At 48.7% G+C, this 268,683-nt stretch overlaps 9 protein-coding genes and 6 long non-coding RNA genes across 56 annotated transcripts; 10 read left to right on the top strand and 5 right to left on the bottom strand.

Annotated features, from left to right (window-relative positions):
* Positions 1-3,302: 3,302 nt before the first annotated feature.
* LOC139592013 (uncharacterized) lies at positions 3,303-8,252 on the bottom strand. 2 transcript variants are annotated; one of them, XR_011679846.1, is made up of 5 exons: positions 7,567-8,252; positions 7,185-7,295; positions 5,255-6,976; positions 3,818-4,002; positions 3,303-3,714 (listed from the first exon to the last, which is right to left on the bottom strand). It is a non-coding gene; the product is annotated as an uncharacterized lncRNA (long non-coding RNA). The 2 variants fall into 2 exon arrangements; XR_011679845.1 differs by lacking the exons at positions 3,303-3,714; positions 3,818-4,002 and adding an exon at positions 4,943-5,048 and having other exon boundaries at positions 7,567-8,245.
* DCTN6 (dynactin subunit 6) lies at positions 4,529-6,546 on the top strand. The gene is made up of 7 exons (XM_071431307.1): positions 4,529-4,618; positions 4,749-4,813; positions 4,910-5,015; positions 5,572-5,660; positions 5,857-5,904; positions 5,993-6,135; positions 6,231-6,546. Exons 1-7 carry the CDS (start codon positions 4,596-4,598, stop codon positions 6,327-6,329), a joined length of 573 nt encoding a protein of 190 aa, XP_071287408.1. The 5' UTR covers positions 4,529-4,595; the 3' UTR covers positions 6,330-6,546.
* A 240-nt stretch (positions 8,253-8,492) lies between the features above and the next one.
* RBPMS (RNA binding protein, mRNA processing factor) lies at positions 8,493-21,907 on the top strand. The gene is made up of 9 exons (XM_071431305.1): positions 8,493-8,624; positions 14,416-14,493; positions 14,694-14,732; positions 14,841-14,903; positions 15,622-15,772; positions 16,380-16,510; positions 18,222-18,291; positions 19,571-19,676; positions 20,272-21,907. Exons 1-7 carry the CDS (start codon positions 8,562-8,564, stop codon positions 18,282-18,284), a joined length of 588 nt encoding a protein of 195 aa, XP_071287406.1. The 5' UTR covers positions 8,493-8,561; the 3' UTR covers positions 18,285-18,291; positions 19,571-19,676; positions 20,272-21,907.
* Positions 9,953-16,300, bottom strand: LOC139592011 (uncharacterized). The gene is made up of 6 exons (XR_011679844.1): positions 16,206-16,300; positions 15,096-15,202; positions 14,723-14,871; positions 13,438-13,535; positions 12,923-13,019; positions 9,953-11,580 (listed from the first exon to the last, which is right to left on the bottom strand). It is a non-coding gene; the product is annotated as an uncharacterized lncRNA (long non-coding RNA).
* Positions 21,908-28,718: 6,811 nt separating the features above from the next.
* On the bottom strand, positions 28,719-77,906 carry LOC139592008 (general transcription factor IIE subunit 2). Of its 14 annotated transcripts, XR_011679840.1 has the most exons (36): positions 77,702-77,869; positions 77,189-77,291; positions 76,351-76,466; positions 75,281-75,426; positions 72,442-72,590; positions 70,531-70,680; positions 69,282-69,354; positions 68,244-68,352; positions 67,568-67,973; positions 67,345-67,425; positions 66,869-67,007; positions 66,047-66,122; positions 65,558-65,625; positions 65,289-65,397; positions 63,694-63,762; positions 63,103-63,185; positions 62,509-62,615; positions 61,644-61,831; positions 61,361-61,538; positions 60,658-60,839; positions 59,889-59,990; positions 59,440-59,532; positions 57,902-58,043; positions 56,972-57,145; positions 56,796-56,890; positions 56,466-56,541; positions 56,236-56,309; positions 55,389-55,467; positions 54,963-55,075; positions 54,673-54,787; positions 53,969-54,094; positions 52,958-53,120; positions 52,300-52,514; positions 48,597-48,763; positions 39,073-39,164; positions 38,572-38,679 (listed from the first exon to the last, which is right to left on the bottom strand). XR_011679840.1 is itself a non-coding variant. In XM_071431292.1 (35 exons), exons 2-35 carry the CDS (start codon positions 77,276-77,278, stop codon positions 49,702-49,704), a joined length of 4,350 nt encoding a protein of 1,449 aa, XP_071287393.1. In that variant the 5' UTR covers positions 77,279-77,291; positions 77,702-77,869; the 3' UTR covers positions 49,485-49,701. The 14 variants fall into 14 exon arrangements, 11 of the variants coding, with proteins under 11 accessions (XP_071287403.1, XP_071287401.1, XP_071287402.1 ...); XM_071431292.1 differs by lacking the exons at positions 38,572-38,679; positions 39,073-39,164; positions 48,597-48,763 and adding exons at positions 49,485-49,824; positions 50,525-50,665; XM_071431294.1 differs by lacking the exons at positions 38,572-38,679; positions 39,073-39,164; positions 48,597-48,763 and adding an exon at positions 49,485-49,824.
* SMIM18 (small integral membrane protein 18) lies at positions 40,497-44,655 on the top strand. Of its 2 annotated transcripts, none has more exons than XM_071431304.1 (2): positions 40,497-40,827; positions 43,960-44,655. In XM_071431304.1, exon 2 carries the CDS (start codon positions 44,005-44,007, stop codon positions 44,299-44,301), a length of 297 nt encoding a protein of 98 aa, XP_071287405.1. In that variant the 5' UTR covers positions 40,497-40,827; positions 43,960-44,004; the 3' UTR covers positions 44,302-44,655. The 2 variants fall into 2 exon arrangements, with proteins under 2 accessions (XP_071287405.1, XP_071287404.1); XM_071431303.1 differs by having other exon boundaries at positions 40,513-40,823.
* Positions 77,907-78,104: 198 nt separating the features above from the next.
* Positions 78,105-99,845, top strand: PURG (purine rich element binding protein G). 2 transcript variants are annotated; one of them, XM_071431290.1, is made up of 3 exons: positions 78,105-78,210; positions 79,188-80,034; positions 82,198-99,845. In XM_071431290.1, exons 2-3 carry the CDS (start codon positions 79,201-79,203, stop codon positions 82,270-82,272), a joined length of 909 nt encoding a protein of 302 aa, XP_071287391.1. In that variant the 5' UTR covers positions 78,105-78,210; positions 79,188-79,200; the 3' UTR covers positions 82,273-99,845. The 2 variants fall into 2 exon arrangements, with proteins under 2 accessions (XP_071287391.1, XP_071287390.1); XM_071431289.1 differs by having other exon boundaries at positions 79,188-99,845.
* A 3,312-nt stretch (positions 99,846-103,157) lies between these two features.
* Positions 103,158-111,540, top strand: PPP2CB (protein phosphatase 2 catalytic subunit beta). Its single transcript, XM_071431288.1, has 7 exons — positions 103,158-103,409; positions 107,685-107,894; positions 108,089-108,262; positions 108,482-108,571; positions 109,197-109,358; positions 110,178-110,296; positions 110,779-111,540. The coding sequence occupies exons 1-7, from the start codon at positions 103,308-103,310 to the stop codon at positions 110,849-110,851; spliced, it is 930 nt and encodes a 309-aa protein (XP_071287389.1). The 5' UTR covers positions 103,158-103,307; the 3' UTR covers positions 110,852-111,540.
* A 78-nt stretch (positions 111,541-111,618) lies between these two features.
* GSR (glutathione-disulfide reductase) lies at positions 111,619-118,079 on the top strand. Of its 6 annotated transcripts, none has more exons than XR_011679839.1 (13): positions 111,619-111,759; positions 112,488-112,514; positions 112,742-112,830; positions 113,253-113,322; positions 113,481-113,628; positions 113,745-113,799; positions 113,879-113,978; positions 114,422-114,508; positions 114,695-115,070; positions 115,152-115,283; positions 115,445-115,578; positions 115,701-115,951; positions 117,346-118,079. XR_011679839.1 is itself a non-coding variant. In XM_071431279.1 (13 exons), the coding sequence occupies exons 1-13, from the start codon at positions 111,631-111,633 to the stop codon at positions 115,848-115,850; spliced, it is 1,395 nt and encodes a 464-aa protein (XP_071287380.1). In that variant the 5' UTR covers positions 111,619-111,630; the 3' UTR covers positions 115,851-115,997. The 6 variants fall into 6 exon arrangements, 5 of the variants coding, with proteins under 5 accessions (XP_071287380.1, XP_071287381.1, XP_071287378.1 ...); XM_071431279.1 differs by lacking the exon at positions 117,346-118,079 and having other exon boundaries at positions 114,695-114,856; positions 114,959-115,070; positions 115,701-115,997; XM_071431280.1 differs by lacking the exons at positions 114,422-114,508; positions 117,346-118,079 and having other exon boundaries at positions 114,695-114,856; positions 114,959-115,070; positions 115,701-115,997.
* Positions 118,080-118,215: 136 nt separating this feature from the next.
* On the top strand, positions 118,216-127,538 carry LOC139592004 (neuropeptide FF receptor 2-like). 5 transcript variants are annotated; one of them, XM_071431282.1, is made up of 9 exons: positions 118,216-120,984; positions 121,388-121,835; positions 122,464-122,668; positions 123,386-123,472; positions 123,903-124,087; positions 124,864-125,213; positions 125,362-125,708; positions 125,969-126,068; positions 126,409-127,538. In XM_071431282.1, coding segments are annotated over exons 6-9 (1,182 nt in total). In that variant the 5' UTR covers positions 118,216-120,984; positions 121,388-121,835; positions 122,464-122,668; positions 123,386-123,472; positions 123,903-124,087; positions 124,864-125,211; the 3' UTR covers positions 127,142-127,538. The 5 variants fall into 5 exon arrangements, with proteins under 5 accessions (XP_071287383.1, XP_071287385.1, XP_071287387.1 ...); XM_071431284.1 differs by lacking the exon at positions 124,864-125,213; XM_071431286.1 differs by lacking the exons at positions 123,903-124,087; positions 124,864-125,213 and adding an exon at positions 122,833-122,930.
* Positions 127,539-129,571: 2,033 nt separating this feature from the next.
* On the top strand, positions 129,572-130,281 carry LOC139592588 (uncharacterized). Its single transcript, XR_011680049.1, has 2 exons — positions 129,572-129,719; positions 129,822-130,281. It is a non-coding gene; the product is annotated as an uncharacterized lncRNA (long non-coding RNA).
* Positions 130,282-131,242: 961 nt separating this feature from the next.
* On the top strand, positions 131,243-133,671 carry LOC139592587 (uncharacterized). The gene is made up of 3 exons (XR_011680048.1): positions 131,243-131,662; positions 131,749-131,846; positions 132,468-133,671. It is a non-coding gene; the product is annotated as an uncharacterized lncRNA (long non-coding RNA).
* Positions 133,672-134,984: 1,313 nt separating this feature from the next.
* Positions 134,985-143,602, top strand: LOC139592001 (uncharacterized). Of its 7 annotated transcripts, XR_011679832.1 has the most exons (9): positions 135,167-135,661; positions 138,871-138,995; positions 139,510-139,604; positions 140,165-140,242; positions 140,345-140,470; positions 141,080-141,310; positions 141,710-141,864; positions 142,970-143,095; positions 143,468-143,602. It is a non-coding gene; the product is annotated as an uncharacterized lncRNA (long non-coding RNA). The 7 variants fall into 7 exon arrangements; XR_011679833.1 differs by having other exon boundaries at positions 134,995-135,661; positions 138,871-139,604; positions 141,713-141,864; XR_011679830.1 differs by having other exon boundaries at positions 135,012-135,661; positions 138,871-139,604.
* On the bottom strand, positions 141,353-145,382 carry LOC139592002 (uncharacterized). Of its 2 annotated transcripts, XR_011679837.1 has the most exons (4): positions 145,293-145,382; positions 143,894-144,463; positions 143,631-143,686; positions 143,095-143,515 (listed from the first exon to the last, which is right to left on the bottom strand). It is a non-coding gene; the product is annotated as an uncharacterized lncRNA (long non-coding RNA). The 2 variants fall into 2 exon arrangements; XR_011679838.1 differs by adding an exon at positions 141,353-141,825 and having other exon boundaries at positions 143,018-144,463; positions 145,293-145,344.
* A 1,430-nt stretch (positions 145,383-146,812) lies between these two features.
* On the bottom strand, positions 146,813-264,038 carry SLC4A4 (solute carrier family 4 member 4). Of its 10 annotated transcripts, none has more exons than XM_071431271.1 (27): positions 263,768-264,037; positions 245,545-245,618; positions 233,057-233,236; positions 200,726-200,861; positions 196,865-197,025; positions 194,234-194,413; positions 189,768-189,863; positions 187,497-187,573; positions 181,752-181,909; positions 177,217-177,304; positions 175,926-176,080; positions 175,534-175,647; positions 173,978-174,152; positions 172,096-172,229; positions 168,818-169,089; positions 166,578-166,648; positions 166,063-166,251; positions 164,943-165,056; positions 164,420-164,581; positions 162,469-162,647; positions 161,778-161,850; positions 158,310-158,378; positions 156,898-157,071; positions 154,834-154,995; positions 152,283-152,379; positions 150,355-150,434; positions 146,813-149,623 (listed from the first exon to the last, which is right to left on the bottom strand). In XM_071431271.1, exons 2-26 carry the CDS (start codon positions 245,615-245,617, stop codon positions 150,391-150,393), a joined length of 3,333 nt encoding a protein of 1,110 aa, XP_071287372.1. In that variant the 5' UTR covers position 245,618; positions 263,768-264,037; the 3' UTR covers positions 146,813-149,623; positions 150,355-150,390. The 10 variants fall into 10 exon arrangements, with proteins under 10 accessions (XP_071287372.1, XP_071287366.1, XP_071287367.1 ...); XM_071431265.1 differs by lacking the exon at positions 263,768-264,037 and adding an exon at positions 251,024-251,043; XM_071431266.1 differs by lacking the exon at positions 263,768-264,037 and adding an exon at positions 251,024-251,043 and having other exon boundaries at positions 146,813-149,473.
* Between the last annotated feature and the right edge of the window lie 4,645 nt (positions 264,039-268,683).

Below are 268,683 nucleotides of genomic sequence, written 5' to 3'. Positions count from 1 at the left end.
TCTCTGTTTTAAAATATTTTGCTATTACAAGTGTTTAAACAAGACTGACCATGAGCCCTGCACCCTTGCCATGCTCCAAGCCCTAAGGAAGAGCTGGATATCCTCACGCTCATCCAATCTGAGGGAGCTGCTGCAGCATTTAAAACATTTCAAAACCACCCCTGCCCTGAGGGTGTCCAGCCCTGGGAGGTGCCTGGGTGCCAGCCCAGCATTAGAGATGGGACATCAGGAGACCGAGCAGAGAACACCCACTGCAGCCTCTGCACTCTCAGCACTCCAGCTGCACCATCCTCATTGCTCAGGGACTCTCAGCTCTGTTTCCAGGGCTCCCATCAGGAAACTGAGGGCCCTTTCCAGATGCAAATCCCCAAAGAGCCACTGCTCTCCTCTCCACCCACCCTCCTGCTCCAACTTTTACCCCTTTGATAGCCACCACCCCACCCAGGACACAGAAGGAGGCTCTCAGGCACCAACTGAGACCCAAATCGTTCCAGGTGGCTCAGGAAATGAATACAAACAAACTCATCCCTTCTAGGGTAAAAAATGTCTTGGTGCCCAGTTCCTGTTTCCTAAGGCAAAACACAGGGATCGGGGGAAAATGGCAAGTCCCAAACCCAACCAAACCTGGTTTTGCATCGGTTTCCATCAGGACTGTTCAGGTTTCCCAGTGCCCCTCAGCTGCAGCCACAGGAGCAGCTTCTCTCTGGGACCCAGGGGGGTGGGCACAGGGACACCCATCCTGCTGCTTCCCGGAAAACAGAGCTCAGCCCAGCCCAGAAATATAAATAACAAATGCAGTTATTGCCTTTGCCATTTATCTATTAGCTCTGGCACGGTATTATTGACCACAAAAATCCTGAGAGAGTACAATCTGTAACTACTGCTCTTGATAAAGTATAATCTGTCAGTTCATGTATGCACTGCATAGCTTTTATAAATAGCTGTGTAATAGATACTATTTTAGACTGCAGCATAATAGAGACTGTGAAATGTAAAAATGCTTTTACATGCAAGTAACTCAGAAAAGGTGTCAGATAATTAGGTGATTTCCCACATTTGGGGACAATCTTATCTGAAACACAAGATAACAGAAACAGAAATCAGAGCCCCGAAAAAAAAAAAGGAAAAACTTATTGACCCTCGTTATCAAATAACGAGGGAGTGAAAATAAAACAGGATGGCACCACAGGAAGAAATAAAATATATTGGTTTAATCCACAAGATGGCATGAAGGTTAAAACCAAGCAAAAGAACATCTAAACTGAAAGGACTGTTTGAATATGTATAAACTCTAATGAATATGCATACACCACTGCAATGGAACACAATATAGAGAACACGGTTTAAGGTAACCGGGTGCTCCTGGCAAACACCCAAGCACTCCAGCGCTGCCTTTTATCCCTTAACAAACTTGTAAAAATTCTAAAGAGTGAACTTTGTTTCTCACACAATAAAACGCTGTCCCCGCAGCTGGGACGAGCCCCAGCTTTATTCCACGGAACACGATCCCAGAGAGCCGCAAGGCCCGGGACAGACCCGTCCCACCCACAGCGGGTCCCACGCAGCAGCGCCCAAAGCAGCCCCGGCCCCCTGTGGGTGCCCCGGCCCCGGTGCCCCCGGCCCAGCTCCCTCCCCTCCGGCCGCTCACCTGAGGGCACCGCCCGCTGCCTCCCGGCGCTGCTGCCGAGCCAAGGGCATTGTCCCCGCTCCTGGCCCAAAGGCCGCGTTCTGCGCTGCAGGGCGCACTCCGGGGGACGCGGGGCCGGGCAGGGACAGGGTGACCCGGGCTGAGGCGGCTGTCCCAGCGCTCTGTCCCCTCACGGGGCTCAGGCCGGGGAGCGGGGCCCTGCCAGCGGCCGCCATTCCACCGCGGAGCAGAGTCAGGTACGGCCGAAGAGCCGAGTGTGGCCGAGTGGAGCCGACAACAGCCGAGTGTGGCCGACAACAGCCGAGCGTACCCGAAGGGCCGACCCTGGCCGCGATTTGCCGAATCGATCCGAGTTTAGCTCAGGGGAACTGAACGGAACGGGACGGAACCGCGTTCAGCCGAACCGAACTAGATAAGCCCAACCGAACTAGATAAGCCGAACCAACGCGAGATCAGCCGAACCAACCTGAACATTACGGAGTCGGTCGAACCGAACCGAGACGAGCTCCGAATGCAGCGAGCGGCTCCGAGTCTGGCCGAACCGAGCCGAGATCGGCCGAACCCGGCCTGCTGCTCTCGTGCCCATTAATTAGCGCCAGTGCAGTCACAGCCTAATGAGCACTGAACGTGTCACAGACACACCAGCCACCCTCCTGACACTGATGCTCCCAGGGATTTTCCTTTTTCCAGGGTCCAGAACTCATCCAAAGGAGTGAGAAAATGCTGTCGGCATAAGGAGTTGCACAGTTCTTGGGAAGGTCCTTGCTGGACAAATGACACAAAGGGCACAGGGAGCATTTAAAGCAAACCAAGTGACAAAAAGGCACCTTTAGGTCAGAGAGAGGCTGAATCCCCATAAGGAAATCCACTGAAACAATAAGCTAAGTGATGGAAATTCAGGGTTTGGCTGTGGCCACCACCTTCTGGTAGGAAATGTTATCATATTATCCCAAATAGTCACAGAACAAAACAAATAAAGGCATTTTAAATCCTAAGCTTATGAAGTGGAAGTGCAGATGAGATCAAATGCACAAATTCAGGTAAGATATGGACTGTAATCACTGTTTCTGTGGTTAATAGCTTCGTGTTTGAACCTGGGTGACCCCCCCCCTCCTCTGTCACCTTGTGTGTCCTTGCTGTGTTTCCTTGAGTGTCCCAGAATACCTTGGAAGAGATTCTTCCCCTGATCCTGGCCTGTATTTGTCAGAAATGGTTCATTTAGACAGCAGTTACAAACAAACACTAACTTCTTCCTAGAGTGTATTCTCTCCTCACACGTAGATCTGCTATTTGTGCTGCCATCAAGGTAAACCTCTGTGACCTACCCTTGTGCCTGACAGCCACATTCTGAAAACAGCACAGCTTTTGAACACTTACTTTGCAATGTATTCCCTACAAGTCTACTCCCTGCTCTGTAATTCCCTTCCTTGGTACTCCTAGACGTTGTTTTCCTTCCAAGACACTCACAAGTCTTACTAACCACACAAAGTAATTCTGCAATAGTGAAGTCTCCAGACAAGTTAAACAGGAAGCTTAAGACCATTAAAGTATAAATTAAACACTAAGCAGCCATGAAAAATCAAGATATTTGAGAAATATGCAGCAGTAAGGGCAAAGCTACTTCTGATTACATACGACATTGTTGGGGGAGATGGTTCCAAGGAAATTTAAAAAAAAAAAAAAGTAGTTTCAGACAGCATGGCACTGGCCTTGAGCAGTACTTGTAGCTGTAACCTTCCCATCTTTCCACACGCCTGGCTCTCAGAGAAAGCCCGTCCCAGACAGGCGCTGGGATAATTGCTGCTGTTTTAGGCCAGCCGCAGTTCCCGGGGTTTTTTTACACTCTGCTCCACGCACTGTCCTCACCCAGCCATTCCATATCTTTCCCGCAGTGCTGGAGGGAGTGCACATGGGAATGAACGCTTCCAGAACACAGCCACGTTTCCTCCTGTCAGCAGACTTACCTTAAACTTCCAAAGCAACTGCTCTATCACTTGTCTGGTCCTCATCTGGCTGTTGATTCTTATTTTGGATTCTGACCCAAAAGCCGGAGTGAAAACTGATGTCTGGGAACAAGAACAGCCACACCACGGCCTGAGCCTGAGGCACACCTCACTGGGCAGGGCTCCCTGCCCCTCAGGTGACAAAGCCAAGCCTAAAATTTCCTACCTCGTGGTTGTAGAAGTGGCCATTGATGGAGAACCTGTGAGCTTCTACTTCTGTCCTGGTGATGGTGGGGAGCTTGGTCCTCCTGCGCACGGCCGCGGCATCGCTGCTGCTGCGGGGCAGGGTGGCACAGTCGAGCTCCTGCTCCCTCCTGGACCTGAGAGTGTGACTTTCATAGCATGGATAACCTGGACAGAAGAGAACCACACATCCTGTGCAGCTGCCAGCACCCCCAGAGGAGGGAGGCTCTCAGTGAAGAGCTTCATTTACTGTTTACTATTTATTATTTTTGGGGGGGTGGAGCAGGAAAGGAACAAGGCAGAGGCATACGATGAAGAATAGGAGTTGCAGGGGTTGCAGTTTGCTGATTTATTTGTTTCACTGCCCTGAGACTGCCCGCGTAGGGCTGGCTCCGCTTAAGTGCCGCGGGACTTGGAACCCCCCCAAAAAACATACAACTTTGTCTCCACTTCTGAGGGGCGAAAAAAAGAGAAAAGCCTTATTTATTTATTTATTTCAGTATCCTAAAGCGGGCCAAAAGAGCGCGGTGCCCCCAAACAGGGGACTCGGTGTCTGTTTCTCAAGCATGAACACGCAGGACGCTCTCTGAGCCCCCAAACACGGGACTCGCTCTCTCTGTCCAGGTGTCCGCCTCAGCCGAGCCCCTTTCTTCACCTGGAGCGGTCCCGGGGATCCCGCGGTTCCCGGGGTACCGGGGGAGCGGCCGGGGCCGGGCCGGCCCGCGCAGCCCCGCCCCGCGCAGGCGCCGCTGGCCGCGGCCATGGCGGAGAAGGCGCAGAAGAGGTGAGTCCTGTTCCTGCCGCGATCCCTCCCGGTTCCTCCCCGATCCCCCTGCCACGGCCACCCCGGGACGCGGCGTCCCCTCCCGGTTCGTGGGCGGACCCCCCGGTGACCGCCTCATCGCTCCCCGCAGCGTGAAGATCGCGCCGGGCGCCGTGGTGTGCGTGGAGAGCGAGATCCGCGGGGACGTGACCATCGGTAAGGGCCCTGTCCCCCGGCTCGGCCCCGGCCCCGGCCCCGGCCCCGTCCGTTCCGTCGGGGCGGGCGCGGGGTGACGCCGGGCTGTCCCCGCAGGTCCCCGGACCGTGATCCACCCCAAGGCCCGCATCATCGCCGAGGCAGGGCCTATCGTCATCGGAGAGGGGAACCTGATCGAGGAGCAGGCGCTCATCATCAACGGGTCCGTGCGACACCCTGGGAGGGCTTAAAAAACCTGGGGAGGTAGAGTTTGTTGAAAAAAAAAAATCACCAGACTTCGTGCTTTTGTGTACACGTGTGGCACTATGGCTTGGGGGGAAGCCACAGAGTCACAAGGCCTGTCCAGCCTGGCCTTGGACACTTCCAGGGCTGGGGCAGCCACTATTGCCTTGGGGAGCTTATTCCAGTGTCTTACTCCCATCACAGTAAAGATTTTCTTACCTTTACATAACCTAATTTTCTCCTCTTTAAGTCCGTGCCCATTACTCCTTGTTCTGTCACTCCAGTTCCTGACAGAGTCCCTCTCCAGCTTCCTTGAAGGCCCCCTTCAAATACTGGATGGTTTCTAAGTCCCCTTCTGAATCCTTCTCAAGCTGACAGAGTAGAAGAATCCTAATCCAAAGCAGTCTCAAAATTCTGATAGTCCAGCTCAGTTGGGTGTGGTATCTGTGGCTTCAGTCTGTCCCGAAGTTGACCTGCCACACAGAGCACTATCATTGTTTATCTCAGACGTGGAAATCTGTTCTTCCTTCCCGCAGGTACCCAGAAAATATAACCCCAGAGTGCGAAGATGTGGAGCCTAAGCCCATGGTCATTGGCACCAACAATGTTTTTGAGGTTGGGTGCTGTATCCTGGCTGTGCAGTGACAAACCATCTGGCACATTGTGCTTCTGGATCTCTCCACGGGGGGGAGACATCTCTGGGGCTCTGTCAGGGTTCAGATAGCCCAGGGCTGGGTGATGCTTTGAAAATGGCATCAGGGTTTTTCACCTGTTGAAAAAAAGCAAAGCCTTTTACAATTCTACTTAACACAGACCCGTAGATTCCCAAGCGATGAAGGTGGGAGACAACAACGTCATAGAATCCAAAGGTAACTCTGGGCTCGGTGCCTTTGGCCCTGCTGTAAATGCTGTGGGGACAGCTCTCACAGGGACTCCTCCCTCTGCTCTCCCTGGCAGCGTTTGTAGGCAGGAATGTGATCCTGACGAGTGGCTGCATCATCGGGGCCTGCTGCAACGTGAACACCTATGAGGTGATCCCAGAGAACACCGTCATCTACGGGGCCGACTGCCTGCGCCGCGTGCAGACCGAGCGGCCTCAGGTGTGTGTGTGGGTGTGGGGGGCACGGGGACACACTGGCTGCCACCTCCTGTCCCCCTCGGCTGTGCCCTCACCTCCCCTGCCCTCCCTTTCCAGCCCCAGACGCTGCAGCTGGATTTCCTGATGAAGATCCTGCCCAACTACCACCACCTGAAGAAGACCATGAAGGCCGCATCCACCCCTGTGAAGAGCTGAGCACCCACCTCATGTTGCAGTGCCTGGGAATCACTACACACTCCGGGAAGAGTCCGGTCTCTACATCCCTCATTCCATCAAACCATTTCTTCCTTCTTTGTGTCATTTATTTATCTTTCACCGGGAATCTCAGACCTGCATTGAGTCTGTTGTCTCTCACACATTAACTCTATTGTTCGTGCTCTGTTTCGGGAATAAAATACCTCCTGTTCCCGTGTCCGAGGGAACCGCAGCCCTTGGACTGTGCGGGGTGCGGTGCCTGGGTCACACAGGCGCTGTCGGGGCGGGGACAGCCCCGGTGCCACCTGTCCCGTCAAGCCGGCAGAGGGCGGTGTGACCCCGCGCTCCACAGGAATCCCGGCCCCGCATCCCGGATCCACGCGGGCCCTGGGGTGGGAAGGGCTCCATGCACCCGGTGCCACCCTCCCCCCCTTCCCCCGGAGGCTGCTGCTGCTTGGGTTCCCTCCCGGAGGACCCAGGGCGGAGCTCAACCTTGTCCACTCGTTCCACTGGAGCCTGGGGACTCACTGTGATTCCCAGCTGCCCCACCAGAGTCCCCAGCTGTTCGCAACTTCCCCTTCTATCCCTGTGTGACACAGTCCAGCATTGTGTCCCAGCTCAGATGAACATCGATGCAGCAGAAATTCCTGCAGGAAAGAGAGAAAGAGGGGAGAGGATGAGCAACTACCACAGAGGAACCCCAGTTTTGGTGGGATATGTGGTTTTGGGATTGGGGGTTTCATGGCAAGGAAGCAGTGCAATAGCTCCTGGAGCAAATTGGATTTTCTCCCCAAGTCCACTTTCATGGGTACAAAAAAATCCAAACCTCCCCTTTTTCCAGTTTGTGATTCCAACCTGGGTTCCAGCGCTGCAGGGGAGCTGCAGCTCTTCCCCAAAGCTGAGTCCAAATAAGGGTTATGAGGATTGTCCCACCCGCTGTCCAGCCAGAGCTTTTTGTGCGGATGCCTATGGAGGGGGAAAACAAAGGGAGTTAAACACATCTCTAAATTCTTATTCTATTTCTCTCCTTGCTGAAAACCTACTCCAAAAGCCAGAGGCTCCAGCAGATTTGGGTGACTACATCAATCCCTGTGCTCTAGATTCCCTCTGGGGTCAGCTGCCCTTGTAGCCAGACACTTCCCACTCCCCCAAATCCATCTGGTGCAGCTCATTCCCACCTCCCTCCCGGCTCGAGAGCTTCTGCCCTGTGAATTGCTGCTGCGGGCAGGCTGCAAACCTGTGGGTGGCCGGGCTGTGTCCCCTGGGCAGCCGGCAGGACAGACGGGCAGGTGCCCCAGAGCTGTGTCGGCTGCTGAGGCGCAGAAAGGCACGCGGTGACCTTAAGTGCTCGTTGAGAAGGAGCCCTGTGTCCCGGGCGGGATGTCCTCGGTATCATCTCCGGCCCCGGGCACAGTGACCAGGCGGCACCTGGGCTGGACACAGCTGCTGGTCCCCACCCCAGGGTCTCCGTCACGCTGCTGCGGGGGGAGAGCAGCCCTGCAGGAGCCCTGGGGCTGAGCAGGGCTGGAACGACCCAAAACCGAGCTCTAGAACGAATGCCAGGCTCAGCAAAAGCCCAGCCTAGGCATGAAGCCTAAATGTGGTCCCCGGGCTGGGCAGGGAGGGGTTGAGCCCCCAGATGGGGCTGGTTGGGGTGATGAGCCCTTGCTAGTCCTACCGCCCCCAGCCCTACACTGGGTGTCCCCAGCACTGTCCCCTCCTCTGCCCCACAGCCGTGATGCATTCATGTCCCTGGGACTGTGCCCCATATCCCCAGCCTGGAGTTCTGTATCCTTAACCTTGTGTTTAGTGTCCCCAGGACTCTGTCCCCTCTGCCCAGCCCTGTCCTATATCCCAGCCCGTGTCCCATGTCCCTGAGACTGTGTCCCTCTCCCCATTCTTGCTCCCCGTGTCCCCAACTTTGTATCCCCATGTCCCAGACTGCCTTCTGTGTCTCCAGTATTGTCCTGTATTCCCAACTCCGTGTCCTGTGGCCCCAGCTCTGTGTTCCCGGCCCTGCGTCCCGCGTTCCCATGGCCCTCCTCCCGTATCCCTGCGCTCCTCCATCCCCCCGCGGCCCGGCCCGGTCCGTCCCCGCCGCGCCCCCGCCCCGTCCCTCCCCGGCCGCGCCGCCCCGCCCCGGCCCCCCCGCCGCCGCCGGGATCAGCCCCCAGCACCGCCCGCCCGGACGCGGCTGCCGCCGGCGGGACGAGGAGCCTGGCCGGTCGCACCATGAGCAGCGTCCCCGCCGACAGGGAGGGCGGCCCCGCCGACACCAGCCTGCCCGAGGAGGAGGTACCGGGGGGACACACACACCGGGGATTTGGGGTGGAGGGGCTTCCCCCTCCCCACCCGCGGTTCCCGGGAGCTGCGCTCCGCGGGTGCCCACGCACCCCCGCGGGATGGGGGATCCGCGCCGCGGGGCTCCCGCCGGCTCCCGGTACCCGGAGCTGCTGCGGGGGGGACAGGGACGAGGGGCGGGAACGCATCCCCGCACCCCGGGACGCTTCTGTTCTCCGCCCGCATCTCCCTGGGGCTCGCCGCAAGCGCCCCTCCGCCTCGCCGGAGGGAACCACGCGAGACACGGATCGCCCCGCGGGGCGTGGGGAATAAACCAGGCTCCCTCCGGTCCCGCTGCCAGTGCCTAGTGCTGCCGGTGCCCGTGGGTACCGTGCATCCAGCGGCCGCGCATCTCTTTCCCACGGTTCTCACCCCAAAAATGTCCGAAACGCTCCCATCCCCTCGGGAGAACAACTCCACACCCCGCCACGGTGAGAGCTGGTTTTCTTAATTCCAGCCGCAAAGTTCCTGGTTTTGCCCGTGACCTTGAGATGGGAATTTGGACTTTGTGAGGGTGAGAGCGGGAAGATTCCGATCTGAGATCGCCTCCTCCTCCTACTTAGCCTCCACCCGGCTGGGCTGCTCCAGCAGCTCCCTGCTGAGCTCCCTGCTTGGTGGCCAACGCTGGGATCAATCACCTCAGCTCCACTGCCCGCTGCCGCCTGCCTTCATTTGCTTAATTCCGGAGGTGGCTCTGGCTTCAAACTTCCCAAAGTTTCCTAAAAAACGGGGAGTTCTTTCTCCTGGGGGCCTTGCGGGGTGTGTGGGAGATGATGCTGCGGCTCTGTTGGGCATGGCAGAGGGTGTCACCTATGGAGGCCTGTTGCCTTTTCCAAAAGCATGGAACCGTGCACCGGGCAAAACCAGGGCAGCCCTCACTCCGCTCCCGCCAGATCCGGAGGGCCCGGGGCTGGCTGGTGCACTGCTGATCCTTGGGGACCCCCTGACCCGGTGATGCCGGACATGGGGAGCACCCGGAGGGGACGGCTGGGAGGTGCTGGGGACACACGAGGTGGGCGATGCCCGCTCCTGCCTGCCAGCCGCACTGCTCCGGTGCCAAGCAGGTATTTTCCCTGCAGGACTTGTTCCAGCCCAGGCTGGAGGAGCCGGTACTATCTTATTTGCTCAAGCGCAGGGAAAGGGTTGTCCAGCTACTGTGCCTCACCTCCCCCCTCCCAGCGCTTGCCTTCCAGCCTCCTGTTCCTTCAGAAGAGGAGAGGGAGAGGTCACTCAGGGTGCTGCCTGGTGGGAAAAGCTTCCACTTCATGCCCGCTCCTCCCTGGCACCCCGGGTGGCTTCCCCGTCACTCTCGTGCCCCCCCGCCCCCCCGTGCAGGGGAGCTGTGGGCCAGGGGCTTCCCCACGGAGGAGTCGGAACAATTTGGGAAGGCGGTCACGTCACTTTGGCCGGGCGAGAACGGCATGTGAAAGGCTCGGCGGAGGCCTTATTTGGTAGCAGAGTGGCTGTGGAGAGCCCGGCTCGTGGCCCTCGTCCCCATCCCATGCCAGATCCCTCATCCCGGGGGAGCCGTGCCATGGGGAGAGGACCCCAGGGATGCTTCCCAGGGGGAATGTGCCCAGCGCGTGGATAAAATCTGCCCCCGTGGCCCCTGTGTTGCATTGCCCCGTGCTCCTGCTCCCTTTCCTCCTTAAGCATGGGGTCCGCTTTAAGGAGGGTTTGGGAGCAAGCTCCAGGCGAGACAGGGACGAGTGTGACCCGCGCCTGATCCCGCCGCTCCTCCGCTCTGTTGCAATCCCCCATCTGCTCCCTTGGCTGCTCACTGCCTTTTCCTCTGCCGCTTCCTCGTTCCAGCCCCGGCAGCTCTGGACTCGCTTTTCCCCAAGGGCTGTTCCTCTGCTCCCGTCCTTCACCGGACGTGAGAGAACCGCGATTTTCCAGCAAAGTGGCTCCGGGTGGCGAGGCCGGAGATGTGTGCCGCTCCTCCCGCATCCCCCGGGCGGAGGAGCCGGCATCCCTCGGCCTCAGCCTTGTTTATGTCGGGGAGTTTTGCGGGCTCAAGGCATGCGTACACACAGCCCGGCAATCTAAACCCAGCCGAGGAAGACGCTCCATTAGCCAAGAGACTATTTATGCCAGGACTAATCCCGGCGGGGCGGGAGCGCACCCCGCAGCCGCGGGGGAGGCGGCACCCCGCTTTGCCGGGAATGGGAGGGGAAGCCCTGCCGGCCCGGCTGCACGGCTCGATGGCAGCCCCGTGGCATCGCCCTCCCGCTGCCGCCGGATCCGGTGCCTCCCCGGCGGCGGGCAGTCAGGCGGATCATCGGCTGGTGGAGCATTAAAGCGAGCCCCGCTGCAAGGGGCGCACGCACGGACGGAAGGACGAGGGATGGGAGCTGGGCTGAAGGAGGCGATTAAATGCCTCGTGGATGAATCACCCGGGCGCCTCCCGCCTCCCCACGGCCTGTTAACGTTTACCGGGGCTGGTTTGGACAGGGCAGGGCAGGACAGGGGACCAGGACAGTGCTGGGATCCCTCTGGGACCCCTCTGGGCACTGCTTTGTGATGGGCATCCAAGCCAAGCAAATGCCCCCCTGGTGCCTCCTTACCTGCAGGAGACAAACCTGGCTTGTGGCTTCATGTGAGGAAGAGGAGGAGGAGGAGGGCTGCTGGTGCTCCATCACAGACCTCTCCATGCTGGGGTCATCCTTGATCCACGTTCTGGAGACCCCAGTCACCTCCTGGCCCAGATCTTTGCCTCTCCTTGCATGTCCTCAGCCCTAACCTCCATACATCCTTTCCAGCATCCCTTAAACTGACCCAAGATGAGATGCAGGATTTCAGGGACAACAGACTGGGATGTGGGATGCAAAGGTGAAAGGGGACAGGCCAGACATGGGATGGAGATGATTTCCAAGGAAGAGTAGAGTAGCACAGATGAAGAGCAGACTTCCTGCAGGAAAAACAAAAAGCCAGGAGGGGACATATCAGGAGTGAGGCAACATAGGTAGGATCCAGCAGCCCTGGGAAATTTGGGAGCTGTGGGGTGCAGCGGCAGGAGCAGAGGAGTACTGTGGAAAGGGACTTGGAGCAGTCCCATAGCTGCCATCCCCATGGAAGGAAGTCGAAGTAGTCACCTTTGAGCTTCTCCTGTAGCAAACATTGGCACTGCTGACTTTTAAAAAATCTTTGGTTTCACCCCAAATTTCAGGAAAAAGGAGAGATGGAGAAATGCTCCACCAAACAGAAACTGAAAGATGTTCATACAGCAGAACTGAAACAGCTCAGGCTGTCCAAAAATACGGCGGGGTTTAAGCTGGGGGAATCCCATGCTCCAGTGCCCTTTAATCCTTGCTGGAGAGCTGTCAGTCTGGCCCTGTCCCATGACATCCTTGGGAGCAGATGCCGTGCCTGATCCACCTCTCTGAAGGAGAAATTCTTCCCTGTGGAAGAACAGATACGTGCCTGCTGCCTGGCCATTTCTCTGATAAGGCTTTTATTTTTTTTTTTTTCAGGGAAGGATTTTGCCCTAGGAGTGTTTCTGTTAGAGGATGGGGACTGAATCCCTGGGATTTCAGCACAAAAAAACCTGGACTACCTCCCTGTAGGCCAAAGTTCCCCTTCCATTTAAGGGCAGGAGAAATATTTCTGTCTAGAATCTTTCCCTTGGCAAAAGGGTATCTGTGCAGCCTGCTGGGATTGTCCCCAAGGATGCTCCCTTGCTCTGCCATCCCACCTGCTCGTTACCCAGCAAGAGATGCTGTTCATGTAGGACCTACTCCAACATCCCTGGGGCTGGGTGCATTTGTGGGGCGCAGATGGGGAGCACCCAGGAGCTCGTACCTGTCCCCTGCCCTGGGCCCCAAAAACCCTTTTGGGGCTGGAATCCAGCTGGGGGATCCTTTAGAGCCCTCCTCCCTCTCGCCAGTGTATAATTTTACAGATTCAAACTTGGCCGACCCGCATTTGAACTTGCAAAGAAAACAAAGTCATTAGAGAAGAGAAGCCCTTCCTCTGTGGGGCTGAATTTCAGAGGGCTCCTTGGGATCTTTCATCTCTGTCTCTCTCCCATGTGGCTTTGGGGACAAATGGTCTGGCAGGCTTGGGCATGCACGGTTTGGATATCAGGGATGCAAACTGGCAGCGGGTTCCCCACTCCCTCTCACTGGTCCCTGGTGTTTCCTGAAGCTCCCCAGGGAGAGGAGAGGCAGGAAGCCAGGGATGGCTCCAGGGATGGCTCCAGGGATGGGGGAGACAGGGGACACCCTGCAGGGATGCTCAGGATGTAAACCCACCTGGGAGGGTGCATGTGTCTGGAGAGCCGATTCCCTGAGATTCCCTGAACAGCAGCTGTGTTCAGGAGGACCTGTGTGAAAGCCAGTATTTTTCACCCTAGGAAAGGAAAAGGTTGTTTTCTTTAGGTTGAATTTCATGGACATAAGGGGAGATTCTCCAGGTGAATCCCTCTCTAGCCCCTGCCAGGAGAAACTGGGGCAATGTCTCCACTGGGGGATGGGGCAGCACTGAACACTGTGGGATGCTCCATCACTCCGTGGTCCCAGCAGACAAACAGAAAGCTGGCAGGGGTCCCCTGAGGAGCTCTGGGGGATGGTCCCAATAGAGGGGACAGGCTAGTAACCCTGGCTCAGGAAGGGGTGAGGACACCCATTCTCTGCTGATCTCATCCAGCCTGGATGCTGGTACCCGCAGGGATGATGATGATGATGGTGATGGTGATGATAATGCTGGCACCCAGGGTGGGTATCACCGGGGCTGTTGACACAAGAGCTGTGTGCAAACAGCTGAGTACCTTTTGTTATTTAATAGATATAGGTCAGCCAGAGGTTTTGTTCCCCAAAGCAGGAATGTTTGCTGCTCCCAGGCTGGGAGATGGGGGAGATAGCTTATCTGCAAGAGAAAGAAGTAATGTCAGCAAAAGAATAGGCCTGGCCTGGCTGTTTCTGGCTGTTTCCCATGTCTCTTTCCCAGGGAATGGGGCAGGCAGAGTGCTTGGCCAAAAAAATTAAATAAAATACATGGAGGTTTTTCCCCTTCTACAGCCCAAAGTGTTAGGATGAGATTTTGGGGATGAGGAGAGGAACAGCAGGTTCAGTTCCCCACACTGCTCTCCTGGTTACAAGCTGGTTGTAAAGCAAAACCATCCCAGCACAGGGTTTGCCCATCCTGGAGGAGCCCCACATCCCCCCTCAGGGTGGTGGGAGCAGAATTTCTGCCAAACATCCCAGCTTTGAGGATGCTGCACCACGATAAACATTAGATCCACCCAAAAAGGGTTAAAATCCCTTAAAAGGTGACTTTTACAAACCAGGCACAAGCTGTTTAAATCCAGCCCCCTCTAAATCAGGGCTTTTCCTCCAGGAGGAAGAGCTGGTGTTTGCTTCTCCCAGTCCTTAATGAGCTGCTGCAATTAAACTGAGACAATAGGCATTGTCCAGGATCTGCTGGGGATGATGGGAGAAATCCTGTTTGCCAGACCGGGGTAGGAAGGTGCTGGGATTCTGTGAGCTTTTTAACCTGGAGAGGACTGCTGGGGTGAGGACAGGTCCCTGCTACCTTTCCATGGTGCCTTAGCAGCTTCCTGCATGGCCACATGAAGGATGAGGCCACCCCTCCCAAAAATTCAGCATCACTCAAGCGTGATGCAAAACCAGCACATTGGCTTAAGGCTTTTGTCTGCTCCCCTGTCCCTCTGGCTACAGGGAGCATGGTGTATCCCCAAGTTAGGGACAAGAGAGGGTCCCCAGGAACCTCCTTTCTTCTTTTCCAGGTGAGGACACTCTTTGTCAGTGGGTTGCCTCTGGACATCAAGCCCCGGGAACTTTACCTGCTCTTCAGACCCTTTAAGGTATCACACTGGGGAGGGAAAGGGGGGGCTGAAAGCATGGGGTTGGCCTCTGCCCCAGCCCCATGGCCCCAAACCACTTGGGAACCCATCATCCCACCATCTGGGAACCCACTGAAGTCTAATTCAGTCAGTTTATTCAGTTATTAGTATTTAATTGCGGGGATCTCCACCAAAAACCCTTTTTAATCCTTTCCTTGCAGGGGTACGAAGGGTCACTCATCAAACTCACCTCCAAGCAGGTAGGAGCTGCTCCACATGGTGTAACCATCCCACCATTCCCTGGGGTTAGGGGCTCTCCTCTGTGCTCCCCAGGAACCTGACTGATGGCTCCTGTCCTTCCTCCACAGCCCGTGGGCTTCGTCAGCTTCGACAGCCGCTCTGAGGCGGAGGCAGCCAAGAACGCGCTGAACGTGAGTGTGCCTGGCTCAGCCACTCCATTGCTACATTTTCCCCTTGTTTCCCTGTCCCCAGAGACTCTCTGAATTCCTCCATCCCTAGGATGTGCACCTCCCATGCCAGCCAGCCCCATGGCATCCCAATCCCTCCAGACAATCTTGTTTCTCAGCTGCATCCTCCCTCCTGGGGAGCTGCGTCACTCTCACCTTTCTCAGGGCCATCCAGGAGGGCTTAAACACTCAGGACTTGAGCCTTAGATGCAAGTGAGTAAGAGTATTCCCTGTTTATTCAGCAGGAAAAATCCCAGCTAAGCCTGCAAAAGAAAAAAACGAATTTTACTTTCTTTTAGCAACTTGTGAAGTTACCTGAAAATAATCACAGGCAGAACTGTGTGGAGCTGGTTCTCCAATTCCTCCCCAGCTCTCCCTGAGTTTCGGTTCAGGGTTGCTTTTTTCCTTCTCTTCATTTTCAACGTAAAACTTTTTTTTTTTTGGCTCCACTAATCCCTCTGGATAAGAGCTCGGCCTTGCGGGATGCTGACTGCCAAATATGGTGCCGATGCTAAAGATGCCGGAGGAATGTGAGCCGCCTCGGGGCCCGGCAAATTAGCTCATTTCAGGGCTGCAAGTTGAAAAAAACCCATAAATAACGGGGAGTTATTTTTGCTGCGGGGCCGGCACGCGGTGGTGCTCACCCACCCACTGCGCCTCCTTCCCTCCCTCCCTTCCGCAGGGCATCCGCTTCGACCCCGAGATCCCCCAGACGCTGAGGCTGGAGTTTGCCAAGGCCAACACCAAGATGGCCAAGAACAAGCTGGTGGGCACCCCAAATCCCAGCACCCCTCTCCCCACTGCTGTACCTCAGTTCATCACTCGGGAGCCCTGTGAGTACCCCCTGCACTGCCAGCAGGGCTTGGGCTGGCAGGCACCAGGGATATTGGAACTGGAAGGAGGGGGGACATCATGAGGGGGTGGCCAAGGGGAATACCAGGTCCCACTGGGAGAGTTGGTGCCTGCTTGCTGCGCGGTGGCACGTGCTGGGGTTTCCCAAAGGAGAGGACCTGGCACAGGTGAGAGCCAGCAGGGTGAGGTCTCAGGAGAGGCCTTGGCAATGCCCTGCTGTGAGCGCTCCATGCCCGTTGCCACTTCTGGAAGAGCTTCTCTCGTGCAGACTCCAGCTCCTCACCCTGCTGTTGTACACAGGCATGAGCTGCACACTCTCCTCTGCTGAATCCCTGGTTTTACTAAACCTCTTGGAGACAAGGAGCCCAGCCCCAGCTCCCTGAGTGACACCCCCAGCCCCATAGCATTGCTCACCTTGTGTTATCCCAGTGGGAGAATGCTGTGTTAGCTTTGTGAGCCAGCTCTCAGTGGTAGCATCTCACAGTTTTCCAGGGGCAGCTCTGCTCCTGCATCAAGGGGAGAAGGAAGGATGCAGCGAGGGTCACAGCCCTCTGGTCACCATTAACTCTCCCTCTTCTTCTCTTGCAGATGAGCTCACAGTGCCTGCACTTTACCCCAGTAGCCCTGAAGTGTGGGGGCCGTACCCTCTGTACCCAGCGGAATTAGCACCTGCTCTACCTCCTCCTGCTTTCACCTACCCCGCTTCGCTGCACGCCCAGGTAATTCCAACCATCCACCTCCACTGCTCACCCTCCCTCCTGCCCTGGCCCCCCTTCCCCTCGGTGCTCACTGCACCACTAACTCTGCCCGGCTCACAGGCACTCACTCCTCGCTCCCCGAGAGTTAGGGAAGGCTCCCAAATGGAGCAGAACGCTGGCAGGGGTCCTGTCTTTCCCCAGACTCCTTTCTCTGCCTTCCTACTTTCGCTGGTACCTATGGTGGGGCAGGTGGTGAGGGAGGAGGGAGGGCTGGGGATGCCCAGGGTCTGGACCATGCCCATCACTCCTGGCACTGAACCATCCGGCTGCCAGTGTGAGGGGGGCTCCAGAACCCCTGGCTGCCCCTGCAGCATGGCTGGGATGCTCTTCATGGATGTGCTGCTCATGGGGTGTGAAGGCAAGCAGCTCTCACGGGGAGGAGAAGGAAGTGAAGCACAAATGGAGGGTCCATCTTTTATTGACGAGGAGCTGCCTCGTCACAAGCGCTTTCTGATGGCTGCTGCTGGCCCCCGATGGCAGCATGGGCTGTTAAAAATTAACCATCCGCCTGGGAGAGGAGCGAGGGAAAGAGGAGGAGAGGTGGAAATGGTGGAGGAAGAGGATTTCTTTGCAGTGCCAGCCTTGCATCATCATGGGGATACTGGCAAAGGACCCCTGCCACAAGGGGGAAAGGGCAGCTACCTCCTCAGCACCCATGCTGGGCAGCACCCTGGCTTTTGCTCCTTGCTGCCAGCTCCAGCTCAGTGATGAACAGGAGGTAACAAGCACATGGAAATAGACTTGCCAGATAAACTGCATCCAAAAGGCTTTTGGCCTTGGCCCACCAGGATTGAGCCAGGTTATCCAGAGCCACCATCACTGAGAGCTGGAGCAGCCAGGGGCTGGTTTGAGCAGAAGGGTGAGGAAAATTGCTCAGTGTGCAAACCATGTGCAGCCTTTGGATGAAACTCCAGCTTTCTGGACCCTGCTGTTCATAGGAAGAGCGTTGGTAAATATTATTGCAGCTACGTACTTGCCTTGTCAAATAACTGCTAACAGGCAGCACCTGCCCTGCTCAGGGAAGCGCACAGCCAAAGGAACAGGCATACAGAAGCTCTGAGGGTCCCTTGGGAAAACCCAGGCTGAGACCTGATGTTAGACAGAAGCAATATTACCTGATGTGAAATATCAGCCTGCTGGGGAGGGTGCTGGTGGCACCTTCCCATCCTCCCGTGCAGCTGCTGGGGTTGTGGCTCTACTGGGTGGGGGCTGGAGACTGGTGCCACCATCCAAACTGGAGCTGCCTCGCTGGATCCTGCAGACAGTAGCGGGACCGGGAACTGTAGGATGGACGGTGGAGCTGGCTTGGAGTTTTCTGGCAGAGTACTGAGTGCCTGCATATCAAATTTTGGCATCTGATGTTTTCCACCCTGTTTCAAGTGGGCTTTGCAGGAGCTGAGAAGAATGAGCTCACTCCTGCTCAGTAGGACCATGGTGCTGCTGTCCCAGCTCCATCCTGCTGGAAGCAGCCATGCCAGGGGCTGTGCTCAGCCTCAGTGTTACTGTTGGAATTGGAGCTGGGATGGCTGTACTGCTGTTCCAACCTCCCTCTGCCCTGTGCCTGGGAAAAGCTGGGAAAAGCCAGGAAAAGGGAGCCCAGCCACAGCCTGATGTTGCCAGGGTGGGCAGCCAGCCCCTCCCTCTCACCTTGTGTCCCCCCTTGCCTTGGCAGATGCGCTGGCTCCCTCCCTCCGAGGCTGGTTCTCAGGGCTGGAAGTCCCGTCAGTTCTGCTGAATGCCGGGTGAGTGCCGCTGTCCCATCCTCCTGGGCCACCTGGGGACCACCTCTGCCCTGAGCTTCCCAATGTGACTCCCAGGCTCTCCAGCAGCTCAGGGTGGGTGGCCACTTTTCAGCAGACACCCCAAGTCCAATTGCCCTCCTTGTCCCCAGAAAGGGATGTCTGTGCCACCATTCACTTTCCCACATGTCCTGGGGCAGGAGGGAAAGGCACCATGCCAGAGGCGGGTGTTGTGATGGAAAAGGCAGCCCTGACACCATCACCTCATTAAACCTTAAGGAAAGTTATCCAGGTAGCCTGGGGTGGTGGGGGTGCCAAAACAAGAAGCACAGCCTTACCAAGCACCCAGCTGCCCGGCAGGAGGGAGGGATGATCCCATTCCATCTGGGACCTCTTTGGATGGAAAAAGCCTTGCAAGATACGCTCTGCAAATAACTTCGGCCTTTGTGGATAAATAAACAAAGGGGACTCACATAGAAGAGGGAAAAGAGCCTTGGTGGACACTGAGCACTGCTTGCCCTGCAATCCCAGCCTGCCTGGACCACCCTAGCCAGGAACAATCCCTGCTGGGAAGCCTCCAGCTTCCACACCCGCCTGTGGAGAAATGCCAGTGGATCCAAAGCTCTGGCATCAGCTGCCCATGCTCACATGTGACTGCTCTGCCCATCTGCCTGGCATCTGCAGCCCTGGAGGTCACTCAGCTGGGAGGCCACAAGGCCCAGCCCTGGCTGCAGCCGGCCTCAGACTTGGATCCATAAAGAATTCACTGGCTATTTTAGGCCCAGCAGATAAAAATAGGGAGTAGCGAGGCTTTGGGAACCAATGGTTCTTCCAAAATATGCAACATGCCAATGTTTCCAGATAAAATGTGAGCAGAGACACTTTTGGGTAGGGGAGATGAGCAAATCCCTTGAAACAGGTCCACCAGCCCAAGAGCCACAGTGGGTGGTGATGCAGGGTCAGGGATCTCCTGTTTCCCTTCCAGGCTGCTCCAGCTGGGAAGGGCACAGAAGGTTTGGCTGAGGGCCTGGCTCTCCTGCCTGCATCTGTCTGGATTTGCTGCCTGGAGCCCATCATGGCAGGGCTAATCCCACGCTAATTCCAAGTTAGGTTGGAAAAGACACCTGAGACCACCAAGTGCTACCTTTGCCCCAATAAACTGCAAGCTGTTCCCTTGGGAAGTGCCAGCTGTGGGTCCCTGTGAAATCACCCCTGCCCACAGCACACTGACCCTCAGTCCCCAGTTCCAGCATCCCTCACTCTCTGCCATGTCCTCCCACAGGTCTCAGGTGTGTGATGGTGGCCTACAGTCAGTCTTGTGGGTATTAATGGAGTCTTCCAAGGTGGCTACTGGGTTGGTGTGCTCTCCACAGGACCTCAGTGTGCTGGTAAGGATGCCACCCTGCGGGCTAGGCTGCTTTGGGAAGGGGGCAGAGGAGTGAGGAAGTCAACACAATGTCCCTGAGGAACAGGCCCTGAGGTTGGCAGGGCCCTGGGGCTGCTCCAGCTACTGCCCTGCAGAGTCATGGCTCTGCCATTCCCCTGCATGGCTGTTATCTGGGGTGAGAGTTTCTACAGCCAAGGAATGCCTCTCATTACCCTGCTAATCTCATCTCCCTCCTTGCTTCCTGCCTTGGATCAACAGAGACCTGAATTCCTCTTAACTGCAAAACTCACACTTAACTCCCGGCTTCCCACTTCCAGCCCCAGGGACTGCAGCCAGCAGGAGGAACAAAGTGGGATCAGTGGGGTTCTTTGTGCCAGGGATGCTACAGTCTCTCCCTGCAGGCAGGTCCCACCTTGCCCTTTCCCTGCTAAACAACTGTCCTTAGAGCAGGGTCCTGACACAAAATTTCCAAAACAAGCCTCCCTCTCCCCCCTACCTTGCTTCCTTCCTTCCACGAAGGAAGAGAGATTAACCACAGCCCTTTTTCCTCCATCACAGCTGCTCTTTTTTTTTAACACCTCTCTTTGTTGTTTCAGGCTTGAAAAAAACCTCACACACAAGTTTGGATTCCTCCAAGACTTTCCCACAGCCTCTATCACACATCTGCTCTCCTAGAAGAAAAAAGAAAAACATACCTAGTAATAATATTTTCCTCTTTTACACTGTATATTTGTAAGGAAGAGTGTGTTACTCCCGAAAGCATGGTTTGACAGGCATTGTTGTAGTGTTTGAAAAGCCTTTTCAAATGGAACCATAGGAAAGCAGACTACAAAAAAAGAAAAAAAAAAAAGAAAAAAGAAAGTAAAAGGAAAAAAAGCAAAACAAGAACAAATATTTTTGTACCAAAGCTCCTCAAGAGGACAATCTTATACCAGGTCGGACCACAGGCTTTGCGCTTGACTTTTGAGGTGTGTAAAGCAGAGTCTTATTATCCCCTGGCCCTGGCAGCTGCATGTGGAAGGCACGATGTTCAAAAGCGTGAGGATGTCGACACACACGATGCGGGTTTGCAGGAACTGTGCTCCCCTGGCACAGGAACTGTGCTCTGGCTGTGTTGGCAAGGCGACTGCAGACACTAAAGTATTACTGTTCTCTTCCCAGTTGCACCAAATGACCAGCAGGCAGGACAACCAGGAACTTCCTTCCCGTGTTTTTTTTACCTTGGGGCTGTGTTCATAGCTGCTGTTCAAAGCTTCCATGGGGTACAACAACTCGGATCAGGGATGGGCAGGCAGCCCACACGTGTAGCAAGGTGACAATTTGCCTCCTCCTCCTCCTGCTACCATGACTGCTCCAAGCTGTTACAGGCAACATAATCTGCTGTATGAAAAAACATACCAACAAATCCTTGGTTTGCCAGCTCCCTCCAGGTTGGACATGAGTCCTGAGGGGCTCCCGTTATCCGGAAGCACTGGCCTGGCCTGGCCTGTGGTTTGAGTGCCAATGTTACGCTGCTCCAGCTGCTCCCTGCGTGGCATTCCCATGTTTCCATGTGCAAAGATGAGAAGGGAGGCTGTCAACATCCTTTACAGAGATAGAGTACCAGCAGAGAGACTGCTTGACATACTAGTTCTCCTTCTCCTTGCTCTAGGAGGAATTTGGAAAAAGAAGAGAGCAAACTGACCCAAAAGCTCTATCAGTTTCCGTTTCTTGCAAAGGGAGGTGCAGAACTTCTCCTTCCATTGCGTTTCCCCCATCTCTATTCCAGCTGCAGGGAACACTGAGCTCAGCTGCTGCCCAGGCCTCACTGTAGCCGGTTTTTCCTGTGGCCTTGTTAAACATCATCACCTTTTCCTTTCTCCTTCCTCTTGTCCTGTGGGTGGGCTACAATAAGATGGCTGAGATTCTCGCCGTCGGGGTAGGACAGGGGGAGGAAAAAATGGGGGTTTTCACCATCAGAAACTGTCCCGTTGGGGTCTTCTGTAAAAAATGGGCTGATAAAAGTGATGTGAGAAGAAATCAAATCCAAGACAAACCTCAGAGCGGCTCCAAAAGGAACGATACCAGCGTTCCCAAGCGACGGATTAACTCTTTTAGCAAACTATTTCCTGTACTTTGTCTCGTGGAGAGGAGAGAAGCTTCCATATTGTCTACTCTGCTTTTGGAAATATGTTTAAAGGTACTTTTCTATTGTAATTTTTTAAAAATAAAACCGGTGATTATTATAAGTTACGTGCAGAGCGTTGCTGTGTGCTGTGTATCCGGCTGGGAACAGGGAGAAGGATCCCAGCACACCCCTCAGGGCCTTGGCAAACATCAGCCTCTTTCCTCCCTCGGGAGCAGCTGAAAGCACTGAAAGGCTCCTGGGTGATTTTTCAGGGTAGATGCCATTGTCCTGTTTGGCTCTCTTGGATCTCTAGGAAAGCTCCATAATCCAGGCTGGAAGGATCAGCAGGCTTTAAAGAAATGACTCCAAGTTTACAAAGATGTTATCGGTTAGTTTTAAACCTACTAATCTTGGCACAGAGCACAGGAGCTGGGATGCAATTTTCCATGAGCTCAGCCTCGGCTGAGGCAAACGTAACCTAGAGACCAAGGGCCAGATTAGCTGTGTATTTTTTTTAACACGCTGGGAATTTTGAAAAACTCCAGTTTGTAAGCCCAACCTAGAAATTCCTCCTCCTTTCTTTGCTCTGCTCCCACCCTGACAAATGTGACCAGCATCCCCAGGAGCTTCAGCCAACACACCAGGCTTCAAAAACAAAGTGCCAGGAGCAAGCTCCAGCTTAGCAAAAGCAGCCTGGCAAACGGGGTGTAAAGGACAGGATTAAAAAAGCTACAAGCTCCAGGGTGGAAGGAAGAGGCATGGCAGTTATTTGAAACCCCTGGCTGGCAGGGATGAGTTAAACCCTTAATGTTGGATGTTAATCCCGCTGTGGCCACCGAGAGTCACAGCTTTCACAGCTTTCCTTCCGAGCTGCATCCAGCGGAGAGGTCTGTTGGCAGGCACGGGGGAGGAAGGGAAGGGAGCCACAACACTGCTGCTCAGCCCAAGAGCTGCTCTGAGCAGCAGCAACTGGCCAAAACCTCTGTCCCAGGCACCACTTTGAGAGACACACAGATGTTTTTGGGAGCAGATTCAGCAGCAAACATCCTGCAGCTAAGAGAGCCATGAAACATGCACACATCCTGGACTTTGCCTGGGCATTGCATCTGCTCCCAGATCTGCCCTGCGAAAGGAAGTGGGGCCTTGCCCAAAATATTTAACCTCTTGAACCATTTTTATTTTTCTGATTTCCCCCAAAAGCCAGCCTGTTTTTGTCTCTGTGCTGATGAGCATTGCCCTCATCAGCAAGGGGCGGGAGCAGGCTGCTGCTCGCCTGGCGTCCCCTTTGCCCGCGGTGACCTTTCCCCCTGCGGCCGGCCGGGGGAACATTCCTTCCCTGTGACCACTGGGGCACTTACAGGAAGGCCCAAGCTGCTGGCTGACGCTGGAGAATTGCAAAACGGGATCAGGGACTCCCATGCCAGAGCTGCCATCCGATACCAGGGAAATGTCCTGGGGGATATGAACAGGCAGAGCTGGAAAAACCAAAGCAAGATTTTGCACTCTCATTGTTTCCGTTTTCCCAAGTCTGTTTGTTCCCATCCCCCTAGCATAAGGCTAAGCTCAGGGAGGGGGGATGCAGGCAGCTCCTTCCTGTGCATCCCTGCACAGGGGCTGGCTGATCAGTAGCTGGTTGGAAGCAGCTGCAAAGGCAGGGAACGGCTTGGCAGGGCCTAGAGAGAAAATTTGCGATGATTCCTCACGTCAGATGGACACAAGTGAACAGCAGAGAAATGGGAACAAGGTGGGAGAGGGAGAGCCACATCTCAGAGGATTTGGGTGGATGGTGAAGCAGCAGCAGAAGGGACAGGGGTCCTGCCACAGGAATGGAGATGCACTAGCCAGGCCAGGGAGAGCAAAGGGCAGACAGAGCTGGCGCCGAGGCCAGCAGCACCCGCAGCCCGGATGAGGCAGGGAGGAGGAGCAAGCCCAGCGCCGCTCCTGGGAGAGGGGGAGAAGGAATAACAAGGCTGGGAGAGGAGAGATGTGAGAGCATCAGGGCTTGGCCAGGCAGCTTTAAAGGCTGAGACATAGGCTGTGAGGGAAGTCACTGGCTGAGAGCAATGAGATGGGTGGCTTTGTGAGGATAGCCGGAGCCTGGCACAGCACTCAGCATGGATTTGTTCCCCGATTCCTGAAGGGGAAACTGAGAGGTGTCACCCTGCAAAGGCCACTGCACTGCCTAAGAGCTGCCAGGCAAGGCTCTGTTCTCCCTGCCAGCACAAAAAGGAGGACATTCCAACCCAGGGGCATGAGCTGGGTGCTGCAGATGTGATCTGCCCCGAGAGCCAGGCTCCAGCCTACACCTGAACACCGCTACCTGCCTCACTCAGGGTACAAACCACGATGACAGGGGGACTTAAAAAAGCAAAGCTGAGAAATACCATTAGCAGGTCCCTGAAATGCTGTCTCTAAAATACTGGGAAGTCAACCATTAGCAGAGTCTGGACTCCATCTCTGCAGTCTCCATAATTAATAACCAGCTCAGGAGGGAATAGAGAACACAACCAAACTGATGGAGGCAGGAAGAAATCACACAAGTACTTCAGGCCTTGGATGCAAGCCCAGAAGTGCAGGTATATAGTCAAAAAATTAACTTAATGGCAGGACAAGCTCCTGCCTTAACCATCCTTTTCCCCTGCTGTGCTTGTACTCTGCACAATGTCCAACCCACGAGGCTGGAGCTGTTCGACACGTGAATCCCAGCCACAGAAGCACTGATGGGTTTTCAGAGTCATGGCTGTTTTTCCTGGGCTGTTGAGTAACACAGAGGCCACTGCAAGCCAAAGAAGCAGAAAGCAAGCTGGGGGAAACAAAACGTGCTCTTACAGCATGCCAGGAGGCACCAAAGGAACCAGGGCTCAGAGCCACAGGGGGTACAAGGGGCTGCAGAAGGTCTCTGATCCAACCTCCCTCTCACAACAGGACTGTTGCCACCAAGAGACCTGGGCAGCCTGGTCTTATCTGGGCAATGCTTGAACCCTCCATGGATGGAGACATCTCCCCACCAGATGTTTTCCTCCTAATATCCAAGACAAACTTCCCACATTCCCCTATTATGTCATCTGCCATAGCTGCCAAAAGCATTTGACCACATCATCCTTCTTACTGCCCTTCACATTGCTGTACCTTGTGATCAGATACACCCTCAGCCACCTGCTCAACACATTCAGCAGTCCCAGCTCCCCATAACTCCTCCCAGGCCCTCTGCCCCCAGCCCTGACCAGCCTGGGAGCTCCAACCAGCATCTCTGGGGATGGAGGGGTGACTGAATAAAGGGGGAGGCCTAAACTGGACACAGTGCCCAGATGGGAGCTCCCTGGTGCTGAGCAGAGAGCCAACTGCTTCCCTTGCTCTACTGGCCCTTGCTGGAGCAGCGAAGGCTGCAGTCACCTCATTTGGGAAGGGCACAGCTACAGCTGTGCAATGCCAGGGAGCCCTGCTGTATCCAGGCAAGCCCTCTCTTCTGGGGACATGCCAATCTTCCTGATCTGCATGGCAGGGATGTGTCCAGAGAGCCTGAGCAGAGCTAACAACACTGACATGGTCAGAACACACCCACAGAGCCAAAGGATAGACCTGAGGAACAGTGCCAGAGCAGACCTTCCCTCCCCTGGGAAGAGATAAAATCCCAGAGCACCTCCTTTGCCATATCCCTGACCTTGCCAGCAGAAGGAAGCCAGCACCAGCAGGCTGAGATCGAAGCTCTCCTCTCCCTGATGGCTGCCAGTGGTTAGCCTTGCCATTTTAAACCAGCCAACACTGAGCACTGGCTCTCCTGGCCATCCTTCCCCCAGAAGCAGGAGCTGCCAGAGGCCCCCGAGGCAGTAACACACAAAGGAATTTGGGCCCGGTACATTAGCAACGACCTGAAAGTGAGCAACAAAGCTGGAAATAATGAGATGTCAGCACCACGGCTGCTTCTGGTAATCTGCAAAGGCAGCCCCTCCCCATCAGCAGGTATAGGGAGCGCAGCTCTCCCTGGTGGCCCGGCACCGCCCGCCCGTGCTCATCGGAAGTGACAGCCCTGGCTGGCTGCAGCCACGTGCAGGGCCTCCCGACCCTTCCCAGGGCTCCCTGGCCTCGCTCTCCTCCGCTCCCTAAAAGCCTGGAGTGATCACGATGAATTATAGATGAGCTCTCGTACACATCGCCTCATGTCAGTTTTCTCATTCAACCATACGCCACCCTGCTGCTTTCCATCCCCTTCCAGAATGATCTTCATAAGGGAGGAGGAGGAGGTGGAATAACTCTGCAGTCAGAGCAACTTTTAGGAGAGAAGTTAGTCAGTAAAGATCTATGTGACACACCTGGGCTACTCAATTTGTCTCTTAAAAAAGGAAAACTCTGTTGGGATCAACCCACCAAATCCTGGAGCTGAGGGAACACAATGTCCTTGCTGGACAGGAGCCTCAGGAGAGTGGAAGAGGCAGGGACAGGTATAGACAGCATTGAGATGGGTTTGCCAAAGAACCTTCCTGAAATGCACGAGACCAAGGTGCCTCCCACAACCCACTTCCATCTGAAATACTCTGTTCCATGTTCTCAGCCCAAGTGCCCTCATCCTCCTGGTTTGCAGCACATGCTTCCAGGGAAGGAGGAGAAAAGCAGGATAATGGCCCAGGGCTGCCAGGACAGGACAGCACATGATGCCTCTCAGCAGCCCTCTGCAATGCCAGCCTGAGGGAAGAAGGGTTTTGCCAAAGTAAGCAAGCTGAGGGCATGGTGGTTTTGGCCACTGGGAGAGTCATTCTGCCACACACAGAACACAAGAGAACATGCTGGAGGAATATGAAGGAGGTTTAAGTTTTTAACAGCTCAACTTCAGCAAAAAGCCTGATCAGGATATAATGCTGTGATGAGATTGAAGTGGACTGCAATAGTACTAAAATGGTTTCAGCAAACAGACTCATGCTCATATAGTCTGAGATGTTTTCTAGTTCCACCATCTGATTTTTAAGAGGTCTTGGGAAAAAAAAGGAACACCGGGAGCATCTTTGGGAAACAAAATCCAGCTCCTGAAGTCTACAGAAAAGAGAGAGCTCATGTTTCTCTTCTTTTTGACAGGCTTAGAAAATTTGGTCTAGTCACCCTGGAGAAGAGGAGGTTGGATGGAGACTCCACAGCCCCTTCCAGCATCTGGAGGGCCACAGAGGGAAGGAAGCCAGAGAGGGACCCTTTATCAGGGACTGTAGTGACAGGACAAGGGAGAATGGGTACAAACTGAAAGAGGGGAAATTTAGCTTAGATATATGGAAGAAAGACTTCCCTGTGAGGGTGCTGTGGCCCTGGCACATATTACCCAGAGCTGTGGTTGCCCCACCCCTGGAAGTGTCTAAGGCTGGCTTGGAGTGGGTTTGGAGCAACCTGGTCCAGTGGAAGGTGTCCCTGCCCATGGCAGGGGTTGGAATGGGATGAATGGGATGGGGTTTAAGGTCCCTTCCAAGCCAAACCAGTTTGGGACCCTACAATTCTGTGCTGTCTGAACTTGTTTTCTCCACCACTGCTTTCTATAGTCCATGCCACCACTAACAGGCCAACATGAGCTCCCCTTCAGCTGTTTTTCAGATTTTACCCTAACAAGCTATAAAACTTATTTATGCCCTTTCTGCTACTATTGCAGAGGAGAAGGCATCCACCAGTGAGGCAAAGCATCTAATTCAGTCTTTCCTACTGGACACCACCTGGACCCTTTTGTTCCTTTGAACACTGGAGGCTGACAAGGCCAGTGCAGCACACAGAGCTCACAGTCACTTTCCCTTTCCTGCTCTCCTGTTTTTTTTGACCTAACATATTTTTAATCTTTCAAAGTAGCTGGAGGCGTTTTCTTTAGACTCAAACTCTATTATCTTAATCACTTGAGCAGAGAAACAAAGCAGGTAGCCTACCTTGCAGCCAGCTTTGGTTCACAGAGAAAGGGCAGTGTTATGTAAGATAAATGGGAAGTTATTCCATGAGACTCCCCAAAGGCAGGAAAAGCAACTCAGAGCTCTGCTGTTGTCCAAACACCACCACCAAAAAAACCACTGCTCAAAAATGCAGCAGACGGAAGGGAATCTTTTTTACCTTGAGTGAAGATGACAGAAGAGAGCTGAACAGTTTTGCAAGTGTGCTGCAGGTACTCAAAGCAGAGCTGTAATGCAAAACTAAAAAGCACCAAAAGGAATTGTTTGTGCTGACCTGGAAGATATAGGAAAGAAAAGAGGTTCAAAACCATCTGGAGCAGCACACTTTTATATATATATTTAAAAAGCATGAAATATATATATAAAAATAATAGAAGAAACCTCCTAACAGCATTTGCCAGCTCCTTAACCAGGGCTGACATGTGCAAGGCTGGGAGCACTGCCTGTTTCTCAGAAGAGCAGCCTTTCAAACCAGGAGGATAAATGCTGCACTTACAGAAGCACATTTCCCCAAGCTGACAGAACTTGTTCAGTGCCACAGCAACAAAGCCTCATTCTTCATCTGCTCATGTGGCCGCATCCGACGGCCTCTGCTCTGAACAAGACAGCAGCCTGAGCTCAGGCAGCAGTGATGTGCCCTCGGTGGGGAGCTGCAGGCGCCTCTTTTATCTCTGATCCTAACCCTGGAAGAACACAGGAACAGCTCCTCTCCTGCAGGGCCATGCAAACAGGATCAGCATTGACCGGCTCTGCTTCGGAACACAACAATAAGTTATGGAGAGGACACGGTTTGGCCACGGTCCATGTAAGGCTGTGCTGCACACACCACCAGGCATCGACAGGCAGCTTGCATTTAAGGTGGTTCCTCCCCTCTCCCCAGCCATCATTAAAGAGATGACAGTGTCAGCCTAGTACAGTAAGTCACTGAGAGGATAAAAATATAGCAAAGATTCCTTTACCTCCACAAAAAGGAAAATGCAACAAGCACAAATGTTGCCGATTCTCTCATTCTTTAAGGAACAACACTGGAAACCTGCATTGTAAATTTATTACTTAAAAGAAAAAAACACTTCAGTATTACACCGTCGTTTTATTTCCCTCCTGTGCACAGAGCAGAAGGTGCAACACACTTGTACCCACAACAGTGAGGAGACATCGCCGAGGGCAATTCCTAATTACCATTAGGAAGCTCTGGCTGCATCCCATCCCACAGCCTGCTGGGATTTTGGGAGCGGGGTTTTCTGAGTTTGAGTCTCAGATATCACCGCCTTTCAGTAAAGCTCAGTCCCATGGAAAGGAAGAAGCATATAAACCGTGGGTGTATCTGACTGTGAAAGAAACTTTGCCTGCAGTGATTTTAGGAAAATGTTTTCCTGAAACAGGTAAAACAAATGCTGTATTCAATCCCACTAGAAAGCCCCTTGTAAGTAATTCCAGGTAAATACCCACTAAGCAATGTAAAAGCAGAGTTAAGCACTGAGCAGGAATTCCTGCATTACATGCTGAGCACCATTTATGACCCTATGCCAACAGGCAACTAGTGAGAACCTCTTACTCAAAGACATGTTTCCCATTAGCTAATTAAATTAACCTCTAAATTTAGTAGCTCATACTTGCTCTCAAACTGACCTGTTTCACCTCTGGCACTTGCTGGGGTGGGGGAAACACATCACATCATTATATACAGTCAGTCCTTGTGTGAGCAGACACCGAGCCCCAGCAGCAGAAAGCCCGTCTAGAAATGTGCATTTGCTCCAGAATTCAAGCGCTCACTGCTTTCCAGGAACCACATCAGAGTAATCTTTTAATACTCCAACCAAGTGGTCATTGTGAGTCTTAAACCGGCGTTTCTTCTGAGAAGCAGGTTTCTTCCTCCTCTGAATGGGAGCCTGCAAGAAGAAACAAACAGTACTCAGAAGATCTGTGACATCTGACCTGACGTGTGACACCATGCTGGTCACCACTGCTGAGAAAGATGAGCTCTGCCAGAAGCAGGGGTGGGCAGGGAAGGGAAGTGCTGGCTCCTGGAGAAGCAACAGCATCCAATTCCAATGCAGGCAGGGAGATGACCCTGGGGACAGAGCAGAGCCATGGTATCCCAGGCACAGTAGTTAAGTTGGCATTCTTAAGTGCAGCTACAGAAGCAGGTACATGTCCCACAGTTCTGTCCACAATCCCACCAGGACTTCAAATATCTTCAGCAGAAAAGTCAACACCCCCCCCTCCACCTTCCTCCCAAAATACTACTACTCTTGATGCATTGTAGAGCTTCAAGCAGAATCTTCCACTGTGGAGCTCACGGGGATTCCTGGAGTTTGCCCTCCTTTGATGCTGCTCAGATTGATTACACCAGCTCTAACATGTCATAAAAATCACTGACCGCTGGCTGCAGCACTTGGTTTTTCCAGTTTTTAACACTGGCCATGCTCCCCCAAGCTCCACAAAGCTGTACGTAGGGTCACCAACACGTTTTGGAATTAACACTGAGGGATCAGGAAGGGAGGGATTTCCTATAGAAGATGATCTATAATTTGTATCTCTTACTATTTTCTTTGGTCCAGTTTCTTGCATGGAAGAAATACCCTGTCGTTTCAGATACTCTTCTATCTTCTCCTCATCCATAGAATCCACAGGAATGCTCCTCCACAGCTTCTGGAATTCTGAAACGACAAGCCCGGTTTTATATCCCAGTGAGCAAACCCTGGGCAAAGACCCCACAGGAAGGGAAGGGGAGAGACTTGATTTCAAACACTCCAACATTCTGGCACGTCAGTCTGTCACCGCCAGCAGGCACTCACTCAGCACAGCCTTCACCCTCTCCAAATGCTGATGCACTGCCAAAAACACCCAAAACCAAAAAGATGAAACTCCAACCAACAAAACAACAACAAAACACCCTCAAGCGAAACTGCACTCGAGCATCAGGAGCACCCGGAGGCAACCTGTGCTTTTCGTGTTCGTTTGCTACGGAGTCTCTTTTTGCCTGAGATCTCCAGAGCTCTGTAGGCTGTGAATGAGTTTCACAGATCCCGATGAAGGGCAATCACTAACCAGAAATGGCAACCTCATTTACACATCCTCAGCTGCCACTGACTTGGGAGTCTCATCATCCCATCCCCCAATTTACTGAGGGTTCGAGACATTGTCTTCAGCGGCTCTGAGCCCGTTTATCATTGCAATACGATCCACACCGTGCTCTACAGATAAGAGAGTACTAAAATTCCTCTGGTGTTAAAAAGAAGAGAGACACCTTAAAAAACACAGCAGCAGGAAAACAGACAGAGACAGTAAGTCTTAATTAGAGCAGCTGCCATCTGCCTGCACACTTTCTGCCTCACGTAAAGTTTCACAGAGCCTCTGGAATGCCTTCTCCAGGCAGCGGCTGGTACGATCCTACCTCCCTTCATTCCCCATGCAGGGAGTTAAGATACATCCTGTCAGCAGGTCTGGCTAACAAACTATAAATAAAACACGAGGCACACATAGCAAGGCAAGACTAAATTTTTCCTTTTATTTCCAGATAAATTTAGTATACAGTTGTCAAAACAACCACAACCTCTGCATGCTTAAGGATGTGTCCTGTGCAGCAGGGGATGAGATGCTCCAGTGCCCACTTGCCACAGGTATCCTGGCTCTGGGCACACTGCAACCAAATGGGAGTGAACAAAACCAACCCGGTTCCTGCCCTTGGAACAATTCCCTGCCTAAAGCACTTTGTTTTTCTATGCAAATACATGCCTGAGTTTTAGGCGTTCCCGCTGCCAACAGTAAGAGACTGCCCCAGCTTTTCAGGAAACAAAAGAAAGGAATTTCACCACTGAAGAATGACAGTATTTGTTTTTGGTAATGCAGTGGTTTTGAAGAGAACCAAAACCTGTCAAAACACCACGTTTGGTTACAGGGAGATAGCTCACAGCCTGCTTCTCACAGAGGCTATCCAGCACCCTGGGATCAGTGTGCACATCCCTTAATGCAAGGACTGACACTGCAGTCAAGACATCCTCCATCTGCTCATCCATTTTGAGGGGCTTTCCAGGCTTTCAGCATAGCTGGCTGTGCCTGCTATCAGAGATCATCCCTCACCCCATCCAGCTGCAGCAGGTGGAGAAGGTTTGTCCTCTTATCCATAATATCCTGCTGCAAACAAATGTGTCTCCTCATTAGAGTTCAGGATAGATGGATAAATACACCCTGGTGCAAAAAAAAGGAAAGCTGAGGATAGGTGCTTAAGGTTAAACCGGTCTACATTCTTCTGGGGAACAGAAGTGAAAAATTAAACACTAGAAAATAAATGGTCAGCTCTTCAGGGATCAGCATGCACAGAAGTGCAGATCACAGTTAATATCTAACTACAGTGGTCTGCATTTCTTGTAGTGCCACGGTTATAACATCACTCCAGCTTCACATCCACCTTCTAAACTCAGCCAAGAAATACAAATAGAACAGGCACCAAGATCCAAAAGTGCAGAGCCAGAATGGACTTTACATACAGACAATTTAATCCATTAATTGGCCCCACCAGAGTCACCATATCATATTCTGCAACTCCATTTAAAAACTCCTCCGTAAATCAGGCTGCTTTCAGCACTACTGCTTTGATTGCAGTAATTGCAAAAGAAACTTCTACTCATTCTGGAGCTCCATGTAGGGCTTTAAAATACTCTACTGCCCAGGGAAGAGGGAGTCACAACAACATGGAAACACTCCCTATTGGAACAAAAAGCACAGGATAAAGGTGGAGAACCACAGGGAGCTGCCACCCTTCAGTGCATACGAGCTGTCTGCACTTGGTGTGTCACCTAGAAGGAAAGGGAGATCCATCCATCCATCACCTCATCACAAAACTGACTTGGTGTAACACCAGACACTGGGCTAAGTGCAAGGTCTGAAGGAAGAGAGCAGCTGGATGGCTGGCACTGAACCATTTACACATTACCTGTCAGGCTTTTAAGTCTCCAAGGACTATGCCCCTATCAGCCAGAGAAAGTTTAGACCTTGGGAATACACTGTCTGAATTATTGTGACATCCCCTCTGAAATATGAGAACGTGTGGGAAAAGCTGGCAATAACTGCAGCTCTCAAGAAACAACCATCTGCATTTGTAGCTGAGGTACTTCTGCACCTCAGAAAATACACCCTTGAGCTGACACAGGGAAAGATTCTTCCCGGTTTCCTTGACAAGAATCCCAAGTGCTGTCACCTTGGCCTTTGCTGTGTGTCTGAAGAGCAGACAACAGCAGCAGAAGGCAGCTCCTAGGGCAGACTTCAATATACAAGATCCATTTTTCACAAGGTTTTTCTTTCACAGGGCACAAGGAGCTCAGTGCTGGTGTGTGAGGGGATGGCTGGAGCAGGAGGCTCCCCACATGCTGGCCTGCTGCAGCCAGCCATGGAGAACAGGTTGGGATGTATGCATTCCTGTGGTGCCTGCAGCCATTATGATGACACAGCACATTCAATTTTCCCATTCCGTGCCCTGCTCACTGCTGGGTAATCCTGACACCATCACAGCACAGAAAAGGTGAGACTCTTCTCTCAGAGCCACTCAATTATTTTATCCATCAGCCAGAATGAAGGTAAAATGGCTGCAGGAAGATAAAAAGACAGCAAGGCAGGCCACACTCAGGCACGCTGCAATCTCTGCAGGGCTTAGGCTGCTTTGACAAGGCAGAGCCCAGAAAAAATCCCCAGGGGAGAAATCTCCCAGGAGTTTCTGGTCAAAGTCATGCAGGTGCTTTGAACCCTCACTGAGATTTGCATTTTTCACAGTGCTTTCAAGTCCTGATTCCAGTGCAGATCTTCCTGAGAAGAGGCACAAAGCTGTGATCCCAGTACTGAGGCAAGTGTCATGAACAAATCCTATACACAATATCTGGCAATCTGATCACTAAAAGATGTTAATTCAGAAACTGGACAGAATCAACACTACTCGCAGGCTGCCTCCTTGCTCCTCCAGAGAGCTAAATTCTGGTCTTCTAAATACTGAGAGGAGGAAATGAGACCAGGAGCTGGTGAAAAGCCAGTTTAGATGTTTGCTGACATCTCCAGCAACATAAAGTCAAAACTCAAAACAATGAGCTCTGACTAGCAGGAAACAACACAGAGCTAAGCTGAGGGCAGCATAACAAAGATTTTGCAGACACCTTCTCTCTCTGAAACACCCAAGGGGTAAGAATGCACAGTTACCTTGATTTTACAGCATCACGAGGTGCCTCATAGATGAAAACAATTTGCACTGACATTCCCTGAGTGATTATACTCTAACCCACTTCCTTTCTGTAAATGCTTACATTTGGGGAATGAAGTCATGGGTAAATGACTGCCTGGTGACTTTGGAGAGGCTTATCCAGCACTTCTGACTGCCTCACCTGCTCTTGCAGAAAGGTTGAGATGGTTGTGGAGATAAACTGATACATCACACAGCTAATAAAATCTGCCAGAGATTAAAAACAGCTTAAAAATCCTCAGTGAGCCAAGCCAAAAGCTGAGCAAAGGATAAAACCAGACAATAACAGTGTAGAAGGGAAGAAACAACAGTCCTAGCAGTTCCAGGAAATGCAGCACTGGATTTATACCAGAAGGAAAAGGTGCTTGGCGCTAAATCTGTGCTCTCCCTGGACCACCACAGCTAGAAATCAGCACTGATCCCAAGCAGTTTTTACAGTGTTCAATTTAAGAAGCTTTAGCCATTCCCTAAAAAGCCCTTCAAAAGCTTAGGAAGAATTTAAAAATAATTAAGTATCTTAATTTTTCAGAAAAAAAATACTTCCTATAGTGCATTCAGCTGAGGAAGATACCATCTCTAGCAGTCAGGCAATCCAACTGGCCTTTCAGCATTCAGCACGGGGGTGAAAGCCTTGTTCACATGCAAAGAACAGGCAGCTTCGACTTGGCTGAAGCACCTGAAATCTGGCCCTGCTTTTATAAACACTTTCAGCTCCACACCACTGACAGCAGATTAATTAGCCAGGAAGTCCAGAAGGAACACATGCAACCTGAACCTTCCTTGGCTAATCACATAAAAGGAAGAACAAAAGCCCTTCCTTGCTGCTCAAACCCCCTCCAGTACCCTTGAGATCTCGATATATAGGCAGCGCTCCGTTGCTGCGATACATTGGGATTTATTTTCACAGGGGGAGAAAAAAAAGCTTGTTCAGCCATCAAGGGCAGAGGCAGGCACTGCCAGAAAGGAGGTCCTCCCACTGCTCCAGGCAGAGAGCTCCACAAATTGCCCTGGCTCAGGCAGCAGTGGGAGGGAACCCCACTTTTCAAGGCTATCACCCTCAGCAAACACATGTTCTGAGCTGGGATGTCATAGAGCAGCACTGAGGAGCACAGAGCCCTTATTTCTGAGGATAAACATTAAACTAGAAACATATTTTGAACTGTCATCGGCTGCTAGATCAAAGAGTCTGCCAACACTTCAAGGCTTATTTTGCAGCCTTTTTAAAAACTTCATTTGAACGTTGCCAGAGATAATGAGCTGCAGTAGCATTGCTAAGGCAGAGACGTGTCATAACTCGTCCTGTGCACAGACAATTCTGCCAGTGACTCCCTAAGAGACACCCTTCTGCTGCTCTGGAAAGAATCCTAAAGCAAAGCTGCTCAGGAAGGGTGGCTTTCCTTCGTCACAGGATAACAGGGCTGGAAAAAGGACCTGCTCCAGCTGCAGTGAGTGAGTGAACATACTCAGGGATGTTTCCAGCACTGTGGCATACTCAGGTGGATCACAATGTTCACAAAAGAGAAAATATTCTTGCCCCCTCTCAGAACAAAGCATCAAAAGGAAAACCAAAACCAGCAGGAACAGAGCAACAACAAAACATCACTTCTGGCTGGGATGGGGAGCTGCTGCCACCTGCGGATAAAAGGAAGCAGAGCCACCTTGAACTACAAACACTGCTCGCAGAATCCCTTCAGGATGCACACTGCAGCTTAAATGCCTTCCTTCAGCAGGAGGCCAGGCGTTTTAGGGAGTTTTTTTAACCTCTTCCTCCCTCTGGGAGCAACAGCTCCCTCTGTTTTGTGTAAGAGGAGCCCGGGATTTATCCTGGCTGCCTGATGCCTCTGTCTACATCTTAACAAAGTGGGCTCTGTTATGAAATTTGACAGCTAATCCTGGAGTTATTACAAGCTAATAGCAACAGGGTAGAGACCTCCCTCTGATCACTCTTTTAGTATGGTTCGGTTCCTGCTATCGGGAAAAAATTGCACAAGAAAAAACACTAATTTAGCAACACAACTGTGATACAACCAGTGGCTAAAACTTAAAAGCTCTGTCTCAAAAGTTACTGCAAGAGCACTGATTTCTAAATGTTTTGGCCATGTTCAGGCCCCCAAAAACCGTGGGCGATGGACTGAAGAGGCACTACCTCAACAGAAGGACAGGGTTCATGGTAAACTCCTAAACATTTGGAAATCAGAAATTCCCCAGTGAATCCATACTGCATTTTGCATATAGCTGCATTGCCCGTACCAAGAAATGACAGAAATCATCATTTAAAAAGAAATTCACTTCAACCTTTTGAGATATTTTTCAATATTTTTCAATGCTGTAGATGCTTAATCATCTTTGTGAAGCAAAGCTGTAATTACTGAGATTACAAGTGTGTACTCTCAGTACATAACAAATAGTTAACGATACACATCTTTAGTTGCTAAATTCTATTGGAAATAAAGATTCCCTTGGAGGTAGGCAAAGAAAGAAAGATCTTTATGCATCCTCCTGTGGTCCTGGAAGTAGAGCAGTTCAAATTGTATCAAAACTCTTTTTTTTACCATACATAATGTGATGCTGTGTGATGCAATGGCTTTATGTGTAATGTTACAAGAACAATACATTAAAAAAAGAAAGTGTTCAATGTCACTGAGTCATCCAAATAAGATCTTCTGACACAGACTGCCTTCCCCTTTCTGCATTTACAGACACCTCATGCTGACATTTATGTCCTTACTGGAACACATACTGATTTCTGTGCATAAAATGGCACCAGAGGATTTTACCACCATTTGTGACACAGCAAACAGACTGAACTTGTGAAGCCCCAAATCCACTCCAGCCCTGGGCAGCAGCACTGCCCCCACATCTGTGCTCTCCTCCCAGCTTTAACCACCCTCTTCTCAAGAATTTTGCTCACATCTCTTCCCTCCGTGCTTCCTCCTTCTGTTCCATTTATGGCTTCTTGCTGCATTCACCAGTAAAAGGCACATGGTTCATAAACAGGAAAAAAAACCAACAAAAATCTTGCACCCCCAAATCATTCTTTTGGGGTTTTTTTGGCTTCCCCTTAAGCAGCAAAATGTTAGATGCCATTTCAGTCACAGTGAGGTGGCTTTTAGTCTCTTCTGTACCACTACTCTTGAAGACAACTGGTGGATTCCTGGTGCCATGTTCCAATGCAGACATCATAAAGAAGATACCACTGGACTCACTTGCTGGTCTCATTAGCCTCATGTTAATATCAACACTCCCTTCACATCTGGACACACCTAATATTTCATTATCACCCTAAAAGACTGCTCTACCTGAAGGCTGCTTATACACAGATGTGCTTAAGGTGAATTCAGATCAACTGTCATGGAGACCCCCATGTAAAACAACACCTACCTTCATCCACAGCAAAGTGACAGCTCTTGTCGTTGTAGAAAAGAATTTTCTTCTTATCAGGGCGATTAACAAAGATGATCTGGTCCCCTAAAGCCTCAAAAACAAATGCAAAACAACAACTCAAAATCACTTTGTTTCCAAGCTGAAGGTCTCCAACCCCAACAGAGCCAGACCTTGGGCTAATAAAAGCAACAACAAACTGGAGAAGCTGCAAAGTAACTGGCCATGAAACACATGAGTACACTAATAAATCAAAAAGGAGATTCAGAGGACTGAGGTCAAGGTGTGAAAGCAGAACTAAATGCCTGCAGTTGGAATGTGGGAGATCAGGAGTTTTTTGTGAGAAAGAGCTCTGAGAGCTGTGCTGAGACATCAGGGCAAATCTGAACGTAAAGGATGAAATACAGAAAATGCCACAATATCAGATCTGCTGAAATGACACGTGAGTTATCAAAAGAACAGCAACGGGTCATGAGAAAGCTCTGTCTTAGTGTCTCTCTTCCCTGTGAGAAGTGAAAGCTGAACTGCAGCCACATGTTGCTCACCTTTATGGCTTTCTGTGCATTGGGCAGCCCTTCCTCGATGTCTTCCAGAAGGATTCCTCCCAGCCCTCGCTGGTCGTGCTTGTCCAAGAGCCTGAGCAGAGCCTTTTTGTCTTTCAAGTTGTACTTGGGTTTGAAGGCATACTTCCCATCCACAACTTCTATTTTTGGGTTGTTGACTAGAGCCTGTAACAGGGACAGAAATTTCAAACCTTGAAACAGTGCAGACACTTACTACTTTTTTCCTGGTGTGCTTTTGAGCACATGAACCACACGTTACAGCTGCCAGGCTGGAGCTTTGAGTTGAAACAGATTCTAAATCCTTGGATCCTATAATTCACCATGACACACAGCACCTCTAAGAGAGAAAGGACCCAACTTTGGTGCTGCAGGGTATTTGTTTACCTTTCTTCATCTGGCAAAGGCTCGGTGATGACTTTTTATACGCTTCTTTGGAGGAACTCTTCCATTCCATTCTGATATTCTGGTTCATTATGGAAGAAGCCTGGAGCTACTTTTTGGAAGACTTCAGCAAAGTCAAGCTTCCCTCACAACCAACAGTGCCAGAGCAGAGGTTTCTGCTCCCCAGAATATCAGTATTGTCAGCAAGGAATGCTACAGTCTGACTTAGTAGTTTCTTGAAGAAGGGATGACATATTAATTATTTTACAAATGTATGTAATTCAGCTTTATCAGAATTCTTTAATGAAAATCTGAACATGTGTTTTCTTTACCTCACTCATTAACCATTGTTTCTGCTTGAGTCCAATATCTAAATGCTGTGTTTCATCCAGTATCTCCTCCAGGGTTAATGGATGTGTGTCACCACGCTGGTGCCGGGTCTGCAAAAGCAAACAGCATCTCTTACAGCTCTGTACTCACTTTATTCAGCAACTCAATCACCAAAAAGTAGCTGAGATTAGCACCAAATTACACTTTATTTTGATCACTAGCCTATGAATCCCAAAACCTGACAGCATCTTGAAATTCCTGCAAATAAACACCATTATTTTGGTTGCAGAGTGACCTGGGATAATCAGGATTTCAGTTATGAAAAAATATGCTAACAATTTCATTTACTGACAGCACATAGAATTTAACAAGCAGCTTCTTGAAATTCTCACTCTTGCAGTAAAAGAATTTCAGAGGTTGAAACATTCAGCATTTTCTAGCCACAGGACAAGAAACAATTAAATTATTTAAAACCAGTATTATTTTACACCAAAACACCATACCTTCATGTAATTCACTATTTTAGCAAGGACTCCAAACTTGTAGCCAGAGCCTCCTGAGAGGGCTTTCAAGTTAAATGATCCATTGCTGTGATCTACAAAGAAAGAAAACAAACAATTAGAGGGTGCTTTGATAGCCTCCTCTTGGCTCTGAGCTCCATCACAAACAGGAGTGGCAGAAGCAGCCACCCCCAGGTGAGTCCTTGCACACATCTTGATCCAGACCCAGGGACTCGGAGGACACGGCTCTGGAGCATTTCTGGGCAGAACTCCACAAATAAAAAGTTAAGAAAGCAGCAAGTGACTGCAGAGTTCCTGGCACAAGAGGACATGTTTAATTTGGTGGCTTAACATCCCATAATCATTTACACTACATGAATCCACGCTGAAATAATGCACTGCTTTTGCTCCACCAATACCTTCCTGCTGCTGAGATGGGGGCACAAAGCTTCCCTTCTTCCCCAAAGGCACTCAGTGGTTACACAGCAGGGAAAGGAAGGCTGTGAATTTTTTTTTTTAATTATTGTTTCAAGTGGTTCTAGTGGAGAATTTATTAAACAGAGCCATACAAATGCAAACCAATTCAACCTGGTGTGTTGCACCACTGGAACAACAACTCGGACCCCCCTCTGTTGTCATCTCTGGTTGTCTTTATCATGAGGTTTGCTAGCACTTTGTTTCAAAAGTTCTTGCAAGGTTGTTAATGACCATTTAATAAACGTCAGCTCTTAGCACAGCACATTAAACACAAATATCCACAAACCGCTATCACAAGCCACAGGCTCATTACCAGCACAACATTGCTCAAACCTAATGGCAACAATTTTCTGGAATTTCAGCTACTCCAGAAAAAGAACACCATCTCTTTGTCACCATGGGGAGTGTTTAATCCTCTGGTGATTTCTAAACACATCTGACAGGACAACAGTTATCTCAGATATATGGAGCTCCTATTGTTTCTGTGGAAAAATCATTGTAGCAAGAGAAAAGAAGAGAATCGTGAAGCTGTTACATGACATCAAAGTCTTAAAGGCTTTATAAGCACAACAATTCTAAAATTAACATAGAAATATCACTGTAGCTACAGAGGAATATTTTATTCTGGTTACTAAATTAAAAGAAGGAAAATCAAAAGCCAGCTCTCCCTGAAGATGTAGCCCATAGGGATTTTTCCCTACAAGGTTCCCTTTAAAGATTAAAAATTAATGTCTATGTAGGACATTTTATAAATAAATAGAAAAATCATAGATGCAATGAGAGGTCTGAAGAGACCAAAATAAATTCAGAGGTACAACAAACAGTTAAGACAACTTATCATGTTTTTGTTCTGTCAGATTTGAATTGAATCGGGAAGATAATCTGGTTTAATCTGCCTGCTTGCAGTCGATGACAAGGGAATCTAACCCCACGGTGAGGCTGGAAATCTGCAGATATTAACACTTCAAACGTCACGGTTTGATGGCTGATCCGGGCACAAAGCAGAGCAGGGTCGTGGCCAACCTCTGCTAACGAGCTCATCCCACCCCAAAAAACAAGAACAGGGAGGCATTTGCTTCTCATTCCAGACAGTAAGAGTCACATTTCTGAATGATTTACTCCTGGGGTTGAGGGCTCGATGCAAATGAGCACAAAGGAAGTTGTCAGCAGCATCGTGCTCTGGCCAATGGAAGGAAAGCTCCATCTTAGCTGTGCCATAGGCTGCACTAAAAAAAGGGACCAGAACGGCGCTCTCTCAGCATCCTTTCACACAAGAGGTAGGTGTGTATCATTTTATAACATTCTCTCAGGTTTATCTTGATTACTGAAAGAAAATATGCCTGTAAGCTGAGAACCTGTAAAAGCTTCTTGGAATCAGAATGATTTTTCTCTAGGCAGAGCAGGGTTTATCCCGCTGAATGTGGAGGAGCTTGTCTTGCACGATCAGATGAGCACTTTCACCATCTGTGCACTAATGGAAAATTGATGACCACTCCATCTTACAGCAGAGCTAACACAACCAGCCAAGATTCAGTAAACAAAATGGATTTCGTACTTGCAGGGGAGGTGGCTGGTTTCCTGCAGCCTCACGTTCCTGGTGATTGATTCTATGTGTTTGCACAGAAATGACAGCAAAAGGGTTTTCCTTAAAACAAAGGCAGCTCCAGTTGAAATGTGAGCATCGTTACCTCCCAGGGGGTATTCCGTAAATTAGGCTGCCTAAAAGAGATCTGTGTGTGTGTGGAGGAGAAACCTGTTCTAGAAACAGGTAGGGAGAAAATCCCTGTGCCTGCTGTTACCTTTGGAAACACTGGAGCAGCCATAGACACAAGGCAAACAGCCAGGTTAGAATGCACCTGAGATTTGTAAATGCTCAGTGCCTTCTTAAACAGGGCTTCCTCAGAGCTGCATTAAAAGGATTTTCTGCCAGTCATTTCCCTCTGCTCCGTGATTTCAAATAAAGCTGCTCCTCTGCAGTGCCCAAAGATGCTAATGCTTTTAAATTAAAACCTAGTGCATTAAATATTTAACTCGTTGCATTTTGGATATGTACAACTGCTGACTTGATTGTAAATCAGACTGGCTGATGATACGAATCTGACCTGTGCCATTACAAAATAAGTAAAACTGCAGGAAACCAGCCCATTTTTGACAGCTTTCAAGGACACTAACCTCATTAGTGCTGTTTTAATTCTGAACAGTCAGCAACAGCTACTTCAGCCTCGTATTTCAATAATTACAGCAAAGAGTAGCTGATCTTTATCTGCCTCACCCTGTGGAGAGATCATCATCCTCCTCCTCCTCAAGAAGCATTAAATTCCATCTCCTGGCATAAAGACAAACATCTCTCCACTGTGCAAACTGCTGCCCTATTAGTGGATGTGGAGTGGGGAGGGAATGGCTGCCCTGATGGAGCAGAAAGGGGTTGGCTGTGGAGTGGGGAGGGAATGGCTGTGAAGTGGGGAGGGAATGGCTGCCCTGATGGAGCTTGTGGAGCAGAAAGGGGCTGGCTGTGGAGTGGGAAGGGGCTGGCTGTCCTGACGGAGCCTGTGAAGCCTGTGGAGTGGGAAGGGAATGGCTGCTGCACTGTTTCCCGGCCATGCCGTGCTCAAGATACTCCTCTCCTCTTGGGAACAGAGCTACTCCCTTGGCAGAGAGCTGTTCTGGCTAAACAGTGCAAATCTGACCAATCCCTCCAGTGGCCACAGATCTTGATCACTTTGAGCAATATAAATGAAAAAATCCCACCAAAACTTATTAAATTTTGCATCACAGAAACAGTCTGGTTTTGTGCCTGGTGTTTACAGAGCAAGCAAACTTACATATAACAAAACCCTCAGTCCTAGAAATCTGTTTACAAAGTTCAAAACAAAACTCTTTTCTTTCCCAAAGGTATCCTTTTGCCATTTAAAACACACAATTAAATCCTGCTTATTTTAATTACTCCTCAAAGGGGACTCCAAATCCTTTTATTCAGCTCCCCCCTCTCTCTTTCTCTCGTGGATTATTTTGAAATAAGTCTTCAAGCCACCCCTTCAAAAACCCTCACGACTTTTAGCCCCATAACAGGTTGGCTGAGTTTCCTTCCCACACCGTGACCAAACCAAGCCACTCTCTCGAAGCCAGGACCCGACTCAAGCCAGGAGTATTTTTAGCTAGGATTTGCTCTGTAAACTTTTGTTTAAGGAAAAAAAAAAAACCCAACAATTTAATTAATCCCATCCATCTCAGTTATACACTGTATATTCAATTACTAATCTGTGTACCCAGCTACAGATTTAAGTTACTGCAACTGCTCCAATAAATGTCTGTGTGAAACACTAATGCCAGGGACCTTCCCAACAACAGAGCTCTTTTGTTGATAAAAGGATAAAGAACAAAATGTATAATATTAGAACAATAAAAATAAGACACAGATCACAGGCTGGTTTGGCAGCATGATCCTGGTTTTCACCATTTTCTTTAATAATTTCACAGAAATAAGGACAGGTGCTCAGACTGCTTTAGTAAACACCATCACCACCATGTTCCACCTAAAAACTCCTTGCTGTTTCCTCAAAGAAATGAGACCTGACTTGATCTCCTCCTCCCACACCAGTTTTAAACTGCCTGAGGGATTCAAAGGTTATTATGACATCCTTATGGCCACAGCAGATAACCAGAAGTTACTGCAGCTCCTTGGACAACTTTTATTGCATTAGACTATTGAGCAAAAGTAGATTTGCTGGAGTCAGCTTCTTGCTTCATCTTCCCCACACCACAGAGCAGCCTCTTCCTCTGCTGGGTGCCAAGCCAGACTTAGGCAGAGTTGAAAATAAGGAGGAACTCCTCAGGAACGGTTGGGTTTTCGTTGTTATCCACCCCAGTGACTACAGCACCACAAACAAGATTTCCAAACACTCCCAGTGCCATCTGGGCAGCCAAATTTCTCCAGCACAAACCACTCAGCAGGGGAAGAGCAGGGAAATGAAGAGGTCAGGAAATCTGCCCTCCTGAAGTCCAGAGAGTTTTGCAGGTGAATAAGTCTGTGCTGACAGGCAATTCCAAAATAATAAGGCCTTTCACACCACAAGACTGATGATGCACAGGTGGTTGAAACCACTGCACACCTTGAAAATCTAGTTTGTAAGCTGTTTGTGCATATAATTGAAATAAAGAAGCAAAGCTCTCTCATTCCTGAATCACTTATACCGCATCATGCCTGCATGAACCAGACACTGCCAAAATAAATGTTCCAGGTCTATCCACAAACTTACACACCTGGAGTTTGATATTTTGGTGAGCAAATACAAGTATGCAACCATCCATGTTAGTAGAAACTTTGAGCACTTAGTCTAAGTAGCTCAAATTTGTGATAATATCACAGTGTTTCCTTGATTGACAGTTCTCAACAGCTTTGTTTTTGTGTTTCAGCTCCCAAATCTGTGCCAGTGAGCATACCCAGGCAGCTCCTCAAGGATGGCAACCCTCAATAGCACCCACTGGAATGAAACTACTACATCCATCTCCCAGTATCTGGGCTTCCAAGTGCAAAAAATTTACCCTTTCCATGACAACTGGAACACTGCCTGCTTTGTCATCCTGATCATATTTATCTTCACTGTAGTTTCTCTGGTGGTGCTGGCTTTCCTGTATGAACTGCTGGACTGCTGCTGCTGTGTGAAAAACAAAACTGTGAAGGACTTGGAGAACGAGCCCAATCCTGTCAGAGCAATGCTGAACAGCTTCAGGAAGCGAGACACAGAGGTGGTGTAGGAAGCACTGAGCACCTCCACTTGGAGAACTTGGTTTGACACCTGGAATGAAGCCTCCTGTAGCTTACAAACAAACAAGTTGTGTGTTTTTTTTCTTTTGGACTTAAATATCCACAGTGGCAATTTTATCTCTGGATGTGAGCTGGAATAATTGGCAAAGGTTTTCCAAGTGCTCAGCAGAAAGACAATCTACTACAGTGTTATGGGAGGGAAAAAGATTGTTGTTTTTAGATGAACTGTTGCTGTTTATATTGAGTGACTAGCATAGAATTTTGTCTACCTGACCAAACAAATGCTGCCTAACATGCATAAAACTCTGTTGCTTAACTGAAGAAAACATTTATAAAATGTCCAACAGTCTGATCACATTCCGTGCAAAGACAGCAGTGTTGTCCCACCGAGTCAACCACACAGGGACAGGACAGACAGACAAGGGGTAAGAAAAAAGTTGGGAGAGGAGGGTTGGAAGGCAAGAGACCCTTCAGGCAGGAGAGGACTGGGTGCATTCTAGCCTTTGGCAGTGCTTTTTATTAAGGGTTTTTTGCTTTTAGAAGAGAGGGTGGTGGGAGGAAGACTAAGCCAACAAGAAATGTATCCCTAAAATGGTCTCTTCTAGTTCTCCTAAGGGTAGTTTGACCCTTTCTTCCCCCACTTCTCCAGTTCCAGGGAGCTGTTCTCCCCTTACTTCATATGCAGTCTGGCCAACAATTTCTGGGTGTTGACACCTGCATAACCCACTACCTTCAGAACATCTGACCCTATCCAAAAATACTGCTGGAAATGAACAGGGACAATTCTCTGCCTCAAGGCTGCTGCTTCTGTGGCAACCACAACACTACAGGGAGTGGGACATGCCAGATCTATCACCCCTATCCCAAACTTCCAAAGCCAAACTGGAACTGGTGGAGTTCTTGCCAAGAGCACAGGGAGATGGGCCACAGACCTCCCACACTGAGGAGGGGGATGGCACCCAGCCCAGGTGCAGTTTTCAGCACTTTGCACAAGAGAATCTCGCTTGACTCATTTCACTTGACTTCATCTGCCTGCTGACACATCTCAGAGTTCACACTCAGCCCTTGCTCATGTCCTGGCCACAGAACTCTCACACCTCTGGCTCACCAGCCCCCCGTGCTGTGCTGTGACAGTGGTTTTTAAAACCATTCAAGTTTTGCAGTTACAAATGACAACTGTAATAAAAATGTCCAACAGTGTAGCCAACAGTAACTCCTGGCAAGTCCTTCACCCTCCTGAATCCCCACAGAAATGTCCCAGAGCAAAGCTACACGTGGGACAAGTTATTTAACCCCAGAAAACATTCCTGTCACAAAGGAAACAAAACCCACCTAAATGGCCACAGCCACAAGAGACCTCACAGTCCATCCATGTCTGAAAAACCCTGACCAGTACCTATAATGATCTCTTTTTTTGCATGTATCAAATCCCCCTCTCAGGCTGAGCATGACTAAGCTCCAGAAGATCTGGACACAGTGGAAGACTTGCTAATTGGCACTGGTTGGGGAGATGGAGTCACAAGACACCCAGGGCAGGATGAACTAGCACAGCTAGTCCAGTGATTCACCTGGAGAAGCAAACTCCCTCCTGCAGTCACAAATCCCCACAGACACACTTCTTCAAGCCCAAAATCAAAAGCACAACTGATGGAAGCCAATGCCCTGAGTACAAGATCATTTAGGACTCACGCTGAGATGGATGACAGAGATAATGCCAGTGGTGATAAGGATGACATGCCACCTTCTGCTGTGTGACAGCATCAGACTGGGAAGCCCTGCTCAAGAGGCCAGAGTAGCCATCAGGATGCACTGAATTAAATCCTGGCTCTCTCCTAAAAGGAAAGGCTCTGGACACTTGCAGCATTCCCACAAAGTGCCCATCAAGCTGCACACAAGAGGGCAGTGTGTGCAGCACGCCAGCCTCTGCTGCTCTGGCAATGCCTTCCTGAGAAGCACATGGAACGACATATGCTGGGACTCATCCCAGCTTTTTATTTCACAGGTCTGCAAAGGGGAATGGGGGTGGGCACAAGGAACAGAAGGCAAAGGTGGCCCCTTGCACAGTACCAGAGAAGACTCAGGATGATTCTTTCCCACAAAACAGCCCCTGAAGATTCTGACTCTTGACAACTGTCAGCAGAGACCACTGAGACAAAGGTCTTAAGACAAAGACCACAGCCACAATTTACTATTGATTAATGAAATGAAATGAACAGATTTGATCCATTTAATTTATTTCCAGTTCCTGTTCTGAACTGAGCAAACTAGCTTTGAATTTTTTCAAATAACTTGTTGAAACAATGACAGTAATGTCTGTATAATAATCACTGCAGGAGCAGTGGGAAGCTTAGAGCCAGACTTCACAGACAGGCCAGATTTAGCTGCACAGTCTCTTGAAGATTAGCATTGTCTCCAAACCTCTCCTCCCTCAAAAAGTATCAAGGGCAGGCTCTCTGAGCCACAGAACCACAGAGCCAGGGAGGCACTACATACCCAGGGACTATCAGTGCCAGCACACAAGTTATAAGGTGATAAAGGTAACTCCCTTAATCACCTCTGTGGCCACTGCACAACAAAACTAGGACTGACCACCCTATTTTTGTCTCTTTGGGGCAGTGGGACAGGGATTTCCCAACACCAGGTTGTTACTCCACCTCCTGTCTCTGACACCCACACATCCTGACAGGCATCTGCCAATCTGGCAAGTGAAATAAAAAGTGTGTTTTGAGGCAGAGGATTTTGACTCTGCAGCATAAAAATGTTGTAGAAACCCTGGAGCCTCTCTGGTACTGCCTGGAACGCAGCCAGCAACATAAAAGATCAACTTTATCTCCTCAGAGCCACCTCGGGTCCCTGTTTGTGTAAGCGAATTGTCTGACAGCCACAACAGCACTTAAAGAAACCCTCAGCCCACAGAAACCACAGAAACAAGATGAAACCTTCTTTATCTGCTCAAATCCTCCAGATCAGGCTCACATTTGTACCCTCTGCCCTCTTCCTGACTCCCCATCTCTTCTTCCAAGCAAACCTCACTCACCCCAGTGACGGAGCCTAGGATATTCCACGCAGAATTTTGTTTTATTTGGAGAGTGTAAAAAAGGGATGGATGGAAACCTGGCCTCCCTTGATTTATTTTAGAATGTCTGGCTGATACTTTATTTGGTGCCTGAGAAGCTGCAGACACATACCCAAATTCCCAACTCTTCCCCTGGGACAGAAGATGCTTCCCTCCTCCCAAACTCCCTGACGTTTTTCTCTGTTGTTTTTAGCTCTATTGTTTCTCCTGGAGTTTAGGAGAGAGCCACGTGGGTATTATTCAAAATATGAGCATGGACTGAGTTTGCACAACAGGGTATTTTGTGATTTAGTAACTCCTGGCACTTGATCTGACCTTTAAAGTGCACTTGAGAACTGCCACTGCTTTGGGAGCAAATCCTCTCCCCGGTGCTGCACTTTCCACACACTCCCACTATTTTTGGTACTGCTTTATTAACTGTTTATTTGATACTAGGAGACTCATTATCAGTGCCACCACCTCCCCAGGGAAATGCCACAACTCCTCAGTAAAACAGGCAGAAAACCCTGGAATGCCTGGTGCTCACGAGCAAAGCTTAGCTCCCAGGTGAAATGAGACAACTGCTAATTACAACATGCAAGCCAAACAAGAAACACCTGGCAAAACCCCTAAAACAAAATCCCCAAACAAGACACACCAGGCAAAATCCCTAAAACAAAATTCCCAAACAAGATACACCTGGAAAAATCCATCTCAGGTATGAACACCCTCCAAGTGAAGAGTTACCGAAATGTTTTAGGTACTCTTTTGCCAGAAATAATCACCAAACAGGTTGGGAAGGAAGGGAGCCTAAAGATCATCCAGTTCCAACCCCCTGCCATGGGGACACTTTCCATTAGACCAGGTTGATCCAGGCCCTACCCAATATGGCAAACACAGAGAAAATGAATGGCACTGCCTGTCCAGCAAGCACCGAAACTCACAGTTTCCAAAAGCACATCCAAAGCACAGTTTCACATCAATAATTTTGGCAGCACAGATTCTTCCAACAGAGCAACAGCAAACGAGCCACGGGATGAGGCTTAACACACATGCACAGTAGTCACACTGTGCAAGTGACTTTCTTAGCAAAAGTGGTAATTGAAGAGAAATTGACAACATCCACCAGCAAAACTCACAGATACAGCATTATTCACATTATTAAACCACAGCTTAAAGGCAAACAGCAGAAAACACCAAGCACCTGCTGGACAGGAGACTTCCACCCACCTGTGGTTTGTTTTGAGCTGGAGGAGCCCCCTTGTTCTACCTTGGCCTTCTTCTTCTTGGAAGCAGAGGAGTCGGAGGAGAGCGTTGGGCGTTTCTCTACGGCGGGCGTGGAGAGGGCTCGCTTTTTGAACAGCTCCCGCTCCCGCAGCAAGCTGGGGTCCATGATTCTGCCACGGGGAAAAGGCGAGAGAAAGGTGTCAGCATCACCAAGGTATTTAGGAGCAGAAGCAGCTATTTATCGCGGAATGTGCTGAGCTCGATGGGGTCCCAGCACTGAGTCCGACTCCTAGCGCCACACAGGACAGGCCAAGAGCCCCTCCCGGGCCTGGCGGTGTTGTCCAAAGGCCCCGTGTGCTGCGGCAGGATCGGTGCCGTGACCACATCCCGGAGGAGCAATTTACTCCTTGTGTGTTCCCTCCTTTTCCCCAACACGGACTTGAACAACACATTCAAGGTGTCAGAGCACTACCTGAACCTTAAGGAACGTGAACAGCAAAGCCGAATAGGGATAGGAGAGCCCTGCACCAGCTTAACGAGGCACCTCACGGCAGGACGGAACAAAGTGGCAGCCCGGCGGGCGGGCGGAAACCACCGGTCGGGGGATACCGGCGCCTCGCCGCCCCTACCCTCGCGCACAGAGCTTGGCCGCCGCTCCCCCGTCCCCCTCTCCGCTCCCGTCCCGGTGCCGGTCCCGTTGTGGCTGCCCCGGCCCCTCAGGGCGGCCCCCACCCGCTCACCCGCGCGCCGCCGCCGCCTAGCGAGCCATGCCGCTCCCGGCAGCACTTGCGCGCCCCGCACGCCACGCCCCGGAAGGGGCCCGCCCGTCGCCATCGCAACGCGGCCCGGCCTGCCCGCCCTCAGCTCCCACACACACATTAAAAAAGCCGGTTATTTATTCAAATCTTTTTTATTAACATCCCGTTTCACACAGTGAAAAAAGTCTCAAAAGTGCTGCTTGAGGAAGAGAGGAGGCAGCAGCAGGAATAATGCAGAGTAGGGGCAAATAAAGCCCCTATTAAAGCCCCTGTGAAGCAACAGTCTGTGCAGATACTGCTCGCAGTCATGGGAAAGACTAGTAAAAAACAGATCATCTTGATTCCCACATTCAACTGAAAATCCCTTTCTTGGTTTCTGTTTTGCATTTCTTGATCTGGGTTACAGCTCCAGGTGTTGCAGCTGAGGTTCCAAACCATTCTGGCACCCTCCTCTTAGCAGGGGGATGCGAGCTCTGGAAGGAAACAAAGGCACAAACATGGAAGGACACACAGAGCCACAGCCTGCCCCAGTGGCACAGCTCTACTGCTCTAATTCATGCTCAGCTGGAAGCACAAACTGACCAAACTGTTCATGAATATGCCCCACTTAAACCCAACACCTTATTCAAGTACCTAAGGGATTAAGAACTAAACTCTGAGAATCAACGCTGACAAAGATTTGCACTCACAGCAATATCCAGCTTCAAACTGAAACAAGGGGTTCAACAAGTGGTGCTGGTCAGGGACATGAGCTCCCTTTTAAATAAGAACTCTTAATATCTGCTCATACAGCTTGTGTTCCTATAGACACCAGTGCAAAAACCCTTAATGTGATGAGCACAGCCTCACAGAACCTTGTACTTAAAAGGGAAAAAAAGGAAACAAATGTCCTCTTAAAATGTTGGAAGCATCTGTCACAAGAGAGCTGACAAAATGTACTGGAGGAAAAGTTTCTTGTAGCAGTCTATTGCTGTCCAAGTGGGATATCTGGACACAGCAAGGACAACAAAAACAACATGGCACCACTGCTCAGGGGTGTAAATGAGAGCAAAGGGCTGGCAAGCCAGGCCAGAGTTTTAGACACAGGCTGGAAGCCAGACAGAAACCAAGAATAAGGTTGTTGAAGATTCCCACCCCCATCAGTATGTCTGGGCTGTGCTCCTGCCTTCTCACCTTGGGCTGAGAGTCTGCCAAGAGCTGCTCCTTCTGCTTGGGATGGAGGGCAGGCTGGTGGGAGGAGGCCACGGTGGTGGGCTTTGAGGGGCCTGCTGCCCCCCTGCTCCCTGCCTGGCTGCCATCCACACTCCCTGCAGCCTTCCAGGGGACACAAAGGAAGCACAAGGTTACCTGGGTCACAGTCCCTCATCAACAGCGTGCCAGCACCTCTGCTTAGTGAGGGCACTGCCTATTACTTATTCATTTCACCACAATAAAATCTGAGCAAGTGAAGTTAGTGCATTTCAAACACACAGCAAAATTGTACTTGGCCTTTTTTTTAAGTGGAAAAAACCACTTGCTCCATCCCTGTGGCTCTGAAAACTTGAAATATTTACTTCTGCCTCCCAAATGTTGTATTTTGAAATGTGTTTTCACAGCTAAAGTGTCAGTTACAAACAACACAGTACAAACATGAGCACAAACACATACGCTCATGTTTTTTACACCATCCTGCTGGCCATAGGTTGCAGCAGTCATGCTGACATTTTTGCATCAGCCACACATCCCTGTGTTACCAAAACCCTCACTAATGGCAGGTTTACCACATGCTTTATTAGAGTGACAACATCTGTTTACCCAAGCTGAAGGCACCACATGCAGAAGGGTTTTCCCTGCTCCTTCCCTGGCTGCTGGATTGATCCCACACCCCTGTAAAAGCAGCGGCAGTGTCAGGCCATTCAAACCCAAGAACACCCATTAAGAGATTTAGAATTGCTTGCTACAGAGAATTTAGATATTCAGGATATCTTCTGAAGGAGAAGTAAATAAAGACTGGATTAGCTTTTGGATTTCCAGTCTGTTCCTTTGGATTTCATTAATTTGATTACTAATAGCACTATTAGCTCCAGGAGCAGGGAGAAGTGTGATCAGAGCTCAGGCAATTGCACTGTCAGGAGGTCAACTGCAGGAAAAAAAGACTCTGACAGATATTGTAGAAAAAAAACAGCACTCAGGGAAGCAAGAAAAATCAATTTGGCAAAATGGCAGTGCTTGAAAAATTGTATGAGCCAGTGTTTAAGAAATCAGCCCCAAGCCCTGTAAGGAGCAGACACAAAATCCCAGCACAGGTAGCAGGATTTGGAATATGCTGTTTCTTTTACCATTGCCACCAGGTGCCACTCAGTGCAGGGTGTCCTTTGCACCAGGTGCTGAACTGGGACATGGGGTCAGAGGCCAGCAGAGGGCTGAGACTACTCTGGATTTTCTCAAACAGCAACAAAATGCTCCTTATTTCCCAACATTGGTCCTCCAGGTGACACTTGTTATCAGGCTGTGCCCAACAGTTTCAAGCCATTTAAGGACCCAAAGACTGAGACATTCCTGGCTGGAATTGCCTCTGGCTTTTTCATCCTCTTAACCTTCCTGCATAGTAGGAGAATCTCTTTGCCCACATCCCAATGCACAGAAAAAAAGCCAGGACACAAACTGGATTTGGCTGCTATGAAGGAACAAGCACATCCCAGTATTCATACTGGGAAGAACTTGTAATATGTGTAACAAATCACAGCTAAGCTGCACAGCTCTGACTTCTTCCTAGGTCAACACTTATCCCAAAAGAATCCTCAGTTTCTGCTCTGAGCATTCCTCTGAGGAAGAGGCAGTTCTATTCAAAACTGAGGGAGAGATGGATTGGGAAGATGCTGGAAACACCAAAAACATTCTGTTAGTCTGTTCCTACAAAGAAAACATGATTTTACAGAAGAACACTTTTACAACCTTCTTTTACTAACCTGTGTTCTATTCCACAATGCACCTTCCCTTCTTGCTTGATCTGCTCCTGTTTTTCCCTGCTGTCCTTCAGGCCACACCAACCTTCTTTTGAAGCCTAAGCCATCCTGAGATTTATTTCTATCCTCTTTCTCCAGTAGTACAATCATCATCTTGATCAGATACAGCTCAATATTGGCAGGAGTACGTTTTCTAATTTCTTGAATTTTGGTAGTGTCTTGGAAAAAATAGAAATATAATGTTAATTCTTTAAGCTCAGTTTTCTTATATTGTACAATACATTTGTTGCACCTCATTAAAGCACAGAATGGATTAAGGCAGAGAAAACATAAGAAGGTGAAAATGTATGGGTTTGACTTGTGAGATCATGTGATAAATTCCCAGCGTGTTTTCTGAGGATGCCAGTACTTACAGCAATACTTTGTCAGTTGTTTTTTTTTTCCCCAAAAACATTTCAGTAAACACAGATTTAAGACTGATCTCTCAAGAACGTCCACACAACTGAGTCAAATGACTTGTAAAAGTCAGCCCCATTGTTACGGATCATGATGAAGTTATTTTTTAACTGAACCTGAAAGGAAAGTAGTCTGCCCCAGCCTTCCAGGACTGCTGGAGGGTGTAGCTGGGAGCAGCAGCTGCACGTAGGTCAGTGATGCTCACCTGAGAGGATGGGAGGGCTGCAGATGATGTCCCTGATGAGGCTCTGCACATCGGGGGTCAGACCTGCGCGCTCCACGCTCACCGTGCGGCCCGCGGCCAGTGCCTGGTACAGGTGGGTGCCAACCACTGCCAGGGGCAGAGATCTGCTCTCACTTATGGCACTCTGGGGAAGCAAAGGCACAGGGCATGCACAGGGCTCAGGTGTCAGTCCCAAAAAACAATCCAGAGTTGCCAGCATATGGCAGTGCAACAAAGCTCCCCAAAACACTGCTTTATTCCTAATACCCATCTCACTTCTTATCCAACTTGTCAAGTGTGTTTCTCTCTCAAAACTCCACAGCTTGAGTGCAACACCTCACCTTGAACTAAGTTGAGATGAAGGAGCTGTAGTGCACCTGACCTCTCAGGGGTCCACAAACACCACAACAAATTCCCCCTCATTTCCACACATTGGATGAATTCTCCTCCTAAGCATTTGCCTTGAAGCAAAGCATCTCAAACTTGATTGACCCAAACTTGATTTTCTCAAGGACAGGTCTCCAACTGGAATCTGGTACTCTTCAAAAAAGCACATTTCAAGTTTCTACTTGTTTTTCTACAAGGAATACACACACTGTGCATTTCACCAGGATTAGTGCATATGGGCAGCTTGATGCACTATTAATAACGGTACAACTATTTCTTGTTAATTCATCTTTAGGTATACTTTTAACTCAGGGACCATCTGCCCCATACTCTTGGGAGGGGCAAAGTAAAAGCCAAAGCAACTCAAGTTGCTTTCTATGGAATTAAAAACTCACTGTATCCCACCTCAGTTTTCCATACCACCACTTCAGAGATAAGTAAGAGCATCTGCCATTTCCCAGGAAAAACACTGCCTCAGAGGTTTAAAGCAATTTATCCAGCACCATGCAGAGGATTTAAGAAAAGTTGCACATCCCCCTCCTCTAGACAAAGCCTCCCTGCTGCCAGTTTTCAGCAAAGCAAAAGCCTCCACAGCCCAGAGCTTACCAGGGAGTAATTCTTCTCTTGGAACAGGATATATGTGACCTCCTCTGAGGGAGAAAGGGCTCTAGCACACTTCCAGGGAGATGCTTCTTTCTGAACCTTGGATTCAGCGGTGGGGAATGTGTCAGTCTGAGTGAGATAAAGCAGAATTAAATTCATTTTATCCCACTGACAACCCACTGATCACCCTCCCATTATCTGAAATTATCTGACAAAGTAAGCCTAACAAAACAAAACCATTCATCTCTCTGGAAGTGGGTTTTGACTCCAACCCTATGTTCTTAAAAAAAGTAAAGGGAGGGAACACTACAGCAAGGAGGGAATCCAGATGGACATTCACATGTTCCCATCTTACTAAAACCAGCATGGCATCATTCAAGGAGCTTGGAAAAGAAAACCAGCCAGAACAAAGTGCCCAGGCCAACACATCATCTTAGGTATTCCTCATTCCATGTGAAACTATTCCACCAGAACAAACTGTGGCATTCAGTCTGCATGCCACAGACTTGTCAATTTGAGCTAAATTTTCTCAAAACAGACCCCCTGCAAACAACTATAAAACTAGACATGCTTTTGATTCCTATTGCTAGATCAAAGCTTTTTTTTTTTGTGAAATAAAGACAACTCCATGGAGTTGTCCAATAGCTGCAGAGCAAACCCCATCTTTAAGGTTCCTGCCAAGGAGAAGGCACTTGATTTCATCATACCTGCAAACCATTTGCTTGGCAGAAGTCCTTAATCTCAGCCAGGAGAGGCATCAACATGGTGGACTTGGCTTCAGACACACCATCAATTTTCTTCAGGTTCTCAATGCTCGTAGGCCTGGTTTAGGATGAAGAATGCAACAACATAAGGCAATCCCAAAATATCGCTGCCTTTTAGTAGCTGGAGGAGGCACTTGAGATGCCTCCATTCCCCCAGGAGAAGCAGGAAAGGGATCTGTGCCTTGGCTTGCAAGCTCCCCAGTTTGTACAACATGTCTGCGTGCTGGCTTTACCTTATCTGGGCCATCTCCACCAGAATCTTATTGGTTGCCAAGACAGCTGGAGGAATTTCCTTCTCATTAGCTACCTTCTGTCTAGCAGTCAGCAGCTTGCCATACAGAGCAGTCTGGGAAGGAAGGAAGGAGCCAAATTCTCAGGAAGCAGCTCTACATCACTTGTAGGTACAATTGTTACAAGAGCAGAATTTATCCCCTCCCTGATCTTCCCAATAATACACAAAAACTCTGCCATCCATTAACCACTCCTTGTGTATTTCAGCCCTATTCTGGGACTTCTGTTTAAAACAACCCAGTAATTTGAAGTAATTTTGTAGTTTTAAGTTAATTTTCAGTTATTTTGTTCTGCCCAAACACAGAACAACTGTGGTTTGCAGGCTGACTGCAATTCAGAGATATCCTCCCAGTCCCAGCAAAGCTTACCTCAAGCTCTTTTTCTCTGGATGAAGCACTTGGTTGTTGGGGCTTCAAAGGAGATCTCAGTGGTGAACGCCCTGAAACACTACCAAAAAAAAAAAAAAAATCAAGTGTGAAGCAAGCTTTGCTTTAGATCACTTGATTCAAGGCCCAATTTATGTTGCCAGCTCTGCACCCAGAGCTCGCTGGGGTACAACCAGCAGTATCCAGACTCCCACTGAGTCCACGAGCCCAGGGACATTAACCCTTGACTGGACTGCCAAGATTACACTGCAATATCTGTCAGCACACAAGATGGACTAAGAGACTCTTTTCCCTAAGCACAGTGCAAAATAACTTGGTTTTACAGATTTTAACTGTCCCTAAAATGATTGGTCTTCACATGGCTGCAGTGGCAACTATTCACCTAACTGATACAGCCTCTTCCTGTCATCTGCCAGCACCAGAATGGTGGCCTGAAGGAGGAATCCACTCATAAACACAAGGTGCATTTAATCTGAAGCAGCACGTGAGCCAGGAAAACATATTACTTGGTCTGCTTTTTGCAAGAGGTTATTTAATTTCTTTTGACTTGAGGGAGCCTCGAGTTGGTCTCAGTCTTCTCCAGACCAGTGTGGAAAGGCAGAGCCCTCCATGCTCCCTGATGTTAACTGTGAAATCTTGTAAATACAATATATTTTGAAATGTAAGAATGCAGTGTACAGCAAGTTTTACGCACTTGCCTTTTTTTAATGCATTGACATTTCCACACCCCTCGCACAGGAAAATGCTCATTTTAATGATCCCCCACCAAGCAGCATCCCCATTTACACAGTCAAAATTAGGTAAGCTGGCTTAATTCCAAATACTGTACCTTTTAACCATGTTAGTGTTTCTTTGAGGAGTTGGACCTTTTCTGTAACAGGAGAACATCTCATATAGAGATACCTATAAAAAAAAACAGAACAACAAGACAAATGCTGATTTACCATCTTTTCACTGAGTTCGCTGTTAATAAAAATTAACTTGGGGTAAGCTGGGTTGGGTTCTTTATAACATGGGCAGGGATGGATGACACAGTAGGAGGGTTGTACTGGTACAGACCTGCTTGCCTGGTGACTGTGCTGTTCCTTTTGTGCCTGGGGAGCGCTGCTTGGCGAGCAGAGGCGAACGCCTGCTGCTGTAATGCAATTAATTACATCTTAACTCCATTGTACAGTGAACAAAAAACATTCTGCTAAATAAACTGATTTCAAGTCGGTACAAGGATGCATTTGGCAAATCGAGTTATTGATTAATTATTAGACTTGTTATTCTGCATGAAAAAAACAGAACACTGAGGATCTCAAAGCCTCCTCCTGTTCAACCCTGCCCTCTCCAAAAGCAGGGCTCAGATACAGATCTGATTCAAGAGAACACATGTGCTACAATTACCTGGCAGAAGGTCTCTGCAGATTCAGGTCTTCACTGGACTGTAACAGAAGACTTGGATTTGGGGCAGATCCATCCTTGGACAACCAATTCCTACCCTGTAGGAAATAAACCACACTGCTTAGCTGTGGGTTACTCAGGAGGAGCTCTTCAGTGGGTCCTTTCACTACGAGAAGTACCTTCTGGGTGAGCACACAAATGGTTGCAAACTTGTTGTTCTGGGCTGAGACCTCTTTGAGGAAACCTTCCATGATGAGCTGCTGGCAGAGCAGTTTCCACCAGTTCTCTGGCCACTCTTTCCCACAGCCAAAGAGAGGGTGCCGGCGGTACCGCTCCGGCAAGCGCTGCGAGCACTGCAAGGTTGGAAAGATCCTGTCAGATTTGGGCACTCCTTGCACAGGGAAACTTCAAACAACCAGTAAACCAAAAGCCCAGCATGTGAGGAGCCTCCTCTGAGCTATTCCACTCCTAATCTACTTCCTGCCAAGGCTGTGGCAAGTTCATTTTTCCCTAGATGCACTTGTGTGACAACCAGCAGCTTAATTGCAATAAAAGGTTAAACAAGGAACATAACTCACCCTAACCTCCTCAGTTTGTAAGCATAAAAAGTATTTTGTTCTTGTTCTAATTTATTTCCAGTGACTTTCTTGCTTAGCATTTCAAAACAATTAAAATTAAAAGGTGTATGGAAGTTAATTTATACTTATTCTGGTACACTACTTCAGTACTCAAAGTCAGACAGCAACACTAAGATACAGTGGTAGCCATTCTTTGTTTTATTTAAACATAAGCCAACTAATTGAGCCAAAATGTTTATCCTTAATTCTGAAAAGGCTGTTCCTTTCAAGATAATCAAAATGATGCATTTTCACAAAAAATTAGAGGACAATCACCTTGCTTGTTGCATGGGGAGTGGAGCTGAGCAGCTTCCCAAAGTCAAGACTACCTCTCTACACAAACCTCCATCTCTCCAAGAAAAATGGGGCACACACATGAACATGCATGGATATCCATGTACAGATCGACAGATCAATTAAGAGGATCAGTTAAATGGGGTTGTCACAGCCCCTCCCCTCAGAACACACACAAGGAGTTGCCCCATCACTTACAGACCCTCGAAGAAGCAGAATTGGCATTCTGGTCCCAAACTTCTCGTCCAGGGCGCTCACTGCAGACAGCAGCTGGTGTGCTTGCTTCCCAAAGTCCTGCAATCCACCCTCAAAGTCACTGGGGACTGCAAGGCAGGAGCCACTGCAAGGCACAAAAGAAGCCAGGCTTAACACAAACAAACCAAGTCCCTTCTCCCTTGCTCCAAATGCTGTCAACCCAGTGATTAAAAAAATAATTAAATGAAATAACAAGTTATTACTTGTACCTAGTCTCTAATGTCAGTCCTTGTTCTATACATCTAAACACATTTAGTTATTTGTATCAATGCAACTTCAAGACACATTCCTATTTCTATCCATGTAACTTCTCAGACACCTGCCCAACCCAACAGGAAGTTCTCCACCACACCTGCTGTCAAGAACATGGTCTCAGCAATTTTTGGAATTCAATATCAAAATATTTGCATTGGTTTGGGCATGCACAACATTTCTTTAACTGCACTTTAAAGCTTTTTCCTGTTTCTTTATGAACATAAAGGAAAAACAAAACCAGGAGTAAAGAGCAACCCCACTAAAGGCTAAGTAAGGTTTGTTAATAGGAAAAACAAAACCAGGAGTAAAGAAATACATAGCCTTTAGTGGGGTTGCTCTTTCTTACTGACTGAAAGAACACACTGAAACATTACTGGCACAAACCACTTCTAAGGAGAAAATTCTAAGGAGAAAAAACAAGAATTACCTATTTCAAGTGATTTCAGTTCTGCAATACAAATTCACTACCTGGCTCTTTACTAGCTCTGCAAGGTGACTGCAAAGAGGGCAATTATGATCTTTTAAATTCTTTTTTAACTCAGCTGTAGTAGAGGCCAAGCAAAGCTGTCCTAATCCTTGACATACAGAAATTCAGTAGCTAAATTGGTAACACTTCTCCAGAAAGCAGCACAGTCTAACACCTCACCTGGGATCAGAAAGCATCAGGCTAACAGCCAGAGCAAGGAATGCTTCACTGTAACTTCAGGGAAAGCTTTATTGTAACTACAGAAGGAGGTGACAAATGTGTTTCTGCTCACGCCTCCCTGACTATCAGCCTCCTGAATCCCCCTCAGCACATCCATGAGATTATTAGCAAGGTTAAAAGAGCACATGTCAGCACAGGAGAACAGCTCCCTGGACACTGGGGCAATTTAGCCTTAGACACCTGGTACTACACACCATTTGCAAGTGTTGTCCTTTGGGATTAATTACCTAACAGGCCTTAAACTGATGAATAGAAGTGTTTTTCACTGAGTGGTGCTCTAATCCCCTTTTAGGAACTGTGATCCTGCTCTGCTTCCAGGCTTTCCCACAGCCTCACTTGGAGCTTATCACAGTTTGCTTAACTCACTGGAAAAAGGTTAGGGAGATGTCCAAAAATAAACCTCAGGCTGAACAGCTGCCAGATCAGATGTGTGAAAGTCAATCCTTTTAGATAATTTGCCTTCTAAGTCAAGCTGAGAGAACATAACCTCTAGGATCAGCCTTGAGGGAAGAAAGCTTACCTGGACCTGCAATTATCACAGCATTCTTCTGTGCCCATGATGCCAGAGGAAACCTTCCGGAGTTGTCTGTCTTCAAAATGAGACAGGATGATTCTACCCAAGGGAACAAAAAGAATTCAATAGAAAACCAAGAATTTACACATGAAATTTATTGCAGAAAATGGAGTCAAAATCAGCATCATTAATTAATTCACTGGGGAACCAATTATTTAGCCTTGATTCCTCTAAAGAAAGTCTTTTAAAAAAAGCAAACAAGGAAATGTATAAATGTGCTGAAGGATGTACTTTTGATTCTGCTTATTAATACAGAATAGAATGTTCTGTGCTTGTGGAACACATTGTGAACCTGAGCTGCCTTCTGGCTACAGCCCCCAGCTGTGCCTGAGCTCCAGCAGCTCTTAGCAAAGCTGCCTGCAGTGACACAGCACTAAATAGCTGCCAGCACTCACTTCCTCCTGCAGCCATTGGACACCAGGTACTTCTCCATCTTGGCCAACATCTTCAGCTTGTACAGCCGGAACTCCTCATTGCGGATCTCGCCCAGGAGGCGCCTGAGACAGGAGCAAAAAATGCACAGCCTTAAATGCTGACCACTGTCAACACATCAAAAATGAAACATGCCAGACAATACCCTCCAATTCACCAGGATGAGCTAGAAAAAGTATCCTGCTAAAACCAGACCCAAGCTGCCTGCCTGCTTCTGCACCATGGGGGATACTCAGGAGAGCACTTCATTCATATTCTTCCCAACATTATCCCAAAGAGGACAGAACAGCAGAGAGACACAGAGGTTCTTCCAAGCCCATGGGCTACTGTCACAGCCACATTTTCTGAAAAATGCCTTCGCCCAGGATTTTCTCCTGGGAAGCTGAGAAGCCTCAAAGAAAAAGGAAAGCAAGTTCTTATCTCATTTGCTTCTCCTGTGTTGTACTCACATGTGGAATGTGTCTGGAGATTATTTCATTGGTTTAATATGATTTGACTTATTGGCCAATCAGGGTCAAGCTGCCTTCTGTCTGTATCTTTTCTGTATTCTTTAGTACAGTTTAGCATAGCATTCTTCAATATGAGTATTATAAAATAATGATTTAGCCTTCTGAGAACACAGAATCGGATCCATCGTTCCTTCCTTTGTTAGGGCACCGCACAAACACAACAGGCTACTGAAGTGCAGTGAGCCATGGCCAAAGGGCCTGAGGAGGGAGGGCAGGGCTGTACCTGTTGGAGGCCAGGTCAGTGGCAGCCCAGAGGACGTGGCAGGCAGCAGGCAGGCCATCACGCCCGGCCCTGCCCATCTCCTGGTAGTAGGACTCCATCTCCTTGGGGGCGCCGTAGTGGATCACCAGCCGGATGTCGGCCTTGTTGATGCCCATCCCGAAGGCCACCGTGGCCACAACGCACTGCAAAACAGCAGCCACGTGCCAAAAAACAGGTCTGGCTTACTTCACACACATTTGGGAATCTTCATCAAAATCCAGCCTGAACTACACCAGCTTCACACCCATGCCTTTTGGCCAGGGCACAGCCATAGGACTGTAACCATGAGAGGGATGATGTGCTTTGGCAAATGCAGGAGTGTTTTCAAGAAGTTGTTCTCAACAGGCACAAAACAGGTCATCAGAAGGAACACAAGGAGACCCAGGATATCTCTGCTGCCCAGGAAAGAAGCAGCTCATAGAAGCTGTGCTCTTGTTCCAGCTATCACCATTTTCCCTGGATACCACATATCTTTGAGGGAATTACTACAGAAATTCAAAAGATAAGCCTGGACTCTTATTCCTATCAGCACAGACCAGCAATTTCTTCACCCAGAACTGCAGACAGAGGACACAGCTAACACAGGTTGATATTCCAAAATTTTCTTCTACCAAAAACTCTGCAGTTCTAAACAGGACCGAAGAGACTTTTGTTTCCTCCATACCTGAATTTCATCCCTCATGAACTGGTGGTGAGTGTCCCTCCTCTGCTTGTTCCCCATCCCAGCATGGTAGGTACCACAGGTCACGTTGAGTTTATTCAGTGCACACACCACCTGCTCAGTGGCCTTTCTTGTAGGGCAGTAGATGATAGTGGGGCCTTCAAACTCATACACAGAACTGCTGAAAGTATCAACAACAACATCATGTAAAGACACAGCACAAAAAAAGCCACCTGCCTGTAAAAAAAACACACCTGAGGGATCAAAACCAGGCTTAAATCCTTACCTTCCTTTCCTAGTTAGGAACTGCTTCAAATCCCTACAGATGTCTCCACTTTGCTGTCCAACCTCCAGGTACAGGTTAGGTCTGTCAAAGCTGGTGCAGGTGACCTGGGGATTCCTCAGGTCCAGGCATTTCACTATGTCCTCTCTGATTGAGGGACTCGCAGTTGCAGTCAATGCAATAATGGGGATCTGCAAAGAGATGTACAATAACATTCATGACCTCTCACTGAGCATTTTTTACAACAAAAAGCTCAAAAGTCTACTGATTCAGAACCTAAACAGGCACTTTAATGTGTTTATCATTGGATAAATTCAGTAATTTGAAAAAATATAGTTAATACTGAGCTTCTTGAACATTTTAGACTGAAACTTTTGAGAGAGCAGACAGGAATGGAACACTTGAAATGCAAAGTTTTATTCTGAATGTATCTTCCACGAGACCACAGTATTTCACTGCTGTGATTAGCTAAATTTAGGGAATATAGGATGACACTGACAATAAAAGCATGTTAAGTTCTGACCTTATGCAGTAAGTGCTTGAGGAGTGTCCAGAAATCAGTAGCATGCTCCTACCAGCCACTTGGTCAGGTAAAATAAAATCCTCCCATATGAAACCAGGGGCTTAGGGACATCGTCTTCCTCAGCATAGGAATTCAAAACAATTTAAGTTTCGGTAGTCCAAGTTCAGAACACCCTTTGTTTAAACACTGGGAAAAACCTACAAAGCTCAATCACTGACAGGGATGCTCCAACTCCCAACCAGCAAGGTCAGTACACCCAGAGCACAACATGAAAAGGCTGGTATTTGCAAACTACTACCCAAAACCCTCTTCTTGCATCAGAAACCCAACTCAGCCAAACCTCACCCAGGGCAGAGTCTTCTTTAACAAGCCCAAACTTCTAAAGGAGCTCCTGAAGTCGTGGCCCCACTCGGAGATGCAGTGAGCTTCATCCACAGCTATGAGGGTGATACCTGGGGGACACAAAACCACAGCAAGCTCCAGCTTTCATGAAAAACCATCAGCAGGGCCTGGGTTTTACTCCTAGAATGCTTTCTGCTGCACCTTCTGCTGCATCACCTCTCTCATAAAAAAGGCCCAGGAGCTTTTACAGTCTCTCCCCCCCCCACCACAATCTAAGCTCCATTCATCCAACATCCCTCACGTGGCTCAAAATCTCAAGTTAGCTCCAACAGGACCTTTTCCCACTCACTGCTTCTCACTCAGTCACCAGTAAGAATTCCAGATGTCATTTGTTGTATTTCCTGGATTGTAACACAAAGCCTGATGGTCTCAGAAAAACTCATGATTTTTTTTCATCTTGTGTGATGAATGGGAATGAATGGTGTCACTACTCTCACCAAGAAATGGGTGAGAAGTCTCCAATTACCAAAAAGGCTTAAACATAATGATCAATTTAAGCTGCCTGGCAACTCACCCACATTCTTACCTCCAACTTACCAACAGTTCGGTCAAGGTCCTGAAGTAACTCTAAGTTCCCTGAGCAAAACTCTGGAGTCATGTATATGACTCTGTACTGACCCCTGAAAGATCAGAAAAAAATACACTGACACAGAAGACCCCAGACAATTCAATTCAATAAAATCATGATGGCATTGAAAAACAATATGAGAACAACAGATTTCTGATGGCAAACAAGAGGAATTGAGTGAAGTCCAGAGAAAACATTCCAGAACCACAGGAAAGCAAGGCATTGCAGGAAAAGTAAAACCACCTTTGCAGGCCTTTGGAATAAGAATGGACTGTCATGGTGCTGACAGATCCAGGCCTAAAACCTGACTAAAATCAGGTATAAATCAGAACACAGCTGAGTCACTAAGCTCCATTTCCCCAGCCAAAAGGCACTGGAGGGTGGCTGTGGCCTCCCACATTCTCAGCCTGGGTGAATGCAAACAATATCCTGAGTGCCAGGTCCCAGGGCTGGGCCAGAACTAGGAGTTTCAGTGGTGATGGAGCAGGGAGACATCCCACCCCCCTCAGCTGTGACTCTTGTCACAGCCCAGAGTACCAGAAAGTTTGGCTCAAACTTACCCTCTGATGGAATCCTTGACCTGTTTTGACTGAGCTGAACCAAGGAAACAAGCTGGAATCCCTGTCATTCTGCAGAATTAAAAAGCACAGTCATGAACAGATTCCCTCTCCAAGCTTTAGCTTCCAGCCTGCACCAGCACTTCTAAAGGAAGTTCAAGCTGTGAGGTCAGACAATGCTTTCTTCAAGGATCTTTGTGTGAAACACCTTTTGAAAAAGCAGGAGTGGTGCATGGCTCTTCCTGCCACCCAAATGCTCTTGCACTTCCCCTCTACAAGACACACACTGGATTACTAGGAATCAGAGAACAGAAGACCATTTTCCTTGCACAAGTACACAATTAAAACATACAAAAGAATATGCAAAATCTGTTTTCTTCAACTTTTCACTGCAGCAGCTCCTCACATTTGGATATAAGCCTTGCTAGCCCACAGTTTTTTACCTTGTTCCATCTTTTGTGAGCTACTGATGCTGCATCTGCTTGTTTTAAATCAGGTGGCTGGGTTTTAATGACATAATAAATACCAGCCCAAGTGATTGATATTTTACCTCTTAGCTTGGTGATTTGCTGCATTGTCTCATAGCCCTTGGTTTCCACAGCTGCTCAGTCCAAACTGCAGCCAGACTGACAGACAAACTGCTGCAGTCTGTACAAATTCAGTCTCCTCAGCCTTCAAAATTAATGACCCACTGGGAAGGCAGTGAATAAACCCCTTCCACTGAGGAAAACAGTGGAAAAGTCACAGAGACACCCTGCTGAGTAATAGTCAAAGAGCTTAGGCTGTCCAGCCATTCATCTGCACACAGCCACGACACGCAGCAGAAAATGCCACATGTCACTGGTGTTCTTCACTTCAAAGCACCTTCATATCCCCTCTAACACATAAAACTCCTTTTCCCAAGGTGGACAGAGCAGGAATGAACCACACAACAACTCAGCATGAGTCCCACAGCCTCAAAGCAAAAGTGTCAGAAATGAATGGCTCTTACAATAGGAAGTGAATACATGTGGAGAAAGCATTATCAGGTATTAAAAAATCAAAGAGATTTATCTTGACAACACACCTAGAACCACTCATGTCAGAGTGATTTGGTGTCACCCACAAGTTCACCCCTCAGATCTCTGAAGAAGTGAAGGGGTGAGGTGTTGGGAGACCTCCTACACTGTCCCTCTTGAAAGCCTGTGTTGCAGCTTTGATCTGGAGTGCCAACAGCTCCCAGCTATACTGGGTTCAGATGTCACCCCTCAGACCCAAAGCAAACCTTGACATGAGTCTGACAGCCTCAAACAGCTCCCCCACCACTCTGGTCTGGACACAAAAGGCCTGTGAAACCAGAAATAAGTGCCTTCAGAAACCTCTCAGCAGCATCCATCCTTTGCACGCTCAGCCTCTGGTTCACCCATGTGGCAAACCCAGGGATGTGAGACTGCTGACAGTCACACAAGGGCTGCATGTGCTCCCTGAGACACACAAGCCCTGCAGCTGACACCCCAAGAGCTTGCTGCAAATGGAAACACCCAGCAAGGGCACAGGCAGCATCCCATGTGCCCAGGGGGCAGCCAGCAGCAGCCTGGCACTGCCACCATGTCACTCACGTCAGCTGCAGCACCTGGTCCTCCATCAGGGAGATAAGAGGGCAGATGACAACTCCTGTTTGTCCAGTGTAAACAGGAGGAAACTGGAAGCACAAGCTTTTTCCATAGCCTGAGAAAAAAAAAAAAGGCAGAAGTGAGACACCATGCTTCCTATGCAGCTACAACAGACAATTCTGACATTCCAAAAAACCCAGCCATGTTTGTTGTACTGCTGTCCCCCAAAAAGGGAATGACTTTCTACTGTTTCTTAGGATGCAGTGGTAACTTACCAGTTGCCATGACAACAAGATTATCTCTTCTGTCTTCCAAAAGAGAATTGATCACTTTCCACTGGACCCTTGAAATTAAACAAAGGGGAATATTTGATTTTGGCCACCACAGATAACAAGTAAATTGTATGGAACTGCATATTCTACTGGATTGTGGGTTAAAGGGACCCTTGGGCCTGCCTCAGAGCAGTGTCCTTGCACACTGCAGCCACTCAGACACCCCAAGTACTGCAGGCAGGGCCCAAGTGGGGATCTCTAACAGGACTCAGGCAGGCAGCACTTGAAGCAGGAGATCACTGATCTCAAATAACACCTGCAGTTTCCACAGCATTTGTGGATCGCTTATCTCTAATTCAAGAGAGTGTGAAAGACCTGGATTTGTTTGTTGCCATTTTTTTCAAGTGAATAGTAATAAAAACATCATCCAGGTTGGAGGAAGGGCAGGAACACCTACCCCAGAGTGTCCATTTTAATAGAAAACACACTCACGGTTTAAAAGAAGAATGCCCAAAATAGGTCTTGAGACACACGATGTGGCTTTCTGCAGGCTCTGGCAGCAGTGGATCTTTAGTGGGAGAGAGGAGAAAGCACTCTTTTGGCATTGAATTTTAAAAAGATAAAGCACTGTCTCCACAAGCAACAGTCTGCTCATGCTTTGTCATGCCCAGGGGTTTGAATTTGGGCAATTCCAGTGAAAAGAGTGAGATCTCAAACTCCAGATATTTTCAGGCTGGAATGAAGGATTAAAAAAGGCAAAGAGGCTCCTCAGAGACCCTGCATGAGGAGAACATATGGCTTGATTAATGAGATAAAGGAATAGGACTGCAATGCATAACTGCATCATCTGGAACAGGATCACCCAAACAAGTCAGCTCCTCCTCACATTTCAGCTGCTTTTCTCCACTTCATTTGTCTCCACAGGGACAAGCCCAAAGCAAGTCAAAATCGCCCCCAAGGCAGAATTTCTTCAGAATTCTGTCATTCAGCAGCAACAGAAGAGCACAGGCAGACAGGGGACGTATCACCTCCCCTGTGCTGTGTTCTGAGCAGGTCCCCCACACCCCCAAGTCAGTTTTACTCCATGAAGCAGACATCAGCTGACCAAGGCAGAACTTCACTCTCTCCTGCCAAGCACACCTTTGTATTTTAATCTTCACACAGTCCAAGCTCCCCTTAGAAATCCAGGTAAGCTTGATCTTCCCTTTTGAGAAACCCATCCCTAAAAGTCACTGTGCTTTCAAGGCTGCTTCTACAGACAGTGATTTTTAAAAATTTATTTCACCATGCACTAAGATTTTTAAAAAACCATACCCAAATATTCCTCCTCCTCTTCCTCAATGCCTTCATCTTCATCACCATCTGGTGCTACATCCAGTTCAGGAGTTTTCCTGGCTTTACTGGACTCTCCTTCAGGGAGAACTCCTTCACAATCATCTACATCTTCTAGAGACTGAGCATTTAAGAAGAAAAAAGTTATTTTGGAGCAGGGAAGGTTAGATAAAACACTTCTCTCAAGTAATAAGATATGGGAACCAATTTTTAATCCAGTTGTAACAACTTGAATCTAGCAGGTGGATCAAGTCCAAACTGGTGGAGTAAAGATGACACAGGAGGCCAGTGATACTCCAGTCTAACCCCAGTAAATTGAATTCTTTAGGTAACCTTGTGTTTATTCTGTCCCTCTTCTGCAAGCAGCACCTTTCTGCTTCATATTCCCTCCCATTAACTGTGCTCCCAGAGCAGCATAATTATGAACAAAATTTTAAAATAAACCCTCTGGCACTCACTTTGAGCATCTCCATTTCCAGCTCTTCATCACTCTCAATGACACAGGACACATTTTGTTCATTGTCTGTGGAACAAGCCTCCTACAAAATCAACACAATTCTCTTAGGAGCAAAGTAATTTCTGAAAATTCAAGATAATTAAGCTCAACATTCAGCTCTGAGGCCTGCCCATTACAAACAAAACATCTGAAAGAAATATTTGGAGTTAAGAAGAGTTCATTACCTCAGGTGCAGCTTCACTGCCCAATTCCTTGGCAGCCTGACATTCCAAGATCTGCAGCTCTTGCTCAGTAATGTCCAGGGACATGAAATCATCCCTGTCCTCTCTGTCTGTGACCCTGGCTGCTGGAGCCCCATTTTCCAGAGCAGTGTTACCTCTCTGTGCCTCCTCCCCACTCATTTCTTCCTCCCAGAGGACAGCCAGGGTAGCATCAGAGCAGATGTTGAGGTCACCTTCAGGTTGCTCAGCACATTCTGCTTTTTGTGCTTTGACACTTGCTGACTTGGCTTCCAAATGTGTTCTGTTTGCACCACAGCTCCCCTCCAGCCCAGAAGGGGAACCTGAGCCCAGCAGGGTGGCTTTCAAGGCACTGATGCTCCCTGATATCTCTGCTAGTATTTCTGTAGCCCTAGGAGGTAAAATCAAGGAAAGTAAAGCAAAATTACAGCAGCAATTATTACACTTCAGAACAAAATTCAGCCAAGTTCAGGGTCAAATCCCTTGCAATCAGACCAGTGAAAACACATATTCCTACACATAAAAAAATGCATTTTCCTGGAAAACAACAAACAGGTAACAGATGCCTGTTCAAAGACATGTAACTTTGTTGTATGGGACCTGGGGGATCAAAAACAAAACACTGATTGTGGAGGTAGAGACAAGTCAGCACAAAACTGACCTCTGCAAGTTCTCTAGTTGTCCAGAAGAGTCAGGGATGTGAAAAGCCAGGTCTGTTATCTCTGCAGCCAGGGAAGCCAAGCGCTCCTTCACACCCTCAGACATGGTACCTGTAACAAGTGCAACAACTGGTCATTTTGTAACAATTAGTTTGTAATAATATCATCTCTATGTCGAGAACTCCTGCGACTCCATCCCTACATTTACAGCTGGCAAAACAGCATTTCCCAGGATTTAAAAAAAAAAATCAAGCACAGAGAATCAGGCCAAGCTTGTAAGTATTCCAGCATTGCATCTCTTCCACCACACAAGCTCAGGGAAAACAGGTACACAATGGGAACAAAGCAATCCCTCCAGCTCGTGGAAAAGAGCTGCTAACACAGACATGCTGACTAAACCAAGGCCAAATCCTGCACCTCAGATCAAGGGGACAGCACTGCCACTGCTGCTTTTGGCAAGAAATTAAAACTGAGTCAAAACAAAAAGGAAACAATCCCCTCACCACCTCTTTTCCAGCCTTAAGCTAATTGTAATATATTTTTTATGAAACACAGAACTGAACAAAAAACTAAGATGTTAAAATCTTCTCTGACCAAGGTTAAGCTGCTCTGAAACATTTGAGTCCTATTGATATGCCTCAATAAAAAAGTTACTTCCTAACATGGTTTGTTTTGTGGCCCTATTTCATCTTAAATTAGGTATTTGTCCCTGCATCAGCAGCACTGAAATTAACTCACTAAAGTGTTTCCATAAACAAACTGGAATGACAGCAGGAATTCTTCCCATCCCTGTGTACAGCAGAGACAACCACAAACAAACACCCTGAGAGCACCTTCCTACATCCTATGGAAAACAGGCACAGAGTATGGGTACCCTGGGCATCCAAGGCCTCTTGCTCCCTCTGCAAGTCATCTGGAATCACCAAGAAGCCAAACAAACCTGGCACTATTTTAATATAAATATATTAATTTCCCTGCTGGGAAATGGAACATGCAATTGTACACGGGATAAACTCCTTATGCCTGGATGGACAACTTACCTTGGTTCATGCTACATAATTTCAGGTCACTCTTATTCATGTTTTTCAGTTTTTCATAAACAATGTAGCCAGCCTAGGAGGGAAAAGAAACTATTAGTACTCGGTACTCCTGAGAGAAAAAACAATAAAAAAATCATCAGGAGTTAATCAGGCAAATCATGGCAGCAATGCAGTGTGACCAGCAGAATTCCAAACTGGAATATGGCTCCCATCATACTAATTACCATGCTGACTCCACTGTCCATCAGGACCAGGTTACATGCTACAAGAATGCTGCACTATGGGCCAAGTGCTGACTTGGAACTCCCTCTGGAATGGATCCTCTTACACAGATCCCAGAGTGGGTCATCTCAGCTGCTGGCTGCACACAGAAAGCTCCCAGTGCTCAGCTCCCAGGTGCCACCATCTGCTCACCTCATTCAGAATTCATGCCCTGCTCCAGGAGAAGAGCTACAAACACACCAAGATGGATTCAGTGTGTTTAGTATTTCCCTAGGTATGAATAATGAGTTCTAACAGAAAAACACAGCCTAAAGCCAGCAATGTGCTAATTAGGCTACACGTGTTGAAAAAGAAACAAGTTACTCCCTAATGTTTTCCTGGGAGGCTCCAAAAGGCAGGCCAGGTGAACAGAGCAAAGTGGGAAAGATGCACTGTCTGGAAAAAAATGGCTACAAAGGATGAACCAGGCACAAAAAAATCTCAAATCTTTTTCAGACTGTTTAGGATCTTCATAGAGGCTAAACCCCACATGGCTGAACTTTTAACTAAACTAGAAATCAGAAAAGAAACCACTGTCCCACTTCCCTTCCTCCAAGCCTAGAAATATGAGACTAAAAGGATTTTTTTTCCTTTATTTTCTCACAGGAAGCAGGTGGCACCTGGTAGCATATTGGCAAAACCCTTCACAGAACTGCAGATAAACCAAAATTGATGAAAACTACTGAAAAAGCAGGGACTTCTGGAGAAGCACAAAACTCATATGCAACTAAACTCTCCCTGACAATCCATATTGTGGTTCTCCTGTATTAGCCACCAGTGAAGGCTGTATTCTTCCAAGTTTTGAATTTCACCCCCCATACTGTATTTAACAAGGTTTGGGTTAATTAGCAGCTAAGAAATATGACAAAACCAGAAGGAAATGGATCCAGAAGTGGTAACAAGGGACTAAAAAATACCCAGCAGCTAGGAGCACAGTGGAGAGGGGATTCACTCCCTTCTGAGGAGGCTGGAATGCTGTGGTACATACATAGGCATCCGTGGCTGCATAGAGCTTCTGCTCCTCCTTGAGTGGAAACTCCTCCCAGTTGCTGCAGCGGATGGACGGATCCTTCAGCAGCTGCCTGCCAAAAAGGTGCTTCACCAGGCCATTCAGGCTCCACGCCTCCTTACACTTCAGCTGGGGAAAAGAACCCAAACAAAACACCAAAAGCAGAGGTTATGTTTATAAAGGAAAGCATCTGCACCTCCCCAAGAAGAGCAAAGCATACTCAATCCCTTGTTAACAGCAAGGAGCTCTGGGTTAGTCAAAGCATACTTAGTTTTTCAAAGCAGTGCTGTCACAACATCAAAAATATGAAGCATCTGTACAAAACAACCTCTGGGTTGATAAAATAAAAGCCCTGGACTTAAACAGCAGCCCCTCTCTCCTTCAGGATTTTCCTGCTATTTGCCTTTCTAATTAGAAAAACCCAGCATCCAGCAACAGGGATTTACCTAATAAAACCACAGGAATATTAAAGCCTGCCTGTGTGTGGTGGACATCTTTTGTCAGGCTGAAGCCAAGCACAAAGCAGAAGAGCACAGCTCTAGCCCAGGACTCCCAGGCCTCCAGAAGCCATCCCAGCATGTGCTGCCTCCAATTGCCTTTGCAATCCCTTGTCAGCCACAGTGGCTGCACCCTGCTGTCCCCAGAGGCAGCCTGGGAAATTTTGCTTGGTGCCCAAGGATCCAGGCCTCATGGGCACAGTCCACTGCTATTCTAGCCTGGAAAATGTGCCCAGCTGTGGAGCTGAACAGCAGCAGTGCAGCATTAGCAGCTCACTGTCTTGAGTCTGGTATTAAAAAAACCCTCCCAACTGTTCTCTTAAGGCTCCCCCACCCCTTCCCCTCCCATTGTGCCATTATATATAACCCTGTTCTCCTGTTCTCTTTCAAGTTTATTTCTGGTTTGTTTTCTCTTCAGCAGAAGCTGTCAGAGATCACATTGCTCATCTTCATAACAAATTATCCTGAGTCAAAAGACAGAATAAACAAAAACAAAGGGGGTGACTGAGCAAACTCCAAGTTGGAGAAGTAACAGCTCCTCTTGTTGCTTGAGCAAAACAGTTAATTTCTATCATTTCCAATCCCAATTCTACAGGGGCTCCTAGGGAAAGCACCGAGCTGCACCACAGAAGGAGTGAGAAATATGTGGAGAGACCAAGCACAGGTAAGGTGCACACAGAAAGAAAAGCTTTAAGGGATGTGCTAGAAATCAGAAAGATTTGGAAAGCAATGAACCTTGGGCTCCCTTCCCTAAAAGACAGCACAGGCGGCCCTGCATCAAACCATCTCTGACACAAAACTGAAGTCCAGGGTGTGCCAAAGGCAGCACAGCTCAGCAGGTGCTGGAAGCAGCACCCACACCAGAGCTGAGGGGACACCAGCCTGAGAATCACAGCAATGCAGATATTCCTACAGAAAATCCATTTCCAGACTGTGTTGCAGAAACACCTCTGCAGGGAGGGCTTCAAGGAAGACCTTGAGCCTCCCTCCAAGAAGCAGGGCTGCCTCCTTGTATCCTGTTGATGAGGCTCAGCCACTGCTGGGACAATGTCACCAATGCCAGCAGGACAATCTGGCCATTTCCATCACTAAAAATTAAAGGAAAAGCATCTGCAGCTGAATTCAAAAGGTACATCTTGTAAACACTTGAACAGACCTGAGAGGAGACAGATGTTGATTAAAAACTGGCTCACTGGAAGACAGTAGTTAGTTCTGCAAGCTTTGAGAGGTGTTTTTAAGCAGTTTCTAAATAAGTTGCAGTAGAGCTCTGCTTTATTCCACAGAACAGGTTTGCTGTTGGAATGGAACTCCAACCAAGACAAGGAAGCCTTCCTTTGCACAGCAGCACCATAACAAGATTCCCTCCCACAACAAAAAGGTTTTAGAGTTTTACTTTGTCATTAGCAATGTCAGCCAGCTCCACAAAGCTCTTCAGTTTGATCTCAAAGTCACTCATCAGCTTCCATTGATCTCCCTCAATTCCTACGCCAACCTTTTTAATTGTTTCATCTTCGAGCAGCCTTTTGAGTCCCTTGGGAAAACCTAAAATAGATTAAGCCCAAACATGAGAAACTAAATACTGGAAGATGCCAGAAAGTCTAATGGAAATGACAAAATCCAAGCACAAAGGCCATCTGCAAAACCCTGGGTTTTTAAAGGAAAAGCCACCAAAGTTCCTCTGTTTATTTGATTTCTCCCTGGAATGACTTGAAAACTTCAACTGGTTGTGATGGGTCATCTGCAGACAAGCAAGAAGGAAATACCTGAAATACACAAATCATCCTGCACCTATCTGGAAACAAACCAAGGAAAAAAAGCCAAAACATTATTTGTCTTTCTGATTGTTAAATCACACAACAAAAGAGCAACCCCACACTGGAAAAGACACTTTAACTCTCAAAACTCAGTGTTCATTACATAAAATCAAACATTATTTTACTATTTTCCCCATGATTTCCTCACAGTTTTTGCTATTTCACATTTCTGGGCAAGAGTTGAAACCATAAGCATGGGAAATCCCCAGCAGCACAGATTCTCCGGAGACAAACTCACAGCTAAGGCTCCAACAACAGCATTTGGAAAACAGAACCCACCAACCAGCTGCTGTGCCAAACCCAAACATGCCAGTCCTGCCAGCAAGCAAAAACCCCCAGTGTTCAAAGATGCACACAGATATTCAGTTTTATATTTTGATTTCTCCCAAACTGATGGCACAGCAAACCTGGATCAAAGGGTATTTTCAAGCTTACAGAGCTGAATTAAAGCAGGCAGCTTTCTCATCTCATTTTCTGCAGGAAGAACAGCCCCAGACACTTCATCCTTGAACAATAACAGCCTTCTGCTCCCCTGTGTGTTTGCTCCCATTTAAAATTCAGAGCATCTTATTTAAATCCATACCTTCAGGACCCCACAGCTGGATAGCCCGAATTAGTCTCAAAAGTGCAAATCTAGTACCTGCAAACACAAAGAACTGCACAGGCACACAGTGCTCACCTGCCTTGACTCTCATTGCAAACACCACCTTTTCCCAACCCTGCAATATGCATTTATGTACTTCAACAAACACTTGGCACCACTGATTTTATTTGTGCACAACTGTCTCTACCCTTTGCTGGCTGCTCCTGTCCATTTGCAGTCACAGCCAATTTCCTGTACACTGGAAAATTGCAGATCCACCCCAAAGCTTTAAAAAATAACTGGTAAAAACCCCCCAGACAGCAGCAAGCTGGTGCTGTGAGAGGCAGACAAATTACAGCATTCCCAAAGCATGTGAGTCATGGGAAAAGATGGAAAATCCTCCACATATAAAGATAATTCAACCAAATAAAAGCCCACATATGTACAAGGGATTTTCACCAAAGGGAATCATCACTACAACCTTCTAGGATGGGCACTCCCCAGTGGACAAGTCCTGCCCCGTTTCCTAGAAAAGTGACTAAATAAAAAAACCAAAAAATTCTAAGTTGAAGATTGTGCAAAAGCCACAATCTGAGAAACAGGCCACAATTTGAGAAATCTGTAAGGAAATTAAAAAAAAACCCAAAAACTAAAAAATGGAAAATTATGAACAATCTTCCCAATAAATAAATAAATTCGGTTTTGCCATTTATGCACAGTCCAATAAGGCCCAATTCCTCCTGCAGGAGAAAGCTTTTTTGCTAGGACTTGCTGTTTTTTCTTCTGGTTTGGCCAGATTTCTGCAGATCACATATATTGCCATAAGAAGCAGAAATTGGCTCTGGTTCCTGCCCAAGTCACTCAGTTCAAAGCGCATCCTCCACTGGCAAGAAGAGGCACTTTGGAAAACCATCCAGGGGGAAACCTTCCCTTTTGCTGTCCCACAGCAGCCACACAAACATCTCCCCGCCAGAAACAGAAGCAGATCTTTGCGGCTCTTGTTCTCTCAGCTTCCTCTCCTCACATCATTTTCCTTTGTGCTCTCCAGCCTCCCTGATGGAATAGCCTCCAGCAATTAAATTTTCCACCCCATTTGCTCTAAATGACAAAGGATTGAACACCAACATTAAAATTATCACTATTATACCTCAGCATGAGTCCCCCAGGGAAATCAGAAACCTCTCCCAGGTATAGTTTTAATCTAACATTTTAAACCAAAGGTTATAAAATTGCCAACTCCCTCCCTCATCCCTATTTTCCCTATTTGGAAGCTTTTATTCACATCCATAATGAATTCAGTCTCTGCTAACCACACCCCCTTCTCTCCCCACAGCTGCATCACACAAGGTACCCAGGACTCTTTCCCAAAGCTGATGTCACACAGTGCAGGAATTGGGAATAAAGAGCACAAGAGCCACCATTTTTGAGGCTCCTTGTTGAAGTCAAATTAAAAAAAGAAAAAAACTCAAAAACACCAAAACACAATAAAGCCCACAGCCTGCTCTATTTAGGTTCACTGTTTGTTTTGGCACTAAACAGAAAACTCATTAAAGGAGCAGAGAATTAAATTTTTAAAACTGGAACAAAATATTCCCACATAGAAAAATAATCAGAACCCACACCCTGTTTTCAAGCACATCTAAGATTGTCTTAAAATACAAGCATCACTCAAAGAATAAACCCCTTTATTTTAGGTGGGAAAGGGGAGGAAAAGGGTGGGTTTTTACTGTCCCATGTGGTAGGATATGTCAGCCATTGCTCAAGGCTTCAGTTCAGAGATAACCAGGAGAAACAGAGAGCAGTTCATGCCCCAAATAAGAGAGGAAGCACAGTACCTGCCATGGAGGAGATGTGGAACAAGTAGCACTTGTCCTCAGCCACACACATCTGGATTACAGCTGTTCTGGCCATCTTGCCCTTGGTGTAGGATGGGGGCCACTCGATGTCAAAGCCCACAGCAGCCCCCTCTGACAGGCTCTGCCTGCAAAGGAGCAGATATTCCCACATTTACCTGCTGCTCCAACACCTGGCACTGACAGCAGAGGTTGTGTGACACCCCCATGTCACACCTGCAGGGCACAGAAAGCATCTCACAGCTCTGATCACTTGGTGCTGACCCACAGAGCCCCTGAAATGCTGCAAAACCCTGCAGATCTGCCTACAAACACAAATACACATTGTTAATAAACAGCTGCAGGTGGTGGGTGCAGAGAAGGACACTCAGCAATTACCAGCACATCAAAACTAAACTGATTTCCTACCTGATTTCCTTTCCAGTCAAATCAGAGGAGGGCAATGGGAAATGAAACAAGCTCAAAGCACCTTTCCCACACCACTCCCTTCTTCCCTGGACTCCCAGATTTCCCACCTCTTTCTCCTCAGCACCACAACAGGGACAGAACCTTTAATCCCCAGTACTAAAACTTGGCCACACAGGCCTCAAGGACAGGCAGAGGAAAAAAGGAGTAGTTTTCATTCCTGTAAAAGGTTCACCCCAGGATCCCTTGAAAGACAGTCCTTTATTTATCCCACAGCACTAGAAGTGTTGTACACAACTTTTTTCCCCCAGCATCATGAGCTGTGCTATACAAAAAAGGGGAAAAGAATGTATTTGCACCATAAATTTACTGTATTTTCTTTAAACATACACTCCCAATTAATGAATTAATTAGGAATTAACACTTGTCCATGAAGCCAGTGAAGCATATGGAATTATCCATCCTGTGAGAGGCACTCAGTCTGCACTGGAGCCCTCACAGCCTCTGCTCTGAGGGACAGAAAGGCTCAGCAATGGCATATCCCACCAACAAGGCCAAATGGGAAACTATTCCCAAGAGCTGAGCCCCTTTCAAAAACACAGGAGCACTCAAGGGAAAGATGGAAAAAAGTGAGTGTGAGTTGTTACCTGATATCTTCTGAGAGGAGGGAGCAGTCACTGGCTTCATAGCTATAAACAACAGAGCCAGAGAACTCCAGGAAAGGCAGCCCATCCTCCAGAACACTCCTCTGGGAACCAGGCTTCTGAGAAAGCAAATTTGGGAGAGATTGGTTATCCACCACTCCCCTCCTCACCAGGGACACCCATCCCAGCCAGGGTAACACAGCCCCTTAATCAAAACATTCATGTGCAGTGGTGACACCCTTCATCAAACAACATAGGCTCCTACTGCAGCTTCTCTAGTGAACAAAAAGTCAAAATTACTGTTGTTTCATCTGATAACTTTTAATATCCAAGCTACTAACCACTTACTAATCAGCTAATCATTTACTCCCACTTGGTGGAATAAAAGCTGCTGAACTACATCTTCTGCTCTCCCCCTCCCTCAATAATTAATCAATTATCTAACTATTGATAATGAATTATATATTAATTATCAACAGATAGATAATAAATTATCTAACTAAATATTTATATACTTACTAATATAAATATTACTATATTATTTATATTATATAAAAAATATATTTATATAACCATAGACATTATATCTATACGTTTATATTACATATAAATATGATATATTTACTAATTAATTATCTAACTAAATAATTATATATTTTATATCACTTGGTGGAATAAAAGCTGCTGAACTGCACCCTCTGCTCTCCCCCTCCCTCATTAATTAATTAATTACCTAACTGGTGAAGCTGTTTCAGGGATGGTCCCTCCTCGTGGGCATTTTTATACTGAACATTTACACACTGCCCAGAGCTGGGTTGTTCTGCAGTGAGCCAGGACCCACCTTTTTGTGCCCCAAGGAAGCTTCCTCCTGGCTCTCTGTGAGCATCCACTGGGGATACTTATCCCGCAGGCCAGCAGCTACCACATCCATTTCTGGCACATTTCTGGGATTAATAAAGAGAACAACAAGAAACCAGAACAGCCAGCTACTACATCCATTTCTAGGACTAATAAACACAATAACAAGAAATCAGAACAGTCAGCAGCTCATGTGGAAGTCAGCTGTCACTATCATCAGGCCTGAACAAGGTTATGAAAATATTTTCATTTTCAATTGATTTTCAAGGCTAAGCAGACTTTTCCCTTGGTGTACAGCAGCACAACCAACATCTCCCCGCATTTCAAAACCAAAAAGCATTTTTACACTAAAGCACGACAACAGCCACGGCTAACACGCCTGATTTGCCACACGAACACTGAGCACCCTCAGCGCTGGGCAGGCCGCCGGGGCCCCCCTGGGAGCGGCTGCCCTGCTGTGCCCCAGTGCTCCCAGACCCACCAGCAGCGCACTCACCGCTTCAGCCGGTGTCCCCTCGCCGCCCGCGACAGGCCGGCAGCAGCTCCGAGCGCGGCGCAGGGGCTCCGAGCCCGTTCGGCCGCCGCGGCCTCCCCGCGCTCCGGTCCCTGGGAGCGGCCAGCCGCCCTCACGGAGACTGAGCGCACATTACGCGTCACGGCGCGTCGCTCCCTAAATACGCCACTGATAGCGCCCCGCCTCGGCTCGGGTTACCCGAGGTGACGCGCACGCACCCTGCCGCGGCGGCCGCGGGGCACTGTGGGTGTTGTAGTCCCGCCGCCGTAAGGGCCGCGCACCCCCCGGCGCCCCCCGCGCTGCCGCCGCCGCCGCTGCCGCCGATCTCGGCCGGGCGGGGCCGGGGCGGGCCGGGGAGGGCCGGGGCGGGGCGGAGCACCAGCCCGTGGCTCTGCGCGGCGGGGGGGGGGGGGGGTGGCGGGGCCGCCGGCTGCGGGCGGTGGCGGCGGCGGCGGCAGCTGAAGGGCAGCGGTGGCGATGGGCGCTGCGGGGTGAGTGACCGGGCGGGGGGAGCGCGGCACTGGGGGGCGCGGAGGGGCCGGGGGGCTGTGGGGGGCAGTGATGGGGCCGGAGATGCTGTGCCGGGGGGCGCTGGGGGGGCCGCGCTGGGGCACGGGGGGCGCTCGGGGGCGGCGCTGGCAGCGCTAGGGGCACTTTTGGGGCGCTGGGGGCAGTACTGGGAGCGCCAGGGGGCAGTACCGGGAGCGCCGGGGGGCACTTTTGGGGCGCTGGGGGGCAAGGGGTGAAGTTGTGGGAGCGCTGGGGCAGGAGGTGCAGTGATGGGGAGCACTGGGGGGGCAGTAGTGGGGCGCTGGGGGCCAGGGGCGCACTACCGGGGCAGTGCTGGGGGCACTGGAGGGCTCTGAGGGCACCAAGGGCCGGTACCGGGGCCGTGAGGGGCCAGAGAGGCACTGGGGCACTACCGGGGGGAAGGAACTGGAGGCTGGGGGGCACTGAGGCAGGAGATGCAGTGGCGGGGGGGCTCCGTGGGTAGCGGGGGACAGGAGAGCAGTGCTGGGGGAAACCCCAGTGCACCCCCCGTGCCCTGGGAGGAAGAGCAGAGAGGGTGATGGAGGGGGAAGGCAGCGGCTCGGGGATAGACCCTGCAGAGGGGAGCCGCAGCCCGGGGAGAGGGGTGAGTGCTCCCCGAAACAGGGCACCATAACCCACCCCCGTGGGGCAGCTGGGGGGTCTGTGGTACCACAGGGGCAGGACAGGGGGGCTGCAGGGCAGGGAGTGCTGCCGGGGAGCGCCGCTGGAATCGAGGCTCCCTTGTCCGGCAGCCGGAGCACGGGAGGGGAAGAGCGCCCGGGCTCCTCGGGCTGCGATGCTGCGTGCCAGTGGCAGCGGAGAGGGATGCAGGAGCCTTTGTAGGGAGAGCGGCGCCGAGCGGAGCCGCCGCCGAGGAGCTGAGCAGGCCCCTGGTGCTGATGTTGTTATCTGTGTCTCTGTTGTGTATTATTTCCAGCTGATTGGTAAAGATGGAAAGAGGGAGAGGAGGAGGAGGAGGAGGAAGGAACCTGGGAGGCTCTGGCCTGCACAGGAACATTTATTCCCAGTCCCAGCAGCAGTACCACTACCCGGCCTCCTCCCAGGGGAGCTGCATGGAGATCCAGGAGCTGGCCTCCAAGAGGGTGGACATCCAAAAGAAGCGGTTTTATCTGGATGTGAAACAGAGCTCCCGTGGCCGCTTCCTGAAGATCGCCGAGGTCTGGATAGGAAGGGGCAGGCAGGACAATATCAGGAAGAGCAAGCTGACCCTCTCCCTGTCGGTGGCCGCTGAACTGAAGGACTGCCTGGGGGACTTCATCGAGCACTATGCCCACCTGGGCCTGAAGGGCAGCCATGGGCACCGGCACGAGCACAGCAATGACAAGGAGCAGCATCCCCGGAGGCGGCCACAGCACCCGCCGCCCTCGCCCCCGGCCTCCGTGGGCTCTGAAGAGCCTCCTCACAGCGTCCTCAAAACGGAGTACATCGAGAGGGACAACAGGAAGTACTACCTGGACCTGAAGGAGAACCAGCGCGGGCGCTTCCTGCGGATTAGGCAGACCATGAGCAGGGGACCTGGCATGATGGGCTACTTCGGCCACGGCTTGGGACAGGAGCAGACGATCGTCCTGCCAGCACAAGGCATGATCGAGTTCAGGGATGCTTTGGTGCAGCTGATTGAAGAGTATGGCGAGGGGGACATAGAGGATCGCCGTGGGGGAGGTGAGGAGCCCCCGGAGCTGCCCGAGGGCACTTCCTTCCGAGTGGACAACAAACGCTTCTACTTCGACGTGGGATCCAACAGGTACGGCATCTTCCTGAAGGTAAGTGAGGTGAGGCCGCCCTACCGTAACACCATCACAGTTCCCTACAAAGCGTGGACACGGTTCGGGGAAAATTTTATCAAGTACGAAGAAGAGATGAGGAGAATTTACAACAGCCATAAAGAGAAAAGAATGGATGCCAGAGGGGACAGTGGTGAAGAGCAAGAGGGTCTGGAATAGAGTGCATTGGACGATTAACCAAACAAAGCAAGCAGAAATTGGTGAGAGGGACTGACCTATAGTAATTCCAAGTTGCCCCAGTTTTTTGTAAAGTCCTTTTCTGGTAGTTCTTGCTAACTCCAGTACATAATGTTATAGGAGTCTGGTTATCATGTTAAACTATGCCCAAAACATCTCCGTGTGTCTTAGAAAAGGACCAACCTCCTGAGTCCGTATGAGTCAGCTGCTTCAAGTGTTGGAGACTGTGGAAGTACGAGTATCAGCACAAACAAAATCCGGCACCCTGACCTTTAAATAGTCTAGAAAAGGCTTGTGTTGCACTTAAACACGATACAAAAGTACCCCTGCCCTGAACCTTACCATGAAATGTATCAGTTTCTGCTTATCACCAATTTTTCAGGACTGGCTTCTGCCCGTGCCCAGTCCGAAGGCCGAGCAGCACTGTCATAGAGCATTTATGGCAAAAATCAGCTCCACGTGAATCTCTGGTCTGTGTGTGAGGAGGGAGAGAGGTTTAAAAGTTGACATCTCCTGGTTGTTGAGTTGGAAACGATAGTCTGTTTATGGGTAAAGTCCTGATAACCCGTCAGACCTCAGTCACGTGCCGGTGAAGGGCGGAAGAGCTGTCGTTCATCCTGTAGTTTTGTGCTGACCAGATCACCTGAGTACCCCAGGGCAGCGGAGTGCTCAGCCTCCTGAATTAATGGCAGTGAATGATAACCCACTCCTCATCTCCGTGTTCTGCCCCTTAGAGGCTGGTGATTTTTTTTGGTTTTTTTAAATACATTTTGTCCGAAATTTCAGAAGGTATTTTTGTATTAGGCATGGAACGGGTGTTGGGAGGTGGAAGGAATGCCGTGGCCAAGGCTTCCGGCTCCTTTCCCAGATTGACATGGTTTGGGATGTGACCTGGGCGAGGAAAGCCTTCGGGTGTTTTCCTCCTCCTGCCATTGGAAGACCTTTGGGGTGTTGGGTGCACCACTGGATTTGTGTAGAAAGGCATCTCTGTCACGCTCGCCCGTGGTGCATTTTGGAGCTGTGGTGGATGCCCCATTGGGTTTTCTGTTGTGCTGGTTGTGGGTGGTACTGGGGAGACAACATCCGTGCCCTGCCATCACCACCTTCCCCCTCCAGCTCGGAGCTGGAGCTGTCCTTGAGCCGCTCCAGTCCCGATCTCGCCTGCCCGCCCCAAGGTTTTGCTGTCATCCTGGAGTCTTTGTGATGTAATTTTAAATCTCGTGATATTAACTCTCTGCCTGGAGGGAGAATGTGTGCAATTACCTGGTTGGGAGGTTGCTGAAAGGATCTGTGTTTCTTAAAACATGAATATTTATAGCATAAGGGGCTTGTCCAGCCTTTGGGCAACCAGCTCCTTCCCCCTGAACCAGCGGGAGTTTGACTGAGCTCCAGGTACTTGTAGTAGCGCGTTGCTCACCTTTGAGATTGTTTTAAGCAGGCATTACCATGTCTGATCAGATATTTGTAATCACTCAAATTATTTCATTACAGAGTGGCCTAGTGTGCATGTGGACCAGCTGTTTTTCCATGCAGCCATGACCTGTTTTATTTTTTAACCTTTTGAGAAATATCTTTATCTCCAACCAGACTGTTCACCACTCTGAGTCTGGAGCCACCTGCACACTGCATGGCCACGCTCAATCCGAATGCTGTTGCCTGTTAATGTCATAATGAGAAAGGTTGGGGAGACAGGGTTGGGAACCAAGAGGATAATCTGGATTTTAGTTTGGGTACTAAAACTAGTCAATCTGTTTTAACTTTAAAAAAAGAAAAAAAAAAAAGAAAAAAAATAACAGCTTGCACCAAAGTCACCAAAGAACCTTTAGGAAAATGTTACAGTTGTGACAAGAAGTAAGAAAGTTAATTTCACTGTTTTAGGTGATTCCCCCTTTAAAACCACATATAGCAGTTACAGCAACCAAGCCTTTGGCTTAGTGTCAAAAACTCCCATCCCTTTCTCCATAGGTTGCTCTTTCAGGTCCGTTTTCAAACCTGGAAGAGGTTTCTCGCTCCATCTCTCGAACAGCCAGTGGACCGTGATGAATCAGCGGGCATTGTGCGGGGTCCTGGTTCATCGGTGCTCTCACGGCTTTCGTCCCAATGGTTTTAACAGGTCAATTAAAAAAATAACCCACCAAACCCCACGTTAAAAGAACTCCACATCCTGTTATGGTGTGAAACCAGAATTTAATGAATTGAGTTGATGCGTACATTAGCGCATCGCTGACTGCTGCTGCCCGTCACAGTGCCTGAGGTAAAAAAATTCACTTCTAGTCCAACAAACCAGAGCTATGAATGTACGAACTTTTTATGCTCTCCTTCCCGTTTCTGTGTGTGCTCGGCATCTCCCATCCCTGCCCGCCTTTGCCTCAAGGGATTGTAAAAGCTCCTGGGTTGGAATTAGCGTGAGTGGCCGCATGTGTTGTAAGTGCTCATGCCTTCCCCATGTTCCTGTAGCGTTGGTGAGGAAATTACTCGTGATTGGAAAGGGATGTTTTCTTCACCGTTTTAAAAGATGCAACAAAGGATGCAAAATTGCTTTCCTTATTGCTGCCCATTTTTTAAAAAATCCCTTTATCTTTTGTTAGTGAATTGGCCTTCCAATGCCATTAGTTTGTTGTAAATGTCACCCAGGAATCCAGCGACGGCCAACCTTGGTTCTGGCACGCAGGTATCCCATAGGATCCGCTCATGCATTTACTCCCCTGGCACAGGATGCACCTTAGTATCCAAACCTGGCTCGGGATCTTCACGTTCATTGCTGATCACTCATGGGTAGAGCAGTGGCTCTGGGTTTCCATTGCCACGGGAAGCACCAGTGTTGGGTTGGGGGAAGACAGCTCTCCAGGCGATGGGAAGTGGATGTTGGGCTGGAGGGCAGTAGGGATGCACTTGGAGTGTAGCAATGCAAGACTTGAACGGTGAGATTCGGAAACGGGTTCCTTTGTATTTTTGGCAGTGCGTCCTCAGCTTCCCAGAGCAGTGACCATGTGGGCTGCTGGCGCCCAGGAGGGCCCGGCGAGAAGCTCCGGAATGCTGAATCCCTGATGTGTTTTAAGTGTTCGTTCCTGACGCCCTGAAACTGCCATGTCCCTTAAACTTGAGAAAACACAAGCTTATTTGCACTAGAAAGAACGGCCAAAAACAATCCTTAGGAGGACAGGGTGAAGAGCACCGGTCTGAACCTCTTTTTCTCATGAGAGAATTTCCTATTCAAGCCCTCACCTCTGTTTCAAAATTGTATGGTCCCGGCAGAAAGTCTGTCAGTTGAATTATTAAATCCTAATGCACTTTATATTGTGTAAATAATGCTAGGAGCACATTTCTGCTCCCGCTCCGGTAAGGGGATGCTTTGGTAACGTAGTCTAATGCCGAGAGAAGCCGTCTCCTGCATGCACACGTTAGAGACCTGTTGATCCTGCTCGGTCCAGCTCCACTCGTATGTTAGAGGAGGACAGGTGCTGTATTGAGGATCCTCTCAAACCACCAAGAGTGGGATGATGATTTGGTTTTTTACATTGCAATGTTGCAGAGCTGCTGAGCGCCCTCAGCTCCGCCGTTGCAGCGGCTCCTCGCCCCTTCTGCAAACTGGGCCGCCCTTGTTGCTGTTGAGGCTTAATGCCAAGCTTTGCTCTTGTAGTCTTGACAAAACCAAGTCCAGCAGCTGCCCCGTACCTGGCTTTCCCTGCTGCTGGCACCAAAGGCGAGGTGGTCCCTGCAAAGCTTATCCCAGATGGAAGGGGCTGGGGGGCTTCCCCTGCCTTGCAGCTGGGGGGACGTTGTGTTGGGTCCGGCCCACGGAGTCGGCTTTCCTGGTAAAGTACAGAGCTATGGAAGGGTTGGGAAGCATTTTGCACTGGTGTGGAGAGGGCAGAACCCTCCCTCGTGGGCTCCCTGCATGCAGCCTGGATGGACGGTGGACTTTACCCAGCGAGAAGCTGCAGTGGTTATTGGTATCTACTCGTCGTCGTGTTTCTTATCTGTATCCGATATATACTGATTCATATCCACGTATAGGCATTACTATATTTATGTGAGTATATTGTAGCCTGTAGTAGCTCGTAGCGAAATAACCTTATTTATCTGAAGTGCAGTCTGAGGAGGGGACGTCTGCTCCCGCCACCGGTCTGGATAAACGTGTTATTCCACCCAGGGCTGGGCGCGAGCTCCTGGCCGCAGCCCTCGGAAGAATCCTGTAGGTTTTCAGCGGGGCTGCGAGGGGAAGCGTTGTTAAAAGAAGGCAAAGCTCTTCTTTGGAGGCGTCATTGAGGAGAGGTGAGAGCTGTAAAGAGGCAGCTGCCGGCCACGTCATGTCTGTGTGCCATTTTACAACCCCTGGCTCTGCAAATCTGTACTGCCATGTTCATAAAATCCCAAGCAGAAGTATTATAATCACGTCCTTTGAACAAAAAAGAACCCCCGAGCAATTACCAAAATCAATGTCAGCACTTTTGTTTTTCAGCTACAGATGTCCTAGTCTGATAATTGCATCATTTTTTTCCCCTATGGCCTATTGAAGTGACCTAAACTCCCAGGGAAGTGAGCTGCTGGTGATTAGGAAGCCTTCTGCTTGTGTGACTTGCAGTCCTGTTTTCCAATTCTAGTAATTTTTATAGTAGAAAGGAGTTTATTATTGTGTATTTTCACTGGGCAGATTTTGCACCAGGTCAAAAATTATAAGCCTTTTCAGTTTCATGGCATTCCCACTTTTGCTGTACATACGCTAGATATATGCGATTTATTAAAGAATTCCTGAAGAAATTAGATCTTCTGTTTAAGTTTCTATGCTGCTTACTCCAAAATTAAGTTGCCCTTTATTTTTAATGATTTAACATGATGTGATGTCTAAAATTCACCTTTCCCTTCCTTTGCTTTCATGTAAAGGTTGTGTTTGAAATTAAGAGTTTATTCAAGAAGGAATGGAATTAAAGGCTGCACCATAAGCTACACCCAAGCAAGGCTGTCATGGCCACAGGAAAAGAGCCCCAGCTAGGGGAGAAGGTGCTTCTGGATTTGGGGGATTTGGAAAAAGCTAAAGCCAGATCTTTTGCTGTTCTGTTCCTCCAAAACCTGCGGAAGCCTTTATGGGCTGACATCAATTTTTCTTCCTAATATTTTGTCAGCCTGTGTTCAGTTCCCCACCTGCACCTCAATAAAGGCAACAGTATATATAAAGCATCGAGGTGAAGTAAAATATCAAGAACTCCTGATAGATGACATGGATTAAAAATTGGTTTTCCAGAAATGTCAGAGCGTAAATTGAGGTTTTATAAGGCGGATGTCGTTTTGGCATTTCTGTGATGGATGTAATTGGATCGCTCCCTCCCCGTGCGGAGGGAGGCATCACGTGGAACCCGGACCTGCAGCCTTGGGGCTCTCTCGTGTGCACCAACTTCTGGAAAGGTGCAGGTGCCTGCTGGCTTTCTCACATGTGGGGAATGTGGTGGTGTTCCTACCAGCCTGGCCTCCATGGGCCTGGCTGCCCCCCCCCCCCCGCCCAGTAAAACCATCATTAACGACTTGCTAATTCATCTTCTTAATTGCTAGGCTGCACAGAAACGCTTGGCGTGGCACATGGAAATTACTAGCTCTGCACAGATCTGAAACTTTAAAAGGCATATTTTGTCTTTTTGGGGGTTTTACAGCCATCCAACACACCAGTATTGAACTGGGAGGGGTAACAGCTCCTGCCCTGGAGGTGTTGGTTGGACACACAGACAATCGGATGGATTTCTTACCACAGTGGGGGAAATCCATCCGGCAAGCAGGAGTTTGCGTCTGCTCTTGGTCCTGATCGTTTGCCACGCAGAGATTAATTGGAGGCAAAGATGGCCCTTGGTGACGGCTGCTGGCAGCCGGAGAGAGCCGAGGCTTTGTGCCCAGCCCCACTGGCACAACATCTGTGAATTCATGTGTGGGCACAAATGAACGCAGAGGCGAGGGAGAGAGGAGTATTAGAGATGGATATGCACGGGCATATTGCAAATACTCATTTCCCCCCTATTCCAATAGGTCCTTCCCTTGGAGACATTAAACAGACTATCTGTCTGTTCTGTTTCCCGTACTGGAGATGATCAGCGTGCAATAGGAGCGAGATGGGTTTCACAAGCAATATCAACATACTCTACTACTAACCTTAAATCTTTACACTGCAATAGAATCTGCATTTCAAAACAGCAGAGAGTATGTGGGATAAAAGACACGGGTTAACCCCAGGCTCTTACAAGTATTCCCATCTGGTCCTTGTTGGGAGCACATGTTGTTGGCACGATGCAGAGGGAGAGGGGGAGTAAGAGCAGAGATAAGCGCTTCCCACCGAGGCAGAGGAACGAAAAGGCAGGAGGGGGCGGAGGGAAGCGAGGACAGGATGCGTGCTCCGGGGAATCATAGAGCACGGTGATGGTTGTATCCCTAGTAGGAGGAATAGGCAGCACCTTCAGCACTGGAGTCCCACAGAGCTGGGGAAGGAGACACAGAGCCTGGATCTTAATGCTGTACTCTCCAGGGACCAGGGTGCTTCTCTTGTGCTGCTTCTCCTTCCTCTTTGGGATCAGTAACACGCTCTGCAAGTGTCTAACCTTGCCAACAAAGCCACCGGGGCCAAGCGTGTCCGATGGGTGGAGTTACTGCTTTTACAGCTCGCTGTTGGAGGCCCACATGGCTGGGCTCTTGCTGGGCTTGCCCACGAATACAGGCAGTAGCTCAGAGGAGCACTCACTTGTTGGTGGCCTGTAAGGTTTGCTGATGCCATCCCAACTTATGTGTGCTTTTCACCAGAGCCTTGCTCCACATTGGCTGCCTCCCGCTCCAGGAATGAGTGATGGAGTGTTGTGTGTATCCATGCGGCAGCTGCCCTTTTCCATTGCCAAGGAAAGGGGTGGGTGAAGGCTGGAGGGGATCAGAGGGGAAAGAAAGTGGCTTTCAAGAAGCAATCTCATGCCTTTGCAAAGGGGTTTGTGTGGTTTCTAACAAGACTCTGCAGATGATCACCATTTGTACCACCTTTGCTTTCCTGGGCCTGCCACTCTGAGGGCTGAGGTGCAGCAGGGGTCGGTGTCAACAGCTGTTGAAAGCTGTGCTTTGAACCAGTGAAGTGCTGGAGTAATTGTCTGGACTCTGGGAAAGCTGTCAGTGTGTGGAGCTGGGCCTCCTGATAATGGAGTTGGGATTGCTTTGGTTTTATCCTGCCTGTGCCTGTGTTCTCCACCACTGAAAGGGGGTGGATGACAATTCCCTACCTCAAAGGAGTGCGAGAGTTCTTGTGATGGTCTGATGCTGATCAATACTGATGGTATCCGGAAGCAAGACAGGGAGAAATTTGGAAGGTTTGGAACCTACCTGGCTCTAAACTTGAATTTGCCAAGTGCAAGGGTGCCTCTAATGTGCATTACAGGGCTGGGTACAGAGCAAAAAGCATCCATATTTTTCCCAAGTTGAACAACCTGGAAAAAACCTGTTCTTTCAAATCTCCCATGCTGGATACTCCCTCCCTAAGCTATTTCACCCTATTTTCTGCCAGATACTTTTCCTGCTGTCCAGTCCATGTGTCCCTTGCTTCCATCTATTTCTATTGCTCTTTGCCTTACAGGCCATGCTCTCCAGAGGAGTTATAAAAACAGTTTGGTTTCTTCCCTGCTGCAGCTCTTACACATAATTAAAGGCTGTTGTCAGGTCTCTTCTGCATCCTTTCCGAAGGAAATACAGAACCTTCCACATGGGGTAATTTTTAGCCCTGGTCATGTTCTTGTTGCTTTCTGATGAGTCTGTTCAAACGCAAATGTAGGGAAAGCGCAATAAATGACAATATAAGCTCCCTGTGCCAGCATGTTTGGAAATACAGGTTTTCCCTTATGTTCCTAAACCTCCCAGGGTTGTGTGTCAAGAGTCACAGAAATACTGGCGTGAACTTTCCCTTAGTAACATTTTTAGTGCGAGGAGATCTGAGAGCTCTGTGTAGGTCCAAGGAGAGAGAAGCTCCTGCTGTCCCACAGTGTCACCACTGCACATGAATGTATGATGTATATTCATCCCAGCAGCTTCCAGAAGGGCACATGTGTCAGGCAGCTATTTCTTCCCTCCTCTTCCTAGGGAAAAGGCTGGGTGTGCCAATGCAGCCCTGGTATTTTGAACATAAATCAATTATCCCTGCTGTTCCACGTCCAAGGGGGATCTGGAGCACGTTGTGTGCTGGCATCAGCAGCCCCGCCGGCTTTGAGCACAAGAGCAAAGCTCAGGGCTCCCAGGGAGTGAGCCCAGCCTGGCCTTGGCAGAGCTCCCACTGCTTCCCTTGGCAACTGGTGCTGAGCAGGAGCTGCTTTTTCTCTGCATGTTCCCCCTGGACCTGTGGCTGTTTTGCAAATTGTCACTTTTGCTTTGGGCACGGAGGAGGCTGCTGTGCTGCTGCCTGGTTGGGAGGTACCTGATGGAAAAGGAGAGTCTCTCTCTCTCCCCCAGGAAGCTGGCAGGGGGAATCTAAGGCCAGAGACCTTAGGCTCTGAGCGGGAGGTGATGGAGCACTGCTCTGGAGTAAATGCAGCTCAGTGTGCAGTCAGCAGGTAGATGGTTTTTCTGTTTGGGTTGACTGCTTGTTCTTTCCTCCTAGATGTTGGAACACTCCTGAGATCTCTATAGGGCTGCCTAGAACAGGAATCTGTGAGGGAACTGAACGGCCTCCAAGGACAGTCTCTCTCCCGAGCCTCCAATAAACACGGCAAAGTGTTTGAAAAGTGGAGCATTGTGCTGGTGGCACTTTGAAGAGTTTTCCCAGGTAGATGTCCCAGCAAGGGTGAGCAGAGGCTACTGACAGCCAAGAACAGAGGGCAAGGGTTTGATCGAGTTCTTGGCAGTAGCATTTATCCTAGATTCAACAACTCAGTTTATGTGCACATCCCTGTAGTAAGTGATGAAGTTTTTTAATTTAAGCCTTTTTAATAATCTCCCCCATCCTGGTAAAATTAGGGAAAGAGTTTTTTGGCTGAAATGTTTACCAGTAGGCTGAGAATAGGCACTATTTCACAAGGTGAACCAAACTTCTGTGCCTCTTACCTCAGAGCATATCCTTTAAGCTGACATTATATTTCTTGCTCCATCTGATTGCAAAACATCAAGGTCACTAAAGCAGCACAGGCAGAAACCCCTGTAGGTGTTTATATGGCTGAGTGCATAGGGACATTATCCTCTCACTTTACTGGCAGTGCCTGATCCTGCTAGTGTTGTCCCTTTTTCCTGCTGGATCACCAAGTTCGTGTCTTGTGCATGACCTGGCTTGAGGGCCCTAAACCTCTTTTTTTTTCTTACAAGTTCAGCATCTTTTCCTTAAGCTTTCATTATGAATCCCTCTGGAAATGTTGTGCAAAGCCCGAATGTGCCTTGGTTCCCTCCCTCACTGTGCATTTGCTAGCTGCTGCAGCCAATGTAGAACAAAAAGATGTGGAGCTGGCTATATTTTTCCCAGACAGTCATTTTACTCCCTGTCTGTTTTGGTGTGTTTTGGCCTCAGCCATTCCAGGGATCCTGTTCCACAGATCTCACGTGCTTCTGCAGCTGTTGCATGGCTGGTGGGCTCTGGCAGACGTTACCTCTGGGCTGGGGCAGATTCTGGGGTGAAACTGCAGCAAAGCAGGAGTTATTTAACCCTGCAGCCAGCCATTCCTTCAGGGATGGCTCCCATGTGGAGAGGACTCCATGGAGCAGTTCCCTGGGGCAGATCTGGAGCTGTGCTGGTGGCAGACTCCGAGCAGCCGGCGCGCACCATCTCGCTTGTAGGCAGTGTCTGACAGCTTCCCCAGGGATGAGCTTTGCTGCATCTGCTGCAAGTGCTGCTCTGAGCTCAGGCTCTTCCTTCCCACCACGGCTCAGTGGCATGCCTGGATCCTTTGTTATGTGTAACCTCAATTTGGTTTCTTTGAGCAGTGCCAGGATTTCATTCTCCCCGGGACATTTAAATGGGGTGCAGAGTAATTAGAGTTGCTTTTCTCTGCATGTGTAATAGCAAATGCTTCCAAATCAGTTTGGGAATCGACCCAGGGGTTTGATGTAGGTTTGTAAATTCAGGCACGTGGGAGGAGCGTGCCCACAGCAAAGCATGAAGATGTGGAGATAAGAGCTGTGCCTCTGCCAAGCTCCTGTCTACTCTCTTACAGTCCTATACTGACTCCGGTTGCTGCAGTGGGAGCCACCAGGACCAGGGACCACCAGAGCCTGCCCATAGCACCTGGGTCAAAGTAGCAGCAGACACCTGAGCTAGGCAAGGGACCGCCAACCCACAGGTACTGTGTGTCCCATTACAGCTCAGAGGGAAGGTGCCAACAGCTTTATCCTGGATACCACAGGAGCCCAGCTCTTTCATCCTTCCTCTTCTGCCTCTGGTGCATCCTCTCTGGAGAGCCCAGAGGCATGTCTGTCCTGGGATCAGCGTGTGCCAGCATGCAGTGTGCACGTAATTCTGCTGCATCCCGGCCCCCTCTCCAGAGCAGCATTTACTGCTGATGTCAGCACAGTCATCCCTCAGCGCTGCCAGGGGTAACCCTTTGAGCTAACCACTGATAAGTTCCTTCTAGCTGTCTTATTTTACAAAAAGAAATAAAAAACGAGGAGGAACGTGCTGCAGTCGCCTGATGAACATTTTCATGGATGCTGCCAGCTTTTTACTGTGGGTTACCTTGGTGAAGGCATATTACAGAGACTTTTCTTTTAAAGAGAGCTTAAAACTGTCTGCTTGGCAGTGTGTGTTTTATGCTGATAGGTGTGAAACCCCAAGAAAACCCTCAATCCAGAGCAGGAAGCAGAGGTGGTGCCCATTTAAGTCCTGCCTGCAGCATCAAGCTGCACTTTAACCTGTTGCTTTTCACACCTCTTTCCTGCTCTTAGGAGGCACCTTCTAAAGCTGGGATAACCTCCCTAAACCTCGCTCCTCAGGCTTTTCACCGAGGGAAGTTCACCCTCCTGCTCCCCTCTGCAGTCCTTGAGCTGTTGCAATAACCCTTGAGGTGCTCTCTCTCCTTGTTCAAAACCCACGCCGGCCTCTTCCTCTCAGCGAGGCTGAAGATGCTGTGCAAAACAAGCAAGAGGGCACAATATGGGGATTTTTCACTTGCCTCAGCCTAAAAACCAGCCTCCTCCAGGCTCTCAGTCTTCCAAGAGCTTCCCACCTTTCTAGCCAAGTGGTTTGTATGCTAGAAGAAAAATTGGTAGCTTTGTGCTAGCAATAACTAGAGTCCTCTTTCAGTAGCGCAGGCATTTTCTCCTTTGAATTCTGTCTGAATGCAGAAACTATTGTGAAATGAGAGTGGTAATATCGGGAAAGGGGAAAGCAGAGTGCTCCTCTGGATAGGGTTTGATACAATTTGAAGCTGCTTGTGGAAGATTGGCTGGAAGGTAAACTGATTTGGGCTTAAAAAAGATGGTGCTGGTGAAGTGTGTTAGTGACTCTTCAACAGATGGTCTAAAATAGCTTTTTTACGGTCTCTGACCTCTAGGAAAGATAACTGCATTTTTGATCTTAGATTGAAGGGGCAATTTCTGCTGGAAGAAACTTGTGTTCTTTAGAAACCATCCCAGGCTGGCATTTACTGTCAAAAACGTTTCATGGGAGTGGACAGAAAACAAGCGAAAAATCACACATCTGAGTCAACCCCAGGAGAGCGTTGCAGGGCACTGTGGCTGAGCTAGATCAGAATCAGATCAATCATCCAGAATTCAGGATATGTCCCATTGTCATCCATCCTCCTGGTGGTCCATGGCCACCAGAATTTCCTGCAGGGGTGTGATTAGTCAGGAGCTCCTGGTTTTGAAGCATCCTGGACTGTAGAGCTGTCGTGGTCCCCAGGAAAAGCATTCCACTCTGACATTCCATGCTGTGCGGGAGCTGCAGTGCCCATACCAGGTGCTGCTTGCTGAGGTGGGTATTGAGTTACAGAGGTGCCTTTCCAGAGCAGTGCTTGGTCACCAGCTGTTGTCCGGGACACTGTGCCTTTTGGTACAGCAGTAAAAAAATACACCTTTCTCTTGAATTTCAAGTCAGGGGCCTGTTTTCTGCCAAGCTACCCCCCACCATTTCAAATGTATTTTATTCTCCTTTTCTTTGCACTGGTCCCATTCCGCTCCGCTCAACAGCTGCTGCATTTAATCCCAGAAGCTGCAGTTGGTAGGGAGCAAAGTGATCTCCATATAACCTCTCTGTTACTCATAAGCGTGCATTATGAAGCTTAACCGATGGTAATAAAATGTTTTGCTTTCAGCATGCTGTCCCTATGGTCCAATGTTCCCGTCTTCAGGCTCCATCATTGCGGCAGGGCGACATACCGGAGCTGTTTTGCTGCTCCCTGGGAACGTGCCTGGGAATACTGGATGTAGGCCTCATGGATACCCAGCTAGGAGGGATGGAGAAGGTGGAGCAGAGTCCTTTCCATGGGTGGTGGCACCAAGCAGCTTTTGGAGGAAGATTGTGTCTTGGCTGGGACCCAAGTGCAGGTTCCCATCTCCCTAAGATTGTCTGGCACTGCAATCTGCTGTGAGAGCCTCTTCAGGGAGCACGGGAACAGATTGCAGTCCTGCTGCTTGGTTGGGTTTTCTTCATCCCTTTCACAACCACTCTGCAGGTTCATGGCTTTATTTGGCTTCTTGTGTTTCCTGCATACTAAAAAAGGGCATTTTCATGCCATCCTGCACGATGGATGTTTTTGTCCAGGGGGGAAAAAGGATGTTTTTCATCCACATTTAAGTAACCATACAAAATGTGGAAAGTCTGCTTTAGGAATTTGGGTTTTGTTTACACACCATTGATGCTTTTATTAAAAGCATCTTTTCACATATAAATAATTTAGAGGTCATATGGTTTTCCTGCTCTAAACCGAAAGCAGGGATTTCAAAGCAGGGATCTCCAAGCATCATTTCTGTGTCACGGTGGGTTGCATTAGCCCTACAGCTGCCCTTTGTTGAACAGGATGGGGTTTTTCCATATTTGAGGTTTATGGCATTGGGTTTCAAAGAGGAATTTTCCAGACAGAGCCCCCCAGAAGGTATCAGAATATATGGCTTTGTCAGGCAACGATAACAGCTTTTTTCCTGGAGATTGCCTTTTGTAAATAAGCTTCTTCTCCAGCAGCACGGCTACAGCTAGGAAAGATGGATGATTATTTCTTCCCAGAATGGGTCTTCCGCTGCAGGATCTGGTTTTTATTGCGATAATTAGCATAGAATTAAAAATGGCCCCGCATCTTCAGTTTGCACTGTAGTGTCTCTGGTATCCAGCAGCCTGGGCTGGTGTTTTCCTTGGAAATAGGCTGTGTCTGGGAATCACTTGATTCACCACTGAAAACCAGTGCACAGATATCTGCAGCCTTCAGTGCAGCAAAAGCCTCCGCCTCCAAAAATAAATTATTGCTCCTAATAAACTTTCAAATCAGTTGTTTTTTCGAGACTGGGAAAGTTGCTGAGGATGTTTAGGTGAAAATCTAGAGCAGCGGCTGGAGCAGAGTTTTATAAATGCCTTTAAAATCTGGAGCTCAGGTTAAAGGTGAGGTCACGGGCAAGCAGACAGCTTTTTCTCCTAAAAAACCTGTAATAGCTTTTCTTTTTAAAAATTTAACAAGGTTGCCACTCCAGGTGGAGGCAGAATTATAAGGAGTGTCACACACAATGACAGTGTATCTGTAGGAGAAACTAAAGCAGCAGAAATGCAGCACCACGCGTAAACTTCCTGGTGAGAGCCATGCAGGAAATTACTGAGCAATTGGACACGGTGTCCTAGCATTAGATTTATTATCCACTTCCAAATCATCTGCCAAAAATCCTTTCCATCGGAAGACAGGAAAGAATGTGTTATAAAAGACCTGGAAAAGGAGTCCTTCTGGCACGGGAGTTTTCAGGCTGGTAATTGTCCATGCCTTCAGTGTTTGGGTTTGGTCTCAACATTGAGGTCAACGCTACTTAAACCAAATGTGATCCCAGTGCCTACATATGGCACATGCTGAGATGTGCCAGTCTTGCAGGATCAGTCCTGGAATACAGTCCTGGAAGATGCTTCTTTGCCCAGTCTATTGCTCAGTGGTTGCTTTTAATCCCACAAGGCTCCAGCATCACTTAGGGAAGGCTGGCATGCTTTTCCCTTTTTCCCCCATGATGGACTTGTTCCTTGCTGGGTGGCAGGGTCATGGCCACATCCACATGCTTATGTACATTCCCCTGGATATATCATTCCAGAAGTTTCTTGTCTGGATGGTGGACTGAGATGATGGTGTTTCCCCACCGTGCACCTTGTTGCCCTCCTCACTGCGAGTCATTGCCCATATCACATTGCACTTCTCCAGCTCCCACATCTTTTCCTTTCTTTCCAGCTGTGTACATTGATATCCCCTGTATGCACAACCTTGCTCTTTGTGCATTAAATCCAGCTCTTTCTGGCAGTAATGGAAATAAGTGACGTGAGTTGGTAGCTCTGTTTTCACTCCTGGGATATTAGTGTTCCCTGCTGCTGGAAAACCATCTCCCTAGTGCTAGATCTCGGAGGAGAAACATGTCTGCAGCTGTACCTGCAGCATCCCCAACAGATTCTGCCAGCTCCAGCAACTCAGTACTTTTGACTTGAAAAGAGCTTTCTCTGTAGAAAAGATCCACATCTACCTTGGATGCACCAGATGTTGCACAGCCAGATGTTGCCTTGTACAACACTTGGGAGAGTTGGTGGCAATGCATGCAGGGTCTGGGGAGCCACTTTGCTGTCCTGTGATGATTTTTTTGGGGTGCTTGCTGAAACACAGTGAGAACTAAAGGTTCTGCTTTGTGTGAAGAGGGATCAGGCTGGGTGATGGGGCAGTTGGTGGGAAGTGTGTGTTTACCGAGAGAAAAGGGAATGCCTGTCATCTGTTGGGATGAATCCTCCCTTCCCAGCCTCTCCCCAGGAGCGTGCTGATCCAAAGTCCTTCTCTGGAGCTTTGTTCCTCATGAAAACCAGTGTTTACCAGACCGCCTTCGTCGTCTTGTCCTTGCATTCATTGTCCTTTGGCAGGTAGGGTGGTTAAGAGAAACAAGCCAGCTTAATGCATGGTCAGGAAGCTGCAATTAACGAAGCAGACCACAAGTAAATAGGTAAATAGGCTAAGCTGTAAGATAGCGTGTAAGAGGAGGCAGTCTGCCTCTGCAAAGTGCATGATAAGCATCGGCCAAGCTTGTTGCAGACACTGGGCAAGGCTGCTTTCGCTAGACTTTGAGTATCCTAGTTGCAAAGGCTTGTCAGTGTTCCTAAAGGCTCTTGGTTTTGGAGTGGGCTCGTCCTTTGTTTTCTGTGCACCGTGACCGCTTGCTTCCCGAGCGGGTTTGTAGTGATGGAGTTCATGGAGCTGTTCTTTATAGTAGCCTAAAAGGTGTCAGTCGTTCGCTCGTGTGTGTTCACAAGCTGAGCCGTGGCGTGATTTGAAGCACTTTTGGTGTGGCATGTGCAGTTGCAGTGCTGTCTGTTTTTAATTTCCCCCTGGGGTAGCATCCCCGCCTTCCCCTGTGTTTCGGACACTGAACCAAACCGACGCTGGGACTAGCACTTTAAGTACTAGCAGTCACTTTGCTTTGGACTAAACAGAGCACTGCACTTTTGTACCTACTGTTAGCACTGAGTTTTCAACTCTCTTCTTTTCCCCAGCTATTTCCCCTCCTAGGCGCGGTGTTAATTATGTAGGGGCCATCAGAAGAAAATTTTGAGGTGTGTTGGACCACTGTCCAGTGCCTGATTTTCATTACATATCCATTAGCCACCTGAGAGTAGGGAATTTACCCATCCAAGCTTGTTTTACACGACAGCACCAACACCTACAGGCAGACGTGGTGGTTGTTGTAAACTTCGAGGTCACACGCAGACCCAAGGGCATGGCTTTTAAAAACACCAAAGATGCAGGAGAAGTCTCAAAAGGGATTGGGATGGTGCAAGATCATCTCCTTGGCACCTGGAACTGAGCAGAGCAGGAGCTCTTGTGTCTGGTGTGGGACCCCGGTGGGTCCATGGGACAGCCCAGCCCAAACCAGTCTGAGAGCCCAGTGCCAATAAAGGCTGTGCTCAAGCCACTGCAATAAAAGCCATCATTGTGCTTGCACTGGAAGTGCTGTTGGGATTGGTCGTGGGCTTCAACTGCAAAAGGCATTTTGAAGTAAAAAAGATTTACAGACCATTTGGAAGATGGAGCACAATAACCCTGGGGTTTGCTGTTGGATTTGGAAAGCGTTGTTAGGAGTTGATCAGCTCTCATGTTCAGAGGCAGTTCAGATGTGCAATTCCTGTTAAATTCCTGTGGTATTTCCATATGGAAGGCCAGGGATCAGAGCTCCCTTGCCAGCAAGAAAGCAGCAGGGTAGAGTTAGTAGGAAACATAGTCAGAAATCTCTAGGATTTGGAATGGTGATCCCTGGGATGCTGAATAATACGGGTTTTGCTGCCCCAAACCACCCACTCCCAACCACCTGGTGGGGTTTTGCTCCTTTAAAAGCCCCTGTGGGTTTTCCACAGCAGCAAGTGAATCATGGTGGGTATGAGGGCCCCATGTTCCCTTCATGACAGGGTACCCACACTTGGGACTGCTGCTCATCATCCTTGATGAGCCCACAGTCAATCCAAACCCTTCTCTGGCAATCCTCCGTGATGGGAGTTTCTCTCCGGTGACAATTGATGGATAAACCCTGCCAGTACAGCGTGATCAGTGGGAATGCAGAGAAGGGAATTAGGGCTTCTCCTTCACTGCTGCTAGCAAGGGGCCAGCATGGAAATAACCTTCAGCAGCAAAAAGAGATGGGTGTGTTGGGTTTTCCTGTTGCAGCAGATGGAGGAGTTTTCCTAAACAGCTCCAGTTGTAGTGACTGGTTTTGTTGGCTTCTGTCTTCAGGGGCTTGGATATTCATTGGAAACCCAAGGTGGTTAAAAACCCCAAATCTTGAGCAGCCCCAAGTATTATGCTCTTACATCCTTTGTCACAGATGTAAAAACAGAAATAAAATCAGCATTTTGGGTTGGGTTGGTTGTTTTTCTTCTTCACCCCCCACCCCCCATCCCAAGCCAAATTATCCCTGCAAATTTAGCTTTAAAGAAATAGCACCAGGCGATGCTGCTGCTCTGTCTGAGCCCCCAGAATTATAGTGGCTGAGGGAACAGCCCTTTCAGAAAGTACCTTGGTGACTCAGAGCCCACATCCTGCTCACTGTCACCAGAATAAAGGCAAACCATTTGGAAAATCCCCCCCCCCTCCCCCCCACCCCAGCAAGCCCACCAGTCTCACCGAGTCCTTGGAAATAAGCTTGGGAGAAAGGGGGATGTGGAACAGGTATTTTTGTCTTTTTTTCCCCCTCAGGTGTAGTTTTTTGTCCCTTGGAGATGGCATCTCATTCTTTAGGAAGGCAGAATTAAGTGTTTTCTCCTGCCCATCACATTTGAGGCCTGAATGCAAATCCTAGCAGAGCACCCTTTGCTCTGGAAGGGCCTTTTAGGTGGAAAAAAAGGATTTTTAGTTGTTTGGGTTTTTTCAGATAGCTCATGGGAAGCACATTGTTACAGCACACAAGCGATGCTTTACCGACCTTTTCTGTTCCTCCAAGAGAGATTTTTTAATTTGCTTCTGTAGTTTAGAGTTTGTTTCCTTGAAAGTCTTTTTGGACCCATGAAAATGCCCTTGAAATGAGTCAAGTTTATCAAAACAAAATTGTGCACACACCCATGCACTGGCCCATGTGTTCGTGCTTGTCTCCCTGGGTGTGTATACACACAGAGAAATAGATTACTTCCCAAAACATTCCTTTTTTAAATTTTTTTTTTGGTTGGTTTGGTTTTTTTGGTTTTGTTTTTCCCCACCCCCAGGATATTAACCAAAAGGTGTTTTAAAGTCATGGCATGAAAACTCCTAAATGTAAATCTGAGTACCTTGTGATGCTAATTAACAGGTTTTCTCCTGAAACTTTATGTGATGCTTAATATTTTCCTTAGGAGGTTTTGTTTAATGTTAGATCATTGTTCTGGAGGATGTTGGTCCTACTGGCATTAAACTAATGGAAATAAAATGCATGTGTTACAAGTGTAGAAACGGTGAAGAATTAAGTGTGAACTTACTGTACGATACTGATTCTGTTTTCAAACAATCTGTTTTGCTGTTCAATAGTTGACATATGGAAATGCCAATGTACTGTAATTTAGCACTTTTCCAATGGACCCTGTTCTCACTACGCCTGAGGGAAGAAGCAGCTTTGGCTCGAGGCCGACTGAAGGCAGCCCCTGAACCCTTTTCTGCGTGTTTTGGCACCAGAAGTGGCTAGGTGGAGTGTGAATTTGAGGTTTTCTCATCACTTTGGTGGCTGGCACAGGGCAGAGTGGGATGGCTCTTCCATCCCCGTGGCCAAAACAGGACCATTGTGCAGCTTGGTCTGATGAAAAGGAGGGTGGAGTTAGATGATTTTTAAGGTCCCCTCCATTAAGGGATTCTGGGATTCCCTGATTTGGGAGGATGGGCTAGTGGCAATGTGCTCCACCAGCGCATCCCCCCGGGAGCCAGGCTGGGCTCGGGCTGTCTGAGCTGGGGTGGGAAAGCGGCCGAAGCAATCCACAGTCCCTGAAATCCAAGGGCAGAAGGGCCAGCTCAGCAGCCACCCCTCTGCAGCCCAAACCCTCGTTCCCTAGTGCTAACAGGGTGCAAAGTGTTACTTGTCATGTACTGTACTGAAAGGGTTAATTGATCAGTGACTGTATTGTACTGTATGAAAACTCATGAATTGCCTTGTATTGTTTCTAATGGACTGTTCCATGTGTCCCCACTGCCCCGTTGTTCCCAAAGGACTTTGCATGTGCTCAGTTGGCTCCTCTAAACTCTCTGGTGCTAATTCCTCCCTATCCGATGGTGCTCCTGTGGACACCAACTGACCACATGCCCGTCCCCAGCTTGAAGTCCACCACGTCTTTCTTGTCTGTTTGTATCACACACACACACACACACACACATGAGAAAAATTAAGGATAAACTTGAATTTGTTTCAAAGCCTCATTGACAATCTAATGTTTTCTATGTCTGCTTTTATTTTGGGATGGTTTTTCTAGAAAGCAGCTCGCCAGCACCTTCACCCTAGGGGGGGATTTTGGCCTGTTCACTCCTCTGGCATCCGAGGTGAGCTGCTCCCTCGCTGGCTTTTCAGGCTCAGCCACTGGAGCCAGTGGGGAAGAGGAGGTGCAGGTGCCTTCAAAGATGCCTAACCCTAAAAAGCAGCTGGGATTCTCATGACTGCTCGGTCCAAACATAGGTGGGTGGGCACTGAGGGTCTTGGAGGGGACCTTGCTTTGTGTCAAAAATTGGCTTTTAAGGAGAACAGAGGTGGAAATTTAGAGTCCCAAAGGTGCCTCCATCTCCTCCCAGGATCATTCCCGAACCCATTTTCCAGGTGACACCCACCTCGGATGGTGTGAACAGGGCCACCCCCTCCAACCCCCCACCCTCATGCGAGCTGCTTTTTGGACAAAATGAAATCTGACTATATTTTATATCGATTTGAAAACAAAGTCTGATATTTACCCCTGTCCTCAACTGAATTTGCATATTGTTGTTTGCCACGATATTTGTTCTGTCTTCAAATAAATTTGCTTACTTGTGTAGTCTTAACTGTCTGCTCAGATTCTTACCATCGGATTTACCCCTGCTCCAAGGTGCCTGCACCACAGGTCTCCTTTGAGCGCTTCCCAGGGAGATGAGAAGGAAATTTTTCCGGGAGGGGGAATCATTTCAGGCTGTAAATAGTTTTGTCTCCCTTATCTCCCATTCATCTCCCCGGGGCTTTTCAATTTGATGCCCTTTCCCCCCGCAGTCTTGCATCATCGGCTCCTTCTATCCCGGTAAGTGCGTGGCAGAGGAGCGGCTGTGCCTCAGCCCGCTTCATCTGAGCGATAGAATTGTTGCTAACACATTTTTTCAGGGTGAGGCATTTCCGACGGCAGTGTTTTGCATTTGGGAACGGAGGGATTTACGGCTGCGAGCTGCTGGCACCGCCGGCTCTTCCTGCACATCGCATTAGCGAGACGCTGGCATCAGTCACCGGAGCCGGCGCGGCGGAAGGCAGTGCCCTCCGAAGGCTGCAAACCCGATTTGCACATGCGTTTCCAGGGAAGTAATCAAATCAGCCGGCAGGTTCGATACAGGGAATAGGCAAATGTTCCAGATTCGCCTGCGTTTGCAAACAGAACCTGTTGCAAGGTTTGCAGGTTTTGAGGTTCCTCCCCCTCCCCAAAATAGCTGTTTGGGGATTAAAATTGTTCCAGGCTGCTGCAGGAGGACATTTTTTATTCCCTGAAAGATGCAGCTGTGTCCGGGAGGAACATTTCAGGAGGATCCTTGTGAGGGTTTGGCTACTCTCCTTTCTTTCGGAATCCATCCCTGTGCATACATCACAGCAACAGAGTCCATTTTCAGAGATTCATCCCCCCTTCTCCTGGCAGCTTTCCCCCTCTCTTTGCCTCTTTCCTTCTCTCTGACTTCTCCCTGGCTTTTGTTCCTAGTTTACCAAGACGTGTTAATGTTCCCTGCTGCTCCTCACAGTGCTGCCCATGGGGATAGATGCCACCACGGGAAGGAGGGAGACAAATCCTGTGGGGAAACCCTGGAGAAAGAATCCAGGCTTCCACAGAGGCTGCTGCCAGGTAGGTTTGCCTCCCATGCACTGCAAAAATGCTGTGTCTGCACCCCAAAATGTGTTTTAGGGATCTGTATCCTTGTGCCCCTGGGTGGTCCAGTGCTCCCCTGCACCCTCACAAGGGGGTCAGGTGCCCTTGGAGCAGCTCCCGCTGGGTTTGTGCACCCTCATCTGCTGGCAGAAGGAAGAACTTTACTGATTTATTTAATTTATTCACTGTGGGGTGGGTTTTTATTCTCTCTAAAACACAGGAGTCCAGCACCCTTTGGGAAGCAGTGGATAAGCCCAGGCAATGCCTTCCATAGGCATTGCTGTTTCTCCTGTGTTCTGTATCACACCCTAAAAAAACCGAGTTGCAGTGGAAAAATCACAAGAATAAGAAAGCAAGGTACCCCATGGGGGGGTTTAATGTTACACAGCCAACAGCAATGTATTTTTTAATAAAATGGCCTTTTATGCCACTTTACCAGCATTGCCTTTTTAGAAGGTTCTAGCAGAGCAATGATGAGATTTTTAGAGAAGGTGGTGGAAAATCCTGCCTTCATTAATTCCCTCTGGGTGAGACTTGTCAGTTTTCCCTGCCAGGGAGCCTGATGAATGTCCCCACTGCTGCTGGGAGACTCTTCAGGCTCCATCCCTGCCACTCCTTTGCAGGAAAATCCCCAGCTGATCCTATGAGCTCCCTCTTTCCAGGAAACCACGTCCTGTTGCTCTGGGGATGCTCCTGGCTCAGGCTGTGAGGTTTTGCCAGAGCTTTGCTGAGGACCTGCCATAGGATCGATACCTCAAAACCTCTTTATTCCTGACAGGGAGCCAAGAGAAATATCTCAGCTGCATCTTTCCATTTAAGCTTCCCCTATTAAACATTTTAATGGTGGCAAGGAATCAGTAAATAGAAACTTAGCACCACAGCATGCACATCCATGTGGGCTTTGTTTCCTCAAGTTAAATAACGAGGAAACCTCCAGAAACTGAAAGATGGGATAAAAGTTGCTCAGCATTTGGTTTAAGGCTGACCTCCTGAGGCTCAGGAGGCCCTTTTTTGGGTCATTTTGGACAAGCCAGGGGTGATTTTTACTGGGGGCACTGCTTTCCTGTATGCTCTGGACTGGGAAGATTTATTGTTCTCTGCCACAAGGCTGGGTTTGTCTTATCCCACGGCTGTTCTCTGCTTCAGTGTCACAAACATGGGCAATATGGTCAGAAATGATCTTCTGGAAAACAAATCAAAATCCAGAGGAGTGTGGACAGTTCCTGGCAGCTATCTTTCCTGGGAACTGGACTGGCAAGCAATTGTCATCCATAACAGTAGCCACAAAGTTGTGTTTTATGTAAATTGCTCTCTTTTATTTTGCTAGCTGTGTTTTTAGTTAGAAAATTCACTTCAGGGATGTGATGTTGTGAATCCTTTCATTTTTCCCCTCAGTTCAGGGTGAATTCCTTAAATCTGTCTGTTCTACTCAGTGGAGATGAAGGGAACTGTGACCAGCATGAGTGTTCCTGGTGGAACACCCTGAGCAGCTCCTCAGCAAAGCTCAGCCTTCCCATCTGACATGAACCAACACACCTCATGGACTTGATCTACCTTATCCTGCTAAAAATCCCAGGGAAATTTCCCCTCAAGGGTCTCCCAAAATCCCAGTTCTTGCTGTGTGGACACTCCAGATTGTGGCAGTGTCACACCCTCAGTTGTTGCATTTCTGTCATGATATTGCTGCTCCATTTGGCTCTCTCCAGGGGAGACAGCAGAACGAGTTCAAAGGAGAGAAATAGTACTAGGTAGGAATTCGGGCAGGTCTGTCACACTTTAAAGCTGAGGGCAAGGTGACTAGAGTGCCAGATTGTAAGCAAATATATTAATTTTTACTGCTTGTATTTATTGATCATGTATCATATTTGGCACATCATCGTACACGTGATGAAAAAAAAAACCCACCAGTCGTGATTATTGCCCCACAGTATTTCACGGGAATATGGCGAAAGGAATGAACACCGCGCATTCACTGAGGGGCAGACAGGGATTGTTACATTCCCAAGCCCTGCTGCCAATGCTTGCGACTCGACACGCACAGCGGGCGCAAACGCGTGTGAGGTTATCCTTTTTCCTTAGAGAGAAGGAAGCAGTTTATTCCTTTTTCCTTGGCCGAGCGCAGCCGCCATAGCCTCACGCAGCCGTGAGGAGAGGGAGGGCGTGGCCAAGCGGAGGGGCGGGACCAGCGGGAGGGGCGTGGCTCTGAGGCCAACTCAGCGCGCCGGAAGCGTCGGCGAGCGGCGCGCGCGGCCGTGGGCGTGGCCGGAATTGCGCAGCAGCCGCGGCAGGCGGGGGGCGCCGCCATTACGCGGAGCGGAGCAGACCCGAGCGGGCCGCGCGTCCCCGGCCGCCGCCGGCACCCACAGGCGGGCCCGGGCCTCGGGGGGCCCGCCCGGCCCCCCTCGCCATGGAGGAGAAGGGCTTCGCCAAGGAGCTGGACCAGTGGATCGAGCAGCTGAACGAGTGCCGGCAGCTGAGCGAGAGCCAGGTCCGCAGCCTGTGCGAGAAGGTGAGTGCGGGGCCCGGACGTTGGCGGGGCGGGACGGGGCCCGCGGTGTGTCCGGCGTTGGCAGACGGGCTTGCGGCCGGGGCGTATCGGGCTCTGGGGGGCGGCGTGCTGCCTGTGGAACACCGGGCCTGGGGGGAGCGGGTGGTGCCCGCGGGATATCGGGTTTTGGGAGGCGGGGATGCGCTTGGCGGGATATCGGCACTGGGAAAGCGGCTGGTGCCGGTGGGTTTGGGGTGAGCGGGATGGTGCCTGTGAAATATCCGCCTTTGGATGCCTGGAGCGGTTTCTGTGCGATTGGACATGGCGTGGCCAGGTCGGTGTCTCCGGAGTATCCAGCGCGGGGACACAGGGGTGGTTCCGGTGGGGTACCCGGTGTGCCGCACAACATGGAGAAGCCCCGCGCTGAAAAATCAACCCCCAGTCAGTGAGGAAACCCACTGGCTTCGAGGTGGGACCTCGGGAAGCAGAGGTGAGACCCAGAGAGACTCCCCGCCCGCTGAGGGGACCAAAACAGAAAGAGGAATGGCTGGATAAAGGACACTGTCTGCTGTTCTGGACAGGCCTTGGCAAACTGTGCTCGGGTTTGTTTATTGGGGAATGGGAAAAGCCTTTTTTTTCCATCAGGAGAAAGATCCTCAGACCTGTGCTGGGTGTTGTCTGAGTAGTCTCTCAACATTTCAGTCTGTGACCAAGGGAAGATTTTCCTTGCCATATTCTTCCAGCGGCGATCCTAGCACTCCCTAACCCCCAGACAGCTTCTGTTTCCTTCCCTTCTTTTTCAAATTTTCAGTCCTACGCTGGGGCTGTCTGTTTTGTGACTCTTTCTCCAGAGCTCCCTCAGTTGTGAGGGAGCTGTGGCTGTTCGGGAAGCTGGAGTAGTGGCTGCTGTGTTTTGGGAAGCAGATTGTGTCTGGACACACAGGAAATAGGGAGAAGCTGGGTGGGAGAGCTCAGCTGGAGGTGGGGAGGGTGTTTGTCCTTCAGGAGGCAGGTGACAGGGAGGTGTGTCATCTGTCACAGCACCTCGTTCTTCCAGGCTGCTGGAAACTGATGGAAATGACTGGAGCATGAAGGAAACACTGTGCCCCGCACTGACTTGGCTTGTTTAAGTTTTGGGGAGTGGTTGTGTCACCCAGGAGAGGAGCTTACAAAAACCTCTGGGTGTGCAGCCCTGCCACAAAGCTGGTTTAGTTGGTTTCCTTGAAATTATATTTGGAGAAATCCTCTTCTCCAGAACACTTTCTAGCACTCTTGTGTTTGGGGCTGATTTCAGAGAGGCCCAGCACAGTAGTGCCTTTTGCCTCAGGTTTCAGTGTGTGGGTGAACTGAGTACTAAAACAAAAAATCAAAATGAAGTGGGGGAAAAAAAATCCAGAAAAATCTCAGTGTTATTTGTGTGGGTCATTCTTGGTTTAAGTACTGGCATAGTGGGCAGTGATGAGGGAAGAATTGGACACAGTGGAGGTGTGCCTAGTGACTGTGTACTCTTAAAAGTTGTTGAAATTTGCAGCTTTGGAAGTGACATTCTGTCCTCACCTGCCCAGTGGTAACCTCATTAGGGAGCTGATCTGCCCCCTGTGGCTCAAGCAGGTGAGGGAGGTGCTGTTCCTCACTGTGATAACATTGTTCCCATTCTGTTGGTGTTCAAAATGGAAATTGGCTCAAACCCTGCAGAAATACAGAGGCTGATAGAAGGATTAATTCTGGTCACTGCTGGAGCACACAGGTGAGGGAGTTGAGAGCCATCCTGCTTAATCCAGGTTTTTCACCAAGATGATGAAATGGGCCATGGAAGAAGGCAGGGAAAAGGATGTCTCCTGAGTTAAACAAGCAGCCATCCATTGCCATCCCTCTCCTTGCAGCTTCTCTCTCCTCTCCTGGTTCTTGGGATGTGTAAGAGGGGACACAGTCCCGTTGCAGGCAATTCCCAGTGTTGTGCTGTGTCGTGCCTGGCAATGTTTTGTCTCTCTGTTGGTGGTGCTGGTTCAGGAGCCTCTGGGAGCACCTGGGCGCCTTGGCAGAGGCTCTGGGTGTCCCCTGCTGCCTCATTCCTGAAGGGTGAGACAGCTCCATCCCTGCCATCCCTCTGGCTCCCATCCCACTTGGCTGGTTCTCCTTCCAGCCAAGCTCCCTGAGGTTCAGTATCCTCAGCCCTCTTGGTGGTACAGTAGTTTGGACTGTGGACATTGGTGGGGTCGAGGTTCAGGTGAATTTTGATCCCGAACTCCATGCCTGGCTTTGGATTCCCAGAGAACGAGCCTCTATGGGTCAGACCGAGCTGAGGGAATGAATCTTCCAGAAGGAATGGAGTTTTTCCTCTCTCCAAGGCTCTTGAGAAGCACCCAAGGAGTTGAGGTGATGGGCAAGCTCACAGCCAGCAAATGGGCTGCTCCTCAGAGGCTCTCTGAGCACAGACAGGCAGACATTGGTTGGGTTTATTTAATACAAGGAAGGTTTATTTAATAAAAACACCTAAAAGCTGCTGCTTTTTATCCTGACCTGGATATGGTTTTCATCCAGCGCAAGTGGGACAGATGCACAGGAAGCTGATACCATTAGTCACTGTTTTCTGCAACAAAGGTAGCTAAATTTTGACTTCTAAATCATAGTTATTTATTAGCCTCCTGGATTAAGTGAGTGCTGATGATGCCAGGCAGCCTGCTTGCATCAGAGGTTTTTATTTTTGCTTTGTAATAGTGCTTTTTATTTTAAGTCACTTGATTTCAGTGTTCACACTGCAGGCAATTAGTCATTGCTTTTTGGGGTGATTTTATTGATGCTGAGCATTTTGAGAGTCTTGTTCTGCTTTAGAAAATGATCGTGTGAGGGCAAACTGGGGCTCCCCAGCCTGATGTAAACCAGCTCTGCAGAGTTCAAATGATGGCCTGGATGTGTCCACGTGCACCCATGAGTGTCCTGCCCACAGGGTGAGCTAAAATGGGTGCAGAGGAACAGCTGCTTGGCAGCACAAGGAGCCACTCCTGTCACCTGCCAGCTCCTCCTTCCTCATCAGGGGAAACTTCTGGGTTCTCCTAGCACTGACATTTGAGTTTGTGGGCTGGCCCCCCTTCCTGGGGTAGGTTTGAAGGGAGCCTGTTTGCCCTGTTCCTGTGAAAAAGGAGCCCTGCTGAGCTCCAGCTTGGAACAAACCCCTGCCTGTTGCTTTGTGCAGCAGCCAGAGCACAGGGAGCAGCTGTTTTGTGGGTTTATATTTGTCTCTCCCAGAGGGTGGAAGCTCTCCGAAGGCGCTGTAAATGCTTTTAAAGACATGTGAGCAGAATTTGAGTGCTACTACTGCACTCACATACAACATGTTCAGCAGTTCCAGGCACAGCCCATCTCAGCAAGTCCACGGGCAGAAGGTGACTTTAAGGATCCCTCAGGTTAGGTTCTGTGCAGAGAGCATGCTGGATGCAGTCCAAACTGTCCAAACTGCTTGGGGTGTAGTTATTCCTTCCAAATACATGTTTTTCTGAAGAGAGGCATGGCAGCAAACATTGGAATGGGAATGCAGGCGTCCTCAGAGGGTATCCTTGGGAAGCAGCTCCCTTCTGGCAGCACAGGGTGAGCCTTAGCTCATCCTGAGCTAAGGAATATGGCAGGGAATACCCAGATCATCACCTGCCTGTGACTGCTCAGTGCTGGTGATCTTCCAGCCCTTTTGTTTGGATCAGATGGAGCCAACCTGTGGGTGTTCCCTGTGCCTCAGATGTGCCAGGAGCGCTGATCAGCATCAGTCAGTGAGCTGCAGGCAGCACAACAAACCTGGTATTTGATAAGGATAATGAGGTGGTGCAGATAGGCTACATGGCATGGTTGTAATTAGCAGAGGAACTGCTGGGTGTGGAAGAAGAGATGACTAAATCCAGGGATGCCATCCCTCCATCTGTGGTGGTTTTGTTGCCAGCTGGGTACAGCCAGGGAAGCTGGTTGTGGCTCCATATGTTCCAATTGCCTCTGTCTTTGCTTTCCAGTTGTATGTGACCCGCCTTTAGAAGTTGCTGAAGTGTTGTGCTTGGAAGAGGATTGGAATTTTGGTGGGCAAAATGTGCCCTGGGCAAGGAAATCTGGCCTTGCTGTAGTAAATCTGCTCATCCCCCTGCACTGGGATTTGGGAAGCACCCCTTGTCTGTGCTCACCCACCAAACTTTTTCCAGTGGTCATCTTGGGCTGTGGGGATGAAACCGGGTTTCCTGTGGGAATGCAGCAGAATAACATCACCTGCCTCTGGAGGAGCTTCCTCCCTTTGTGTCCTAAACATGCTTTTCTTGCCAGGCTAAGGAAATCCTTACCAAGGAGTCCAATGTGCAAGAGGTACGCTGCCCTGTCACCGTCTGCGGGGATGTCCACGGGCAGTTCCACGACCTCATGGAGCTCTTCAGGATCGGTGGCAAGTCTCCAGACACAAACTACCTGTTCATGGGAGACTATGTGGACAGAGGCTATTACTCAGTGGAGACAGTGACTCTGCTGGTGGCGCTGAAGGTACGGCTTGGGAAACTGGGGATAAGACCTGGGAGCTGGGAGCCATTTTCTCCTCCCGGTGACGCTGCCGTTGGCTCGGGCATGACGGGTGTAAATGGATCCGTGCTAGGAGCAGAGTGCTGGGCTGCTGTGGGTGATATTCCATCACTCCTTGTTTCCATGCCTCTGCTAAGGGAGGTTCTGTCCGCCCCCAGGTGCGGTACCCAGAGCGCATCACGATCCTGAGGGGCAACCACGAGAGCAGGCAAATCACCCAGGTGTACGGCTTCTACGACGAGTGCCTGCGCAAGTACGGCAACGCCAACGTCTGGAAGTACTTCACAGACCTGTTTGATTACCTGCCTCTCACAGCTCTAGTAGACGGCCAGGTGAGTCTGGTGTGAGGAAAAGCCTCCCTCCCTCCCTCCCTTCCTTTCTGCCAGCTGTGTTGTCTGACATCCAGAGAAACAGTCCCAGACAAGCTCCTGTAACTTGTGATCCCAGGATGAGATGGCTGGCGTTGGGAATGAGTGTTAACAGAGTTAGACCCAGCTGTTTTGGAGGTCATTGCTCCCACTTAATGGATTGCTCTTTTCTTTCTGGAACAGATATTCTGCCTCCATGGTGGCCTCTCTCCATCCATAGATACACTGGATCATATCAGGGCTCTGGACCGCCTGCAGGAAGTTCCACATGAGGTAACAGAATTCAGAAACTTAAATATCTGCTGGTGGAAAATGCAAATGTTTTCTCACATTGCAGTCCATTTAGACACGTGGTTACACATGGATTATGGCCTTTCCAGGAGCTAGAGCAGATGAACATTTGGGCAAAACACACATAAGTCAGTGTGCTTTGATTACAGCAGCCTACATAAGGAGAGCTGCGGGGGTTTCACAGCTGTTTTCCCCAGAATCGTGGGAGTTTTGGGCTTTCAGTCTGACTCAAAGAGCAGGATTTGGCAGGGGAGGGAGGGTGTTTACTATCTTCAGCCTCCTCACAGAGGTGGTTGTGAACTGACAACCACCATGTGAAGCCACATTGTATCACCATCCTTCTTCCCCAGCCAGCCCAGCCTCCCTCGTGTGGTGTTGCACCTTGTTGCAGCTTCCTGGGGCCTGAAATCTGGACTGAAATCCACGCTTGGAGCTCCAGGGGCAGCTGGAAGTTTTGTTGGGAGTGGCTGGGGCTCACAGATGTGTGCTCAGTAAACTCCTCACATGCCTTGCACTGAGGAGGACGTGCTGGCAGTCTTGCTGCTGTAAATAAAACGTGTTTAAGCACCTTGCCAGTGTTCTAACCGAGAGCTCCTAATCTTCCCAGGGTCCGATGTGTGATCTGTTGTGGTCGGACCCGGATGACCGCGGCGGCTGGGGCATTTCCCCACGTGGTGCTGGCTACACCTTCGGGCAGGACATTTCGGAAACCTTCAACCACGCCAATGGTCTCACACTGGTCTCCCGCGCTCACCAGCTGGTCATGGAGGTAGGGCAAGCACTGCTAGCCAGGGCTACCAACACAGGGGCCCACGGGGTCTACTCTGGGACACCTTCCACTCACAGGTTTGTTGGCACCTTTTGCACAGGTCAGTACCAAAGAGAGGCTTTAGTCACATGGAAACAACAACATAAAGTGACATGCTTTGACCTGCAGCCTAAATAAGGGGATGTTCTGGCCTTTCCAAGCAAATTGCCCCCTCCAAGTAAATTGCCAGAGCGGCCGTGTCACACCCTGTTTGTGGCAGGAATAATCTTTTTCCATGCTGGTTTGTTCTTGCTCTGACTGCTGCTACATCCAACAGCCTGTCCCATAGTGCTCAGCAGTCAGATGTGACAGGGATTATGCCATTTTTGGCTCTCAACAGGCTATTCTTGGATGTCTTGCTGGAAGAATGCCAGGTGGGTCAATGGAGCAGATGCCTTTTTAAAATCTAGTGCAGGTAGATCCCTTAAGCAGAACTGTGTGTCAGAAGTCAGTGGCATTCAGCAGGCAAATTGTCACTTGTGGTGGAGGAAAGCTGAAGGCATCCCTAAAAATCCCAAGGCTTTTTAGTGGTGCAGTCCATAATTTACAAGTGAGGAGGGGATGATCTCCTGTAGGCTGCTTGAAGCTGGTTTTGCCAGGTACCTGCTGCTGCTTCTTGTGGTAAAGCACCTATTTTGAAATGGAACTAAGTCAGTTGGAAATACTTCAGGAAATCTGTAGTTTCACAAGTGCCTCAGAGAGTTTCAGGCCTGAAGAGGAACTTCGGAGGGGCTGAGGTTTAAGAGAGACCTTTTGTTTTTCCCTCTCTGTCCCTGGCAGGGTTATAACTGGTGCCACGACCGGAATGTGGTGACCATCTTCAGTGCCCCCAATTACTGCTACCGCTGTGGGAACCAGGCTGCTATCATGGAACTAGATGACACTTTAAAATATTCCTTGTGAGTATGCTGCCTTGGGCTGGGCTCTCCTTCTAGCCACTCTGTGAGGAATGGCTGATCATTCCCAAAGGGGTTCTTCCATGAAAAGCCAGCTCAGACCACTCTGGAATTAATGTGTGCTCTGCCTTAAAGTAAGCAGTGAGTTAAGCTCCTAGAAGCTTCTCTTCCTGGCTGTCTGGAGAGTTGGAGCTTTTGCACTTCAATCTCTTTATTGCCTAAGCTTGATGGAGAGAGTAAAAACACATGGATTTATCTATTTGTTTTCATCTTTGGTAAGATGGGGGAGAGGGTCTGAATTGTGCTTTCAGCTGCTCCCCTGAGAAAGTGGTGACGGGCTGCTGGGTCACTCTGTGTTTTAACTCTTGTTTGGGGCTTGGAATGTTTTATGTGTGCTAGCAGCAGGAGAACAAGCCTGGTGTTTATCATGGCAGTGGAAAGTGACTTGTGGAGGAGGGTAAGTGATCCCTTTTTGTTTCCTGCAGCCTCCAGTTTGACCCAGCACCTCGTCGTGGAGAGCCTCATGTTACCCGTCGTACCCCAGACTACTTCCTATAAACCTCTCCCAACCTTTGTAGAAGGAAGTACACCTGGCATTTTAAAAGAGCAACAATATTTACACGTTTCTGTAAGAAATCAGGGTTCGTCTCAACTCAAATCCCCATCATGGACCAAAATGTGCCATACAGAGGACGAAGAGCATTTAGCACAACTTGAGACTGAATTCCTTATGACACTCTCTCTGTCCCATGCCCATCAGCCTGAAAGTCAGTTTGCCTGCTGTATTTGTAGTCATTGTTTTCCTTCTGGACTGTTCAGAGAGGAAAAGGTAACACTCTAACAACACTCATCTCCTCTGACGCTTCTTTGTACATTTTTAGTTCTAGTGTTTAACTGGCATGAATTAGAGTTTGTTTTCCAGGGAAGTGCACACTAACTTCATCCCCACTCTTTATTTTATTGGAAAGACCGCTCAACTTAACTGGAGAAAGGAAATTATTCCTGCTTGGGAGTACGTTGTCATAACCCAGATAAAAGTGTTCCCTTTTTAGCTCTATTCCCATTCTGTGCTGATCCTGCCCTTTTTTTTTTTTTTTTTAATTGTTTTGGGGTATTTTGTTTATTTTGTTTTCTCTTTTGTTATTTCCCCCCCGCCCCCCCCCTTCCCCTCTGTATATTTGTCCTGGAAGTGCTTGCAATCCTCCTCGCTGTACCTGAACCAATAAACTCGCCGTTGTCAGCCCCAACACGTGGTGTCGTGCAGAGCCGGGCGGGACCGGGGCGGCACCGGGGGCGGTCCCGGGGCGGGGCAGCGGGGCCAGACCGAGCCTGGAGCGATGGCGGCGGCCGCCTACGAGCTGCTGGTGCTGGGCGGTGGCTCCGGGGGGCTGGCGGGGGCCCGCCGGGCGGCCGAGCTCGGCGCCCGGGTTGCGCTGGTGGAGCCGCAGCGCCTCGGCGGCACCTGCGTGAGTCTCTTGGGGGTGGGGGAGGGACGCGGAAGGGGACGAGCGACGCGGGGCCGGTGCCCTCTCGCTGACCCCGGTGACTGGGATGGTGGCAGAACCCCCGGGAGGGTCGCGGTGCGGGCGGTGGGAGAGGAGGAATCGCCCTTCCGGTGTCCGGATGTTGTGAAAGGACCTGCCTTGCCAGGCTGAAGCAGGACGGATTCCAATCCCCCATCTCCACCAGCTTCTTCCCGGCAGTTTCCAAGCCATTTGCAGGATGCCGATGGATCCTGGATCTGTGTAGCACAACTGCAAGGTGGTAAAGCAGAACTCCAGAGCATGGTGAGCTGGTAACGAGCCAAAAAACAAACTGGTTCCTCAAGCAAGTGAGGGACGGGCTCTAATTTTATGCCCTAAATGCATTCTGCTGGGAAAATTACCATATTCCCAGAAGTGCAGGAAAACGATGGCAAACACCTTTCTGCTAGTAAATAATTTTTACATTCTGAATGGAAAAAAACCCCTTGTTTGAAGGCCCCACCTTCTGTATTCTCTTTCAAGGAAGTGAAGGAAAACGGGCAAACCGCAAGACCTTGAGCCTCCCAGGGTGGTTACACCCCTCTTTTTCCAGGAACCCCTAATCCTGCCTTTGTTTTCCTGAGCAGAGAGCTGGGATGTGGAATGCTCTCTGGAGCACTGCCTTGGGAAAACTGGGCCTTGACACTGAGACTTGTTCTTATTCCCTCCAGGTCAATGTTGGATGTGTGCCAAAGAAGGTGAGGCTGTTCTGCCACTGGCTCCGGTGGCGTGGGCTGGGTCTGCTGTGGGTGCCTGCCAAATTTTAGGGAGGTGCTGGCACAGGGTGTGGGGAGGAAGCAGGGCCTCGGAGGCTGTTGAGCCATCGGGATGCCGTGGGCGCTGTGGGCAGAGATGAGGATTCAGGCAGGGGTTTTCCCAGAGTGCCAGCAGTGCTCCTGAGCCAACCTGGGGTTTGCATGGGCAGGTGATGTGGAACACGGCAGTGCACGCAGAGTTTGTCCATGACCACGCTGACTATGGCTTTGAAACTGCGGGTGTCAAGTTCAACTGGAGGTAAGAATGGGAACCAGTTGGGAATCAGCATCTTGCAGTGAGTGTCCCACAGGGAGCATCCCACTGTCCACTTCCTAGGGGTCCCTGCCTGCTTCCAGGCTCCTGTGGGCTGTGCAGAGCTTCTTACAGGGCCAGCTGTGTTTTGGAGAACAGGGAGCCAACCTGGCTCTGGGAAAAGACTCTGGGAAAGACAAACACAGGGAAGGCAGGCACAGAAATCTTGCTTTGGTGGGGAAAGGGTCACAGGGAGCTGCTTTGCCAGAGGGGTTGAGTTCACAGAATCATGGTTGGAAAAGACTTCTGAGGTCATCAGAAGTTTGATCACCACCCTGTGAACTGGAGCATGGCACAGAGTGCAAGGTTCTACCCTGAGCTCTGAGCTTCACCTGCTGGCAGTGATGGCATTCCCTGCTCTGTTCCAGAACCATCAAGGAGAAGCGAGATGCGTATGTGCAGCGCCTCAATGACATCTACGAGAACAATGTGAAGAAGGTGAGTGTGGGATGTGTTTATCCTGCAATCCTAGTGGCAGACGTGATGGATTTTTGGCCACTTTTCCAGCCCTAATGGGTGTCCTCCGACTGTGGAAACCCTGGCTCCATTAGTTGTCTCCTCATGCCGCTGTTAACCCCGTAACTGTAACCCCTAAGGCTCACATTGACATCATCCGGGGCTATGGCAAGTTCACCGCTGATCCCGAGCCAACCATCGAAGTGAACGGGAAAAAGTACACGGCTCCTCACATCCTTATAGCCACGGGAGGGCGCCCAGCTGTCCCTTCCGACAGCGAAATTCCTGGTGAGCCTGATGAAATCCCCCGGGCTCCCAGGCTGGGGAGAGGTCTGCCCAAGCAAAGCAGGCTTTGGGAGAGAAGGGGGACAGCTGAAGGGTGCCAAAGTATCTCTGCTTTGCAGGTGCCAGCCTGGGGATGACCAGTGACGGCTTCTTCGACCTGGAGGAGCTGCCCAGGTAAAGCGGGATCTATACCCCGCAGCCACCGGCGCCATCTCCAGGTGGCAATGCACAGGGCATTGTCACTTCCCCGCAGGCGCAGCGTCGTCGTCGGGGCCGGCTACATCGCGGTGGAGATGGTGGGGATCCTCTCCACGCTGGGCTCCAAGTCCTCGCTGCTCATCCGCCACGACAAGGTAGTGCCACCCCCTGTCCCCAGCTGTGCTTCCCGCCCCGCTGCCACACCCCAGCCCTGGTGGCCAGAGTGGTTTCTGGCTGTCAGTTCCTGGTGAAGGAGGGTCTCAGTTGGCACGGGAGTAGTGATGCAGGGGATGGTGGTGTGGGAGCCATGCAGAGGGTGGAGGGGACGTGTTTTAGCAGCACCCACCCAGGAGCCCCGTGTTTCTGCAGCCGTGCGTGTCACCACATCCATCCCCTCGAGCTTTATTTCAAGTCACAACTTGAGAAGAGGAAGAAAGGAAAAGAAAATAATGGAAAAATAAACAGAGAAGTTTGTTAACCACAAGCACCCTAAATCTCTTGGGTTCCAGGGGCAGGGAAATGCCGGTGGAGGGGCTGCCAGGTGGTGCCTTTGCCTGCAGACCCTCGCCTGACAGGGTTGGGGGGGGTCCTTGCCCAGGTGCTGCGAACCTTTGACTCCCTGATCAGCTCCAACTGCACCCAGGAGCTGGAGAACACCGGGGTGGATGTCTGGAAGCACACACAGGTGGGAGACACAGAGCAGCCCTGTGCCTTGTTCCATCCCTCCTACAGAGGCAGGGCTGGGGGAAAGCTGCCCTTTTGGGTGCTGCTTGCTGAGCCGTGATTTTAGTGACATCCCTACTTCTGCAGCATGGCTGCTGTCTCTTGTTGCAAGGCAAAAGCCATCTGCACCTTCTCCTGCTGCCCTTAGGTCAAGAGGGTCACCAAGTCTACGTGTGGGCTGCTGGATGTGACAGTGGCCTCAGTGGCACCTGGCCACAAGCCGACAGAGGCGGTGATTCGGGATGTGGACTGCCTGCTGTGGGCTGTGGGGCGGGAGCCCAGCTCTGATGGGCTGGGCCTGGAGCGAGTGGTGAGATTTGGGGTTCCATTGGGTCTCCAGAGGCTGTCACAGGGGCCCCACGAGCCCTCCCATCCCTGCTGGAGCATATGTGTCTGCTGTTTGCCATGGCAGGGTGTGCAGGTGGATGCCAAGGGCCACGTGGTGGTGGATGAATACCAGAACACCACCAGGAGAGGGATCTACGCCGTCGGGGATGTGTGTGGGAGAGCCCTCCTCACCCCAGGTACTGCAGCCCTGCCCCCTCCCCTGCTCAGCTCTGTGGTGCCATGTGGCTCAGGGTCCCTGTCCCTCCCTGTCCCTGCAGTGGCCATTGCAGCTGGCAGGAAGCTGGCCCACAGGCTCTTCGAGGGCAGGCAGGATTCCCGGCTGGACTACGAGAACATCCCCACGGTCGTCTTCAGCCACCCACCCATCGGCACCGTGGGGCTCACTGAAGGTGGGGGCACAGAGGCTGGGGACACTGCCTCAGAGCTGCTGTTTGCATGCTTGAGATGCTTTGATGTCCAGCAAATGAGCCTTGACCAAAGGGCTTTGACTACTCTTTTTGAATGTTCCATGTGTATCCCTCTGATGCCTGTTCCGTGGCTTCTGCTGCAGAGGAGGCTGTGGCCATACATGGGAAGGACAAGGTAAAGATCTACAACACATCCTTCACTCCCCTGTACCACGCTGTCACCCAGAGGAAGGTGAAGTGTGTCATGAAGTTGGTGTGCGCTGGCAAGGAGGAGAAGGTGAGTGGGGGCTGTTGGGGACCATGGCTGGCTGTCCTCGTGTCCCCGTGTGGTCAGCTCTTGGGCTGGCATCCAGCTCCCCAAGCCTGGATCCCACCTGGCCTCTCATTTCTCCTCCAAAGGTGGTGGGATTGCACATGCAAGGGCTGGGCTGTGACGAAATGCTGCAGGGCTTTGCCGTTGCCATAAAAATGGGGGCCACCAAGGCCGACCTGGACAACACTGTTGCCATTCATCCCACTTCTGCCGAGGAGCTGGTGACGCTGCGCTGAGCCTGTGGGCACCGACACCCCGGGGATGGTGGCAAAAATGTTTCACGTGTTTGCAAAAGTGCCTTACTGCTAGACGGGTGCCTGGAGGGTGTGTCTGTAGGGTGGGTGTGGCTTGCTGTGCAGCAGGAAGTAAACACGCTGATGCTGGCTGGTCTCTGCCCTTTGCTCTCTGGTGCCCGTCTCCTGCCATGCCCAGCCGTGCAGGGTGCTGGCACGGCCCATGGATGTGGTTTGGGAGAAGGCTGGCAGTGGTCAGGCTCCTCTCCTGCAATCCCTGGCACTGGGGCTGGGCAGGGAGCAGCAGGAAGAGTAGGACTCTGGGGTCCTTGGGGTGTTTGAGGGGTGCTGGGGTACCCTGGATGGGCTCCATCCTCCTCTTTATCTCATGTCCCAACACCCCTGGCTCTCCAGCCTGTCTTGACATCACAGGGGGAGTTCAGGGACCAAATTCCCTGTTTCCGACCCCATTTCCAGTGATTGGAAGCTCCAGACCCAGCTGGGAAAGAAGAGGCCTGAGTTGTGTGGGGTTTTGGGGATCAGAATGGGGCCCCCCATGGTGAGCCTGGGCCAGGCACCTTCATGTCCTCGAAACAGGGACTGAGGCCTGGGTTTGGGGGGCACCAGGCTCATTTGGCCAGTTTTAGGGTCCTTTAATAAATAAATCAGGCATTTTCTTTGGCTCAGAAATGAGGCAAGTCCCGTGTTGCTGGCACTTGGAGCCAACCCCACCCAGGCAGTCTCAGGGCTGTGAAACAGACTCCAGCCCTGTTTGGGGAGTGCAAGTGGGGGCTCATCCAGACATTTTAAGGCTTTGACCAGAGAGCCCAAATCCTGTATTTAAAATCAGAGAGCCCAAATCCTGCATTTGGGGGCTCGGGGCAAACCCCAGACTGGTGAGACACGGCAGGAGCCGGGGGCAGAGTGGGGCAGACCCGGGCTGCGGGGTGGGCTCAAGTGTGCAGAGTGGGACTGGGAGCATTTGCACCCCGGGAGCTGCTCCCCTTCCTTTCTTCTCCATGCCCCTCTATCACCCAGATGCTCTTTGCAAGGAAAAAATAGAAATTATGCCACGGACAAAAGCATTGACAGCAGAACTGGATATACCTGGGCAGTGTGAGCAATCTGTGGAAGTCAAACCAGTGACCATCCAGAGGGATTTTAAATCAGATACATGCAGGTTTCATTTCACAGGAACTCCAATTTTTTTGGCACCTCTTGCTTACATGTTTCCCTGTTGGAAGAGGTCAATTAGTCTTTTTAATTACCAGATTAGCCAGCACAGGGAAAAACAACCAGCATTCCCTGAACACCTCCATCCCTTCCATATCCATCTGCAATCAGGGGCCGATGGACAGCAGCGTGCCCTGAACAGGCTCCGAAGTGGGACTGGATGATCCTTGAGGTCCAAACCAAACCGTTTTGGAGTTCCATGGACGGTTCCATGAGCGCTCCTCGAGTTTATTTCGCATCCTGTCCTTCCTTCTGCTCCCAGCAGATGGTGCCGCCGGCCTTCCAAAGAGATGGAAGCATCCTGGGACACGGATCGGCCCTGCCGCTCATGGAGCCGTTTTTAAAACTAAAAGGACAATATTCTGCAATGAATCCGTGATGAGGATTCCATGCTGATGTTCCACGGGGAATGGGGGAAGCAGAAAGCGATCCCCTGCAAGTCTCAGTTCCCTGCAAGTCTCACTTCCCTGCGCTGTGGATATTTTGTTGCTTCCATGAGTAACACTTTTTCATCTGAAGCTCCTTGGATTCCAAAGTGAACTCGCCACCTTTTGGGCTTCCAGGCAGAGGGAATGTGAATACAGGGAAGTGATGGGGAGACAAAACTGCAGCGGTGTGTGTGTGCAGGGAGAGCTGGGGTAGGAATTCTAGACAAAATCCTCTTACCTGGATGCATGATCCTCTCTTGGTCTGAGGTTCCTCTGTCTGTGGCTTTTTAGTGCATCCAGCTCCATGTCCCCAGTCCAACATCCTGGATTCTGGGATTCCATCTGCTGCATCACACAGGGCAAAACTGCCCTCACTGCAGTGTCTGTGTGTGGCTGGAACTTCTCAGCCTCCATTTACAGCACATGATGATGCCATACAGAGTTGTTACAATTCCACGCGGAGTTATGCTGGAAAACAATTTGTTGGTTTCAATTGATATTGGGATATTTGTTTGTTGTCTCAAATTTAAATGATTTGTTAAAGGATTAATTTTTAAACTATGCCAGGAATCAAAAGGGGAGTGTAAAAACAGAGAATTTATTCTTATTAAGGAATGATTCTGACATCCATGAAATCATTAGTTGGAAGCCTGTTCTCCTAGAATCTGTCCTTGGAATGCTGCTTTTCTTTCCAGAAAAACCTGATGCAGAGGCAGGTAAGGCAGAACCTGCCATTTCAACTACAGGGGCCACCTGGTTTCACCTGGGCCACACAGACTGTTTGGTTTTTTTTTTTCCCTGAGTTCCTGATGTAAAAGCTGGAATCTCTGGAGAGCCTGGACCTGAATGCTGGAGCTCAGCAGGTAGGAGCAGAGTCTGGGAGATGCCACTGTGCTGGGAGCACTCGGAGCTCTGGGGGAATCTGGATTCTGATGGATGGGGGCGTGTCAGGCGTGGCACCTGCAGAAGTAACTGTGACTTCCTGACCCTTGGAATGAGCTTCCCAAGGCCAAGGGATGCCTCAAGCAGAGCAGGGAGGCTCTGCAATGGAACATAGTCCAGAAACTCTTGCAGCCGGGCACTCCCCAAAGCCCCGGGGCTTGGCGCCTGGCTTTGGGCTGGGCTCTCGGCTCCCTCCTTCCTCCTGTCCCTCCTCCCTGCCTGAGGCAGGAGCCGCAGGGGCTGCGGGAGCAGAGGCTGCAGCCTCTCCTCGCTGCTGCCTGCGGAGCCAGTGGCGGCGGCGGCGGAGCTGTAAGCGGGGTAGGTACCCCGGGGGGATCGGGCCGGGGCTGCCTTCCCCCGGGGCTGGGCTGCTCCTGCCTCCCTGCTGCAGCTGGGAGCTGGGGAAAACCGCGGGAGCTCGGCGAGCAACAGGTCTCTGTGTGTGTGTGTGTGTGTGTGTGTGTGTGTGTGTGTGTGTGTGTGTGTGTGAGAGAGAGCTGGAATGCTGCTGCCACCGTTGGAGGTGCCCTGGTTGGCAGGGGCACAACACTGCCTGCCCCGGGATCCCGGTGATGCCAGGGACCTGCCGGCTGGAAACAGCCCCCCTTGGGCTGCCCGGGGTGGGCAGGGCTGGGATAAGGAGCAGTTTGGGATGGGGATGGCAGCAGGTACCCCTGAGCCTCTGCCTTTGGGGTTCCAGCCCCTGAATTGCAGGAGGGCCTGGGCTGGGAGCTGGAGCATTCTGCAGAGCTCCAGAACTGGGGAAAGAAAATCCTGGGGCTGATTGTTTTGTTTTGTTTTGTTTTTTCTCAGTGGTTAAGACAAGTTCACATCATTTCATTTTGCTCTTCTATCAGTAGCAGGTACCTTCAGTAGGAGGAAAGTGTCTGGAGCTTGAAGTAGCTCATGTTAGCATTGAAATCTGAACCTTGTCAGGGGCTGCAAAGTCTGAAATGCAGTGAGATCAGTTTGGGGTGTTTTGCTGGGGAAAGGGGTGTAAACAAGTGTAACTGAGCATTTCCTGAGGCTGGCAGGTAAGATGGCACCTCATCCCAAAAGAAAGGATCTGTGCTGCTGGGGTTTTTTTCCAAAAGAAAATCCTAGCAAGGAAAACTTCCTTGCAGTCCTTGCTGTTTGGACTGCTGTGGGTTGCAGCTGTCATTTACTGAGCAGAATTGGCTTCAACTGGAGTCAAACCAGGAGGTTTCCCAGGTAACCTCTCAGCATGTCAAATTCCTGACATCAATCAGAGGTACCTATCCATGTTATCCAGGTAAGGCTTAGAATTTGGTGTTAATTAAAACTGAGTCACTGAGGCAGCAGCAAATGGAAATTCAAGAGCACCAAAAGGATTCAAATCCTCAGAGCAGGTCACAGGAAAAAAAAAATCAATGATTACCTAAAACCCCTGTGTGGATGTGGATGGTGATGTAAAGGGAGCAGTCAGAAGGCAGGAAGGTACAGGGAGAGTTCAGCCCTTCCACAACCATCATCTTTCTGCAGAGGTGACACTGCATTTAAACCTCTGCTGTCACCCCCACAGCCAGTTCCTCTCCTGTGCACTTATTTAAGACTAAAGGCATTGCCTCTGGGCAAATCCAGCATGGGCTGAGGTGGAGTGTTAAGGATCCAATCCCAGGGTGCTGCACAGGGAGCTCACCTGTCCTGCCCTTGGGCCAGGCAGGCTGCTCTGCCCAATTCCTAGTGAGGCATAATCCAATATTCTGCAGCCCAGGAGCTTGGGTGGGGGTAAAATGGTGTTTATTGTGACAGGCTGTAAGTCCTGGTGCCCTGTGTGACCAGGTCATGGGCTGTCTGCTCTCATGCCTGTCTCAGAGAGGGCAATGGCACTTCTGTGCCAAAAGAGATGGAAATCAAACAATTCCGTGGCTCTGGCTGGTGCAAAGAACGCCTGTGGTGTGCTCTGTGCCTTGGGATAGGTTTGGGTTTTCTGGTCTTTCACTTGGCAGGGATTACAGGATCCTCTGTGCCCCCATTTTGGGGGGACACAACTGCCTGCTGGCAGAGCTGTCTCCTGTACCTGCTGCGTTAGCCCTCACTGGCTGATGGGGCCCAAGCACTTCTGTTGTTTGCCAATCCTGTCCTCCACTGAGACTCTCTCATGATTGTCCCACTTTCCAGGGGTGTTTTTTACCTCTATCTACCTGCTCCCCAATTACTCCCCTCAGTCTCAGTGCACCAAATGACAGGGCTGTCAGGGAGTGACTCATGAGCACAGGCTGAGCTGAAAGGTGCAATTTAGGAGGCTCATGTCCCATTTGTGGGGAATTTAGTGCTGCCAAGAGCCCAGCAGGGGTCATTGATTTAGCTCTTCCTATAGATCAAACCCCAGCACTCACTGCTGAACTGCTGGAGCATCTCTCCAGGGAAAAAGCTGTGGCCAGTCCAGATATTCTGTGAGGTCCCTGCCCAGTTTCCAGTGATGGATGGGAAACTGCTACTTGGAGACTGAATCCCAGGGAACTTGAGTAATTTCCTACTGAAAGCTTTTAAAACGGGGACTTGCTTCCAAGGTAAGGCAGCTAAAATCTTATTGCTTGCCAGGCTTCTCAATAAAGTGGTGGCATAAGTGTGCCTGGGTGTGGAAATCTTACTTTAACCTGATTTCAGCGAGCAGTTGGCTGAGATTTTAGTTAAGATTTAAAACTGCCTGTGATGCATCAAATAAAAAAATATATTTAGAAGCTTAAAGGTTGACTAAACATGAAGTAAAGGGGAAAAAAGGGATCATAATGATAAGAAATAGGTAAGCAGCCTTGGCTCTAATGAAGCAGGGTGGAAATTATATATAAATATATATATATGTATAAAAATACAGAGCCATTACCAGCTTGCTGTGAATGCCTCACCCGCCATTTACATCTCCTGATTTACAGTTATAATTTGGCTTTGGAGTGAAATGCTTTCTATTCCCAGCTCAAGTGGATGAGTAATCTGCAGCTAAGTCTGGTGTTTATTCCAGTCATCCTGCTGATAGCCTTGTTCTCCATCATTTGAAGTTTGAGATCTTTTAAAAGGAAGTACCTATTTCAAAAAGAAATACCTACAAACTATTTCCTGTGGCCCCAGCTCAGACTATGCAGATAAATGACTCTGAGGGGAGGATAAGCAGTTTAAGCTCATTGAGAGGAGATGTGTGTGCAGCTCCGAGATTGGCACATCTGCCTGGGATTGCCCATTTCATAATGAGAAATTTGCTTCTCAAGGTGCACTTGTTTTTCTTTATGAAAGTCAATGTCAGTAAGAAAGAATGATTTTATTGCAACTGGCTATTTTTAAGGGTGGGTTTTCTTCCACAGCTCCTTTCTCCCAGCTGAAAAGCTACTGGGATATTTGGGCTTATTTGGAGATGAACCACTCAGAGGTATCTCCTATAAAATAGGATGGAAATATTGATGGATGAAAAAGTTAAATACTTAAAGAGTAAGTTCTATTACCTTAATTCACAAATATCCCCAGAGTCCCCAGCTGAAGCCCTGCATAGCCCAGACCAAACACCTCCTGCACCACTCCCTGTGGAACTGGGAATGGGGGGTTTGGGGTGGCTGCAGCTCCCCCTTGCTCTGAAAGAGAAGCCAAGAGGACCCCAGAATCCCATGGGCTGTGCACAGGGTCCCTGTGGAACAGCATTTCAGGTTTTTAGTCAGTGGCTCCCTTCCTGGTTCCCTGAGGCAGAGGTTGATCCATAAATTTCTCTCTCCCTTATTTCTCAGACAATCACAGACCAATGTCCTGGTTTTTTTTGCCATCCTTCAGGGCCTGTGTTTTGCTCCTGGGAATTTCTCACTTTTCAGCAGACCAGGGATCATTTTCCAAAGTGGGAAACCTTGGGAGCTGGGAGCCCTGGGAAGTCTCTGTTCTTGTGCCATTACTGAGCTCAGGACAAGGGAAGAACAAATTTTTTAGCACTTACCACATTGAATGTTCTTCATGTACAGCTACATGCTCCTGCTGTTCCTCCCATCTCTGAAGTCTCCTTATTTTTGTTTCAGCCTCAGAGGATCCTGTGAGGGTATTTCACACATGAAAATGAAGATATCAAGATGACAAACCCAGCAGGTTGTGCACGGGGGTGAGGCAGTGGTGGCTGCTCCAGGGGATTTCTTCCATGTGCCCAACATAAAAACAATGGCATCACTTCATAATGGCTTGGAACTGCTGCTCTAAGGAGGGAAAACTGTTTTTCTCTAGCCAGAGGTAACAATTGTCCTGGTGAGGCTGTGAGGTGTTACATTGTGTATTTGTCTATGGAGGCTGTGTCTGGGATTCCAGCAGGGAATGAGCCTCCTGTGTTTGCGTTGGGGCAGTTTGCACTCTGGGAGGGTAAAACACACCCTCCCTCCCACTTTATTCCTTTGCAGATTTTCTCTGGTGTATTAAATGAAGGAGGGAGGCCTTGCTCTTATCAAGTTACCACGTGGAAGCAGATTACTGTTATTCATCATCTTATACCAATTAGGTATTGCATAATTTTTTCCCTTTTCTTAGATGATTTATGTTTCTGTCCTCTGTGCCTCTCTCAATTATTTATCACCCCTTGTTTTAGCAGGCAAGGTCCCTGTGAAAACACAAGGCACTGGCTTAATTTCTCCTTCCAGCCAATCCTCCTCCCCCTCAGCTTCAGGATAATAGAAATCCATGGAGCTTTTCCATTTCCTGTCATCTGCAGTGTTTGCACAACCACTTCCCTATGCCTGCCACAACCAAAATTTCATTAGTGCAACTGGGAAGAGACTCAGCTCCAGTTTTGCCTCAAGGCTGTTTACAACTTCTTGTTTACCAGCTATGGACAAAAACTATTCCAGAGATCATTACTGAGGAGATTGTGCTGTGAGGCAGCAGCTTCTAGTGTTAGAAACAGAGAGAAAAAACAAAATATGTATCCAAAATAACCATTATTTCTCCTGATTTTAGTGTGATAAGGGACAGCCCTGTCATGGCATGACCAAGAACTTCTGCCTCAGATCATCAGAGACCCCTGGAAAAGCCAAACTCCAGCAGGTAAGGGAGGAAAGGCACCTCTGGGGACAGCACAGGGACAGCTGGGCATGGGGACTGGGAATGTGGTGAGAGCCAAAAGCCACCTTCCCCTGGCCACAGTGTCTCCCTAAAGCAACTCCTTGGGGAGGCAGAAGATTATGGCAGAAAATTAGTGGGCAATAATAATAATAGTAATGTGGGGAAGTGTTGGATTGGCAGGAGAAAAGCGGCACTCACTATGAGTGATCAGCAAGTCTCGGACTTTATTGATAGTCACACATATTTATATTGGTGTTAATGAAGTTCATACATATTGCAAAGAAGAGCTCATTATTGGTTAGTTACTTATCGGCCAACCACGCCTACTTCTGTATTCTTATGGTTATTCTGTTGCTACTTCTACATTCTTGTGATTATTCAGCTGAAACTATCCTCATTTTTTTGGCAAAAGATCCTCTCCTCTATCCTGTTGTTGCACCAAGGGCACAATGTCCTTGCCCATCACTGGACACTGACTGCTGACTCCTAGACTTCTAACTTCACCAACGGTATCATGTCTACGGGATCTTTCTCAGCTAGCCAACTGTCCACAAAGCTCTCCACAGGGAAGAGCAGTAGGAATGCTGCTTTTTAATGGTGAGAGCATCTCCTGGGATTTATAAAGCCCAGCTCCAGGTCTGGGATTAAAGGAGCAGTGTGAACTTGTGTTGTCAAATATCTGTGTTGGCATTCTGTCAGAGCTCTCCACCTTGAGCCCAGGTTGGGGTGCAAGAGCACCAGTGCTGCTTCCTTGAGGGATCAGGAAAATGGGCATTAAAGCATTTCTCACAAGGCTGACTCTGAACTCTGGCTGGGGAAAGCATCTGGCTCATCTGACATCTCAATAAGATCACCTCCAATGATTTTGAAAGCATATTGAGTAAAAACTAATCAAGATAAATAAGCCTTTGTCTGTAAGGACAGCCCCACAGAATGTACAACTATTCCTACACTTGTTCAAACCTACAAGCAGCTGATTTTGGGTGAGGGACTCCAGATTTTTGTCTCCCTGCCTTGCTGTGCAGGCATTTAATAAGTCTGTGAAATACAGACCCATTAAGACACTGCACTGCTACTGATTTCTGAACAGGCACAAGAGAGCAGAACATGATGGGTCTTCACTGCTCTGTTTGTTCCAAGCCTGAGGCACAGCAGAATAAATACTTTTTTTTTACTGCACTTACTTCTTGAGAGTAAAGCACTTGCAGAGGCTTTGCTGAGCTTTCATACAAGCTCATCAGGATTCAGATAACTTGTGCCTAAATTTAAATCCCATTTCTATTAAGGAATTTGAAGCATCTTGAAAGCACCTGCGCTCACACTTTAATTTCATGCCTGCTGCCACCAATTAATTTTGCCCCCTGCTTCTTTAGGCATCCTCATCTGGGAGACAAAATATATGTGGGAAAGAGTTTGAAATGCTGCCTCCAAGTCAAGTTAGCTGCTTGGAAATGAACCCAGCTCTCTTGAAGCTCAGCATGTTTCAGACACTGTGTGGTCCTTCTTGATTGCAGCCTTGGAGTAGGGTAGCTTGTGAGCAAGGAGTTAAATCATCCAGCTGCACACAAAACCATCTCATGTCCATGAAATGGGGCTGGATTTGGATACTTGCAGGCAGAAGGCTTATGCCACTTGAGAAAGCTTTAATCCCTGTTTTTCAGTGCTGGAGTTAGTGACTTTTTAGTGATTATTGCTCAGCCACCTCACTGCTGCCAGGGTGCATGTGAGTTTCACGCTTATTTCAGCACATAGTGCACCCAAAAGAGATGACAATGCTGCTATAATAATAATAATAATAATAATAATAATATCACATTGCTTCAGATCAATTGCAAGCAGACTAAAATGGCCTCTTTACAAATATCTTGTAGGGCACATTGGAACACAAGGAGGAGAATGGACTCAAACTCCTCGTTGGATTGGCCTCACTTGGATTTGCTGAATTACAACAGGACGTACAAGTACCTTTACCTGGAAGGAAATGTCTCCTATGTGGACTTCTACCTCCACCAGCCTTGGGTGGCTGCTGTTTTCATCGCCTCCTACCTGCTCATCTTCCTCCTGTGCATGGTGGGCAACGGGGGGGTTTGTTTCATCGTGCTGTGGAGCAGGCACATGCGCACGGTCACCAACCTGTTCATCCTGAACCTGGCTGTCAGTGACTTTCTGGTGGGGCTCTTCTGCATGCCCACCACCCTCCTGGACAACATCATTGCAGGTGGGCTGGCTGCCCGTGGGGTGGGGAGAGCCAGGGGCGTGTGTCCAGGGGGCTCTGTGGGCATTCTGAGTCAGTGGAAGGTGTCCCTGCCCATGGCACGGTGTTCCTGGCCATGGCTGGAACTCCATGATCTTCCCTTCCATCCAAACCACCCCATGAGTCTATAATTGTACTCAGGAAATGGAAGATGAGAGCGAATGATTTTAAGCAGAGTCCTGCAGTGAGATGGCAGCAATTCCAAAATGCATGTTTCCTTGCAGGGTGGCCCTTTGGGAGCCTGGTGTGCAAGATGAGCGGGATGGTCCAAGGCATCTCTGTTTCTGCCTCTGTCTTCACTCTGGTTGCTATTGCCATGGACAGGTAAGATGCTGCAGTCTGTAACCACCAGTGTCATCTCCCCTGGCCCCCTGACCACCCTGAGCCCAGTCATTAACCCTCCCAACACCACAACAAATCCTAAGCAAAATAAAATCTGGGCAGGTCTAAAGAGCAATCTGCTCCTCCACCAGTGTCTCTTAAAGAGGGTGGAACTGGGCTATCCCAGCCTGCCAGGAATTGGTTTGTTTCTCAGCCATGAAGCTGGATTGCACAGGCAGTAACTGACAGGGAGGATGAAAGACAGGCAGTTTAGAATGTGTGTGCATCCCTGCCCGGGATAGGAGGCGTTCCTCACACGGCTTCCCCGGTGCCCTTGCCGCAGGTTCCGGTGCATCGTGCACCCCTTCAAGCCGAAGCTGACCGTCCCCGCCGCCGTGGCCACCATCGCGGTGATCTGGGCGCTGGCCGTGGCCATCATGTGTCCCTCGGCGGCGCTGCTGCGGCTGCGGCAGGAGAAGCGCTTCCAGCTGCTCCTGGGCACGGGCAACGCCACCCGCCCGGTGTTCTGGTGCCGGGAGGAGTGGCCCGAGCCGGCCATGAGGAAGGCCTACACCACGGTGCTCTTTGCCAACATCTCCCTGGCTCCGCTGGCGCTCATCGCGCTCCTGTACGCCAGGATCGGCGTTTCCCTGTGCCACGCCGCCGTGCCCGGGGCCGGGAAGCGCGGCCGGGAGCAGCAGCGGGGAGCGTGGAGGAGGAAGCGGAAAGCCATCCACACGCTCGTCCTTGTCACCCTGCTCTTCGCCCTGTCCTGGCTTCCCCTGTGGAGCCTGATGCTGCTGTCGGACTACGGCAGCCTGTCGGACGTGCAGCTGCGGCTGATCAATGTGTACATCTATCCCCTGGCTCACTGGCTGGCCTTCTCCAACAGCAGTGTCAACCCCATCATCTACGGCTTCTGCAACCGGAGCTTCCGCCGCGGCTTCCAGGCCGCGCTCCGGCTCCAGCTCTGCTCCAGGCCCGCCTGTGCCCAGCCAGCCCCGGGCCAGGCCGCCCTGCCCGCCGGCCCAGGATCCCCCTCCCCACACAGCCAAGGGAGGAAACTGGGTCAATAAGCAGCAGGATTTGCTGATGGAGGAGCTCAAAGGCAATGGGATGGAGTGAAAGGCACTGTGATTCTGGCAATCTCTCTGTTCCCCATGGAACAGGGCTGCTTGAACCCTGTTTGTGGTCACATTTCATTCCTGTGAGGAATCCCTCATCCTGTAACTCTCATGGACTGAAATACTGCAGACCCAGTCTGGCACCCAGAGACCCCTGGATTATCTCATGGTTGTGCTTCTTCCTGGACATTGTGAACGCTGGGTCCTGCTCAAATGACAAAATTTAGCATTTTCTGTCACATTCCATTTATTCCCCTTGGTTGCTGTTATTTCTGTCACGTCCATTATTATTGCAGCTAGAGAAACAAGTGGAAATGGAAATTCGAGAAATAAAGGATAAAAAAATTGGTTCAGTGGTGTGTTTTTTGGGGAACTCAATTTGATGTTGCAGAGGCATAGAAGTCACCCAAAAAGACTGAAATTTAAATATGAGCAGGAGAGAAAACACTTGAGAGCCCAGTGGATGGGACAAACTTCAGCAGGGACAAGAGTGACACTGGAGGAATAGTGAGGAATAGAATTTGTGCAAGGGGCAGCACAGGATCACAGAGCACTAAGGCTTATTCTGTAAGGCCCTACAGGAGCCAAATCCCAGGTAAAGCCATTCCCTAGGGCAGTCCTCCCTCACATAAATAGGAGTGACTTCCACATTATGACATTCCCTGCTGCTCACTGTCTCAAAATGCTCATTCTCTTCCCTACACATTACCTAAATTTTATCCTCAAACCTTTACCTCCACATGACTCAGTTTACCTCAAAATGTTCATTTTCTGCACTACAGCCTACCTCAAATTTGCTCCAAAATTTTTTCCCTGTCTGTCCCCTGCTTGTTAACTCATTTTCTCCTCACAATGTCTAGTTGGACTTTATGGAGGAGCATTTCTCCCTCATTTTAGGAGGAACATTTCTCCCACAAGCACACACTTTCTTTCACTCCATATCCAGCTGAGAAAACACCAAATCAGTGCTTGGCTCTGCCATAAAAGAGAGGAAAAGGGGATTTTGCTGGGATTTGGGACACGGGGTCTGTCCCCCCTCACACGATCCCAGGGTTCGGCCACGGGAGGCGGGAATGGGAGAGGGCGAGGCAAGAGCGAGGCCATGGCAAGGGTGAGAATCTCTGATCTCTGAGTTTGCCTTGGCATCCCAGAGCCTCTCCCCGTGCAGATTATGAGGGGAACATTTCTGAATTGGTTGTTTACTGATCTTTTTTGTGTTGAATTAATGCATTTTGCTCATTTTGTGTCATTTAAGCTTTAGGTGGCATTTCCTGTGGGGCTGGTGGTGTGCTGAGGGTGGATATTGATGCGATTGAGGCAATTTCCCTGCAAAGCTCTTCTATAAAACATAACTATATGGAGTTTCTATGATAAGAACAGGACTTAGGCTTCCAATAGAGAACTGGGATGTGCTGGGCAGGGACTGGGAAGCACGCAGTTATTTCTGTGTTGATTTCTCCAAACATTGATTTCTGTCTGTTTGCTTCAAAACTTCAAAACTTGTTTGTAACTTCAAAAAGTAGAGCTGCATCACAGATGATATCCAAGCTCTTCTTTAGGACAGGGAGCAGAACCTGGGTTCAAGTATATGGAAACAATGCCAGGAAAACATAAATCTCTCAGAAAATAGCAGAAAATAATGCATTATAAACGTCTTTATTTCAGCCAAGTGCCTGCCACTATAGTGGGTGAATATTCAGCTGTACTTACTGAGATAGCACACAGGTGATGCACTGGCACTCCTGGATTAATGTGAGTTGCTGCCAGGTGTTTTCCATTGGGTTCAGTTGCAGTACTGGAGCTGTACTGACAAGCTGGAGCCCTGAAGCACAAGAATCTGTGCTGTCCATAGTGAGTGTTGTCTAGTGTGTGTCCTGAGGTCCCTGAGCTAGTGCTGTTCTGTCACTGAGTCAGCTCATTCTCGTTTAAACTCTCTTGAAAAGTGCTGGAAGTGCACATGGGAGTATAAAACACATGTGGGAAAGCTTTAGGGCTGTGCAGCTTCCCTGCCAGCCAAGGGAAATCTCTTTGCTGTGTGTCACATGCCCTGCAAGCTGGGGAAACACCCACCTAGGGCTGCTTAGGGCTGTGCAGGTGACTTGGTGAACAGCCAGTGGCGATGAGCTGTGCTTTCATCCAAGAAATCATTCCCAAGGGAGCAAATCAGCAAACTGCAAGCCCTGCAAGCAGCCTATTCTTCATCATATGCCTCTGCCTTGTTCCTTTCCCGCTCCACCCCCCCAAAAATAATAAATAGTAAACAGTAAATGAAGCCCTTCACTGAGAGCCTCCCTCCTCTGGGGGTGCTGGCAGCTGCACAGGACGTGTGGTTCTCTTCTGTCCAGGTTATCCATGCTATGAAAGTCACACTCTCAGGTCCAGGAGGGAGCAGGAGCTCGACTGTGCCACCCTGCCCCGCAGCAGCAGCGATGCCGCGGCCGTGCGCAGGAAGACCAAGCTCCCCACCATCACCAGGACAGAAGTAGAAACTCACAGGTTCTCCATCAATGGCCACTTCTACAACCACGAGGTAGGAAATTTTAGGCTTGGCTTTGTCACCTGAGGGGCAGGGAGCCCTGCCCAGTGAGGTGTGCCTCAGGCTCAGGCCGTGGTGTTGCTGTCTTGTTCCCAGACATCAGTTTTCACTCCGGCTTTTGGGTCAGAATCCAAAATAAGAATCAACAGCCAGATGAGGACCAGACAAGTGATAGAGCAGTTGCTTTGGAAGTTTAAGGTAAGTCTGCTGGCAGGAGGAAGCGTGGCTGTGTTCTGGAAGCGTTCATTCCCATGTGCACTCCCTCCAGCACTGCGGGAAAGATGTGGAATAGCTGGGTGAGGACAGTGCGTGGAGCGGAGTGTAAAAAAACCCAGATGGACAATTTTAACCCTGGTGGTGCTGCCCTCCCGCAGACAGCCCCGGGAACTGCAGCTGGCCTAAAACAGCAGCAATTATCCCAGCGCCTGTCTGGGACGGGCTTTCTCTGAGAGCCAGGCGTGTGGAAAGATGGGAAGGTTACAGCTACAAGTACTGCTCAAGGCCAGTGCCATGCTGTCTGAAACTACTTTTTTTTTTTTTTTAATTTCCTTGGAACCATCTCCCCCAACAATGTCGTATGTAATCAGAAGTAGCTTTGCCCTTACTGCTGCATATTTCTCAAATATCTTGATTTTTCATGGCTGCTTAGTGTTTAATTTATACTTTAATGGTCTTAAGCTTCCTGTTTAACTTGTCTGGAGACTTCACTATTGCAGAATTACTTTGTGTGGTTAGTAAGACTTGTGAGTGTCTTGGAAGGAAAACAACGTCTAGGAGTAACAAGGAAGGGAATTACAGAGCAGGGAGTAAAGTTGTAGGGAATACATTGCAAAGTAAGTGTTCAAAAGCTGTGCTGTTTTCAGAATGTGGCTGTCAGGCACAAGGGTAGGTCACAGAGGTTTACCTTGATGGCAGCACAAATAGCAGATCTACGTGTGAGGAGAGAATACACTCTAGGAAGCAGTTAAGGATGCTGCAAGGAAAGCAGGCAGGAAAGATCTGAGTTTCCAGTGTGTTACTGGTTTGGGCACATGGGAACACAGGGGTTAGGGCTGGCACAGGGACAGTGAACATGGCAGCACAGCTTTCTGCCTTATCCAGATCCAGTATTTTTAACTCTTGTACAGACAGGATCCCTGTCTCAGGCTTTGATCCAAATCTCTGAGCTGAGACACACAGGGAAAATGTGCTGAGAGGGAAGTCCTCGGAATATCTGTGAGTCTGAATGGAATTTCTTTTTTTTTCACAGATAGAAAACAGCCCCCATGAATTTGCACTTTACGTTATCCATGCGTCTGGAGGTAAGCCAGCCACTGCTGCCTGAGCACTTCAGCTCTGATCATTCTGTGTGTGTGTGGAATGTGTCCCTTGGAGTAACAGGACTTGTGCCAGGCCTCTGTCCTTGTTTGTGCACTGTGTGTGTGCTGTGGCATTTTGCCTTCTCAGGCACCCTCCAGAGATGTCTCCTCTGGAGAGGAAAAGCTGAATAATTGTGTGTATTTCAGCTGACAGCTTTGCATTGCATATGCTGAGTTCAAAGTACTCACTGGTCAGTGGAAACAGGTTACTTCCATAGCAGTTTACTTTTCCAGGAAAAGGGAGATTTGATCTTTATCAAAGGGAACACCTGAGAGAATAGGAGGGAACTGGGGGAGAAGGTATTTCAAATGGCACAACATTAGGGACCTGTTAGATATCTGGTCCTTGCATTCGAGTCAGTATGGGATCCTTGTCAGGGAAAAAGGCTCGTGACTGCAGGTGGTAGATGGAGCCCCTGTGGGATGTTCTGTGTTTTGTGACACTGCTTATACATTCCAGAAAAGAAGCAGCTGAGGAGTAGGGATGTTCCCTTATTGCACAGGCTGCTGCAGGGGCCCTCTGAGAAGGTTGCCAAGTTCTTTCTCATGGATGGGGACATGGAAGAGATCAGCAGTGATGTATGTATATCCTCACTTCTCATAGCTCGTGGGGTTTTCCTCAGTGACCACAGTCAGTAGTGCCTTTCTTGTCTTCTCCTTGGTAGGTGGCTCAGTACATTTCATTCCATCTCCCCTTCTTGGAATCCATTCTGCACAGAATAAATGAAGAGGAGGAGCAGGAGATTCAACAGACCACTGCAAGGTAAACAGACACAAAATGAGGTGTCACAGAGTCCAGGGCAATCTGTACAATTGGCTCATGAGGAGAACATATGGATGTAGCAGAGTGCAGGTGACTACACACAGAGTGGGGTCTTCAGAAAATTTGGACCCTCAGGGTAACTTCTCTTCATTTTGTTTGCTGTTTGTTTTCTGGGCCTTTGACTGGCTCGGTTGGTACTTGCTGCTGTTCCCTTGGAAAGGGTAAATGCAGTACCACACGTGGTACCATTTTGGTTCTGTAGCATTTCAGCCACATCAGTGCCTGATGTCCCCTTAAAACTTGAGGTGAGTGATGGAAATCCCCCTGGCAAAAAGGGGGATTGTCCCACAGGTACAAGCCAGAGGAGCTGCCATATTTGTGAGCCTCTCCTGAGTCCAGGAGCACTGAAAGGATGCAGCAGCCACAGATCTGTTACTGCATGATGGGCTGATAATCACGTTGAATCCAAGTGTCAGGAAACATTTAGAAAATACTAGACTTGCCTGCATTGGGAAAGTGGGACATGGCCACAAAGGTTGGGAATGCACCCACATGTGAGCAGCTGGTTGGAATTTGGGCTGAAGGTTTGCAGAGGTTATTTCAATGCCTTCTCCCTCTCAGGTACACACGAGAGAAGAGGCTGATCCAGCAGCACCTGCGCAGTCGAAGCGTTCAGAAAACAGAGACCACGGTGTGATGGTGCAGCCCTGGAGAGCACTGGGAATGCCCCTGGGAATGCCTGGGCTGCTGAAGGACAGTCCTGCTGCCTTCTGGGGTGGAACTGAGCAGTGAGAGTGCCCCGTGGGAGAAGTGTCCCCTCACCATTAACCCCTGCAGCGCTGGGGTGTGGGCTGCAAGCGCCCACAGAGATGCATGTTGCCCAAACTGCAGATGCTGGATCTGACTTGGAACTTGGGCAAAAACTCCCCTGAAAAGCCCAAGGCTTTAAATCCTGCTGATGTGTCACCTGGCACCAAGAGGCTGGCGTAGAAAAATGCTGCAATAACCAATGTGCTGATAGAAAATGTGCAAACTAGGAATATGGTTATCCCTCTGTTAAGAAAATGTTGTGTTATATTAGCAGAAAGCTTTTCAGTAGAGCCAAGTGGCAGAAGATATTTATGTATTTAAGACTGCAGGTAGGATTTCCATTTAAATTATAAAACATCCATGCAAGATGCCTGAAATCCACGGGCTTCAGGCTGGTGGATGCTGAAACTGCTTAAGCTTTGAGCTGCTGTTAGAAAAACATAACTGGAAACCCTCCCACTTAGGAGCTGCTCAGCTCTTAGCAATGACAGGGAATTTATTGCTGAAATACCTCATGCACTGCAAAGTAAGAACTGACTGAACACTGTGGGGTCCTGAAAGGCACCTCAGTGGTTTCTGTAGTTGGAATTGTTGATTGTGTTCCTTCCTGAGTGTTCTGTTTGACGGGGAATGGAGGTGCTCAGTGAGAGGCTGCGTGTCACAGCCAGGGAGGGCTGGGCCCACGGCCTCCCCAGGGATGCAGTTTGGCTCCAGCCCAGCCCCACGCAGGGCACTGCAGCCCCTGTCAGGTCCTTCCTGGCTGAGCTGTGTTCCATCTTAGAGCTCCAGTTACAGAGATGTAAATAAAATAGATCTGTGCACAGCTCCTTGTCCTCCTGCACTAGCTGGTTGTTTCCACCTGGTGTCTGTGCCTTACCTCAGCTGCTTTGTCTCATGCAGGTAACAAATGCTTGTGAGGGAGGAGAGGGATGTGCAGAACATGTGGCCTATAAATTGTATGGAGTAAATCAAATTGTAAAACTTTACACTGCCCAAAATCCTGTTACTGGGATGGGAATTCAGAAAGTAAAGGTCAAGGTGCTGATATTGAAGCTCCTCAGGCTGCAGCAAGTGTATTATTTCAAAGTACAGTTTATAATCCTGTCCAGGAGAATGGGGAGGGACAAGGGAGCACAGAGGGCAGAAATAACAATAATTCATGGTTAAGAGGTAGGAATTAAATAGGCCATTTTTGTCACCATCTGATGTTCAAGACTTGAATCCTTTTCAATTCTCTTGTCTTGCTGAATTGGGACTGAAAACATTGGGCAGACAGAAGTTTGGGGATAGGGCACAGAGCTGATGCTGTTGGCCAGGATTTCAGGATGAGTGCAATGGTGCTGTGACTCCTGTGGGCTGGTTCTTTGTGAGTGCTGTGCTGTCTAAATGAACCATTTCTGACAAATACAGGCAGGAGCAGGGGAAGAATCTCTTCCAAGGTATTCTGGGACACTCAAGGAAGCACAGCAAGGACACACAGGTGACAGAGGAGAGGGGGGGGGGTCACTCAGGTTCAAACACGAAGCCATTAACCACAGAAACAGTGATTACAGTCCATATCTTACCTGAATTTGTGCATTTGATCTCATCTGCACTTCCACTTCATAAGCTTAGGATTTAAAATGCCTTTATTTGTTTTGTTCTGTGACTATTTGGGATAATATGATAACATTTCCTACCAGAAGGTGGTGGCCACAGCCAAACCCTGAATTTCCATCACTTAGATGTCAGATCGGCGGAAGAAATGCAGCACACAATATGCGTGATCAACAAGTCTCCCAGTTTATTGAGATAGTTCACACATATTTATATTGGTGTTAATGAAGCTAATACATATTGCAAAGCTGAGCTCAATATTGGTTAATTACTTATTGGTCAACCACACCTGCTTCTCTATTCTTATGGTTATTTTGTTACTACTTCTACATTCTTGTGGTTATTTTGCTGAAACTATCTCCGTATTTCTGGCAAAAGATCCTCTCCCCCATCCTGATGTTGCAGCAAGGTCACATCAGTGATTGGACACTGACTGCTGACTCCTAGACTTGCTTTCTTCTATCTTGACCAGCGGTATCATGTCGACGTGACCTTTCTCAGCTAGCCAACTGTCCACAAAGCTCTCCGCACTTAGCTTATTGTTTCAGTGGATTTCCTTATGGGGATTCAGCCTCTCTCTGACCTAAAGGTGGCTTTTTGTCACTTCGTTTGCTTTAAATGCTCCCTGTGCCCTTTGTGTCACTTGTCCAGCGAGGACCTTCCCAAGAACTGTGCAGCTCCTTTGGATGAGTTCTGGAACCTGGAAAAAGGAAAATCCCTGGGAGCATCAGTGTCAGGAGGGTGGCTGGTGTGTCTGTGACACGTTCAGTGCTCATTAGGCTGTGACTGCACTGGCGCTAATTAATGGGCACGAGAGCAGCAGGCCGGGTTCGGCCGATCTCGGCTCGGTTCGGCCAGACTCGGAGCCGCTCGCTGCATTCGGAGCTCGGCTCGGTTCGGTTCGACCGACTCCGTAATGTTCAGGTTGGTTCGGCTGATCTCGCGTTGGTTCGGCTTATCTAGTTCGGTTGGGCTTATCTAGTTCGGTTGGGCTTATCTAGTTCGGTTCGGCTGAACGCGGTTCCGTCCCGTTCCGTTCAGTTCCCCTGAGCTAAACTCGGATCGATTCGGCAAATCGCGGCCAGAGTCGGCCCTTCGGGTACGCTCGGCTGTTATCGGCCACACTCGGCTGTTGTCGGCTCCACTCGGCCACACTCGGCTCTTCGGCCGTACCTGACTCTGCTCTGCGGGGCAGTGGCGGCCGCTGGCAGGGCCCCGCTCCCCGGCCTGAGCCCCGTGAGGGGACAGAGCGCTGGGACAGCCGCCTCAGCCCGGGTCACCCTGTCCCTGCCCGGCCCCGCGTCCCCCGGAGCGCGCCCTGCAGCGCAGAACGCGGCCTTTGGGCCAGGAGCGGGGACAATGCCCTTGGCTCGGCAGCAGCGCCGGGAGGCAGCGGGCGGTGCCCTCAGGTGAGCGGCCGGAGGGGAGGGAGCTGGGCCGGGGGCACCGGGGCCGGGGCACCCACAGGGGGCCGGGGCTGCTTTGGGCGCTGCTGCGTGGGACCCGCTGTGGGTGGGACGGGTCTGTCCCGGGCCTTGCGGCTCTCTGGGATCGTGTTCCGTGGAATAAAGCTGGGGCTCGTCCCAGCTGCGGGGACAGCGCTTTATTGTGTGAGAAACAAAGTTCACTCTTTAGAATTTTTACAAGTTTGTTAAGGGATAAAAGGCAGCGCTGGAGTGCTTGGGTGTTTGCCAGGAGCACCCGGTTACCTTAAACCGTGTTCTCTATATTGTGTTCCATTGCAGTGGTGTATGCATATTCATTAGAGTTTATACATATTCAAACAGTCCTTTCAGTTTAGATGTTCTTTTGCTTGGTTTTAACCTTCATGCCATCTTGTGGGTTAAACCAGTATACTTTATTTCTTTCTGTGGTGCCATCCTGTTTTATTTTCACTCCCTCGTTATTTGATAACGAGGGTCAATAAATTTTTACTTTTTTTTTCGGGGCTCTGGTTTCTGTTTCTGTTATCTTGTGTTTCAGATAAGATTGTCCCCAAATGTGGGAAATCACCTAATTATCTTACACCATTTTCTGAGTTACTTACATGTAAAAGCATTTTAACATTTCACAGTCTCTATTATGCTGCAGTCTAAAATAGTATCTATTACACAGCTATTTATAAAAGCTATGCAGTGCATACATGAACTGACAGATTATACTTTATCAAGAGCAGTAGTTACAGATTGTACTCTCTCAGGATTTTTGTGGTCAATAATACCGTGCCAGAGCTAATAGATAAATGGCAAAGGCAATAACTGCATTTGTTATTTATATTTCTGGGCTGGGCTGAGCTCTGTTTTCCGGGAAGCAGCAGGATGGGTGTCCCTGTGCCCACCCCCCTGGGTCCCAGAGAGAAGCTGCTCCTGTGGCTGCAGCTGAGGGGCACTGGGAAACCTGAACAGTCCTGATGGAAACCGATGCAAAACCAGGTTTGGTTGGGTTTGGGACTTGCCATTTTCCCCTGATCCCTGTGTTTTGCCTTAGGAAACAGGAACTGGGCACCAAGACATTTTGTTACCCTAGAAGGGACGAGTTTGTTTGTATTCATTTCCTGAGCCACCTGGGACGATTTGGGTCTCAGTTGGTGCCTGAGAGCCTCCTTCTGTGTCCTGGGTGGGGTGGTGGCTATCAAAGGGGTAAAAGTTGGAGCAGGAGGGTGGGTGGAGAGGAGAGCAGTGGCTCTTTGGGCCCATCTGGAAAGGGCCCTCAGTTTCCTGATGGGAGCCCTGGAAACAGAGCTGAGAGTCCCTGAGCAATGAGGATGGTGCAGCTGGAGTGCTGAGAGTGCAGAGGCTGCAGTGGGTGTTTTCTGCTCGGTCTCCTGATGTCCCATCTCTGATGCTGGGCTGGCACCCAGGCACCTCCCAGGGCTGGACACCCTCAGGGCAGGGGTGGTTTTGAAATGTTTTAAATGCTGCAGCAGCTCCCTCAGATTGGATGAGTGTGAGGATATCCAGCTCTTCCTTAGGGCTTGGAGCATGGCAAGGGTGCAGGGCTCATGGTCAGTCTTGTTTAAACACTTGTAATAGCAAAATATTTTAAAACAGAGACTTTGAGGAAATAACATTGGTGAGTCTGTTGCAAGGATAGGTACAAGCTGTCTTTATTAAAGATCCACACTGCTGGATGTTTTGTCAAAGCACTCTGGGGACAGAAGGTGTCCCCAAAGCTTCATTAACCCCTTGTTTTCTGCTGGTAGGGCAGGGGGTGAGCCCAGCCTCGGGGGCTGTGTGGCTCATCCTGCCTGGAGCAGGGACACCCCGTGAGGCTGAGCCACAGAGGTTCAGTTGTTGGAGCAGGTGGGGATCTCTTTGTGCCTGGGAATTGTTGCTGCGTTCCTGTCCCAGCTGCAGGGTTCCCTCAGAGCCTGTGCCCTGCAGCAGCACTGGGAGCTCCTGTGCTGGGCAGGGAGCAGCTCTGGCCTGGGGCTTTCAGTCCCATCAGCGTCCATTGAAATCCAGCGTTTGTTTTACTTCCATCAGCCTCTCTGCTGTGCCACCCTCGGTGCCAGGGGACAGAGCTGTGGGAAGGCTCCATCCCATCTGTGCCAAGTGCTGCCAGCGCTTCCAGCAGCACTGCTGGGGCATCAAGGGCTGCCTTTGGAGCCTGGCTTTCACAGAGGGTTACACACTCTGCCCTTCAGCATCCAGCTGCATCCTACAGCTGGATAGTTCAGCTCGCAGGGAGCAGAGTCAGCTCTTGGGTCCAAACCAGGTTTTGTCCCACAGAGAGCGACTGAGCTTCCTGAGGTAGCACCCAGATGTGCACTGGCCTTTGGGGCTAATAGTGAGTGCTGCCCAGGTGATTGTGATAAGGTTGAGCTGAAGCTTTCTTAGAAAAGCCATCAGCTGTAAGGAGAGAGAATTTATGGAAAACAGGTGGCTGGTGCACTAGCTGGTAGTAGGTCCTGGGCTTTTCTTCTTCTTTTCTTTAACCTGTTCTTAAGAGGACCCCAAAACTGCAAAATCAAAAGGAAGGGGGATGTGGGGGTGAAAGTTGCTTTTCATTTTTTGAAGTGTTGCTGTGGATTTTGGTGTGTCAAGTGGCACTACCAAAACAGCATTGGAATAACCAAACTTCAGGACGCTGCACTTAATTCCTTGGATGTGTTTGTGTGGGTGCAGGAAATGCCAAATCCCAAAGCAATTCCATGTCTGTAACTTCATGTGCAACATTTTTAAAACCAAGTGCTCAGTGTGGGCTTTCCATGTGGATGCAAATGGTCAAAGGCCTTTCTTGTGTCCCAAAAGCAAAAAACCTTTCTCTGTGAGGTTTTGGAGGGGATTCTCTTTGGGATTTCTTGTGATGCAGCATCCTGGGTGTCCCTTCCTTTGTGCAAAGTCCAATGGTAAAGGATGGAATGGCTGACACATGGGGTCTGGGATAAAAATGGTTCTGTTAAAATTGGGCAGAGAATGCAATAAGAAAAATGAGCATCCTTTCAATGTCTGAAATAGTCAGGAATAAAAGTGCTGGAAAAGGACACGTTTATGTTTGAATTGGTGTCACCTCTCATGGATAAAACCCCATAGTGAGCAATCAGAACAGAAGTATGAGAGCTGGGATCCTTTGACTTCCACAGTGGATTTAATTTTCTTTTTCTCCTCTCTTTCAGGGCAGGAAAAATCATCAAACTCCTCCCATCTTTGCCAAAAGCTTTGGTGTTTAAGCAGCCAAAGGCAAGAGGCCTCAGCACCAAGGGTCTGCACTGGAGGGCTCTGGTCCTGCCCATGCTGTGGGGTGAGCCAGAGGGACACAGGGCTCCTCTTTTCCTCTCTGCTGGGATTAACTGCCTTGGGAATGCCATTGCTGACAGCCCAGCCCCAGCTGTGTCTGCTGGAGAAGGGCAGAGGTGAAGAGACAAATGCCAGAGTTCCCTGGGGATGCTGGAGTTGTGGTGTTGGCTGTGCCCTGAGGGGCAGGTTGGGCATTATCTGTGCACCCAAGGACTGCTCTGGGGGTTCGGGAGCTCTCAGTCCATTCCCAGCTCTGCCAGGGCTGGCAGCCGGTGCAGGGCTGGGTGACAGCCTCTGCTCGGGCTGGGGGCAGGCACTGGCCCTGGCACAGATGCAGGGGCAGGGCTGGGAGGATTTGGGAGCAATGGGAGGAGAATGAGGGATGGTGCTGGGCACAGGGGTCAGCCTGTGCTCGTGTCAGCACAGCCCTGCAGGGCCCTGGCATCTGGGAACAGCTCCAGCTCTCCTGGTGCCCAGGGATGGGCTCTGAGGGACTGGGTTTACCTGTGGCTTTCCAGGTCAGCAGGAACAAGGGCAATGTGGTGCCAGAGCTGTGGCCCATCCCATCAGGCTGTATTTCCCTCTGGGAAAGCAGAACAGTCTCTGGGCTGAGGTGAGTTTCCTGCAAGTGCTTAGAATCCAGGGGAAAGGGAGTTCAGGAATTGCATTTGCTGCTGGGAACAATGCCTTAGGCTTGCTTAGTTTGTGTCTGTGAGAAGTGGGCTTTGGGCTGGAGAGGTGCTGTTGGCAACAAAAGATGGAGTCAATCCTCTCCAGGGATGTGCAGTGAAGGACTGAGTGGGAGGGAAGGGGAGTATTTAGAGATGATATCAGCATTTCTCCCAACATTGGGGTGCAGCAGTGATGGGGGTGGTTGGGTTTGCTCTGGGCCTTGTTATTCGTTGTGCCATTTTTCAATTGTGTTGCATGATTTACTGTCCAGTATCTTTCTAACAAAAACTGACAGAAATTTAGGTTTAGGATTAGAACTTAGGTCCATTCACTGCAAAATCTTGCCAAGGCTGGAGGACTGTGATGATGGCTGCTCTCAGCAAAGGTCACTTATTAATGCTGTGTCAGATTTCCCTCAGTGCTGGGCAGGAAAGGTGAGGGTTTGGATCAGGAATTGTGCAAACAAGGCCTGGGTGATGGTTGATTTGTTTTGTTTTTCAGTGAGCCAGGGCTGGCACAGGGAATTGTGCAGGTACTGGTCTGGCACCGGAGCTGCTGCCCTTTGGAGCCATTTTAAGGGTATGATCATAGAACATCTTGGGGGCTGTTTTCAGAACTCTGGGTTTCAGAACTCCTGTCCCCATCCCATTGCTAACCCTGGGACATCTGCTCTGGTTTCAGGCTGTCCTTGCTGGAGCAGCCTGGTCCCTGCCATCCCCAAGCCCTGAGACACAGAGGGAGCCCTGTCCCAAGTGGCCTTTGGCACCTTGTCAGGAATGTGGCAGCAGCCCCGGGAGCAGGCTGGAGGTGAGAACTGGGTGTTTGAAACTGAGGAGTGCTTATCTGGGGCTGGGGGGAAGGGGGAGGAGTTTCCACCCCCCCTGGAGCTTTCCTGCTGGGATGGGGCAGCACAGGGAGCAGAATTAATTGTGCACCTCCCATGGGCATTGCTGGCCTTGGTGTCTGTGTTGTGCCATCAGACCGTGGCACTTTGCTGCTGTCACTGCCAGCCCAGCTGGGGGCTGTGCCCTCCTGCCAGCCCCACACAGGAGCTCCAGGGGTGCCTCTGTGCTCTGTTGGGAGCATTTGCTGGGAATGCGCCTCATCCCTGGGAGTGTCCCTTTGTCCCTGGGCTGCCAGACAGAGCTTTGGGCTGCTCAGGCTCAGGGTTGGATTGCCAAAGGCACTGAGAGGGAGCAGCACAGGGAGGGTGCTCAGAGAGGGGCTGGCAGAGCCCAGCTGGCAGGCTGGGCTGGGTGCTGCAGGTGGGTGGGTGTGCACTGCAGGGAGCGAATGTCCCCTTCCCTAACCAGCCCTGCAGATCCCAAGGGCTCCTAGAGCAGGATTTTATTCCTTACTTCCCTTTGTGGAAATTTATTCTCCAAATTGCCATGAGCAATTCTTGGATTTCTCTAGGAGAAAACCTCCCAGCAGAGACAGATTGCAGTGGAGGCCAGAGTTGTGTTTGGAGCAGGGAGTGCTGAGAGCTGCGTCTGCCTGTGCTGCCACAGCCTGACCACAGCCACATGGAACAGCCTGGGAACAGCGACTGGGGGAATTGCTGATGCCCCAGTGAGAAGAACACAAACTCACAGCCATTCAGCCTGACAGTCCCCTCCACCCAGAGCTCAGCACACATCCTCAGAGGTAAGTCCAGCAGCTGAAGGAGCAAAAAACCCCAAAAAAACAGAAGAAAAAGGTGATTTATTTTGCTCTAAAGTTATTTCAAATTGTTATTAAAGCCTAACCAACATTTGCTCTTGATTTTGGTTGGGTGAATAACGAGCAGTGGGCATAGATGATGCCATTCATGTAGCTGAAAACCTGGTGTAATCTAGAGGGGATACAAGAACTGTTTGTGTAGGAAAATGTGAGGGGATGTCAGGGGGAGTGAGGTGGCATTTTTGAGGGAATTGCTGAGGTAATTGAAGGGAGACCAGCAGACAATTTGCCTGGGAAATCCAAGGCCCCTCGGGCCCACAGCCAGGACTCTCCAGGGCTAAGGGGTCAGCACTGGAGACTCACTGTGTCCTCCTTCCTTGGCAGCAGCCAGCAGGGAAGGGAGAAGAGGATCCCTGTGGGATGAGGCTGGAGAGAGCGAGCAGAGGAGCAGCCTCAGGCTGGAGAAAGGCAAAGGGACCAACATGGTGTCACCAGGGCACCTGTGAGGAACAGAATGGACGCTTGGAGGTCACATGGAGGTGAGGAGTGGATGGTTTGGGGTAAAATGTGAGTTAATCTACAGGGAAATAAGTAGGGGATATTTAGGAGGGAAAAGCTGAGGTGATGAGTTCACCCAGCCTGGCACAAGGTGTGTTTGCACAGGCTGGGGCCAGAGGTGAAGGTCAATCCAAAGTCAGCCCTGCTCAGCCTCTAAATCCCAGGATAAGTTGTACAGGCTGCCCACTGAGGGATTAAAAATACATAAAAATGAAACCAAGAGCATTAATGAGATTCCTGGGAATCCCATTAACTTGTTGTCAGAACTCCTGACACAGTTTTGAGCTTTGATGACAAGAATGCGTTTCTTTATTTGGATTATTCACTGTGTGGGATATGGGGTTTATTTGGATTTTAAAGCTCTCATGGTGGCCCTGACACTGCTCAGGAGCTGGTAGGAAAAGCAGAGTCAGAGCTCCTGGCAGGCACAGGGTGTTTTCCCCCATAGTGGATTGTGGAGGAATTGTCTGGGACCTGGATTGTCCCTCTGGGTGATGCCACTTGCTGTGGTTTGTATAATTCCATACATTTAATTCCCAAAACTTCCCATCCCAGGGGTTTGAGCTGACAGGGCAGGACAAAGATTGTTCTCTGTGTGGTGCCCAGATTTGGGGTTCCCTGTCAGCTGTGCTAGATCTGATGAATTATACCCATAGCCCCAACTTCCCTGCTCCATTCCCACTGCAGTAACCTCACAGTGCCCCATGGAGTGTGGGTATTCCCATGCAGAGCTGCTGCCTTGGACAGCAGCTGTGTCAGGAGCCAGCAGAGCTTCCAAGGAGGCTCAGCAGCACAGGGACAAGGCCAGGGTTCTATTCCATAGAACTGGCTATTTAGAACCCTCACCCCAATGGTGTCCCTGGGCTCACTGGACAGAGCTGCCTGGAATGGAGCTGATTTCACCCCCCTGAGCTCCAGGATGGAGAAGATGCAGTTGGTGTTTTAAAGCAGGAGAAGGCAGTGGCCAGATGTACTCCCAGCCTGTGCTGAGGCAGCCCCTGTGCCCAGGTGGGGACATCTCTCCCTGCAGAAGCTCAGCTCCTTTCAGAGCCTTAGCAGTGGCCTCTACAAATTCTTTTCTCTCAGGAAAGGGATGTGCATCTCTGTCTTCAGCACACCTCCAGTGGGACCTACCTGTGAAAGCTTTCCATGACATCTGCACTTCCAGCTGGATCCCTGGAAAACTCCAAACTCCATCCCACTGATTTTCAGGTATCTCTGAGGGCTACTGCCTGGGATTTAATATCTGTGGGGGAAGACTGCCTTGGCTTTAATGCTGCTGATGGATGATGGCCTCAGGCTGGGGAGGAGGGAAGGGATTTGGGGTGGCTGGGACATAGCTGGCAGCTGTGTGGGAGCTCTGAACCAGGAATTGCTGTGTGAGCCCCTCTGCAAACGGCCCATGCCTCCATTCCCAGTAATGCCAGCTGCACCTTGGGGTCCTTCTGGGCTGTTGGTGGTCTCTGTCCAGGCTGAAGCATTTCCATGTGCCTGGTCAGAGCAGCCCCTGGCCAAGGAGCCACGGTGCAGGCACAGCTCCTCCTCTGCAGATCCCAAAGACACGAGGTGCTGCTTGCCTTTCAGGAGCTTCTGGCCTCCTCCTGCCCTGCGCTCCCAGCCAGCTGGGACACACTGAGGGAACACCAAGGAGCATCGCTGGCAGCAAGCAGGAGACACCGAGGCCTCTGGGCCAGAAAAACAACCCTGGCCTCAGCAGCCAGCATCATTTTGACCTGGCAACACTCACCTGCAGGAAACACCCCCTGCCACAGAGCAAGGTAACCCTCAGGACTTGTCTTGTTCCTGGGGAAACAATGGGACATTGTGTGAGCACATTTACAGCTGCTGGGTAAATCCTGGAAAGGGCAGAAAAACCAGGGTTATGGGGAAGAGTTTGGTGCTGACATGTTGAGTGCCAGCCAGTTCTGCCCTACAGCCATTGCAGGGGCTGGTGTGTAAAGCAGCATTAGCAGAAGGGAAGGAGCTGCATTTGTAGAGGAGTTCTCTTACTGGCAGCAGTCATTCCCATCCCTCACAGGACCTTTGGAACAACCCTGGGATTGGCTCAGGTGTTTGGAGTAGGGTGCTGAGAAGACCAAAATTCTGTGTTCAGTGTGCAGCTGGTCCGGTCACTCCTCAGCATTGATGTTCCTCACGGCTCTGGAAATAAAGAACAAACAGTTTTCACTGTTTTTTTAACACTGGGGGTTTTTCCCTTGTGTTTCCCCGGGGCTCCAGTCCCACACCAGGCACAATGGGAGCAGGAGCAGCAACACCTCGGCCCCAGCGGCCGTCCCAGAGCGGCTGCTCCCGGCCGGGGCGCTGCAGCCCCCGGGGGTGCGGACACGGAGCAGGGGCTGCGGGCGCTGTGGCTCGCAGGGGAGCGCGGTGCTCGTGGGGTTACCGGGCCGGAGGGGCTGCGGGGCGGCGCCGTGTCCGCCAGGGGGCGCCCCGCGGGGCGGGCGGCGGCGCTGAGCGAGCGGCGATGCCGATGGGGTCCCGGGGCCGGTACGGGCGGTCTCCGTGTCCTTCCCGCTTCCAGCCGCGATCCAGAGGCTGCTCCCGAGAAGCGTCATCCTCCTGGCGGGCATGGAAGTGGCACAGCACCGGTTCCCTACCGTCGCAGCCGGAACATGCCTAGAGCCTCGGCGGGACCCAGCCCTGCACTGGCTGCAGCCGGAGCGGCAGCGCCTGTCCCGGAGCAGCTTTTCCCGCCCGTGGCGATGCCGGTCCCGATCCCAGCCCTAATGCCACCTCGATCGTCTGGCCCCAGCACCCGTACCCTGCCTGCCGAGGAAGAAGCAGCTCGACCCGGCTCCCACAGGAAATACCGGCAGGAACAGGACTAGAATCCCTAGGCCCAGATCCCGGTCCGACCGGAGTGCCTTGGACCCCACGCAGCACCAGCAGCAGTCCCCGACCCCGATCTCCGTACAGCCCCGGCGGCGTCGGGCGGTGTGTTGGACTGCAATGGGGGCACCCGCAGAGCGGCTCCGGCCCCGTGTGGGGACCCCAGCGAGGCCGGGGGCGCCGGGCTCCGGCCCTCAGGGCTTTATTATTGCCCGGCACCCCGAGCCCCGCGGCTGTGAGGAAAGGAGAAGGGAGGATGGGGAGACAGGAGAGATGGGGGTGGTGAGGACGGGGAGGGAGAGGGGTCGGAGTTAGGAGGGAAGCGGGAGAGGAAGGGAAAAGCCAAGGGGGGAGAAGAGCGACAGTGGAGAGAGGAGGAATAGAAGGGAGTAGCGGGGAAGGGACAGAACGGGAACGAGTAGGGGGAGTCGGGTTTGGGAGGAGAGGAAAGGAGCGTTTCAGGGCGAGAGGGAAGGGGGAGAAAGAAAGGGAATACGCGGAGAAGGAAGGAGGGGTAGAGAGAGGGACAGAAGGGGAGGCCGAAGTCTCCGCGCCTTACCTGCGGAGCCCGCACAGGGAGCTCCCGTCCCCACCGTGCTCTGAGTGAGCAAATGGCGGCCGAGGGAATTTCCGGGGTCTAAATCACCTGAGCCCCGCCCCGCGCAGCCGCCCTGGGGCCCCGCGCACCTGAGCTGGGCCCGCCCCTGGTACCGCCCCATGTGCCGCCAGGCACCGCCCCGGTACCGCCCCCTGTTCTGTCAGGTACCGCCCCTGGTACCGCCCCCTGTTCTTTCAGGTACCGCCCCTCACACTTGTTCCAGCCCCGCCCCCCGCACCGCTGTCCCGCGGCCACGCGGGGGCGCTGCGCTCGCACCGCGCTCCGTGTCCGCCAGAGGGCGCCCTGCGGGGTCCCAGCCTCACACGGCGGCTCCGCACCGGGGAACGGCCGCGATCCCGCACCCGGCAGCGCCCCGTGCCCGCGGCCATCCCGGGCCCGAAACCAACCGATCCCGGGCCCGGTGCCGCTTTGATCCGCCCGCCGGGGGAGAGGTGGCACCGCCCGGGACCCCCCGGCAGACTACAGCAGTGCTCGGCCCCCGCACTCCTGGCCGCCGTCCCGGCCCCGCCGCAGCATCCCGTGCACGGTGTGGTCCCCTCGGTAAGCCCCCGACAGGGCCAGCCCCGGGGCTTCCCGCTCCGCCCCCCCCCGAGAGCACCGCGCCGCCGGGGCAGAGCGGCCGACTCTCCCTCCCTTGCCCCGGGCCGCAGCCCCGTGGGGCTCTCGCCCGTCGCGCCCCTCTGGAACCAGCGGGGCTGGATCGCCGTGACCGGGAGGAGCCGCTCCGCGGCTCCACCGGGACCTTCCTCTCCTCGGTGTCCAGCCGCTGCATTTTTCCCATGCCCGTTGCCTGTTTCTTGAAATAGGTGAGACCTGTCCGACCGCTGGGCTCATCTACGTACCCGGTACCCAGGGAGCTGCCCAATCTGCCCAGTACTTGCTCCAAAGCTTCCAGAGGCACCAGAGCTGACCAACAAAGAGCTGAGTGACAAGGAGGTGGCTCTCCATGCCACCAGGTGCGTGGTACTGCCTTTGTGCAGGTTACAATCCCAAAATAAAACCATTTGGATTGGAAAAGACCCCTGAGATTGATCCCGGTCAGTTCCTGACCCTTCCTTCTCCCCTCGTTTTGGTGATTGAGGAGATAGTCCTCAGTTCCCTCCGGAGTGCAATCCCAGGGAATCCCAAAGGAGCCGCAGCCCAGCCCTCCCCCGAGGGGCCTTCACCTCCAAGTGCTGCCCTGTGCACCGGCCCCGGCTGAGCTCAGAGCTGGGGGAGCCCCGGGAACAAGCAGGGATCCAGGGGCCCGGAGGGCAGTGGCCAGTGGGGGCCCAGCGGACCCAGACCTTCTGGCCACTCTCTACGTCCAACCACTCCCCCAGGTATCCCAAAATATGCTTCAGTGGGTCCAACACTAGGGTGTCAGGGAGCCCCTTTTATCACCAAACTGATTCTGGGATCTTGGTTCCATCAGACAAGACTTGGCACATGATGAGGGAAAACAGATATGAGCTCTCCCATAAATGCATAAAGTTACTTTATTTTCAGTATACATTTATTTAATTTTGAAAAATATAAATGCTAAAATATCTCATCATCTTCATCTTTTGATTCCATAAAAGTCACAATAGAAAGCTTCATAAAACTGTAAAATACTATAATGTTATAAGGAATTTCATTTTTTATATTACTGGAAAAAAAAATCACTTTAATATGTTTGAAATGTTTTCTGCTTTTTTTCCTTTTAGTTCCACCATCTGATCCACTTCATTTCATCCTAAGTCCTTGTTCCCTCCTCCAAAGAAAGCACGGACTTAGGAGAATTAAGAACAAGAATAAAAGTATCTCAAAGTGCGACTCGATTCCAACAGAGATACAAAGGTGCGGCAGCCCCGGGAGGGAGCAGCGCAGGCCAGCTCCCCGCGGGCTGGGACCTGGCATTTGCTGGGGGAAAGTAATTTTTGACGGCTGCCTCTGATCTTGGAGGGCTTTGGGTCAGTCTCCACACTTATTCCCTGAAGCGCCCACCCAGACTTCCGACAAAACACCTAATTTGGATCGAAAGGACGTTCTGGTTTCTCCAAGGCCTGCAGAGAGCCTTTGCTGCCACGCTGCAGCTCCTCCCTGCCGCCAGAGGGGGGCGCTTCTCATGCAGAGCCTTTGTCCTGTCGGCAGCGCTGCCCTCAGCGCAACACAAAAAAACGCAACACAGAGAAAGATCTAGAACAGCAGTCAGGACACTTCAAGTGTATTTAACACGGTTCAGAAGAAGGTTCAGAAGACCTCATTTTTGGGGAGACATCACCAGGCAGCAGCAGCTGGAAGCTGTGCCCATGGAACCGAGCAGGACGGCCCCTGCGACCCACCTGATGGCACCTCTCCTGTGGGATTGCTGCACATGCTTGGTCTGGGCAGGACGTGCAGCAATCCCCCACGCAGCTCCTGTGTGCTCCACAGGCCATGCTCCAGCCTGTGTCCCTACAGGGCGCCAGCACTGGTGTCCACCAAAGGATGGAGAGCATTGGCTAAAGCTGGCATCACACTTGCCAAGTTACCTGGCCTCCAGCAGCAGGAGGGATCCCAGAGCCGCTCCTCTTCAGGCCTTTCCCAAGTTTCCCCAGCATTTTCAGAGCAGGTTTCAGCTGGGTTCCTGAGATACCCAATACAGATTTAATGGAAACTGAAGGGGAGACCCCTCAAGGGCGAGCAGGGGCTATACAGAGGTGGTGGCTCCTGTGTGGGAGCAGATGCTAAAATTTGGCATTTAAGGTCTCAGCACCATCAGAAATTCCTCTTGACTTCACCAACCCAGACTTTGGTTTCACAAGGACCAAGTGGCAGCATGTGCCCATCCTCTGTGATGGGATTGTCTCCATCAGGGAATTCACCTCGAGAGCTGGGGTACTTTTTCTTCTTGTTCTGTTTTTTATTTTTGGACGAAGCTTTTCGTGTGTTCCCCATGTCCTGGTGAAGCCCAGTTTCCCAAAGATGCCTTTAGATGCACATACCAGTATGAACATGCTGCAGAGAGGAAAACCTCTCTCCTGATGTGATGTCCACTTGCTTGGTTGCACCTCAGAATCCTGGGATGCCCATGCCTGGCCTGCTGAGTCTTGCTGCATTGCTGGTGTGGGGCAGAGCAGCCAAGGTGCGGGTCAATTCTGCAGATGGTGGAACACAGGGCTGGGATGCAGGAGGATGTTTGTGAATCTGAGTGTCAGGATGAACATCCCAGCAGGCCATCTTCATTTTCCTCCTCGTTCACTGTGCCCGAGGCACACCTTGGGTCTTCTCACTGCACATTCAGACACACTGGTGTTCCAAGAAAACCACAGAGCCATCCCAGGTCAGAAATCAACGACAGGGATAGAATCAGCAGCTGTCCATTCATGCTCTTCTAAGATCACAAGAGATTTAAGTCTCTTTCACAGCAGGGATTGCTCATTACAAAAAACTCCAAGAACCAATTTAACCCTAAGAAAAACAGATGCTTCAGAGCACAAGGTGTTAATTGAACTGATCCAGCCCTATGCCACGTCCTGGAGATTGCAGTGTGATGTTGTGGGTTTGTTTCTTGTAAAAATCACATTATATATGGTACAATACATTTTTACAGAAAGCCTGGCATCTAGAAATAAGAGGTAGAACTACTCATAACTATATGTTTCCTGCTGCAGGAAAAAAATTCATTTTTCTTTACAGTAATTAAAAAAAGGTTAAAAAAAATTGTCAAAAAAAAAAAAGTCGTAGGTTAGGCCCCCATAATTTAAACAAAATAATCTAGGAAAATAACACTCTTCCATGTACCTGACGGATTAAGTCCATTAAAGTGTTTCTTTAAAAAAAATTGCATAGGAAAGGGACGTTTCCAAACATGCTACAGCGATGGCAATGGTCTGTCTGTGCTGGGAGTGAAGTACCTTCTTTTTTACCTACACGAGGGTTAGCAGCACGTTCCAGCAGTGGGAGCAGACACGGAATGAGCCTGGAGGTCAGCTGGGCTCTGCAGACAGACAGACAGCGGCTCCCGGCGTTCCCGCGGGGCTCAGGCGGGCCCGGAGCGCTGCTGCCCCCGCAGCCAGGCAGGAGGAGTCCGGGAAACACCGAGGGCGTGGGCAGGGAGAGGCAGGGCGGGCTCCGTTACCTTCACCGTTGGGAGCAGGGAGCTTCTCAACATTTGGCTAGTGACAAAATGAATTGGTAAAAGATCGGACAGACAGACAAATTACAAAGTAGTTTCTGTTCCCTTGCTCCTCCAGAAATAACCATTGTCTTCAGGCTCAAGTTCTATTCTAATTTGAGGCACAACTTTTACTGGAGTTCGTGGAGGGCTGCAAAGAAGAAGACAGACAAAGTCAGAGCAGCACAAATGCTGGGCTTTGGGAATGCACAGCCAGATTTCAGGTAAGGCCCACACACAGATAACCTGAATGAGCTGCTCTGAACATTGCTTGGACACTTCCAGGGATGGGGCATCCTGGTGCTCCACCCCAGGCTGTGACAACACCCCTCAGCTGCCACTGAAATAATCCAGGCATCGCTGCTGGGATGAATTTCAGTGCCTAACAGCTGTAAGCACAGACACATCTTTGGCATTTCAGAGGAATAAACTTGCCTTGCTCCACATCACAGTTCTGCTGCTGGGAGGCCCAAGCTGGCCCCAAGGGACTGGACTCTGAGCATTTATTACTTGCTGCAGTTTAAGGTTATTCTTTACTCTGTTTTCCACCACAGATATGGAAAAATGGATTATTTCCCCTTGGCAAAAACTCTCTGGGCTACCCCAGTAGCTCCTCATCTTTCTCCTGGTCTGATTCCCAAACCTGTTCTCAGTGCAGCAGCCAGGAGGCCAGGGAAGCTGCCAGGTCTCTCACAGGTTCTCCACTCCCCATCCCGAGCCCTGCCAGGAGCTGGAGTAACTGTGGAATCAACTTATTCATGATCACCTTGGGAGGCAGCAACCCAGTGCAGGGAATGTTCTCCAAGTGTTTTATTTTAAGAGTCCCCTGGAGGAAATTTGCTGTGTTCTGAGGGGGGCAGAGGTGCATTTTGGGGTGCTTACCTTGGCATGGCGTGTGATTGAAGAAAGGGAATTGTATCAGCACGATGTGTGGCGTTCAAGGAATGTTGGTGATTTTTCTCCTGGGGGAAGAAAGCCTGGGTGTCACTGCTGCACACCCACTGTGCAGTGCCTCCAGCCCTGCCTCAGCTCCCCCAAATCTATGGGCCAAGCTCTTTTCCTGCTAGCTGCCAGATGGATTTACAGCTTGGTGAGGAAGCTCTGCATTCCCTTCTCTCCTCTGAGGTAACACCCCTGGGATGCCAGCAGCCCCATCCCCAGGAGTTCCCCCCTGTTTGGGGCCTGACACTTACCTGGGACCTGTCCCCCTGGGTTACCCCCCTCTGTCACACCCAAGTCCTTGGGAGACACAGGGTGGCTTCCCTCTGCTGACTCTGTGGCAGTTCCCATGTTCTCTGGGAATGACAGTCCTGTTCCTGCTCTTGCTGCAGGAAAGCTGCTGTCAGTGGTACTGCCAGGAATATGCCCTGGATCACAGTTACATTCAAGCACAATCCCACAGTGGTGCTGCATTCCAGTTTTTGGGTTTTTTTTGGTATTCCAGTGGCCTGATATGTTTTAATTTTTATTTTGCATTGCTTTTAATTAGAAAGCAGCAAATAAAATACTGGATTATAAAAATGTATAAATACACAAACCAACTACAGTTCAGCCCATGGCTAATTTTATCTGTTCCATCTCCAAGGGCATCCCAAGAACCAGGCTGATGCCACAACTAACTTTTCCTTAACTATTTTAGCCCTTAAGATGTTGGAAAAAAGGCATCTGATCCTGAAATCCTGAGTAACAGTATTTAGGATGCAGTTTGTTTTTAGTATCAGGAATGCACTAAATACATGGAATGAGGAGGATATGAGGTTGCCTGTGGCTGATTTTGGATGATGTGCTGACATCAGCAAAACATTGAGGATATCCAAATAGCCAAGAAAATGCTTCCTTTCCAATGTTTTTATTTTATATCCCAAACTCTGAGTGTCTCTGTATCTAAAAGCCACAGGGTAAGGCTTACCATTCCCTGAGGGCTCTATATGCTACCAAAAGGAAAGGAACCTGGCTCCCAACTCCTAAGACCCATGGATAATTTAAGGATCTAAAGATGTGAGGGATTAGATCCTGCTCCTAGGAAGCACTGGCCAGGCAGTAGCACTATTTTATTTAGTTTGTACTTCTCCCCTCCCACCTCAGAGGAAAAGGGCATTTGACACCCTTAGTATGTTAAAAAGTCATCCCAAAGGCAAAACCACCAAGGTCAGCTGTGATTCCTCACTTTTAAAAGAGGAAAATGTAAAGTGGGAATGACTGAAAATAAAGATTAAGTTAAACAATTACAGCTATTAACATCAGAAACGAAATCCTAAAAGAAGAGCACAAACCACCTAAGAAGGGAAATATGTTAATGGCCAACTGATCTCTGCCTGTGCAGCCTAATGACACAAATAAATAATTACTCTGTTAAATGCTGATTTTTGCAACTGCTTGGCACCTAGGGGAACAAACAGTGACAGGACAGCGATTCAAATCCAGAACACAAGGCTCAGTGGAAAAAAAAAAAAAATCCCACCATCAGCAGGTTAACACCAAGGGGGAGAGGGAGAGGAGAGGAAGAGAGAGTGGGTGGCCAGGAGACCTGTCAGGAGCTGGAGAAAAGCACTTAAACTGGAGGCACCAGAAGGAATAACATTGACTTTGTAACCAGCAAAGAAAAAAAAAGCTCACAAAAGCAAAATCTGTCATAAAGCAGGGGCCTGGAAATTAAAAAGGAGAGGAAAAAAAAAAAAAAAAACAAGAGAATACTTCTGAAGTAAAAGGAAAGATTAAAAATTATTTTAAAAATCACTAAATAGACACAGATATAGTTTTGTAGTGCAAGTGAGAGTCAAGCAGGCATGCAAGAGCTTAGTTCTACTCACTGTCAGCAGGTTTGCTATCACTTAGGAAAGGTTCCTGCTCCATGATGTCCATTGGTATTTTAATACTTGGGACTTTTTCTGAGTAGGGGCAGTCAGACTGTGAAAGAAACGTGTAGAAGGTCTTAGAATATTCCCACTGCTCTCTCCCTCATTGTCTCCCACACATTAAAATTATCCTTCACACAGTTCTGTAGGAACAGGTAAAAGAAAAGAAGGGAAAAGAGAAAAGCATCCTCCAGCATAGCTGCCTGATGGATTCCACTGGTTCCCCACTGCATCCCACTTTCCTTGATTACCCTCATACTCCAAAAATAAAACAGAAAAAAATCATCCTGTGGGATTGTAAATTGTAATACATCTCCTTTCCCACCCCACCGTCAATAAAAGACACCATCCCCTTCTGCCTGGAGTCAGCTGCAGGAAATAGAGATGGAAAATGCATTTGTGGGCAGACACAGTAGGGCCCTGGCTGCTGGAAAAGCTCCTCCAAACCCTTCATCCTGCTGGAATTCTTGTAAAAAGCCCTTGCTTGTTCCCAATTGCTCCACAGGACCCAGATATGACATGGCAGAGGCTCCTTACATCAGACTGGCTCAGCTCCCTCTTTAATGCAAGTGGAGTCAACCCCAGTCTTAGTTACAGCTCTGGTTCAGCAATTGTAGAGCCCTTGGAAGAATTCTGTAACCCTGGCCCAGCCAGAGAAACAGCAACCAGCTCAGGATGGGGCACAGGGAAAAGCTGGAGTCCGCCAGAGCTGGGGCACCAGCAGGATTTCACCCCCACTGCCTTCTATCACCCACCTGCTTCGGCTCAACAGGAGTGCTTGGAATTGTTTGGCTTTTTAAAAAATAAATGGAACTCCTCAAAGCCAAGGAAAGGCTGTTACTGCCTAAGTTGGCAAGGGCAGGAAGGTGGGGTTTGTCAGAAATGTTGGGACATCTTTGTTCCTGAAGAGAACCAGACCCACAACAACAGGGTAGAGGGAGGAGACCTTCCAGTCAGGGCAGGAAAACACTAAGGAGGCCAGAGACTGGCTCTTCCTGGATTATTATTCTTATTTTTAATTTATTTTTTAACATAACTGATATCCAGTGCCTTATTTCATACTCCAACATCAAGATGTTTCCTCAGGACTATTTTTATGAGGCTGAGGGACAAGCAGAACTCAAAGAAAGCACAAGCAACACCCAGCAACTCCCTTGGCTGAACTCAGATCCATGCATTGGATCCCCAGATCCCACAGGACTGACTCTGGGGGTGGATATTTCTGGAAGGCAAAGGGTGAAAATAATCCAACCAGTAATTGCCCAGTGCTGTATGTTCAGGAAGCTGGGAAAAGCAAGTGCTGAAAAAAACCAGCAAGAGTTAAGAACCAATATTTTGCATAAAATATCTTACCCATTAGATTAATTACTGTACCTGGAATTCAGGAAAAGCCTGGGAAGGGAGGAAATACCTTAAAACAGACAGGAGAGAGGGAAGCCATGGCTGGGGATACACTGCTGGATTCACACCAGTCAGGAGGAGGGGATGGAGCCAAACCATTGCTGATTCCTCAGCAGGGCCCCTTTTACTCTCATCTGGGTTTGCTCAAGGGTGCTAAAGAAAACCCTGGGAGCTGGAGCAATGATGGGACAGGGCAGCTTGCTGTCTCAACTAAAAGCCAGTCCTCCCAGCTGTTTTTCCTGCTGTGCTAAAAGGGGATTCTTTCCCAGCTTCAGGTGACCTTACCTCTCCCTACAGCCCAGGAAAGGCCCTTCTTCAGGGACATGAGCAGAAGAAGTGACACCATGCTTAGAACTCACCATGGAATGTGTTTAGCACTTCAACATAAATTTAAAGCATTTGAGTTAGACCTGAGCAGGAGAACATTTAAAGGCACCAAGACTACATTTCTTCTTCTTATATATACAGGAGGAAAGAGAACAGTCAAAGGCACATGAGTCTGGCCTAGCCAGGTCACTTTTCACTATTTAGGGCATGCTGCCACCTGAGGTAGGACCAGAGTGCACTGCAGAGGGCACAGATGCTCAGGAAACATGGAGGTGATAAGTTTTACCAACACCAAGCAGCTTTTCCTGCAATATGACAAATCACACCTATTTTGTGCTTTCCAAAAGAGCCATTACAAAAATACTTGAAAAATAAAAAAGAAAACCAGTAGGACCAGAGCTGCTGTTGAAAAGCATTCTCCTCCTAAAATGTAAAAGACAATAAAGGGGAGAAAAGCATAGGAGGGAAGCTGGAGGAGGTAGGGTGATGAGAGGCATTCTAGCAAGGGGCATGACATCTCAGGAGGTACCTGGTGCTCTTGGAAAGTGTAACCTCACCCCTAGCAATGCACAAACCACCCACCACAGGCTGGAAAAGGGAAGGCATTGTAGGAATTAAGTTTTCTTTGGGACCCATTAGCTGCAGTAGTGGCAGACCGAGCTGTCAGCTCCACAAGTGGCTGACAAATGTCCAGCCTCAGCACTGGGCAGGGCATGGAATGTGCAGGGGGTTAGCTACCTAGGGAGGAGCAATGTGACAAGAGCAGGAAGCTCCTTACATCATCATTGTCACTGTCCATACTGCCCTTCTTCTTTTTCTTCTTCTTCTCATCCTCTTTCTTCTTCTTGTCCTTTTCTGGAATGACGTCATCAAGAAAGCTTAAGTCATGCTGGGAAAAGAGGTAGTCCATGGCTTTTCTGACTGCCACCAGGGCCAAGATCTGCAAAGGCAGAGAGGGATTCCCAGTCACATTTTACCTTTCACTTGGCACACTGCATTCCTCTCAGTTCTGCTTCTAAGCCCACACTCTTGAATTCTGGCTGTAAATGAACATACAAAGAAGGTGGTGAACACCTGGGACATCTCTGTCAGCTTAAGAGGTTGTGCTGTGACTGCCTCATGTCAGAAAAAATCAGAAGCAGTGGATACTCCTGTATATAATACACCTGTATTAGGAAATAAAGAGAAAAAAAATGAGCACTTTCATTTACTTTTGGAGGCAGGTTCACAGGACAGCCTGGGTAATAAAACCTTGACTTATTTCTCACCACTTGCCCAGTTGAAATTCTTTCTCTTAAGAAATCAGACAAGGGCCAATCCATGCCCCCAGAGATTGCAGAATAAAGTTTACTGGGATTGTGGCAGCAGGAAACTGGAGTAAAAGCTTATTCTGTGCAAGACTGCAACAAAAGCACTGGGAAAGAAGGAAGGGACATGTCTGAAATGGGTGCTTACATGGACACTGGGTCTGACAGCCCCAGCAGAGGCCACTGAGATCCCACACAGGCTTTGCAGTGGGTACAGCAACAGGCTGGGAGCTGTAACCTATTCCCAAGAAGCTGTCTTTAAGGACAGCTTTGTGCCAGGCCATCCTGATGCACAGCACAAACAATTCCCAGGAGATCTCAGGCTCTGACTTGCATAACCTGAGGCACGATTATGGATGAGAGGAATTACTCAGGGGGAAAGATACCACACAGACACTGTGACCATCCCACTGTGGATTACTGTGCTGAAAATGCCTTTCCTCCAAATAAACAGGGACTTGGCCACTGGCTGAATCCTCACAAACTGAAGTTTGTGCTTTTTTGTTCGTGAGTGCAGAAAATTGAGCTTTTTGCCATCATATCCAGCTCCATCGAAGCTGTGGCTGTGCCTTCCCTGAGTCTGCACCATTCTAACAAACTTGGTCAGCCTTGGGTTGCAATCAGATTCTAACACGGGCAAAGAGATTTTAGATTCAGCTTCCAACATCACTGCAACACAGCCATGGAGTTGCGATGGAATGCCACATCAGTGGGAATTACTGATTTTTAACATCTTTCACAGGAACATGTGTCTCAGCAGGAACATTTGGAGGATTTTTTTTAACTGGCATCATCTTTTCTCATTTCACCATCTTGTTCTTCACCTGGGTTCTGCCCTCCCTCCCTCTCTCCCTTAAATAAGCACTGCAGCTCCTACCAGCCCCCACAACTCAGATTTTACATGTCCATAATCCTGAAATTAGGTGACCTGGGATCAAGAATTATTCAGGACTTTCATAAAACTTTGCCTTTTGCACAAGTCAGACCCATCTCCAAGCCAGAGTGCCTAGCTGTGTCTATAACTCCAGTAATAATATGAATAGTCACTCACAGATGGTAAACAACATTAGTGTCTTTTTACTGGAGTCCAAGGAAAAGAGACATTCCCTTTCCCTCCCTTTGGCACCTCTCTAAGCACTTAGCCTCCTTCTTGGTTCTGTCAATCTGTGCTATTTAAAAGCCAGGGAGACATTTTGCATCTGGTAGCTAGTGTGGGCTAAGCCAGAAATTCTGCACCACTCCTTGATTCATGCAGCCCAAGGAGAAACCACAGCAAATCTAGCCTTGGCAGCCAGGACTGGTCAACACTAACTACATCTTCCTGGGAAAAAAATTAACTTTCCAGGCTCATTTTCCTCCAGAGGATTAATGGAAAGGCAGCCACAGCCACACTGAGCCCCCTGAGTGCCATGAGTGGAGCTGTGAGGCACAGACTCACCAGGGAAAGGCTGGATTTACACATGTACAGGAGTGTCCAAGGGGGAAAGGAGCAGTCTGTGGGGAAAGGGAGGGCTGGGAAGGACAGCAACACTTACCATGACCGGGAATATGATAGCAGCCACAGTGGATTTGAGGATCCAGAGGAGGGCCAGGCACACCACCTGCAGGAAGGTGAAGAGGTGCACCCTGCGCAGCGGGACGTGACGCAGGTAGATGAAGTCAGGCTGGTGTTTTAGAGGCATCAAGAGCAGCTTCAGCCGATCCATGAACTGGAAATGAAAAGGAAGAGATGTTGAAATGAAACCCAGGATGCACAAAAAAGAGAGAAAACAAGATGAATGCCCAAACCAGGGTCAGCATCACACTCTGGGGAATTTTTGCTGTCCTCCCCTTCCCTGCTCCGGCCAAGGAAAGATATTCAGCCTTTAGGAGCAGTGCGTTTGTTTTCTCCAAATAAATCAGGAGCAGAGGTCAACAGAGGCGAGGGCAGACATTGCCTTGCCAGAAAACAGAACAGCACCTCACCAAAGAGCCAGGAAGATGGGCAGCTTTCCCAGCAGTGTCCCTGCGCCCTGTGCTGGACCAGATGGATTTGGAGTTAAACCAAAATGGGGATTTCTCAGTGAGTACAAAACACCGTTGATCCCAGCCCCCCCCCACCACCTGGGTCGGGAGCAGGGGAAATCCCCTCCAGGAGAGCCGGCCCCGGGGCAGCAGGACAATCCCCTCGTTGTCCCCTGGCAGAGCGTGGGCTCACTGCCAATGCCGGGACCAGACGGAACCGCAGCACTGAATGGAAGCTGGAGCTGTTTTACAGAACGCCTGAGGGAATTCTGGGGCTCACAGAACAGGCAGTCCCTTTCCCTCAGGGCACAACCCAGCATGAAAAAGAAAGGCCTCAATTAACAGGGTGCCAGAAAGCAACAAAACCACTTCCAGCCTCTTTGGGCCAGCTACAGGTGCTAGGCATGAGAGTGGCTCCTTATGTAAGATTTCCTCAACGGCAAAGAGAGGGGAGTGGCTTCCCCTCCCTGGAGAACAATGTCCCTGCTCCTTAGCATTGAGGAACAACCCTGCTGCCATAAATCATCCTCCTTCCTTGTCTTCAGTCTGTGGCACAGGACCCAAACTACCCTGGGAGTGAGCCTGAGCTGGGGCAGAAGCCTGTAGAATCCTGGAATAGTTTGGGTTGGAGGGGATCCTAAGGGGATCCTCTTGTTCCACCCCCCTGCCATGGGCAAGGACACCTTCCACCAGACCAGGCTGCCCTAAGCCCCATCCTGGTTGCCAAAGATGGACCCAGGTCTTCACAAAGCACCCCTGGCACTGCCAGTGCCCACTTGGCCGCTGTCACTTGGTCTGCCATCTCAGGACACCCGGGCTTGTGGCTAAGTTTGCCAGCAGCTGCCACCCTTCATGGGCTTCTTGGGAAGGAGGAGGAGGCAGTGAAGGAGAAGGGTAAAGCTGGAGGGCTGTGGGAGAAGCCCTGTGCTGGCTGATCACTCACCTGTACGCCATTGAGGGATGCAACTCCCATGTAGAGGAAGACACCATAGAGCACAGGCATGGGAATGAACTGTGGGACAAGAAGAGCAGGAGAGCCCAGGTGAGAACCTCCCTGTACACCACACACCATTAACACGTGGTGGGACAACATTCCCAGCCTGTCAGCCATTCAAACTGCACCCACGGGGGGATGACAGAGAGGAATGAAGCCATGGAAGTAATAAAGCTGAATAAACAATATGTAAATATGTAATTCATAAAATGAAGCTGAATAAACAATAAATCCTCCTGCTGTGTTCTGAGAGACACAAGGACATTTGTGCAATCACACTCTCCCAGTTCACCAGGACTTGGACATCTTGTCCAGAGGGGATGATTCCAGTCACTCAGCAAGTCAAGGAACAGGTGGGCAAACATGTTCCAGTGAGCTTCAAACTGCCTTTCACGTCTGATTTGTGGTGTGACTAGAAACAGAAGGCAGAGAAGAAGGAAAGGCAGAACAATCCTGTAGTTTGTGGTACACCCTGTTTTCCCAGGTAATTCAAGTTGTGCCAGGGGAGGTTTAGGTAGGATATAAGGAAAACACATTCACAGAAAGGGTTGTCAAGCCCTGGCACATGGTTTCCAGGGCAGTGCTGGAGTTGCCATCTCTGGAGGAATTTAAAGGCAGCACTTGGGGACATGGTTTAGTGGTGACTTTGGCAGTGCTGGTGGAACTGGGTGATCTTAGAGAGCTTTTCCAATTGAAACAATCCTGTGATTCCATGTCCAGTCCAGCTCAGTAAATCATGCAAATCCACGCAGAAAGGATGTTCTTTGAAGTCCCACCTGAACAACAACAGTCGTGCCAACCCAATCTCTTCCTGCTCCGTCTCTCACACACATTAATCCAGAATTACTCCCAAATACAGGACTGACTTCCTTTCTTTGTTGCCAGGATGTGTTCTTTCAAACATCACTTTCTGCTCCCTCAAAGTGCCAAGTGCTGCCCATATCTCCACATGGGGCACATCTCCCTTTGGAAGTGAGGAAGGTGCAGGGAAAGCAGCAGACAGGCTGCCTGGAATGAGTCTCTGTCCCTCACCAGAAGGGTGGGCAGCCTGCCTGGCATGACAGGAACAGGGATGCCTGGAACAAACAACAGGCAGGAGCTGAGTACCAGCCTCTGTGGGATTTACTGGTGCCCAGGGAGGATGGAATGAGCTCCAAAGGATAGTCCCTAGTGCAGTGCCAGGGGACTGCCACTGAATGGCAGCCACAGCCAGGCGATGGCACCCACTGCTCCGAGCAGTCCTGTGCTGGGAATACATAACCTTCCCTTCCAACCCCTGCACTGAGCTCATTAGAGAGGCAAACAACACAGCAGCTATCCAGTGTTTTAGCATATTCCCCACCACCTTGCTCATTGCTTCCAGCAGGCATTTCCCTGGGGCCACATGAGCACCAAAGTCACCCAGCCATATGCTATCCGGAGCCTCCCTGCCTGCATTTCTCCTTCCTTCCTGAGTGTCACTGCCTGTCCCCTCCTGCGAGCTTCTCAACTGCTACCTCATCCTTCTCTTGGGTTTATTTGCTCCCTCGAGTGAGCCACACTGCTGTTTCCCATCTGAAAGTAAAAGCTTTTTCTGCAGCTTTTTCTGGGCTCTGCCAACAGCTCTGCTGTGAGAGGGACAGGGACCTGGCAGGGGCTTCACAAAGCTGTGGGTGACCATGGGATTCAAAGCCCTCACTGGATCTCAGGGATGACACACAACACAATACAGTAAGCAAGAGCTGAGCTTGCCAGCTCATTTTCACTGCTCTCCTCTCCTGCCCTTCTATTTATTTCCATGGGGTATTTTAAAAGTAAGAAAAATTTCAGCATTCCATGATGATTAATCCTGTACATCATCCTGAGGTGAAACCTCAGTACCTGAGCCTGCAGAGCAGCAAGTGGTGCTGTCATTTTGGAAGACTTTCTCTTGGCAAAGCATTCCCTAACGATGGGGGTGCTGGCTTTGGCACCCAAACAAAGCTGATGCAGGCCAACAGGACTAAAACTGTATTTATAGGAAAGTGCTAGTCACCCTCCCAGCAGGGCCAAGGATGTTTCTGTGGAGATCTGCCTGGGCTGAGCAGAAACACCACCACCATCCAAAACCAGCACAACCACCGCAAAGCCCTCAGCAAACAAAGCTGGGATTATTCCGTGGATTGCCTAGTTTATTAAATTTGGGATTGTCAGCGTTCAATTTGCCGCTGGCAGGAGAAGACTGAAATGTTCTGCAATGCATTTAGCAGTGCAGCTCTCTCCAGCAGGACCCTGCCACTGGAATTTGCTAAAGGTCCTGAAATCCTGCCAGGTCCTTCCCACTGGCACGTGGGCCAGCAGCATGCTGATTTATCCTCAGGCGTCCTCCAGCGAGGATCTTCCCCACACATTGTCTTAGGGGAAGCACAGACAAATAATGAATGACTGAAGCAATAACAGGGGAAGTAACAGCCCCCAGTGGGATAGAGGAAGAGGGATCTTGCAGGGAAAGGTCACATAAACTAAAAAACAGGATTATCACAATCAGGCATTAAATTAAAGGCATGGAAATGCCTGTTTGTGTGGAGGTGGAAGCTGTTACCTGAAACACCAAAATTCGAGCTGTACAAACAGCCTTAGAAATTAAGAACAGGAACACACTGGCATGGAAAGCCACTGTCTCCACTCTCTCCACAGGCAGAGTCACTGTTCTCTGCCTGCCTCCTCCCCTCAGGCTCACATCACACTGTGCCTCACTGGCCCTGCAGTCTCCAAAATCTCCTGTGCAGCCTCCACAAACGCTCTTCCAGACACCCATCTGCTCAGTGACGTGGTTACAACCCACAGTGCTGCTGCTCCTACCATAGGCCTAGGGATCCATGGATAAGGGCTCCTGCAGCTGACACCTCCTGTTGGACAGTATGTCCATGCTTGGCACCACTTCCATCACTATCCCCAGAGAAGGCAGCATCCTCCACAAGACAGGTTCTCCAGTTTCCTTCTACAATCTGATGATCCACTAAGGATGCATTTCTCCATGGCTACATGCACCAAATCTCTGGTCTTGGAAAACAGCAACCTACCTAAATGCAATGGTCCATCAGCAGCACATCTATCCAGAGCCTTGGCTAAACTTACAGGAAAAAAACAGTTCAGAAGACTAAGAAATGCCATTTAATTGCACTGCTTCCTCCAGCAACATGTTTTCCATACTCTGAGCTTTATCCAGAATATGTTTTCCATAAAACAAAGAGTGGAGGTATAAAAGAAATCATAAAAAGAAATCATAAAAGGGAGCTTAACTTTATGCAAACATGGAGAAATAACCTTAAAATAAAAAGACCACAGTGCCCAAGAACCCCAGCCCTGAACTTGGTGACTGTTCTAGCACACTACAACCATGTTGGTGTTTCCTTCCAAAAGGATTTAAGCCTTCAAAGAACTGTGAACAATCCTTACCTTCAGGATGGGAGCCATGAAGACAGACACCCCGGTCAGAATGAAAACGATCACACCAGTAACTCTCTGCTCCCTGAAACAACATCACTGAGTCAGGACCCCAAGTACTGAACACCAACAGGAATCCCAAAACTCATTTCTGCAGCCACATTTTTCATCCAACGGCCTCATGCCGATGGCTGTATCCTGAGCCAGACCTCTGTTTTAAACCTCAGACAGTTTTGTTCCACCATTGGCCCTCCACACCCAAAAACACCTCGGCCAGTAACATTTCAGAATGCTGAAAGCCAGGCCCTAAAATTTCCATCTTGTTACCTAAATAAGCTGCCTGATTTCCAGGAGTAGTCCCACTGGAAGCGCTTTGGACCACTTAATTAAGGCACCCAAACATATGAAAAAGATGCTTCATTAAGTAAAGCCGCTTGCACTAGGTATGATAGGCTTGTATATTTGAGCATTACATTTGCTAAGGAATTTGCTTCATTTGCCTGGATAGAGAAGCCTGCAGGAAATTTATTTCCTTTAACACAGGAACACTGCACCTGATGTGGCCAAGTAAACTTTGGAGGAGCCACAAGGGGGCTCGCCCAAGGACCTGGCTTTGGAAATAGGGAGAAGGCAGCACAAAATTATTTGTGCAAAAGGATTTTGCAGGCAAACAAGGTAATTGAGACTTCCTGGTGGGACATACCTCACTCCCAAAAACTTGGGCTGCTCTCCAGGGGCTGAAGTCTCCGTCTCCATCTTCAGGCTGTCGATGTGAGCGATGGAGATGACAGTAGCAGCCACGTACCAGGGCAGCCCCATAAAGGAGCACACAATCATCAGAATGGCCACCCAGAACAAATCCAGATGATATCCAGCACCTTTCTGTGGAGGGAGACAAACAACCTTCAGCTTAATTATTCCAAATGCCTCTGGGGCAGGGCAGAGGCACACTGGACAGGCAGCATTTCCTTCTGCAGCATCCTGGCCAACAGAGCCAAACACCAGAACTACATCAGATCCTGTGAACAGCATAAGGAAGCATCTCCCTCGGGACACAACCCCATGCTCCTTCAGGAGTGCAACAGGAACAACTGAAGCCTCATTCCCTACCCAAAGGAGAAAGCTGCCCTTGTTCTTGACTCCTTTTCAAACACCTCTGATCCTCTATTTTCAAAATCCTGTAATGAAATAAAACAGGAATTCCAGCAGTTACAAGTGCCAAGAGAAGAAACAGAGAAGAAACAAAAGAGCCACCAAGAACAGGGATCTTCAGAAAAACAGCAGACAAACCTCTAAGGTTTGCTATTTTAAAACAGATTAACCTTTTTAAAATCCCATTCAGCTTGATTTTATTGGAAAAAACAAATGATCCAGGCCTAGGATGACCCAGGAGGGAGGGTAATCCAGCTTCTCTTGAATAGTCCTCACTGTTTTCCTGACACGTGCACTGCTTACCTTGGCTGGCTGGTGGCACCAGGATGGGCACCCAGCAATACCCTGCCAACACTTCAGCAAGGGATGAGCAGAAAAAACCACCTTTTTCCTACAGCAGATCTTGTGTATAGAAGTGTTTTTTGGTGTGGAACAACAAGATGGGGCTTGTGAACTGTCAATTCCACAAAATACCATACTCACACTATAAACAAAGGAAGCAGGGAATACATTTTTTACCTCGAACAGTACTTTGGAGTACTGGAGTGTTTATAACTTTGTTACTAAAAAAGTACAGCCAGTGCTGACAGCAAAACCACATTCAGTAGTTCATAAGCTGCAGAGATGAGGGGCCTCTTCCTCATGAGGGAAGAACAGTGAATATTTTCTTATAGTGTTGAAGAAAATGCTTTGTCTGCTTGGTTAGGTGCAAGAGACAGACCTAAAACTGTTTAGCCATCTCTGAGGAACATGAGGGCCCAATATTGAGTTTATCTGCTCAGATCCAGGTAGCAAACAAGGATGTTCTGAGGGGTTTTTTGGACCATCAGCCAGCAGTCATCACTGTTCATAAGAAGCGTTTCCCCATTCCCTGGTACTTCAACTCTCTCCTCAAGGTTGGGCTCAGGATGGTCTTAAATTACGCATTACTTGTCTAATGTTTACAGTGACCACATAAATTGAAACATCCTCCTCTTTTCCAAGCAGAAGCTCCCTTCCCATTTCCAACAGCTGTCCTGATAACTGATAAAGCAGGTATCTTAATAATGACCCACCATTGCCTGTGTTTTGAGGGGCCATTACTCCCACAGGTCAGACCACTTGAAACATGCCCTGTGAGCAGGAAGAGACAATCTTCTTTCACAGGAATTTAATATTTTTCAATAGAACTGACCATGCAGGGGAACAGAAAAAAACCCTACAGGCATGAAAAACTGCATATCACTGGTCTGGAAAGTTTGTTTTAAAAATATGACTACATTTTAGGCTGTTACATATCAGCTCTTCTTTAAATAACATCCAACTGAGGCTATGCCCTTGGTATGTCCCAAATCTCTCCAGCTTATTGCTGGTATTTGACAGCACCGTGCAGCTTTGGCCACAAAGCCACTTTTCCTGCTTAGAAACAGCAGCCAGTGTCAGGGAATAGGCTCATGTCCATGGGGAGGAAGGTGGCAGGAGGAAAAGCTCCGGCCCGTGCTCCAGGCACAAGGCACACCCACCTTGAGCTTGTGCTCCTTCCTGTTGACGATGACAGCGGTGATCTGCTGGTCCATGAAGATAAGGATGGTCACTAGCAGGGCAGGGATGGCTGCTGCCAGGTACACCCACCACGGGTTCCCTCCAAAAGGTGGGATAAACCAACCCCTCTCAGGACTGGTTGGCTTTGAAGGCAAGGAAAAGAAAGCTTGTGTTAGAAGCACAGTACCGGGGTGATGAAATCCCAAAGCCAGGTCTGCTTCCAGCAATGGAACTCCAGGGAGACACTTCAGGTTTGTGGAAATTTCATCCTATCCATTAACACCAGTCAAAGGCTCCAAGTATGGAGGCAGAATTTAGGAGATAAACCAGCCAATTGAAATGATGCTAACAAAAAGCCTCCTAACCCTAACCCTCTGAGTAAACAGGCCCTTTCCAGACTGCTGACTACATTCCCATTCTGAGGGCAAGTCACTTCATACAGGGAAGGTGCAAGGGAAAAGGAACCTCTTCCAAAAGTCAGCAAACAAGCTGACAACAACATACCTTAAATTCACTTGGCACAATTAGTTTTGGTGTGTCCACACCAACCAGGGCATCAATTCCACAGAAGATCAAAATGGACAGGATAATGGCAAAGTCACTGATGAGCTTCCGGGCCTGAAAGAGACGTGGTACCATAACCACAGGAGTTAGCACCACAGAACAGCATTTCACCCATGCTTTAGTGTCCACATGGCAAACCCTGGCAGGACAAGCTCATAATTTCTTCCCCCACAAATATGGCCACCATCAAGTCCAGTGTCATTTGCCACACATGCCTTGGTACTTTACTGTGTTCTCTGAAAGCCTAAATGGAGGCATAGAAACAGCACAAACTTCCACAAATGACATACTCTGAAGGACTGGCAGAGATTACATTGTTTGCTGTTCAAGTAGTAAGTCAAACTAAGCAGACAGGAAAACAAACCAGGCTTCCCAGCTAAATCCCTAAGACTGCAGCTCTCCTGAAGTCACTGGAATACAACAACTTAGAGCTGCCAGTGATCAGACCCCAGAATTTAACCAGACAGGAGGTACACTGTGCTAGCCTGGAACTGTGTGAGCTCTCCAGAGCTCCTGTTCCTTCCAGGTTTCTTGAGTTTGCATGGTTACAGATAAATTGAGCTGCATTCCAGCCCGGATGGAATTTGTTTCCTTTGTATTAAAAATAAGAGAGGTTCAATTGTAACACAGTGGAACAGTAAACATCCATGCAGGATAAATCCCTGTGTGTCAGGATGCCAGAAACGGGGCAGTCTCAGAGAGAAATGGCTTTGGCTCGCACGCCTGGCCTGGGAGCCTCACCAAGGGACAAAACAGGACGATGCACCTGAGATGTGCCTGAAAGCTTGGAAGGGTTGCCTTCAGCACCTTTAAGACCCCTGCCACATTACCCAAGCAGGTTACAGCTCCTCTTGGCTCTTCTGTTGCCTTACCTGTGCTCTCCAGATCCACTGGGAGCAATCCCAGACATCCCTCTGACAACCAGATCCAACAACCAGCTGCACTTTTATCCCAACTGCTTCCTTGCAGAGCATCCATCCCTGTGTGCAGGACAGCAGCTCCAAAAGGAAGGCTGGGTTGTGCCCTCACAAAGACTGAGGGCATGACAGGAGATACTTACAGTGGTGGGAAAGTAGCGACTGGTCTTGAATTTCTTCAGGGCCATGGAGCAGGTGTAAGTGCCAAAGAAGAGGATGAAAGACATGAGGGTGATGTCAGGGACATAGTCACAGTTATTGCCCACAAGCTGACCCCCATACTTCAAGCAGTCCTTGGCTGTCAGAGCTGCCCAGTCAATGGTGCTGTTGGCCTGCAGGAAAAAAGGGAATGTTTCCATAAGGATGTGGATACTTGGCCCATGGTGGGACAGGAATGGTGACAGAGTATCTGAGAGGAACAGGGAGGCAGCATGCAGATGTTAAAATCACGGAGGCACAGAACGGTTTGGGTGAGACCATTTTCCTGCTGGTGTTTGACTAAAAGAGGTTGTTACTCTGTGCCTCAACTTCCTTCCCCCACACAGGGATGTGATCCAGCAAGCTCCACTTCTTTCTCCTCACAATCCAGAGCTTGCCAGCAGAGTGGCACCACAAGACTGCAGGCCTTGTGATCCCTGCCTTCCCAAGGGGAACTCACCAGCTCAGAGGAGGGAGAGACCAGCTCATAGTCTGACAGCACCATTGTCCTGTTAAGTAATGAGCTATTAGCTGCAAGAGAAAAGAAAACAGGCAATATTGTGAGCAGGATGCAGGAAACAGTTGGGAAGGAGAGACAATTCCAATTATTAAATAATTTCTTGTCTCTGTCAAGCGGTTTGCCACCTCTTTTCTCCAGGAAAGTGAGGCACAAGTGTTTCAGAGAGACTCAAAAGCCTTAATCATCAATCACTCACAAAACAGAAAAAGAAAAGGTTAATTGAAACATAACCCAAAATCAACTGGGATTATATTTTGAGTTGATGGTAAAAAAAAAAAACAACATAAAAAACCAGACAGACAATATAATATTTCATAGCTTTCCAATATTTTCCTAATGATTTCTGGATTAAATTAAATACCCACAGAGCACTCCTAATGATTGATTTCAAATGCAAGCACAACGCCAAAGATACCCAGAAAAGCAAAATGTGATTCAGTGTCCAGCATAAACACAGTTTTGAATTAAAAGAAAGAAAAAAGAGAGCAAGAAATTGAAATCAACAGGATGGGGATAATTTCTTTGAAAGAAGGAGCAGCAGCATTCCCTGTGGCTTCTGAAGCATTAGGAATCATGAATTTGAAATTTCATTTAGAAATGCAATCCTTCCTGCAAATGGGCTCATGGCCCCTTTCCTCATGGCTGACTGAGGTTTTGCATAAATAAACTTTTTTCACTTGGATGTCTGGAGAGCCACAAGTGCTTCAATGGGAAGTGGAGACTTCCAATTTGGCATTGACCATTCCCATCGTCCTAGTTTCAAGAAGGAATTCACTCTGCCATTCCAGCAGAGGCAGAAGCAGACTGTGCTCACCAAGGTCCTATGTTAATAGGGAAGGCAGGCACCCAGCCCCAGGGAACGGGCTCTTGACACCTGCGAGGAGCAGCCAGCAGCTTTTCCTGTTGGACGGGTGTGCCAACATAACCTGCAGTTTACTCTGGGCACAGATCAAGTTTCTTACTCACTGCCCATTGTTGTGGGATCCTAGGAGTGGTCCTACTTCCCTAATGGTACAGCCAGCCTCTCTCAATTTGGATTTGGGTTTTGTAACCCTTTGTTCCCAGAGCCATAGGTACACTGGCTCTATCTGCCGTGCAGCCCACACTCCAGAGATAGGCTGCCCTGGGGATACACTTCCCTTCTTGGAAGGGAAGGAATTGTTTGTGCTTTCCCTCTCATCTGTGCAGCCAGGAGGTGGGAACCACCCACGTTTGGGTAACGCCTTGAATAAATCCAGCTCCTGAAACAGGAGTGGCCTGAGCTCCATGGCAGTGACCTCAGCTGCACAGCAGTGACCTGGCCACCACTGCTGCCCCTTCATGGCATTTGGAATGCCATTTGGAACGGGGATGCAAGGAGACAGGGCTGCAGAAACAGCTTCTCCACTGGTCATGATGCTCTCTGGAAGAGTTCCAGGAAGGCCAGCTGTACTGTGATATGTAGGTGTAGAAGAAGGGATTACAGGTGACCGTGCCTCTGTCACAGCTGTCCTAATTACCAAAGAAGAGGAACAGCCTTATGACCCTCAATGGGTCACAGCAGTAACTAATAAAGATAAGTGTGACAAAAGGGATGGGTTGGCTGCTCAGGGGTGGACCTTGAAGAGGAGGGCCTGGAGACAGGAGGATGACCCCTGAGGAAGAAGCAACAACCAGGAAGAAGTAGAGGATGGACGAAATAAGGCAGAGAGCTGCTGCTGAACAAGATCTGTGGTGAGGTTTGCAAGGGGTCTGCAGTGAGAGCCTGCTGCTGGAGCCTGCAGTCATATTCCAGCAGGAACAGCCTGCAGACTCTGCAAACTAATACATGCAGTCATAGTCAAGCAGGAATTAGCTGCAGTCAGAGTCCACCAGGGAAGCCAACAGTAGGAGCTTGCTGTAGTCACAGTCAGGATGGCTCAATTGTAGAGAAGAATAAACTGGGAGCCTTTTCACATTGTTGAACAAGAGTCTGTGTGTCTTGGCTCACTTCTACCTCCAATGAGAGGCCTGCTGCAACACTGACATTCCACTCGGGATGGAATTTACCTCTCAGCTTCTAAGAGACTAAGACAGGATATCTGAAGGCAACCGATAAAGAAGGAATAATCTACCTATTATCTGGGCTGCAGCACAAGGGAAAAGGAGAGCAAAGGCCACCTCCTGTCTACAAACTGGAGATGTAATGAACACTCCCTTACCTGGATCTAGTGGTTTACAGGCACAAGAGTAATGAGTGATATAGTCCACCTTGAACTGGGAGTTGATGGGATAATGATCTGCCAGCTTGATCATCTTCTTGAAAGCATCATAAATGAAGATGAAGCTGATGAGGGAGGAAAACCCTTCTTCAGTGAAGCGGGTGAAGTACTTGACCAGGAAGCTGGCATCGGTGGCCACGAGAATGAGACACTGGAAGGCTGACCAGAGGCCAATCCAGAGGCGGAACTCCAGGTAGTCAAAGTCATTGTCCCTGCAACAAGACAAGGGTGGCAAGAAAGGAAAACATTGGGTTAGATAAGATTGGGAAGTACAAAGCAGATGTTACATGGAACAAAGCTGAGTCAGGGGACGTTGAATCACAGAATGACCAGGTTGGAAGAGACCTTCAAGATTACTGGGTCCAACCCAGCCCCAACACCTCAGCTAGACCATGGCACCCAGTGCCACATCCAGTCTTGTTTTAAACACATCCAGGGATAGTGACTCTACCAGCTCCCTGGGCAGACCATTCCAATACTTTATCATCCTTTCTGTAAAAAACTTTTTCCTAATATCCAGCCTATATTTCCCTTGGCGCAGCTTGAGACTGTGTCCTCTGGTTCTGTCAGTGCTGCCTGGAGAAAGAGACCAACCCCACCTGAGCACAGCCACCTTTCAGGGAGTTGTAGAGAGTGATTAGGTCACCCGTGAGTCTCCTTTTCTCCAGGCTAGACAACCCCAGCTCCTTCAGTTGTTTCTCACAGGGTTTGTGTTCCCAGCCCCTCTCCACCCTCGTTGCCTTCTCTGGATGGGCTGAAGGGTCTCAATGTCCTTCCCAAACTGAGGGGCCAGAACTAGACACAGTGCTCAAAATGGACCTCACCAGGGCCGAGTACAAGGGAAAATGACCTCCTGCTCCTGCTGGCCACACTGTTCCTGATCCAGGCCAGGAGCCATTGGCCTTCTTGGCCACCAGAGCACACTGCTGGCTCATGTTCAGACAGCTTTTGACCAGTACCCTCAGGTCCCTTTCTGCCTGGGCACTGTCCAGCCACACCGTCCCCAGCCCATAGCATTGCGGGGGGTATTGTGGCCAAAATGCAGGATTGGGCACTTGGATTTATTAAACTTCATCTTACTGGATTCTGTCCATCCATCCAACCACTCCAGGTCTCTCTGCAGAGCCCTCCTACCTTCCTAGAGATTGACTGAGATTGAACATAGAGCAAAAACCTTCTCCCAGAGGGTGGCTGGACACTGGAGCAGTCTTGCCAGGAAGCAGTCATGGCACCTAACCTGATGGAGTTCAAGGAACATCTGGACAGCGTTCTTAGTCATATGGTTTAGTTTTAGGTAGTCCTGCCAGGTGCACAGAGTTGGACTTGCTGATCCTTATGGGTCCTTTCCAACCTGGGATATTCTATGACAAACCCTGGTGCTGGGAATGGCAGGGGATGGAGAGCCATGCACCCAGCTGCATCATTCCCTCCTGGGAACAATGCCCCCCATTGTTTGCTGCTTGAGGCTGAGGTGCTGTGCCAGCACAGAGTCCAAAGGTGGGCTTTTAGGAATGAACAAGTGCCTCAAGGGAACACTGGAGCAGATGAGGACCTGCCAGGAGGGCCACTGCCTGTTCTGGGGAAGGAAGCAAGAGCTGGTGGGACTGGCAGGCTCAGGCAGCTGTAATTCTCTGGAAGCCAGAAGCCCTGACCTGGAAGAGGGCAAGGAGCAAGTAAGAAAGAAAATGATTCAGAAAAAGAGAAGGGAAAAAATAAGAATACAAAACCCAAATGACAACTCTGAAGTATCCAGAGTCAGTGCCTGAGGGGGCAGGAGATCCCATCCATCTGAAGGCAGCTGGCAGAAACCCAGCTACACTGACTCCACACCATTCAAGAACTTCAAAAATGTTAAACTATATTATTTTAGCATTTACTCCTCAAATTCCTGCAGCACTTCTGAAGCTGACAGAGCAGGTGGAAAAGCACTTTGTCCTGCAGGATTGCTCCTAGCAGGGAACAGCGTGTTGTGAAAATGAACAACCACAAATGCATTACTGAAAAATCAAAGTACTCAGTTCCAATTTCCTTATAAGAAAGGCCTCCTTTGAAAAGGCCTGCCTTTCTGCTCTGGCAGGTTGTTAGGACAATGGCTTTTACAACTGCCACCTCCTCCTCAGGTTAACAATAACCACCTTCTTGCTTCCAAAACAGTACAAAGTGCTTTTCCATCTTGCTTTTTTCCTGCTGCCTGCTGCACCTGGGATTTGTCATGCTTGCCAGGTGCCAACAGGTGCAGTGTGTCCATTCCTGACTCTATTCACTGATTCCAGATGAGGGAAGAAAAGAAAGGTGCCCACCTCTTGCTCCACTGTACAACTCACCTTTTTGTAGTTTCCAGTTTCCCTCCCTAGGATAATCTAACTTTCCAGCCATTTTTTCTAGCCCCCATCCCTCCCTACATGTAGGAACACAAGTCCTGCACAACCTGCCATGCTGAGAACACAGACTACAAGGGATTTGGGGTGTATTCTGTGTAACCTAAAATGATCTCCTTGCAAAACACCAGCCAAAGGGTCACCAGCCCCATGGGTGAAATCATCCATGGCATTGCTGATTCCTTTGAGGATTCCAATGTATCTTTCTGGTATTGCAGATGTGGGAATGGTAAATGATCACACCTAACAAAATGGGCTCCCTTTAGCTCTGGGTGTCAGCTGTCAACAACATGGAGAAAGCAGAACTTCTTTATACCAGTTAAATGGAAAAAAAATGCAGGAAATTTCCTTTAAAAGCAGGAAAGCTCCCCCATGGAATTCTGGGGGCTGTTTCTACCAGAGACACTTTTGCTTTCACAAATAATAGCGACTATTTCAAATGACTACTGGACAAATTCTTGGCAACCTTGAGACCCAGGGGATTTTGTTAGTGAAGAGCCGGATTCATTTCCTTGTTCCTATGGGAGTCAGAGAAGCAGTGATGGGGACAAGCAGCACACTGCACCGAGAGCAAATTCCTCACCGAGGACCGAAGTGGCCAAGGCTGTTTTTGTTTCAGGAGGCCCCACAGAGATAGGCAGCCACACACTGGGCAGTGCCCTGGGACATGCGTGCCGGGACAATCACTGATGTGATTGCACTGGGTCTCAGCAAGGAACAAGACCTTTCATTCTGTGCACTAAATCCCCTCCTTCCCCAGCAGCAAGCAGCTCATTCCCTGGCTGGATTTCCTCCGTGTGGGACATTCCTGCCCCCCATCCTCTGCCACCATGTACTCACTTGCTGAAATTGAAGAGAAGCCTCTCAAAGACCAGGACAGGTCCTGTGCTGCTCAGAATGGTGAGGGGCTGGCCAGCCAGGAGGCAGAACACGGCGCCGGTGACAGCGGTGCCCAGGAAGCTCTCCAACACGCCCTGTGGGGACACAGCACAGGAGTCACCCTCTCTGAAGGAGCACTTCTGTTGTGGCTGCATGCTGCATGTCCCTATGCCTGTGACCAAGGGGACAGCATCCTCTGCCCCCCCTGCAGCTGTCACCAAGATGCTGGTGCACACAAGCCACAGTTACTCAGGATAACCACATGTTAATGTGCTGAGCAGCCATTAATGGCACAGGCCAATCCCTCCTTTCCGCCCAGGCTGCAGGGATGGGGCTGCACCTCTCCTGACTTGTCAGGGGTACTGCAAGAATTGGAATCCAGTTTTGTGTCTCTCTTCCTTTAGAAGACATGAGTTAGTGTTTTCACTGAGGAAAGCAACAGGCTGGCTGCCTATGGGGGACTTGTAAGGCTGAGCCCAGTAATCCCAGGGCAAGGAACAGCCTTCACAGAGCTGATCCCCTCCACTCCTCTTGTATTACTCATGGAGAGGGCCCTAGTGGCCAGAGCATCTGGAATCTCTTTTCCCTGCGTTCTTCCACGTGTCTGTAGCCAAGAATAGTGTCTTTTCTCAGAAACAGAAAACTCAGGAGCAAGCTGTGAAGACAGTGCTGGCTGGGGCAGCTCCCAGAACAGGGAGCAGGGATGGGCCATGCTCAGTGCCTGCCCCAGCAGCAGCCACATCACTGTTTACAACAGACAAGACACAGACACACAAACTGTGACGTAGTAGCCCCAAAAATACTGCTCTCTGAGGGTTTTTTTCCTATTTGTAGTAAGCTTGAGACTTCTGGCCACAATGAAGTGTTTCTCAATTTGAACTATATTTGGAATCAGGTAACATTTCCCCTTCCTCCTGTAATGTAAAGACTGCACCTTGTGCAGAGCAGACAGGCTTTGCTGTGCTACCCCATGACAGTCCAGTGTTGCTCACTGGTGGGATCTGGAGGCGTCTCCATTCCTGACTTCCCTGAGTCTCAGAAAATGCAAACTGTTTGTACAGGAGGGAGGGGAACTGGGCACTGCACAGGCTGCTGGATCTTACTCTAGCCTGTAATTCATCACAGGGGAGTGCAGGGTTCCAGATATGTGCCCTCATTTCCTATGTTTGACTTAATTAAACCTGCATAAATTAATAATTCAGTCATTATCATTATGAGCTTGATTATTGCTAGGAGATTTGGCTGAACTGGACTGGCTGAACCGAATATATCTAAATACAACCTCCTACTTTTCCTATTATTCCACTAACACAAAGGACGTCCAGCACTGTTAACAGAGAATCCCTTCTCTTTAGCCTGAGCTAAGCCATTGATCCAGCCTGTTCGTGGATATGTGCCTGGTTCTCAGCTTGTGCCCTCCCACTCCTACAAAATTCATCTTTCTAAAGACCTGACATTTCTCTCCTGTGTTACTCATTTTCCTAATAATTTTGACATTTTCTTTTCACCAGAGAGGCCAAAGCCCAAGTATTGTAGGAATCAGGCAGAGGTTTCAGGGTTAGCAAATTGAATTTGACTAAAATGGTGCAACTGAGAGCAGATCAGAGGAGCTTCTCTGTACAGAAGGAGGAAAGACCTTCTCTGTCTCTTGGGCCTGCTCTTATTCACCATTTAAGGAACTGCTGTACAAGCTGTCAAAGAACAGCACAGCAGCAGAGAAAGCAGTGAAAACACAGAACACCTCCATTATTGTACCAAGAATTCCAGCTTTGCCAGTGCCCAAACACGGCTCTGACTGAACAGCAAAAGGCTGGATTTGCTGGTTCTGAAAGCTCTTGCCCACCTGCATGTTCTCCGTAGCATCCCCAAGCAATCCCCCAAAAGTGATGGCATTGGTGACAGTGGCCAGGTAGATGAAGAGGATGGCTGAGAGGGCCTGGATGTTCAAAGCATCGTAGAAGTCACTGGCGAAGAATGGTGCTTTCCTCTTGATGTCTTTGATCAAGCCCCCACAGAATCTGCAGGGACAAGCAAGAGGAGACTCAGGCAAGATGTCTCACAGTGAAACTCACCACACTAAGCCAGCAGAGACTCTGCCAGCAATGAAGTATGATCTCTAAGGAGTGAGATCAGCACGTTACAAACAGCCTTATCATAGCTGTGGTGGTCCAGGGATCTCAGAGAGAATGCTGTAAGGATAGATAATATCTCAAACTTGTGATGCAGCTGGAAAGGGACAAATTGCAGGACTACAGGCCACGCTTCTGCTGAAACAGACCACCACAGTTTGTATTTCAGGAAGCTCATCTGTTGGCTTTTTCCCCCAAATATATTAGTTGATGTAATAAAATAGATTAACTCTGGTCTAAGTCCCTGTCTGAATTTCTCCACATAGCAGACACCATGGCTGGGCAAGCCAAACCATCTGCTGCATGGAAAAATGCTTCAAATTAATAACCAGCAAAAGAACTAGAAGTAAAAACATAAGAGAAACACTCTTGGATGACAAAAGAACTCACTTGCAGACATCCCTTTTTGTATGATCACAGACAAGACAGTACTTAAGTCTTATAAACTCCACGTGGCACTGACACTGCCAGCATGAAAAATGTTTGTTTAGCCTCTTGTTCCCCTGCTCACAGCTCCCCACCTCTGCCAGGACTGCACAGACACTGTGGCAGACAGGCACATGCCACCTTCTGATGCCAAATCAGGACACTCCACTGCCTTGTACACACCAATGCAGTGTGAAGACTTTCAGACTTTTCTCCTAGAATTTAGACTAGAACTAGAACTGAAAAAGAAGATTCAGAGTGGGAAGGAAGGCACAAAGCCACCATGAAGCCCTGTGCACTAATCTTGAAATGCTGAACTCGCTGTTTCATGACCACCTGAGCTGTATTCCGACTCCAGTGGACTTTAAAGTGGCACAAAGCAGAGTAATAAAGGAGAGAGTAGGGCCTGGGGCACTGTTACCCTCTCTCTTTCTATCCCATAAAGGCCTTTAGCTGTGCAATCCAACTGCAACACTAATGTCCAGAAAAGGGAACATCTCTGCTTTTGGCTAAGGCACCCCTTCAGCAATCCAAATGGATTAACTGAGGCTTGTACCAGCCATGTTTATGTTCCCCTACAGCTCATCTGACTTCCCAGGCTCCCAACAGGCAGCACCTACCTGGGCCTTCTGTCCTTTTTAATGGCTCTTTATCATTTACTGAGCATCTGATCCATGACCTTCTGCCAACTGCTGAAGCTGGATGTTCTGAACCCTTCACACAGCCTCACTCTGGGCAGGAAAGGCCCCCCGGAGACATTCTGGGGTCACACCTGAGCCTGTACAGGCAGCCCACTGGGCTGGGGATGCTTTGGCAAGGGAAGCATTGCAGGGGTGTCACCGACCTGCCCGTGCGCTGCAGCTCCTCGCAGTCGCCGTGGCCGCCGCCACCGTGGCCGCCATCGTGAGGCGTGTCGCCGTTCATCTGCACGTTCTCCCCACCCGAGTACATGTTCTTCCTAGGCCAGGACACAGCATGTCAGAGTGCCAAGAAGAACCCCAAAGAGCCCAGCCAACTACCAGCTGTGTTATTGTGTGCCTACAATATCATCTCAAAAGGTACAGATTTCCAGGAACATCCTCCCTCCCTGAGAATATCTCCAGGCCTTTCTAAATAGTGACAGCCAGGTGCAGGTCACTCCATACACCTGGCACAACCAGAACACTGCCTCTTCCCATCCCCTTTCCACACCTCATGCCCACTGTCCCTGGCCAGCAGCCCCTCTCCTGCTCTTACCTCTTATCCGAAGAAGGGAGAGACTTGGGGGGCTCTATCCTAATGGCTGGATCCCATTCCCCAGGGGGGAGCACAATGACTTCGTCCAGAAATTCATCGATGCCTGCGATCAGGTCCTGACGGTCCTTGGCTTTATAGGCAATGTCATGGAATACCTGCAAGGAAAAGAGACTCCCCGTGGGAAAGTGCATTTTCTGTGGCCCTGGCTCCAGAAACTGAGTTCTACAAAATCAACTTAACTCCTTCTCAGAAACCTCTGAAAAAGTATCAGGACATGTGCCACAAGGAGGTGTGACCCTCAGAAAGCCCCTTCCTTTGGCTGGATAACAACAGAGATTCTTTCCTTTTAGGCATATATCTAATTTTAAGGAAACTATTTATTTCTAACCTTTAAAAATGTTAGTAAAGCAATTATCTATATCATTAGTGCAGAAAAGTTTTCTTCTACATAAGGACTTTCAATTACACTTGTAGAAGACACTTTGACAAAGCCACCTACTTCAGTCTATCAAATCCAGATTCATTTTCAGCCCTGTGACACAGAACTGATAACAATATTTATTCAAAAACATCATCATAAACTGTTTTTAGTGAAAGGCCTGGTATTAATCATGAAGAACAAATGAGAGAAGGTGGGGGGAGGAAAGCATTAATGCTGAATTTTATAGGAATCTTCTGGACTGTGTGGAGAGGAGGTGGATCAGTGCATGTGACAGACGAGCTGGTGGCAGGAAGGGACTCTGGGGCTGTGGGAAGCAGCCCAGTGAGTGACAGAAAGCTGGAGAGCTGGGAGCAGCTGAGCAGTGATGAAGGAGCTGTAGGGAAGAAAGGAGCTGTAAATGAATCCTGAAAGGCTAGCCATGGCAGCAAGGAGGGGCCAGCTGCTCCTGGCTACACATGAACACTGCCAGTGCTTGGGACACAGTGCCACACACAGCATCACATGGGGGAAACAGTGCTGTGGGCATCACCTGCATATCCCTGGCTGTGGGATTCTGGGATGGCAGAATGGGACACAAGGTGCAGACCACAACAGAATAAATTCAACAATTAATTCACAGTTGATATGAAAGAGTGATCACTAGCAGGACAATACACACGGCACACAAACCTCTCCTAGAGTCACGCTTTTAACAAACACAAAGCCAGAGGCAGTAATTTTGTCAAGATGGAATTATGAGGTAACATGGGTATTTCAGCTGTATGTGAATGCTCCTTCCTGTTGACCAGGCTGGAGGGAAGGACACTTACTTGGGAGAACCATTCCCACTGGAGATGCCAAGACACCTACCTCATCTGACATCAGCGTGGCAATGGCTCGGCCGATCTCATGATAGGACTTGGCTTTGCCCTTTGGTCCCAGCAGAATGAAGAGAAATCTGATAAAACCAAGAGATTGTTCCCACTTAGGATGGCAAAATCAACTGCTTATTACCTATACAACACCTAGACAGAAATTTGGCCTGAAATTTGTGGTCCTTGTTAGAGATCTGGAGGCTGCCAGTGGCCTCAAGCTATCTTTGGACTAGAGGTTACACCCTGTGGCCCACCATGGCCTGTGCACCACGAAAGCCTGTCCACCTCCATGGGGATTTGTTTCATGGAATCACAGAACAGGGTGTGTTGGAAAGGTTCCTAAAGGCTATCTACGCCCTCTACTAGCCAGGTTCCTCCAAGCCCCGTCCAACCTGGCCTTGGACACTTCATTTTCCACATGATCTCTTTGGGCAGCAACTACATCTAAGTCACTGCTGAAGACTTTAAAAAACACCATGGTATGAAATCTTTGGAAATGCAAACATACAGATGAAATAACCTCACCAGAAGCACCGATCCCCTTCCAAGGGCTGGATTAAATATTATTTTATCTCCTAACTCAAATACGATGAGGTACTAAGTTGAATGGCTTATGAGGAGTATTATATCCAAGCAAGCACTTTCTGTTCAAGAGAATCTAGAGTCCTAAAAGAAAAAAGGCAGCAAGTTAGTAGGACAAGATCCATAAATACATATTGATTGGCATTACTACACAACACCTCTTAATTGAGTCCTTAATTGAGTGTTTTACTGGAGGTTCACAGGGAGGTGAGTAAGCCACACACACCCAGGTCATGTCCTCTGCTCTCCTCCCACCTCCTGGAACTTTCCCTGCTTTACCAGTTCTTACAAAATAACACTCAAGAAAAACTATTCCTCAGCCAACTCTTTCCAAACTCTAGGATGCAAATTAGCCAAACATATTAATATATCAAGAAAAGGAGGTTCATTACTTCAGGAGCTGCTGCTTGGCATTCTCCTGGTTTTCCAGGAGAACCGGGCACTTCCATAACCCTCTTCTGCAATAACCCCAACCAGTTGGCTCTTTTCCAGCACAGAGCAGCAGCACCTGAATGCTCCTGCACTACTAAAACACTCCTGAAAGCAAGGAGACTGCGGCATTTTCCAAATTCTTTGTCCTAATTCAGCTCAGATCTGCCTTCAGTGCGTAGAATAAGATCTTTTCATGGGCCAGACATTACAAACACAAAAACATTAATGCATTTTAGTGACTGTAGCATTAATGTGCAGACAGGACTGTTTCTTCATGCAGAAAACCCCAATCTTAATTGTATAGGCCATATTTTATAGGATTACCAGAAGACTCTGTGTCAGATCTTATTGGTGGGCAATACATTCACACTTAGTTTATTGGTTAGTACATGGTATTTTACGTGTCTATCAAACTTCTGTATTTATAGTTAGTTTACATATTTTTTCTACTGATTCCCATGAGACAGATCTTATAGTTTATGCAGGTGCTAGTTGTTTTTCACCTAAGAATAAATTGTGTTAACAAACCTTTCATACCTAAGATTGTTTTTGGATGGGAATTTGCAAATTACTCAGCTGCACTTAGAAGAAATGACAGGCTAGCTATAAATTTAACAGAGCAGGCCTTTCTTCTATAATTCTTTTACCTGTCTACAAGAAGTGGCCTGAACTAGAGTATGTGTGCATAGATTTATTATCATTTAGTTATGAACATTTCCAGCCACAAAAGCCCTCACTCCATGCTGTGCCATACTCTTCATCTTCCTCTGCTGAAGGCCACTCAAGAATTCCTCCCTGCTTCACACAATACATGCTGAGTTATCCAATGCCCATTTCTGACACCTAACGTTGCTAATAATGCTGCAAGGGAGGGAATGGGAGGTTCCACCAAGCTCAAAGCCTCTCAGAAGTATTAATAAAATGCAATGTTTCTCTCAGTGCACTGCTAGAACAGCAACTCTATAAGGGCTGAAGGCACCTGAACAAAAGAATCTCAGCCAAGTCCTGGAGGAAAAGTGCCTTTGCAGTAAAAAGCCTCCACTGGGAGGCCAGGGAGGACCAGATCTGCCCCTCGCTCCCCAAGTACCTTGGGCAAGGCGTTTGAGACCTGCAGACACCAGCCTTTCCCAACTCTGCATGCCAGACTGTGCAAGTCTGCGCAGCTTATCTCCAAAATACATCTTCTCCTGGCTCATTCCTCATCTTTCTTCCCATCTTCACTGCATTAAATAGCAGCCTTGAAAACACGATTGTGCATTGCTCTGATGAAAATACAAAGCCATTCCCAAGCCATGTTGCCAGCTCAGGGCTCCCCCAAATGAGGAGTCCCAAGCACTGTGGGATTAAATTTGACACAAGAAAACCAAAGACCTTAAAGGTTTTTTCAATGTGACCAGTAAAAAGAAAACTCAGGACAGGCTGGGATATCTCTGTTCCAACTGCATATCCCTGATGTTTCTATTACTAGCCCCTGTGCTCTGGAGCCAGGCTGGGAGAGCTGGGGGTGATCAGCCTGGAGAAGAGAAGGCCCGAGGGAGACCTCAGAGCTCCTTCCAATGCCTAAAAGGGCTACATGAGAGCTGGAGAGGGACTTGGGACAAGGACCTGGAGTGACAGGACAAGGGGGAATGGCTTCCCACTGACACAGAGCAGGGTTAGATGGGATATTGGGAAGAAATTCTTCTTGTGAGGGTGGTGAGGCTCTAGCATAGACTGACCAGAGAAGCAGTGGCCGCCCCTGGATCCCTGGAAGTGTCCAAGGCCTGGTTGGACAGGGCCTGGAGTAACGTGGGCTAGTGGAAGGTATCCCTGCCCGTGGCAGGGGATTGCAACAAGATGGGATTTGAGTTCCCTTCCCTTCCAACCCAAACCATTCCCTGCTTCTCTATCTGCAGTTGCTGAAGAGCAGGAAATGTTCACCTAACACAGCACCCCAGACAGGGGGACTGGACTAGCTCTGAGACAAAACCCGAGTGTTTAACCCCATCCTGCCCTACATAAAACCAAGGAGAGAAGCACACAGGTCACACTGGCAGGACTGAGAGAGCTGGTCCAGTCCCAGAGGCTGCGCAGTGCCCAGCTGGCACCCGCACTTTTACCAGGGAATCAACAGCTGAACCAAATAAAAGGAGAGGCCCCACAGGACAGAAGTCTGGGTATGCCAGAGGCTCCAGCATCCTGCAGTCTGTGGGCTGTAAGTGCAGGCCCACGGCAGGAATGCCAGCGGCACCGGAGATGTTCCATCACAGTTCCTCCTGGCCCTGAGGGGATTTCCTTGATTGAATTTCCTAGGATGCAGCAATGGCAAATGGCTCTTCATCACTCATGAAAGCCACCTAATGAGCCTTCCTGCTTTGATTAGGGCCAGTATTGGCTTTGGAGAACAGCAAACGGATAATACTATTTCCTGGGAAAAGTGCTGGCAGGGAAGGACATACTGCCTTTATTATTGCTATTGAGTAATGAGGCTGCCCAGCAATCCTGGATCTAACTTCCTGGCTCCCACCACCACAGCAAGCAATACCTCATCTTACAACTGCTGAAAAGAATTTGGAGGTATGTTTAAAAAATAGTCAGTGGGATTAGAGTGGGAAGCTGAAACACTGAAGCACACAGAGCCAGGAACATTGAGGAATAAATAACCTGCTACAGAATGAAGCCACATCTGGGTCCCACTGGGACACAGTGTCCCTGTGGGACACTCCTACCTGAATACCCAGAGTGTACAGACAGCTGTGGATGAGGCTGTAAGAAACCACTTGATGAAACTGCAAGAAACACAAACACTGCTACTGCCATAAAGAGCAAAGCTAGATGCTCTTTTCCCTTTGTTTAGTACACAGAAAGAGGCAAGGATTCCAGCAGCCATCTAACTTCCACTCCATACAAGGGCTGTGATGCTGCTATGAATTCACATAGGGCAGCTTAGACAGGCAGGCATACTCAAGCAGTGACTTCAAATATTTAAGAACATGAGATATATTGCTATTTGTGAGACTGAGATTAATTTGCAACATGAGTCATAATAAATAAAATATTTCTCTGACATTTTTCCTTGAGCCATTATGCATTACAAAGCAACAAGCCCCAGTAGAATTGTATGTCCAAGTTCACCTGACTTTTTTTTTGCCCCAGGAAGGCCAGAATTGAATTTTCCATCTGTTCTGAGCTGAAGAGGAATAATATGTACAGCAAAAATGTGCACAGGGAATCTGGGATCTGTACAGAAGGGGCAGGAAAAAGGGCCCAGGACTTCAATTCAACACTGACAGTGCTCTTTACTGCTGAGTTGTTAAGTCAGTGTGTTTGTGTAATGGTTTACTCATAACCAAACTCAGGAGCTGAAAATGATGAAGCAGCTTCAGTGAGTTTTGTTACTTAGCACCACCAATGCTGATGGTTCTGCATGTCACAGGATGGAAGGCATGGAGAACACCTCCTGGCCTGCTGTTTTCCCTTTGCCAGGTGGAAATGCAGGTGCCTGGGTGGTGCCTGCCCGGGGCTGGCTGTCCTTACCGTGTGGGGACAGGGACCTCGGTGAGCGCTCCCAGCATGACCGCCTGCTGCAGCCGCACAAAGGCAATGAAGGGGCTCTCCAGGAAATCCACCTCCCCCACCAGCACGTTGGAGGCCTCAGCGTCACGAGGCAGCTTCTTCATGAATTTGTTCTTCAGCTGCAGCAGTGCAAGAGGAAGGAAAAGAAAATTAAGTTGCGCTGGGCACGTTCTTCTCATCTCTGCACCTCTGTGCAGTAACTGTGCACACTCGTGGACCCTGCAGTCTGGACCCTGCAGTGCACCCTTGGTCTGGATCCAGCCACAGAGAAATGTCCAGGCTCCAGGGAGACCTCAGCTCAAAGTCTCCAGGGAAGGGGAAAACACCACAGCAGCAGCAGGAGCCCCTGGGTTCTAAAACTCAGCCTCTGCAAGACGCCTTTGTTTGAACTTCAGCAGCGGCAGAATTAATTTGGAATGGAAGGCTTTTGAAAAGCCTGCCCTCAGCTGGTTCCCAATCTGCCCCCTCTCCCTGGGTGATCTCTGGAGATGCTCTGTGTGTGCCTGGCAAAGGGTGAATGGAGAGGGAGGATGTACTGCCAGGAGCACCAGCAAGAGGGGGGCACTGAACTGGGCTATGAATCCCTAATGAGCTGCATGAGGTGACTCAAGGAAGGAGGAAAATGGAAGAAGTCTCCAGAAAATACATGAATTGACTGAACAGGAAGAAAACTGCTGGAACTATCCTACCCCTGCACGCTTCAGTCAGAATTACCACCAGAAGAAACAGTAATAAGCATCAAGGAGCACCGTGGAGGAAATCTGGAAAAGCCCTACCAGTTCTTCCACAGACAGTGTTTGGAAACATAGTGGTGGTAAAAGAATAATGGGAAGATGGCAAGCCCACAACAAACATTTTATTTACCTCACCAGGCTGGCTGTGTGGCTGAACAAAGACCATTCAGCAACACCAGGGCTGGTTTGGACACCTGGCCCAAACCCAGGTGATTCTCTGAGCCAGAACTGACCTGCAGCATTTCCTGTGCCCACCCAGCTCCTGAGGCCAAAGGCTCCAGCCCCTTCCCCCTGCCCAGCACAGCAAACCACTGTCACTAATTTTGAAGAGCTGCCATTATAGTGGGGATTTTAATCTCCAAATGAGTTTTGCAGCAACACTCACCACTTTCTTAAATCATTTATCAGACAGGTAATGAGTGCAGTCAGCACTTAAAATCCATTCTGAACCATTCCCCAAAGAAGCTTTGGAAAGATCTGACTCCTCAGCAGCATCCACAAACAAGGGAGGGACGAGGGAACTTCACTTTCCCCTGCCAAATTGAAGATCATTCCACCCCAACCACTAATGTTATGTTAAAAGCCACAGGTCTCCAGCACTGTACTTGCAAAAAGGCACAGCAACCTCAGAATCCCAATTTCCTTAAATGTACTGGAGCACTCAGATCATCAACATGACTCTGGATTGACTGGAAATGAAAGCAGCTCCTGAGTACACACTCCAAAGTAGCACTTAGGGAAGGTTAATTCCCCTGGAGCTTGAACCTGTCTCTGTCTCTCTGTTTTTCTGCATCTGCTCACACAGAGGTTTAAGATCACCTGATCACCTTCCCACAACTTATCCCTTGAACACCTGCCTCCAGGGGCACCTTCCAGGCTCCAGGCTGCTCTGTCACCCAAGGATGAGGTGGGCCACTGTGGATATGGGGAGAAACCAGGCAGGCAAAACTGCCCTCTGCATCAAGAAAAACAGCAAAAGTAAAGGAAATTCCAGTTAACTAAACTTTCTAGAAGCTTTTCCTTTCCTCCAGAAGGGTGGCATTGATTGTACTGGAAGACAGTCATTTTCACAGGAGCTCCGTGGAGTGAAAGTACATCACCCAGGCTGACAGACCTCAAAATTGGGAATGTCTGCTTTCAAGTGTGGAGATGAGAATATGTTCCAGCAGGAAAAGCAGCAATCACTCCCACAATCAATCCCAGGACTGCATTCCCAAGTATGGGATCCAGCCAGCGCCTCCCTGTCCACGGGTCCCCAGGAAAGGCAGGAGGGCTTCTCTAAACAAGGCCAATTTCTTTTTTAACTCCAGCACTGGCTTTGGCACAGATCCCCTGTTGACATGGAAACACTGGGTTGAATACACAGTGTCTACACCACAACAAATAAGAAGGGTTTTGTGCCTCCCTCTGACTGACCGCATTCATTCAGAGCCAGGCTCGTCCCACATCCAAGCCCTCTGGAAACACAGATAACACCAGGTCAGGAAACTCCCCTTATATCAACATACATTCCCTTGCTTTATGCTGTTGCATCAGCTCAGGAATAGCAGGCCCCTGGGAAAACAGATTTCCTTTCATGTCCCCTTTATTCTACATGTTCATGTCCCCTTTATTCTACATGTTGAGCCCTGAAGGAGTCCTGGTGGTGCAGCCACTTGGAGCTGCCAAGGACATTCTAACAGAGCACAGCCAAAGGATTTCTTGCAGGGGGAGGGACTGGAGTAGGAACAGCAATAGGAACTTCCCCAGCTTCCTGTGGTCTGCTGGCACTGCAGCACCAGAGGGGCTGAGAAAGCACCTACTTGACTTTTTTCAGTCACTCTCCTTCACGCATAAGCTGAAAAAGGGTTTTAAATGATTTTTAGATATTAAGATGTGGCTGCCCCATCCCTGGAAGTGTCCAAGGCCAGGCTGGACAGGGGTTGGAGCAGCCTGGTCTAGTGGAAGATGGCCCTGCCCATGGCAGAGGGTGGAATAGGATGATATTTGGGATCCCAATCCATTCTGAGATTCTGGGATTCTATGAATATGTTGCTAGTGAAAAATTTGATCCAACAACTTGATATTCAGGAGCTGGAGGAATTCTCCAGCTATGAGAGGCCCTGGGTTTATGGACATAGCTCCAGCACCACTAGTGTACCTGGCAACAGAGAGCTGGGAGCCCAGGAGCTTCCTCCCCCCAGGAGGGGGCAGGAAGTCTAGATGTTTATTAACATTTATTAACTGCTATATAGAAAAGAAGAATAAATTGTCCCAAAATGCCACTGCTTGTCTCTCCAGCTGCAAATGCCCAGGGCATTAACTGCAGCCAACACCTCCTAAAATAAGACAAATGAAGGCAAGTCCCTTCTCTGTGCTGCCACCTCAGGAGCAGTGCTCTGCCAAAGCAAACACAATGAAAGGGAATACAACTCCTCTTCCCTAATTACCTTTCTAAAATGCCAAGCAAGCCCACAGCACAGAACATGACAAAAGAGCAAACCCCCAGTCTGTGGGCCCTTACTGAAGCTGTTTCTCACCAAAGTGGTTTGGGTCAGGGCTTCTGCAGGATTCTGAGCCAGCCTCTTTGCCATCCCAGTGGATCCCGCCACCACTCCCATGGCAGAGAGAGCTGGCTGGTGCAAACTGCCCGATTCAGCAGGCATAAGGAGCACCCTGAGCCAGGCAGAGCTGTCTGGATCCTGGCAGCAGGGATGAATGCGGGAGGATTCTCTGACAGATCACATCTCTGACATGCATGTGAAACCTGAACCTTTCAACATCCAGAGAAAGGGAGCAGGAATGCTGCAGATTAGAGGAGTATGCTGGCTATGAACTCCCTAGATTATTAGCTGCACCATTCCAAATAGCACTAAAGGTTGCAGAACTGAATATTAAGGATGTAGGAAGACAGGAAAATCACTGAAGGTACAAAGAAGTTTGGTCAAAGCCTTTTTTCCTCTGAAACATGGGCATGCAATCCACTACCTGTGTAAAACCAGGGATTGATTAAGGATGCAGGAAGGATGCAGGAAGGCAGTCCTGCTACACATAACTGCTATAGACTGACCTCACTCCTCACAATTCTTACATGCACACAAATAAATAAAAACTGGGATGTTCTGTGTCTCCAGCACTCCCCTCTGCCTGAATGGCCTCACTGACTGTCCAGCTTCCAGATGGGATGCCCAAATAACAACAGCCAGTCTCCCTGCTGCCAAGGCAAGTGAACCTTCTCCCTTTGCAGCTCCTGCTGTGGTAACATGACGGATTATTGCTGTGCCTGTGTATGGCACACTGAGTCCTGCTCAAGGAAGCTGCCAGGCACCACCACAATGCCACAAACTCAATCAAGGCAGGACTTTGAGTCGATCAGCCATGAAAACTGAGCTCTAAGGTGATGTCTCAAGGTGCAGGAGGACAAGGCTCCCACTTCGTGCAGAGTTCATCAGCAGGACATGGGCTAATTAACTAAGAGGATTTTTGGAACTCTGCACTTAGCAAGAAATAGTTCTCACCATCAAGAGCCAGGCATTATGTGCACTGGAAGTTAAGAACTTTGGAGCCTGCTCCCACCTGCATCTATTAACAGATTTCCCTATCAGTGCTACCAAAACCATCTATTTTTATACCCAATTCTCCACAAAAGTCCATTATCTGAGTTTCCAGAGACAGAAAGGGCAGTGGAGACTGTCCGCACTGCTGAGAGCTGCAAAGCTGCAGCAATGCTCAGCCCCAGCTTTGGGCTGGTCTAGCATTAAAACCACAAGTACAATGGGATTAAAAATGTCACACAGCAGTTTGTCCAATGACAAAAAGCTATTTAACAATCCTCCTTCTTCCCCAGGTGTGGCTGTGTGTACTAAAGGAAACAGGTATTTTGGAAACACAACCAGTACAGGTGATACTAGAACATGCTACAACACTGCATGACTCTGAGGTCAGTGCAAAACACACTGCTCCCCTTCTCTTTCCATGGAAAGTGTATTTCTTTAGGCAAATACCAATTTCTTTTTAAAATGTTTAATTAGTCTGAACTCACTATTGTACCTCAATTATGTTGCCGTGTCCCTTTCAGGATGTACAGAAGACTGTGATCAGCCATTGTTGAAGGATGGGAGCCATCCCCAACTGGCCAGCAAGGCTGTGCTACCCAAACAGGTTTCCAAAGTGACTCTCATTTGCATTCAGAATCACCATGGGACTAGGGAATGCTGGAAGATGCAGACCAAAAAAGAGATTCTCCGAAAGAAACAGCCAGGCTTTGAGAGTAACCCACTTTTTGAACCCAGACAAAGGTTTTTTGAAACTTGCACAGAGACCTCATTCAGGCACCAGTTTTTCTAAGAGTTGGAATAAACTCACTCTTACCCCTCAGAGGCGGCAGCCTTGGGGAAGGACGGAAGCACACACAAAGGCAGCCCATATGCCATACCACAAACATTTCCCTGGGCTAGCAAAGAGGTCAGGGCATGGACATTTGTCACTGGAGGCCAATTTTAACTCGATTACTGACTGCATTTTGGAGCTGCTCTCCCACATCACTGGTCAGCACAGCCACCTTCCTACTAGGATGTGCAAGGGGAGGTGGCACCTTTGTTCCACCAGCTGCTGCAGCAGGGACATGTTGCCCTGAGTGCTCCTGCTCTACCCCATAGTTCCTGTGAACATTCAGCCCAGGGTGCTCCTCTGCAGACCCTTGTAACCCCTCAGCAGGAAGAGGATCCAAAATCCATCACTCCCAGAGTATTTTACCTCCTTTCTCATGGAGATCAGCAAGATGCCATCTATGCAGTGTCACTTGCTTCAGACTTTGTAAGAGATGAACCTGCTGTTTGCAAGGGTTGGTGCTAAAAGACTGCAGGAACCAATCACAGGACTCAAAAATACTCACTCCTCTTGTTTCCAGGGCTAAGGTACAGAGGAGCGCTTTCCCCAACATCCAGCTCCTCTCCAAACTCATGCCCAAGAAAAGGCTGGGCCTGGAGCTTACCTGGTCCTTCTCAGGCTTGTCTGAGATGTCGTTGAGGCTGGTGGAGGTCAGGTTTCGGTGAGCCATGGCCGGGCTGCCTGGAGGAACAACACCAACAGCAGTTAAGGTACCTGCTTGGATCCAGTCAGAACACAGAGGCTCAGGCTACAGCAACACCTTTCCTTGGGAGGCTGATGTGGGGAATTCCAGACCCTGACAAGCTGCTTTCTGTCACTTCATGTGGCACAGGGGGGGTTTAAGACACTAACACTTTGTCACCTCTGACCCTCATAGCAGTCCAGTGACTCAAAGGACAGCAAAAGAATCCAAGAATTTCCATAATTCCTGCCTGTGGGAGAAAAGCAACACAGCACCACACTGCTGGCCAGCTCACCCAGGACCCACGACAAACTCATCCCTCCACAGAGCTGGGACCTTCCACGGTGCAAAGCCCTGGCCTCAGCCCCCCTCAGCATCCCAGGCACTGCACACAGCACAGACAGAGAGGGAGGGGGACAGCTCCAGCTCCTTTGAGACAGCCCCTAATGAACACTTCCCTCGCTCTAAGCAAGCTCATTAACTAAGCTCAGGAGCATCTCACTGATTAAAGCAATGTGTGTGCCACACTGACATGCCAGGAGTCAACAATTCCTAACACCATATTCTCCAGAGAGGTGAAGAAACTCTCCAGAGACACAGCAGAATAATTAAATTTAAACCAACCCAAACAAACAACAAACCAATAGTAAACAAAGGTTTCTGGGACGGATACAGGATCAGAAATCACAGTGGTCAGTATGAACAGTAAAAATTATCCTGAAATGTTCCCATCCCTTCTCATCACGTTTGCAGGAACCTGAAACACAGCACCAGGAGCTTTTATCCCAGAGTTTCTGACCATGAACTTCATTGGAAAGGGAGGAAATATAAAGGAAAAAAAAATGGCAAGGAAGCATCTCTCAACTGAAGCTGTGTTTTGAGACCAAATTTATTTGATATTATTATAAGGAATGTCCAAGTTTTCAGTGTTCATCAGCTCCCAGCACAAACAAGCTCAATAATAAATCAGCATCAGGAGCTGGGAATAAAAAGGAGCAGGAATAAAAAACTCTGGACTCTCCAGAGCTGGGTTTTCTTTACAACATATGTGGGTATAGATTCAAAGTAGCTGTATCTGCTGTGTGTAACTGCCACGTCCAGCAACATCAGCACAGCCAAAGCCAAGAACAATTAGACAAATCACGTACCACAAAGGGGATCCCCAGCTCAAATTCTTCCTGCTGTTATTTAAGACCCCATTTAGCTGCTATTTTTTCCAGATTACATCACTTGTTTGCTTTGTTTATTGGATTCCAAGCTGACTGTTCCCTGGGATATAATGACCCTTCTCCCAAGAGGAGGAGGCTTTGTGCCTTTCTCTCCCCTTGCTAGCAGCCTCCTTCTCCTGGGGATGTCAACATAGCCACACAAACTCAGAGCAGCTCCAAATAAACATGTGGAGTACAAAGTTTCGGCTGCTGAGACCCCTGTGGAGGACTTCTGGCCCACAACACTCACCCTTATGGTGCTTGCTAACGAAGGATCATTTCCTGATCCAGGTCCAATTCCCATTCCCATCTCTCTGGCAAAAGTGACCTGAGCCTGTCCATGGCCGTGCTCAGCCAAGGACTTGTGAGGGAAGTACAGCAGGCAGTCCAAACCCCTCCATGCCATTACCTATGAATCAGCTCCATAGTCATCTGGCAAGGGGAATACCCTGGAATTCAGACTTCAGTCACTTGTCATGGTCACCACAGAACACTTCTGTGCCACCAGTGCCATAAGCTGTGCCCTCCTGGGAGGAGCAGTGCGCTCCTCTGGGATCAGCAAGGCTCCCTGACACAGGGAATCAGACAGGAGCAGTGCCAGAGACCTGTCCAGCTCACCCCAGAGAGGTCAAGCTGGCAGACTATTTCTGAGGATAATTTATATGAAAATTACAACATTTAAGGCCCTTTAACAGGCAAAGGATACTTCAAGAGACAAAAAAAAAGTGCCAGCAGCCATCCTAGACTACCCTTGGAAGGGGGGAATGGCCTGACCTACCTGCTTCATCCCAGATGAAGGAAAGAAGGCTAACAGAATGAAACAGAGCGATAACAGGAGCAGCCAGAGCAGCACACTCCCCACAGAAGGCACCCACGCTCTCCCCACTGTTAGGTTAATGCAGCAGCAAGCATTAGAGCCTGGCTGTGGCATTGCCTGTCCCCCCTGCCCTGCTGGCCCAGCCCCCCTGGCGCTGCCCACACTTACTGAGCCATCCCACGCTGGGGCTGCGCGGCACTCCCAGCTCATCGTCCAGCGTGCGCGTGGCCAGGCAGGGCACCGAGCTCTCCAGAGGGCTGCGCGCTGGTGCCGGCCAAGCGGGACACAGCAGCGGCAGCAAGGAGCAGCAAGAGAGCAAAGGGGAAAAGTTAAAAGAAAAGAAAAGAAAATTATGGCAGAAAGAAAGGCTCAAGCAGTGGTACAGGGAAGCCAGGCAGGACAGAAGGTTGGAGCTGCACAGTGCGGTCACCAAAGCCCACTCGTTTAGATCCTGACTTCTCCTCTGCAGCTCCACCTCGCAGCATTCACTTGGCAGGGCTGGACACAGCTTTCCATCCCTCGTGTCTCAAATTCAGGCATCCTTGAAGCAGATCTCATGGAAGTGAGTGAGCAGCTGCAGTGCTGGTGGCACTGAGCAGTTCCAGGCTGCAGCACCATCAGTAACAACAGGTTTTTGAAAATAAAGATCAGGTCATGTCCCAGGAGCCAACTTTGAGCATCCTGATCCCATCTGTACACACTCAGGCACACCATCCCAGATTTGGAAATGCTCACCTTAGTCTGCCACCCTTCCAATGATGCCAGCATACACATTGATAGGGATTTTCCAAGCATTCTCAGACATCACCTCATTTCTGGTATTGTTCAGCTGATGCCACTGTTCAGCTACAAAAGCACTGAGGTCCCAGTTCATGTGAAAAGCACTGAACTGATTAATACTGAACCAGAGGAGCCATGGCTGCCCCATCCCTGGAAGTGTCCAAGTGACAGGGCTTGGAGTAACCTGGGCAAGTGGAAGGTGTCCCTTCCAGTGGCAGGGGGCTGGAACAAGATGGTCTTTCAGCTCCCTTCCAACCCAAAGTCCTCTAGGATTCTAAAGTGAGATAAAACCTCTCTCCCCCCCCAGCCAGGTATCCTCCTGTCTGTGCCTCAGCTGACAGCCTGCTATTCCCACTCAACTGTTTCTAAACCATGCTGCCAGCACAGTGTGAACAGTGCTCAGGAGGTGTTTAGGCAGCACCCACGCAGTGATGGGACAGTGCCATTATTTATGGTGGTTAAACACACACACTTAAACACATCACAGTTTTCTACAGTCTCTGCCAGCTTGGGTTTAGCAGCATTTCATCATTTCTCACTTGCCAAAGGCTCCCACAGGTGTTAAATTATACAAAACGCTGGCAAGGCACGAAGCTCTGAAAGAAAAATCTCAAAATGGAAAGCAAATGTCACCACAGAAGGCTGGTAAATATTGGTCAGTCCTCCAGTCAGGCACCTGCAGAAGGGATGGGCACCACAGATCCCATGTTATAGCATGGCAAAGCTCAAGGTGTGCCAGCTGGAGAGCTGCTAGCCCAGGTGTCATGTCCTGCTCCAGGGGTGTAGGACAAGGGCTGTGCCAGGAAGGAATACAAAGAACTCTTCAAAAGCCACTCAACAAAATGAGACACACATAAAAACCTGGCAAAAACCCCTGCAGGAGTCTCATCAATATGTAACATGGAAATATCCTTGCTGAACACTTCATACAGTTCACCCTTCTACCAATGGAAGCAAGGAAAAGGGCTGTGTCTTCAGAAGGTAACATGGAGGAATTGCTTTAGTCCAGCTTTGTACACCCAGAATTTTGGCAATCATCTTCTTTCTAGTGAACAGACAGCAATGGAGTGCTGTGATTTATCCTCTTCCATCCATGGCACACAAGGAACTACCCTCTTTTGCCCAATTCCTTTCCCAGAGCAAAGGGATTCCTGACAAAACATCCTGCCAGAGTAGGTGTCAGAGCACACCTCGGCCATGTCTCTGCCCATCTGATCACTACCTTACCTACAAACAGGGCAGTGACATCAAAGATGGGGGCTGAGGATGACCCACCCAGGCACCACAGAGCCACCCCCATCCCTAGGGAGGGTTGGGAAAGGATAGAGATGCTCCAGGATCAGTTATGGCAGGGAGATGGGCAGAGACATCTCTCTTTCTTAGATTCCTGAATTTCTAGAGGCATCTGGGATAACTGCATGGGGCTCATTCACCTCAGAAGTCAAAAATAAGAACATTTTGGAGGCCCTAAGACTTCCGTTAATTAAGCGCTCTGAACCAAATGAGATAGAGGCACCACAGGATTTTTTTGAGCCATGGCCCAGGGTATATTTCCAAATTTCAGATCTAACAAACAGATCCCACCCCTGGAAGTGTTCAAGGGCAGGTTGGCTGGTTGCAGAGGGTGTTCCTGCTGAGCTAGTGAAGCAGGGGATAGCTGCATAGGCTGTAAAGCTGTTGTGCAGAGGGCAGGCGGATGCTCAGACCTATTGGATGGAAGTGTCACTGACACTGAGATGAAAACAAACACCTACCTGGAAAGAAACTCAAGGGGAATTTAGGAATGCCTGGGGCTGGTGGCACAGTCATTAGGGTGATTAGCTATGCTAAGAGACAGCTGCACTCCTGTTAGCCTCATAAAATTTTTATCTGTCTAAAGGACACATGAGACACCCACTGAATCCAAGGTATAACCTGATCAAATACATTCTGTAGTTACTTTTCCATTAAAGTGTAAATAATAAATAACAGTAATGACTACTCATCAGGTTTCTCCCCCATATGTCAGTCTTGCCCTTCTGAAGTCTCAATGCACTTGTACTGTCATGGAACAGAGTGTGTTACACATCCTCAGAGCACATCAATATCCCAGGAGGGAGAACAGAGACAGAACATAAAAGGAGTGCCTGAAGACTAGACCAGGAAAGAATTCCTGGACAATCAGTCCAACTGAGCCAGGACCTGCACATCCCATTCAAACAAGAACAAGAAATGAATGATATTGAAATCACTTAAAATCCAAGTAAAGAAGGCCTTTAGCCATGAAAAATGAGGAGGGACTGAGTGAGAATGTGAGGAATGCCCTTTGTCAGCATCACTCTTCCTGGGATAAGCTCTGCCTACGTGCAGGAAAAGGGGTTTGCAGCCGAGAACTGAGGGCATCCCCTACAAGAGGTGACTGAAACACTTGAGCACCAGGAGCTGAAGGCATGTCTGTCTGGGGTTCAGCCTCCCACACACCGTGGCCACAGGCCAGGGTTCTGCTCCCCACAGCGAACCCGACCATCACAGGCCCAGAAAGGACTGGAGCCATGGAGGTGGTACCAGAAAGCAGCTGCCTTCCATCCAAACGGTGGGGAGCATACCTTGGGAAGGCATCCAGAAGGCCAGGCTGGCTGGGGCTTGTAGCAATGTGCTCCAGCAGAAGGAGTCCCTGCCCATGGCTCCTCCAGCTGTAGCACTCATCTGGCCATGCTGTCCCTAAAGCTGTCATTTCCTCCCAGTGCTCTCCCCAGAGCCCAGTCCCTCTCTGCTCCATTGGTCTCCTGCAGGGATGTTCACTGTGAACACTTCCTTGGTTCACGTTACTGCACCTTGCCTTACTCCCTCACTCACCACTTTATCAAGGCGCAGACACAACAGGAGGTATCACCCAGAACAAGGAACACACACATACACACTCCTGCTGCAAAACCAAAGGATGATCCGAGGTAGGAAATATTAATGAAGTGTGAGAATAGGTTAGGGATGAATGTTAGAGTGAGTTTTAGAAGCCAAACACAGCAAGCTAAGAGGCCTTTGGTGGAGCAAGAAGAAAATAATTTCTTCACTTGCTCTTATTTCTGGGTATTTTAAAATGGCAACTTTTAACCCAATTTCCAGACTGTCACAGGAGACAGTTGAGAGAACTCCAAGGCATGACAAGAGGCATAAAACTCCTCTTTTTTTAAATACCATGAGCAAGAAGACCCCAAATCTCCACCCAGGGGCAAGCACTGAGTCAGTGCCCAGGCCTCCATAGCTGTCTGCATACACACACACACATATTTAGGGACACCACTACCAACATGGCACTACCTATTCCATCTTTTTTAGAGAGAACAGGACACATATTCACAACACACACCACAAAACTATTTTAGGACGAATAAAGCAGGATGGAAATCAGCTTTACCCCACTGGACAATGATTTTATGGCAATAAAATGCAAGCTAGGTGTTACTGCCAGGTCATTTTTGATTCACAGTGCTACTGACACTGTTACAGACACAGAATGTGCATGGAAGCTTTGTCTCTGCCCAAATATTTCAGGTGACCAGCCTTTTAAGGTTCAGGCCCCACCAAAGTTTTTGGCAAATCTCTCTTTCCTATTGTTGCTCCTAAACCACCTCCTAGACACCAGCTGCGAGAGCACCACCTGCCTTCAAGCCTGCCCCTGGATCCCTGCCAGTCCAGTGAAGGTGTGCTTAGAGTGCTGTGCCAGGGCCAAGCAGCTGCAGAGCCCCCGCTGATGCGCCATCAGCACGGCCTCGCTGCTCCTGGGGTTAGGAAGCGGGGTCAGGGCCACGCAGTTAGTTCTGGGCGGGTGGGCTGCTGTGACAGAGAAGGCTATAGCCAGGTAGCCTCTGCATTACCATTATCGGGGTTGGAAAACATCCTACTTGCACTGGAGACGGTCTTTCCAATGTCAGCCAGCGAGCGCAGGTTGGATTTCTTGGTCTGGTGCCGGTGCTTCCTGAGCAGCGTGTAGGTGACCTTGTCCTTCAGGTCGGGTTTCAGCAGCCCCGTCTCGATCTGATTGTCAACGATCATCTCTGTGGCCACACAGGAAGGGGTAGGGAGGGGAGAGCAAAATTAACCACAGAGCTCAAAATCGCTTCCAGGGAGAGCAGAGAGAGAGGGCTTGGAGGCATTTTCACCCTGCCTTTTTGAAGGCTTTCTCACCATCTCAAAGCCAGCTTTTGTTTGTATGAAAATCTCTTTTAGACATTCCTCTCGAATCAGGACATAACCATTTCCATCCAGCATGAGCCACTAACACACCCACTGCACTGAGATTCCCTTCTGCTATTTCCTACATGCCATGGAGCCTATTTCAAAGACCAGAGTAAGCCAATTCTTAGCTCAGAAATGGAATCTCCACTGAGCCTGGACTTTCTTGGAGATACTATTACTCTATTGCAAGTTCCATAATGCTCTCATAAAGCACACAGAAAATCTTCTATCAGCTTCAACAAGGCCTGAGTTCACCTTGCAAGCCCCCAGTAAAACTTAATCTAAAGATAGGAAGAAATCCTGGAGATGAGCCACTAATTAAATCATTCACTTGTAGGACTGAAGTGATGGCAACTACAAGCGGCAGAACTTGCTCCAGTTACCACAGGATGTATTATATGGCTTTACTTTTCATGGAGTCACCAGGAGAAAAGGCCCCCAGCGCCCTCAATGCCTGCTCACTTCCCATCAATTCCCTCCTTTCTCCTCCCTTATCCCAGAGTAAAAAGGCAGAAAGGTGGCTAGACTTATGAAGAATGTCCCCTGTGCAGTAAGTCTGGCATGAAGTTGTTCCCTTGGTGACTCGAGTTCACGCGCTGTCCCCTAAGGGCAAGTGGCAGCTCATATTTGTCTGCTGGTAACTTTTATTTGTGCTAATAATAAAAGTTATGGCAAGGGGGAGGCAGGACACGCATCACATTTGCTAACTCAGTGAGTCAGAAAGTCATCCTCTACATGCTGCTCAGAATTAAAGCCTCTTCAAATCCCCACAGAAGCACCTAGCTCTTCCTCTCAAATTAAGACAGGGTGGGCAGAAGCACGTAGGTACCCTTACACAACATGCCTGGCAAAAGGCTGACCTTTGCTAAGTGTTACTTTAGTACAAGCTTTTCTGGCTCGTGGTTTTGGTTAGTGAGTTTTGGAGTATTTCCTTCAGAACCTACATTCAAGTTTTATCCTTCTCTATCTGGCACTTCCCTTCCCTGTTGCAGATAAAACACAAACAACAAAGAGAGTTTTTCTTTGGAGTTTTCCTTTCTTGTGTGTCACTACCAGACACAAGCCAAGTTATCATGATTAAATCATTCTGGAAATCCAGTCCTGGGTATCCCTACCTGTCTGATTAAGGGTCTGGACCAGCAAAAACACCCCGCTCAGGACAGTGTCATAGTGTCACAGCAACAGCAACCACCAATGTGTAATTTAATCTCCTAGGAATTAGATTTAATTTGGGGGTTGAAGAAGGAGATTGAAGGTGACATCTCGAAGGGACTTCAAAAGAAAATTTAATGTTTCAGGGTTTAAGGTTTCGGACCATGAACGCCAGCTTCTGAAGCAAGTTAACCTTCAGCAGAAAACTTGAGAGCTTCTTGGGGGGTTTATTTTGTTAAAACTTTGCAAAGCTGTGCATTTGGATACAAAAGCAAAGGAAGATACGTGTCACCGCAAGCAAAACTAAGTTCAAACCTCTGTATTTAACACCAGAAACACCTGTAATTCCAAGTCTGACGATCCAGTGTATGGGAGAATTCCATGCCATGATAATTTTGACCTTACTTCCGAGATGATCATTCAAAGCACTGAGTTTTGGCAGAGGAAGTACTTAATTTTTCTCTTTTAGATCTCCTCATGTAATGGCTCTTAAACTCAGCAGTTTGGTTAAATGTCCCTCCACTGGATGGCTCACTTGGAAAATTTATTTTCCCTAAGTTCTCACACACCATGGGCAACATGATCTGGCTCTCAGCATGTCACTGAGCGTCACCTGGGCCACAGCTGATTTGACCATGCAAAACCTGCCCTCCCACTCTGCAGAGCAGAGCACCAGCTGGTGCTGGGGTGCTCTCCCCTCTCCCTTGCTGGGGATGGGGGTATCCCATCCTAAACACAGCCCCATCTGCCCTCAGTAGGCAGCTGAACACCTCAGCCAAGAGCAGCTCCTGGCCCGAGTTGTTCTGCACGAACAGTACCTGATGGGTGTCTCTGCTCCAGACACATGGCCTTTCCACATGTCACCTTTTCCATAGTGAACATAAATTAAATGGATGTCTTTTACTCTTTTTCCTGCACTGAGAAGGACTCTTTTAATCTATCTGTTATCTCTTTCCAGGTACTTTCTATTTTTTTCCCCTATTCCTTTTTCTTCATTTTTTTTCTCTTTTATGGGAAAAGCAGTGCTTTTTCATTAAAACCACCCATAAAGCCAAACCAGAGTTAATAAAAATTTGTGGGGAAGTGGTGAGAGAAAGAGCCAAGGCAGGTGTACTTACCCACCACCTGTGGGAGGGAAGAAGCCTCCATATCCAGCATGATGGAGCCTTTCTCTATGCACGTCCTCAGCTCGAACAGGCTGTGCAGGGACAAGGTGGCCACGTGCGGTTTGCTCCATCGCTCCCCACCTTGCTCTACCTTCTCCTCAAACTTGATCCACCTGCAACAGGGCAGAGCAATGACATGGGGTTAAGGCTGTTGCCTCCTTGCAGGGAACTAAATCAGTATTTCTGGAAATAAGGCGACTTGTCCTTCATTATCTGGGCAGTTCTGGTTTAATGGTTGGACTCCATCATCCTGGAGGGCTGTTCCAAACTGAATGATTCTGTGATTCAATTTCAGGCAATAAAATATGGAATCAGCCACTGCCAAGGTGGAGGCAGCACGGAATACTGCTGTCCCATGCCCACAGGCTGACAAAGATGGGAAGAGAGGAGCACAAGCTAGTCTTGTCTGAAGGTGCTCCTAGAGAACAAATGAGCCACCAAAGGAGAAGGCACAAATTAAGGAGCTCATTCTTTCCCTCCAGCTGCTGTTTAATGATTTAACCAAGCAGGTCTGAAAAACCCAGAAAACTTATCTCAAATGGAAGGTGAGAGCAAAGGGTAAATCCTGGTTGTGCAAAACACTCTTTACACCCCTAAAACTACATCCCAAGAGCAGGGAAGCAGGAGGCTCCCTGTCCCTGGCATGCAGCCCACCCCCAGTTCCCCCTGCAGCCTTGACCCTGCCCTTGGCCCTGCTGTGCCCAGCCCACAGCGTGCAGGGATGGGCAGTGGGGATGGAGCACAGAGCTCCTGTGGGCCTGGGGGATCTCAGCTGGCCCACACCTTCTTCTTCACCACAACACCCAGCAACAGCTCTGCTGTAAACTGGGGGTGCAGGAAAACGGGTCCAGTACGCCCTAATGGCAAAGCAGAAATGCTTTTTAATCCCCTCTTGAGACACCATTTTAATATATGTGGAAAATGAAAATTCCAGTGACTAATATAAAGAGATTATTAAGAAAAAACCCTACACACATAAGGTAAGGAAGCTCATAAATTTGTTCAAAAGAATATTATTAACAGCAAGGGAAATTATCTTTAATCCTGAAAAATGTATTACTTGAGGATTAATCAATTATGCTTCACAACTGCAATAATCTCTTTCTGAGCCTTTGTTTTTTTAAAGCTGCTTTTTAACTCAAGATAAAAGATTGATTTTCATCTTCAATTAATAAGGTCCTTTTAGTTCACAAAAAATAAGTGTTTCCCAGGACACCTGAGGGATCTGGGTGGATGCAAGTCTGTGCACTTCAGAGGCTTTGTGTGGAGTCACATTTACCCTTGTAACAGCAGGAAGGCTGCAAATTACCAATGTTTGTCCTTCCAGGGAAAGTGATTACTCACAACTATCAATATTTGCTTTCTGTTTACTTTTCTCACTGCAACCCACAGTCCCAACACAATACACCAAACATTAACTTGCAAACCTGGGTGAACAAATGCCTGCTGGATTCATACCACCAGAGAGTGGTGTGGGTTGGGAGGAACCTCACAGCTCACCTAGTTCCAAACTGCTGCCATGGGCAGGGGCACCTTCACTAAGCAGGGAATGCCTGCATTCCAGAGGTGGTGACAGGGAATGAGGCACAAAAAGGAGAAGACCTGCAGCAGCTGGAGGGCCCCAGCCTGTTGTGAGGAGCAGTGAAGTATCTTTGGGGACCAAGACATGCCCACCATAGCGTGGGGACATTCTCTCTATAAGGCAGAGAGATGGCAGGAAGGTGATGGGATTACAGAGAAAAGGAATGACAGTGCTGTACTGTGGGATGGTGGATATGGGTTTTTTGAACTTCTGTTATAATCTTTTTTGTTCTATAAGCTGTGCCAGGAATTACATTTCTATCCTTCACCCTTTTACACCTGATAATATCACCACAGCTTTCACGGGCTGCTGGGAGAGAGGTGCAGCAGAGAGAAGGAATGTGTAGGTGTCAGAACAGAGCAGGAGGGAGATGAAGAAGGTAATTTGATTGTTTGCTCTCTCAAATATGAGTGCAGCCTTTAGCCCTGCACCAGCCCGCGGCCAGCATTGCTTTCCCCAGCTGGGAGCAGTGCAGTTCTACACTGGGCCAGGGGAAGCGTCAACCCTACAAGGTCTCTTCTGTTCCTCTCCTCTCTCTTCCACCCACACAGCACTGCACTTGCTCCTGTGTTCAGTACCTGCTCCTGCAACTTCCCAGTTGTGGGAGAGCTGCTCTGCAGCAGCAGATGTGAAACAATCCCAAATCAGCTGGCAGACCCTGTGCCTACTGAAGCACAGCACCAGCCAGCTCTGGATGCACTGGGAGATGCTCAGGAGCTCTCAGGAGGTTCTATGGTGCAAGATTAAGCAATTTCAGCAATGTACTGAAAAATCCTGAGCAATCAGACACCTTGTAAGATCACTATCCATAAAGGCAGGAGGTTAAGTGAATTTAGAAACTTAACAGCACGTCAACAGGGTGCTTTGTTACATTCTGTGTCATTTATACAAAGAATCATGGATCCATTCAGGTTGGCGAAGTCCTCTACAATCATCCAATCCAAACATTAATCCAGCAAAGCCAAGGCCACCACCAACCCATGTGCCTAAGCATCACATCTACACATTCTTCAAACCCCACAGGAGATGAGGACTCCACCACTAACTATCCTGCACAGACAACCCTATGGGTGAAGAAATTTTTCCTAATATCCAACCTAAACCTCCCCTGGCACACCTTGAGGCTGTTTCCTCTTGTCCTGTGGTTTGCTACTTGGGAGAAGAACCCTGCAGTGAACCCCACACACAGCTCCATGCAGCACTCCTACCAAAGATGTGTAACAACACCTACATCAGGAAGTGCTGAATTCATGGCAAGAGGAAAGAACAGCAATAAAGGGAGAAAAAGGATGAGCAACAAGTCAGAAGTTAGAGAGTAAAAGGTGAAAAGTCATTAAGTAATTTCCCCAAGCAACTGAGAAGCAAAAATAAATTAAGATAAGAGGTAAAGGGGTAGGTGGTGGAGCAGCTCATTAAATCACAGGTAAAGAAGATTAGGGTGACCAAACAGGGGCTAACTTTGAACAGACAGTGCCCTTAAGAGGGAAGGTAGGGAAAGAGCTTAGCCCAGCCACCATAAAGGAAAAGAAAAACCCCCAGGCTCAGTGAGGGCAATTGGGAATAGGCCAGTGGTGTTCAGGTATAAACTACATGTAACTTGTAGCAGGCAGACCCCAAAAACCCCAGACCCCAGCTTTTTTTCTCATGGCTTTTTGATCAAACTAACAGCAGCATCAAAGAACCCAACCAAGGAACTCAAAGCAAAGCAACCCCATGCAGCACTTAACATGCACCTTGAATCATTTCTTCACAAGAAAACAACTTTAAGCTTTTTTTCCTATTTAAAATTAATTCCATCAGTAACTCAGGAGGACAGGGACAGCCTGTCCCTGTGAGGTGGGAGCAGGCTCAAAAGCCACTTTGGGGCAATAGTACTGAAGCGGCTTTGACTCAGCCAAATTGGAATTGGCAACTTCTGCCAATTCTGGCCGAGACGTGTCCCCCTTTGCAAAGCACCACTGAGCCCATACTCTTCTCTCCACAGGCAAACTATTGCAATCCATCTGGCACTCTCTTGTTTCCCTAGTTTTTCTTTTAGAATACCTAAACAAACCCTAAAATTCTCTCATTTACCAAAGAATGGCAATTTGAACTTCGCAGGCTCCTTTCTGTGGCTTCCCCATGCGATCCTGCAGCACGGCTATTCCCCAGTGGAAAGCTAAACCAGGAATCTCCCGTGGAAAGCACTGCTGGCTGCCCTTCCCTTCGGGGGTAAAGGAAAACCAACCCACCTTGCAGTCTCCTTCCACTCCATCTCCTGTCCATCAACAGCCAGAAGCTCGTCCAGCTCGGTGAAGAGCTGCGGGGGCGCGGGGCTGTCATCTTCCTCTCCGAGGATGAAGCGGATGCGCTCGGCGGCAGGGGAGACTGCAGAGGTGAAAATACTGCGGTTAACGGCCTGTGAGATGACCAGGGACATGCGGCTCCTCTCCTTGCCCTGCTCCCCGAGGCCGTTCAGCTGCTTCTCCAGGCTGCCTCTGCCATCTGACATCCTCGGCACTGCGGACGCGGGCCGGGAGCGAGGGTGCCTCTATCTCCCTCTCTCCCCTTCCTTGCCTCTCACTGAACTTCTTACAAGTTCAAGCTGGGAGTAAAGTTCAGGAAAACTTGTCTCTTCCTACAGACCTTGACTACGTTACAGCAATTTGCAGTCCTTGTGAAAAAAAAGCACTATGGTGCTCTGTGGCGCTGCCCGAGGACCGGCCACTCTCTGAGCAGCCCGGATCCTTCACCCCCTTTTTTATATGACCTAAAACCAGTTCCAGCCAAACCAATTGGGGGCTTGCTGGCACAGCATCCCACTGCTGGCTTTCCCCTCCCTCCCTGCCAGCCAGGTTTGGGCTGCCATTGGCCTGCAAGGCAGGCTGGAACCTCCCCAGCCCACCACTGGAAAACACAGGAATACTTAACAGAAGGGTTGTCTCCTCTATACATGAAGAATGCAACCCCATGCATTTAGTCAGGCACCAATGCACTGAAAAAAAACAACTGGTCCGGGTTGGAAAAGGCTGCCTGTTTAGGCAAAAGAACTACTATGTTCAAACCCACGGCACAAGCAAAGCCTGTTTGTTTTATAAGCTCAAGAAAAAGGACAGAAACCCTTTCTTGGCTAAGGGTTCAAAATTCAAACCTGAGAACATCACTGTACCCATCATCCCAAGGCCCAAGGGCATCTCCTAAAGATAAGTGGAGCCCACACCACCAGAGTCACCTTGCTGAAGGGCTCCTTGGGGTCTACAGCCTTTTTCTCAGCATATCACCTTAAAACAAAGGTGTGACCATGTGAAATTTTAAGACAGACATCCTTTCTGCTGGATGTTTATCAGCATTAGAGACACACAGCAGACTATGAACTTTGAACAGTTCTGCTAAAAACTCCTTTCTTTTCAAAAGATCAGCTGGCCCTCTCTTGCAAAATAATTAATTACATCAGGTGTCCAACCACATTGATTTTTCCAGGGTAAACAGACTCTCAATTTGCAATGGGAAAAAAGAAACCAGTAAAAAACATGCCCTTTACTCCTTTTTCTTTTCCTTAAATAAACTTTGATAGCTTTCTTCCTAAATTACTCAGAGTGATGATGCTTCAGTGATATAGATTTCCTTTTGACTGAAAGTATATTTGTAATCATAAATGCCCTTGGAATCTCCTGGGAGCCAAGGACCTTGCCCTGCTGCTACAGCAGCCTCCCCATCACGAGGCATTCAGCTTCCTGCAGGCTTCAGGAGAGCTGGGGAGAGACTTCTGACAAGGGCCTGGAGTGAAAGGAAAAGGGGGAACAGCTTCCCACTGACACAGGACAGGGTTAGATGGGATATCAGGAAGAAATTCTTGCCTGTGAGGGTGGTGAGGCCCTGGCTCAGGTTGCCCAGAGAAGCTGTGGCTGCCCCATCCCTGGAAGTGTCCAAGACCAGGTTGAATGGGGCTTGGGGCAACCTGGGCTAGTGGAAGATGTCCCTGCCCATGGCAGGGGGCTGGAGATGCCAGACTCATGCATGTTCCATCGTCCTCTCCCTTCACCTGCACTAATGAATCTCACTATCTTTTTATATTCAAATGGAATTCAAATATCACAGGTAGAAAACAAATAAAATACACATCCATCTTATTGCTTCAAAAAGCAAGATGGACCACAGAAATGGCTGCTGCTTGGAAGAGGCTGTAAGAGAAGGGACTGCAAAGCTCCTTGAGCTGTTGAAGGCATCCACTGGAGCCAATGGGAAAAGTCTCTCTTGAGTCACTCTGAAGTGGTTTCACTATATGAAGTGCCAGCCATAACACAATCACTCCACAATATTTTGCACACTGAACCTGGGTGCCCATCATCCGTCACCCCCTCTCTCTTGGCTGCCTCCTCTCTGTGTTGCTGATTACCCATTACCTGCACTTAGGGCCGATGATAAGGTTCACAGTCCCATTAGGGCCCTTGCTGGGTCACAGGTCCCGATGCTGGCCTGACCACATGCTCCTGATTGCCATTTTGTGGGTTAATGGGCCGTTTATGGGCTGTTTATGCGCTCTCTTGAGCAAGGAGAACATATTTCCATCCTCATCTCCAGGCGAACACCGTGTGCTCGGCGTGGGCAGCCGGCTGAGCCCCGGGCTCAGGGGCTGGGGAGTCATTAACCCGGGGGGTGACCCCTCAGCCCCCTGCCTGCCCGACCTCTGAGCACCACCGGGCCAGCCTGGCCCAGCCTTGGCCACCACCTTTGCTTCCTGCCCGGCCATCCAGCTCGGGAGCTGCTCAAACCAGCACCACTGATGCCAGGAGCGGCTCAATGCTGCTTTCCTTACTGTCTTCAAGAGAACATCCTGATGGTCAGCAGACATTTGCAGCAGAGAAAAGGCTCATCCACAAATTTAGATGGCTGAGGTTATATTTTTCCCCTGAATGGGAGAGGAATTAAGATATTAATTGCAGAGGGTTGAATGTTCCTACACAACATGCATACAGAGGCAATGCCATCCATAAGGGAGTCTCTCACTTGCCTCTCTTCCCTTTCCTGTTCCATTCAGTCTGTGAGGCAGCTTATAAAATGATAACTTGCACAAGAGCAAACACATCAGCAGTTTCTCCAAGTTCAGCTCAGGCCAGTTCTGAGCACAATGTATACCCTCGGGTTCCCAAAGGCAAAAATCAATCTCCATCAAGAGAGAGGAATCTCAGGGAATTTGGAAATAGGGAGAGACACGTTCTAGCACAACCTCAAATGGGGCATGCCTGAGCTTCCCAGCCCTGCTCCAGCAATGGCTTTGGTGGCAGCCATCCCTCACTGCCTGGTGAAATGGCACAGCCACACATGGAAATGCCAGAGGGGTTGGTGGCACTGGCCCCCTATTCTAAAGTCACCTCCTGCTTTGGTGCTGAGGTCCTGGCTGGTGGTGGGTGGAAGGCAGCTTCAGCCTGGCTCTCCGCGTGTACAGGGCTGCCTCAGGATGGAGAACAGGGGGTACCTGTGTTGATGCACAAGTTAAACAGCCTGTTCTCCACTCAGCCAACATGCTTTCCCCCTCCTGCTTTTTCAGCTGGCTGCTATCAGGGACACTTCTGAAGACATGAAAAACTTAGTTCCTTATCAGGAAAATGTTGTTGAACAGGTTTGTCTTTGAAATCAGGATTTCTTTGTTTGTGCTTGTTTCAAGAATCAGAACTATTCAATCAGAACTCTTCTTGTGTTTCTACTTTGGTACAGATTTTCAAAAGTATTTTAAAGCCTTAAAGGATAACATCAACTAAATTTAAGATAAACCAAAATTACTCTCTTCACACATCTATAAAGGACTGAAAATTCACACAGATGAAGTAAGTCACTGGAGACAGATGGAGGAAAACCTTTTATTGTTTTAAATGAACAGAAGACAGCCACATTTCCTTCAGTAGGGTTTCCCTTTACAAGGAGAAGTTATGTTTTGAACATGTTAATGGCATGGCTAGCTGCATAACAAACCCATCCTATCTCCTCCCTGCAATCCTGTAGCAGTCTGACATTGATTCCAGTGAGAACAGGATTAAGCTGCAATACATTTTTCACAGAGAGATCCTTCTGAGATATTTTGTTGCCAGAACCACTGCTGATTTTCCTATCTGGCTGAAAATAAATGTAAAAGAATTGCAGAGAGTTTTGCTGAGTGACTAGCTAGTAAAAACTTACTCCTATCTTGCCCTTCAATTCAACCCACACTTCTTGAAAAGACTTTTCTCTCTGCCTGTTCCCACTTGCTTATGCCTTCAGTTCTTTATTACACTGAGGACCTGCACCTCAGTCAACTGCTTCCTCCATCTGTGGCCGAAGGGACCATCAGATACAAAGCTCTCTGTTACTTCTAAGTGCATTGGCAGCTACAGAAATCCCTGAGAGACCTGGTGCAAATCCCTCCCCAGAGCCTGTGGAACCAGTACCAAGAAAAGTGGTTTGTCAAATGTGTTTTCCAGGCAGGCTTATTAAAATAGGATATGATCACACTCCCATTCCTTTCTGCGGCTGCCCTCCCTCTGCCAAAGCCCAGGTCAAACCCATCCACAGTCAGAGCAGTGACACACTTGTGCAGACACCTGTAACAGACTTAAACTTGTTTCGTTTCCAGTTAAGCTAACTTCCCTTCCAAAATTCTCTATTACCAAAACCAATTTTAATTGTGTGTCACTGTCAACACAAGACACCAGCTAAAGGCATGTGGGGAGGCTTTGGTGGCCCACAGTCCCACCAGCTTCCTTTAAAGACAAACCTGAATGGAATTCCACCTAAAACCAGGAGATGAGAAAACAATCACCTGGGACACCTACTTCTGGAAAGACTGCTCTGAGTTTTTGGGAGCACTGCTCCGAGGCTGCACCCTGGCCTTTCCCAGGGTCCCACAGAAGCATGGTGATCTGCTCCCCAGCTAATCACTCTAAGCAAGCGTGAGAATTTCTCCTTGCTTGTTTTGCATCTTTGCTTGTGAAGAATCACTTTTTGACCCCGTGCTGGGGCAGGCTGGCTGTGAGGCAGATTAGACTTTCCACAGGCAACACTTGGCAGCTGGGAACACTCCCCACAGCACCTGACCCCAGGCCACTTCTTGCATGATTGTGGGGTGCAGAGAATGCTATTTGAGGTGCTTGCTTTATTTTGGAGCAAATCTACCCTATCTTTTAAGAGTGTCCCTTCCCAGACATAATGAACAGCACTGACTGCCTCTGGAATAATCCATTTTTTGCTGGACTTTTTTACTTATGCATGATAGTACATGTTTTGCTGTAAATTCCTCTGCAGCACGTGGCATATATTAAGTGTCTAATCTGCAAAAAATCTTCAGTATTGGACAAATTCTTAGTAATAGTGTGTTCTCTCAAGTGCCAGAAGAACGGCAGCATTTACATAATGCTTTGCTGGGCATTCCCAGCTCCCTTGGTCTTTGGTGCTGTGCCTACAGACGCTTTGTTAAAACATTCTTTGGAGATGCAGGGAGAGAAAAAGAACCCTTCTTCCAAAAATGTTTCACATCAACTCATCATTGGATGCAACATGGACAATCCAAACTTCTAAACAAACCCAACACCATCTCATGAAAATGTGGTGAGCCTTATCCTAAAAGGCAGTTCCTATAAAAGAAGGCAGCATGCCAATCCCATCCACATGGCTGTGATGGAGAGACCACCACATGCTATATCCTAAGTCCCATGATGAGCTTTTTCCAGCACTGCTCCACTCGAGGGAGACTCTGCCTTCAAAGACTGTTTTTCCCAGCTGCAGCCAAACCCAGTAATGTCTACACAACCTGCCAGAAGCACAGGCAGCTGCAGAATCCCAAGGAAATGGGAACAGATAGCCTCCCACAGACACACAATGAGCCATTTGAGCCAAACTAAGCAGTTTACCTATTAACAATGTGAGGCTCTGCCTGCTCACATCAATGCTAGGCTCCCCGGATTCCAAGGGTGCTGAATTGGGCATACATGGACCATGCAATTCCCCATGGGTATGCCACAGCTAGATGCTAATCAACAGTGACTGGCTCCCAAACTGATAGAAAAACAGGAAATTTGTCTTTTTATACCACATTTTAAAAATTTTCAAGCATTAAAGGCAGCAATGCCTAAGACACTTTTACAAACCAACTACTCCACAGTGACAAACCATACTGGTTATAAACCCTGATATAAAACACACCATAAACAGTTCACTGCAAAATATGGATAACAAAGGTATTTTTGGACCAGTGCTGGGGGTCAGCCATCGTACTTCCAGTTGTGCCAGACTGCTATAGCAGCACATTTTTAAGGAGTGATTCCCAAGCAGTTGCCAAGAAGACTTTAATAAAGAAAGAGCAGCACCTAGGGAAAGTCTGGCTTTCTCCAGAGCTCTGGAACATTTCCTGTTGTCACACAGACACAGGATGCTATCTGGCATCACACCTCCATTGGATCTGAGCAACAGTCAAGTTCCCAGTGAAACAGCAGAGCAGTGGCTGCCACATAGAACTGAGCTCAACAATCATTCCCTCGTTCTCATTATTTTCCTTCTCTGGCTTTTCTTGGTTTCCCTTTTCAAAGCAGTGTGGCTTTCACATCTCCTTCCTGGAGAGACCAGTGCTGTCCACCTCTCTGGGATTCTGCTGGGTCCTGCTCTGGTGCTTAAACACTGTAAGCACACCATGATCACACACAGCTCTTCCCACACCTCCATCAGTATTACTGCACCATGTGCCCACAAAGCAACTGCTCATCATAAGCACAAGGGAAAACTCCTGCTCCTCTGGTGAACCAAAAAAAAAATCCTTTTCTTCTTCACCACTGAAATGTTGCTCCCCAAAGATGGTTTTAAAGCAGGTCTGAGAAGCTGCAGTCCCTGTAAGCAGCATTGTTTCCTTGCACCAGCCACAAGCCCTCCTGCCAAACTCTAACTCAGTCTACCATTGCTCCTTTACCTCGTTTAGGTAACAGGGAGGGTACAGGGACACTTCTAAGGACAGCCATAACAACTCTGGGCTCTCCTCTTGGGTTTAAGCTTCCACACAACGACAAGAGGAAACTTCCTCTCTGCCTCCCAACCAGCCCTCCGGCTGCAATAGCCAATTTTCTGCCCATTAAGCTCTTCTCACAAGCAGGGTTTCATCACTGTCTATTTGTCCCGTTCAATCAATCTCCACAGCTGACTGTTTCAGCACTTATGGAAGTCTCCTTCAGCAGGGGCTCAGCAAGACAGAGCCCACTCACAGAGGGAGGAAACTGCACACATGTGGGTGAGGATTTTCCATAGTTATTCCCACAGTTTCCAAGCACGCCGAGCCCTTTGCCCCGTGTCTCCGGCTGCAGCAGAGCCCACCTCTGTTGCCAGGCAGTTTTTCAAGGAGTACTGAATGTTTCTGGCATCCACACTTTTTGCTTTCAGCTCTTTTCATTCTGTCCCCTCTGTTTTCCATGTTGCCAAACACCTCATCCATTCTGGGCACAGAGGAAGCCGTGCTTTATTATTCCTCACCATCCCTGCAGATACCAACTGGTGCATGAGAGCTAAAGGCACGGGCTGGGGGATTCTGCAGGTTGTTACTCCTTCCTCATCACCCATCCTGCTCCAAACTCCACACAGGAGAGGGAAGCCACGGTGTAAATATGTATTTTATAGAATCCCACACTGGTTTAGGTTGGAAGGGACTTAAAGATCATCTTGTTCCAACCCACTGCCACGGGCAGGGACACCTTCCACTAGCCCAGGTTGCCCCAAGCCCCATTCAACCTGGTCTTGGACACTTCCAGGGATGGGGCAGCCACAGCTTCTCTGGGCAACCTGAGTCAGGGCCTCACTGCCCTAACAGACAAGAATTTCTTCCTGATATCCCATCTAACCCTGTCCTGTGTCAATGGGGAGGCATCCCCCCTTGTCCTACACATACTCCACACTAAAATCACTATCACAGAATTACAGAACTGTAGTACACCAGGTTGGAGGGACCTCAAGGATCATCTGCTCCAACCAGCTCAGAAGCCAGAGCTCAGGAGGCCGTTTCACCTTGACTCACAGCAGGGGGAAGGTGCCACCCCTCCTCTGAGATGCTTTGAAAAAGGCTTCTCTATTTTCCCACTACCTTCTGAACAGCTCTGCTCAGTGACAAACTGCCCTTTTGGCTCACAACAGTTCACAGCCACTTATCTAAAGCCAGCCTGAGAATCCAGACAATACTTCCATTGACCAGGAGAGCACCAGGATTTGGCCTGACAGGGTGCTTACAAAACCAGCTGGTTTCACATCTGGGTGCTCGTTTTCCTCACATTTCCCTGCTGCTGCAAAGCAAGCTCCATCGGGTGAATCCACCCCTACAGACCTGCCCCTTTGGGTGCCTGCATTTACTCTGTATGTTAAATCCTGATCAACACCACTTCCCTCCCTTGGCATCCCTGGACATGGTAGCACCATCCTGATGGAACTGTCCCACCAGTCAGCAGCGTGGCAAAGCAAAGCTCTGCGTGGGTAAATCACCTCTCTGAAGGCATTTTCTTTTTCTCTCTGGGTCGAGTCAAGGGAACTCGGAAAAGGGCTCTTGCAATGGCATTTGGGAGCAGAAAGACCCTATTGAGACAAAGCCACAATGAGCAGTTTCGGGCCTGCCTTTAAAAATTAACCACCATTAACTCCGGGCTTGGCAGGGCTCCAGGCTGCCAGCAGCACACTCCTTCCAAGCAGCTTCCCAGAAACTCCCAATTCAGCTCCTTCTCAAAAGCCTGCTGACATTTGGGCAGCTCCTGCTCTGCACTGGTTTCCCCTTGCAACAGCAAGTGAAGTTCAAGCTTCTGCCTCCTTTTAACTCCGAGCTTCACAGACTCACCCCCACCTCCTACACAAACTCCAAACCTCCAGGGAACATGACTGTGGTGGAAAAAACCAGTGGATTTGCTGGGGTCTCATCCATGCTGAAAGGTAGCTTTACAGCTTTAAGCAAATTTCTGTAATTCAATCAAGGAAACACAAGTATAAAATATTTCCACTTTCAGGAAAGGAACATGACCAGGATCTACACTAGTAAAACTGTGTACAAGAAAAATAAAAGACCATTATCCAATGGATTTATCCAGGAAAATTAAGCACAGGTTGGCTTTCAGTAAGTGAATGCACTGTAACTAAGATCAATATACTCCAGAAAAGGCTACTGCCAAAACTGAAGAAGGAGGAAAGGAAGTTCAAACAAACCCAACTTGTTTTTTCACTGAAAAATGAGAAATCTGGTATCTAGACACATTTGGTGACTCCTTATGGAATGCAACATGAGCCATGCAGAGAGATACTTTTACCAAAACAACAAAGAGGCTCTAAAGCAGCAGCGAAGCACAAATACACAGAATAAGGAGGCAAAGCCACACTTCACTGCACCATTTAGGAACATCTGGGTCTGACACAAGCCTAGGTCAAAGGAAAACGACCAAAAATGAAAGATTCCACTAAACACTGGAGGATAAGTGCGTGAGGCATACAAGGAAAATGAATTATTTAAGACCATTAGCAGCAGGAGCTTGAGAAGCAGTGGGTGACCTGGACCACCTTGGAGTGAGACAGCCAATTAAGGGGATTAAAAACTGTGCAGGAAAGCAAAGCAGCCTCTTCGTGTGAAACCCCAGCACACAGGTGGGTGCACAGGCACTCAGCCTTTCCCAAAGGGTAATGTGGGAGGAGGCAGGTGTCTGCAGAACAAAGAAGAGAGGATGGAAGTGAACCCAAGGAGTTCACAATGAGTGGCCAGGCCCTCTGTGCTCATGTCTCACCAGACCTGTCCAAAGCCAAGGTTTTAGTCAGGTCTGAAAATGTTTCATACAGCCTGAATCTGAAGAAAACAATCATCAATCCCCAGAATTACCTGGCACTGCTATCCAACAGGATACCATCTACCATATTTCTACCATTTCTTTCTAGACTCCAGGTTGGGACCTTTGGAAGTTTTCCTTGCAGTTTCCAAAGGTGCACAAGGTGACTACGCCTTTATTTTTCTTACACAACTAAAACCACATGGGATCTAAACTGCCCCAGCCTGCTGGGACTTAGCCAGACCGGGAGGGCTGCAGTTAAAAACAAAACTATTAGCAGAGTTCTCCAAAGTGCTACTTAAGCACATTTTTTTTTCTTTCTTTTAAGCTCCTAAATGCAACTTTAGCAATTATTGGTTTATGTAATTGCCTAACATTTAATGTTTACAGCAACATTTTACAACTAATTTACATGCAGTTCGCTAAATGCTTTAGGGTTAATTGGTCTTTTGCTGTGCATTAAGCAGCTTGCTAATGATTAGACAGTTGGGAAGAAAACATAAGTAGGAGGTCAGTTTGGGGATGGCTTGGACCAGGGGAATGGCTGGGGGGGATTTTTGCAGAAGCATTGACCTTCCTAATGGTCAGGTCCCAGCCTCACCCCCAAGTGGCAGAAATAGTGTCTTTTATAGGGTCCCATCGTTCCCTTTGTGCTACATAGGAGGAGGAGGAGGAGGATACAAGAGGATCTACTGCAGGTGTGGGGAGGATGAAACCACAGCAAAGGAGAGAAAGAAGATGCAATTCCTTGCACTTGGCAAGAATTATGTTGTACTGCCTGTGCTTAAAGGGAGCCCCAGGAGACCCAAGTATTCCCTGTCCTGAGCATCCAAAGGTATGAGGATGCTTCCAGCAGTAGGAAAAGTAACAGTGTGCCTCCCTGGGGCCCTGTGTCACTGCACTGCCATCTAAGGACAGAGTGCTCCAGACACGATACCATAACTGAGAAAGCCAAGTTAATAACTTAATTACCAAGCTGGCCCTGCTTTGAGCAGAGGTTGGGACCCGCTGATGGCACCTTCCAACCTCATTGATTCTATTTTATTAGTGACCTTCCCAGACTGATGATCTCCACTCCAGCTATCCCATCTGCTGCCCAAACATGAACACTTTTGCCACGGCTTCAGAGAAATTTTAGTAATGAAGAGAGATCGGAAACCCCACGCTGGGTTTAATGATCTGCTTGGCATCCTGGCCTGGAGAATGGGAATAGAAAAGAAAGTAACAAAACACCAACTCTGCATCAGAAGATACTGACAGACTCTTTGGAAACAGCAAGGGCTGCACCAGCACAACCAAGACCAAACAGGAAAACAGCAAAACAAAGCTGAACTGCTTCCTTTGCAGACTGTGACCAACCCAACAGGGAGTCAAACTCTACTTTTTAAATCCTTCCTCAAGCACAAAAAACTGGCAGTGGCATCAAAAGCACTGAGCAGCCAGCTGGTCTTAAACATTGCCCAGGACTTAGGAAAAAAAATTAAGAAAAAAAATAAGAGGGGAACAAATCAGCCAGGTACTACTGGTAATCTTTTAAACAACTTAGGATGGAAAGAGCAAAGCAGAAATGAGCCGTGTTTTCCAAACTGTATTCCATCAGAACAGCACTGCCTCCAATGTGAATCTCTTGACAAGCACTGATCTCCTTAGAGTCATTAAATGCCATCTTTATTTCTTTTTAACTGGTCCCACTGCATTTTAAATTGCCTTTTAAAGTATAGCTGGAGCATGTAAACATGATGTGTTGAAACACAGAACCGTTAAAATACAGGAAATAAATTTGAAAAGTTTGTGGTTTTACTGGTACTCAAATTTCATTACCCAGAAATAAGGAATGTATTCATTTTAAAACAAAAAATATTTGGCTATTAAGAAAGTCTCAGTGTCTGGCAAGTTCCAGCAGATGATTAATTATTACAACTCAGCAAGGGGTGCTGCTGCTTTCCTTCTGACCCTGCACACCCTCCAGGTGGGTTGAAGAATAGCAACAGCACACATCACCTTTCCCCACTTTTATTGTCTTCCTGCTCCCAGCACTTCAGCCTCCTGCTCTCCCTTCCCTGCTGGGATCAGGACTCTGGGCTTGCACTATAGCAAAATCTGTTTTGCTCATTCAGCTTAGTGCACAGCCACAAAACCAGCTAGATGGCCTTGAAACCAGCTAGATGGCCGTTAAACCACTCAGATGGACATGATTTTTTTTACAAAGAGGGTGGAAAACCATTGGCACACAGGAGTGAGGGATGCCCCATCCCTGGAAACATTCAGGGCCGGGTTGGATGGAGCTCTGAGCAATGCAGTCTAGGGGAAGGTATGCCTGTCCATGGCACGGGCTAGAACAAGATGACTCTGAAGGTTCCTTCCAACCAAGCCGTTCTGTGACCATTTTTATGATTCCATGAGATGGGTTAGATGGCTACAAAACCAGTTAGGTGGCCACAATAGCGAGAAGAGGGAGGAACTAAGGAGCTGGGGTGAGGCGGGAGCCTCACCCAGGAGATCTGCCCTGACAAAAAGCTGAAGTTAGGGATAACCCCTCTGTGGAGCTGCCCAGATTCCCAGCCCAGCAGCTGGGCCAGGCTCAGCTAAGGCTGAGGATATTCAAAGGGCCCTGTCACCGTGCCAAGCACGCAGCTCCTGTGACAAGGGTCGCTTTGTCTTGCGTCCCCTCCACCTCCCAGCACATGGGAAACTTCAGAAATTCCCTTGCTGAGGAGAACAACTAAGCTGAGTAACTTGGACTTACAGGCTTTTAAGGTTAGTTTGCTGCTGGAGCCAAGACATATTTCCAGAGCTTCTCAGGACTGAAAACAACCTCCTACTTTTAATGACTTGCCTTTTATCTTTAATAAGGGATTAGGAGCTATTTTTCCAGCTAATACCTTAAAATCCAGATAATCATAAAAGCAATCAGTAATACCCAATATATGTTAATTACTCATTTTCTTCTCGTCTCTGGTTGCCCTGCTGTCACTCAGGGCCATTAATTTGTCTATAACAAGGCTGCAAATCAAAACTAACAAAAGACTTCAGGTCCTCTGGGGAGTCACAGGTTTGGACTTGGGGGATTAACCACAGATTATATCTGCAACAACAGCAAGGAAAACAACATTATGGCCAAAGAGGTGCTGAACTATCACACCAGCCATTTACCTACGCCTGGACCTGCTCATCCCCACAGCAGTCAAGCATAGCAAAAGACTGATTTAAAATCGGTTAACAAGCCACTGAACAAACTTGACAGCACTAAGGGGAGCCAAAGCTGCACTCACCAAGTCATTCCCAGTGAAATGTGACTCTAAAATAATTTTACTTTCTCCACACTAAGCTACACTGGCCTTTCCAAAGGGAATTTGAAGGAATAGCAGGTGTAGAAGCTTTACATTCAAGATCTGGTGCTGGAATAATGATGCTTATCAGCACATTGCTCAGACAGGTAATACCTATGACTGCTCACAGAAGAGGGATTCACAGTTCCTTGGATGCCATGAATTTGAAGGCTGCCTTGGATTTACCAGAATATTATTAAGGTGATAAGGAAAAACTGAAGCAGGAGCAAGGATGGGTGGAATTCCATCCAGCATTTATGCTCTGCCCTCCCTGCACAGCTATTTCTCCCATTTCTGAGTCCTGAAGAGCTCTGCAGGGCCCTGAAAGGAGTTCAATCCCTCGTGCCTCAAACCCAAACTCTCCATCACATCCATTACTGCACCTCTGGGTTTCAGGATGATCTATTGGCAGTCCCAGCTCCCTTGCAAACACGCAGGTCCCGCACAGGTGATTCCTGACACCCCAAACACCTTCCCCTAATCTCCAGAGCCACAGTCACGTAACACCAGCCATCAGCTGCTTCTCAGCTCTATTAATAGAGCCCAGGCTGCAGCCAGCCCGGTGGCCAGGGCTGCTCCTGGCTCACGTAACACAGTCTGTGGCTCTTCTGTCCCAGGAGCACACACGAGATGTCAGCACCCACCAGTGCCCCACAGCCAGCAACCAAGGCTCTCACAGAAATACAGCTTTCCATCCCTGCAAGTGTCCAAGGCCAGGCTGCACCAGTTCAGAGCTGCCTGCTCTAGTGGAGGGTGTCCCTGCCCATGCTAGGATGGAACTGGATGGGCTCTAAGTTCCCTTCCTGCCCAGGCCATTCTGTGATGATTCTATGAACAGAGAGCACCAAGTATGTGTTTGATTCTGAAGACCTGAGCAGATCAAATTGCTTCATCCAAACGAGAATCAAAAACTAGTAATTCCAGCCCAGACTACACAAATGTGCTAATCCCAGTGGCATCTTCTACAGGGCAGAGGGAATATTACTGTCAGTTTACATTATTAAATAATTCAGTTTGTTAAAGAAATTAATTAAATATGATGTGACAACAGGAGAGGTTGTTTATTTTTTCAGAATTCTCAGCTAAAAGAAGGGGTGGGAAGATGAGATCTAAGGAGAAGAGGGAACTCTTCTCATTAGTTAGATAATTAGTTAGCTCATTAGCTCAGATAATGCTCCCTTAATCCCTAAAAGGATTTCAACTGGGGAGAAAACCCAAACACCAAGTAGCTGCACCATTACCAAAAAAGACAGCCTTCCCCTTGGATATTTTTAATGGCATTTCAATCTCCATCCACATGGAATTTGAAAAAAGATGATCCAAAAGGAAGTCCTCCCAATCTCCAGGTGGATACCAGCATGAACATCTGGCCATCCAATGTACAAAACTCAGGATGCTGGATGCCTGCACATCACAATGTCAAATTACACCAGGTATTACAGAGTGTGACTTGGCTACCAAAAGGGAACAGCAGATTCAGGGTGAAAGAAATCCTAACAGCAAATCAAGAAAATAATGACATCACCAGATTAAATCCATTATTTAAAATAAAGTTCCCCACTTGCTGATTCAAATGAAGCACGATATCTTGTACACTATTTTTTTTAAGGCAAACATGAAGAGCTGATGAAGTGTCCCATGCATTACTTCACCCACTGAGCTAAACTGTCCATAGTGAGGCGCACATTTTCATGGCTCCAGGGAAAGGAGAATCATGACCTCAGTGAAGAAGGTACACAGCAGTCTGGAAGTGCAAGGCAGCACTGAATCACAGAATCCCCTAGATTGGAAAAGACCTTTAAGAACTGGAAGCTGCAGTGAAGCTGCAGTATGGAAAGAAATTCCCCAAGAATGTGTAAAGCACAAGCCAAGGCACACATGGATCCTGCTCAGCCATTCTGATTGCTGAATTGTAACTGATTTATTTGTGTACACACACCAAGAAGGGATTTTTGTATTTCTTCTCAAAGGCATGGCTTATAGCCTCCTGAACTTGGGGAAAAAAGTGACAGGAATACTATGTTAAGAAATACACAGGTGATTTTCAGGGAAATTGAATTCCTCAACTTCTGCCTCCCAGTTCCAAGTATTCTTTTAAAGCCCTAAGTTAAACCAAGGTGCTGAACAGAGAGATCAATCTCCTCCTTCCCCAGTCCTCCACCACAGAGCACTAGGTACACTTTGGTGGGATGCAGTTGTGAGCAACAGGAACACAAGCTCTGAGAATCCCTTTTCCAGCAGCCATCGTGCCCTGCTCTGTCACTACAGTGAACAAGTTCTGAACAAGGAAAATGAACTTGTCAGGGGGCTCCATCTATTTCAGAGCAAGAAACTCCATCATGTGAAATAGTAACCCCAGAAGAACCAGGCAAGGACTGTGTGCTATATACTTCCATTAAATGCATGAAAGAAAAGAAGATGTAGAAAAAAAGATTGGTTTTCCAGGTGTTCCCCAACTTTGTGGCACTGGAGAAGCTATGGAACAGAGAACAGCTCTTTCATATATAGCTGATCCCTCAACTACAATCCAAGTTCTTCTGCTTAATTTCGAGATGAAGTCAAACCTCTGCCTACAAAATCACAATGCAGATGAGAACAGTACAATGCACTGATTTAGATAAAATAGCTTTCCTTCACAACATTTTTGTTTTTTATCCCCCAAAGAGACAGGAAATTGTGAGCAATAAACCTCAAGGATGTCTTTTCCAAGATCTGAAAGCTGTTCTCCAGTGGAGATTCCCATTTTAAGCACATGCTTTGCATAACTGAAAGAAAATACATGACCTTGATAGTAAGCAAAATATTCCTTGCAAAACATTTACTCTTTTTCTTGCTGTGCAAAATCTGTCTGCTCTTCCCAAATGAAGGACACCAAACCCACATTCCTCAGAAAAACATCACACCAGATTTAACTGGAGGAAGGTGTTTTTACAAGTTCAGCACTGACCTTATGTTTCTGAAGCTGTTAGCTTTCAAGCAAAGAGCATTTTCCCTTCTGCAACATGTGTTGCCTTGGCTGTGAGGGCTTTTTCAGAGCCACAAGGATGTTCTTCACAGATATCACCATTTCCACATCAAGGGCATCTGACAGAGAACCAAATACACCTGACATTGTCCCCATCCCTAAAAACATCTCAAGAACTCAAAATGTATATCCAGGGTCTGTCCTCTTATAACCTTAAGCTACAGGAAGAGCAGTGTCCCCATCATAGAAGCCCAAAATGGTTTGGGTTGGAAAGAACCTCAAAATTTATCTCATTCCAATCCCTGGCTGTGTGCAGGGACAGCTTCCACTATCCCAGGCTGCTCCAAGCCCTGTCCAACCTGGCCTTGGACACTTCCAGGGATGGGGCAGGCACAGCTTCTGTGGGTAACCTGTGCCAGGGCCTCACTGCCCTACCAGGGAAGGAGCTTTTCCTGCTGCACCATCCAAGCCTGCCCTGTAAGCCTGAAGCCATGATGAGGCACCCTGCAGGAATGAGTCACCAGTGGCAGTGGCTCCTACACACTCTGTGTCCGTGTAGAGCCGACCTGGCAAAATCCTGCCTCTGCATTTTCCACAGGCACTGAGTTCAAACACCTGGGAACACCCCACAACAGCAGTGCTGCTTCCAGATACCTCAGACAAGCAGAGGCAGCAAGAGGAACTGCTCACAATGAATCCTAGGTGCCTGACCCACAAAGATTAAAAAGATGTAAAATTCCAGCAGATTTCCTAGGCCAGATCACAGATGTCACAGCCTTAGACAGTTGCCACTTCCAAAACTTTCCCCTTGCGACCCCTTTTCCAGACGAAACCTCAGAGGAAATCCAAATCCTTATTTCCAAAAGGTGCTGAACACCATCAGGCTGCAGCCAAACAGCAGATCAACTTTCCAAGCCTCCAAAACTCAAGAGTAAATACTCTACTTCTTCATTTCAAGAAAATGAGTGAAAAGAAATACAAATGCTTTTCTAGTCAGTCTCAGCCCCACAATGCCAAAGTTATTGTAACACAATCATTCCCAAGGGGCTGAAAATAAAGAGCCACTATCAGCGTGTATCAATGGAAGTACCACACTGCATTCCTGACATCCATGAACACGTAGCCTCTCTTCCCTCCCAGCCAGCAACCTTCCCTGTAGCTCCTTACATCTGCATATTAATATTATTCTGCCTTTTCTGTCTATCTTCAAAGGCTTCCAAAGCAGCCACATTCCCTTTTGACAATAGGAATTAACAGGTTCTCCCCCAGAGCATCACACCTTCCATTTCTTTGCCCTGCTCACGCCTGTCCCAAATTCCTGGGCAAAAAAGCTATAAACATGGGAACTTTGATCAATAGGGTTTTTTAGCACACTTATTAGAAGTGTGCAAAAACCGCTGTGGAGGAATGAGGCAAATGTTCTTGTATCTTTCCATTTTTAGAAAAGCCCATAATTACGTTAACGAACAACAAATCTTTGCGATTAGTCACAGCACTGCAGCAAAAAGAGCCAAGTCACCAACCCTGCATTAGCTGGAGATGTAATGAAGGCAAACAAAATATTTTCCCAACCCCAAAATAATGTTCAATTGAACTTGAAGGTGATCTGTAGTCTTCCAAAGAGTTTGGAATCCACCACAGAGAGAGAATTAATTGCCGAAAAAAGGTCTGCTTTTAGCACAAAACAGCAGGTTTGGGAAATCTAAGGAAAGGATGCACCAGACAATTTCTGACTGCAATCAATCTATCTCCTTTTGTGCAGAAGGGCAAAGAAAAGTCCTTTTTGTTGTTCACAAGTATTATATCCACTTTGGGAAAGCAAAGGAAAGAAGACATCCCCAGCCTCCTAAATGCTACCAAGTCTTGGTTTCAAGCCTACAGCTCCACTGCTGTGAAATAGGGGATGTCCTGAAATCCAACCCTTTCTAAGGCTGGTACCAGCTGAGAGCTGTAACAGGATGCAAGTCATCTGCAAGACTTGGCTTCTCCATAAAGAATTCAAAAGGATAAGGTTTGCTAAAACCTATTCTGCTCTAATGACTGAGGAAGGGCATTAGGCAGAAACTGGGGAACAAGATCTTCATCCACAAACCTTACACAGCTGCCATCTTTTTCAGCTTCTTAATATTGAGCTGTCCTATAATTCAGAAGCACCATAAGCATGAAAAACACTGTATTCCACAGGCACAGGTTTTTGGACAAAAATCCACATGTGTTACCACTTTCACACAGAAAAAAAAAAAGGTATTTTAAGACTGGAAATGAAACCTGAATGCAAAGAAAATGTTTCCTGGAGCAGGACAGATACAGCTGTCCAAGGCAGCTCCAGGAAAAAAGGTGAGCAGGTTGGTGTGACCACCAGCAGCAGCCTCTTGAATGACATTTTCCACATGGGATACACGTCAGTGCCTGACCTCCCACAACAGGTGGGAAGTCTGTCTCAGTTGCAACTCAAGGAGAACGTCTGCAACTGAATCACTGCGTCCAAGGGGAACTCCAAAGGGAGCTGCTCATCTCCCTAACTCTGACTAAAGAAAGATCCTAACCCAAGGGAATGACCCCTTTTTCATGAGCCCATTTTTGCAACAGTTGAGAGAAACTACAAACACACCTGGCAATTCATTTAGTGACAGCTGAGCTGGCATTAAGGCAAGTAAAAATAATTGGGAAAATTACAATGTTCCTCCTAAGTACTGCTGGGGGAAGAAAGCTCTTTTATGTTACTCCACTTCCAAAAGGACAGCAGGACAAGCCATAGAGAGCATGCTGGCTGCATGCCCAAGAAGACTCATCCTCCTGGGATCAGTTTACAATAAAGCTCAGTGAGGGGACAGCTCTGAGCAGAGCCACACTTTGGGAAAGCCGCACAACCCCCGGCTCAGCCCGGACAGTGGGCAGGGAACTGCCAGTCCAGCTCTAGTCCCCTGTGCTCCGATTCTCCCACTGGTGACAAAGAGAACAGATACCAGGGATGGTCATCCCAGCACAGCCAGCAGCTGAGAGCACTCCCTGAATCCTTGCCCACTGCCAGGTTTCCCCACGTAGCCAGAGCAGCTCCAGAGCGGGTAACTATTTATATCAGCAATCCGCCCGGCACTTCAGCAGATGCTCAGCTTTAAATATGGCTTTAAATCTTCTTGCAAGCAGCCAGGCTAAATATATGCCTTGGGTTAAATTTGTTCCTGGTGCTGTCCTGGGTCACAGCTCTCGCTCTGCCTGCGCTGTTCCTATAGATAGGGGCTGGCACAAGGTGTCCTGGCAGCCTGTCCCTGTCCCACCGAGGTCCCTCCCAGCCTTAGGCGTAAGCAGGACCAAACCTGCGGACAAGGTGATGCTGGAACATCCAATCATCAAAAATTGCTCACACTTAACCCCAAATGTGGTTTTGTCTGCAGCTGGAAGCTTCTTATTTATTGCCAAAGCCCTAAAGGAACCCACAAGACAAAGAGCACTCTCATTCCAAAGGCAAACAATTCATTACAAAATACTGCCTGTTTTGCATATACACGCATATGTATTTTAAGCAGACTAGGCAAAAGATTTGGAAATCTTCCCTCTTCACCACTGAATTAAAGTCACATTGACACAGCTGGAACAAAAACCAGACTGAGCTCAGTACAAAGCCCCCAGCGCCATTTTTCTGGGCAGATCCCAAGGCACGCTGCCCATCCCTAGACCTTCATCAGTTTCCTGTTTCCCCTTCCCATACCCACACATGATATGCATCATTGGGAACTGCAACACGCTGTGAAACCCTTGGGCCAGGCTAAAGGGAAATCTAAATGACTTCAGGATTAGTCTAAATTGGGAATTTAGAGTGCAAGTTTGATATCTGAACTGCACAACAGACAAAATTTAACTCTAAAATAGCCGACGTGAGTAACTGTAATCAGCATTACAGGTCTGTGGTTCCTGAGCTGCTTCCTTTGCTTCCAACCAGCAAATAGGATTCTAGAAGCTGTGACAGTCACTTATCTAAAACAGTCCATCCTCAAATAATCCCCATTTCTTGCAGTAGACATGAAACAACTGGATGACACTATTTTCCTGTCACTAGGAATGCAGAGCACGTTTCAAGCCCAGTTTTAATACTAAGCCTAGACTAATCCACCCCAAGAGCTTTAGACAGGCTTTGCCAAAGGAGCAAATGTTGCCACTAAATGCATTTATACTGGTTGATGGTGAGCAGTTTATTCTGCACAGTGAGCTCCCATTCCCACGATGAAAACCATGCTGGAATGAAATCACTTGAGTGAACTTTTTTTGCTATAGACTCATCCTTCTGAAGTTTCCCTTGGCATTTTACCTTGGAACAGGCTAGGACAAGAAAACTATGATATACAAAGTAGGCAGAACAAGTCCCACCCAGATAAAGGGAAACCCAAATAAGAGCAAGTCCAACAAAACGGGGTCAGGCATGTTCTCTAGGAATACCCAAAGCACAAGGAAGAGCCTGTGCCCAGCTGAGCAGCCAAGCCAGTACTCTGCCTGGGAGCAAGGAGCAGGCAGCAGCCTTCTCTTCAGGAGGCTGACAGCTTTGCAAGATGGCCCAGAAAGCTTTGTGAGGCCCAAGGACCAAACACCACACACTGAAATTCTCCCACATCCATGCAACTCTTTTCTAGCCTCAAAGCTTCCATTGCTTTCATGGACTTGAAACCAAGCAATTTCAGGTGACTTCTGTAAGCACATTTCCTCAGGACCCCCTTGATCTACCCCATCCCACCAAACTGCCCCCAAATAACTCCAAAACTTTGTGGATCCATCACTTGCCACGTCCCCAGTTTGCTGTTTCCACACAGCCTGCTCCACAGGCAGCATGGAGCGTTTGACTCTGAAATACAACCCACAGGACATGGTTACCACCCTCCTACTGGGACAGTACTGGCACACCATATCCAGCCCAGGGAGTGTGAATGAAGGTGCTATGCCTCCACAAGGGGTTTCAGTATGGCCCATCTGGACCTCTCAGACAGGGAATACACAGGACCTCATCTATCTTGCAGAGAGACTCACTCATCTGGACCCCAGCCCACGGAATACCTTCCTTTACCTCCTCCCAGTCTGAGTGACACCCATCTCTGCCCAGATTTGGTGCAGGACACTTGCTAAGAGCCTTGATATCTAAATCTTGTGGTTATCTAAATGTTATGGTTTCAGAATAACTTCCCTGCCCTCTCTGCACCGAGCACATCAAGTTTCACTACCTCCAGCCAGCTCTTTCTGCTGCTCTTCCCTGAGAGTGGTGCTCTTCAGTCGTGTCCTTTTCTCCTGACTCACATCCTAGGAGCTCCTTACGTGTCTGAAAGCCACCCCCAGCAGTCCCTCAGTGCCACCAGCACTCCCTGGCCAAGAACCTGTGGTCACAGCCCTGCCAGCTGCTGTCCCCACTCCTTGTACCGTGCACACAAAGCTGATCCATCCTCAGCGCCATCCATCCCCTGTCAAACCCCACCTGCTGGCTCCCGGGGGCCAGGCACTGTGAGCAGACTCCTGTCAGTGGGTTTCCAAGGAGGAATGTCCAGGTGGCCTAGGGGGAGCCAGCAGGGTTCAAATCAATCAAATGGGATTTGACACCTAGGTTGTCTGCCTCCTTCAGCCCCCCAGCTCCCCTCCACTCAGTGCTGCTTGCAAGCAGGAAAATTTGGTTCCAAGGAAGGAAAGCATGGATTTGATCTCCTGCATCACCACTTCAACACAGAGGAGCTGGGTAATTACTGACAGCCTGAAGGCCAAGCCTGTTACAGAACTGCCCTCAGAGCAGGAATACAGAGGGGAACTGCTGGAGGTCTCCATAGGTCAGGATGCTCAGAACACCCCTCCTTTCCTGCCAGCCATGCAATTCCCAGGGTATTACACACCCTCAGCTCAGAGCTCAACCAAACACCCCTGCTCCATCAGATGAACTCGGTTCCCATTACTATATTTAAATATCAAGGTCTCCACTTGGAAGCAAGACTTGAACACATCCCAGTACCACATTCAGGCTGGGACTAGTCCATTCCTAGGCTTTCTTACAAAGAGCAGGAAAGGCTCTGCTGATTTATGCATACTTTTATTTCCATGTAACTGCTGAGGCCTACAATGCCCTTCCAGGGGTATCCAAACAGAAGAAAAAGGCGCCACAAGGGTTCTGCCTTTTCTGAGACATAAATCCATCCATGCAAGTACAAACACATCTATGCAGAACCACTTACATCTCAGCTAACATCTGCTTTCCTCTTTAGCTTGCAGATGACCAAGTTCTTCCTACGCATAATTCTGATGTGCTTAATACCATTATTTTAAAGTTCACTCAGTGGGTAAGAAATCAGCAAATAAATCCAAGCAAAGACTCTCCCCTGCTTGAACAGATGTCAGAACAGGATTCAAAGCTGAGCAGAATAGCCCACAGCTCTCAAGGATTTTGTTTCAGATATCACACAGATTTGTTTTAACAAATATACAATTTTTCTAGGAAATGACTGACACTAACAAAGAAAAAAGCAAATTATTTTCAATGATCAAGTACTAGAGCTGAGGCTTCTCTGCCCTATCTTGTTTACTCTTCAGGTTTTTGACATGGAAATCTCAATTTCCATTTCCTTTCATGGTGGCCCTTTGGCTGCCAGTCCTTCACTCACAGCTAAAAGAGCCGATTTTGGCTCATCAGGAAGTCAAAGAGATAAAAGTCAGAAGAGATAGAAGGGCACCTCTCCATAAGTTGCTGTTTCTTCAAGGCATGAACACATCCACAACACAGCATCTGCTCCAAACTTCAAAGCAAGATCACACTACCATCATTTCCCCAGAAAGAGAAACCCCGGAGTGGGTCCTTGGACTCGACCCACTGCTGTGGAAGGGACAGCCTGAACACAGGCCTTGCCTCAAGAGCATTTGCAAGGGCACACTGAGGTTTAGTGCTCCTGAACCATGACAAATGTATTTATTTCAGGGTTCACTCTTACACAAAATCCATGCTGGAGCCACGTCCATAGGGGTGCAGGGAGAGCCCTTTGCTATCAGCTCAGTAATCTGTATGAACTGATTGATTTTTCTTTTTGAACACTCCCTTGTGGTCATTCTAGCCTGCTGGCACTAGGGTACAGCAGGTTTTTTCTGTCCTCAAGATCTCTGGTTCCCCCTCCAAATGTTTCTTAATCATCTAATTTCCTAACAGCTTCCCTGTGCAATCAAAGTCATCCGCATTGTCATTGTGCCAGCTCAAACTGGAGGAGAAGATAAAATGGGGGAGCCAAGTGAAAAGGGGAAGGGCTCAGAAAGTACTGGTGTCAGGGAGAAGGGAGCAGCCCTGCACTCCCACAGACACCCTGCACTGCTCTCCACCACTCTGCTGGAACCTCAGTGATTCCACTCATTAGATCAGCATCTGCTGCCATCCCAGCACTGCCATCTGTGCACTCATTTCCCAAAGCCACAATCCCAACTGGAGGTTAGTAGGTCATGGACATAATTCTCTGCCCCTCCTGGAATGAGAGGAGACTCGGTTCCAAGCTGCAGGAAGCACTGAGAGCCCCCCTGTTACCCATCCTGACCCTCTGAGGCCTCTCCTGCCCCTTGCTGAGGGCAGAAGCAAGAAGTGACCAGCACACCTACCCCAGCTCTGCTGATGAGCAATTTACTGGTGAAAGAATAATAATAAAAAATAGACACCAGCTTCAAGAACAGCTAGACCAAGGATCAACATCTGAAATGGTAACAACAGGAGAAATTCAATGAGGTTCACAAGAGGCAACTGAAAACACAAAGGAGGGTTCAGAGACAAAAATCCAGGTATTGGTTATACTGACAGTAAAAGATAAACCCCTGTTTACATATTCAGAGAAATGCAGAGTTTAGGATGGCTTGTTCCCATACTGTCCAACAGATTTGCATGGAGTGTAATCCAAAAAGGGCAGCTTTGCAGTGCCAACCATCATATCCCCAACTCAGCCCTTCTCAGCTGGAGAAACAGCTCTGGCTTCAAATCAAAATGTTTCTAAAGGAGATTTTTTTCCCCACATGGTAAATTCCTTGGACTTTTCTGTCCCTTAGCAGTTTCACGTGAACACAGGGAACAGAATTAGGCAAAGCATTAAGGTGGCTTAAGTAATTATAGTGGCACATGCTATCATCAGTTCAAGACACAAGATTAACACAGCAAGCTCCAGTTAAAGCAGGTCTTCCCCACACTAGGAAAAGAACCAGCCTCTCTTTTACTCTAAAACATAAACAGCCTACCCTGACAAAGTGGGAATAAAGATCCCATAAAATCTTCCCAAAGGCATCTCTTCTGGTATCTGTGCTGAAACACAGAGGAAGTTTCAAGCTGAAGCTGAAGAACCACATTCAATCCACCAAGTAGTTACACACCCTGTGGCTTAAAATACCATGTCAAGGTTATATTGAATTATTTTCTTCTACATCTACATGACTAATTGTGTCCCCTTGGGCCAAGGGAGATTTCTAAGAGAATTGCCTGGTCAGGAAAAAAGCAGCAAAGACCATTTTAAGTTAAGGAAGGCTTAGTCATAGATCTAAGAAAACATGCAGTTAATTGAGGTAGAAGTGACCAGTAAATTAAAATACTGTGTCACTTAGACCTACCCCAAAACCAAAGGATTTTGAGACTAAAGCTGCCTTAGAGGACAATTTCTCTGTTTTGCCCAGACCAATTTTTTCAAATAACTCTTGCTATTTTACCTCAAACTTTGCCACGATTAATTTAATATTAACCAGCTGGGGTTTAGGAATTTAACTCCTCTCCCAAGAACAGGTTACAGCTATAGAAGAATCTCAACTTTAACTCACCCCAAAACTATTTCTATCAGTTCTTGAAAAAAGCATTTGGATGTGAGAGCCAAAAGGGCAGCAAGAAGTGTTTGTACTTCTTATTCAAATTAATTTTTTCACTTCAGGGCTGTGGATCTTGATCACTTCAAGCTGACAACAACCTAAGTGGAATTGCTCAACAGCCCTGCTGTCTGCATTGGTGTTACTGCCACGGCAACTGCTGTGGCTGTTTTTTAAAGATGGAAGGAGTGGAGTTTTAAAAGCTCCCTGAAGAGCTGGCACTGTGCCTTTAAATGCACTGCCCCCAGGAATAATCCTTACCAAAAGCCCATTATCATTTTATCATTTCTCCATTTCATTCCCCCTTCCTCCCCCCAGGGGCTGCCCCTTTCAGACACATCCAGATATCCCTGAAGAATTCAGACCTGAACAATTTCATCCTGCTCTCTGCACAGGTGGAAAATACTCCCCTCTACAGCCACAATATTCCATGCCCAGGCTCTTGGGACAGTTTCACATGGCACATGACAGCAGACTCCTTTTTGCTCCCCATCACCACTCTGTCATCATCACAGCCCAGGAACACTGAAATCCTAGGAATACAGGACTCTTCTAGATCTCCATGACACCTGAGGCACCCAGCAGCCTGGCTGCAGCTGGAGGGAACTGACAAACACTGAGTGACACAAGCACTACTGGAAACACAGTGCACAAGGAACAAGTCAAGCTGGAATTTCAGGGAATTTCAGCCTGCACTACTGATTTCTTTTGAGGAACCATGCACAATGGCAAACATAGGCCTGGGCTGGTTTATGTGGCTGAACAGTCCCTTCCAAAGGGCATCTGGTGGCACTTCAGAGCCTGGGGAAGGACAGACAAGACAGAGAGCGTGGGGAACAGTGCTGCATTAGGGTGAGATGCATTTTCACCTGCATGAGGCCCCTGACATAGCTGTCCCTCTGAAGACCTCCAAGAGCAGCTCCCAGGAGCAGCCAAAGGGCTGCTGGTGGCAGGGGAAGTGCAGATGCCACGTGCCACCTCCGAGCATGTCTGCACATGGGGGCTTCTGTCACAGCATATGCTGCAGCATCTGTCACAGCTGAGACTGCCACAATAGGGAGTGCCACCACCCCATTACAGAGCTTCAGCCCATACAGAGCAACACATTACCACATCAGAAGGCTGCAAGCATCAGTCCATCTTGTTCTTTAGCCCAACCTTGTACACCCCTCATGGTTCATGCACTGCACCTGTGTGCCCTCTGTTCCCTGTGGTGATTGGTCAGTGCCCCTGGACACTCCATGGCTCGTTACCCTCAACAATGCTCACCTGCTGCTCACAGCTGGAGCCCATTGGGGATGATGCTCAGCCACAGCCTCACTCCCAATGACCACAAACTGTGTGCCTACAGGCTTTCTACAGGTACCTGAGCCATGCCCATGGGTTTAGGGCTTTAATCAGTAAGTGCACATAACTCACCCAGGGACAACTGCTCCTGCTCTCCTACCTCACTCTGAAAAACAACTTCAAAAAAATCCCAACTCCCAGACTTTTCTGGGCTGGAAAAGAATAAATCCCTGTACCTGAGGCACTCTGCATTTGTCTTAATAACCAGATTACTTGCTGGTTTTGTGTCGGGAGCCTCAGGACACACCTAAGGAAGGAGGACGTTTAGCTCTACCTTTTAGGATGCCCACCAGAAATCTGGAATTTGCAAGCAAATAAAAAAATCCAAACTTGACCTCCTTTCCAAGCTGTCATGAGCAAGGAATGAAAACTCCATGCTGTATGTTCTGCATTTACCTAAAGGAGATGGACAGTCAGTGTAAGGGAAGTGCAAAGGGTTTTAAACAAACAGAAGTGCTTGTAACAAGCCCTGATGTGACTGGCACATGCACAAGTCAAAGTAAAAAAGAAAAAAAACTCACAAGTTTAGGCAAGGGTTGTTGCAAAAAGAGCATTTTTTTTAAAAATTAGCTGTCCGAGTGAAAGCCTGTACTCTTGCCAAGAAGAAAAGGAAAGCCTTTGCCTAGGGTGATGGGTCACGGTCTAGACCAAACCTCATATCAGCATGTCCCTTCATCCTGCCCAAGTGCCTCAGCAGGAGGTGGGGCTTTGCAGTGAGGCCACAGGAACAAGAAAAATGCCATCCTGACCCTCCCCCAGAAAAAGAGCTGGAGTAAGCAAGGGGTGAAGGCAGCCAGGTTTAGCTGCTGCTGGAAGCACCCCCTCCAACACGAGCCTCTTCTCTGTCACTCCCACACCTCAACAAGTCCTAACTGCCACCACCGGCATCCTCATGGCTTCACACCGCCACAGGCCAGGGTTAGATTAGATACCAGGGAGAAACTCTTGCTTGTGAAGGTGGTGAGGCCCTGGCACAGGGTGCCCAGGGACGCTACAAGACACCCAACCCCTGGAAGTGGTCCAAGGCCAGGTGGGATGGGGCTTGGAGCAACCTGGCTAGTGGAAGGTGTCCCTGCTCATGGCAGGGCCTGGCAGGAGGTGGGTTTGAGGTCCCTTCCAGGCCAAACCCCTCTGAGCCTGGGGTTGTCAGGCCCTGCCCACCATGGAAGCAGGATGGGCAGACAGCAATCCCACCAATCCCACCAGTGCCAGGATCAGCATCTCTGCGCATTACGCAAGCCCTCCTCAGCAGGGTGGGAATGGCTGCACCGAGGGCTGTGTCAGCACCTCCTCAGCTGCCCTGCCACAGCCTGCCTGCCCCAAGCACCTTCCCATGGCCTTTCCCATGGACACTGCCAGCTGCACCCTGCCAGTGCCCCAGCGGGCCCTAGCTACGCAGAGAGCAGTCTGCAAGGCAAGCAGTAATTAGCTCTGCGCTTAACTCATCTCTGGACTTGCACTACAGTGGACCCAAGCACTACTGGAGGGGCAGAACAAGGCCTGTTCCAACTGACCCCAGCACCTGGGACCAGTCCAGAGCCTGCCGTGCAGTTCTCAAAGACCAAACCAGCAAAATTCCCTTCTACTCACAGCAAAATTCCCTCCTACTCACAGCAAAGTCTCCCTGACCACTTTCCCTATACAAAATGCCAATTCAAAAACAATGAAGCTTTGGCCATCCTGCCTGGTTTTTGTCAACTACTGTCAGTGCTCTCACTGAGGTGAGCTGAGGCTAAAAGCTTTTGGAAAATCCCACCCCATGTCTTGAAAAGTCAGGAAAGAAATTGGATGGCTGAAAAATCCAGTAACACGAACAGAAAGAGAACTCTTGACACAGCCCTGACTGTGCTGCATCTGCTCTGCTAAGTAGGTTCATGTATTTCCATCCTGTAGCTCTCTCCTGCTATTTATAGCACCTGCCTTAATGAACTTTCAAAGTAGACACCCAGCTTGAGCACTCCTAAAGAGATGTCTAAATATCCTTGTTGAAATAATTTGATTTTTTATGAATGGACCCTTCCAGTCAGACTGGCATTCCTCTCTGGGAATCATAAAATAGTTAAGGAACCTTAAAGATCTGCTCATTCCAACCCCATGCTATGGGCAGGGACACCCTCTACTACCCCAAGTTGCTCCAAGCCCTGTCCAACCTGGCTCTGAACACTTTCAGGGATGAGGAATCCACCACTTCTTTGGGCCACCTATTAAATGGGACATTGTCCACAATAAACTCTTCCAGCAAAGCAGGCACTCCAAGATGGGAAGCAGGACCAGGAATTTACCTGCTTCCAGTGCAAATCTGATCCATCCAGCCAAAACCTCACCTTCACTGGGAGATATGCACTCCATGTGGAATGGCAGTAGAAGCCTCAAACTGCACCTTAATGAAATTACTCCCTGCAAACAGAAGTGCTCCTCCAAACCCACATCTGAGGGCTCAAGAGAGGATTTTTACTAAAACCCTTAAGAACTACTGCTGGTGGGTGCAAGAGGAATTCTCTGAGCCAACTAGAAACCTTTAAAAAGCTCTCATATTTCATCCTTCTGCTCTCTCTTTATATGGGTCCTCTTACCCCTGCTTTTAGGTATTCCAAAATTTAGATTCTGCAGTTATATTTATCAACATGGCAACATTCTGACACCTGACAAAAATCAGGTTTTGCTGTCTTCAGGGCTGCAAGCACTAAGAGAATTCTACTCCTTGGAAGTAAGAATTACTCAGAACCACAAGGGGTTTCAAAAAGTCAGTAAAGTATTGCAGCACCTGGGTTTGGGCCAGGGAGGTGAGCCAAAGCGACTTGGAGGGCAACCAGACAATGAGAAAAAACCCCTTCCCAGATCAAGTGGAGATGCATTTCCTCATGGGAAAATCTCTGCACACTGGTAATACAGAATGAGGAAGAGGGAAATGGACTCAGAGAAACTTGATCTGCCTTCCTTGTTCCTCCCTTGTGTCATCCCTTGCAAGTAGCAGCAAACTACACCATCCTCTTTGTGCTGACACAAGCACCAGCTGACCCATGAGGCAGAGCCTAAAAAGCCTTTGCTCCTGACTGGCCCTAAATGGAAACCAAGGCTAGAGGGTTAAAGGAGGTGCTTTTAGACCAGAGGTGCTGGGATGTTTCACCTGGAAGAGGATTTGTCATCGTCTGTGGTCCTGCCTGAGAAGCAGGGCATGAATGCCAGAGTTCCCTGAGAGCAGAGACAGCCCCGCAGGCCTGGAATGTCCTGAAAGGGCTCTGCAGAGGGAACGTTGCCTTCCTGCCTCCTCCTCAGTCTGTCAGAATATCCCTGTCTGGATTTGTGAAGGAGGCATGGTTCCCAAGCACTCATTTCCTTAGGATAAAACGGATCTGTACACGTTCCACCTGCCCAGCTCTCTCCAGATGGGAGAGCTGAAGGTTGTCTAGAACTACCAGAGTTTGGCTCAGCTGGGCACAGGCTAAAAAAAATATAAGGGCTGACATTTCCAGACTGCACCAATTCCCAAACACAGAGGCACAGATAGACTGGTTTGGAACTGGAACAAAACTTTTCTAGGGAAGATTTACATTTCTGGACCTGTTTATTCTCTTGCTGGCATCAATGGACATGTTCCATCAGGTTCAGCTGCTGCAAGCAGCTTGACCCAGTGAGTCAAACCCAGACTTGGTCTAAGTCTAATTGCAGAGTTTTCATCCAAGAAGCTGAGAAATCATTTTCAGGTAAGATATTGAAGCTTGGGCTCGTGGTCCTTAGGGACAGATCAAGAATTCCAAGGGATGGACCAAATCACAACTGGCTTAAGCTTTCTACTCAGGAAAAACAAAGCTCTCAATATACAGGACAATCAAGTTGTTCCCTGAACTTCTACAAATTATTTTAACAACTACATTATTAAAGATTTTGTAAATCAAGCTCTATATACTTGTTCTTGTATTCGAAGATAAACTAAATCACCAGTTGTATACCCAAGCTGAACTGACAAGTGTCTAATACTGGCCAAGGTGATAACTGCAAAATGAACAAAGAGAAGGAGCTGTTTGTATAAATTAAGGATTTCTTAAACTGAGATATGTTGGACCAAAACTCACAGTGCTTGAGATTTCTTCATGTCAGACCAGATTTTGCTTGTTTTAAACCACAGAGCCCTCACATCTATTTCAGCATTTGATATTCCACACTCTCTACTGACTGCCTTAAATATATGTAGTACAGCTCATTTCAGCTTTCTCCCAATTCCATTAAAATTGCTGTGCAATATTTCCCAGCTCTTAGTTTCTAAAATTATTTTGAAACTGAATTTGAGCCACCCATCCCTCAATCAATGCCTATTATGGGATGAAAATTAAAACGCCAGGGTTGTAACTGAGGTTTCTTGCCAGGATTGCCAGCACTGGACGCCGGCCTGAACTGGTACATGCTGCCCAGAGAGAAATGGGCTTCTGTCAGACACACTTGCGTGACACAGCTGGTGGGAAGAAAAGAAAGGCATCTCAGAAAGCAAAAGAAAGGGTGGGAAACACAAAATTCAGGTCATGTCTGAAGACAGGAGTTTCAGAAGAGGAAAAAGCCCAGGGATATGAAGTAACTTGTAATTCAAGACAGTAATCTGAACTATCCCTCTCTTTTACAGAGCTCCAAGCTAACTGAGCCAGCTCGTAAAAAGATCTGGCCACCAGCATGAAACAGCAGGTCCCTGCAAGGACCTGGAAAAGTATCCAGATACCTGAGCTGCTGAACAACAGAGAAAAGGGCACAGGGATGGGGTATGAATGCTACTGCATGGGACACCTGGAATATTTATGCAATTCCACTCAAAAAATCTGCAGTGCAAGGAAGTCAGGGTGGAAAAGCCTATGGGAAAACTGCAGATTGAAAGTGATGGGAAGACTGCATTTTCTTACTTGCAGTAATATGTTCTTATCTGCACTTACACCTGCATAGAAACAACAGAAGAGAAAAAACACCACAAACCCCTCCTCAAATGTCACAGACACAATGATGGGCAAAATGAAAACCTGATGGGACATGAAAACCTGATGGAAGAAATGGGTTTTCAAACACGGGCACACTTAGCCCATGGAAACAATTCCCGTAGGATATGATACATTCAGAAGCAAAAAAGAAATTTCTACAGGCTTGGTAACCTGCGTGCTAAAGAACAGAGGTGTAAACATAAACATTTTATGTTTAAAGTTTAAAACATTTGAGTTCTTGAAGTAATTATGTCTTTTGGTTAAACCAACTTCTGGTATCTGAGCACTGACAAAAAACCTTCTTTGGGACAACCAGGGAACAAGAGCTGGGAAGAGCAAATGGAATCTGTGACTTGCCTTCCTTTCTAGGTGCTGTTCTCTGAAGATGGTAACCAGGCTAAAGACATGACTGATCTGCCTGCCCCATGTTACTGTCTCTATCTACAGCAACTACGCAGCAACACGACTTCAAAATGAGAAATGAATTATTTCTTCAATCCAAGATGCAGTTGTATGGATCTCTCACACAGGAAGCATTTTTCTACTTAGAAATGAAGCTCCAGCCATCTAGAATTAGCCTGAATATTCTAAGCTATATCACATCCCAACCTGCCCTGCTATACACAACCCTATCAGCCTTCCCATCTCCCCTCTGCTCCTACCAAAGCAGCCATCTCCCAGATTTCAGGACAAGTTTGTGGCCAACAGAGAATACAGCAAGGGGAATGCAACCCTGTGACTCTGCACAATGATGGCACCAGCTAAAGGTCACTGTCCTCTGCTTAACAATTCTGGTGGGAATAGAGGCACAGGACATCCAAAACATATCTCACCTGCCTGTCAATATTTAGATATTCAATCCCTAAAGATACTGAAACATACAGCAAAGCTCCATTTGAGTCTCCGTTTTGTTTTCAAAACCTATAACTGGTTAATTACCAAAGGGAAAGAAGCTGTTAGCACTGCAAGTTAGTGACACATGAGGCTGAAACCATGGGGTGCTGGAATTCCAGAGCATGTGCACGTACCAGAGCCAGGGCAGAAGCTGCAATAGATCTACCTAGGCACTGCTCAGTCTTTGCGCCCTTGCTTGCTATCTCTTTACACACAGTGTCAAATTGCTTTTCAAACATTCAGCCTGTTCCTGCCTGGCATCCCTCAGGGGCCAACTCAGGTGATACAGAGGGATGAAATGTCTGCTCTGGGCTGTGCCTTTTCCAAGGCACAGCAGCTGGGTAAGACCACTCCAACCCTGCAACGTGAGACCATTGTTTTTGTGGCTCGAGTTTCATCCTCCGTGAGCAGACCCCTAGAGAACAGAACATTGTAAGGACTGACAAGTGGAAGCAGTACTCACTGAGTGGTTTAAGGATGCTGCTGCTTGTCTCGTCAGTGTTTTCTACGTCTGATTTGTCCGAGTAGTTCTCCGAGATTTTCTCCTTTTCTTTCTTTTCTTTGTGCCCAGCTCTTCTTCTGTGACGCCTCCTCCGCCGGTAGCTCTTCGGCACATGGACCCCGATGTAAATGGTGTGGTGACCTGGGGAACACAAGCACACCAACATTAACTTCAGCTCTGTGCAGTCTGGGCACCACGGGTGCTGCATTTCTCTCAATCCCACAATGGTTTGGGTTGGAAGGGACCTTGAAGCTCACCTCATTCCAAAACCCTGCCATGGGCAGGGACACCTTTCACTAGCCCAGGTTGCTCCAGGCCCCATCCAACCTGGCCTTGGACACTTCTAGGGATGGGGCAGCCACAGCTTCTCTGGGCAGCCTGTGCAAGGGCCTCACCATATGTCTAACCTAAACTTCCCCTCTTTCAGTCTGAACTCGTTACTCTTTGTCCTATCCCTGTTTCACTCCAGAAGGCCAGTGAGATATCTCTCTTAGCTGGCCTAACGTTAATTAATCCTGTTTTTCTTGTCTCCAGATGTGAGCTTGGAGCTCTGTAGCTACTGTTTGGAGAAGTATTTTTATCCTATCATTTCTGAGAGCACGTGCCAGTGCAGACTCTGATAACTGTTGTCCTTGTGACTCATTTAAATACAAAAATAAACCCCACAGAAGGCTATCATACTCATTCTGTAATATTGAACAGAGTGCTTTTCAAACACATTCTACACTAATTTTTCCATTTGTTTTACCAAATACGCTGGCTGAACTTAACAACTACCTCATGCCAAGTGATTCAGTTTAATTGAAGAGCTTAGACCAACAAAATCTACATCACTTGACTGTGTAGTCCACTGTACAACAAGTGCCAAAGTACCATTAGGTACCTTACACAGGTGGCACTATAGAGGTCCATGCTCTAAGTACCATTAGGGTGTTGTTATAACACAGCAGAGGAGGAAGGACTACTCACACAAGCTCCTATCAACTCCTACTTGACACTTTCTAAAATAGAAATTAACAAGTAACAGAAGAAGTGCCAAATCTCGTATGTTGGCTGTAAATCCCAAGGATGCCCTTGCACTGAGACTGGGATTTGGGATTTCAAACCAAAGCACATATGTTGGCTGTAAATCCCAAGGATGCCCTTGCACTGAGACTGGTTTGGGATCTCAAACCAAAGCACTTCAACTACATTTGCTAATGGTTGTGCCTATTTGTGTCTGATAGAAATATTTTCTTTTCAGGGCTTTCTGCACTTCTGCCAGCTTGGGATGAATATCCTGTGCTTACAGAAAGCACTTAGATGTCATCTTCTCTGCCCAGATCATTCAGACATCTCACTGCAAGCTATAAAGGCAGCTTTTACAGAAGTAACTCCTGAGAAATGAGAGCTGGATTCTGTACTTGGGACCAAGTTTGGTTTCCCCATTTCCATCCCAGAGTGGCCAAATGGAGAGTTTCAGATGAACAGACTGAGTAAACAAATTCATCTGAATCAATGACCCACAAACTGAACATGTGTCTCTAATTCCTCTTTATGATAAATCCAGTCTTGGCGACTGAACAACTGAAATTTCAGGCACAAAATACTCCATTTCTGTAACTAACTGATTTGCCAATGAAAAACAACCCTGATTTGCCATTTCAAATTCCACACACTCCTGAGGCCAGCTGTGAGGCCTTTATTTTGCATGTTTGCTCATCTTGTTCCAGCCCCTGCCATGGGCAGGGACACCTTCCACTACACCAGTTTGCTCCAAGCCCCATCCAACCTGGCCTTGGACACTTCCAGAGATGAGAGAGAGAGAGGATTCTGGACCTGAGCAGGGTTCAAACTCAGGCAGTGGAACAGTGACATAACAGGGTTCTGTGTCTGCTGCCTCTTGTCAGAATGGCCATCTCCGAGGAATGGGACCACAACGCAGAGGGAAAGGGCAGAGCCACAGAGACATCTGCAGCAAGACCTCCCAGACAGACACGTGAAGATCCAGTTTAGCTCTTGCGTGCCAAAGGAAACCCAGAAAGCTCTTCCAGCAACTGGAAACATCAGCTTTAATGTGGCAGATGGCCTGAGCACGGGGACAGGGAAGGGGAGATCTTATCTGAGCACAAGCAGGAGCTGGAGGGTGGGGGTGACTCCAGACAGACAGGGCAGTGGTAGCCCTTCCCAAGGGATTCTCACACCCAAAACTCCATCCAAAAGCCTGATGCAAAAGGTATCTACATTAAACAACATTCCACTTTGAATCACTTGACTTCTGTGGTCAGCTTGATAATAGAAACACATCATAGTGAGCCTGCAGTCTTAATACTTTAATATGCTGCCAACAGAAGTGGACAATCTCTTTAATCTTTGGACCACGTGTGCACAGCACAGATTTTGGTAATATGAAACTCACTTGTATATACGCAGGCAAACATCTGCATTACTTTGCTGCTTTCCCCTAGTCTGAAGGCAGAGACTTATTTAATGTTCCTTGCTGTGCCCCCACCCCCACCCCCCGACCGTTCAGGGTGGCCAAGCAAGACATTTTCCTTCTCCATGTACTTGAAGTGCTTGGCATCTGTTTATATTGTTCCAAATGCTGAGATAATCTCCTAGGCTCCCTTCCCAAAGCGCCTGGGAGGAAACAATTGACACATACTCTCAATGCTCTGGGCTCCTGGGACATTTCCGACTCACCGGGGGAAGCCAGCCTTTCCCATGAGAACCAGTGCCTGAAAACACAACGTGACACACAGGCACTGCAAGGATCCTGCAGCTGGGGAGGACGGGAAGCACGGAGTGCTAAACTTCAGGTAACCAACCCTGCCCTCTTGCACACCCAGCACAACTCCTCCTGGCCCTCCCCAGGACACCCACACCCTCTGTGTGCACCACTGTGTTACACCAGTGTCTGTGTCACAACACTCACACCCCAGCTGTACCAGGCACATGCAGAGCTGCAGGTCCTGGTGGCACCTGCTCTCTTCTCAGTGACAGTGGGCTGGGGTCTCTTTGGACTTACACGGACCGTAGCCGAAGTCTTTGACTTTTGTGACCACAGAGAATGTTTACTGTGCCCCAAGCTCACAACAAAATCGTGTCATCTGATTACTAACAAAACAAAAAGCAGTCATCATCAGGGAGGTTCTCCTGGAAAACTCGGTTAAAACAGCATCTTTTGCTTTACTAAGAGCTACTGAACAAGTTCATGATTCAGCACCCAGATTTGGAGTTGGAGCATGGGAGACTCCCTGAATCAGCTCTACTGATGAAAACCCACTTGTGTATCACCCAGCTGAGGTTCTGTGAAATGCAGCACTCCCTCCCTGCCTGCAGGAATATCAGCTCATCATCATCATCAAGGCCAGCTTGGATGGGGCTCGGAGCGCTCTGGTCTAATGGAAGGTGTCCCTGCCCATGGCAGAGGGGTGGAATTAAATATCCTCAAGGCCCCTTCCAACCACAACCATTCTGAGAGATCACTTGATTATGATCCTCTCCATTTTTAAGCACTAGCTCTTTTTTAAAAAGGGTACTAGGGAATGGTTTTTGCTCAGCAAAACCAAAACTCAGTCACTTGGAGACAGGAGCTGAAAGTTACGGAATCAAAGGATAAAGTCTGCCTGCTACATCTAAGAAGGAATCCTTTCCACATGACTGGATTCTTGAGACTCAGAGCGTGGTAAGACCAGCCCATAAAGAATCTCACGCTGGCACCTTAGAAGAAAACAAGATCAAAATCTAATATTAAAAAAAGTATAAAGGACTGAAAATAAGCTGAGCATTAGCAGTTTTCACCCAGCCCTTGTTTATCCCTTTAAAGACTCCTTTGCAAAGAACAGGGAGAGTCACATTAAACCTGATCAGACTGCAACAGGCCTATGTGGTTACAGCTGGCCACAAAGCCAAAATCTTCCCCACCAACTCTGGCCAGATATTTTGGGCCACCTGAAAAATGGACTCTGCTCAGGATGCCCCAGCTATGTCGCTTAGAGGCTTATGGCATGGGGTTGTAATGAGATGACCTTGAAGGTCTCTTTCAACCCAAACCACTCTGTGATTCCATGAAAGGTGGGACCTTTTCAGCCCATTTTCACAGCCCAGCCATAAGTCTTATTCCCAGATGGAATGGAAAGCCCCAGGTGTCCCCCTCCATGTAACATCTAGAGATCTGCTCTGCAGTCACACCAGAGGCGCCACGTGCTTTGTCAGCAGAAGATGGCAGTTTTGTGCCCAAGGAGGTGCCAGCACACAGCCAAGCCCACAGAGAGAGGTGGCACCAGCCAGGACATGGCCAGGATCACAGCCAGGTCAGTGTGCTTTAGAGCAGCTGCTTTTCCAACCTGGGGTTCATGCAAAAGGTGCTTCTTATTTTGTGTGAGAATCAAAGAAAATTAACAATACAAAAAAAAGCCCACAGCTCAGAAGGACAAATAAATCAGGGGGATGATCCATTTTAAAGGGGAGATACTAAAAGTAGCGCTAAGGAGGTCCCAAACTAAGCCCTGCTTAGTTTCAAATCAGCTCAAGAAATAAGAACAAAAGGCCAGGCCATCACGTGCCGGGTGCCCTTAGCTCTACCTGGTTGTAGAGGCCTTTACAGGTGCTGGCAGCAGCAGAGGGGCAGCACCTGCACCCCACCCAGCTGCACCTCCCAGGCCATAAGCTGCTCTGTGCTCCCAGGATGGGATGCACAGCCAGCAGGACACCCCACGCTGGAGAGCTGTTCACACCTTGGCAGAAACAAGGAACACAAGGACCTCCCCCAGCACTGTGCAAGAGCCATGTCCTATTCCTATTCATGCACATGGACAGAGACACTGAGTCTCCAGGGAAAACCAAACCTCTAGACAGGCTGCCCAAGCACAGTCCCCCCAGGCTCACCCACCAGTCCCCACAGGGTTTTCAAAACATGCTGGTATTCCAGTGACCAATTTTCCATGCAAGTAAAAATCCATCAGTCAGGGAAAAAGCAAAAGGATTCACTGAGCACTTTGTGGAAATCTGAACAAAACTGAATGCACTAGTTGGAGACAGATCAAATCCAAATCCCTTCTCCTATAAAGAACAGTAGTATGAAATTAACCAATTCTTCTGTGTTGTGGCAGTTTGCCAAGGAGAAGGGTCAGCATGAATCCATCAGGCGATGGGAACAACAACCATAAGGCTGAGCTGCAGGTTCACAGACCTGTGATAAATGCCTCCTGATAAATGCCATCAGGAGATGAGCCTGCCATGAGAGAGAGACAGGAAAGAGCAAAACATAAAACAGAGGCTTCATGAGAGACAATCCTGAGCTACTATGCCACAGAAAAAGGAAAGAAGACATAACAAGATTAGAAACATCAAGGATCTCTTCCAGTCTACCAGCTCCAACAGAAGAACCCCAAATTCATGGCTTAGATTCAAGTGAGGATCACCATCAGCAAGGAACATGCAGTTCCTTAACCAAAGAGGGAACTTGTGCAAAGATCATTTCATATATTTGCATTACTGCCCTTCATCTCTCAACCAGCAGTCCTTGACTGAAATGCCTATGATGGCAGGGAATGAGCTGTGCAGGGGAACACAGTGGGGAAAATTGGAGACCTTTTTCTCTTTTTCTGTAACACCAGGCTTCTAGCACTTCAATATCTTCAAAAAGGATCTAAAGCATTAGCATGTAACGAAGCTATAGTTAGACAGAAGGGAAGTCTGTCTAGCCATTTGCCTAAAGCTTGCACTCCTCTGTTCCAAACAGATGATCCATGACCCAGACTGGACCTGCCAGATTCCTAACAAGATTCACAGGCCACTCCAGCAAAGCATGTGTAACAGATGAGTTAGATCTGAGCAACAGGATGGCTCTAAAAGACGAAGCTCACGTAAAAAAAAAAAATTCAAGTAAAAAATATCTAAACAGGAAAATAAAATAAAATTAGGTCTTCCATTTTCTTCCTGAAAATCTTAGAAACCCTGCTTGTGTAGATGGAACAAAGTCATTCAGGGGGGTGGCAATGAACGAAGGGGTGGGCATTGTTCAGACAGAACAATGAACATGTGGTGGGGGTATTCTCCCTGAGCTTTACATAAGCCACTGCGAGACTCTTACCCACAGCCCTGTAAGCTGCTTTTCTTTCTCTCTTCTTTTGGAGCTGTGAGAGGTTATAAAAGCCACTGAACCTGTCCTGCTGTGATCTGATCTAATCTGGCCAGAACTGCTTGGCTTCAATGGAAAGAAGAGTTGAAGAAAACTTGAAGAACAAAAGGCTCTGAGGAACAGGGCAAAGAAGGGGATCTGTGCCGGACTGTTGGATTTAGCTCTCGGGAAGCACAGTACCTTTGGATTTTCTGGCATCCTTTAAAATCATGTCCCCTTCCAAAATGCTCCAATGACCACTCAAGAGAACTGATTTTGGCTGAAAATCTTTTCCTATTTCCATCTCATTAATTACCAAGACTGAATAAATTGAGTACCAAGCTGTACTCAACACTCTCAGGCTCACAGGTACAGGCAGGATTGAGACCCTGCTCCAACAGAAGTAAGAGCTGTGGTATGATGATTAAGGCATCCCAAGCTGCCTCCATTCTCTGGGAAAAGCCTCAAACCAGCCCTCTGCAACTGACCCTCGATTCCAAGGCTGCATTTTTATTGGAACAGGTGTCTGATGGAAGGCCTTGCTGCAAACAGAACAGGGCTCACACAGAGGTGCCCACACAGGGGCTCCCCACACCTCCCCAGCAGCACACGTTTCCTTCAGGCATTGTAGGACTTCCCTGTGCCCCTTCTCAGTCTCTATTTCAGTCTGGTGTTCTGCTACCAGAACAAGAACATCACCAGAAGGAAAGGAGGGGACAGGCCTCCAGGAAGGCTGGGAGGATGCTCAAACCAGCAAGCTAAAGCCCTAGCACCAGTTTCCAGGTTAAGCCCAGCTTTGGCAGTTCTGGTATGAGAAGCACAGGTGGGAGAGGGAACAACACTCCTGGTGTTACCTAGCCCCAGCCCAGGCAACATGACCAACATGTTTTGGGTTACCTTTTCATTTTAAATGTCCTGGAAAAATCCAGGAAGGCTCACAAGCACATCTGGGACTCACATCTGACAAATGAGCAAAGGCTGTATCTGATTTGCAATCTCCACGCTGAACTGTTATATCCAGTGTTACTGTACCTTAAAAAAGAGCTGTTGGGCAGAGGAAGATGAGAGTAGACAGTCAAACAAGCCTAGACTTGAATCCTGACTGAAATGAGAGCAGTTGCTCCCATCCAAGGCTGCAAGGTGCCATGTGAGGGCCACCTTTCTAGCTGGCATGGGCCCCAACAAAACTAGTTTCACTGCCAGGTCAGAGAACTGATGATAGTTTCCAATCAGTTGGACTTGATGATCTTAAAGCTCTGTTCCAAGTTCAATGATTCTGTGATTCTAAACTGACTGGAGATGGGAAAAACGAGTCACTGCCAGAATGGCATGGAAACCCATTCCTTCACCTCGTGCTCAGCATATGCTGGCACAAAACTTATCACCACTGCAGAGCAACCACCACCTTTCCCTCACCATGGGCAGACCATGCCAGCTATTGACTCAGCTGCTCTTAGAACGTTTTCTCCACTTCTCGTGCTGGCACAGCCAGTTTATCGCTGCCTTACGTCAAGTCATTTATCAGCCTCTGAACCCAGACTGCAGGCTTTCTCACTGAGCATGGAGTGGGTGGCCATCAAAAACCTCCTCAGCGCACCCAGCACCCTCAGAGCTAATGCTGATTGCTGACAGCAGAGCAGGGACAGCGACATGACCAGAACGATATTCCATGCAATGACCTGCTGGACGCTGCCAAGAGTAAGCACTCTCCTGAAAAGTGCCATGGGGAATTAAAGCTGGAAAGGAAAGAATATGAAGACCTGAAATCTTTCATCAGGGTGTTTCAAAGCTGGGAAGATATAAACCACCTGTCTTGTTTTTACTTAGCTGTGTAGAGCAGCCCTGGATTCCAAACTCCACCTGCCATTCCCAAGTTCATAGAATCACAGAATGGTCAGGGTCAGAAGGGACCTTAAAGCTCATCCAGTTCCAGACCCTGCCATGTGCAAGGACACCTTCCACTATCCCAGGTTGCTCCAGGCCCCATCCAACCTAGCCTTGGACACTTCCAGGGATAGGGCAGCCACAGCTTCTTGTGGCAACCTGTGCCAGGGCCTCACAATCCTCATAGGGAAGTTGTGCCAGATGCTGTTTCCAAGGAAAGCACAAAGGCACTGCCTGAGTCCTCTGAGTTTGGCTTCTGCAGGAGTAAAGCCCAGTTCAGTTTTACTGAAGCAAAGCCTGGTTTGCTTCTACATATAAATTAAGGGTATCAAAGAACATTAATGAGCACATTCTGTGATCAGATTTTACCTGATTAATTTTTTAATCACATTTCTTTCAGAAGCAATTAAAGACTTTGATATGAAACAGGTCATCTGGTTACTTCTGAAAAGGAAGGAGGGTCTGCCTACAGTCACGGATCAGAAACAGAGGGCAGGGATGAGAGGAGAAAAAGAAATCCATGTATATGGACAAATACAGCTCATTTCTCCCACTGTCAGCCTGCTGTTAATACAGGTAAAGATGTTCACAGTTAGCTCTGCCCTTTTAGCCTCTCTCCTCATTGATCCAACCACCAAGGACTAATCTTGGGCTTATGGCATCACACAGCTTTCTACCAGCATAGTGCAATGACACAACCGGGTTGAGAATAGAAAGCAAGGAGGAGGAAAGTGCTAAAATGGAACAAGTAGTTATGGAACATTGTTACAAAATCTCTGGGTTAGCCTCTCTGCAGAGCACAACAGTAAATGCCACAACGATAGCAGGACCCAGGAAAAGTTTCCCCTAACAGCATATTCTCCTGAATTCACTTCCACAGCAGGGCTGAGAGGTGCTATGGAAACCTTTACTTTGCCCATCATTTGGAAGGCAGAACAGGTATGCTGCTCCCCATTTCCTAACACATGGAGCTGGGGTGCTCCTCAGGCTTTGCAGTGGAGTCATCAGACTTCAAATCCAGCATCCTCCACCCCACCACAGAGCCAGGGTGGCAGCGAGCCTGGGGGAAGTTCCACTCAGAGAGCCAAGAATACCTTATCTCGCAGGATAAGGTGGAGCTTTACTTTTCCCCTCTTGCAAAATCGGTTATTAAGTAATCTGTTTATGTCACACATACCAGCACTCCTCACAGGGGCATTACAGCAGCACAGCGTTACCTTCAAGGAAAGGAACGTGCAGTGCTCTAAGTGAATGGGAAGGGTCCTCTCACATGACTCAGGGCAGTGCCTCTTCCTGATCTCCCCCAGCAAAGCCAACTGGTACTTGCTTTCCTTCATGCTCTGCCCTAGACCTGGCCAAATCCCCTGGCTCGCCAGGTCACGTTTCTGGGCACTTCCAGCCAAGCAACTCCTCCTAACTAACATGCACTGAATCCACCTCCGAGCCCTCTCGTGGATCCAGGCAGCAGGGAGGAGCTGGAGTGGAGTAATTTCCAAATGTCAACAGCTGATATCACAGCAACACATTCCAGTGTAGGACCAGGGTGAGGTGCCACCTGAGGGACGGACTAAACACTCCCTGGAAGCAGGCCCAAGGGACATAGTTCTGTCAGGTATGTACAGTTTCTGTTAACACTACATTTACTCAGCGAGGGCATAAGGGACAATTGTCCCACCCTGAAAATGTCTCAATGCCTTCCCGAGCAGAAATGCCCTTTTTTACCCCTCCTTAAAAAGCCAAGTCCTTCCCTCTCCCCCGCACCACTACATAATCAAATTGGTGGGTTATGAGGTTGGAGTTGCTATCTCCATCCCACAGACATAACCTGTGGGCATCACTGACAAAGTGAGCCACGCTCCTCTCTTTTCCCAAGGAACACACCAAAGAGGGATGCTGAAAGCAACACCTTCAAAATTCTGTCTTCGCCTCTTTGAACTCAAAGCAACTTAAAAACAACAAAAGCAGCCTGGTTCCAAGGCATATTATAATGATCTGCTGGAGGGTCTTTCCATTCTCTCCTGCTAACGTCTGCTGCCCTATCTCTTCTGATAAAGGTTACAGCTCCCCTTCCCCTCATTGAAGGAAAAGAAACAATCTCCTCTCCGCTCACTTTCAGTGAAATTAAGTCTCTTGACAGACACTCTCCTTCCTTAAAACACTCCACTGTAAGTGCAGGAATCTAACAGGGACTTAAAAGCATCTGCACCAAGTGCCAGTCAAAGGTCTGCAGCCTGACATCTTCGCCCTTCCACTGGATCTTAACACTGACAGAAGGCAGGTTGAGATTAGATCAGATACTGGGAGGAAATTCTTCCCCGTGAGGGTGGGGAGGCCCTGGCATGGGGTGCCCAGAAAAGCTGTGGCTGCCCCATTCCTGGAACTGTTGGACAGGCCTTGGAGCAACCAAGTGGAAGGTGTCCCTGCCCATGGCAAGGGGCTGGAATTGGAGATCAATTCCAACCACAACCACTCTGTGAGTGTCCAGTTGATCCCACACATGCAGACCATGACTGCACCCAGGGTGCACATTGGATACACACACTCATTACAAACACGGATCTCTGCAGAGAGACAGATGTAGCCAAGGACACACAGAGAACTGCAGAAACAGTGAGGCTGGAAACATGGAGACAAATAAGATCTCTCCAAAGAGCCAAAGCCTTTAATGCCTACAGGCACTTCTGCAGTGCCCCAGATTGCCAGGCACGCCAAGAATTCCAGGCTGTCCCACTCAGCACAGAGCAGAGCGGCTGAGCAGCGGCTCCCTGGCTGACCCACCCATGCACCATATGTGCCCTGTAACCCTGACAGATGCCTCAGCCTTGCATCCTTGGGAGATTTAGCTGGGCTGCTCCCAGGAGCCTGGCAGGAATCATGGGCTGCCTTCAGCACCCCCGAGGGAATGAGCTGCCTGCACAGCCCCAGGGCTCTGTGGAGGCTCAGCCCAGCAGCTCCACTCCCTGTCGAGTACAATTAGAAGCGCTTGTTTCACCTCTGCTCCTCATTCCTCCAGCTGGTCTGTTAGCCCAGCTAAACCAAATGAGAGTATCCACATTGGAACAAAGGATATGAACACACCACAGCCACAAATACTACTTCAGGCAGTAACCACATCCCCTGCAGACAGTCAGAAGGACCCTCCTGCGCTCATCACCAACCATCACTTCTATTATACTCCTGGAACATCACACGTGGCCCTTGTGCCTCAAAACAGCACGTAGCAACATTTAAGACAGTAAAACATTAAAAAATATCCTCTCTCTCCCTCCTCAAATGTTTCTGCTGTGCCAAAGTGTCAATTATTCCACAAGCAAAAGGCTAATACAAACCTGACCCTGCAGACAGCAAACAGCCTCATTAAACCCAATATGATGATTTATAGTGGCTAAGCACAGATTACTTCATTCCAGACAGGAAGAAAACACAGGCTTTTTGGTGGAAAGGACTGGCTTGGTTTGCTGGAAGTGCTCTAACTCCTCTTTTTAGAGACTATTTCCTCTCCTACTGCTGGATCCTTTCCTGTCCATTACTGGTGACAATGACATGGCTGTAACTCTACACCTTTCAACACATTTTCAATTGAAAAGTCACAGGCATTTGTTTGCAAATAAAGAAGTTAGAATAAAATTATACCCTGAAGTCAGGAGGGGAAGGATAGTTCTGCAAGGTGAAATCCTCTCCCTTCTAGGTTAAGTCCTACCCTATCCTGTTCTCCTCCTTCCCCCCCTACTAGTTCATCAAGACCACAGATAATCAATCCTCAGAAAATGAGAAAAAGAGAATTTGCTGCCATGAACTCAGTCCTATCAGCTTCATCATTTTCCAGGAAGAAACTTGAAGTAAACTGCTTAAAATTCCTTTTACCTTTGGGATTTCACAACATTTTTAGTTAGAGAAAAAACAAAAACACGTCCAAGGGAGTCTACTCTTTCCTTATAAAGTGAGAAAACTGTTTTCTCTGTTAAAAAGTTCTCCTTCAAGGGAAAATCATTCTCTTTATGCCTCCCAAGCACAAAGAATAACCCAGGCAAATGTTCACTTCCTGCCTTAAGAGCACCCTGACACTTGGTACAAATTCTGCCGGATTTCCCACTTGGCTTCTCCAGCTGCCTCCACATTTCCACGCTCACGACTCCAGTGCTGATAGGCAAGCACTGCTGAACTCTATTCACAGAGGAAAGCAAAGCAAACAGCTCTGGTGCTTCCCAGCCATTATGCAGGGCACAGAAACCAGGACTTTGGGGGAAGTGGAAGCGTGTGCCAGCAGCACGCAGCAACGTTCGCTCCCCAACAGGAACAGAGGATTTCTCTAAAAAGTCACCTCCACCCCGACCAAGCCTTCCCTTATTTCAATTTTAGGATGAAGTACAGGGCAAACCAAAGGCACCCTGGGTCTCTGCCCTCCTACATACAAACACCAAAGCAAAGGCACCCTTCCTCCCCAGCAGCCCAAGTCTCTTACCTTCCACTTCTTCTTCATCACAGACATGTTTAAGGAAGGAAGCCCCTCTATCCAGTACTGCCTCGTCCTCCATCCTATAGTAATAGAAAAGAAAAAAGGAATGCTCAGACTTCTCCTGGAGCGAGCTGTTTGAACCAGCCCAAGTCCTGGGCAGGTTAACTTGCAAGCTGTTGTTCATGTTCCTGTGGGCACTCCAGTCCTCCTTCCAGTGCTTGCTGTTCCTTCATAGAGCTCCTTTCACATGGCGTTCGCTTTAAGCTGGCCTCACGTAGCTCTGATTCTGACCTTGAGAGGACATCAGTGGTGACAGGTGTGAACAAGGTAATCCCAGCTACAAGTCTTTGGGGGCTTTCCTGTTTCTTGTGTCTGGCTTTTGCCTCCCCTCCTCTTTTCTCCAAAAGGTACAGCCACACAGGCAGGCTTGGGGCTGTCTATGCAAGAGCAAAGAGTTGGTGGGATAGCAGTTTGCCTCTGATGCTGCCCCAGCGGCGCAGGGAAGGGAGCAGGCACAACCCCCAGGGTCACACACTCCAAGCACAGTCCCTAATAGCAGCAGCACAGCAGACTTGTCTGCTGGGAGCCCAGCTTGTGTCACATGCTGGCCTTACAGAAATCTGACATATGAGGATTATCCCAAGACCGAGCTACAGTAAGTCAGATCATCACAGCAGTCATTTATGTGTGTCACCCGTTCATTCATCCATTTGGGGAAGGGTTTTAGTGGTTGCCCTCCTTCCCCTCCCCTTTTCTCTCCACCTCTGATCTGCCTCTGTGGACAGCAGAGACTCCTAATTCCACGCTTCTGCCATTGCTGTGCTTCCGCAGAGCTGCCCACAACTCCTGCTGCTGTGGCTCACCCACAAAACCAGACCCTGTCTGCATTCCAAGGGTACATCTGCAAATCCACTCTTGACAAGCAAATGCAAAAATAATAAAATAATAATAAACAAAATTGGAACTGTGTTAAATAATCTCCTTAGAGGCTAAGTACACATTTGCTGCTCACTACTGGGCAGTCGCCATGGGAGCTTTCCATCCTAATACAGCTGAGGCCAAGCTGGTCACTTGTTTTCATATCAAAAATCAGCCATAAAACAACACCTTTTCCTTAAATTCCCTCAGGGGAATAGGGACAAACTCAGTCCAGAGTGAGACAAGGCCTTCAAAACTTCTTCCCATCCATATTGCTTCCATTCAAGATCCTCTGAGAGCTGTAGCAGCAAACACCTGCAGATTATCTTAATGGAATATTCAAATTCAGGAGGGTATAAATACTGAACAGATGAATACTAAGAGTCCAGAATGCCTTAGAGTGTCTACTTTGCATGCCCAATGCCTGGCTACCTAACTAGAAAATAAAAAATAAGACTCAGCCACAAAAGGAAGAACCAGAGTCCCATTTCACAAAAGCAGTACCTCAGTAGCCACTCTCTCACCTCTGCCAAGTTTTCCTCCACCGCTTTAGCCAGCTCCTCCTTCACACAGGCTGTTTCTGACTGAACTCCAGGAGCCAGAGGATTTGAAGCAGAAATTTCCCTGAGCTAGGAAAGGTGCCATTCCCCAAGCAGCTGCTGCTGGGTGCAAAGGGGTGGGACGTGCTCCCTGCCAGCACAGCACACCAAGCCAGCACTCAGGCGCACACCAGCCTCCCCTGAAAGCTCCAGCTCTTCATTAAATTATTTAAGGCTATTTACACATCTTGTCTAATGCAACAGAAGGGAACACATCCCATGGATGCCCTTGCCTGTTTGCAATGATTGTACAGGAACAACCCCATATTTTTTTAATTTTTTTTTCTACAAAGCAGCACAGTAGCTCCTTGCTAGAAACTCAACTGGAAACATCTGGAATAGATGGGACTGGATTTCCAGACCAAACACAAACTATAGGAGTAGTTTATTCCTCTGTAAAATCTGTACTTATCCTGGCATTCAGCTCCATTCCCTGGGCACCCACACATGTGCAGGTGTGTTAACACACCTGTGTGTCCCACAGCTCTGCCTAAACCGTGTCCCAAGGCCAGCTCCTCCAGCCTGGGCAGCATCAGTCCAACCATGGAGCAAGTGAGAAGGAGCAACGTGGTAGAGCAGAGAAAGGCAAAGGAAGGGAGTAATTTCCACTGCATGTGAGGGATACAGGGCTGAGAATTCACCAGTTGCCATCTCCCTGGCAAATGTCTCCTCATCCTTTCCATGACAGCAGAGCATCCTTCCAAGCATCACTACAGCAGTGGGAATGGCCCCCCACCTTCCCAGGAACATCACTGTGCCAGCCTGGAATGGGTTTATCACATTTAACAGCCATGCTTTTTTAGCTCCAGAGGGCTAGAAAACTGCTCAGCAAGGCTGATGCTTTCCCTGAAACATGTATCCAAAGGAGCTGGGGGGTTTAAAGGGCCAGGAATAGAGCTTGGGTCGCCTTGGCACAGTGCCCCAGCTCTAATCCACAGGAGTTTAGTGATTAGACTCCAAGCACCACCTCCCCTTGACTTGGTCTTTTCTGCCCTTCTCAGATTATCACAGGATTTCTGTGGGCCAAAATCTAGCAAGAAAACATCCTTTACCAATTTGCATGGGGAAATTATTTCAGCCTCCTGGAATTTTTCAAATACCGTGAAATGGGAGTTGCAGAAATTAAAAAGAAAAAAAAAAAAATAGTGATGTGGAACAACTAGTAAAGGTTCCCTGGAATCTTCAGGGGGAAAGTGGCAGACTCCTGTTAGTGAAGCACTGCAGCAAGACCACTATCCCATGGAAGACACACATGGACTGGAGAGAAGAAAGCATGGAAAAAATTTTAGGGCCTCTGAAAAGAAATGTGCCTTCGGTTAAGCCTGGTTTACCAACTCTTTGTTTGAAGGTAAAGGGGTTTTCAGGCATTTCTTGTCTAGATCCACATCCTCGTGACTGCTGCTGCAACATTTTGGAAACAAACCCAAAAAAAAAATTAAAAAATATTGGGCTTCTATTTTCAGGGTCTGACAGAATATGCTCCAGTGAAAAAACATGAACTGCTTGAGTAACTGGCCTCTCTGGGCCGATGATTAGATCAGTGCCAAACATTTTTAGAAATGATGTTATGTGTCAATAGCATTTGAACAAGAGTCACACACGGCCAGCAGCAATTCTGCTCTGCCTGCAAAGAGCCGGCAGATCCAGCTCACAGAACTATTCTGCCCAGCTACTCAGCAAAAACAAGACCAATTTAGTACTAGCAGGGATCCTGGACTTGCTAATGGCTGCGCTCATCTGCCAGCATCTGTTCTGCTCATCACAACACGAATTCTTCCCGCGGGTCTCTGGCTGCAGCACCAAACACTCTCATTGCATCTCCCAGGCAGCGCAAAGCAGCGCGTAACCTCGGAGTTAGCGCTCCCCGCGCTACTCCCGGCAGCGGCCGGCCGCCAGCTCCCCAGCGCGGGGAGATGGAGTGCTGCCACCGCCCGGCTGCTCAGCGCCACAGCTGCCAGACTCAGAAGGCTGAGGGCAGGAGAGAGGGAAAGTGGTGTTTGGCGTAAATAAAAAGGACTGATGTGGCAACACGAGATGTTGCGCGGAGTCACAACTCGCCGGAGTGAATCAATGCCTGACAGAGCTGGGGAGCCAGAGGGGAGAGTTACTGCTCACTGATAAGCTTTTACGATTCTGCCCATTTCCAACGGCTTTTGCAATCAGGAAGAAACCCCAGCAAACTCTGAACTGCACAAGGAAAAAGAAACGGAGCCAGTTCCGTAACTGGAGCAGCGTAACACAGAGCCGTGAGAAAGTCACATTAGAGAGCAGCCCAGCGAGCTGGGGCGTGGAGAGGGTCAAGGGCTGAGGGAGGAGGGAGAGCTCTAGGTCCCAGAGCAGCAGCGCGGGCTGCACGGCTCCCGGCGGATCGGTGGGAGCTGCCAGCCCACAGGGGGCCTGCCCAGCACAGCACCCGCTGTGCCACAGCTCTGCCAGGCAGGTGTGAGGAAGCTCTCCACTCTCCCGGGAAAGGCAAGGGAAGAAAGATCTTCCTGAGCATGCAGAGTCAACCACCCTGTCTGCTTCACAGAGCACAGCACCAGTGACCTGTCAAGACTGTTTTCCTCAGTTAAAACTACCGCAATCAAAGTGGAGTGGGAAGGCATGGATTGGGATGCTGCAGGAGAAAAGACAAACCCAAGCGGATGGTGCACGGGGCATCGTGGGCTGAGCTGTTTAGCAGGTCCCAAATCCCACAAGGTTTACCCCCAGATCTACCACATACCCCCAAACACAAAAGGAGAGATCTGCTCTGGTAGGAAACATCACAGCCCCACACTGCTCCCCTCAGGTGTAACCAACACTACTTGTGACAACCAGCATCATCCAACCTTCATCCACAGATGGATCAGCCAGACCTGAAGGCTCCCACAAACAGGACTGGACCTGAGCAGAGAGAAGAGCCACCAAAGGCTTCCCTTCCAGTAACACTCAGTGCCGTCACCAAGCCACCCAGGTTAGATGCCAAGTGCAGGAATGAGTCAGCAAGCCAAACAGGCTGCTTCTGTCAGCTGGCTGGGGGGAGACAGAGATAACATTATTCCTTCTCTCTGCAACCTGTGAAGCATTCAGACACTGCAATTGTAGTGGCCAAGTAAACAGGAAACCAGGAAGGAGACCGGGTCCCAGCTGATGCTCTCACAGCCCATACGCATATGCGTGAATAAACAGACCTAATGTGACCGATTCCTTTTTTAGGGCCCTGATGTGTTCTGGTTTCTCACATACCTGCATATGGGCTCTATCACACAAAAAAAGAGCTTCTGCCTATACTCAGCACAGCCTGGTTGATGCACTTTTGGAACATGTTGCCAAATTTATCCTGGACGCATTTTCCCCTGTCAGCTCTAAAGCAGCATTTATTTACAAGCTTTCTCAGCAAAAGGCTGTACTCACCCGGAGCAAAGCAGGACAGAACCCTCTGCTTTGCACACAAAGAACTTGCACCCTAATATTCATAAACCAAATAAATTCCCAATTAAGTCATCTCATTAGGTGAAATGTTTCCCTCTATGGAGGTGTCCTCAGGGAGTGAAATTAAGTCCCATGACAGGATTTAAATAGGAGTCTCAGTTCTTGACTAAATCTTGTTTTCAAAAACTCTTACAGACTGGAACGTCAGGAACTCTAAATGTTTTATCTCAACTCACAGGTGAAGTCTGTGAGAGCACCTTCCTGAAACCAAGATAAGAACCATTTGAATTCATGATGGCAAAATAAGTTCCATCACCTGGATTTCAATTTTGATCTCCGACAATTTCAGAACAACTCTTGAAGCTGGCTATGTTCCAAAAATGAAGTAACTACTAGGAAAAGCAATTAGGAGTGAATGAAGTTACAGCTTTCTTCTGCACAAGCAATAAAGTAACACTATCAAAACATAGGGAAATACAAGGGGAACACTGTCACTGAATGCAGGGCAGGTGTAACAGTTGAAGCCTTTGCTTCATTGTGATTACATGACTTACCATAAAATGACATGACTGTAAAAACTGATGAAGTCAGCTGCCTCTTCAGCTGGGGACTCTGCAAGAACAAGGCTGCCTTGCATTCCAGCTTCATTTGAGAACTGCAGGATCTCAGTGCAAGCCCCTCTCCAGGACAGGGTGAGCCTCTGCTGCCGAGCACCTGGCTCCTGACACATCCCACATCCATCTGCTGTACTTCATGGAACTACAGCCAGGAAAAGGTACAGAGACACCCTGTAAGGAATTCAAGCTTGCTCTTTGGCAGGAGCTTTGGGAGATGGAATCAAATGAGATGAATCCACAGGAAGAAGTGATTCTGGACTGCAAATATTATCAATGTATCTGTTTGAGGATAACATAAACCAGACATTTTTGTAGCTTTGTTTTCTGGAAATAGAAATCACCAAAAAAAGCTTTCTCTAGAGGCAGAGTGACATCAGGTTTTAAACCCAAAAGCAGTAGTGGATTTTTCCTAAAAATTATTATTTCAAGCCAGCCTGTGGCATCTGAACTATTTTTGGCTATTTATTACCGTGACAATGTCATGTCCTGCAATATTTTTGTTGCAGTTTTATGCCTGAGAGGCAACTTCTTACTTGACTGTGCATCTATTTCAAACCAATGCTGGTTTGTACAGTAGCTGCTCCTTGTTCCAGACTCCTGTAAGAGCTCTTTGTGAGGAATCTGTGACTAAGTGTGCTGTGTCACACACAGGAGCAAGTACCGTGGGCTAAGAAGCAAAGCAACGTTTCAAGTGTGTATTTTACATCAGCCCAGCACACAGCTTTCAAAGTACAGGAGGTCTGGATACACCTATAGAGAAACCTGGACAAAGAAACAGCAACTGCAGGAAACTTCCAGCACCTGCTGCATATTGCTCACCTGGAACCTCCAAAAGCAAGGCATGGGAAGCCTGATCCTGAGGCAAATTCCCAGCTGTAAATGAGGATGTTAGAGTGGGCAGCCTGGTCCTGTGTCTAAAAGCAAAGAGTTATCTGGGCTGGGCGGTGCTGGGTTTAAGTTCATTTCCCACTGAGCAAAGGAACAAGCAGTGTGTACAATGAGGGGTGGGGCAGCACACATTGGCACCACTCATCCAGGGCTGCTTTTCTCCAGGGAAATCAACCCAGCACGCTCAATCCTGACTTCCCAGCAAGCACCTAGCTTCTGCACTTGTCCTCTCCTGTGACTGCTTTGGGGAAAAGTTCTCCATAGCAATCACACCACACAAAAGGTGTGAGACCAGCCCGTAGCTTAATCTCTGTAATTACAGTCTGAAGCTTTTCCCTTCCCTCAGGCTTCAGACTGTCAAGTGCACAACTGGAGCTGCATATTGTCCCACCAACCACTTCCAAGATGCTGAAGCCCCTCTAAAAGCATCACAAATCTCTGGACTACTGATGGTAACATGGGTACAGAGCATGTGCTGGCTTCCCGCTGCAAGGAGGACAGGCAAGACCTGATCCAGCACAATCCAGACCTGAGCTCTGGCTGGCAGAGGCAGAAAGCCTGGTTGTATAAAACATTTTGGACACATCTGAAGCAGCCAAGGGAGCTAATGCACTCTCAGCACTTCCCAGAGTGCAGGCACAGCATTTCTGATCCAGTTCTTGGCATTCTGAAGCAATACGTGGATTCACAATATGCTGGTTTCAAAAACATAATCCGGCATCAAGGATACTTTTATGGATCATTTTAGGAATCTGCTTAACCACTCGCACAGTGTTACACAAGCAGGAACTCCTCAAAGTGCACTTATCCCAAATTATGCAAACTTGACCTGGTTAGATGATGGTCTCTGTAAAACTGCAATTCTTCCACCTTGGAGCAGTTGCTCCAAAGTAAGAAGGGATGTGATACCACTTGAGTTCACCTCCAAAGGAGTGTGGACAGAGTACACTTAAAAACTTAAACAGAAGGGCAAAGCCATCCAAACCAAATGTCAGCACACACACAAGACTCAGGCAGAAGAAAGGACTCCAAAAATATTAGACAAGGAAAAAAACCAGTGGGCTTTGGACCTCATCCTCACTTGAGAGCCAACTGCTCATCCAGAAGAGTTTATAGTGACCACTCCCAGGGGTGATGAAACAAAATCTCTGCCGAGGAAGGTCACTGGCATTGGTCCTGGTGCATGCATCAATCCTAATTCAATAATAGTCACTCAAAACTAATGTAGACCTGAGAGCCAGAAACACAGCCAGATTTCAAACTAAATGCCCTTCTTGTCTTCACTGGCTGCACTGGGGAGAGAGAAAAAAAAACCAACCAAACAAACAAACAAAAAAAACCCCTAAACCCAAAGGAAAAAAAAACCAAAAACCAAAACACAAAAAAACCACCCCAAAAAACACAAGCCAATGGAAGCTTACTGAAGATAAAGAAATGTTTCCTGACAGAAGAGGAGAGAGGGAAGTGAACTGCAAAACCAAGTTATAAAATAACTTGAGACTGAACAGAAAAAAAGAATTTCACCACTTCCACCAATTTAAGGTCCAGTCAGAAGAGAGTCAGTCACAGCCCAGAGCAACACAGATCCAGGTAGCCTTTCTGTCTCCCAAGAGTGCCAAGTGCTCAAGAAAACACTGATTACACCAGCACAAGCCACAGAGCCAGAAGGACACAGGTCCCTCAGGTCCCTCACAAGATACCCACAAGGATCACAAGCAGAAACATAACTGCAAGTGACAATTGCCTTCCACATGGCCAGAGATGGTGCTCCTGCTCCTGGGAGAGCATCTGCTATTGGGTCAACCATATGTGTGGTGCCTGGCTATCACTAACCAGTGACATTACATATTACACCTACATGCAGGAAAACTTCCCCTCCTCCAAATTTCACTTGGTATCAGAGGGGCAGGTTGGTAGGAAACAGCTGTTCCAGAGCACCAGCAGCCACTGGGATATGACACAGTCTGGGGGAACCTCACTGCCATGGCCACTAGCCCACAGAGAGTTCATCCACACAGCCACACACTTGAGAGTGCCTGCAGAGACAGCAAAGGGGGATTTTGTACACTTCTAAGGGAACAGGTCACCGGAGCATGGAGCACAGCATCACCTTGGGGTGCCCCTTGGCCCTGGGTGCACACAGCCCGTGAGAGCAGGGCGTCGTGCTGACCCGCCCGGCACCTGAGCTGGGGCGCGTGATGGCAGCGAGGAGCAGCCAGCCTGCGATCCCTACACCTAGCCCTGCAGACCAATTAGTGATTAATAAGAGCCTGGCCCAGAGCAGGCAGGGCACATGATCGCGTTCTCATGGCGTTAGTCAGCAGCGCAGCGACACGGGCTCCTTCAGCAGGACACCGGCTCCAGCAGCATGAACATGATGCAGCATAAAAGCACACTGCTATGAGCAGACAACGCATGATCCTGCATAAGGCAATCCATTTAGCAATGTTCAACCCACCTCACCAGCAAAATGTGTTTGCTTCTGGACTGGCATTTTGCTCCATGGGACAGTCAGGTTCTTAATTTGGTTCTCAGTACCCTAAAGCTGGGTTTACTGTATCCTCCAACCACGGCCAAGAGTGCAGAACCCAGCTGCTGAGCAGGCAACTCCCAAGTTTTAACAAGACTGTCCTCTACGTGACATCCATTTAAGGGCAGCTCAAAATAGACTTATTCATATCAGCCTAAAACAAGACTGTGAAGAAAACAACAACCCGAGAGCTGAAAAGTCATCTCTTGCCAAAAAGTACTCACAGCTACTTCTTCTGAACTCCTTCCTTGTGACCCATCAATGTTGTCTGGAAGAAAAACTTGTGGGACAGAACTGTAGGAGCACAGCAATGCTGATAAGCAGCACTGCTGGACGTCCTGTGGCTTCCAAAGTAACCTAACCATCAGTATAAAGGCTACTGAGCTTGGACAAAAAACCAAGCAGACTTCTGCAAGGGAAGAGAAAATGAGACTTCAGCATCAATCTTTCTTTCAGGGTCTGGAAAACTTCATCTGCCCTAAGGATGGACTATGAAAAAAATCCTTCTCTGGACAGATAAAACCTCAGAAATTAAGATCACTTGCATCTTCCTTTACCAAAGGAAGGCTGCTCAGCCTCCTCTACTGCCACTTACACAAGTTTGTCACTGCAATGAGCTGCTCTCCCTGCATGGCAGCTGGCTCCTTCTGACTTCAGATCATTAGTCCATAAACGTGAACTTCCCAGGCATTCCTCAAATGTTCTCTTCAGATTTCCCACGTGCCTGTACAATTCAGCCCTTTACCCATTAGGGTTTCAAGCAATAGTGTTTTGACATGAGCAAGTGCTGTAAAAAATATTTTATAGGTTCCACATTCTCTCTCCTCTTCCTCCAGAACTCTGTATAAAGGAAGAGTTGCTACTTCTGTTTTAGGAACTATAAACTCAAAGGCATCCTCAAGAACCACAGCAGATGTAACATTTTGTGCTGCTCTGCCTGGGGTACAGCTCATTTTCTTCTCAGTATCTAGTACGGGGCTACAGTTTGGATTTGTGCTGGAAACACACAATTCACAAATGGGAATTGACCAATGTTATAGTTCCTGCTGTGGGAGCAAGCAAGCAGTGGTGCAGCTGGGGTTAAATCAGGACACTCCTTTTTGGTGTCCAGTACGGGGCACAAAGGGTTCAAACAAACGGCAGATTTGACTGGAATGTGCTAGGTGGAATTCACAGCTGTCATAGCTGTATGGATACTGATCAGCAGGCTCCTGCCCTGCCATGGGCACGCTTGCCTGGCTACATGGGGTGCCTAGAGGTCGTCAGGGGCAGCTTTTGCTTTCGGTGCTCCCCGTGGTGCTTATCAGGCTGCTCTGCTGGGCCTGGGAATGCTCTGATAACAGCAGTGACGACGACATGACTGGGCTGGTGGGGCCCAGCTCAGGGCTACTCTGCTGCTGTGCTGAGGAGGTTGCAGCTCCAGTGGGAGCTTGGGCCAATGGGCTGTGACCTGTGGTGACACCCCAAAGGATAACTCCAGGATGGAGAAGGTACATCTCAAAGGATTTGGCCAGGCCCATGCTACAGCAGGTACACCTCGAAGCATCAGTGGCTGTGCATGAGGACATGCTGGAGTCCCCTCACGGCTTGTATCGATCACCCACCATCTGCTTTCATCCTCTTTTCCACATGCATCTGCTTAAAACACTGCAGGAAGTCATTCTTTCAGAAAAAGCCTCTTTCTGTAACAGGCCTGAAATAGTTTGCTTTGGTAATAGATATTCATAAAAGCACAAGCAGCTTTTCCACTCCTTTTTTAAGCTGTCAGGGCCACCATGGCTGAACCCAGACATGGTCATCAGTCACACATTTCTTGGAGACACCTGTTAACAAAGAAGGGCTTTATGCCCAGCACCTAATTGCAACATGGCTGTTTAAAGGTAAACGGGAAATGGGCTACAGTAATATTAAATCCCAGTTATCTGCATCCATTATCTTGCATTTTTTTATTGCTAAGCCGAATGACTGGCCTGGGAACAGAGCCAGAAAAGTTGGGCTGATACCACAGATCAAGACTTCATAGATATTTCTGAGAATTACAAGTAAAGGGTCACATCCAGAACTGAACAGACTGCTCCACAAAAACCCACAGGTACCTTCACTGAATCATAAGTCAAGCCTTTCCAGGAAAACAGAGCTGTTGGCAACCCAAGGCATTACTAGACCAGGAATACTTAATGCAAAGGTGTCCTACTCACCACTTAGAATTAAAAAGGCAGAAACATGTTCGTTCAAGAAGCGTTAATAGAAAAGTTATTACAGAAACTTTTAGAGTTCACAGGAATCTCTATACTCCCACATTTCTGAAGATTCAGGGGACATCCAGGTTACTTGCTGGGAGAGACATTGAGCTTACATTGTTTTTTCAATGCTTTTTAACAAATTAAGTCGCATAGCTAATGTTCAGTGAACTCGGCTCTTTTAGCTTGATCTTTAATTCGAGTAATTATTTTAAAAGCTGGAGACACCATCTCCCTTTACTCAGTCTCTGGAGAGGATTCTGACACTGGAACACACAGTTGGGGTTTTTTCACAGGGCTGTTTTGCAGCATATTCCCTTTCAACAAAATTTATACACTGTATTCCTGGCAAAGCAAAGAGAGCCGTGATCCAAGCAAAACTTGGGAAATACAGAGGTCTTCCTTCTGCAGCAATTCCTGCCATTACACTGTTTTATTCACGGGTCCAGAGTGTCCATCCCAGGTTAAATTACAGCCCAAGGATGTACAGCCCAAGCTACATGCCCACTCCTTCAAGTTCTGCTGCAAACCGGAGCAAGCCATGAGGCTGAGCACTGAGAGCATCCTGCCTGGAGCTCTGTGCCCCAGCAGCCGAGCAAGGGCGCCTGGGCTTGCCTTTCCAACGAAGCACGGGCCTAAGCCCAGGCTCGAGCCCAGGCTTGCTCACATTCCTTCCATGCTAGCAGGCTCTCAGGCTCAACTTCAGAGCCCTGCCGAGGTAGCAACACAGAGCCCAGAGACCGAAAGGTCAACAAGGTGCCTCGTACAAGCCAAAACCCTGCAGAGTCCCATGGCTGGAACCGCACACCCGCCTCATCAGGCACAGTGCAAAAACTCTTCCCCAGGAACAGGAAAGCCCAATGGACACAGAAGGCCTTCTCCAAGACTGTATGACGTGGGAGCTGTACATCATGGGAGACAGCCTGCCTTTGCTTCTAAAGCCCAGCTTTGGTATAAAAATTGATCATTCACCAGTGATTAAAAGGGAGAAACATACTCCTTTATCCCGAGTGAGAAGCACTCACAGAGTTACAGGGAATCATTGCATCTATCACGTTCTGGTAGAAGCAGTTCTTGCTCGTGGGCAGCAATAATCTCCTTTCCATGCACATTCCAGTGATATGCCAATAACACGATAGAGATACAAATGCACTCTGAAATGGAGAGCATTTCAATATCCATTCAAGGTATCTTTTCCAAAAGTTCACTGATGTCATCCGACAGATGAACTGGAACTGAAAAGATAAGCTAGGCAGGTGGACAAATGACAGCTCTAAGTTCATTCCAACTCTACCCTAAATCAATACTCTATTCTACAGCTTCTCTCTAACGTCACCCTCCAAGTGCCTATCAAAGATGCACTCAAGACTTTGCACTGGTCTTTCACTCATTTCCAACCCCACCCTGCAAGCAAGCTCATGGCTGCAATCCAGACTTTGTCCCTGCACCCCTCTGGCCCCACTTGATGAATTCTCCCCACACACGGTCCTATATCTCAGCACACATTTCTTCCATTCATGCCAGTGGAACTACTCATGCAGGACTCACCCCAGCACAGCACTTCAGCATGGCCTCAAAGGCCAATGAGTTGAATTGCCTCAAGGCCAGAAGTCACCTGCACTGAAGTATTTTGTGGGACTAAGGCAACAGCTCCACATTTTCAACTACTCTCACTGCACTGATAGAGGTGTTACTGCACTGACACTCCATCATCAGCACTACTGCTCCCATGAAGCCCCACACTGACACATCTACTGGGACAGTACTGCTCAAACCCCATCACTGCTCACCTAAGAGATCATGAGATGTCAAACAATGGATGTGGAACACTCCCATGGCACCACAGGCTGACTCGCTGTGCCATCGAGGCTCTGGAACAGAGCTTTGCTGGGGACACAAGAGAACAAAGCCCCATCTATTTTCCCCTGGGGATGATTGTTCCTGCCCAGAAGAACACACAGGCAGCTCTGTTGAGCAGGGCTGCTGGTCTTGAGACATGCTCTGTGTCTGCTGAATGCACAGAGTGTCAGCCAGGGAAGTGAGCTCAGACTAGACAAATTTAACAAGAATTTAGGTAACATCCGCTTCAAGATGACCACAATTGCTAACTCTGAGACCTCAGCAAAATGTGCACATCCAACTCCTGTGCGTAAGAAATACACTTCAATTCCAGTGCAATAGACAGGTTTGATGTGCTCAAATGCCACTTTTCATTGAGCTAGTGAGCAACTATTGCCCAGCTTCATTCTTATCAACCTCATATTTAGCAGCCTTGATGAAAAGACCTTTATGCTTACGTCGAAGGGCTGACAATGTGTCTGAAGTGTTATACAGCCGCTACAGGTACAATAAAAGCAATTAACTTTTGCAACCTTCTGTTCAAGGTTAAGAGTTTAAATGAGCTCAGTAAACCTTCAAGATGTGATTAAAATGAAGTAAAAACTTATTAAAAAACTTAGGAGGAAAACACCATAATCTTCAAGTTGCACACACCATTGCAAAAGAGACACAAGTTCTGTTTCTGCACCTACTGTACAAAATAGAGAAAACTGAAAAATTTTAGCAAAGATGAGTAGTTGGCATGCAAGACTTCAGTTGTCATCTTTGCCATCAGATTACACATCTGCACAGTCATCAAAATCAAAGTGTTTGCATGTTTCGCTCAGAAAAAGTAGCAGAAAAAGACAGAACACACCACAGGAATAACTCCTTTGTGAAAAAAGCCAAAAATTTGTTGGACATGCAAACCCACCAGGACTTCTTGCATAATACCAGCTGATTGTAAGTTTTCAAAAGAAAGTAAAATTCAACCTCCCCTGGGGAACAATCACATCAAACATCAGCAACTTCACAGATGAGCAGCAGTCACCTCGCAGAGGTCAAAAGCAGAGGTACCATAGATCTGTATTATTTATAGATAATATGTAAGTTTATTATTAATAATAATATATTACAAACTATATTTTGAATAATATGAAATAGCTTTTATCATCATCATTAATAACAGAATGAAGTGATTTGAGTAATCCTCAGTCTTAAAAGAAGTCATGGAACAATTCCCACCACCAAGTTCTTCAGCTCACTTTGGGATGCCAGAAGTATGGATCAACACTTATGAAAGGAAAATTAAGACTTCTTTCAAGACAGAATTAATACAGAGTATTTAGCAAGTATTTATTATATGCTAGCAAAACACTAATATGATCCTGTTCCCCTATAAAGGTAGTTTTATAATACAGCTAGGATTTGAAACACTTGGAAAATTCTCTTCCCCCACTAAAAGAATTTCCTTAGGAGTAGAAAATATATAGATCAGCCATATTCTCTCTATATACATACGTATTTATATATATAAATAATAAAGCTATTTTAAATCCACCCCTCAGTCTCTGTTTTACTTTGGCAGCAGAACGAACTTTCCTAATAGCACACGTTTCTGGAATGCAGAGGCTGAAAGTTCATTTGCGCTGCAGATTCAAAGAATTCTGATATTGGTGACATGGAATCAACTCTTCTGTTTTTTCTGCTGAGAAAATTCAGATAAAACCAGGGCTGTCTGCAACCTCCTCTGCTGTGCTCAGAAGGCTCAGCCATACTCCAACAGCATGGATCTACATGCCTACTGAATTTGGACAGAAATCCACTGCTCCAAATCAAACTGAACGCCAAGAACTGAGATGGAGCTTTCTCTGATTTTCAAACTTCTCATAAATCTCCATGCAACCTTACCACACTGCCAGTCCCTATGGCAAGTTCAAATATGTTCCTTATGTGAAAGACTCATAATTGTGTGTGTAATTCAAAGACATTTTTATCTCTTCAGTTAATGTAATTAAGCCATTGAAAAGCAAGAGCTCTGCAGCTTTTTACTTATGCTACGCAGTTTTATCACCCAATTATGGGTGCAGTCATTGTCTTTGACACTGTCCAACAGCAATAAAAAGCATTCCTGCCACAAACTGCACATAACCCCGAGCAAACTCAGGAGAAACGAGATGCTATAGCGACTCAAAGTTCAAGGGCAGGGAGGCAGAAGCCTTGCTTTGAGTGATTGTGGGAATCCACTGCAACCTTGACCATTTTATAGCTGTATCTCCATTTCAAGCCAGGCAGTGTGAGCTAAGAGAAAGACCTTATGTTTTGAGGGAGCACAAAAGAGGAGCTTTCCTTCCACCAGACACAGCACAATGACACAGACACGCGCTCCTTTATCAATATTAACCATAAACTGCTATTACTGGGTTTTCAAAGAGCACTCCCCCCCTTGTGAGCCTTCTAAGTGGATTTGAAGCCGGAAGCAGCTAATTGACTTGGAACAAGGAGGAGTTATCAGTACCCTTTTAATTTGCTCAAAGCAAGAGTTCCAATTCTGAACCTAATGCACACAGCAGATACGTGCGAGGTGGGTCTCTGGAGCGTGACAAGGATGCTCTCGCAGTGGGGCCATGAAGGCATCTCAGCAGCACCAAGGGACTCAGTGGTGCCACCGTGCCGGGAATGCTGCTGGCAGCAAGGCACCCCCAAACCCTCCTTCCAAGCCCTCTGCTTCTCCCAGCCCAGGGGAGGAACTGGGATGCACACTGGTAAAAGCCATGCTATTTTGATACAGACGTGTATAACAACGTCACGGCATAAAATCCAAAAAATTAAATTAAAGAAGAGAAATTGGTTTACTAGCAAATCTGCACTAACAGATGGCATGTACACACACAGGAGCATTTTTGGGCACCCACCTCCCAAAACAGCACATTTACCCCAGATTTTCCTTTCTCAAAGCAACACCTTTCCTTTTATGACTGCATCTTTCTGGCAAGGCAGCACCTCCGACTGCAAATAGCTGTTCACACACTTACTGGCAGAAAAATAAGAACAGGTTTTTTTCTTTAGCCTCTCACACAGCAATTTTCCTTCCCAACCTTGCCCAAAACCCCTTCCAGCTTATTAATTACAGCTGTCCAGGGTGGCAGCATTAGAAAACCTTCAGCCAGAGACACACTCAGCTCCTCCACCCTGTCTGATAAGCAGGTAGATCTGAAAACAAAAGGAGTTATAGATTTTTCCTTCTCACAGGGATGTTTTTCTTTGAACTGCACTTTGTGCATAAATTCAGCCTTTTCTTATCAGCTTAAGACATCGGTAACCGAAGCATTTACCCTACACCCACCGCATTTTAAAAGCTCCTCTTAAAAACCTGCTGCAAGTGATACCACAAGACAGCACCAGTACATGAGGCTGTTTTCTGGCTGCAGAGAAGTTTCAAGATCTAAAATTGTAACATGGAAGTTTAAGGGAAAAACCTGCACAGTTCTGAGCTGCAGAAAATCCTGCCAGACCTTGCTGGGAGCAAACTGGATGAGTGCAGGGTGTTACCTTGCCAGGAATGCCCTGTGCACATAAATGAAAGCTTCATCTCTCCTCCCTATAGCTGGAAAATGAAAGAAAAGGAAAAAAAAAAATCCATCATTCTTTCTCACTCCACCACCATACCTTGCTTCCTACTCATCTGACGTCAGCAGTCTACAGTTGCCAGTCCCTTGAAATCTCGGGAACACAGGTCCCTAAAGTCCAGCAGCTGCTTTTAAAAATGCGAAATTAACTTACCCTGAGCTCAGTAGAAGTGAAGGGTAAGTTAGAAACAAATCCTCCTAGTTTTTCTGGAACTTCAAAGTCTGTGTTTCCTTCCTAGGAAGCTGAAGAAGTATCCCTGCAGATTGCACTAGCATTTGCCCTTCCAATCCCACTGACCCTCAGCAGCAGGTGAAGTTGATGAGAGCTAAAATCACCAGCTGAAACCAGGCTTTGCAAAATTAACTCTTCCATCATCTAATCCAAGTGTCACCAGAAAAAGTCTCTCAGCCTGGAATGGCAGTCCAGGAAAGGACTAGGACAGATCAGCTTATGTACCATGCTCTGAGCAAGCACAGATGCAAACAGTCCCGTTTAATTACTTGGCACAGGACTGGAGATTGTGAGAACAAAATGAAGTCTCTCATTCAATAGTTGCTGGGGTTTGGGAGCCTGAAGGGTGCTTTGGTCAGGGGGCCTCTGTACAATTTCCTACTGATCTCAACCAGAATAAGAACTAGGTGTATTACGGCAGCCTATCACACCAGCACTTAGCAACATATTCTGTCCCACACACAATATATACAGCTTGGCACACATTGTTAAATCCAACTAGTGAAGCTTTTGTTGTTCGGTTTTTGGGTGGGGTTTTTTTGGTTGGTTGGGTGGGCTTTTATGTTGCCTTGTTTTTTTAAACAGAAAGTATGTACATTATAGGAACAACCAGAACAAAGTCCCTAAGAAGCTGGGAGCACACGCACAGAGTCAAGTTCAGATGCACAGTAACTGCACCTCTGACACAAAAGGAGCAAGTACCTATATATAGCAGATGGAGCAGTTCCCCACGGGAGCTGCCACTGCTCGGATCTGCCCCAGGGCCCGACCTTGCTCCTTACGCGCCCAACTTTACTAACAGGAGCAGCTTTGCGGAACGACTCCACGGAGCTGCTGCCACGCACCCCGAGCCCCGCTCTCCTGGGAGAGCCCGGTGCCTTTTTCCATCATGTCGTGGGAGCTCCCTGCACATCCGAGTGCTCCTCCTGAACGCGAGGGCTAAAGGGATGCGCTCGGAACAGGAGAAAAATCCGTTAGGAACTAACGCCGTACAGAAAAAAAGGAACAAGCCTAAAGATGGTTAAATCCTCATTTCCTCGTGTGCTCTCGCTATGGATGGCAGCGCTTCACAGGAAGCACAGAAAGGGCAAACAAACAGGTCTTGGATAATAAAACACTCCATACAACCATATACCAGGTGGATAATTGGAAACCTGGGAAAGACGAGGCTGCCTATTCAGCGGCTGCTAACAACTCACTGAAGATGAACTGAAACGGTAAAGAAAGTTTTCAAACACCATGAAGCGTTTTAAAAGTTAGCTCCAGCAGAGCTAGGCACCGAGAAAGACACCGAGGAGGGAGAAACGCAGCCCGGCGTTTCCACCCCCGCTCCCACTCACTCACCTCCGGGGCTCGGGCTTGCGGCGTTCCTCCAGCTTGGCGGCGGGCGGCGGCTGCGGGGCAGCCGGGGTGACGGGCGAGCGCTGCGGACGGGCTGCGGGCGGGCTCAGTGGGGCATGGCGGGGGCCCTACACCTGCCCGTCCGTGTCCGTGCGAGTGAGCGCCCGCGGCAGCCCGAGCGAGCGGCGAGGCTGTGCTGGCGGCGCCGGCCCGGGCCCGCATTTAAAGCCGCCGGCGGGCTCGGCCGTCCCCTCACCCGCTCCCATCCCGGCCCGTCCCGTCCCATCCCATCCCCGGCCGCCGCTCGGCGTCACGGGGCCCGGGGCGGGGAGCCCGGAGGAGGAGTCTGAGGGCCGGGGCTGCGCTTCTCCGCCCCGAGCTCCGAGCCGCGCCGGGGCAGGTGCGCACTGCCACGGCTGGAAGCAGAGGGCAGGGGCGGCCGCGGGAACCCCCCGCCGGCTGCGAGTGGGGCTGGCAGTGGGCACCCTGTGCCTCAGGCCGGGAGATGCCATCCCCCTGAGCAGGGGGATGCTCTCCTTGGGGGGCACCGCCGCGATACTGCCGCGGGCTGCCCACAGCTCCTGTCGCACGCCCAGGGCAGATTCCCTGCCGCTGGAAACGCACGACCCACGGCGCTTCTGCGCCAAAAGCACGTAGCACTGGAAAAAACCCAAGCAAACAGAATCCAACCAAACAACCTCAAAAACATTAAAAACCCAACAAGAACAACAACCAACCCAGGAAAAATATAGAAACCATAATTTAGTCAGTTCGTTTTAATTTTCCACAGAAATAGTACCTTACGTGTTGCTTCTCCTTAACTTCCAGCATGGCAAGGCTCACCTTGCTTGCCAGCCTACTCCTACTTCCTCCTCTCTCTCCTACACAGACACTTCCATGGACACTCGTCACCCTTCCACAGGTTCCCTCCAGACTGCTGTTGGACAAAAGAAGCAGTGCCAATATCCCTCATCTTGTTCAGTCAGCTGTAGCTCCTGCACTCAGCTTGACTGTCCAGGCCAAGGTGATGAGATCCATAAAATATTTTTAAACCATGGAGCTCTGCAAAAGGCTCACAAGGAACATGGCAGAACAGCAATCCATCATGGGAAATACACAGACTTCCAGGGGAACAAAGGAAGCTATTGTAGCTCCATAGGGGGAAAACTCCCCTTCTTCAGCAAGGTTCATGATTACCACACAGCAACTGCCCCTTCAGCTGCTCCTCAGCTACCAAGCTCCACTTTTGTCACCCATCCAAACTCTGTACTAGGGAATAATACACAATCCATTGGCTGGGCAGAAAAAGCAGCAGCAACAGAAACCACGGCACTTGCAGAGCAGAGCAAGAGCACTGCAGAAGGATCTCCCTGCCAAATTCCTCCTCTCCTTTCTGCTGCTGCCACCCCTGTGCTGTCCCCAGACACTGAGAACAGAAGATTGGCTTTAAGTCACTGTCCCCTCATGCTGTTCCATGTTTTCCTGGAAGATCTCAGAGCCACAGTCTGCACATGAATGGGTCAGGGCTTGGGCTCCTCTGTTCCCTTTAATAAAGCCAGTTTTTTACGAACCTGTTTTTCAACAGCCAGTGAGTGTCCAATGGGCACAGTGGTGCCTTCCATCACTTACAACTGTATTTCGTTTCAATTAATTAGACTTTCTGTGTTAACAAAAGCAGAGCACCACATCAGTTGAGAAGTTTTGCATGCTCAAGTCCTAACCCAAATAACTGTACATCTTCTCTCTTCCAAAGGCTCCAAAGCAAGACTGCTGTCTCCATGCCCTAAATCCCTAATGATGTGCCAGTTAGTCTGTACCTTCACTTCACTTCCTTTTTAAATAAACCAGGGAGCTCCTGAAGAAAAGACACATTAGCTACGAGAGAAAATTGCTGTTGTTTTCTGCCACTTAGATAACTCATGGGGGTTTTGGGATCCCCCCAAGCATCATGATCCCTCAATGAAAGCAACTCACAGATGCTTCTCAGCAGCCAGCTCTTAGCTTGCTGTTTCAGAAACAAACCTAATTAACTATACCAATTCCAGTTCCTGACAATTCACTGTAACTTCAAATACTGTCATTTTAAACCTGTGCATTGAGTTTTCTGGCTAAAAAAATGGTTTTTTATCAGGATGCCTGATTCCAAGTCAGTCTTTAAATATCACACTGCTGCATTTAATCATCTAAAACGCTACCAGATCCATTTCCAGAAGTCCTTATTCAAGAGCCAGGCAGTTGTCTCGACCAAGTTTAAAAAGGAGTATGCTCTCTGTGCAGAGAAACACCCATAAAGTGCACTAATAACCCTGTCTGTCATGGTGACTGACACAGTAAATCCCGCTGGCTAGAGCAGGCTTGTGCGGCGCCTGTATGTGTGCACCTTCTGGCACTGCCCTCAGCCCTCGGCTCGCACATCCCCTTGCCAAACCTCCCCAGCCATCTCCAGGATTTTTCTCTGCTCCATTTCATTACCAGAGAGGAGCTCATCACTCAGCACAGCAGCCCACTAGCTCTGCCCTCCCCGCACAGGCCACAGAGACGCAGCTGGATTTGGGAAGACTTTGGCTGACTGTTTGAACCTGCCTTCCAAGCCCGCTGGCTTCAGTCCCGCTCACGAAACTTTGGTGAGGAAAAGCTCTGCCGACGGCCTTTGCCAACATCCTGGCCAAGGCAATGCCTCAACAGGGCATGGGATAAGACAGCACCTTCACCCAAATGCATCCTGCTCCACAGCAATTACTGATCTGCCTTCTCATCCAGCACACACACATTTTCCTCCCTCAGCTAACTCAGGAACTCATTTTCCAGCGAGGTCACGCAAGGTATCACTGTCATTGACAGTGTGTGACATGTGTATGGATAATGAGAACAGGCAAAGTTCTGATGGTAAAGATTAGAGAACACATACACGCGCATGCTCGATGGAACTGCTAGGGTAAAACTTTCCCTGTGGGCAGGTTATTCCATAAATACATCTTGCAGCATTTCTGGTAGATTCCTCGGAAGCCGCTCATGCTGACCACAGCATTGTCAGTCAGAGATGATGCTGAATGAGATGGAAACTGGCAGCTCCTGCACTTCCAGGGGCTTGTGCACACTACCCAGTGATAAAATATTTGCGTTGGATTAAGTCACAAGTAATTCAACCTAAGTCAGGAAGTTTCAGAGGATAAAGATTGCGATGGAAGGATCTAGGTGCAGAGAGACCGCAGCCACACTTATCACAGAGGCTCTTTTCCTTGGCTGACAAACGTCAGTGCCAAGTCATCATGACAAAAGCAGCTCACCCTGAACACACCTGTGCATGCAGCAAATCCTATGTAAACCAACAAAATCCCTCACACACGTTTTCAGGACTCAATCCTCCATCACAGCTATTCCTTATGACCTTGAGGTTTCAGGGGTTTTTTGGTCTGTTTTACATAGACATGGGTACTGCAGCGTTTTAGCTGCTGAACTCAACAAATTCCTGCACTGCATTCCTTAGTATTACAGCTGAATTAGTACAATAGCACTGATTTCCAAGGGAACCACAAAAAGCAACTCCGTAGCTCTCATATTTGTATTCAAGTCACCAAGAAACAGGACTTGTCTGTCCTTTCCATCCACTTCCCAAGAAATCTAGACAGAACATGGGCATCTCAGCGAGCACTCCCTGATAGCTGACTAGTAAAGGTGTAAGGTGAGCAAACCCATTGCTCTTGGAAGCTTTTCTAACAGTGCTGCCTCAGTTAGCAGTGAAAACAACATGCACTGGGGTGCTGGCTCTCTAAGAGTACCTGCTCAGCCCTGCCTGCCCATTCCCTGGGAAACCACTGCAGGGCCCTTGGAAGAAAAACTGCCAAATTCCCACTGACTTCCCTGCCCTGGCTCACTCATTTAGAAGAGGCAGAAACAGGAGGTACTGAAAAATATTAAGCTGCGGTAAGACAGAGCAGAACACCGGAGGGTTAAGGGGGTTTTTGTGAAGTGCTTGATGTGCCTTTCATGAATAATGCACCATGTCTGCTTGAGAGCAATGAGCCATCCTGAAGCACTTGGAGACCCACCCAGGTCACAGCACTTCCTTCATTCAGGGCACAAGAGCCTGGGGATTTTATCAGCTGGGGCTATTGCTTTTGGTGCCTTACAATACTTCTGCTAGCTACTGAAAGCATGGTATGTTCCCCTCAAGGGCTTAGAAAACACAAGTGTGTTCCACTCCTCTGGGAAGCAACACAGGTTTGGGCTTTGCAGCCCTGTGAGCAAGCCTTGCCAGTCTCCTACCAACTTCCAGGACTGCATTCTCTAAAACAACACCCCTTATCTTTCCAGCAAGAGCAACTCCTCCAAGAGCACACCGAACTGCCATACTTCGTGCATCCCTCTCTGCCAGGAGCCCCGGAGCTGCTGGGGCCAGGAGAGGGAGCCGGCAGTGCTGCTCGAGGGCCCTCTGCTGGGAAGCACCCCTGCTTCCCGTGCCTCCCAGGTCCGCAGGCAGCCCCAGGCGCAGCCCCCCCGAGGAGTGAGCTTCCAGTATCCCCTCAGCAGTGAGCATAGGGGCAGCTCAACACCCCAGCCCAGAGAGAAAGCAGATTTCATTTGCCTCGAGTTGAGTCCTGCTCTGTGCTACAGGGAACGAGGCCAAAGCAGCCTTTGGTCAGGGCCTTTGTTAAAATAAAGCAAGAGAGTTTGTTCCTACACCCACAATACCCACTAGAGGGTAGGACCCAAAACACACGCTTCCACCACCTCCAGCTGTTGGGAGGCTGGGACAACAAATACTCCCCCTCTCTGGAAGAGAGGGCTTAGGAAGCAGCCCAGCTGACTGAAGCACTTCTGGGCTCTCAAACACATCACCTGCTCTCTGCTTCAGAGCAAAAGCAGGTCAGAAGGGACACAGATCCTTTCACTTCTCAGGCTAGGAGGGAAATCCAAGG

The sequence above is a fragment of the Agelaius tricolor genome, unplaced genomic scaffold (assembly GCF_023055355.1).
Source record: "Agelaius tricolor isolate 1412-34295 unplaced genomic scaffold, bAgeTri1.0.p SCAF_8, whole genome shotgun sequence".
NCBI lineage: Eukaryota > Metazoa > Chordata > Aves > Passeriformes > Icteridae > Agelaius > Agelaius tricolor.
The sequence above is the reverse complement of the archived record's forward strand: the minus strand, read 5'-3'. Positions and strand labels throughout refer to the sequence as shown.

What these genes read in the sequence shown, in the direction of transcription:
- LOC139592004 (XM_071431282.1), top strand. An exon ending in CCTGGACAACATCATTGCAG is followed by an intron (nt 125,709 to 125,968) that starts GTGGGCTGGCTG and finishes GTTTCCTTGCAG; the next exon opens with GGTGGCCCTTTGGGAGCCTG. An exon ending in GTTGCTATTGCCATGGACAG is followed by an intron (nt 126,069 to 126,408) that starts GTAAGATGCTGC and finishes CCCTTGCCGCAG; the next exon opens with GTTCCGGTGCATCGTGCACC.
- SLC4A4 (XM_071431271.1), bottom strand. Translation starts at nt 245,617, where the DNA reads ATGGAGGACGAGGCAGTACTGGATAGAGGGGCTTCCTTCCTTAAACAT. An exon ending in GTTTTCCAACCCCGATAATG is followed by an intron (nt 189,864 to 194,233) that starts GTAATGCAGAGG and finishes GGCCGGCACCAG; the next exon opens with CGCGCAGCCCTCTGGAGAGC. An exon ending in ACAAGCCTGAGAAGGACCAG is followed by an intron (nt 181,910 to 187,496) that starts GTAAGCTCCAGG and finishes GCACTGCTGCAG; the next exon opens with CTGAAGAACAAATTCATGAA.
- PURG (XM_071431289.1), top strand. Translation starts at nt 79,201, where the DNA reads ATGGAAAGAGGGAGAGGAGGAGGAGGAGGAGGAAGGAACCTGGGAGGC.
- LOC139592008 (XM_071431291.1), bottom strand. Translation starts at nt 77,278, where the DNA reads ATGGATGTGGTAGCTGCTGGCCTGCGGGATAAGTATCCCCAGTGGATG. An exon ending in CCACATCTCCTCCATGGCAG is followed by an intron (nt 72,591 to 75,280) that starts GTACTGTGCTTC and finishes AATCTATTTTAG; the next exon opens with GTTTTCCCAAGGGACTCAAA. An exon ending in CTGCAGAGACCTTCTGCCAG is followed by an intron (nt 56,542 to 56,795) that starts GTAATTGTAGCA and finishes ATTGCATTACAG; the next exon opens with CAGCAGGCGTTCGCCTCTGC.
- RBPMS (XM_071431305.1), top strand. Translation starts at nt 8,562, where the DNA reads ATGAGCAGCGTCCCCGCCGACAGGGAGGGCGGCCCCGCCGACACCAGC. An exon ending in GTTCATCACTCGGGAGCCCT is followed by an intron (nt 15,773 to 16,379) that starts GTGAGTACCCCC and finishes CTTCTCTTGCAG; the next exon opens with ATGAGCTCACAGTGCCTGCA. An exon ending in CCGCTTCGCTGCACGCCCAG is followed by an intron (nt 16,511 to 18,221) that starts GTAATTCCAACC and finishes TTGCCTTGGCAG; the next exon opens with ATGCGCTGGCTCCCTCCCTC.
- PPP2CB (XM_071431288.1), top strand. Translation starts at nt 103,308, where the DNA reads ATGGAGGAGAAGGGCTTCGCCAAGGAGCTGGACCAGTGGATCGAGCAG. An exon ending in TGCAGGAAGTTCCACATGAG is followed by an intron (nt 108,572 to 109,196) that starts GTAACAGAATTC and finishes TAATCTTCCCAG; the next exon opens with GGTCCGATGTGTGATCTGTT. An exon ending in CTCACCAGCTGGTCATGGAG is followed by an intron (nt 109,359 to 110,177) that starts GTAGGGCAAGCA and finishes TGTCCCTGGCAG; the next exon opens with GGTTATAACTGGTGCCACGA.
- DCTN6 (XM_071431307.1), top strand. Translation starts at nt 4,596, where the DNA reads ATGGCGGAGAAGGCGCAGAAGAG. An exon ending in CAACGTCATAGAATCCAAAG is followed by an intron (nt 5,905 to 5,992) that starts GTAACTCTGGGC and finishes TCTCCCTGGCAG; the next exon opens with CGTTTGTAGGCAGGAATGTG. An exon ending in TGCAGACCGAGCGGCCTCAG is followed by an intron (nt 6,136 to 6,230) that starts GTGTGTGTGTGG and finishes CTCCCTTTCCAG; the next exon opens with CCCCAGACGCTGCAGCTGGA.
- SMIM18 (XM_071431304.1), top strand. Translation starts at nt 44,005, where the DNA reads ATGGCAACCCTCAATAGCACCCACTGGAATGAAACTACTACATCCATC.
- GSR (XM_071431277.1), top strand. Translation starts at nt 111,631, where the DNA reads ATGGCGGCGGCCGCCTACGAGCTGCTGGTGCTGGGCGGTGGCTCCGGG. An exon ending in TTCCGACAGCGAAATTCCTG is followed by an intron (nt 113,629 to 113,744) that starts GTGAGCCTGATG and finishes TCTGCTTTGCAG; the next exon opens with GTGCCAGCCTGGGGATGACC. An exon ending in GACCTGGAGGAGCTGCCCAG is followed by an intron (nt 113,800 to 113,878) that starts GTAAAGCGGGAT and finishes ACTTCCCCGCAG; the next exon opens with GCGCAGCGTCGTCGTCGGGG.